General features: G+C 39.5%; 2 protein-coding genes and 2 long non-coding RNA genes across 6 annotated transcripts; all 4 read left to right on the top strand.

Moving 5' to 3' along the window:
* Positions 1 to 24,154: 24,154 nt before the first annotated feature.
* On the top strand, positions 24,155 to 106,845 carry LOC138833965 (uncharacterized). Its single transcript, XR_011373978.1, has 4 exons — positions 24,155 to 24,258; positions 29,531 to 29,644; positions 84,317 to 84,417; positions 106,456 to 106,845. It is a non-coding gene; the product is annotated as an uncharacterized lncRNA (long non-coding RNA).
* Positions 90,157 to 96,376, top strand: LOC138833964 (uncharacterized). Its single transcript, XR_011373977.1, has 3 exons — positions 90,157 to 90,286; positions 90,518 to 90,584; positions 96,142 to 96,376. It is a non-coding gene; the product is annotated as an uncharacterized lncRNA (long non-coding RNA).
* Positions 106,846 to 109,893: 3,048 nt separating the features above from the next.
* On the top strand, positions 109,894 to 233,618 carry Hsd17b12 (hydroxysteroid 17-beta dehydrogenase 12). Its single transcript, XM_070032545.1, has 11 exons — positions 109,894 to 110,112; positions 151,529 to 151,575; positions 155,297 to 155,372; positions 187,244 to 187,351; positions 199,227 to 199,291; positions 200,731 to 200,775; positions 214,769 to 214,803; positions 220,358 to 220,439; positions 222,178 to 222,243; positions 231,591 to 231,740; positions 232,405 to 233,618. Exons 1-11 carry the CDS (start codon positions 109,953 to 109,955, stop codon positions 232,507 to 232,509), a joined length of 939 nt encoding a protein of 312 aa, XP_069888646.1. The 5' UTR covers positions 109,894 to 109,952; the 3' UTR covers positions 232,510 to 233,618.
* Positions 233,619 to 244,850: 11,232 nt separating this feature from the next.
* On the top strand, positions 244,851 to 287,111 carry Alkbh3 (alkB homolog 3, alpha-ketoglutarate dependent dioxygenase). Of its 3 annotated transcripts, none has more exons than XM_070032544.1 (10): positions 244,851 to 245,174; positions 247,939 to 248,081; positions 248,357 to 248,460; positions 250,746 to 250,780; positions 253,518 to 253,562; positions 254,869 to 254,972; positions 256,582 to 256,670; positions 263,267 to 263,476; positions 284,990 to 285,088; positions 286,822 to 287,111. In XM_070032544.1, the coding sequence occupies exons 2-10, from the start codon at positions 248,003 to 248,005 to the stop codon at positions 286,912 to 286,914; spliced, it is 858 nt and encodes a 285-aa protein (XP_069888645.1). In that variant the 5' UTR covers positions 244,851 to 245,174; positions 247,939 to 248,002; the 3' UTR covers positions 286,915 to 287,111. The 3 variants fall into 3 exon arrangements, with proteins under 3 accessions (XP_069888645.1, XP_069888642.1, XP_069888644.1); XM_070032541.1 differs by having other exon boundaries at positions 253,515 to 253,562; XM_070032543.1 differs by lacking the exon at positions 244,851 to 245,174 and adding an exon at positions 245,181 to 245,267 and having other exon boundaries at positions 253,515 to 253,562.
* The last annotated feature ends 1,247 nt before the right edge of the window (positions 287,112 to 288,358 follow it).

The following is a 288,358-nucleotide window of genomic DNA, read 5'->3' as shown; positions in this document are numbered from 1 at the left end:
AACTCCTCGGATTGTGCTATCTGGAGGACTTTTCTGCCTTTTCTGCCAAGCAGCCATTGGAGAACAACCTCCAGCCCTTGCTTGTGAATGTACTGTCTCTGCTAAGTGTGAATGCACGGAGCTTTGGGTTTGTATGAATGGGGGTTGCATGCGCTGGTCAGAGGCCACGTGAGACACGTGGGGGTGGGAATTATGTCTTTAAAAAATGAATTGGAAAAAGGAAATGGGAAAGGTATGAATGGCAGAAACCTCTCTCATGGCGCCCCTCCACCACAGTACCCACCACACACAAGGAGACACACCTGGTTTATTAAAATTAATGTCTGGCTTTGCAAATATCAATAGATCAATGTCTGATCTTGTGTTCCACCCTTTACTGAGGCCAGACTGCTAAAAACAGAGGGCTGCAATACAAAAGATACTGCAGTCAGCTCAAGCAGGGAGTTATTTTTAGATCAGAAAAAAAAGAGGTGAAAGGAAAAAAAAAAAAAAAGAAGAGGCAGTTCTGGGCTTTGCAATCTAATTTGGTCCCTTTTCTTAAGGGGGAAAAAAAAATCCCATCAATGGCATATTCCATACAATCTGATTCCTATTTGGCTCCTAGAAAAAGAAGAGATCTAGGGCTGAAAATTCTGGAGTTTTATGGCTGATTCTAGCTAGTAGCCTTTCTTCACCAGGCTCCAACTGAATTAATTTGATACTATTTTTGAAAGTCAGTGTTTCTAAGGGAGACCTAATGACGCACTGACGTCAATGCAGGTCAATAGCACACACTGCTGGAACTGGGCGTGCTACACCGAGCCAGAGCTGGAGCGTTTCCAAACAGCCCCAACTCTGCAAATATCCTGGCTTTGCTGGAGAAAAAAAGAAAAAAGGAAAGCCACCGTTCTGTTAGCAGTAAGACCCCCACCATTTCCCCCCAAAATATCTTTAAAACGATGCATGTTTTCCTGATTAAAAAAATAATAATAAAAGAAAAAAAGAGAATCCAAATAGATGTAATCAGTCGCACTGCAGTACCAAAAAAAAAAAATCATACCTGTCAAAGGAACCATATGTAATCTCTGGCATGCACACACACACACACACACACACACACACCGTTCACGTTTTGAATGCAATGCATATCATTAGGGTGTGTCTAAAAATAGACCCCCCCTCCACCCAATGTGTATGCATTGAGAATGAGTCCCTGATCCGGGGGGGTTTGGAACGTGGGTGATGAGTTCTTTGCTCTGATCAGTTACCCAGGAGGTGTCTGAATGTGTGGGGGTGCGAGTGTGGGAGGGGGGGATGCCTCCTCCCCCCCTCTGTCTCTCCTCCGCCCCTTTCTTCTCCCTCCCTCACAGCATCCCCCCACCCTTTTTCTTTCTCCCTCTCCCTCTCCCTCTCCCCCTCCCACTCTCCTCTCCTCTCCTCTCCTCCCCCCCATCTCTCTCTCCAAGTCTGGCAGTGAACGAGAACTGTTTTGCTTTGCTCCAGGAAGAGTGCAGACACATAATGTGAAATCCCGAGCTTGCTTTTTCTTTTCTTTGCGTGGTGCATTTAAAATGCTTCCTTATTTAAATTACTCTCATCCCCTCACCTCTCCCACCCCCTCACCAGTCCTTCCAAATTTCCCTAGAAATCTGTGTAAAGCATGCGGAGGGGAAAACATTTGCACAAAAAGTGAAGGAGCTCGCCAAGGTAGGCTATACCATGCACTGTCTTGTGTTTGGCTTTTGCAAAGTTTATGATGTCAGTTGGTGAATGTTTGGAGGACTGTATCTGTGTGACTGGCCGTGATTATGGATCTTTTTCATTGAACAATGATATTTGTGAAAATTACCTAGACTTCTTAGGCAGGTTTTTCCTGGGGTCTTCTGTGTGTGTGTGTATATGTGTGTGGTATTTGCCAATTGGAAGACAATCTTGTGGGATAATGCTGTGTTGTCTACCCCAGTGTTTTTGTGGTGTGAGGGTGACAAAGTGGGGGGGGGGGTGTAACGGGCAAGTGGCTCTTCATTTTGTATTGATTCTCATTCACTGAGTGTCTTCATAATAATAATTATTTTGCACATGAAAATTGAGTCTAGAAAGGTTTCATGAAGTCAGAACAAACTGAAGGGGGTGGCAGAGTTTAGGAAGATAAAGAAAGGGCATGGTGGTGATAGATTGTGCCAATGTCTCTTGCACGGAGAATTTAATCTCTCTTTCCAGTATTCAGAGAAAATGGTAAGTCTTTAGTGGGTGTAAGCAAGATAATTTTTTAAAATGAAAACCTTATTAGTGAGTAAAATGGCATTTAAAAAATAGCCGTTTCTATTGCAAGAGCAAAAACTGCTACAGTTCACAACCACCTGTAGAGGGAAATCTTTATGCATGATTTCTTAGGGCCAGTTGTATGGAGGAAACTTTGCCACAGGAATACCAGAGAGGCTGGTCCCTGCAGGGTGAAGGGTTAAATCACAAGGGTGGGCGTAGAGGTGGGTGGCAGGGTGAAGGAGGGGAAAGTCTGGAGGCTGGCCAGATGGCCAGAGTGGATTGCAGTCTGGGAAGCTGCTCGGATGCCACCCTTGCTTGGGGAGCCAGTGCTGAGATATGATAGGCAGGTCTGAGGAGCAGCTCAATGGGAAAGGGCTTGTCAGTGTGTCCGGGGAGGGGGGCGGGGGGAGTGTGGATGTGTGAAGTCAGGATTGTATTGTACCTAGTGCTGTTTGGAAACAGAGAGTTCAGAGACCAGGTTTTCTCACCCGCTCTGGTTTGACACTGCACAAAAGCAAGGTGGTTATCAACAAGTGGTCTCTCCTGAGAAGATTAGTTTTGACAGGGACTTCAAGGGTTTTTCTAATCTGTGTAAATCCACCAGGCTTCATTGTGTGTTGCAGTGAGTCATTCTTTGTTAGAAAGGAGCCTGGAGGAGAGGAATGGAGTGAGGGAGGAGGGGGCATTTGAACGTCAGCCATTTGACCTTGGGGCCAGAGTTCAAATCCTCCAGAGGGATGTACAAGTTGAAAAGATACCTAGAACCTTTTCATCCTGCCCCTGCATCGCTCATCCTGATCCGTATGTTTATTGGGAAAAATCCAGTGCCTGATGTCAGCCAAACCTCGTCAGTGGGGATTCCATGTGTCTGAGAGCAGATTTTTTTTTAAATAGGGAAGCAGTCAGCACTCTCAGCTGTAGTACTGTATTTTTTTTCCCCTGCAAATGATCTTCTAGGAAATCTGAATCACCTCTACTCTGAGGAGTGGCCGGTTCTTGGAGATGGAACACAGGTCTCTTAAGTTGGGGTGGGAGAGGGGAGGGTATCCCCATGATCTTTAAATAGAGATGTGAGGGTACCATTTAGATGTCTGGTTAAACTGAACCTGTCAATACAGGAAACCTAAAAAGCCATGGATATATGGTCTGGGATGGATGGGCTGGTTTGTTAAGTAGGGAGATGGGTGGGTATATAATTCTGGAGTAAGTCTGTGGATTTTTTTTTTCTTCCCCTGTAGTGGGAGAGGGGCAGTGATTGATTCAGTTCCTAAATTCACAGGAGAAGCAAATCTCTTTCAGCAGAGTTTGGGGATTTGGAGCAAAGACTTGGGAATTAGCATCAGCATGCCATAGCTGCCCCCCCCCCCTTCAGAGCCAGAATAACCAAAAGTCAAGAAGGACAGACATGGAGATGAGATGGAGCCTGGGCTGCTGGTGGTGTGAAGCCTTATCTAGCTAAAGAAAGCTAAGGGGAAGAGGACTCTGACCTTAAGGACAATGTGGAACAAAACCAGGCCAACATGCTGACACCCACTACCCACCGAGAGTTCTGGTTAAGAAGATCCTCTTATCACTGGTTGGCAACTGAAAAATGGGGCAGGGGAAGTTTTTCACAGCCTAGGAGGCATTCCAGTCCCTTGGATTGTTGTTCTCAAAAGGAAATCATTTCCATTCTTTTAAAAAAATTATTGTTACCAGGTGCTGGTGGCTTATGCCTGTAATCCTAGCTACTCAGGAGGCTGAGATCTGGGGATTACAATTCACAGCCATCCCAAGCAGGAAAGTCCATGAGACTTATCTCCAATAACCTACTCAGAATTCTGGAAGTAGCACTGTGGCTCAAGTAGTAGAGTTCTAGCCCTGAGCCAAAAAAGCTCAGGGACAGCATCCAGGCCCTGAATTCAAGCCCCAGGACCGACAGCAAAAATTTTTTATTGTTATTATAAAGATAATGTATGGAGCAGTTACAGTTATGTAAGTCAGGTAAAAATCATTTCCATTCTGTACTTAAGTGAACAAGTGGAAGTGACTCCAAAAGAACAACAACAGTAGTAGTAGTAGTAATAATAATAATAATAAGGAGGAGGAGGAGGAGGAGGAGGAGGAGGAGGAGGAGGAGGAGGAAGAGGAAGAGAAGAAGAAGAAGAATCTGGTCCTGGGAAGCTCATCAGTATCTCTCTACTCTCAGCTATGGTCTCTTGAAAACAGTGTCACCTCTCTTTCACTAGAGTGTTTGATATTCAACAGCCAGAACTCCAAAATCCACCCAGAGACTTCCTCTCTCAGATTCTACCATGCCCTGGCACATGGCGCATGTATGCAAACACATACCTTCAGTGTATGTGCACATATGTGTGCAAAGACCACCAGAAAATGCATGTGGGTTCTCAAGGTTCCCTCCATGCACGGGCGAGCTTCCAAACCACATAAGGGAGCCACACTTCTTCCTCTGCAAGTCAAATTCAAGACAAGATGCCATTTGGGAAAGACCACATCCAGTTTAGGGGTAGATCTGATGTCCCTGAGTGTATGTGGTGAACCTGAATTTGCCCTGGGTTTCCTCATATTCATTCAGGAGTGTCAGTTGCCCCTTCATACAACGTGGGAGAGCCTTACTTCAAGCAGAGTTCTACTTGCTTCTGAGAAGAATGAAGCCCAACTTTGCTCTTCATCATCTTACATGATTCCTGGTGCTTCCAATCTGTCTCTCAGAAACAGAGAGGAGCAGGGCCAGCTATGTAATTTGTGGGGGACCCGCATGGAATGAATATGTAGAGCCCCTTGTGCCATACTGGTGCCAGGCACCAGTATGGTAATCCTAGCTATTTGGGAGGCTAAGATCCAGAGGAAAGCAGTTTGAAAAAGTTCACTAGACCTCCATCTCCAAAATAGCCAACAAAAATTGGGCTAGAGGCATGGTTTACATGATAGAGCACCTACCTAGCATTTGCAGGGTCCTGAGTGCAAACCCCAGTACTACCTAAATAAATAAAATAAAGCTTTATTTTTCTTTCTTCCACACTCTTTCTCTAGAGCTTTCTCATGGGGTTTATTTACTGGTCAGTGTTGTGCTAAATAAAAACTTCAATTTTAATTGATTTTACCAGTCATCTGAGTATCCTGACAGTGTTTTCTATGCTATCACACCTACAGGTGTGCAGAAAATGCAAGAAAGGACCATAAATAAGAAGCAAAGTGCTAGAATTTCTTGATTGTTAGTGACCCATTGCCTTCTCTTTGTATCCAAATTGTCTAGTTCCAATTCAAAGCATGACCCCATGGCCCTGCCCCAATTTCCTCAACTCTGAGTTAACAGAGTTAACAGTTTTACACTATGAGGTCGCAAGGAAAAGTGGGCGTGCATTACATACCACTCATCTCCACACATTCAAAGATAAAAATTACTAAGAATTTCCAGGCAACGAATCTTAAGACTCTTAAACCAAGCATAGAATGTTTCTGATCCCAGGCATGCTTTTGAGGCCAGCCTGGAAGGGAAGAGGTAAGAAGTAACTCCAATCCTAGGACTGAGAACTTTAGTGTTCCTATTTGTTTATCAAGAGAACAGTTCCATCTGTAGCAGTGAACTTCAGCATCCTCCATTGTTTGATCCACTAGAGCATTCCTCTTCTCTTGGCAAGTCATAACCTGCAAAAGCATACCACTACCTATGGATGAAGACACAGCTTTGAAGAAAGAGTTCGTGCATTGGAGCAGAGACCAGGCTTTGGAAAGGAAACATTCACTCAAATCTCTATTTACACTTGCAGGCTTGGTTCTACAAAGTAGATACCCTGCCTGATTTGTACTTAGGTTTCCCATCTAAAATTAATGAAACCATATTTGCTTCATGATGGGGTTGTCTTAGTTATTTTTGAGCTTATTTATCTGATCACTACTCTAAAGTCTGTTCAGGAGGGCTCCTGGCCCAAGATGATAGGTTCTTAGAAATTACTATGGAAGTAAATTCAGTTAATGTTGACGTCAAAGAAGTGGGTCTTGAGACTCAAAGGGTCAAGGAGGAAGACAGTCCTGCCTTCCTGGTGAACACTCCACCCCCACCCACCACCCCACACCTTCCTGCTTCTTACCCTGTAAGGAGCAAAACTTGAGATGTAGGATAGGATAGAGTGGAATAAGATAGCATTAGAAAATGCATCTAAGGCTGGGAATGTAGCTCAGTGGTAGAGTGCTTGCCTAGCATGCATGAAGCCCTGGGTTCAATACATAAGCAGAAAAAGCCGGAAATGGTGCTCTGACTCAAGTGGTAGAGTAGCTAGCCTTAGGCAAAAGAAGCTCAGGGACAGTGCCCAGACCCTGAGTTCAAGACTGGCAAAAAAAAAAAAAAGCATCTAACTCGGAGATGGAGGATGGAAGACACTATTGATGCTTCATCATGACCAAAGCTCTGGGAGTTGTGCTTTTCAGACTATTTTAGCTTTCCTTATTTGCCTGGTCTTTAGGTGACAACCTCACCTAAGGAAATACTTTGTGAAATATTTAATTTGGTCTAAGTGACTGAGAGTTCCTAGAAAAGAAGAGAAAAAGGAACTCCTCTTGTTTATTCTTTTATATAACCTTTCTTAAGATTGGAGGTTGTTGCAATGGCAGTCCAGGTAGTGGCCTGGCAGAGTAATCAATGACTTGTTATTTACTGTTTATGAGTAAGGATAACACCACATTTGACCCCTGGTGGGTGATTAATAAATGATAGCTGACTCAGTATGGCTCATTTTTGCCCTCGTGAAAGAGCCATAGATTTCAGCGTCAAACTGGTATCAGTTTAAGCAACCAAGGGTATTACAGTCTTAGATGAATTAGCTGCTTTGTGACCTCTCCACTTTATCTGAACAATGGGAATATTCACATTATCTTATGTACCCCCCATCAGGTTATTTTGGGACTGGGATGGAGGTGTAGACTCGTCTGAAGGTACTCTGCAGCATTCTGTATATGTGAGGCATGTATTTGTGTACAATGTGTATAGACATATGTTAACATTTTCCTTAAATACTACCTTTTCTTTCCTACCTCATTCACAAGGGGTGTGTGTGAGTCACTGATAGACTGGAAAATGTCCTGAATGTAGTATAATGATGAGTAGTTTGGGCTTTGCAACTAAACAATCTGGGTTCAAATATTGGCCCTCGTAGTTGGTTGGTTATGTGGTTCAGGTAAGTTATTTAACTTCTGTCTATGCTTCAGTTTCTTATCAATCAGTAAAAATGGGTATTTAATGAGTTATTGTGATGATGAATCATTGATATTTGCATATATAAATGAATATGGGTTAGTACATGTCTGGCACATATCAAGTATCTACTTCATTGTTTTTACTTTCTGTTATTACATTGATTATTTCACCTCTGACTATTGGTGAGCCCAGGGAAGCATCAGAAAAGTCACCTGAATACAGCTTCTTATGAGGCATACTGTGGGGTGGCATTTCTACCATAGGTCTTTCCTACCTGGGTGGGTATATTCTTCCCCTTTTGAAGCTAGCGAGTTATTCTTAGATCTTTTCATAAACATGTAGATCTCCTGAGGGAAATCTACATAATCTGGATGTCAAGCAGCTGCATTTGACCTACTGGAGCCTAGAGGTCAAATGTGAGTCTTCTCTCTATGTCCCAGGTCTTCCTTGGGCTTTGTGAGAGTCTCTTAGGGATTACTTGGAGGCACATATGCCTGTTGACTCCTGATCCAGATCTTCAATTCCAATACCCTCACTCCCTAATGGAGAACACAAGAAAGTAACCTTGCCTGTGGTCCCTATGGCCACACTAAAATGGAAAACTCACCAAAAATTCATGGAGACTCATCCAAATAACAGTACTAGGCTCCAGGCTCCCCTGATGACTAAGAAATGGATCCTGCTTGCAACCACCATGCCTACAGTATAGAAGGTGAAAGAGACTTTCAATGGTCCATATTCTCTGTTTAGTAGACCCTGGGTTCTTATGTACTTAGAAAGCCTTTGTCTGACCAGTAAGCATGATAGGCCTCCTTTCCAAAATTTATCTCTGCTCCATTCTAGCAGAAATTCTTTGATCTGGGTTCAGTGTGTTAATTAATATGAATTGTTTATTCCAGTTGGGAAAGAAGAACAAGCTTCATCCATTAAGGTCTGGATTTTTTGTTCCAGAGATCCTTGGTAATAGAATCCCATAGGATCTTTATAGTAGGGACATGGGTTCCAGAACCCAGTCTAGGATTTACTCCAGCATCACATCTTGAGTATTTAGAATCCTGGAGCCAGAGAAGATCTGCTCTGCAGAGAATGGCCTTGACCTAGTCTCAGTGTAGGACAGGGGTTAGGTAGGATCCCTGTGCACTATATTTACATTACTATGCTACATTTACAAAGATTTGGGAAACTGAAAAGGTTCAGGGAAATCATGCAAGGAAGTGATCAAAATAATCACTACTCTTTCCTAAAAAGTTTTTATCTGGGCTGGAAAGATGTCTCAGTGGTAGAGTGCTTACCTTGCATGCATAAGGCCCTGGGTTCTATTCCTCAGCACCATATAAGCAGAAAAAGCCAGAAGTGGTGCTGTGGCTCAAGTGGTAGAGTGCTGAAGAGCTGAAGAGCTGAGGGACAGTGCCCAGGCCCAGAGTTCAGGCCCCATGACCAACCGGAAAAAAAAAAAAAGTTTTTATCTACCTCCACCAAATCAAAAAGGTTTCCACTTCTCTACGTTAATGTTAATTTGCTGGCTTCTTACATAGTTAATTTTTTTCTTTTTGGAAAGGGATGCTAGTATTAGGGTTTGAACTCAGGGCTTGGGTGCTATCTCTTAGCTTTTTTGCTTCAGGCTGGTGCTGTACTATTTGAGCCACATTTCAGCTTTTTGTTGGTTAGTTGGAGAGAAGAGTCACACAGACTTTTCTGTTCCGGCTGGCTTCAAACCACAATCCTCAAATCTCAGCCTCCTGAGCAGTTAGGATTACAGATGTGAACAACTGGTGCCTGGCTAGATTTTTTAAAATCTTAACCACTTATATCTTGCAAATTGCAGCATGATAAAGTCTGATTCCTGATCCCTGCTGAGCACTTAGTGTTTTCTTATCAGAGTCTGGAAACAAATGGGCCACAAATCCCTAATCAGAATGACCCATTCTTACAAGTATTCCAGATAGTCTAAAAATGTTTGTAATTTTCCTCTGTTACAATTCAGCACAAAGGTAATTTGATTGGTAAACCTAACACACTCTTTCAAACCAATCAGAGACAAATATTTTCTAATACTAATGCGACAATTTATTCCATGAATGAAAATATTTGGTGTATGCACTTACTTCACCATCCTATATACTAAAACTAAGACTGGTATGGATGGGCCCTGAATAAGTATGACACGTACACTCATGAAGTGTCTTGTCTCTTTAAAAATAACTATTTAGGGTTAATCCCAAAGATGAGGGGATGAGAGAACAGTCTGGGATCGCCTGAGTCTGAGTCCTTTTCTTCCTAGTGTCAGTGGTTCTCAGGCTCTTCATGTTTTCTCCTCCATGTCACTGAAGTCTGCCATCTTACTAGACAGATTCCTGCTGTTGGCTTCAGGAAGTGGAAGATGAGTAGAAACAGCTAAGCTTGGGGGCTGGAATGTAGCTCAGTGGCAAAGTGCTTGCCTAGCAAGTGCAATGTCTTGGGTTTGATACCCAGTACCAAAAAGAAAAGATAAAACAAAAAGAAAGAAAGAGAAAGAAGGAAAGAAAGAAAGAAAGAAAGAGAGAGAGAAAGAGAGAAAAGAAAAGGAAACAGCTAAGACTATGAGGAGATAGAAGGCAAGCTCTTTGTCATCTGTAGTTGGAGAAGCTTAAGTTCAAGTTGTGCTGTTAGATATACAACCTCTGTTTCTCCTAGCTGGTCCTACCCTCTGTATCAAAGGAGTTAGTGCTGATCCTTATCCAGAAGTGGGTGAGCAAATCCCAGCACAGATACAAATAAAGCTGTATGGATTGATGGTTTGATGTCTTCTTACAAAATCCATCTCCTACCCCAAATACCGTTTTTATTAGGATTCCCAAAAAGTGTCTTTTCCATTATGGTAAAAGACCTAAGGAATTCTATTCTGGAACTACATCCCAGCTGTCATCTTTCCAACTTATTCCCAAATTATGGAAATCCAATGCATTTTTCAAAAATGTAATGAGTCCTGTTGTTCTGTGTGCCTTGGCTAGCATCTCAGGTATGACCTTGAGGGAATACAAGAGAAGATAAAATCCTCATGCTGACTGGTTCCTCCTGAGATAGGTTGTACTTGCCCTATGGAAATGAGGTGAGAAGGAACATATGATGCTGCTATCAGTCCTAATTTGGCCTTTACAAGATGTTTCCACTACTCAGGTTACTCTGACCTTAGGAGACCTCTCCCAATACTGAAGGGAACTCCATTTCACTGTCTTCCTGGATAACCTACTCAGCCAGAGCCCAAAGAGAGGTATCTCTGAATTTCAGAATACTACTTGATGAATTGTTTTTCTTCTTTGACTTTGGACAAGCGATTTACCCCTCTTAGCCTGTTTGCCAACTGGAAAATCCACAGTAGTTAATACTAAGAACTGATTCATGAGTTGTCATAGGATTGAATTGAGATAATGTATAGATATCTCATCGCACAGTACCTGAGGCTAGTAAATACTCAATAGCTACTTTTGATATCATCTTACTGAAAACAACAGAAAAAAAAAAAAAAGAAAGGAGCTCTCATCAGTTATTTTCAACCTTCCTCGATGGCAAGTCTTGCTTTATTCTGACTTCCTTCTGGGCTATATATCATCCTGTAAGTAGGTGAAGCACAGAATCTCTTGGGTAACCTAAAAGAAATGAGGCCACTGCTAATCAAAATCAGGCAGTGAGCAAATGTTAATTGTAAGAAAGGCTGTGAAGATCTCTCATCATCTCTTGGGCTCCTACTAATACATTGATTAACCATGAGCTAGAAAGTAAGTCGGGGAATAAAAAGGTTTGCACTCCAGTAGGTCAAACAACTGGTTGACTTGAGGAGTCTAAGCTGGAAAGAAACAGGGAAAGCTTGGCTCAGAGTCTTAGTAGAGTTCACCATTTTGACTTTTGGCTGCCATTTTAGGTCCTTTGTCTTAGAAGGTTCCTGTATCTGATTTCAGAAGGCTCCGAGCGTAGGAAAAGATTATTTCCTACACCCTACTGCTATGAAGTAAGCTTTTATGTCAGGCTTTTTGAGAGAGGAAGGTTGTCCAGATTCTTTGTTACCAAAAAGTCAATGCAGTTAATCAACCCCAGGCAAGTGAAAGTGCTAGGAAAGTTTATTGGGAGAGGCATACACTCTCAATAGACTGAAAATATGTCATCCCCAGGGTGAGAATGACACTAATCTTTGCCTCAGCACAAGCTTTTATTGAAGTGTCAGGGGTTGAGGCACCAAGTCCCTCCCCAGGATCAGCCCATGGGACAAAGTCGTTGGCTCCTTTATGGGACATCTAGGCTGGTTGAAAATTTTAATGAGAATGTTCTTTAGAGACATCTTTTTTTTTTAATCACTCATGGCTAGTGCTACCTGTCACTATGATGCCTTTATAAGAAGTTTACCATAGAGTGTATTAGTAACTGGGATTCTAGATATTTGTGAGGTGAGGATGAGTAGGAAGAGAGAATATGTTCAAAGTTCTGAGAGCCCGCTGGCTCTAGCTTCAAAGCTTCAACCCCAGATCTCCTGGGATCAGTTCTATAGAAACCATCCATTCGGTTCCAGTGGCATCCAAGAGATGAGGCTTGACATGAAACTCAAGATTGTCTCTAAATTTCAAGGACCCATGGAATGTCTGGAAGTAGGACTGACAACAGGTCCTTTACTGAGGACTCTGGTTTTCCCAAAATAAAAGCTTTCTGATGGAGAGAAAGCGTAAGACCTCTGGATAGACAATTGTTTTTTTTTTTTTTTTAATAAAGAAATGAAAGAAATGGGAACCAGAAACCAATGTTGCTCGGGGGCTCCCTCTACTGGCTTTATGCTAGAAATGCCATAGTACAGCAGGGTAATCATTTGGAGGACCTTGTGCTTGGTTCTTGAGCAAGGAGAAAGTCTGTGTCTTGAGGTACGGGAAGGTGAACCTCCAAAGACTGGTTTCTTCCATCCTTCATAATTTAATCTACTGTTTCCTGGGTGCTAAGCCTTGTACTTGCTTTGTTTCATTTAACACTCACCTCCGTAAGCCTTCATGTCAGTTTTACAAGAGATGGAATAAATCCTGGCATCACCAGAGACTAATAGAGACCTTCTTAGTGGCTCTCAGTAGTCTTAGAGCTCATGAGAAACAGGAACCAAGGATCAACCTGAAGTAGAAAACGGAACTTGTTCTCTGAAATGAATACAAGCAGGTTACACTGGCCTCTGTACTTGTGCTGCAAACTAACAGGGTTCCAGAGCATTTCAATCCTGCTTTTAAAAATACCAGGCTCCCAGTGAATTAATTAAATGGCTGTGCCTGTCCAATCTGTTCTACTTGTGGCACCCTGGCTGAAGAGGAATTTCTATGGCAGAGGTGAAGCCTTTTTAAACTTGTGGAGTATTCACACCTGTTTTCTCATAGGCATGATGTAGGTAGGGCTGCTGGTGGTATGCATATCTTAGAGTTGTGAAATTAAGATGCCAATTGATTTGTGCCAGGTTTTGGTTAGGAACAAATGACAAAATGGAGTCTGAAACTGTCACTCTCCACTGTTCTGACTTCTAGGCTGATGTTGGTTGGAACTGAGGCCTCAGTTGGGGTTTTTAGCTGAAGAAAATAAAGATAGCAAAATCATCTTGCTTTACATACAGAGCCTTCCCTCAGTTGCTCTTTTTCCTGTTTTGAGGTTGATTGATAGTCAAGCACCCCATATTAGCCATTTGGGGAATTAAAAATTATACAAGCTACTTGTCTTTATAGGATTGCTGTCTTAACAGTCCACATTTTAGAGCTATCTAAATATCACTTCAACTCTCCTGAACCTAAACCTGTTCAACTCAGCCAGGAGAACCTTAAGCATTCCTATGCTGCTTCTTCCTGGACATTTGAAATATAGATCAGAAGTAAGATTCCCAGTTCTGCTTCGAGTGGGATGCTGGCCTTCGATAGCAAGGCCAACAAGGCTTTAAATCTATGCAATAAGACAGTGGCTACCAATAGTACCCAACTCCCCTATTCTCAACCCAGGAACTTCCATTAAGCTTTCCCTTTCCCTCTAGGCAGAGTGGCATCCTAACAGGGTCAGAATGATGCCTAGTTCTACAAACATGGAGATAGCTAGAGCAGGTTTTCTGTTGTGCCATCTGAGTGACTGGATAAGTTGTCATTATTCCAGAGTGTCTGGGTTAAAGATATTTGTCCATGCTAGATATGTTGGCTCATGCCTATAATCCTAGCTTTCAGAAGGCTGAGATCTAAGGATTGTGATTCGAAGCTAGCTTGTGCAAGAAAGTCAATGAAACTCATTTCTAATTAACTACCACACACACACACACACACACACACACACACACACACACACACACACACACACACACACACACACAGAAGTGGAGCTGTGGCTTAAATCATAGAGTGTTTAGCCTTGAGCCAAAAAAAAAAATCTCAGGGGCAGCACCCAGGCCCCAAGTTCAAGACAGGACTGGCACAAAACAAACAAAAGTATTTGTCCATAATGTGACTTGTAACTTGTTGGCCCTCGGCTACTGAGAAAAGCAACCATCTCTGGTTTGACCAGTAAATACCACAAACTCCATTTTGCCAGAAATGTGACTTTTTTTTGCCAGTCCTGGGACTTAAACTCAGGGCCTGGGCACTGTTCCTGCTTTTGCTCAAAGCTAGGCCCTTACTCACCACAGTGCCACTACTGGCCTTTTCTGTTTATGTGGTACTGAGGAATTGAACCCAGGGCTTCATGCATGCAAGGCAAGTACTCTACCACTAAGCCACATTCCCAGCCCCAGAAAGGTGACTTTTTGATGAATAGTAGGTCCAGATCTACGAATTAGGAATAAACTTATTTTTCGTCACCTGCCACTGGCCTGACCATCTTTTTTATTTCTGTCCAATAGTAGCCTTTAACGTTTGTCTTTCATGTTCTTCTTGTGCCCAAGAAAGCCGAAATGATGCCATTGAAGGAGAGGGAGGGATGAGCCTGGAACTGAGTGTTCACAGGGAGCTGTGACAGATGGAATGTGGATTGCTGACACCTTGTCCCTTTCCTCTTGCTTGTTATAGGAGCGCCAATGACCAAGAGGAGACCAGATGAGTTTTCAAAGCAGTGTTCTCATACCCAAGACACATGTCATCCTTTGCCTCGTGCTTTCTGCAATGTTGCTGCTCACCTTCATCTTCCTATTAACCCTTGCCATGAAATCCCCCTTCTGACCACCACCTTTCTTCCCTTCACCGCTTACTTACCCAGCTTCCTCTGAGGTGTCCCTCCCACGGAAGTGGCTTTGCTCTCTACCTGCCAACCTCCCCTTTGGGCAATAGACAGATAGCTCCCATTTGTTTCCCTTTCTTCTGTCTCCTTCTCACTCCAGACTCAGCCAACACTCAACCCCTTGGTCCGGGAAACCAGAGACAATTCTTCCAAAATGAAGTCACAAAATGCTCTGCCAGAGCCATCACACTCAAGGAAGGTCCCTAAGGTATATGGGAGTGTGATGTCATTGAAACCAGATGGAAAAGCTTGAAATCCCTTAATCCCAGTCAGGCATAGTGAAGGAGCTTACTCTGAAATGATTAAGAACATGGGGGCAGGGAGGGGAAAGGGAGAATTTCAGCACTGGATGGCCCTTGAATACAGGATGGGATCCCCAAGATTTTTCCCCCCTCCAATTAAATTTGCATTTCATCTACCATATTGTGATTGCTTCACTCTAGACATTTTCATTTGAGACCCAAGGCTTTTCTTCATGGGTCCTGAGCTACAGGCTCCTGGATGATGAGGTAAGTAACATTAGCTTCCACTGGACAGAGTGAATTGTTGTGATTCCCAGAAACCCAGGGCTTAAAAGTTGGATCTACTCTGTTAGGACCTAGGCTTTGTTCTCTATTGGGCCCTTATTGATATGACTGCCACACAGGGATCTCTAGACCTATCCATAAACATTATTAGACCAGCCCCACAATGTTGATCCAGTAAAAGAAAACAGACTCCAAGCACTGACTAAGTCAGCATTTGGTGAGACTGTAGTAGTCTCTGCAAAAAGAAAAAAAAGAAAAAGTCACCTCAAAGAGTATATGGCTGTCTGAAACCCTAATATACCCCTCCCTTCTCTCTCCTCCCTGTGCTCTATGCTTTTCAAGCTCTGGCACCTTGCTATTTAGCCTCTAAAGGACACTGGCCTCCTGAGCTTTGTCCTATACCACTCCTTCAGTCTCTGTTCCTTACCATGTGCTTGCGCTGGCTTCCTTGTCTTTGCTGAGATCCTCACCATGAAACCTGCCCTAGCTATTTCTGGGTGAGCCTCTAGTCCTCAGCCTAAACATGCCTTTCCTAGACAAGGCATTCAAAAACCTATCATCTGGTTCTCCAATGCCCAACAGTTAGAATGACTTAGGGAAGGAAGGAAGGATGGCATTGAAAACAACTTTACCTTTGACATGGATGCACAGGGCAGAAGTTGTCTTAACTTTTCTGAAGTTGACTACTTTCAGAAGAAGATTTTGTTGTTGTTGTTTAGTGATGATGGAACAACAACAACAAAAAAGAGTAAGTGTGGGGTAAGGGGAGCAGAATCCTAGTTATTTTTCTCCAGCATCTAAGTGGTCATTACAACTTTCACCTCCAAATTGCAAAATATGCTGGCTTTTAGAGAAATGTTTCTCAAGATTGAATATACCTCTTGATCAGGGTAAGTGATGAAAACTTCTATTTAACGGGGGAAGGGGATTGTGAAATAGCTTATACTGTGCATGCTATGGCTTATGTCCCCCACTGGGCTTAATCACAGCCTCTAATGCTTTCAAAATTAGGAAAATAATCAGGGATTCTAGTTTCTAAAGGAATGAGAGAGCGCTAAGATGATTGGCCAATTTAAGATTCTCACCTTAAGGCAGTTTTTGTTTTGCAGAGTAGGGGAGTTGAGGGGGGCAGGGGGATGCAGGTGTAGGTTCTGGGGCTTGAACTCATGGCCTGGCTGCTGTCCTCAAGATTCTTTTTCTCAAAGCTAGCACTCTGCCACTTGAGTCACAGCACCATTTCCAGCTTTTTCTGAGTGGTTTTATTGGAGATAAGAGTATCATGGACTTAACTGCCTAGGCTGGCTTTGAACTGCAATCTTCAGATCTCAAGCATGAGCCACCAGCACCTGGCCTTTTTTTTTTTTTTTGGCATGGAAGAGTCTCCTTGACCTCTCTCTGATACCACCCCAGGACTCTTGTTCAGTGGGGGAAGAAACATAGTTGAGTGCAACAGACTGAGTCAAACCCCAAATTGGCTGGTTTCAGACAAAGCCCTCCAGTTTTTTCCTTCCTTGAAAGAAGAAGAAGGAGTTTGTTTTTACAGGTAAATAGATGACCTTACAGGGGGTGCAGAAGTGAGGTGGTATTATTAGCCCAAATTTTCTTTAGCAGGAATAAATGAATATTGCTATTTAAGTCACTGTTGCAAACTCCCTTACAGTCTCCTCTTTAACTCCAAGAGGCTCCAGAGAGCCTTAAACTTGATATTAGAATAGGCAAAACAACAAATGGAACAGTGCCAGCATGAGTGTGGTAGCCACATAGACATGAACTTGATATTTTACAACTTCCAAGTTCTGAGGCTTTTGGATGATCCACTTAAACTTTCATGCCTCCATTTCCTTGGCTTTAAAGTAGGAAAAGTAATCACTAATATTTCCAGTGTTGTTTCTGTGCTTCATGACCTACGGAGTCAGTGCATAATTATTACAATACCTACACAATAATTTTAAGAATTAAATAAGATCATTTATATGCTGCTGTTTCTGACCAGTGCAGTATCTGGTATATAGTCAGTGCTCACAAACATTGGTTTATTTTCTCTTTTCCATTTCCTTAGGCCAAAATAAATAGTTCTCCTTAATGTAGATACTTTTAGGCAAAGAGGAGAAGTCCTTTCTTGAACTCAATGCTCTAGCTTGATTTTGTGGGAGCTGACGTATTTTGTTTTGTTTTGTCTTGTTTTTCTCCTCCACACCCAGAACTTAACTGGACATTTTCCTTGGTGTTGGAGAGGAGACAAGAGACATAGGCAGGACATTTCTAGGCTTTACTGACCCTGAAAGAAAAGAGACTCAGATCTTTTCAAGGACTACATGACAAACAGCTTTCTTCCCACAGGCCCTCTGGAGGAAACATGAAGGGGAAATGAGTTCTTCTGCATGCCCGGGATGCCCAAGGATGGGTTGGCAATGCGGAAGGTGGTTTTCATCTTGGGCAGGTTCCACATTAGTCTATTAATTCCCTGAGTCTTTAGCTTGACTGCTCAGACAGAAATTGAGCACCACAGCCCTTAGCGGAGGATGATGGGAAAGCTCTAGAAGCCAAGGTCACTTGCTGGAAGCTACATGTTCACCAAAAGACATGACTGAAGAGTAGGGAACATGGGGGTTCTGCTACGGAGGACTAACTTTCTACAAATGTTTCTCACCAGTCCCCTTTAGCACTGTAGCATGCCCTTCATTGGGAGAGAGGGACAGAGATTTTTGAGTCCTTTAGGTGACCAGAGTTAGATGATAACTTTGACTTCTGACCTCAAAGTTGTGATGTGCAAAGCCTGAATACATTTCTACTATTCCCAGTTCCAGCTTACTTAATGTTTGCTGCTAGCTGCTAAGAATGTTAAATCAATGTGCTGTGGGCTCAACATCAGACCCAAATGTCGCTAGCTACCATACATAGCATAGAAAGTAGTTAACCTATTCAAAATGGCCTCTCCTCCCCACCCCACCCCTTTAAATTTTTGTGGTTCTTGGGGCTTGAACTCAGGGCCTGGGCATTGTCCCTTAGCTCTTCAGCTCAAGGAGAGTGCTCTACCCCTGGAGCCACAGCACCACTTCCTGGCCTCTTTTGCAGTTTATATAGTCTACACAGAAATTCACGTCATTTCAGTGAATGATCTATCTGCATGAACCTGTGATTGCACCTAGTTGCATATCTAAAAACCAAACCTACTCTGTGCCTTTAAAAACATGGTTGGCCTGACATTTTCATTAATCTAAGAAGACTTCATTGAAACACTGCTGGCATTTCCTGTCTGTCTGGTCACATCCATTGACCCTCATGTGATACGCCATAATCAGCATGAGAAACAGGGCCACCTCCCTCTCATTGAGATTTCTCCTGACTGCATACCTCCCTGTTGCAGCAGCATTTACATGCGTACATGCATGCATGCATGCTCAGAGCTAAAAATAAACAGCTGCCAGAGGCTGTCCTCTGTATTGAGCAGACATCCTCTGTCTCCCTTTAGTGGGCACAGCATAAGCTCCAGAAAGAAATTGAGGCTATCAGACAGTCTTAAGCTTAAACTGACATCTCAAAGGCAAGTTGCATTGGCCAGGAGGGGCTGAGGAGGGCAATACCAAGGGTAAGCTTTGAGATCATCTTGCCCAGGCTTCTCTGTGGCCTCTGAATAATTACTTATTGGCATCCAGAAAAACCATTGTCAGGGAAAGCTGACCATAAAGGCTAAGAAAGGAGATGATTCCCTTCTGTAAATAGCCTCTTGCATCCTGCTTCCACCCTCTCAGGACAGAGGGGCCCTGCCAGGTGAATCTGGGTAGTTATGTGCCTGAGGAAGAATGATTTGTGCACCTATAATTGTTGTCCAGTTCTTCCAATCTGCAAGAATTCTGCCCACCTCCATCACTCTATCAGTCAATAAACCCTTTGTCATGCTGAGGTGTGGCAAATTCTTCCTCTGAACAGCTCAGATTCTAGCACACACCATCCAATGGGACACATGGGTACACACACACACACACACACACACACACACACACACACACATACACACACAGAGGAGAGAGAGGAGAGAGGCAGCCATTCAAATTGGTTTAAAAATAGCACTCATCCATTGAGCTCATTTTTCAGGGATGTTATTTTAGGAAGAAAAAATATATCTATCTCGCCTTTGAGAGGGAGAAAAAGTAAACCGTCACATTGCCTTAAAAGTCCCACTAATGTCGTTAGAGACAGCACTTGCAGCCTTTGTTGGATTTCCTCCTCCTCTTACCATCGAAGGAAAGTAGTTTGTTTGCTAATACCCCTGCCATCTGGGTATTTACAGAGATGGGCTTCTTCTTGGGGTGAGGAGGAGGGAAAGACCGCTGGGAGCAAGCCCTGGCCCTTCCTTCCCCTCTTCTGCGCCCCCACCCTCCCATTGTCAGCAGGGACTCCTTTTAGGCTGATGGATTTGTGAATCAGCTTTGAGGGGCTGATTCCTGACACTGGGGAGCCCCCAGACGGCCGCTGGTCACTTGGAAAAAGCTGTGTTGCGTGTGTGGTGTTTGAATTTCACCCTTATTTGTCCCTTCCCTGGGAGTCTGTCCGTCGGTCGGTCTGTCTGCAACTCACATCATTGCTCCCGGGAAAGCTGTAGCTGGCAGAATCCGTGGGAGACCAAGCAGGATGCGTGGGCGCAGGAAACAGAGGAGAGAGAGAGAGAGAGAAAGAGAGGGGGGAGGGAGAGAAAAGGGAGCGCGCGCGGGAGAAGGGGAGCCATAGAATCTGTTATTTACGTCACTCGAGGAGCCGGGCTACCTAGCAGACGAACACACAAAATTAATCCGAGTTACAGCCATGGCTGTCTTGGCTACAGTGGCCAGATGCGAAGGGGGCGGGGGCCGGGGGGGAGGGTGGACACGGATGCGCAGGAGGCGTCTGGGCACCGCCGCCTGGGCCAAGGGGGCGGCGGCGGGGACTTTTTGGGGAGGGGGGCTGTCCCGCTGGGCACGCCCCTCGGGGCTCCACACTCCGGGTGCGAAGCCGCCTCTGCAGCTGCCCAGCCCAAGCCTGGGGAGGCGCCTGGGCCGGCCTCGGCTGCTCAGTGGCTGCGCTGGAACACAAAAGCGCTGTCTCTGAGCAGAAGCTCTTCTCCGCTGAAGCAGACCCACCAAAGAGGAGAATCTGCGCGTGACGTCAGTAGCTGCTGACTGACGCAGGCTGGCAGAGGAGACTCAAGGCGGCTGCTCCGCGCTGGTCTTCACCACTCTGTTTTCTCCAGCAACCTCTTCCCCCTACCCTACCCCCCCCCCCCGTAGTGAATTGCTAGAACGCGAAGCACACACGGAGACACACACACAGGCAGCTTTCAAAATACACATTTCCAAAGGCGGTGTGTTGCACACCCCACGCCGATTTTGCAAAGCATGGGTGGGAAACCTGGGAAGGGGTACGGATGATCTCTTCTCCCCCCCCCCCACACCCTCATTTTGGGAACCTCCATCGTGGATACAGGAGACTCTAGAGCTTTCCTGGGAAAGCTCCCTTTGGAGCACTCCTCTTCCCCGGGATATAGGAAATCCAGTCAATGGAGACTGGACAGTTCTAAGAACACAGTCAGCCCAGCGCCTTCTGCCTGGGGAAACCGCGATGGGAGCTTGCAACAGGCAGAGGCACGCGCGAACGCACGGGAGGGAGAATACAAGAAATATTTTTGTTTTGTTTTGCTTTAGGGGGAAAAAATAATCCTCTGCAGTAAGGCAAGCGAGTCTAGTGCTGCAGGGGGGAAACTGAGGAGGGGGAGCACATTCGGTGCACATTTAATGTTTTGGACGCAACGTTCCAGCGAGATGCCTTTGTGTGTGTGGAGGGTTTTTTTTTTTCAGTACTTGCTAAAAATAGCATCAGGGTTTGATCGTGTTCCAGAAATAGACCGAGGGCTGTACTGGGATGAAAAGCCAGCGCGGGTGGAAGAAAACCTGGACATCACCGCATTCCTCCTCCCCCCCCCCACCGCAACTATGTCTGGAAATTAATTGTTGGATTTTTCCTTTCCTCTCTCCTCTCTTCATCCACTTTATCTTCCCTCCCCCCTGTTTCTCTTTCTCTCAAGGAGTTCCCGTTTGGGTAAGTAATCTTATGTCATGTGCATGCCGCAGACTGTAAGTATGAGCTGGCGCTTACTTTTGCATGCCCCTGTGCTTTCTTGGCTGCCTTTTTACCTCTTTCTACATACACAAAGGGATGGGGCTGAGAAGCGGGGAAGGGGTGTCGCTGGGTGTGACTTATAGAGAGAGATGTGATGAACTTGGGGCTGCATGCAAAGAAACTGAGAGAGGGAATTCTTGCAGAGTCGGGAATCACCCTGACAAATATCTGAATCAATAGTGGCTGCAACTCACTCTCTGGTTCTGGGTCGGCGCTGTTGAGCTCTGCTCTCTCCACGGCCCCCTCCCCTCCTTATTTTCTCAGTCTTAAAGGGTGTCCAGACACGACTTTAATGGGCCATCTCTTGGCGAGATTAATGGGAAACGATGCGATACGGACCCAAACTGCATGGGATTAGGAAGTATACCGAGTTGGGAGGGGGAAAATAAAACACCCTCATTCCTCTGACAAACCTCCTTGTTCGCGGCTGCTCCGGGGGGCAGAAGCCGGACTAGGGTCCCTAACAGGCCGAGGACTCGGTAGCTGTCCACGGAAGATAGGTGCTGAAAATGTCTTCAGCGAGTTCAGTTCCGAGCGCCAGGGGGCGGGGTTGGCGCCAGCTGCCGGCTAAGCCCCGCCCTGGAAGGCCGAGCAGGGCTGCGGGGAAGAGAGGGTTAAGGATGTTCAAAGGGGATAGTCGTGACTTCGGTGAGCTTTGGGAGAAGGGGGGGGTGAGTGGGAGGCAAAGGGGGGGGGGAATTTTTAAAGGAGAGGGAGCGAAGTGTTAGATTCGAGGATGAGCTAAGGCTGGGTGCTCCAGGAACGGCAGGCCGGTGGCTCACCATCTTTATTTATTTTTTCCTGCAGAGACTGGCCACTCTCTGGGTCTCCATTCCCAGGTTCCCACACCTGCCCATCAGAGGGTTTGAAATATTTCTCCCTGATGATAGTGACTTTCTCACTTCATGCCCATATCCCTCAACCCCCCCCCCCACATCTGCAATTCCTGGGAGGTGTGTGTGATATGGAATTGCATTATTCCCACTTCTTTCTTATCCTAGACATAGGCGCCCTAAATGACTTGGTGGAATGACTGTTTTAGAAGTCAAAACGCAAAAAGTGGCTGGTGCGATACCCAGAGAACCCAAGCTGGAGGGAAATGGTCTGGTGCTTGAAAGCCAAAATGTTGAAAACCAGCACCGAGATAAACTGGGGAGGGGTGTTTTTCAAGTTGATAAATGTTTACTAAGGAAACCAACCAGCAAACTCCCTGGGGCTGCAGGCTTGACCTAGAGTGAGAGTCCTTGGCAGCAGCTCCAGACATTTGGACAGAACCTGTAGGCAGACAGGTGAGGAGGGAGAAAGGTTATCAGAGGTGAGAGGGGCTGATTCTCACGAGCACACAAAGACATGCATACTGATTAACTCCTTGGCAAGGAATAAGACTGCATCCTCAAACTGGCCCACAAGGGTGGGCTGTTATGGTAGGGGGAAGCCAGCATTTTTTGCAAGTCTTCTGGAAGCTAAGCGTTATGTGCGCACAGGCATATTCTATGCATCATGTTTTAAACAACAGGTCAGGATGATGTGGTAGGTATCTGTGGAGGCTAGCCTACAGGGGCGAGAGAAAGGAGACCACAGGTCCTATCAGCTTCATCTACCTGACAACTGACCCTGGCTTTAGTGACCAGTCCTCTGCAGTGCAACTAGGTGGCAGCCTGAATTGGGGGGGGGGTACAGGGGGGAGGAGAGGGTGGGTTGAGTTATTTTTAGTTCAGAAGCAAGTCCTTCTCTGGGAGGCTCCCAGTCTGAGGCTGAGTATTCGTGGGCTCATAATAGTAACAAGAGCGGCTACTGATGATGTGGAGAATAACACAAATAACGCTGCAACCCACACTTTCGTCTTGACAACTCAACTCATGCCAAGGCTGCCGCCGGCTCTCGGCCCACCCCTGGGCCAACTCGTCATTCCACAGGACCTACTAGTTGGTTTGCGTTCACCAGCCTCGCCCCTCACAGCTCCACAAGCTGCAGAGGGTGTGTTTACAAATTCTGCCACTTTTGCAAAGGAAATTTTAGTGGTGGGGGGGCTGTTGAGGCAGGGAGCAGCCTGGCGAGGAGGGGGCGGTAGCAATAAAATACTTGCAACACGTGGGGTCTTGATGTGGTGGGGGGCGAACACCCCATGTCCTTATTTCCTTCCACCGTGGTACCCCCCTCCCCTTCCCCATTGTTTAGCACAATACACAAGTTTACACCCCCCCTCCCAAACTGGATCCTATTAAATAATTCAATGGTAGCAGTGTAATTTTGGTTGGAACCAGCACGGATTCCCAAGTCGTGACTGCAAAAAAGTGAGTAATGTGCGCCGGCTGCGTCACGGCTCTAGTCACAGTTCATTCCGAACTGAGAAGGAATCGTGACTTCGCCTCGAGACGTCCCCTACATGGGAGACGGGGCGGGGAGGAAAGGGAGGGGAACCAAATTAGGTGGTGGTGTGTGTGGGGGGAACAGGGGTGGGGGAAAGACCTATCCAATGAAAACCGCTGTCAGGGGGACATTTGAACTCCCGCTGCTGGCTGTACCGTTCACCCCTCCGCTGCCCCGCGCACCTCTCCCGCACCCCACCCGCCCGGGCCAGCGCTCACCGGCGCGCCCCGCGCCTTCTCCCTACCCGAGGAGTCCTCAACAAGTTGGAGGAAGGCAGTAGCGCAGGGGTTAAGCTCGGGAATTCGCAATTACCAAGATCGTGACCCTCCCACACAGTACAGTAACTTATATACTTACCTGGCAGAGCCCGCTTTTGCCGCTGGGCAAACACCCGTGGGGTGGGAGGGGGGGTGGGGAAGGGCGGGAGGGGTACGGGCCGTCTGGAGAGGGCTGCTTCCAGCGGGCTGCAGTACAGACGGGACCGGCGTGCTCCCGAGACCCCCCACCACCACCACCCCCCAGACCCAGGTAAGGAGCAAAAGGTGTGTGGACTGACTGGCTGGTGGTCTGTAGGCTCTTTGGGAGGCTGGACAGAACTTTTTTCCCCTCCCGACAGTTGCCCCGCGCCGAGGCGGCGGCGGCGGGCTCAGACTGTCAGAAGAGCCCCCTCTGGCGTGGCGGGCGCGCGCCGACGCTTGGAGGGTGTGTGTACTTGCGTCTGTCCCTAGTGGAGCGGAGCGGAGCGGGGGGATGCAAGTGGGAGGGTGGGTGGGTCGCCAAGCTGCAGAAGGGTGACGGAGGGGCGGAGGGGCGGAGGGGCGGTGGGCCAATAGGGACTGGTAGACAGCGCCTCCAAGGTCTAAAGACCTGTTCTCTGGGCATGCCCGCAAAGGGCGTGTGTGTGTGTGTGTGTGTGCGCGCGCGCGCGTGCGCCCTCCTGCACGTCGATGCCAGTATGGCCAAAAAAAAAAAAAAAAAAAAAAGGCAACTTTCCCCCCTAAGTTCTTGCAATGTGTGCAGGATCTCACCCTCGCTTAGGTATCCGCCCCCCTCCCCAATGGGCAGGGGAAGGAGGGGGGTGGGAGTTTGTGTTCACAGGCGTCCATCTGATCACATCCTTCTTTGACTTTAATGAGATGGGACAGGCAGGCAAAAGAGGACGGGAAAGGGGGTCGGTGCACCCATCGACGTTTGGATGCGTAGAATGGGGTTGGGGAATCCTCCCTCTCTTCCTCCTGCAGACCACGGTGGTGGAAGCTGGCAGTCAATGGTAGAGGCTCGCCCCTTGTTGTTCTCCCAACATTCTGCAAAATGGGTAGAAAAAACAGAGGGTCTGCAGGAAAGAGAGGACACTGGAGGCCAAAAATAAAGGCCTTTATCATATCCATGTCGGGCAGGTTTCAAGAAGGGAAGAGCTTCACCCTTCTCATTGAGCATTTAGAACTTTTTTTTTTTCCGGGAAAGAGGGGGGGGGGATACTGAGAGTTAAGAAATTCTCATTTTCTAGAAATAAGCTGACTAAAGTGGAGTTTGGGTTTATTTTATGTTCATCTTTGCCTGCCATTTTCCGTCTGGAGCTGCTGGCTTGCGTCCCAAGGGGAGAGGTCGCTCTCCTGAGCCCTTTTCCCAGTATGTCGCGCCACCCTCTTCATCTGGGCTGGGACTGGGGGTGTGTGGTAGTGGGTGTGTGTGGGGGGTCATAGATAGCTCCCCCCCAACAAAAATATTTTAATGTGTTCCAGTCTAGGTTTTGTTGAATAATTAGAAATGGAAATATTTTTTTCTCCCTCCCCCTTCTGGAAAAAAAAAAGGGAAATGTGAGCTGTCTTCTGATTGGTGGGTGACGATTTTAGTCCACACCAATGAGCTGGCGGCCTTGTCTGTATTTATTTAGTGCTCTGGGGGAGTTTTTCTCTTTACGCAGCGCCTGTAGTCACGGCTGGAGCTTCTGCTGAGGGACTTGGAGGGAGAAGAGGAGATTGGGGGGGCGGTGGTGGTGGAGAGCATCTGAAGTGTACCTGTTCGGAGATCCTGCGACCTTGTAGCCAGGGCTACAGAACCCTGATGAGGGAAATAGGGGCGATAGGACCGGCAGGCAGAGAGTCTCCGAGTACTGGGGCGATAGGAGGAGGAGAAGGAGGAGGTGGTGGAGGCTGGGCTCCCGGGATCCCCGATCCCCGTTCCGAGCTTAGTCCTCCACACACCTCTTTTCGCGGCTGTGCCAGGGCTGGGTTTTAGGGAGATCGCGGGAGAAATAATAAGAGGGCTGGGTCGAGGGGCGCGGGGAGCGGCGGGCGGCGCGCGGGGTGTGGGGCGGCTGAGCGGCGCCGGTGCGCGCCCCGGGGAGACCCAGCCTACTCGGCTTCGGGGTTCGGAGACATCCTGGGCAGAAGACGGCGGCGGCGGCGGACCGCAGAAGCCGGCAGAAGACTCTGCCCTTCGCGAATCTTTTTGCGGTCTGGGCTTGCTGTACATAACTCAATAGCCGGAAGCCCTTACCCCAAAAAGCATTCGCGGAGGGCGCACTCGTCGAGACGAACAGACAGCAGCGATCCTCGAGCTCCCCAAGCCCGCTCCTTCCCCAAGCCGCTCCAGCCGAGGCTCCCCCAGCCTTTCCCCACCGCTCCCCACCCCAAACCCCCTCACTTCCCACCGAAGAACCAGTCTTCCCACCAATCCCCCCCCCCCAACACACACACACACACACCGACGATGTCTTTTCCGCACTCCCGAGCCTTTGGTCCTCAGCCTGCCCTCGTCGTCAGCGGGTTCTCTCTCCCTCCCCCCCATCCCACCCCCACCTCGCGCCCCCAACTTTTTAATCGACTTTGTATCCCGGGGTGGGGTGGGGTGGGGGATAAACGGGAGCGGGTGGGGCTCGGGCATTCTCAGAGAAGTGGGAAGAAGCCACCATACAATAAAAGTTTACAGAAGTTGTGTCGGCCCCCCTCCCCCCCAGCCCCTGCCCACACGCTGCCCTCCCCCCTCCCTCAGATCACCCCCTTCACACATAGAAAACACGAGGAGAGGGGCTTGGACGCGGGGTCCCCGAGTGCCTTCTCCATCTAGACTATGAATCCGTTTAGGACCGGCTACGGATGGTCGGTCGGACTTGACCCTAAAGACTCCGCAATATGGGGGTGGGGAAGCCCTTGAGGGAGGGGCGGTAGGTCCTTAGCATCCCCGGTGCCGCCGGGGCGCGGGACTCGGGAGGAGGTGAGGCGAGCCAGCCGCGGTGAATTCGGTAGCTCCGGGGGGGAAAAAAAAGAGGGAAAACACCCAGGCACCGCCCGCTCCCCGGAGTCTTCCTCCCGCGCCGGCTTCCAACCTAATTCCAGGCGTTCTGCAGGCTCGGTTACCCAGCATCTCCTCTCTTCCCTCCCCCCCCTCAAAACTAAGTAGCACAGAAGAGGGTAAAAACAGGCGAGAAAACTGGGGAGGGGGTGTGGGGAAAACCCTCGGGGAAAGAGCTTTTGAGAGCTGCGGTAGTACCGGACTCAGCAGCTTAGGAGAAGAAGCAGCAGCAGCAGCAGCAGCGGCCTCCTCCTGGCCTCTAAGGTTCCCGGTGTTGGGGAGGAAGGCAAGCTGCAGGATTAGGGGGTGTCCATGGGTTTCCCCCCTCCCTCCTCCATCCATTGCAGTCGTGACCACTTCGCTGACAAGTGGCACAAATCAGGCCTGCACCACGTTTTGTGCCCCGTGTCCTTCACCAGTTAGAAACCCTGCTAGATGATGCCCTTGGCCTTAGGGACCAGGCCAGAAGGACACACAGACACACATTGGTGCACACTGGAATAAAAGTGGATACAGGATGTATCTAGGGATCTGAGAGTCCGAGACTCCAGGGCTACGCAGCTTTCCCTCCCTTTTTTTTTTCGGGGGAGGGCCTGAATTTCCCTCCCGCATCCCAACCATCATTCTTTAAACAAACTAGATATTCCCTTCTCACCCCCACCATTCCCTCTGCAGTTGAACACTCAGACTCTAGCTACCTTCATCTCAGGAAAAGGACCCTGCAGTGTTAAGCATTCGAGACAGGCAGTCAGTCCTAGCTCAGTCTGCAAGAAAGCACCGTAGGTGAGGACTCCAAACTCCAGGGTTAAATCATAGCCCCCCTCCACAGATAAAGAAGATTTTCCTTCCACACATGTATTTTCTGGAAGAGTAAAAGAGTCCCTAAGAGATGCCCAGGAGATGGAGCAGAAGCAAACGTTCTGGGGGGGTTTCCTTCCGCCTCTCACCTGGGGCCGTCTGTGGAGCGATAGCTCTTCCGAGGAGAGGCACAAGAATCACGGTCGATTAAAAATAGCTTCACCCCTGTGTCCCTCTCCTTCCCTTTTGTCTTTTGCTCCTTATGTCCCTCTATCCTCTTCCCAGCCAGAAAGCCCTTCCCTCTCCAAAAGCTTGCGTCTTCACACATTTGGGAGAAAAGATGACCTAAGAGAAGTGAACTTGCATGGATGGGTTTGAGCAACCGGTGAGCAGGATGCTCAGGGTTCCTGTACCCCCAACTCTCTCCATGTCTTCCACCGAGGCTGGATGTGGGGCTGGGGTTCCAGGGCTCGGGAGCACCCAGCGGAAGCCTGCATCGTGCAGCGCCACAGCGAGCCCTCGCCTCGCAGCGCCTCAGCCAGACAACTGTTGCTGCCTTGCCTCGAAGCTGCTGCAGCTGCTGCTGGCCAGGCGGCTGTCGCTTGAAGTTCAGGCTGCTCACTTTCCGCGCCCCCCCCCCCACTCTTTTTGGACGGGTATGGGGGCTTGTGGCAAAGAGGGCTCTCCTCGTGGTAGGAAGGAGGGAAAGGACCCCTTCTCATTTTCTTTCTAGATAAGTGAAATTCGGTGGCGGTTTGATGGTTTCTTGCAGTTTCTTTCCATGGTGACACCAGCCAGAGGCCAGTGGGAGCCGATCTCCCCCCGCCCCGCCCCTGTGCCTCACTTTCCCTTTGCGAAGGAAGGAGCGGAAAGGGAAGGGAGCTCCTCTCTAAGTCTTCAAACGGCACACCCTTGTCAGAAAAGCTAGGGGCCTTATGGCAACTTCCAGACACTGGCACTCCATGCCGACCTCCAGGACCTCTGTAAAGAGAAGTGACAGTCCCATCTTCAACCCCAATCTACTCTTTAGGGGGAATGGGAAAGTATTAGGGACGTCCCTGGGGAACCTGGTCTCTCAGGCAACTAAGTAGCTTAACTTTTGCCAGAATTTAAAAATCAAGGCCAGTGCTTGTCTCTGGAGCTAGGGAAGAGGTGAAGGGTCATATAGCCCCCTCGGGTCACCTGCCCCCAGTGGGGGAGAGGAGGTGACCTGAGTCAGCCTAAGCCATCCTTTTTGCCCTCTTTTGCCAGCTCTCCCCATTCAATGACTGTCCCCTCTCGGCTTCTTCCTCTACTTCCCGAGGCTGGAGCCAGGTTTCCTCCCTTTCTTTGAGCCCAGTGTCCCTTCTCTCCTCTTTGCAGAACCAGCGGTTCCTTCAAAAGTCTCTCTCTTTACCTACTCCAGGTTGGAGGCAAAGACAGGGATTGATTCCCATGTTCTAGGCAGACTTGCTGCAGGGTCAGACCAGGACCTTCCTCTCTGTCCCAGGAACTTCTCACACCTGAGGGCTCCAGGAGCATCTCTGAAAAGCACTTTGCTTGCATTAGCATGCATGCTGGCTACGGCTCAGGGCCCAGATGCACTCCTCTGCCCTTTCTCTTTTCATCAATGCCCCATGCCTTGCAAAAAATAAGTCCCAGCTCTCAACCTTTCCCCTTCTCCTTCCCACACAGCCAAGTAACCGTATCCATCTTTTAACCCTTTCAGGTGATCAAACCATCCTGACACCCGGATGTCTGCCTAGAGGGTGGCCACCAAGGGAAGAGGTGTCCAAGGTCACTGAAGCTGAAGAGCCTGCAGGGATGAGCTCAGGAGTCCCAGGTGAGTATAAAGAGACTATCAGTCTATGGCTGCCTAGGCAGCCTTATGGAGCCCCCAAACACAATCCTTACTTGGTGATGACATCAGTAAACCAGGGATCCAGTATTTGGCCACAGCCTTCAAAAGCTTAGCTCTAGGCAAAGAAAGCCACTCGTCACAGAAGTTATGAGGAAAGACACAGGCCCAAAGGAGGCAGGCCTACTTCCTATCCTGTCCTCTCTGTAGGAAACAGGTGGGCACAAAAGTTCAGAAGCTACTCAGACCCTAAGGTACAAAGGCCTTTCAGTGGGCTCCACTGTTTCCCTTTCCCTTCTCTTTCTGCACCATGTTCAGCCACCTTGGGAGAGGCAAAATTAAGGGATCTTTTGCTGAAGTCAGTTAATCTGAAGATACCAAAACATTGAGTGACGTCTTGACATCTTCTTAACCTGAGTTGGGTATGGATGGATGGGAAAGTTATAGGCTAATGCCTTTCTTTCTTTCATTCTCTTTCTCTTGTTTGAGAGGTTAAGGCATTAAACTCTAAATATATTTATTTTTTTCCTGTTACCCAGCAAAATCCTTTGCTATGGAGCTTTTGTTTAGCTACCTTTCTGAGCTTCAGAGTCATAGTGTTATTCTTATTGGGGAATTCACTTTAGAGTCTGGCAGAGTTTTGAACTCCAGGGCTATTAGATTTACGAGGAAGGAAGAAACCAAGCTACCTGGCTAATCCTCAGCTGTCACGTGAGCCAAGTATAAAGCTGCCAGAAACCTTAGACAAAAACCCCAGGCTTAAAGCAGAACCAGAGTCCATTTCACTGGAAATCGTCAGTTTATTATAGAACAGAATATTTACTTAATTAAATATCTTAATTAAATATCTTAATTAAATGATTTTTTTAAGTTTTATGTTTTAAGGGTACAACTCAAACCAGGTCAACTAAAGGATGAGGATGAAGCCATGAATTGTTGGGCTGCACTTAACTTCTTCTAAACTCCATTTGGATACAAAGTTCTGAAGTTTACAGCATTTATCTTGGGGTAGTAAATTGATTGTTAGTTCCAAGAGGTTACAATCTACTCCTTCCTCCCCTTAATTGATATCCCAGCTGTACTATGAGGACATCTAAGAAAACGATAGTGAGGAGGAATAATTTTCTTGTCCAAAGGGTAATCTCTTCTAAATTATATTTGAAGAATCCATGAATGGGTAAACTTCAAAGTTACATCTGATAGATAGCATGCAAAAACTTGAAAGACTCAGATATTAATATATATCAATCTCTTCATTTTGTAAACCAAGGAACAGGTTCTGAGAGGTTAGGTGACATTTATCAAGGACACACACTGAATCTCCAACACACAATGTGTATTGTCTACTCTGGATTCTTTCCTTATTCACTAAAGCTGTCTTATTATTACTTAAATAATAGAGATCATGCATAAACATGATTCAGATTCTTGCCTCTAGGGAACCTGGGTTCAAAGAAGGGCGCTACGTACAGAAAGTCTTTTCTGCCAGGAGTCAGTATATTAGGGGATTCTCTAGTGGTTTAGGCACAGCTCTCATCTCCTTCTGACAGCACAAGAACCTCGCATAGTATCCCAGTGTTGGTCTCCTTCAAAAATTCAGCTAGCATGAAGCAACTCTGTGAGGCCTAGGCCCTTCTCCCTCTCTCTTCTCTCTGGAGGTCACTTCTAGCTACACCCTTCTTGCCTGCTGGGCTCAATCCTGAACTGTTGAAAGGGTAGTAAAGTCCAGTTTGAATTTTCCTATTATCTCCCTTAAAAGCAAGCAGACCATAGAGCTTTTAGCAGAAAGGGGGATCTCTTGGATCCTTGTCCCTCATGGATTTGGTTGTTGTTGTTATTGTTGTTTTATGTGTTTGTTTGTTTGCCTGGTTAGTTGATGAGGATTATGCCTTCTCTTTTAGAATGCTATAGAAAGACTGCTTGCAGGATAGGTGCCTGGCATGGTCAGTTTTAAACTTCAGATTTATTGCCAACCCCCAGTCTAAGTTCACAACTTCAACTTCACCTATTTCCACCAATGACAGCTGTTCAGATGCTAATTACCCACATCCTCAGAACACAGGACCAGCATTCTTAACTGTGGGAGCTATCCTAAACAAATTGGTCTGGTGGTCTTTTCTGTGGACTTTGGTTCTATTCTCTTCCCTATCTCCCCTTAAGGAGAGGGAACCATTAATGATTTCCAACTGCATTAAAAAAAAAAAAAAAAAAAAAGGCTTTGGGCTGGGAAGGTGGCTCAGTGGTAGAGTGCTTGCCTTGCATGCATGAGGCCCTGGGTTCGATTCCTCAGCACCACATAAGCAAAAAGCTGGAAGTGGCGCTGTGGCTCAAGTGTTAGAGTGCTAGCCTTGAGCTGAAGAGCTGAGGGACAGTGCCCAGGCCCAGAGTTCAGGCCCCATGACCGGACCCAAAAAAAAAAAAAAAGGCTTGTTTCACTACTCAAAAAGACACACAAAGGAAGAAGAAAATGATATGGGGTAAAAGATTCAAATGTTAGACTAATAAAAAAATAAAAGACTCAAATGTGTTTCAAAGAAAGCAGAATAAGAATATCTAGCAGTAGAAAGAATTAAAAGATTAGCTATAGATATATCTACTAGCAGTAGAAAGAATCAATGTATCCAGTTCTGATATTTTAGGCTTATGCCTTTGAAGAGGTAATTTTATCTCTTGTAGGTCTCAATTGCTCTGTCTATAAATTAGATGATTTGGAGAGGTTCCATACATTCATTTATTTTTCTTCAACAATTGTTGAATGTTTATTGGGGTCTCTACAGTGTGTATCAGGTCTTATTCTAGATGTTGGAGAGATAGAAAATTTTATTTTTCCTTTGGTAACCTGATGAAAGTTGTGGACTTTCTTGCCAACAAAAAAAGAAAATTAAAAAATGGTTTTATAAATAATAATTTTAGGGATTTCTATGACTTTTCTAAGTACCTTCCCACCCTCCTCCAGGGATACCAAACTCAAAGTTTTTCATCTTGTTTCTACAGTTTACAATATTAAAGCTCAAGGTTAAGGAGCATGGTGAAATCTTGGGTTTCAGTTGCTCTTTTTTTCCCCTTTTCCTAGCATTACTGTTGCATGTGTGCTCTCTCTCTCTCTCTGTCTCTCTGTCTCTCTCTGTCGCTCTCTGGCTTGCTCACTTGCTCACTCTCTCTTAGAGAGAGATTTTGATGCCCTTGTTTAGAGCACAAGTATTGGGTACTTAATAATGCAAATAATTAGAACAAAAGCTGACCAGTTAGCCAGGCTGAGATGTAAGGCAGATAGAATGGCAGGACAAAAACCAATAGGAAGTTTGATGATCAAATTCAACGTGATCCCACAAACATTTTAGACACCATTTGTCTTTTAGGTTTATGTTCTTGGACCAAGATTTATGATTTGGAAGAAAGGTTTGTGCTTGGACAGGATAGGGAAGATTATAACATCAGGGCTTGTAGTAAATTTGGATGGACTTTCTTGAATGGTTTTGACTACCAAGGGAAATCTCAGTCTTTCCTTTTTGAGAAGGAAAGACCAGTCCATTTCTGACCCTCTTGGGTTGATAAACTGACAGCTTCTGGCACAGCAAAGCCTTTATGACAGGCTGTCCTGTTGAAGTCTTAATGGAGGAGAAAACAAATGTCTGAAATGGACCTGGAAAGGACAATGTACTAACAATCGTGGTTCAAAGTCAGCCTAGGCAAGAATGTCCATGAGACGTTTCTTCATTTAAACACCAAAATAGCTGGAAGTGGAGCTGTGGCACAAGTGGTAGAGTGTCAGCCTTGAGCACAAAAGCTCAGGGACAGAGCCCAGGTCCTGTATTCAAGCCCCATGACTGGTACACACACACACACACACACACACACACACACACACACACACACACACACACACACACACACACACACACACACACACACACACACACACACAGAGTTTTACTCTAATTCTGAGTCTTTCAGACTTTTTTTTTTTGTTTCCTTGCATTCAGTAGTCTCAAAATTCTTCCTTGCAGTAAGGAAGGATTGAGCTTTTCATTTCAGGCCTGACTTTAGCACTGATCAGATAGCAATGCAAACTGGACTTTCAGGGGATCGTTAGATGGTCTTCCCAGGTAGTGCTAAATAGCCAGATTCACCTATGAAAGTATCAGATAAGGACCTGAGACTGCAAAATCTTCACGTTAGATTGCAGGAGGGTGGATCAGAGTGTGAATTTCTGCTTAAGGAAGAAAGCAGCAGGTTGCTGCTGGTATGGCAAAAGTGTAGGAAAACGCATATAAATACTAAGAGGTCCTTTTCACTTTCTCCATTTCCTCAACTGTGTAATGAGGAAAATAATCATTCCCTCTACCAAAACATGCTGGTAAGGATTCAATGAGAGTATACATGCAAAGTATTTCATATCTAGTCAGTATTTAATAAATGTTAACCATTATTATTGTTACTGTTACAATGGACATTTGTTTTTGTTTATCTCTGGCCAACATCATATATAGGAACGTCATACAAGGCTTAGATCATAGAATTAGCAGCCATAGGACCAGAGCTGTTCCCAGACTGACAGATAAAAGATAATCTTTTCTAGAAGCATCTGTCCATTTGCCCCACAGCCTGCCAGTGTTCAGGATTACCCGGCTGGGAGCAAATCAAAAGGGCTGATAGGAAAGTCTTTTTTTTTTTTTTTTTTTACTTTCTGTGTCCCTAGTTTCATTTCACCCTTTAATTCTTTGCTTTCATGTTCATTTAAAAAATCACAATTGTTTTTACCAATCTCTCTTCTTACTTTTTCCTCCATTTTCCCCTCTTTCTTTATATCCTTTTATCTTTCTTTTTCAGAAGAAAAAGTTTATCTAAAATTCTTCTTAATCACTTTTTCCATACAGATTATATGTAGTCCTACATTTCAGAGTTTGGGCAATTTCCATAAAAGAATATAGGGGAAATAAAATGCCGCCACAAATGGTATTTTACCTTTTTTTATCATTTAAATTTTATCTTTCTTATTTTCCTTCTCCCAGCTTCATTTTTCAGTATAGAAATCTTTTCATCTCTTCTTGGAACTCATCTACACCACCACCACCACCCCCGAAAAAAATCCTTACTCTTTTCCTTCTTTTTAAGGGTTTGGCTGAAAATTATAGGTGTGATTGTAGAATACATTGAATGTGGCCTCTACATTTTTGGTTAATACTAGAAAAAAAAGTGTGTGTGTGTGTGGGGGGGGTAGCATTACCATTTGTATCCCAAACCAAACAATGGCTGAGGCCATTCCAAATACAAGGAAAAGATGTTTTGTAATTTATATTTTCTCCTCCTCTTCCTCCTCCTCCTCCTCCTCCTCCTCCTCCTTTTTCTTCTCCTTCTTGTTTTCGTAAACATTGGAGACTTTGCCACATTCCTTTCTTCATTTTTCACGTTTATGCATTTAATCCCAGAGGCTACCCATTGTGTCCTCCTTAGCTACCTCTCTCCCTCTCTCTCTCTCTCTGTCTCTCTGTCTCTGTCTCTGTCTCTGTCTCTGTCTCTCTCTCTCTCTCTCTCTCACACACACACACACACACACACACACACACACACACACACATCATAAACAGAAACACAAGAGCATGTAAGCCTAGAGAGTGGTCTTGCCATCTCTTAGCATCCTTGAGAAAGGAAGGAGGAAGGAGGCACACTCTGAGGGAGCATGGAGCCTCACAGGCTTTGAAGAGCAGTGAGTTTAGTTTTCTGATGGGTGTTACTTTCATCAGCTGCATTCCTTGAGCAAGACATGTCTCTGGCTCTCATCACTGGTAAAATATGGCTATCAAAATACTTGTCTCATCAGGAAGATGAAACATCCATTGGTAATATATGTTATTATTGTCAAGACCCTCCAGGCTCAGGACTAGATGAAACATCTAGATAAGACAGGTGCTATCTGAGTTGGAGGTGGAGGAAGAAGAAGAGGAGGAGGAGGAGGAGGAAGAAGAGGAGGAGGAGGAAGAGGGAGCGAAGGAGGAACAAGCTAGCAGAAAGGTGGATGTAAAGCTACTAGAAGTCCTAATGAAGGTGAGGATCTAGGAGTTCATTTTTAGACGTTGTGAATTGGGAGTGGCCCCACTGTGGAGCTGGACAAATGGTGACAGTACTGCAGGAATTTTCTCAGGGCTTCTCAGCCTCTACATAGTAGATTCTGATCAGCAAAATTGCAGTGATTTATTCTAGATCAAGGCTTTCATACTTCAGCTGGCAAATTGCTGGGTTAACCCTCCAAAGGGAGTCATGATAATCTTGAAGATAAGATTTTTAGATGTGCCCTACAAGTAAAACCCAGAAAAACAACAATTCCATCATTTATTTTGAAAGTAGAATATATTATTTTTTAATTACGAAGTCTTCTTCCCTCTTTGAAGGAGGCTAGCAAGAGCACTGGGGTCAGGGATAAGGAAAAACAGCAGAACCCTTTGTAATACAGGTGTGGGGGATTCTGTCAACTCAGATGAAATTGTCTAGACAATCCTAGCATTCTTAGCTGATTAAGGGTTAGTACGTAAATTAATTAATTTAAAAGGAAGGGATGAATTAGATACAGCCCACCAAATTTTTATTCTGTAGCTTTCTACCATCTCTGAACCTTAGCATCACATTAAAGAAACTAACGTTTAAATAAAAAGACAACAGTTTTCAGCCAGTAAACTTTTTTGTGTCTAGTTTTTAAAAATGTAAACATAAGCAGGTAATGAAGAGTAGAAATTTCCATTTGCAATCAAAATCTAAAAGAAAATTTTTATTAAGTTTCCTGAATTAAACTTTGTTCAGCATTGCTTATAAAACAAACATGTAAGGAAACATTGTAAACTGCTATGCAGATAGATGTCTAATGTAATCTTTTCCTGAATTTTTAGGTATATAAAACCCTCTAAATGAAGATATTCCCTTCTCAAACTTATCCCTTAGGAAGTTTGTTCAGAAAAGCCTGTCTTGGGTAGTTTTACATCAGAAAATATCTGCATTTAAATATTACTTAGTCTGAAAACAGTAGCTATCACTCCAAACAGCAGACAATGAGATTCTGAAAGTACAAATGCTTGTGCATTGCTTTTTCTTTTTTAAGATTAGCTGTTAGCTTTTGAATTTATTTTTTAATGGTGCTTTGGAATACTGGGAGAAAGGAAAATGTCTTTTAAAAGGAGGAGAACCTTTTTAAAATGAACTATATACTTGCTTTTTATGTTATAATTTAAAATTTTGTTTCTCAGTAAGCTGCCTGTCAGTTAACCTGAAATTTAAGATGAAATTTTGTGTTTCAATTTTTGTATGTTTGTTATCTGTATATTCAACTTCTATAATTACTAAAAGTAATTCATCCTAGTTAAAAAAAAATCATCATTGAACCAAAGCTGAACTGTATCAGGAGGTTATTTTATTCATGATCATGGCATCTTAACTTTTCATATGACACATAGGAATCTAATTTTGTACAGAATTACATGGTAGTTTATTAATTTTCTTATTTAGGGGGAGATGTTACTTAAATTTATCCCTTAATTTGGAAATAGGATTTCTTTTCTTGTTAAATTTTTGTTAGGAATAGACCTTTTGGTCAAAATATTTTTCCAGGTAGAATTTTAAACTGAAAGCATTTTTTTATGACCAATTTTAAAAAGAGTTTCTGTTTTAGCACTAGGCTGATTTCATCCTTATTTTTCTTTCCTGAATATGTTTGTAGATTATATAATTTATAAACCTTGATATAACACATTAAAATAGGTTATTTTATTTGTAATATTTATAATTTCAAAGGGATTGCATATAACACTAAATAGTAGCTACTTATTTACTTAGTAAATTTTACTGCTTTGCTTTTTAGCAAGAATTTTTTTCTTTTTTTTCTATTTATGCTGGAGGGCCTTATAATAAATTCAAATGGTAGATTGTGACAGTTGCTTGAGAAGTAATATTATAGAATTAATTACATTTATGAAAAATTTCAGAAAAATTCTAACTCAATAAAACTATCTAAAACATATACAAACCTGCTCAGAATTGCTCAACTTAATTTTCCTTTGATTTTCACAAATCCTTAAGTCTTTTTCCTATTTTGTGCTAATCCACCTGTTGCATTAAGTTTGTTGTCTGCTCGGAAAAAGAGAGGGAGAGATGTGACGTAATTAAAACAATGAAATGTATAGTAGAACTGGGTACATTTTCCCATGACCGTGTGTGTGTGTGTGTGTGTGTGTGTGTGTGTGTGTGTGTGTGTGTGTGTGTGTGTGTGTGTGTGTGTGTGTGTGTGTGTGTGTGTGTATTATAACCTGGATTCTGGAATAATAATAATTTTTCCATCTACATATTTTTTTCTATTTTCCTATTGGCTGTGAAAATATATCCTGATAGGGAAAATTCATTGCATAGAGTTCCTTTTTTTTTTAGTGGAGGTATTATAATAGGAAGGGAAATTGATGCTTACTAATTCTTGTTTTTCTTTGAGGAGAGTTAGGGTGTGGGTTTTTTTTTTAATGTCACATGCTTTGGGATGTTAATATACATTTTCAAGGTAGAGAGGAGGGAGACTGTTTTCTCAGAATATCCACAGGAAATGAAGGATAGCCTGGAAAAATATGTCAGCAGCCAGGAAGTAACTCAGGACGGGGTAAGGAGAATATAGGAAGCATATCCCAACTTCAGAGATAGGATGAAAATACCCTGCAACTGTGAGCTTAACATTGTTAGTTTACTGATGACTATTGTGTTTGCATATGTGCACTTGCACACACACACACACACACACACACACACACACACACACACACACACACAGATTCTAGCTCACTTCAAAGGTGGTACTTTGTATCTGAAGGTAATCTAACATGAAAACACAGTGCTGTGCTGGTACAGGCTGTCCACTATGCTAGAAGATATGAATTTTTCTGTTTCATTTAAAATCAAAATCATGTCAATTTGCTATTAACAAACTAAATACTGATGACCTATTATACATAGGTAGTCTTTTCTTCAAAGTAAGTTACCTCAAATCTGAAGCAAAACTGAGAACCCACGTGGCCTCCTGGCTTGTTAGAAAATTTTATGATTATATCTGACAATACTAAACACAGATATCTTTAAATAACATTTTAATCTCCAGCCTTGAATATGAGGAAATTCTAACTATGAGCTAAGAGAGGAGCTGTCTAGAATGGTTTAACATCAGTATCATGTAAAAACAATGAAATTGTCAAATTTCTAAATCCTGTGAAAAGAGGAAGGAAGCTGCTTGTTATCTCTGAAAACTACTAGAGATCCTTGGAAGGAAGGTAGCTGGTAATATAATTGTAATATGATTTTGTAAGATGATTTCAATTTTAAAAAGTATTACCAAAGAGCAAGAAAAGAAAAAAAGTCAGAATAACTTTAAAAAGAAAATTTTAAGCAGAGAGAAAAAAAAATCTAACTATAAGAAACTGAATTTAAACAACTGTCCAAAGTAGGTTTAAACATATAGTAACTAAGAAATCAAATGAAATTCTGTACCACTGTCTTCTTGCAGGAGCACTTGAACAAAAGGCCAAATTTTATATTTAGGAAATATTTGGATTAATTTACCAGGTTTATTTTAAACTGTACTGTTGTCAAATTTGTCAGCAATGTACAAATTTGTGATCTCTGGACAATATGACTTTTTACAAACTAGGAATGCATTTGAAATGGGAAAGGTCAATCCATCCTTCATCCTGATAATTGGATTAAGGCCTTTCTGAGTCATAAAGATGGATAACTTAAAAATATTAATTACCATATAAATACACAGCCCTTGAAGAAATAGTAATCATTTCTAATGTCCTCAATTAAAAAAGATTACAACTTTAAGGAAGGCTGTCCTCTCAGAAAAAAAAAAAAAAGAAAAAAAAAAACAAGAAGTTGACTGTATTTTAATTAATACATTGAACAATTACAAGGAAATATTATTTTGGGGGAAATTGTCAGCAAACAAATAGAAACATATACATATATATGATTTTATGAGAAGCATTTAATATAGTGAATATACTCCAGTTACTAAATATTCTCTACAAAAATTGAATTTTTAAAATAGTCTGTGGGATTTTTTTTCTTCTTAAAATTTTTTAACCAATTTGATTTTCTCTCTCTTTTTCTTTCTTTTTTAAATTGTACAGATATAACAGCGTTGATCTCAAAGCCTGTACTCTGCCTGTGGTCTGGCTATTAGTTTGAGAGCTAACTAGGCAGTCCTATTTATCTGGGTGGCTCCTGTCTAAGGGAACCCCCATTCTTTCTTTGCTTGCACTACATATGTAGTTTACCTGTGGAGTATACTAGTTACTTTTTTTTTTATTTCCCTTCTAAATATTTTCTTTTACTTAAGAATTCAGCATAATCCAGCCCCTAATCTTCCCAGAGCAACTGACCAGAATCAATTATTGTCTCTATTTCTCCCCTCCTTTCATTTTTTAAATTTAAGATTCTAACTTCCTACAAAGCATATTTCTTTTACTTAAAGCAAACTAATATGTTTTATGGAGTCAGAGCTATTCTACTGCTGCTGTAGTATGTCCCATTTGAAGTATCAGAGCTGTAACAAGGTTTGATGTAAACAAATATGCAAGTGATCCTCACCCTAGTGCTGCAGACACTCCTGTTTATTCTTGTTTTTCCATGACAGCCGAAATGCCTAACAAAGGGCTCTGTCTCCTTAAGATCTGTGAAGGTATGAGGTAGGTCCCACTAACACCAAGTTGAAGGATCTCAGGTTTTTATGGAGGCCCCTAGGGTTGAGTTGATTTTTTGTTTGTTTGTTTTTGTTTTTGTTGAGGGGCTTGAACTCAGGGCCTTGGGTGCTGTCTCTGAGCTTTTGTGCTCAAGGCAAGCACTCCACTACTTGAAGCAACCGAGCCACTTCTGGTTTTCTGGAGGTTAACTTCTGGTTTTCTGGAGGTTAATTGGAGATAAGAGTCTCAAGGACTTTTCTGCCTGGAAGCAGGGGTGGGGGGAGAGGGTTGGTTTCTAACAGTGATCTTCAGATCTCAGCCTGCTGGCTAGCTAGGATTATAGATGTGAGCCGCCAGCACCCAGCTTAGATTTGATTTTCTGATGTGCACAGGCAAACATTCTCTCTGCCTTTTCACCTTGAATTGTCTGAGGGGAAGTTTAGTCCAGTCAGATCAATAGTTTTGGAAATAATTGATGAATTCAGATAGGCTGGTGAGGAGTATACTTTCACTGATAATCTAATTAAAATCAGCTGTTATATGCTTCTTCTCTACTGCTGATTTATCCATTCGTGTATGCAAAAGGATGTCCTTCTGGAGAGTTCCTTAGAGAATTTACCTGTTGATGTTGACGGTGGGATTGAATAGTGCATCTCCCCCCCCCCCCCCACCTCGGTTCTGGGGCTTGAACTTAGGGCCTGGGCACTATCCCTGGGCTTCTTTTGCTTAATATTAGCACCCTACCACTTGAGCCACAACTCCACTTCCACTTCCACTTTCTTTTGGTAATTTATTGGAGATAAGAATCTCTTGGACTTTCTGTCTTGGCTGGGTGCTGGCTTTGAACCTTGGTCCTCAGATCTCAGCCTCCTGAGTAGTTAGGATTACAGGATGAGCTACTGGTATCCAGCAGGCCTGTGGATTTTTAAGTGATGTTCAGTTGTAAGAGTAATGCATTTAAAACTGACCTTCATTAGTTTATTAACAACAACAACAACAATAATAACTCTTAGTGGAGAGTAAACAAGCAATATTTTTCACTACATAGGCATCCATTTGAATACAGGAAAAAAATTCTTTGTAATCTACAATCATTGATTGACAGCTTCATACCCCTCCTCCCATCACACCCACAGAGCAAGCACTCACAGGACACACAAACACACTCTGTCACACATATGCACAAGACAGAGAGAGGAGATACACACAAGACAGAAAGTGAGACAGAGAGCTGATGCTCATATCATCCTGTTTATTCAGTTCTTCATATTAGTGTTTGCAAATCGTCCTGAAGATTGACCAGTTCTCATATTGCAGAGGTTCAGTCAACACAGAACCATAAAATTTTCACAGAAATGATAGGAACCCTTGAGGCGGTCTAGTCCAGCCTCTCTATTTCATATATGGAAAAACTGAGGCAGAGTGAGGGCCACCATCTCAGTCAATTTGTGGCTAGTAGGACTAAAATCATCTGTGACTCTGACTAGACCCGATATTGGATGTTGTGATACTGGGTATAGTAAGGGGGGGGCGGGAAGTGATCTCATTTTCTGGCTAGGGCATTTTTAAGATGGACCTACGAACAGCTATCTCATTATTCTTGTCTATATGCCATCCAACTGAATTGATGGATCAAATCCTTTCTCATTTCTCCCAGCAACTCCTCCAAAGGAGCCATATTAGTGACCTCTTATCTGCAATAGCTTAAAATTCAAACAGAGCCCCCTTTCTCTTCATAGAATCACACAGCAAACATTGATGAATACATGTAATGTGTGAGCTTTCTGTACATGTTAACAACACAGTCTAAGTTTAGATGGTGTCTCTAAAAGCATCTGACATTCACAATACAGTAGATGTTCAATACATGTTTACTTACCTACTACCTATGAGGACAGGTTTAAACAAGATAGATTTAAGGGACAGCCAATTCAAGGCAATACGAATAAACAAATACTGTGTCTGAAAGAAAGGAATGCTTAATTCTGATGGAAGCCCAGGATGTGGGGAGCAGGGGAGCTTTGTGAGAAGAGTGGGGTTTTGATTGAACGATCATTTGATGACATCAGGCCTGCCTGGCAGTTGGAACTCATGAGAAATGTCTGTGATGGTGCATGGTATGTGCTGGAAATATTGTGGAATCTGTTGTGATTGGAATCTTAGGAGCCAGGAACGATGGATGGAAGGAAACACAAGGACTTCAGACTATAAACTTCACACCAGAGTAATTGATCTCTGGTGATATTCGAGTGGTTTGGAAGAGCAACATAATAAAAGCAGGATGGCTCCCTTCAAACCTGGCCACTAAGAAAGAATTTCCACTTTCCTGGGAAGTCAGGAAAGTGTCAGAGACACTCTATGAGAAATTGAAACCAGAGTTATGCATGGTGGTTCATGCCTATAATCCTCGTTACTCAGGAATTGTGAGTCCACAGCAGACACCAAGTTAGGGAAACCCTAACTCAAAAAGAAAATAGAAACAATAAGAGGGTATGACTCAAGTGTTGAATGCTTATCTAGCCCATGGACCTAGGTTCTACCCCTTGTACCACAAAACAAAAACAACCAACCCAACCAAAACAGTGTTCAGCCACCCGACTCTCAGGTGGCCATTGACCATCTTGTCCCAGCTAGAATAGATGTAGACTCTGAAAAGAGTTACTTTTTGGTCTTGTTTCTGTCTCCCCTTACTAGTGAATTAAATTTGATCTGCATTCCTCATGCATCTACCTGCCAGTGAATGCCAGGTGCCAGTAAGCAAGTATCTTTCTTGTGGACCTCACAGTAGACATCAGATCCTTCCTCTTTTCTACACTGTTCTGCAGCACTTCTTTTCATCCTTTGTTTTCTTGTGTCCAGTGAGTGCCTGATTTCCACGTCTATCCTTAGGAATCAGCACTGTCCCTGAGCTTTTCTCTTCATGAAATCCTCTTGGCCTTAACTGACCATCCTTTGGAAATTTTTTTCATCCTTACACTTCAGGGCCATGGTCTGATGTCACTCTATCAAGCATTCCATGGCAGAATGCAGTATGACTAGCCAGGCAAGAAAAATCCCTCTTATGGGTCAGTGAGATTTAGTGAGGTTGTAGGATGGCCAGGCAGGTAGGCCAGGTGCACATGTGACTGTGATTGACCCAGATGAGAGAGAGAGAGAGAGAGAGAGAGAGAGAGAGAGAGAGAGAGAGAGAGAGAGAGAGAGAGAGAGAGAGAGAGAGCACATTAGAGAAGCAGCATACTTCAGCATATAGAAACTAAACTAGACATTTCAAACTCTGGGTTTTGTTAACCAATCTGCCACTAATTCCATATGTGACTTTGGACCATGGAATATTTCTATTACTAAATACAAAACATGCATAATCTCATCCAGTTTTTGTAACATTATTTCTTTCTATCCTTTCAACTCTCTATCTATCTACTAATTCTCACACTTAGGTAAAAAGTGTCTGGTATGATGTTTATATGATAGTAGCAATAGTTACTCCTAGGTGAAAAGACTAGGTGTGATTTAAGAAAAAACAACTTTATTCTTTATTTTTTTTAACCCTGTGGCACTATTTGATTTTGATTTCTAACAGGAAATCAAAATACCTGGAATAACATGAATATTGGCTTAACTTATAATAGCCTTAACATATAATACTTTTTTTTTATAATAGACATTCTAATAGGGAAATGTTATCTCATAGTATTTTTTTCTTTTGGGAGGGTTCTGATAATCCCTTAAAAATTTTTTTATTGTAAAAGTGATATAGAGAGGGGTTACAGTTACATAAGTTAGGTAATGAGCACATTTCTTTTTGAACAGTGTCATTCCCTCCCAAATTCTCTCCCAGTTTTTCCCCTCCTGGCCCTCTTCGCCCCACCTGCCAAGTTGTATAGTTCATTTCTAACATAGTGTCTAGTGAGTATCACTGCCGAATTGGTTCACCCTTTGTCCCACTGTTCTTCTGCTTCTCCTTTCCCTCCCCAAATCAGATAAACTTATACAAAAGATAAACTTACATAAAAGGATACAGAGGGGCTGGGAAGGTGGTTCAGAGGTAGAGTGCTTGCCTCATATGCATGAGGCCCTGGGTTTGATTCCTCAGCACCACATAAACAGAAAAAACCCAAGTGGTGCTGTGGCTCAAGTGGTAGAGTGCTAGCCTTAAGCGGAAGAGCTCAGGGACAGCACCCAGGCCTCGAGTTCAAGCCCCATGACCGACGAAAAAAAAAAAGATACAGAAATAAAAAATGGAGACAAAAGGGAATAAACAAAAAAAAAATTGCAAACAATACAATTTTTTTAAAAAAAAACCTCTTTTGTCCATCTTGGAGTTTGATAAACATCGTTTTATATGGTCATATACACATAGCTATTGAGCCCTGTGATCCTCTCCTAAGAATATCCTCCTTGGGTTTCACTGTGTGAATGTTTAGAATCCTGTTTAATTAATCATGTCCAAATGTAATTATTTGTCTTTTACTATCCATAGGCACATTCTAATTATTACAAATGAGGTAAACCAGGCAGCCTGTGTTTCTTTGGGTCTGGCTTACTTGGCTTAATATAATTTTTTTCCAAGTTTATTTCCATATGAATGGGGCAATGTCCTTTGTTCTGATGGAAGCATAGGATTCCATTGTGTTTACGTACAGCATTTTCTCAATCCATTCGTCCACCGAGGAGCATCTGGGTCGATTCCATATCTTAGCTATGGTAAACAATTCTGCAATGAACATGGTTGTGCTGTTGGCCTTAGTGTGGCCTGGTATGTGATCTTTTGGATAAATGCCTAGGAATGGGATTGCTGGGTCATAGGGAAGTTCCATGTTTAGTCTTTTGAAGAACTTCCATACTGCTTTCCAGAGTGGTTGAACAAGTTTATATTCCCACCAACAGTGTAGTAACATTCCCTTTTGGCCACATCCCAGCCAGCATCTATTATTATTAGTTTTCTTGATAATGGTCATTCTAACTGGGGTGAGGTGGAATCTCGATGTTGTTTTGATTTGCTTTTCTTTTATGGCCAAAGATGTCAAACATCTCTTCGTGTGTCTATTGCCAATTCTTATTTCTTCTTTGGAGAAGTTTCTCTCTAGCCCACTTATTAATGGGGCGGTTGCTTCTATGAAGATTTGTTTTTGAGGGGTTTAATTTTTTGAGCTCTGAGTATATTTTAGATATAAGGCCCTTGTCTGATGCATATCTGGTAAACATCTTCTCCCATTCTGTAGGCTATTTATCTTGCTAGTTATGTCCTTTGCCATGCAGAAACTCTTCAGTTTGATGCAAATCCCATTCATCCAGTCTTTCTTTGATCTGTTGTCATTCTGGATCTTTACTTAGGATGTTTCCATCTGTGCCAAGGAGCCCTAGTGTTTCCCCTATCTCTTCCTACAATGTTTTCAGGATATTTGATCTTATATTGAGGTCTTTGATCCATTCGGAATTGATTCTGGTTCAGAGTGATATATAAGGATAAGTTTTTGCATGTTTTAACATTTAATTCTCTCTCTCTATGCCTGTCTCTGTTTTTCCTCTCATCTTTCTTTACAATATAAAAAAGGAGAATTTATAAGTCCCAGCTCCCCATCCCCAACTATGATTTATTATCGTGTGTGTGTGTGTGTGTGTGTGTGTGTGTTTTGCTTTGGTTTAGACTCAGACCTCATACTTGCTAGGCCAGCATTCTACTACTTAATCCATACCCCCAGCTATAATTCTTAACTTTCACTATAATATTCTTTCTTTTGTTGTTTCTCGCTTTAAAAGAGTACCACTTGAGCCATGCCTCTAGCTCTGTTTTTTTTTTTTTTTTTTGCTGGTTATTTCAGACACAGAATTTCACTGTCTGCTTTGAACAGAAACCCTCTAGATCTCAGCCTTATAAGTAGCTAGAATTACAGTCATATGTCACCACCAATGCCTGGCCAAAGAGTATGTGGTTGTGTGTGTGTGAGTGCACACGGGCACACATGTGTGTGCATGTATACAATGCATGCACACTAGTCCTGGGGCTTGAACTCAGAACCTGGGTGATATTCCTGAGGTTTTTTTTGTTTGTTTGTTTTGTTTTGCTCAAGGATAGAGTTCTACCACTTGAGTCACAGCTCCACTTCCAGCTTTTTGGAGGTTAATTGGAAATAAAGGTCTCACAAATTTTCTTACTCCAGCTGGCTTCTATTTTTTATTGCACTCGTGAGCCACAGGTGCCCAGCTCCTCAGTGTTTTATAAAATAGTTTATTGCCAGGCATGGCATCACATACCTATAATCTTCAGGAAACAGTGGTAAAGAGAATCATGAATTTAAGGCCAGCCTGGGCTACATCACGAGTCCCTTAAAAAAAACAAACAAAAAAGGCTGAGAGATATAGCCCACTGGTAGAGCAAGGTCCACAGTTTGATCCCTATTTTTATTTTTTGACCTCTCCCAAAATAGTCTATGATAAGAATGTATTTCTAGGCACATGTAAATAAAACACTAATTGGATGATACAAGCATGCACCTCCACAGACACAGGTACACAATCTATTGTTACTCTTAAGCCAGTGTTGTAGTATTCATCCTATTTTTAAACAAAATTATTACATTTAATTTTAACCTAAATAGGAGAAGAAAAAGAATGGAAGGAATTACTAAACTTCCATAAACATTTCTTCATCATAAGAGATATCATTTGTTAAATTATCTCTCAATGTTACGAAGAGGTTAGAGAACAGTTTCACAGGTTGTAATCATTCTTTTTGACCCTAAATGATTCCATGTTAGGTAGTTCTGATTTATTCCCTGCTATTCAGGTTGAGAACTTCACACTTCCTTCTCCTCCTACCTCTGTCTCCCTCATTTTGACATTTATTATTGTATCACTTAGTGATTTATTATTGATATTTAGCATGCTATTCTTTTATTGGTACAATATCAAGTTCTGCGTGATTTCTTAAGTTTGACCATAATTTAGTGCTGATATGTAGGATGTATTTTTTAACCATTCTTGAGTTCTTTATTTGGCTTATTGTTTAATTGGCTATATTTCATTGTAAACACTTCTTTGAACATAGCTCCTGGGTACTGTTTCATTGAATTCATTTAGAAATGTTGCCTTTATGTTTGAGCAGCAATACTATTCTTAGGTCATGGTGTATTTCAGAAGAGCAAAGTAGTCATTGCTCCTTTGTTTTTCTGGCATTGAACATTACTGTGGAGAAGATTGTCAGCATGATTCTTTCTTTTTATTGGTGGTTTACATTTTCTGACTGAATATTGGGATTAAAAAATCTCTGATATTGGGCTGGGAAGGTGGCTCAGTGGTAGAGCGCTTGCCTTGCATGCCTGAGGCCCTGTGTTCAATTCCTCAGCACCGCATAAGCAAAAAGAAAAAAGCCGGAAGTGGCACTGTGGCTCAAGTGGTAGAGCGCTAGCCTTGAGCTGAAGAGCTGAGGGATAGCGCCCAGGCCCAGAGTTCAGGCCCCATGACCGGACCCCCCAAAAAAAACAACTCTGATATTATATTTTGAAGTGTAAGATTTACATTGTATTATTTGTGGAACCCAAGATGCCCTTTTCACTAGACAGATTCAATTCAACCTGGCTTAATAGTATTTGATGGTAGGAATTTAGCAAGTTTCTTAACTTCTTTAAACCTCAGATTTTTTAAAAGTCTATAATGTAAATAATAATTGTGTGTATACATACATTGTAGAATTGTTGGCATAATTTGATTTAATATATGTGAAGTATGTAAAACTGTCACCTAATAATCACTTACTTAAAAGATTGCTTTTAGAGAAATTTTCTTGTGTTATATCTTTTAATACTTTTCCCACTTATTTGTTCTTTGCTGCTTTAAAGAAATCTATTGTTAGTATCACCATCATAACTATTATCATTGATCATTTTATCCCTTATATCTATTGATTTCTCTTTGGTTTGCTTTATTTTATATATTTAGACTATTTTAATTGCTTCATTTCTTAAGTCTATGGCTGTTACTTATTCTATCTTTTTTGAGTTTGGTAGAGCTTTATTAAGTAAACAATCAAGCAAGCAGACAAGCAGACAAATAGACAAAGAAGCAGACAATTGTACAAAAGGGCAGAAGTATACTTAGCAGAGATGGGTGCTCTTTTAGGAAGAGACATACACACACAGGGAGACACCCAGACAGACCTCCTTTTGGTATTTTTATTTGTTAACTTCTTATGTTATTACTTTGGGATCCATTTGGTTGCTTGGGTCTGTTATTTCTTTTTCCATCTCATTTGATTGTTTTTATCAACCTTATTAACTCATGCCTACAATTAGGCTATTCTTTAGTTAAAGGCATAGGTGAAGAACTTTTCTTTTGTATCTTCATTGTTGTTGTTGGTTTGTTTTTAGAAATAGTTTCACTATTTTTCACTTCCATATCTCCAGTGCTGGAATATCTGTTTCTTGAATTTTATTTCCTGGGCTGATAATTTATGTGCCTTTCACTCTGTGTGTGTGCGTGCATATTTGCATTAATGTCATTTGATTTTTTATTATCTTGATCGTGCTTTAGCAGTTCTGTTTCTATTATATTTTCTCCTCCATTAGAGTGTTTTTGTTATCTAGACTCCTATCTCCTAGTATCATCTATTTAAAAGTCTGTCTATTGAGTTATTGATTTATTAACTTTGTACAGCCTAAGAGCAAGAGGATAGGGGATGATCATTTAAGGCAGTGTTTGCTACATATGTTGGGTTCTACCCTGCCTTAAGAAGTTTTCATAGTTGACCAGTTTTAGTGTTCACACTGCCTGGTTTTGTGTATGTGTGCATCTGGGGAAGGGTATGTAACATCTTCTTTTGATACATTGATGACCTCTGGCTGGAGACTCATGCCCACTTAGAACATAGTTTGGAGCTTCTACCTCTGTGAGGGTCAGCCGTTGGTACACTTTCCTTCCTCAGTTTCTCTCAAGCAACTGTTTATATCTGTTTCTACTACTCTCAGTGAGGAAGAAAAATGCTATGCAATATTCACAGTTTGCCTGTCACTGGGTTTGAAATTTTTACTGAGAATTCTCAGGATTGGCTTGATTTTTCTCCAGAGCTCTTGAGGCGTCAAGGAGCAGTTGGAAGCTTTGCCATCCTCCCTCCCAGCTCTACCCCAGATCCAATTCCTTTTTGCTCAGCTGTCATTTTTTCAGCCTTATGATTAAGTTATCTCCTTTCTTTGTTAGTTGCTACTAATGAATTCACTTTTTATTTCTTTATATATTAGGGAAGGCATTTTTATAAGGCAGCACATTTTTCTTTTTTCTTCTCTTGATTCAGTGACTCTCTGAGGCTTCACTCCCCTTTTTTAAATTTAGTCTCTCAGGATTTTGAGCATTTATAGAACAGTCTTAGTTAAAGAAAAGTTTTTGAAAAAATTTTTTAAAAAGAAAAGTTTAAAGAACTATTTTATTTATAAAATCAGGACATGCTCTTTGTAACCAGTTAAGTAATTTATTTTATAAAGATATATTATGTTCCTATCCTATGTCCCTCAAGTGTCCCTTTTTCTTTTCTTTTTCTGCTTCCGCACTTCATCTTCTCTTTCTTTTTCCTTCCTTTCTCCCTCCCTCCCTCCTCCCCTCCCTTCTTCCTTCCTTCTTTCCTTTCTTCCTCCCTCTCTCCTTCCCTCTCTTCCTCTCTCCATCTTTCTTTCCTTCCTTCTTTCTTTCTCTCTCTCCTTCCTTCCTTCCTTCCTTCCTTCCTTTCTTTCTTTCTTCCTTCCTTCCTTCCTTCTGTGCTGGAGATGAGAACCGGGGCTTCCTACATGCTAGGCAAGCACTGAGCTACATCCCCAGCCTCCATTTCCATAATGTCTTTTAAAACCACAAGGGCACTTAGAATCAAAGTACAGAATGAATCCATCCTGCGAATATTATGCACATACAAATTCAATGCTTTCGAGCAATAAGTTGATTTAGTGGAATATTCCCACTGTGGTCTCAAGAGACAATAATATGAGGAAGAATGCAAGCTCTATGCAAGCAAGAATTTGAGCTCCCCCATTCCACCTCCTGCTACATCCTCAGTGCACCCACAGCAACTTCTAGCAAGCAGCAGCACTCAGTACAGTGTGTGTGTGTGTGTGTGTGTGTGTGTGTGTGTGTGGCACACGCACGCACACACGCGCAATAAATAAGGACATGAATGAATAATAGGCCACTGGTATTTTTATTTTGAAAACCATTTATTCGGCATTGAGGGCAGTAGTAAGGCCTGGTAAAGATGTTTGGCTCTAAGCTATTAGAGTTAATGTATATTGTTCACTTGTATCATCTTGGTTGTGGTGATTTGGAGTTAATATTCCAATAGAAGGCTGGGGAAAAGTCAGAGGAGCAGGGTTGGGATCAAGGTAAGGTTGGAGTGTAGGCCAAGGTAGCCCCTGGCAAGGGGATGGGATGGCTTCCTTTCCATCCATCTTTAGGTTCCTTGTGATCTAATACTAAGGGAAAGGTCAGAATTTCAGCTGAAATCCTGGACAGGTTATTTTCTTTCAAAGGCAAGATTTTCATTATTAAACCCCCCAAAAGCTGCTTGCAGATTTAGTGGTGCTGGGTGTTAGATTCCATATGACTTTGGGCCCACTCTACTCTACCACTGAAAAACTAATACATCAAGACTTGCAGGGTGATAGTTGCATGAATTTAAATAGACGTAGCTGCAATTATTTCCTTTTAGTATTTTTTTTCCTGAGACTATTTTATTTCAATGACTTCATCTAGAAGGACAAAACTATCTGAATTGAACTTTTACTGTTGATCAGATCCTGTATTTCTTCTGCAGGAATGAACATACCTCAGCCATGAGTAAGCCAATCTTAGTCTCTTTAACTTTGATGTGTGTGTGTGTGTGTGTGTGTGTGTGTGTGTGTGTGTGTGTGTGTGTGTGTGTGTGTGTGTGTGTGTGTGTGTGTGTGTGTGTGTGTGTGTGTGTGTGTATGCTGATCCTGGGACTTGAACTCAGAGTCCAAGCCCTGTCTCTGGGCTTTTTGCTCAAGATTAGCATTCTATCACTTGAACTACAACTCTGCTTCTGGCTTTTTGGGGTGGTTAATTAGAAATAAGAATCTCATAGACTTTCCTGCCTGGGCTGGCTTTGAACCACAGTCCTTAGATATCAGCCTCTTGATTAGCCAAGATTATAGACAGGAGCCATAGATGCCTAGACAACGTTGGTACCTTTTTGAATAAAAAGTGCTATACAAATATGGCTTTATTTTTTAAATTAATCTTACTATTTAAAAAACCTAGGTTGTAGTTGTATTGTTTTATGTATGGTTTCCAAGCACTTTGCCCTGTTCAACGGGGCTATATATTTTTTGCTGTTCACTTTAGAAACTTCTAAAGGAATGACATCAATTTGTGGATTCATTTCTCTACTCATTCTGAGTAGAGAAACTGGTATAGAAGGAGAGGTGTATGCATTGGGTTTCTTGTATGTGATGGGTTACAGGAATGAATTTAGAATAATTGTTTATATTTGGAAATTCCCTGCCTTATTCTTAAAAATAAACACCTTGTTTTTACTCACTGAGTTTTCATTTTTAGATTACATGCAATTGATGTCCAAGAATACTGTATTAAATTTACATAAAGCTTTATTTCAAAATTTCATTCCTAATAAAAAAAATCTCTTCAAAGAACCAGACCAATATTTTTCCATATTTATTCTTAGTTCAGTGGTAAAGTTGTGTAAGACTTTAGTCCAACTTTGCCCCTTAAAGTGTAGATATAATCTGTTAATACAGAAAACCATATTGCTGATGTACTAACCCAAAGTATTTGAGAAAATACTTGAAATAAATGGACTACCATGGAGATGTTGTGTTTAAAATTCATTATTATGTAACATGGGCTTATTTTGAACTGAAGCATTTGTACTATGTGTTTCACTCACTTATTAAACTTGAAATGATTACTTTATACCATGTTGTGCACAAAAAGTATGTATTCTTAAAAAAATAAACCATAATTGTGAAATTAAATAATTTCTTTCTTCTCTTCTTTCAGATTATTAGGAATTTATCTTACATACATAGATAATTATTTTGGCCTAGATGGGTTGGTTGTCTGATGCTCAAAATTTTTCTGAGCAAATAATACTTGATTAAACTAGATAGGTTTTTTTTTTTAAATTAGGAGAACAATGTAAAAATGACATTAATGGGTTTATATGGGAAAAGGCCCATTTTAGTTAGTTACTATTGTTGGAATTTTGTTATTTTGTCAGTATTGACCGATCTGAAAATTGCATGCTTCAGCTTGTTTTTGTCATTTTAATGTACTCTTATTTTTTAAGGGCCCCCAAAGTAATTTGAAAGCAGCTACTGCTGTTAATAAAATAATGGTGTCAAAAATGGAAACACAAAATGGGAAAAATAGTTAAAGCTAAGGTTTCTATCACCATCCATTACTGGCACCAATGCAGGATTTTTTCTAGTGAATTTGGATAATGTTATAATTCCATAAGGCCCCTGAATGTGGAATGTGGATCAGTTCATACTGCAACAAGAATTTCAACTTCCTTTTTCTTTTTGTCTGTCTGTTTTGGTGACAGTCCTGGGCCTTAAACTCAGAATCTGGCCACTGTACCTGAGCTTTTCTGCTCAAGGCTAGCACTCTGCCTCTTGAGCTACAGCTCTACTTCTGGCTTTTCGGTAGTTAACTGGAGAGCAGAGTCTCATGGACTTTCCTACCTTGGCTGGCTTTCAACTGCAATCCTCAAATCTCCGCTCCTGAATATCTAGGGTTACAGGGGTGAGCCACTTTCCGTTTTGACTATAGTTATACCACCATCTTCCTACTTCTTAAAGGTGATGTGAAAACTATTTGAAATCAAGAATTTTTCTAATTACATCTTTTTTGGGGGGATGTGGGTGGGTTATGATGGACTTTACAAAAACACAGTTTTATATTTTTTTCTCTTACAACTTTCAGTTATATTTCAACTAGACAGTTACAAGTTACCACTGTCCTCTGCAACTATAACAAGCTGTTAATTCTGTGAGTGTTAAGGCAGAGTGGAAACTTGGGCTTCCTTGAGTTAGATTACCTACAAGAAAAGTCCAAGACTTGCTATTGAAAGCTTCTATATGGAAGAGCCCAGGGCAGGACCAGTCACACTCGGTCATTTCAGTGGTCAGAATGGACAGGATAGCTTGACACAGGATGGTAGATCCACTTTAGGCATAAGTACCTAGAATCTGTGGGACTAGAAGGGTAAAGAATCCTATAAGCAATGCACTGGAATTCTTTGTCCCTTCTCATCTTACTTCTGTCTTAGGTGGTCCATGAAATGAAAGTTTAAAAAAAAGAGAGATTTATTTTTCTGTGAATGGTGGAAAACATTTTGGATCCAGAAATCAGCTCAGTTACTAATAGACTGTATTATCTCTTGTCAAATATCTTTGCTTTGTCTTCTATAAAACATGGATAGTAATAACTGCCTATCCATATCAAAATCATTGTTCAGAGACCTAATAAAATAGAGTATACTGAAGGATATAAGCTACACAAATGGATGTATTAACATTAGTAATAATCACAGACTTTTTCTACAGAAATTGAGTACCACAATTACATAACAACAGATATGTGTTCTCTCGAGACTGTGTTCTTGAAAATATACCAAAGAAGTCAAATTCTCTTGAGTTGTCTTTGGTATTGTGAATGTAGGTGACCTAATGGCCAAGGAGCCAGAGCATCTCAATGAGGATGACTGGCAATACAGAGCAAAGAACTCTGCTGCTAGAATATTCTAGCAATTCCTACATGAGTAAGAAAAGCCCTTATTCTTCTCTATAACAAAATAGCCAAGATAATAATAATTGTGAGCTACGTAGCTCACAATTTGGGAGGTACTAGTTTAAGGCTGAGTAGACCATGGCTTTCAGTGGAAAGGGTGTCGCTGAATAAATTGCTGCCTTCATGTTCAGGAAGCAAAAGAGGAAGAGAGATCAGTGTCTGACAGTTGCTTTCTAAGTCAGCATCCCAGTGATGGAAGGACTTCCCAGGAAGACCCACCCTCCCAAAGGTCCACAGGATCTTCCAATAACAATCATCTTGGGGACCAAGCTTTTACTATAGGCACCTTTGCAGGACATTCAATATCCAAACTATAACATTCTCCAAGTCATTGACTACTGCACCTGGTGAGATCAAGTCCTAAAATACCTACATTAGTTTAAAATATGTCCAGGCTGGGAAAGTGGCTCAGTGGTGGAGTGCTTGCCTTACATTCATGAGGCCCTGAGTTTGATTCCTCAGCACCACATAAGCAGAAAAAGCCAGAAGTGACACTGTGGCTCAAGTGGTAGACCGCTAACCTTGAGCTGAAGAGCTGAAGCACAGCGCCCAGGCCCAGAGTTCAAGCCCCATGACCACCACCACCAACAACAACTGTATATGTATATATATGTCCATGAAAGTAGCCTTCATAAAAGGAGTAGTAGGGGAAGGTGTTCTTCCTGATGGCTGAATGCACACATTATTACTACAATGCAAGCACCTTTCTGCAGGCTAGTTGCTTTAAAGATATGGGGAAACAACTCCATTGTATCCTCAGAGTTTGACTCTGAGGATACCACTCCCAAAGAGGAACAACTCTGATGTTGACATGGCCATGGCCAACACTGCCATCTTGCAAAAGTGGTGTCAGAGATGGCTGGGTGATTATTGTTGAGGATCATCAGGAGGATCTTTTCTTTCAATAAAGAATCATTTTTGCTTCTGTCTAGGTGGCTTACTAGGGTTTCATAAGATGCTCTTTCAAGAACTAATACTTATTCTTGTTTGTGCCTCTTCTAGGGAATTACATACACCTATAGAATAGTAGGATGATCTGACAAGCCATCACATTGGGGGAGTCTTTATGGATAGTTCTGTGGGATGCTGGCTATAGATATTTAACTTCTCCAGACATTGCTTCCTATATCTGTAAAGTAGCAACCACAGTAATCTCTACTTTTGATGATGGCTAGGGAAGTTAAATAAATAAATAAATAAATATATACATACATATATAACTGAAATATAAAACATATATAATATATATAATGTTTAGGTCAGGTAGGAATATGCTTACTGCATGGTACATAATTGTGTTATTGTGTTGAGACCTTTGCCTCATTGTAGAAATGTCTTTGGTGAGATTTCATATCCTAAATTGTCTTCCTTTCTTTTTGTGAATTTTTGATTAAGAGTTATTAGGGGATTATATATAGAGAGAAGAGATGGATAGGTATTCTGGCGCGCGCGCGCGCGCGCGCGCGCGCGCGTGTGTGTGTGTGTGTGTGTGTGTGTGTAATGATACTGACAAGATGGAAACGTTGGCTTAGAGATAGTAGATAGAAAGACTGCAAACTAGTCATGAGAACTCACTGAGCTAGTGACATGTGACTTGTTGGGGACCCAAGGCCTACATGGCAGGGCCACTGGGAAACAGCCTCTGTCTGTCTGTAGCAGAGGTTCATATTCATGACTGGAACAGCAGGAAGATGAAATAATGGTCCTTTGAAGAGGAACACATGAATTTGTACAAAGCCAAAGTAAGTAGAAATGTGACTCAAGTGGTAGAGCACCAGTTATGAATGCCAGCTGGTAACATGAGACCCTGAATTCAAACTCCAGTACCAGCACAGTAAATAAATAAATAATTAATAAATAAAAACAGGAAACATTCATTTTAGAAAGTAAAAGCCAGATCTGGGAATGTGGCTTAGTGGTAGAGTGCTTGCCTAGCATGCTTGAAACCCTGGGTTTTGATTCCATATAAACAGAAAAAGAGGAAATGGTGCTGTGGCTCAAGGAGTAGAGTGCTAGTCTTGAGCAAAAGAAACCCAAGGACAGTGCCCAGGCCTTGAGTTCAAGCCCCAGGACTGGCAAAAAGAAAAAAAAGTCAAAGCCACACTTTCTTTTTTTTAAAAAAATAATTTTTATTGAGATAAAGGGATTACATAAATTTCACAAATTTCACAGTATTGTAGGACAGTGATACTTAAAGTCATAATAAAATCCCTACTTTCTTGATTTAAAAAAAGCAATGTAGTTTCTTTAAAGAAGAATTAGAAAATATAATTGACGAGAATTTTTAAAAAGTACTCAGAATCGTATCACCTAGAAATAGTACCTTAGTGTGTTCTTCTGTGTTTAACTTTGCTTGTTAAAAGAAAACCAGACTCATATATTTTTTTTCACTTTAAAAATTGAGAAATGTTTTTCATACAATATCTATGAGTACAACTCCCCCGCCCCTACTTTTGTTTTTAGGGATCAAATCCACAGCCTCCTCCATGTGAAGCACATATTTTACTACTGAGCTTCTACCCCAGCCCCATACAAAATAATTTTACATGGCTGAGGAGAACTCCAATATATGCTTATACCATGATACATTTAATCACTCCATATTGCTGGAAACATTTCAACTTAAAACAAAACCAAAAAAAAAAGGACAGGAGTTGGTTATTGAACACAATGCAGCCATGAAAATATTTGGAACAAAATCTACGTGAATACTGGTAATTACTGCTTTTTTAAAAGTTGTTCCAAATAATGAGGCTCTTTGAAAGGCATATGGAAAGAAGCCACTCAGTGAGAGTGAAAGCAAGAGGGAAGGGAGGGAGAATTGGGTAAATGGGTCTGCTTCAATTAACTGGGAAAATCCTGAGATGAAGGAATATCCTACTGCTAAATGAAACCAGGTGTATGACATCTTGCAGATACTCTGTGGCCTCAAAGATCAGGTTTTGTGTATTGTATTATTTTCTTTCTCTGTTCTAATCAGTGTGTAGGATTCACAAGAGCAGTGGATTGGAGCAGGAAACCTGAACTATGGCTCTGTCTCTGTGGCATGCTGTGTGAGATTGGGAAAATATTATGATCTCTGGATTTTATTTTTCCTAGCAATAAACTAGGAATGGCAGGATCACCCCTTAGTACATTATAGGGACCATCTCAAAATTGAGATTGAAGACATGGAAGCATACATACATGTAAACTGTGCTGAATGTGTTTCTATACATATATTTCCTGCAGACTCTGCACCACTGGTAAGAAAGGAAATCCCTAACTTGGGCAGGAAGTGTGGGTTCTAACCTCAGGTGAAATCAACCACTTTCACTCTCTCAAACTAATTTTCCCATTGGTAAAATGAGAGGGGATGGTACCATGTGGCTTCCATGGTCACAATTTTGATATAATCCTCTGTAGCAACTCTGATGAGAGAGACTTAGAACAAGAATTATTGGTCCCATGAAGAATACAACACCCAGAAAGAGTACATCTGTATATCTAATGTCCTAGTTCATGAATTTATTTGCTTTTGTGATGCTGGGACTTGAGCCTATGGCCTTGTGGACACATGCTAGGTAAGTGCTCTACCTCATCCCAAGCCTACTAGTTCACGTTTTCTTCTGTTACTTTCTGTGAGGCTGGTAGCAAGGAGTAAAATGTGGATAACATTCCCTAACGATTACAAGGAAGAAAATCTTGGAATGGGGAGTTTCCCATCCCCTTTTGCAAAAAGGATGCCTTTTTCCTTTCTAGCTAACTTGGTAACTTCTGTATTACGTAACTATATTGAATCAGATATAAGGAGATTTTTAAAAATTTAGTGCCACAGAGACTCAGCTTAAAAATTGTGTTCCCTACTACATCTTGAGATTATTGTAATCAAAATTATCTTATTATTTTATCTGATATACTGTATGATTATATTATTATTGTTGTTATTATTATAACCAAGGATATCTAAATATTCCCAGAAGCTGACAGAATATTTCACACATAATTGGTGATGAGTGATATGATATATGTTTGTATATGTATTACACACACACACACACACACACACACACACACACACGGGGCTTGTTAAAAGTGAATTCCATTTGAGGAAAGGAAACATTACAGATGCTTTCTAGAGGACCATGAGCAGGAGAGGAGATCTCAGGGAAATTGTTTTTCTTGGGAATATTTCAGTGAAGGCCACCAAAAAGTATGTGTGTTTCCCAGGGCTGTATCCACCACTGGAGTGTGTAGGTGGACCATGCAAAGTATATACTCACTCTCAGTCTCTCCTCTTTAAATAACAACTGGGCAATATTTAAGGGCTTTGAGAGGAACATGGTGTTTTTCCTTATGTGGCCATTCTTACAGCACTTCAGAGATTGCCACCTGGCAGACAACAAGCACATTTTCTTGGAAATCCATTACAGAACTTGTGTTCTCAGAGCTTGAAATTTAGTTTTTTCCTAAAACTCAGTGTATCTGACTTGATTCTTTTCTACATGCAGACTGCCTGCATGCATGCAAATAATAGCAAGTGTTTTTGTATATGTAGTCATACATGAGGTCAAACATCCAGCCTATTTTATTCCTGATAACTAAACAAAGGCCAAAGGACCTTTTTAAAACATATAGTCAATAAATAGAATATCAGAAAATGCAACTTAATTTAAAAAGATATTCCATCTCCAATAACAATGAAGTGCCAGAAAATTAAATACTTTAAAAAGATGTAGATGACATTCTTTCTAATTGAAGCATAGAACTCCATTGTATATATATACCATGTCTTTTTTTTTTTTTTTGGTCGGTTGTGGTGCCTGAACGCTGGGCCTGGGCACTGTCCCTCAGCTCTTCAGCTCAAGGCTAGCACTCTACCACTAATGCCACAGAACCTCTTCTGGCTTTTCTGCTTATGTGGTGCTGAGGAATCAAACCCAGGGCCTCATGTATGCCTGGCAAGCACTTTACCACTGAGCCACCTTCCCAGCCCCTACCATGTCTTCTTCTTGATCTATTCATCTGCTGAGGGGAATCTGGGTTGGTTCCATATCTTAGCTATGGTAAATAATGCTGCAATGAACATGGTTGTGCTGGTAGTTTTAGCATTTCTCCACTCATAAGTAAATGGAAAGACCTGGAAAAATTATATTAAGTGAAGTAAGCCAGACCAAAAGAAAAGTAGGTTGCATGGTTTCCCTCATTTGTAAGAACTAGAATATGTCTATGATATTCTTAACGGGAACTTCAATAACCCAGTTGTTAAGTGCATAGGACCATGTATAATGAAGCACTTCAACATAAACTCCAAGAATTGGAAACAAGAGGTTCTCGTTATGTCCTGTATGTAATTATTTCTTTTTTCCCTTCTCTTTTAGTTTTCTGTAGCCTTTGTCTTGTATATGTTTTTTTCCATCTGTGGAAGGGAAAGGGAATCACAGAAACAGCAGGACAAAGGATGAACTAATGCAACATTGATACTCACTTGGCACTACACTGGAAATAAACTTTACAACTTGGGGGGAAGGGGAGCAGAGAGGGGAAAGTGGGAGAAAATGAGGGATGGAGTAACAGTGTTTAAAAACAAATGTATTCATTACCTTACTTAGGTATCTGCAACCCCCCTGCTTATCAATAAAGATGAAAGAAAAAAATATCTAGATGAGTTCTCAAATATTTTGTGTCTCAAATATTTTGTGCTGGTGAATTACTCAAGCTCTAAGGCTAGCCTAATTACCCCTATGGAGGCAAATTTTATCCATCCTTCCAGGTCAAGTTCAAATCATACCCCATTTATGAAGTCCTTCCTTCCCCTAATTCCAGATATGTCTATGAAATATTGCTCAGGACCAATGGTGACATCTCAATGGCATTAATTTTTTAACTTAGTGGATAAAATATGCATTGGAGCCAGGAACCGGAGGCTCACGCCTGTAATCCTAGCTACTCAGGAGGTTCAAAGCCAGCCAGGGTAGGAAAGTCCGTGAGACTCATTTTTTTTTTTTTTGTCGGTCATGGGGCTTGAACTCTGGGCCTGGGTGCTGTCCCTGTGCTCTTCAGCTCAAGGCAAGCGCTCTACCACATGAGCCACAGCGCCACTTCCAGTTTTCTAGTGGTTTATTGGAGATAAGAGTCTCACAGATGTTACTGCCCGGGCTGGCTTTGAACTGTGATCCTCAGATCTCAGCCTTCTGAGCAGCTAGGATTACAGGCGTGAGCCACTGGAGCCCGGCTCCATGAGACTCTTACTTCCAATAAACCACCAGAAAACCAGAAGTGGTGCTGTGGCTCAAATGATAGAATGCTAGCCTTGAGCTGAGTTGCTGAGGGATAGGGCTCAGGCCCAGAGTTCAAGCCCCACAACTGACCACAAAAAAAATGCAATAAAGAGTTTTCTATGTCAAATAGTAACAATAAAGTTTACTGTGTAAATTTATATTGTTTTGTTTTAATCCTTTAGAAATTAAGATTCCCACATGGAAGAATATCACTGCTTGTAGCTAGTGGAGGACAGAAATCTCCCCAGCAACTAAAATAGTTCTGGTCAGGAGAAGTAATAGCTGGTTCAGAGCAGCTAGTTGCCTTTACTGCTAATTGGCTTTTCTAAAGAATCCTTCAAAACAACAGTGAATATTTTCTAGTTCTTCTCATCTTTCAAATACTCATACCACAATCTGACAACTATCAAGAAAATTTTAACCATTTCAAAAGTGAAAACTGAGACTTTAAAATGTTTAGGTACTGTTCTAAGGTCAGTCAGATATACATATTGGATGTTGACCCTGAGTTGATCTAGTTTTACCTGGATCCACAGTTGGTTCTTAGCAAATAGTGATGATTATATTCTCATTATTATTATTATTTTTAAGTGACTTGTAGATCTTCAAGGGAATACAAAACCTGTGTTTATTCTATTTTGTCAGGATCCACCTATCTTCTTTACTTCACTTTCTTTCAGGCTGAAAATAATGTCAGAAAAAGATGATTACTCTGTTGGTACCAAGTGATACAATTGATAAGAAAGAACTTTAGAATCTGTATTCTTAAAATTTTATGCATTCTCATAATACTTATGTTACTTTAAAATAATAGTAGAATCTAAGTTCTTAATAACATGTTGATTTGGTTACAACAATTAGGTTAACAATTATGATATATTATTTTGCAATTATAATTAGTTACTAATTATATCATAGTTTTACAACAATAAAATTAGTGTTATTCTTCTGTTTTCATCATTGGAAACTTTGATGGGTTTGTGCTTGTTCTTTACATCCACAGAGCAGAAACCTGGTTGATGTTTAATAAGTTATTGTGTATAGTACAATTGTATTTACTTATTTAAGAACTAGATGGGAATCTCTAAAAGTTTAAATTTGGTGGGTAACCATGAGGTACACTGGATTAATGACAACTCAAGAAAGATACAAAGTTTGATAGGCTAATACTTGTTAGCTCATTTAACAAATGTGTATTGAGTACCTAATATATGCCAGAAACTGCTCCAAAGGTAAAATGGTGATGAATAACAGAGTATAGTCTAACCAAGTTGACAGATCAAGCAGAAGAGCAATAAAATGGCTCAGATAAGATTTCAGAAGCAGGCAATGTAGCTACTTCAGATAGAGTGGTCAAAAAAGGCTTTTCTTGGCTTGTGGCTTTTGCTCTAGGCTTAGATGAAGAGAAGGAACTAGTCATCTTCAGATCTGGGAGAAGAATATAAACATCAAGATCACAAAAAAAGAGCTGGGATTGGCATCTTTGAGGGATGATAGGCAGTACAGTGCAGTCAGAAAAGGTATTTTTTTTTAGCCACAGTGGGAAATTTCAGTGTAATTTCAAGATAGAAGCCATTGAAAGGCTTTTTTTAAGGAAAAGATTCATATGCTCTGACTTATGCTTAAAATAATCTCTGTGACTGCTGATAGATCGATTGAAGACAGGTAAAAATACAAGTAGAGAGATTAATAACATGAATTAAAAGGATATACTTATCATATGTGGCAGTATAGACCTATAATCCCAGCACTAAGGGAGGCTGAGGTAGGAGGAACACAAGTTCCAGGTCAGCCTGGACTACCAAGTAAGTTCAAGACCAGCCTTGGTGACATAGTGAGACTTAATTTCAAAATAAATGAGTAAGTAAATAAATAAGTATAGCTATAGAAAATTGATGTTTTGTATTGATCTAGCAATTATTCTTTACATTCAGATAGGCTTCCATGAATTCATGTTATGTCATTTTCCCTTTATTGTAAGAATTTTACACTGTGATGTTTTCATATATTTATCCCCAGATACCTTATAAATACATACTTTTACACAATTACTTTATTCAGAAATCCATGTGTTTATGTGATGCTCTTTATTCCTTTATTTGTATAGTTTTTCCATCAACCTCAAGAACTTCCATTAACATTTCTTGGCATGCAGATTTGCTAGCAATAGATGATCTCATCTCTAACAAAAATCCATTCTTTTTCCTTTTTTCAAACAGATTTTCACTAAATTCTTAGTTGACAAAGATTTCCTCTAATTGTTCCATTCCATTGTCTTCTGACTTTCATTGTTTTGGATGGAAAATCATCGATATTTGTTTTTGCTCTTTTGTGTATGTCTATTTTTAAAATAAATTTATTTTAAATAATCTTTCAATGATCGTGCAAAGGGGCTTAATCTAACCTGTCAACTCATGTGTACAATGCATCTTGGTGAGTGTTAACACTTCTATCATTCAAGGATTCTTCTGGTTTGTCTTTGGATTTCAGGCATGTAATGACAAGGTACTTGTGGATTTTGTTTGTGGTGTTTTCTTTATGGACCTTTTTTTTTTTTTTTGCCAGTACTGAGACTTGAACTCAGGGACTCACATTCTCACTTGTTTTTTATTACTCAAGGTTCACACTCTACCACTTGTGCCACAGTACCACTTGCAGCTTTTAAATTTTTTTTTATTGTCAAGGAGTACAAAGGGGTTACAGTTACATAAGTAAGGTAATAAGTACATTTCTTGTCAAACTTGTTACCTCTTCCCTCATTTTTCTCCTACTTTCCCTCCCCATTAACCCCCCCCAAGTTGTACAGATCATTTCCAACATAGTCTTGTAAATATCGCTGTTGCATTGGTTCCCCCCTTGTCCTTTGTCTCACCATTCTGTTGTTCCCCTTCCTTTCCCTTATTCAAATAAATACAATACCAAGGTACCAAAATCAAATACAGTGACAACCATAGGGGGAAGAACATAGAAAAGAAATAAGAAATCACATAGTACATTAAAAACAACAACAAAGAAAAACCTCAGGGCTAGGAAGGTGGCTCAGTGGTAGAGTTCTTGCCTTGCATGTATGAGGCCCTGGGTTCAATTCCTCAGCACCACATAAGCAGAAAAAACCAGAAGTGGTGCTGTGGCTCAAGTGGTAGAGCGCTAGCCTTGAGCTGAAGAGCTGAGGGACAGCACCCAAGCCCAGAGTTCAGGCCCCATGACTGACAAAAAAAAAGAAAAGAAAAGAAAAGAAAAACCTTTTGTGTCCATGTATTGGAGTTCATTTTGCTTAGCATCATCTTCTATGGTCATATGTACATAGCTATTGAGCTATGCTGCTCATCTGCTAAGATTATCTTAGATGTATAGTAATTATTGCAAATAAGGGAAACCATGGGATCTATGTTTCCTTGGGTATGGCTTACTTCACTTAATATGATTTTTACCAAGTCTTTCGATTTCCTTACAAATGGGGTGGTATCATTCTTTCTGATGAAAGCATAGAATTCCATTGAGTGTGTGTGTGTGTGTGTGTGTGTGTGTGTGTGTGTGTGTGTGTGTGTGTGTGATCTTCTTGATCCTAACATCTACTGAGGGACATCTAGGTTGGTTCCATGTCTTACTACTTTCAACTTTTTGATGGGTGATTAGAGATAAGGGTCTCCAGTATTTTGTCTGATTGACCTAGCTTCAAAACCTAATCCTCAGATCTCAACCTCCTGAGAAGTTAGAATTACAGGAGTGAGCCAACTGTACCCATCTTATTGTATTTCTTAGATCTGTGGATTGGTACTTTTGGTCACTGGAAATGGCCATTAAATATTAAAATAGTCTTTCTAACTCAATCTTTCTCTTCTCTTATTCTGAAATTTCAGTGACATCATAACATTTTTATTGTCCCCGTGTTCCCTGGGAGTAGTTATTATTTCAGTGTTTCTGCTTTCTCTTATGTTCTTCAATGTACAATGTGCCATTAGAACCGTTCAATACATTTTAAGTTTTAGACTTCATAATTTTTACTTTTAGAATTACTTTCTGCCCCTCTGTGTGTGTGTGTGTGTGTGTGTGTGTGTGTGTGTGTGTGTGTGTGCATGCGTGCATGCACACTACATGCACACACCAGGACTTGAACTCAGAGCCCGGAGCTTACTCAGCTTGCTTGTTTGTCTGGCTCTCTACCACTTAGGCCACAACTCCACACAGCTTTTTTTTTGTAGGTCATGGGGCTTGAACTCTGGGTCTGGGCACTGTCCCTGAGTTCTTCAGCCCAAGGCAAGTGCTCTACCACTTGAGCCACAATGCCACTTCCAGTGCTTAATTGGAAATAAGAGTCTCACAGATTTTCCTGTCTGGGCTGGCTTTGAACCATGATCCTCAGATCTCAGCCTCCTGGTAGCTAGGATTACAGGCATGAGCCACTTGCACTTGGCTTTCCACGCAGCTTTTTGCTGAAAGTCATTTGAAACTTAAAAGAAAGTAACTCTATTAATATTAGAGAAAATTTATGTATGTGCCAAAAATTGTTCCAATTTTTTACTTTGTTTGCTCGTTTTTGAGAAAGAGTCTCACTATGTAGCCAAAGCTAGCCTCAGACTTCAGATCCCCATCTCTGCCTCCTAAGCTTTGGAATTACAAACATGCACCACCATGCCCAGCTGTTTCACATATTTTAAGTTATTTAATCTTTACAACAATGTGGTTAGGGGCTATTTTTAAATTTTTGTAAATTGTAGAAATGGCACGCAGATAGATGGCACATCGGTCTATCCCATTAATGATTAATGGGTAAAAGCTGGGAATTGATCCCAGGTGATCTGAATCTTAAACTCTTGATCTTTGATGCTTATAGCAACTTTATATTAGTCAATGATCTTGACACTGTCACCTGTACTGCTACTCTCTGCCAGACTATACAAAACCTCATCATAATTTGGGAGGACTATGAAAACTTCATTGGGGTTTGGTGCTGGTAGCATGCTTGACCACAAAGAGGAGGATATTCTGTTGACCCACAGATTTTCACATTGGATTCATCACCAGTTTTCTCTTTCAACTACATGAGTGATCTTCAAGTCTGAGTAAAAGCCAATGAATTAGCTGGAGATTTTCAGTGTCTTGTTTCTTAATCTGAACCCCTTGGAGGAACCAGATGATTGTGATAACCTGTTATTCCTGAGACAAAAGAAGGTGTCTGAAAAAGAAGTCACTTCCTAAACAATTCACATCAAGAGACTTTCGGGTTTGTTCTGCTTCTGCCTTTGAAGTGGTAACATTGGGAAGGGAGATAGGCATCTACACCAGTGACACATTGGGTCTCCATAGGATTTTTGTTTCCACTCCTCTACTGAAAGATGAAATCTCCCTCCATGAATTCTTCCAGTGATCTTTGAGATTTCAGGACTGAAGGAGCTGGCAGATTGCAGGCTATTATTACAGCAAGATCATTTCTCTTTGGCTACCACACAGTTGTTCCCTGAGTCATGAACTACTCAATTCACTGGCTGTCGAACCAAACTGCCTTTGAAACCCAGAGGAGACAGTATGTGTGGGAAACTGAGCTCCTGGGTCCCCCAGCTCACTGCTTAAAGACAGCAGTGAGACTAGGGTGAGAACTAGAGCCAGGCCCCATCACTTCCAGTGCATATGGGCCTTGAGTACTGAGTCCGTAGAAAGCATCCCAGATCATAAAATCTCATATCCTCTCAGATCAGAGGTGCCATGGTCTATATCCACCCCCACCTCCCCTACAAGGTTCCCATTAATGAGTCATCTAAGTATCTTTTTACCTGCATTGAGCCATATATTATAGAGATCATGTTTTATTTGTCATGTCTAAAAAAACTGCATTAGACGTTACATTACATAGGTGGGCCATGTACTTGGAAATACACCATCAAATTTACTAAGGTCTAAATTTAGACCAACCTAAAGGGGCCCACTTTAGAACATAAAAACTAGTGTATTTTTTTCTCTTGTCAACCATAGTCCTGCCATTATTGTATATAATTGTTATTTTTCTTTTTGCTTTGGAAGGAGTCTCCTGCTGAAGAATGTAAAAATGCGTTAGTTCCAGGGAACTAAGATAGATTTTCACTTATTTTACATTCATTATTTTTTCCACATGAAAAAAAATCATTTGTCCTCTTCAGAGATCTTGGGTTAGAATTTTTTCATTTTCCTGGTGCTGGGCAAAGAGGAATGTGAAATGCTGGTACTGGAGTTTGTTTGTTTGTTTTGTTATTTTTGTTGTTTGTTTATTCCATGAAGAATTTCAGGTAATATGTACCTCTTATAAAACCAAGAAATGTTATCGTATATATTGTATATATTGTATACATATATAGTATCTATTGATGAATCTCCTAACTGACACTTCATCTAACAAATAAATTGAGCCACCTTGCTTTGCACATTTTTGGTTAATTTGGGGGATGCTATTAGTTTTCAAGTCATCAGGGTAATAATAATCAACTCTAAAAATATCTGGTATTGATTCTCGAGAGTTCTCAATTTTAGTTCTTTCAAAAATGACATAGGCTTAGCCAAGAGCTGGTGGTTCATATCTGTAATTATAGCTACTCAGGAGGCTGAGAGCGGTATCACAATTTGAATCCAGACCAGGCAGGAAAGTCCATGAGACATTTATCTCCAATTAACTACCAGAAAACTGGAAGTAGAAGTGTGGCTTAAGTGATGGAGTGGCAGCCTTGAGTAAAAAATCCAAGGGGCCAAGTCTAGGCCCAGAGTCCATGCCTCAGGACCCACATTAAATAAAATAAAAGAAAGAAGCAGGGAATCCCTCCCTCCAACAAATGCCTTGCAAAGTTTTATGAGGTCAAATGCTGAACTTGACATTCTAAGACATCACCATCAGATTCTGAAAACTAGAAATCCACCAGAAAGTTTAGGGCTTAAGGGCCTTAGAAACCAAATTCTGAGCTGCAGTAGTGTTGGTTCCAAGGTTATAAATAGAAGCCTACAGTTTTATTACCTTTGATTATGACATATTCCACATGAACGTCAGAAAGACTCAAATGTGCGTTGAACGCAGCCAAGGGGTAAATAAATTAAACTGGAGTGACTCAGAAGGCTCGTAAGGAACAAAGATATACAGAGGTAAGAAGGGATTTGGGTTTTTTTTTTTAGAACAACCCCACTTAGAACTCAAGGAAGAAAACCTGATTAGGAATGTCTAGGAACCATACTGTCCAGATACATTCCACATGTAAGTTTTCTGAACAGATAGAAAAGAATCAATGTATGATGGTTTAAGGATACTACTATCTGTATTTGAAAACTCCTGGACCTGTAAGCCAACAAACTTTGAAAAACAAACAAACAACCAAAAAAACCCAGTAGAATGAGTATATCATGTGTATTAAGAAAGCCCATTTCAAAAGATAGGCTAGTTTGTTGATGTTCCTTGATCCCAAACTAGCATAACTTGCTTTGGAAAACTTACTGCCAGGGTAATGTATGTGCGCATGCACATGCACACATTGGTTGTGGGTGCTTCACTGTCCCTTCGCACTTTTACTCAAAGCTAGTGCTCAGCCACTTGAGTCAGAGCTTCATTTCTGGCTTTATTGTTAATTGGAGATAGACATCCCTCAATTTTTCCTGCCTGTGCTGGCTTCAAACTGCAATCCTCAGATCTCAGCCTCACGAGTAGTTGGATTACAGGCATGAGCCACTAGTGTCAGGCTTATAGAAGGTTTTGAAGTCCACTGGGTAAAGGGGAAAAGTGCTTTTGCTTTTGCTCAGCATGAAGGTAGTTCGAGTCAATGTGGGGTCACACTTCCAAGCTCTTGCATTGCAAGCACAGTGAGGAGTTTTTTTTTTCTTGGCTTAGAAGTCAGTGAACCTGGCTCTGACCCCTGCTGGATGGAGTCATTTCACTATCTCTGTACTTCAATGGCCTTCTCTTTAAGAACATCTATTCAGGACTTACTATGTACCAACCACTCGATTCAGCCTTTCATTCACTTAAACATCACAACTATCTTGTGGAGTCAATGTTACCACCCCATATTACAGATAAAGAAACTGAGGCCAGAAAGAGTCTGGAGATCATCCAAGATTAGTCAAAACATTAGAGAATCAAATTCTCATCAGTCTCACTTCAGAGACTGAGCATCAACATCGCCACTGTCAGAATTAAAAGAAATAATGCCTTTAATGTAAAAGCACCAAAGTCATATGCCATGTAAAGTGTTTTAAGTATTCAAATTATATCATTAAAGGAAAGGAGAAAACTAAGAAATAGTAACAGGTCCTAGTCAGAAAAATATGTTAGAATGACTATGAACCAGAACAATATCTAAGGAAACCAGCCTAGAATTTCCTGAATACATTATTTTTCTTAACAGTTCCCTGTGAAAATATAAGAAACATAGTAACTAAGAATCCTTGAATACTTGCAGTTAAAATAACCAAAGAAAGAAGAAGACAGCAATAAAGATGTTCAATATGAGAGACCATGCATTGTGTTTCACACCTGAGTACCAGAGTTCTGGAGTCTGAAGCAGGAAGATTTTGAGATCAAGACCAGCTTGGGCTACATAATGAAACCTCAACCAACAAAAACAACAACAAATTCATCTATTTCTACTTTTTCTTTATTTCTTGAGACAGGATCTTGCTAAGTAGTCTAGGTTGGTCTCCAACCCATGATCCTCCTGCTTCAGCCTCCCAAATGCTCAATTACAGGTGTGAACCACCATACCTGATGCCAGGTATGCTTTTTTTTTTTTTTAGAAGTGTATAGAACCCAATGTTTGGGCCACAAAGCCCAGATAAGCTTTTCTCTTCTACTGCTTCAATGAATTCCTCATACAAAGATTTCACTCAACACTCTGCCTTTGCTCCATGGACATGGCTTGGCTTCTCTCAACAGAGTTCTCTTAACAGGTGGTGTACAATGTACAAATTATGTCCTCAGTCTACTGGCTTCCTCACAGTGTTTATAGAACCCTTTAGTCATCAGGAAAGCCCACCATTTCGGGACCAATCACATGGCATCTCTTAAGATGTGTGTCCTCACAGAGTCAAACAACTGACTTGCCTTAGTCCAGTACCACAGCACCAATTGACAGATTTGCATACAAATAAGATGCAGACTAACTGTAAAGGGACTGCACTCACCCACAGAGTCTTAGTGAAAATGTGAATGGACTCTGTGGTGACCAGATATTGCATCCTTGTGCAAGTGTGGGTACTAAAACCTTAGAATTCATGCTTATATCCCTTATAAAGAAATCCCATTTCCAAATTCTTAAGTTTAATGGTGACAATAATAATTGGACCTGGGGATTTTATATAATATATATATATATATATAAATTTTCAAAGGATTCATCTGAGAGATCATATATATATATATATAATTATAATTATTTTTAAGTAGTTGAACCAGGTGTTTGTTGTCTTCCTTCCTTCCTTCCTTCTTTTCCTCCTTCCTTCTCTCCTTCTTTCCTTTCCTCCCTCCCTCCTTCCTTTCTTTCCTCCCTCCCTCCTTCCTTCTTTCCTTCCTTCCTTTCTTCCTTTTTTCCTTCCTTCCCTCCTTCTTCCTTTCCCTCCTTCCTTCTCTCTCTTTCTTTCCCTCCTTCCTTCTCTCTCTTTCTTTCCCTCCTTCCTTCCTTCTTTCTTTCCTTCCTTCCTTCTTTCTTTCCTTCCTTCCTTCCTTCCTTCCTTCCTTCTTTCTTTCTTTCTTTCTTTCTTTTTCTTTCTTTCTTTCTTTCTCTTTCTTTCTTTCTTTCTTTCTTTCTTTCTTTCTTTCTTTCTTTCTTTCTTTCTTTCTTTCTTTCTTTCTTTCTTCCTTTCTTTTCTTTCTTTCTTTGCCAGTCTTGAAGCTTGGACTCAGAGTTGGAGCTCCCAATGCTCAAGGCTAGCATTCTACCACTTGAGCCACAGATCCACTTCTGGCTTTTTGGTGGTTAATTGGAAATAGTCTCACTGGCTTTCCTACCTGGGCTGGCTTTGAACCATGATCCTCAGATATCAGCCTCTTCAATAGCTAGGATTACAGGCATGAGCCACTGGCACCCAGCTGAACAATCAGACTTCAATTCAACATGTTAATTTATGAGTACAGTGCCTCTTGACCAATGTCACCCATTCCATTGTTCTCAGAACTAGGGATATTTGATAGACCCTTTCTAATTTTTTTAAAATTTTATTGTAAAGATGCCATACAGAGAGGTTACAGTTACATAAGTAAGGCAGTGAGTACATTACTTGTCGATCAATGTTACCTCTTCCCTTGTTGTTGTCCCACTATCCCTTCCCTCCCCCACCTCCCAAACTCTTCCCCTTCTCCTGGCCAAAGTTGTAAAGTTCATTTCCAATATACTGTCCTGTGGGTGTCCTTGTTGCAATGGGTCATCCTGTGTCCTTGTTTCAGCTTTTGTTGTTCCCCTTTCCCTCCCCAGATTAGACAAATGTATATACAAGATATAGGGTACCAAAATGAAGTACAGTGACAACAGGGGAGAGGCCATAGGGGAAAGAACATACAAAGGAAACAAAAAATAAAATAAAATCACGTGGTACATTTACAACAATAACAATAAAGACAGACCTCTTGTATCCATATCTTGGGGTTCATTTCACCTAGCATCGTCTTATATGGTCATATATACAAAAGCTCAAAAGCCCTCTCTCTCCCAGATTAAGAGTATATTGATAGAAAACATCTTTGGGTTAGCAACTGTCATTGCACTTTAGGTATATTTAATTTGTTCTTTAAAAACATTTTTTTTTCTTTGTCCTGGGGCTCAGAGCCTGGGTGCTGACTCTGAGCTGCTTCTGCTCAAGGCTAGCGCACTACCACTTGAGCTACAGCTCCATTTTCGGCTTTTTGGTGATTAATTGGCTTTCCTTCCCAAACTGTAATTATCAGATCTCAGCCTCCTGAGTAGCTAGGATTTCAAGATTGAGCACCAGTGCCTGGCTGTAATCCTAAAGGTTTTGAAGTGGTTTTGTAAGGCTGCAGGGACTCTATCTATAGAGAGAGCAATGCAGATATGGACAGATTACTTCAAGGAGAGAAAGGATGAAAGTACTAAATATACTGGCCCACATTTTAGGGGAAAAAATTTCCAGTTGAACCCTGCTTGCTTTTTAGAACAAAAAAAATATGTAGACAACAGAGAATTTGTAGCTTTTCAGAGAAATGGCATTGTAGTTCACTAGCCACCTTCCTTCCTCCTAGATTTTACTAAGTCACATGCTTTGAGAAGAAAGGAGAAAATGATTAAGGAATTATCACTTGGAAAAATGAAGAAATTAATTGCTGTGTGTCTATGTAGTTAGTAGAATATATCCATGTGAGCTTTACCAATGGCTTAAGAAAAGCCCAATTAAAAGCAGTCATAAATACTTTAACACTGGGGAGGGGGCTACAGGTCTACAAAATTTATGCTCAAATTTTTTTGTGCTTTGAATTTTTTTCTCTTGGTTAGCTTAACTTGATTCACTTGTGAAGCTGAATTAAAGGTTTTGCAGCAGTCATTTCCTGAGTCTCAAGAATACCAACCACAGTCACAACCAAAGGAAAAATAATGTCACTCACCTGATGCTTATTCAAATGGATATGTGACTTTTTAAGATCACGTGGTTATAGCTTTGCTTTTCCAGATCTTAATCTGGAGGAAGAGAAAGTAACTTATTTTAAATGGCTGTTAATGAAAGATTTTATGCAAGTCTTTCTTAACCAGAATAGCATGTGTTGGAGCAATGAACCATCAATATTATTAGAGATTCTGATTCAATCATAAATCATATTTTATGTCTTTCTAGTTCACCAGTAGCCATTTGGGAGATTAATAAATACCCCAAGATTTGTTTTTTTGGGGGGGGAGTGAATTTTTTTATTTCCTGAAAACTTGATTTTTTTTTTTTTTTACAGTACTGGGGATTGACCTAAAGACTCATACTTCCTAGACAGACTCTCTACAATATCTCTAGCCCCACAGCATGAATTAAAAGCAATAAAACTAACATGCTGGCCACTGATGGCTCATGTCTGAAATCCTAGCTACTCAGGAGACTGAGATTTGAGAATCTGGGTTTAAAGCCAGCAGGAAAATTTGTAAGATTTTCATCTCCAATAAACTAATCCAAAAGCTGGAAATGGAACTGTGGCTCGAGTAGTAGAGGGCTAGCCTTGAGCAAAAAGAAGCTGAGAGCCAGAGCTAAGATTCTGAATTCAAGTCCTAGAACCAGCATGAAGCAAAAGACCTAACATATATGTGTGCACATGTATATATACATATATATGTAAACTTACCTAGATACATAACACATACATCATATATATAACATACATCATATATAACATAGCATATATATACATATATATGTAAACTTACCTAGATACATAACACATGCATCATATATATAACATATAGCATATATAACATAGCATATATATACATATATATGTACACTTACCTAGATACATAACACATACATCATATATATAACATACATCATATATAACATAGCATATATATACATAGTGTTATAAAAATGACTTAAAACTTTTAAAGTTTTAAAAAATTTTAAATTTAAAAATTTAAACAGGGTTTCAGCAAAATATAATTGAACAAATCTTATGATTAACAAATTTAATCATCTATGCATCCAGCTTTTCTAGAAAGAATTGCCTTCATATAATAAATCAGCAAGGTGTTTCAACAGTATGCAGAGCTTTACAACATTCTTACTTTTTCTTTTTGAATAAAGAAGGCAAAGCACTTTTATTTTGCTCATGAGCTCTGGAAGGTGAAGGCAGCCATTCACATTTTTTCCTGTATATAAATGCCTAGTGAAGAAGCCCTATGATGAGCTTTCTAAAGAGAAAATGAAAGTTTTTAAGCATGTATACACATTTCTGGATCATGATTGCTTAAAATTTCACAGACTTTCTGGAAGCCCACAGATCCATCAGAGAGGTTACATGTGGACGATGGTAAGAATTGCGATTCAAAATGCAGTTCCCGAAAAAAAAAAATAAATGCAGTTTCAAAAATCACAGTCCTTCCAGACCTTGTTCAGCCTCGTTACCTGTCTAGACATGCAAATTGAACTGAAGAATTGAAGCAATTATTCAGATAATTCAAAGGGGGAAAAAATCCCCTCACTGGGGGAAGAAATGGGTGAGCCGAGCTACCTGGATTGTTTGTCTTCACTGATCAATTCAGGAGGTAATTGGACTTTCCTGAGAGTTTGAAGAAGGTCACTAGATTTGAATCAGGGAGAAATTTCATGAACATTCCTTTCGTTCTTTCTCTTTCTCTCTCTCTTTTTTTTTCCCCTGTGCAATCTCAATGAGTAAGAAAGTAAGAATCTTTCCTCTTTCAAGATAATGTAGTTACTTTGGAAAGGATAGACAAATGTTATATTAGAAATAATTGCCCTAGCCCTCCTCTCCACAAAAGTTTTCTGAACACTAACCTTCTAAGTACTTGTCTTTTTCAGATGAAACACCAAGATTTAACTGAAGAGGTCAGACTCATTATAATAGCTGTAACCTGGGACACGTGGTATTTGTATATTCTTGTAATTGTACAGTTTAAATAGAGAGATGGTTGCCTGTTTATCCAGTTTACACAAGGGAAGTTATTGATAGATGTCCAAATAGGTACATGTCTACTATGAAATTATCCAATTCAGAAATCCAGAAATAATTATATCAATTCTATAAGTTCAAAATAAATAAACTTCTGAAAATATTTGAAAAAGATCCATTAGGAATACATTTTAGGAATATATTTTTTAAACCTATGAAAGTAAATATGCAGGTGAAACTCAATTAGATTGCAAATTTTAAGGTAAAATCAGATAGATTAATAGTCCATGAAATATATCAGGTATTAAATTAAAATAAAATGTGAAATGCACTCATGCCAAATTACCTACTGCCAAGACTGCTATATATCCTATTAGAAAATTAGAAGCATGCTTTTAAAATCAGGAATAGGTAAATGAGTATAAAAATGAATCTGAAGATTTATTTCATTTGTTCTTCAAAGATAGACTGAGGTATTCAACAGACACATATTAATTTAAATACTGATCTAAAAAATGGATAGGCACACGTAAAATTTAAAGGACAGTTCCTGTACAAACAAAAATATTATCAAAATAATGTCTACAAATATCGGACATAATAATGCTGACAATCTGTTCCTAAAAGCCTAAACTTCATGAAATCAGACTGACAAAAGATAAAAGGAAAACAGAACCAAATATTAAATTTTCTCTCATCTTGACTTGCAATTTGGTAATATCTGAAAACTTTTTCTAAGATGGCATATTCATATATGTTATATAAATTTATATAATGTTTTATAAGCCTGTAGCATTATCCTGGCCTTAATCTCTAAATACTAAAAGAATGATATTGTTAAAATTTGCTTACTGAACTTAAATACATAAAATTAAAAGACAAGATTTTTAACTTCATGTATCTCTGAATTAATGTAAAAAAGAGAGAAACCTAGAATAACCTGAAAAAATAACTTTGATTATTAACAAACAAAATTTGGCCATTAATTTATAGTTCAGAAAAAAGACAAATATTTCAAAAAAAAATTTTTAAAGAATTCTATATAATTTTGTAACATTCAAGACATTTTGTTTCCTTATTTGAAATTTTTATGCTGATGAGTATGGATTGTTATTTATTATGTGAACTTAAAAAAAAAAGAAACAGCCAAATTCTATGGAGTATGTTGTTCCTGCAAATTATGTCACTGAATTTTTTTGCCAGTTGTGAGTATTTGAATGAAGACAAATGTCAACTCAGTCTTGATATATTTATAAAAAATTATTTAAAAATTATAAATTTATAAAATGTTAAAAGACCATAGCAATTTTGATTGAACAGTTAACATAAGATGCTGTTAAAACCAATGCAATTATTTTTTCTCACAACCAATCATTGACAATTCCTTAATTTTAATTATATGAATTATTTCTAGTTCACTAAAAACATTCAAGTATTTTTTTACCTGAAAATAAAACCATTGAAAATTTTGACTCTTCTTACATTTTTTAAATAGTTCCAGCTTTTAACATTTGATCAAATACTATTTGAATTATTAAAAGGAAGATAAATTTAATTAGTTAAAAGTTTTATTTCCATTAAAAGCAAAGAAAGCAGAATTTTCTTTCTTTAATTTAAAAAAATTGAAGTGAATTTTGAAAATTCTGTATTTTATCTATTTGTAAGTCAAAGGACAAGTATATATTCTAGATATAAATACTAAAAGCATTTACTAAAAACTAAGAGTAATCCTAAGTATAGAAACATAAAAATTAATTTGCTTAAGCTTTTTTTATATTTGCAAAGCAGAACAGCAAAATTTTACTTTCAATGCAAACCATTTAAGTGATATGGTATTTAATTGCTCAGATTTTTGTATACTTCAGTTAGAATATAAAACTTCTATTTCAATTTGTTTAGAAATTCTCAAGGTAAGTATGGATTCTAGAATGTGTACCTTTATTTGTTGATTTTGAAAATGCATAAAGATAATGCATCTTTGGTTTTCTAATAGCCAGGAACAGAAACTACATGCTACACTGAACTTTTGCTGCCTTTAATTTGTGTTTTAATTGTTAAAACAATAATGTTAGGTAAAAGAATGTTTTTAGTTTATCTGAAATCTATAATGCCCTCAGTAAAGTTTTCCAACTACCTACAAATTTTCCATTTTTCTAACAAAAGACTTAACTGAAATAGCTGTAGCCAGTTACAATTTGTTACAAAATGTAACTCAAAATGGAGTTCATAATCATATTTTACTAGACGAAGTATTTACACTAATATAGAAATAAATATATATCCTATGGATCTTTTTTTTTTTTTAAAGGACAGGTATTACTAAGAAAATAGAAACTTGCAGAAAGACTCACTGCAAAGGAAAATTTGATGCAGTTTGAAGACTTTCCAAACCATAGCTGAATAGTTATTTTTACTTAATTAATTAATCTTCCAGCTAGGAAAGTTAAGGACCAAAGGCTTGTTTTTGAAGGAACTGAGAGATTATATGATTTAGCTCTGTCTTTCTCACATTCACAATTATCCAGTTGTTAGGCATCACTTTGGAAGTAGATCCTTGTGCATTTAAGAAAAATTTTCATCAAAATGTCGACATTATAAAGATGCAACAATTGATAGTAATTATATATACTTAATATACCAACATTAAGAAAAACATTATGAGTAAGTCCTACTATCTTCTGAATTTTTTATCTCAATATTGAAGTATTAACATTTGATTTAAAAATAAACTATATACAATTAACCATTTAAGAAAAAATCTTAGTTTGTTAAAATAAAAATAACATGATTTAACAAAATTCATAGTGAAACCCTACTAAATAGAATAACAGATTAAAACTAAAATGGCAGAGTACTGTTTTATAAAATATTATTAGTCTGCATTCACATTTTATATTTTAAAAATTGAATGGTAATAGATCTATGAGCACTTCATTTTTAATTAACTTAAAAATTTTTCATGATAGTAAAAACTCTGTTTTCTAGTCTCGTAAAGTAGTATAACATTATCAATTTTAGTTGATCAATTAAATTGCATTTATTTTTAAAGTATATTTTTAGGTATCCTAAATGATATTTTTCTTGAGATTTTGATGGAGGAATTCTTAGATAATGCTAATCTTTAAAATCTAGTTTATGATAAATATTTAACAAGTTTTTATTTTGCCTAATGTTACATTTTTATTAATGTTAAAGTGATATTACTAAAAGAATTCAAATGCACAGGTAAATTTTTTCTACTTTCAATGTAAATATGACATTTTAAAACTCTTAAAATTGGTCCATAAGCTTTGATTTTTATGACTTTTTTCCCTACAAAAATGTCCATAGGAAGAAATATGGTCTATTACCTAAAATGTTTTATAGCCAAATAGAATAATTATCACAAAGTAATATTTTAATTAATAAGGAAATCTGATTCTCTCTAAAGGAGAACATTTTTCTTTTTCTAAGCAGATTTAATTTTTTCTCAGTTTTCAATGTCTTTTTTTTTTTTTAAGTTATACCACATTTTGGTGAGGAACTTTCTATTTTAACCTGCTCCAAATAACAGATTTAATTTAAGCATCTCTGAGACATCATTATTGGTTCTTGATTGGCAACTCTTAGCCATATCTTTTTCCTGACCCAATGTTCAATAAAAAATAAAAAGTAAAAAACAAACCAAAACCAAACCATAATTTTTTAAAAAGATTCTTAATTCTCAACATTTGTCACTCAGATGAGTCCTGCTCACAACTTACAGGTAAAAAATAAATGAGCTACCCTAAAGGATGTTAAACAAATATAAATGTGAAAAATGGACAAGAAGACCACAAATATCTAACTACTTTTTTCAAAAGCCAATAATTTAATACAGTTTGACTGGATTAGAGTTAGTTTGCACAGCTGTGTTAACTTCTTAAATCATTTATAAAACATACTAAAAACCTGCATCAGAGCCATAGCCAAAGAAAGGAGAAATGAATAAGCAAATGGGCATATATTATGATATACTTTAGGTCTGATATATTTATTTTACTTATCACTTTAGCTAAATTTAAACTAGAATATTGCATTAGGCCTTTGATAAAGCTATCATGAACCTCTCTTTAAAATTACAAAAATATCAAAAATCCTTTGATATACCAGAACTATATACAATTTTTATTTGTCAATCACACCTAAATTTTTTAAAAATAAATAATTTTTAGCTGGGCATGGTGGTACAATGCCTCCCAGCACTTGGGAGGCTGAAGCTGGCGACCTGCAACCTTCAGGACTGACTGTGCTATGTAGTGAGACCCTGTCTCAAACAAGCATCCATTTAAAAAAAGGAAAATTTTGAAAAGCTCAGAGGTTCATGTAAGTAATTTTCAAACCAACACTGTTAACTATCTGAATGCTTAATCAAAATTGTTATTGGCTATATAATATGAGTCTTTAAAATGTCCTTTATTTTTAACTAGTAATTCTATACCATTAATACTGCAATTACATTTCACCCAGTTTCTGGATCCACATTTGTAACTGATATAAAAGAGTTACTTGGCCAAACATGATTGCATTCCTACCAAATTATTTTCCCCATTTTTTGGGGGCAGGGGACAGGTAATAGCTGGAAAAATGTCTTTTCTCCCTCCTTAGCTGCCAATGTGGGAAGGTCTAGCTAACCACCAGTTCTGAAGGGGAAACAAATGAACTTACAATGGCCGGATTTCTTGATAGGAATCAAACTTCTTGACAAAATATAACCAATGTCATAATATCACAATCTTCCAGTAATCAGTGACAAAGCAGTCCCCTGGGACCTGTGAGGGCTCAGTGTTCAAGCTGTAGCCACCGTGGCATTCTTATTCTTGACAGCAGTAAGACAAGGTGCATTATCTCCAAAGGACTATTACATTTTCGTTTGTCCTTGGTATGTTATATATGTTAACTTTTCTCTGTTCCTACCATTTGAATGTACTGAGACCTCTAACCACTCAGGATAGTGGTAGTCTTAGTTTAGAATTGTCTCATTCATGGAGCTGATTGAGCCTGCCAGGTGTGACATGCTTTCCTGTGTCTCCGAAGGTTCACCTTCCTTGGCCTCCAGGCTCAACAGGCTGGAGCACTCATTTCATTTAGTGAATTATTAGTACCTGCAGCTGCTTTTCTATTGAGTGATCCCTATCAATTAGAAAAACCCATACAACTGGATTTCCAGACATGACAAAAACTGATGTTCGGTCCAAGAGGAAATTTATAAATAAATAAATTCTCCTTAACTATTAGGGAGGAATGCAGTGTTGGAATTATTTTTTCAAGGTAATTTCTTATATTTAATTCAACCTTGGGTCCAAATAGTGAGTTTTGTTTTGCTTTGTTTATTGGGATACTAAAGAAAAATTGTAATATTAAAGTGCAAATGGAGGTACTGAGTCCCTGTATGGGGTGGATTAGAACTGGTACCAGTGGGTTTCGTAGTAACTCAAGGTAAACTTTTGTGCTAATTTTTTTTTTTTTTGCCAGTCCTGAGACTTGAATTCAGGGTCTGGGCACTGTCCCTGAGCTTCTTTTGCTCAAGGTTAGCACTCTACCACTTGAGCCACAGTGCTACTTCTGGCTTTTTCTGTTTATGTGGTACTGAGGAATCAAACCCAGGGTTTTATGCATGCTAGGCAAGCACTCTACCACTTAAGCCACATTCCCAGCCCTGTGCTAATTTCTTTGTTTAGAAAATAGGGCTCACGTTTCCTCCTTCCCTTAGAGAATTCATCACACTGTTAAATGATGTGTCATTTAGGCAAACGTTTTGGAAAAATACAGTTCTACTCCATAAGGTGCAAGTCGGATGGGAAGGTGAAAGTCTTCATCCTAGTTGATATGACTTAGAGAATACCACTTTTCCTTTCTCTGGGCCTCAGTCTCTCCTTATTTACAAAATGTGAAAAGTGGACCAGAGGATTCTCAGTCCTCTGGGTGCTTTGACAGCCTGTGTTTGGGGATAATGATGATCATTCTGGCAGGTGTCTATCACTGGCCACTCAGAAAGGTCTTCCTGCTATACTAAAAATGAAGATTTGTCCTTTTGTTTTCTCTGTGTTCAGGACAAGAGCCTACATTTTTTATGTGTTTCTCGTGCCTCTGGCTTTTTTGGGGGGTATATTGACTTAGAAGATATGCCTAAGTATGACGATCCCCAATTCCTCCAAGCATCTCTGAGAATCACTTTTAGCCTAGTGCACAGAAGGAAGGAATCTTGCCACAGGTTACAGGGGGAGGCGATTTAATCACCTTAACTTTTGTGTCTCTATGCAGCCCATCATTTTGTAAGACTCGAATTGGACAGTGTTATAATAGGATGAACAGGACGAAGGCTCAAAGTGACTCAGATTTTACTGCCTTAATTAATATATCACTTCTACCTCTGTGAAGTGTTGGCCTTCAGATGGAATCTTTTTTTTTTTGGTCAGTCATGGGGTTTGAATTCAGGGGCCTGAATGCTGTCTCTGAGCTCTTTTGCTCAACTCTGAGCTCTTTTGCTCAATGCTAATGCTCTACCACTTTGAACCACAGAGTCACTTCCAGTTATCTGCTGATTAACTGGAGGTTAAGAGTCTCATGGACTTGGCTGCCCTGGATGGCTTTGAACCACGATCTTCAGATCTCAGCCTCCTGAGTAGTTAAGATTACAGGTGTGAGCCACCGGCACCCAATTTAAAGTGGAATCTTAATCCAACCTGATTTCTGATTTCTTTTCTTTAAAAAATATAATTTTATATTTTAAAAGTTGAAGCCATTGCTCTCTTAGACATGTGTGAGGTATGTAAAGGTTAGATTAAGGGTTGATGGTGTCCAAAAACCCATCCATTATTTGAGCAAATGTAGATTGGTTAGAAAGTAGAGGATCTCAGATGTCTGTTTATTTAATCAAAGAAATTAAAGTTAGTAAATGATCTTCTAAACATTTCCCCTCAAAATTCATAAAACCATCTTCTAATTTATCCCAAACACAGTCGATTCCACTAGGCTTCAGTGGGGCTCCCTTTGACCAAGCCAGTAAAATGAGACTGTCAGGGATAACACCAGGGACAACAGTAAGGTCTTGTATTAGGCACACACACACGCACACACACACACACACACACACACACACACACACACACACACACACACACACAAGATTTTTTTTTTAATTGAGTTGTGAGCCTATGGCTCAAGCCTGTAATCCTAGCTAATAAGAGGCTGAAATATGAGGATCACTGTTAGAAGCAGCCTAATTCCCAAAGACTCTTATTTCCAATTGACCAGCAAAAGCCATAAGTGGCTCAAGTAGTAGAAGGCTGAATTTGAGTGAAAAAAGTCAAATGAGAGTGCAAGGACCTGAGTTCAAGCACACACAAAAAGAAAAAAAAAGAATCTCTTTCCTGTAAAACCTTCAAGGTTTCTGGTGTGTGTATGGGGGAGGGTATTTCTGTGATATCCCATTGAGTAATAGCAAGTAAGCATGAGCATCAGATAGCAGGCATGATCATTTGTGCAGGTATATGTGCACAATCTCTCTGTCCACCTACTTATATGTCAGATTGCCAGAGTTTCTGTACAACTCATCTTCATCCTTTGCTTATTTGCTGTTTTCTTGCTTTAAAGGCTTTATTCAGACTGGTGGGCCAAGGGGAAATGACCAACAATTAATGCATTTATTGTGTTTTGAAAAGTTCTTAGCGACGATAGAAAAAAGTTCAAGACTGTCTTTGAATTCTAGTTATTCACGCTGGATTTGGGCCCTGTTGTGTTATGCCTATCATCTTTTTGTAGATAAATTATTGTGCATACATCTTTATATCTGCACTGCACATGTAGACATGATAGCATCTCTTTTTGCAGGAGGTTTATAAGGTTGATATATCTGACAAAAGAAAATTGGTGATCATTTTTCTTTACCTGGGCTAAGTGCTGAAATAATTGGAGTTCCAAACCCAGGACTAGGGGGAGAGGTTCTTAGAAAGTTGGTTACAATCACAGAAATTTTTGAGGATCTTGAAATCACAGGTGAGAAACTTGTATCATGATACAGGAGACTTAATTTTCCTCTCAAGAGATGGGTTATGGAAAGTCTGATAGTAATCACGTAAGTTAGGAAAATTTAAATTCCTGAGGTGATTTGATTTTCACCATCTTTGAAATTACTGATATGTTTAAAATGTTCTTCTGTCTTTTGAATAGCTCTTATTGAAGTAGCTGTGCTCTACTTAAGTAATACATTACTTTTTTATATATTAGAACAGCATTTCTTTATTATAAAATACAGGTTTGTTTATTGCTGTGAGAACAAATACAGAAAGAAACCATACCTTTAATAGTGAATGGTTTGTTACTATGCAATATTTAGGAGTGTAGAGTCGAGGTCCAGTAATGTTGATGTTAAGTTCTTTGATTCCTTGCTGTTCATGCATGCCCCAATCTACTATATTAAAAATAAATACCTGGGGCTTAATAGCAGAGTATATGGTTTTCATGCCCAAGACCCTGGGCTTCATCACTAGCAATGGGGAAAAAAGGGATTTCCTTTTTGTTCATGTAGAGAAGGTAACATGTCTCTAAACATCTCTTTGCTTCCTCATTTAGAAAATATTAAATGGTTTTATATTTCTTAAAATTGTTTACTCTTTCCTGGCACCATTATGAACACTGTATATTAAATTTATTTAATCCTTACAACCAGATAGGTATTTATACTATGCCTAATCCATCAATTAGAAGATTAGGTAGTCCAATTGTGCTAGATAACCTGAGAATTTTAGAAGTGGGAAGTCCTGTAACAATGGACCACAGTGGTCAAAGGGTGCAATCTGTATACTTAAAGTGTGTAGATTTCGAATTGGACCCTTCAGTCATTAGAAACAGTGGGTAAATGGCACAAGCATCATCTACCTCAATTTCTTCCTTTGAACAATGGTGATGGTGATAGAATCTGTACTATGAAGTGGTTAGGTTTGAATGTGAAGTGCTTAAAATAGTATCCATCAGCTAGCACAATCTCAGGTATATGAATAAGCTAATGAGGAAGGATGAAGATGATTAGTGACTGGATCAATAATCGCTTTTTATCTTAGAAGAACATATCACAGAAGCCTCAATAGATCCTCAATGGGGTCAGAAAAAGGTGCTGGTGGTAGCAATGATCTGATGGGAAGAATGAAGTTATCTTCATCAGTGAAGGAGACTATAAGAAAGAAGGATTGAAGGATAAGAAGGATTGAACAAAGATAGGGAAGAAAGGACTCAGTTGTTGTTTTTTTGAAGTGTGTTAAACTGTATTACATAGTCAGAGAAACACAATCCCCACAAATTGCTATAGGTGCATGAATTTTTCTTAGGTTGCATTTAAAGTTGTGAAATTTAAATAATGTGCAAGAGAAAAAAGTAATACAGAAGTACCATTGTGGGCGGGGACAACAGGAGTTAGATGGCTAACTTTTTTTTTTTTTTTTGGTCCGGTTGTGGAGCCTGAACTCTGGGCCTGAGCACTGTCCCTCAGCTCTTCAGCTCAAGGCTAGTGCTCTACCACTTGAGCCACAGCGCCACTTCCAGCTTTTTTCTTTTTGCTTATGTGGTGCTGAGGAGTCGAACCCAGGGCCTCAGGCATGCAAGGCAAGCGCTCTACCACTGAGCCAACTTCCCAGCCCCTAGATGGCTAACTTTTGTCAAGGAAGAATCCTGAGTAGAAGTGGCCCCTGGCCCTCTTGCTTTAGATTGGAGGGCTCTGATGGGATAGCTTTAGATCTGGGCTTGGTGGTATTAGTCAGATGCAGATTTTCCATGAAGGCTTTTCATAAAGCGTCACTGATTGGACGGGGGAGGGAAGACTGTGTGAGAGATGGCAGAAACGCATATAGAAATGAAGTCTAAATTTGGGTGTTTATGTGGAAACACTCTCATTTCTCTGGATCATCATGGACCTATATAGAATGCAAGAGCTAAAAGGGACCTTGGAGATTGTCTAGTACAACTCCCTCATCTTCATTTCTGAGAGGACAGAACTTAGAGAAATTGTCTGGGAGTGCAGTACAGTGACTTGACTTGCAGTCCAAGGGACTCAAAGGTGTGCTTAAAGAAGATTTTAAGTGAAGACAAAGGACAAGTAGAGATTGTGTCTATTTCAGAGTGATGCCCAGGTAGGAGAGTAGTGTCAAGGAAAGTCAGAATTTCTCCAAATTCACTCAAAGAGAACAAGAAAGAAAACGAAGGGAAGAATGGGGCGTAGGGGTGCGGGGTGAGAGACTAATTTTATGCTGCAATCTTAGATTGGATTTGTAGTTTATGTTTAAAAGTTGACATTAAAGAGAACTCTCATCACTAGGAAGCTGGTTTGTTGAAACGGGAAGGAAGCTTGAAGGAGAATCTGGCGGCCCTGAAGACTCAAACCAATGAAGAAGCCATCTGTAACTGGTATTGAACCTGGTAAGCAGTTTGTGTTAATCTGTTACTGTTTGGGGTAAAGTCTTGGGCTTTTAAAATAATCACTTTTAACTAAGTGTATGCTTAGTATTTTGTTTTAAATAACCGTGTGTGTGTCTCTGTATAGGAACTAATGAGTCAGATTAATGTGGCATGGAATCTCTTGAGCAGGGAAGGGGGCAGGAATCCTCTTTCAGAACACTAAAAAAAAAAAATGCTTTGTCGGGATTCTTTGAACCAGGGTTGGGTTGGTGGGAGTCTTTCTGGAGAGCTTAAAGACTCCCCACTGTGCCCCCTCCTCACTTCAGATACAATAGCATTGAGTTCATGAATAAGAACTAGTGTGCAAGTCTATATACTTAGTTTGGAGAAAAAGCAGCCAACAGCAGAGAGTAGGAAACAAAGACAAGGTTTTTATGGTCTTGTGACCACATGCCTACTTGCATATTATTCTTTAAAAATAAAACAACAACAACAAAAAAAACCATTTACCCACCAGATCTGCAAATATGTCAGAGGCTTTTAGTTTAGCATTTCTCCATTTCATTTCTTTTTTTTTTTTTGAACATTGCATTCTCTTTTATGATTTGCACTGTTGTAAGAGTTGGAAATATTGGAAGCTATTCCCACTGTATTCCTCAGCCTTCCCTGATGTCACAGCCTAACTCCATTGCTGGTAGAAATACAGAAACATTTGGGGAAAATGGCTAGGGCCAAAAGAAATGTCATTTTAGGTTAAGTATTATCTCATCTTAGGTTAAGGGTTGAAAAACCCTCCTCATTCTTGCTTTTTGATTCTATCTCCCCTTACTGCTCTTACTTCAACTTCTGCTAATTGTGTTGGGGGACAGAATCAAACCAGAAATGAAACTGAGGCAGTGTGGTTATATGTCTATCTTCAGACTCTCAGAAACATGAGCATTTGGCCGGACAACATAAAAGGCAAGACTCAAACTTTTAGTCTGGATGCAGATGTATTGAGTCATACTGTTTCTGCCCCAGACATCCGTTGGGGCCATGAATGGTGGGCATCTCCATTTTTAAAATAAACCTCTGCTTTGCACTTGTAAAATTGTTTACAACCTAAAAGTCACATCCTTTGAGCAGGAAAAAAAAAATGACTTAGGTAGTGAAACATCACCAAGAGTGAAATAAAGAAAAGGAATTTTTTAAAATGTCTCCACATATGGATTTTAGAGTCTCCAATGTCACTTTTATTTCTTTCTAATTTTCAATTGTTATTATAAAGGTGATGTACAGAGGGGTTACAGTGACAGAAGTCAGGTAATGAGTGCATTTCTTTTTGGACAATGTCACCCCTTCCCTCACTCTCTCCCAGTTTTTCCCTCCTGTCCCACGTTATATAGTTCATTTTCAACACAGTGTCTAGTGAGAACCACTACTGCATTTGTTCCAAAGTATCAAAATTAGTTCTGAACAAGATTCCTCTGTGATGGGGGGAGGGGTTGCATTCTTTCTTGTTGTTCTAACTCACTTGTACCCTCCAGCTTAATTCCTCCATTCCTATGAGAGCCCAAATGGGAATGAGAAGAACGAGAGATTGCTAGGGTCTGGCCAATAGAAATCCACAAGTTTCTTGGTCAGGAATGAAAATTGGTTGCTTGAATATAGAGAGATAATCATGGCCAGACTGTGATTATGTTTCCAAACTAAAAAAACAAAATATACCCTCAGATATTGGGGAGAATATTAGGCAAAACTTGTTGATCTCTTAAAAAAAATCTAAGTGGGGTATGGTATAATCATGATGAGGAAGGAATTAGAAAACAAGTCTGAAAAAAGGGAATTTGGAAGAGCAAGCAGTGTTAATACTTACCCTCATCTCTTGAGTCTGGAATAACAGGTCCTTATGGGAAATTAAGGAAATGTATAAGGAATGTAAAAGTTTTCTAAGCAGAAAATTTTCTGTTGGCATTAATGAACTCATTTCTAGTAAGTTCATGAATACCATCCTAGATTAGAGGGGAAATTATAAACAGAAAGAAGAAGGAAAAGTAGGATAATAGTTTTAAAAAATTTATCCTAAATCCTACTCTGGTTTGTGTGTAGTATTTCCATCTTAGAGCACATTGTATTTGAAATAGGTCTATGAGGAAATTGATTTGAAGCTAGAAAGGCATCCCCAAAGTTAAATACTTTAGGGTTTAGATTTTTTTCTTTCATGTCACTTGAGATTTAGATTATAGCAGCCAGGTATGAAGCAGGCCTTATTATATATGATAAAATATTGTTAAGACAGATAAGGATAGTTCATGAATTATATATATTGAAAGTGTATTCAAACTGTGGAGCAATGAATAAGACACCAAGAGAACTAAGGATAAAATAAATTATTAGCTTATGATAGTCCTGCGATAAAATTGAAAACAGGGTTAAAAAAACCTAGCTGTATCAATTAATTATATTTAAACTTTGCTGTGTAAAATTAACTCCAACAATTCAAGTAGTCATCAATCTCATTCTGATTCTTCACAGAGTGCAAGTGATTATGGTCATTTGTTCTCTTTTGTTCTCACCCCCACCACACCATTTTTATAGGAAAATATCAAGTTTTACCCTGTAAGGAACCACAGAGATTATTTTTAAGTTGAAACATTTTTTTCTTTAGGTAAGGAAATGTTTTCTATCATTTATCAATTAAAAAGACAGCATTTCAATGAAAAGTACTTAAATTTAGATAACCCTGATATAACATGTTAGAGATAACAGAAAGCAAGATTATTAAATTAAATTAATTAGAAAATTTTCATTAAAAAATCTGTTGGTTTAAGAAAGATAGACAAAGAGAAAGATAAATGTTTTTGTACCTTGTCAGAAACTGAGCCATCTTTTAAACTATTTATAACATAAAAAATTTAAAAAGTTATATTTCTGACACAAAGTTTTGAAAATAACTATGAAAGTCAGAAGCAAGGAAATTTTTAGACCTCTAAACGAATGTAAATTCATGTGATAATTTAAGAAAAGACTTTTATTAAATCTTAAAGATGGTCCTTGCTTTAAAAACAGGCCAGAAAATGAAAATTAATTAAAATCTGGACAATAATAGAAGTGAAACTTGAATTTGGACTACCTTCTCATGTTAGGAAATTATTATTTTGTAGAGTCAGAATGTAAGTATAAACAATGTATTTAGTTAGATCAAAACCTGCACTTTTTGTGTGTTCTTGCTAATTATATTATATTAGTAACACCAAAAAGGAAAAGGTAAACTTTTTCGAGTATATTGTAGAATTAGCAACTTATTTTATCTTGGACATGAATTTTATTAGTGTATTTTACTTGTATAAACAGTATAAATCACATATCTGGAAATCATGTTTTAAAGCAGATAAACTATGAAAGCATTTGAAATGTCTAAACAAACATTATTAAGCTGCCCTAAAGTATTATATAAAATTAAAAAGTTGAAAGTAGTTAAAAAATTATACAGATTCTGTTGCACATCTGCAAATCTGTACATTCTAGCTTTTTCAGTAGCACCACATTTAAAAAGAGAAATAGACTGCAATATTTGTTTTCTATTAACACCTATATATCCTCAGAAGTACACAAGATTTCTCCTAATTTTAAACATATTGATACAGTTACATATAAATATTTTAAAAATCTTAATATAGAGTTCAGTTTTTAAAAAAAGACATGTTAGGAATACATGCGGTAAAACAGAATCTAAAAACTTTGGGAGAAATATATTGTGTTTTGGCATAAAGTTAAAAGAATTTTTTTCAAATAAACTTGTTTTCTTATTTAAGGATGATTTATTAATATTAAGTATATAGATTTAGACACTTTAATTAGCTAAATAGGAGATATGGCAATTCTAAATATAAAGTACTATGCTAATCTGAAAAAATTAGAAATCTATTTCAAATGTAATTTTGTGATCTTTATATAAAGTTATTCAATTTATTTTTAAAATTTCTGTATTTTAAAGCTTAAAAGAAAAGAAAATATGTCTAACCTCCTAATGGAAAATATAATCTCAGAACAAAGAAAAGAATGACAAACACGTAATAAATATATGAGATCAGCTTCATTTCTGATTTTTTTTTGAACTTTTTATGAATCATACATTGTATTATTAGGAGAATAATAGATAAATACAATATGCATCAAATTTTATGTTCTCACAGCTGTTAAAAATTAAAGAAAAATGCAACTTTGCCTAGCTTAATATTAACTAAGTACTAAGTGAAAATTAGAAAAATATAAAAGCTACAGTAGTATTTTATTCTAAAATTCCCTATACATATATGCATATAATATTTTGTACATAGGTATGTAACGCTTGCCTTAATTGTTTTTGGAAATTCATGTTGTAAATGAGTGCAAAAATAAATGATGGGGAAGTATTTTCTCATTGTAGTTTATTACATAAACAAATTTACCAGTTAGCTAACTGTAACATTAAAGAACACATTTAAAATATAATTTTTCAGAATTTTATTGAAGATATCTTTTTAATAAGGCATTGTTTGGGCTTTTGTATGTGTTGTATTGGGATTTCTAAGTGCTGTGATTTTGAAGTTCATGGTATTTTTTTGAATTCCCTTTACATTGGCAAAATGTTTCTGTGGAAAAATCAGACATTGTTTACATTTTATTTTATATTTTGGAATAGGCAAAACAGTAGATATTTTGGAAGAATTATAGTTGTTGTTTTAGTGTATGTAGCAAATACCAAGCATTTTTTTCTCTCAATCAGTTATGCAGCTGTGCAGCTTGTTTTGTGAATGTACATACTGGAAATTTAACTCATATTGATGATGTGGTTTTATCTATCAAAGAATACTAATCTTAGATTATGGGCAAAATATTAAAAACAAATGCATCTTAAAATTCTTCTTTTTAATTAAAATGGGTAAGAATTGAAAGAGTTCATTCATGAATAAAGTGTGGGACTGTAGTTTCCTGAAAGAATGAGCTCTGTTTATTTTTCAAATTTTATCAGAATGTTTCTTAATTTTTTGTTGGCATTTTTTAAGGTCAGAAAGGCATTAAGCAGTAGTATTTGCTATTTCTGATTACTTTTCTGTGGAGAGAGAAAGGGAAAGCAAAATAAACTGTTTGCACATGGGATTTTCTTAGGGGAAAAAAATACTTTTAAGATGAAAAGGTATGTGGTCCATAATCGTTTTTTCTCGTTAAGATGTACCTGTTGTGAAAGGTAAATCTACACGAATTTCTTAAGTGTATATATTTGAAGAAAACTGTTTTTGTAAAATAGGGAGATGTAGGACATTGTGAATACTTACAGGACAGTCTTTCTTCTTGATTTCCAGGATTCAGAAAACAGATCTTTGATTTAATAGTTTTTAGTACAATACTGTCTGGGGTATAATAACTTTTTTAAAAGTCTGGGAAACTTATAAAGGCGAAAGGGGAGGTTAATTGACCCTACATGTACCCCTTAAATGGTGAGCATTAGTGTGAGTTCTCTGGAGACTAACAAAGGGTACTCTCTCAGGGATGGTTTTCTGGGCAGCTGAGGTTGTGTGTGTGATGAGGGAAGGAGGTGAGAGAGCAGAACTGGAGCAGTTTGTCAAAAATTCCCACGTTAGTTTGAGATTGTGAGGGTGAAAGTAGATGCAACAGTTTGGCTTCTGGAAAAGAAGGGGTGTCACAGGCTCAGCAGCCCCAAGGCCACGACGGGGTTAACGGCGGCAGCGCGCGGTGCACTCTGGGAGTTGTAGTCCAGGGCATTGTGGGAGTTGTCGTAAACCGCCTGCTTTTCTGCTGTCATGGCGGCCACCGAAGTTGAGAGCTGAGTGTTTTTGCCTTTCTGGGGGTCCTGGCGGGCTTTCTGTCTCGTCAGAAGGTCACCAGCAGCCCCTTGGGCTGCCCGAGGGTCTGTTAATCATGTTCCCGGGGGGTGGGCGAGCGGCCTGCGGGGTTCACGGTGGGCCTGCGCCGTTTTATGGCCTGGGGGGCCTGTGGGGGCTGAGGGCCCAGGGCAGGAGGGTCTCAGCCGGCCAGACCTGGCCAGGGGGCGCGGGCAGCTCCTGGGCCTTTGGGGGTGTGCTGCCTGCTTCCCTTTCTGTTGTCTTCAGAGTGTTTGTTTGGCTTTCTGTCTCTGTAGTCGCTGGTGTTCCTGACCCTGTTTGGGGTTAAGCTGGGCTGCTTCTCTTGGGTCTAGAGGAACTCAGGTAAGGGCTGGAATATTAACAGGTGCGTCTGTGAGCGTCCTGGGTGTCTTCTGCCTGGCGTAGGGTGTAACAGGTGGCACGAGTTATCAGCGTGTCTGTGGACGTGGAGTTGACTTTCTTTTGAATGTGGTGAACTTTGCCCTAGTTTGCTAATCCCGAGAGACAGCAGCGGGGCAATTCCCACCTGGGAAACGCCCTCTCTGTTCACTTGGATGTGTTCCTGTCTTTGGCAGCTTCCAGAGGTGTATTGTGCACTTGTCTGTGTAAAATGGTGGCCAGGGCAACAAGTACGATAAGGTCTAGAGATCTCTCCCCTTTTTTTTATTTATTTGCGGGTGCTGTCAGATTTGTTGTCTCGGGACAACATCTGATTGCCAAGCACATTAGCACCTGTCTCACCTGTTTTACCTGTGTGTACAAACGTGGATCTTACCGATTCTGCCACTATGTATTCTATAAATACGTCCTTTCCCCGTTTTCTGGTTGTCTACATAACTTAAGGGGTAACTGGTCATAAAAAAAATACCATTTCTCAGATGACATTTGAAAGCATTTTCCTTACAAATAGATCTGGCCTTAGGAAGTGGTTTCTCTCAATTTTGTTGAAGTAGGAGATTTGAAATGAGGTCCAGTAGGGGCTTTGGAACTCAGTCATCGAATTTTAGTTTCAGGGGCAGCCACATGACAGACATAATTTATACAGACTGTGAAAAATATATGTTATGTTCTTGTGGGAATTTTGGAGCATGTTAACAGTGTAATCTCTGATGTGTGTGTGAGATCCTATTTCCATAACTTTACCCTTCTTTGAGTTTGTGTAATACTTGATAACTTGAGTTGTAGAGAAGCAAAGCTGGCTGGACTTGTATGTGGTGTTCTGTTGAAAGTGATTTCAGCTTTCGATTGATAGATTAATGTTGTTGGCTTGTTAGTTAGGTTTCAGGAAGGTATTTCTTTCCCTTTGAGCCTTCCTTGGTGTCTTAAGAGTATTAACCTTCCAGTTGAAATGTGACTGAGAAATTTATTTTTAAATGAGCCTTACCATACGGTTTTATTGTTTGTAATAATGGGGTAAAATGTCATTGATTGTAGGGAATTAGTTTTGTATCTTAGGAAGACTGAATGTCTACAGATTGTAGATTTGTAGAACCATTCAAGACCAACCACAACCATTGTGTTAATTTGCTTTAAAATAAATTATAAAATTTGTTATTGTCATGTGGTCTCTGACTGAAGCAGAACACGTAGTGGTTCATTAGAAAACTTTCTGAAGGTGCTTTGCAAGTGCAAGTTGCTTTGATCAGCTTACAACTTGTCTCCCTATTTGCATAGAACCCATCTAGACATGTATTTAAGCAGATCCATCTCTTGATATTATGAGGTTTTACATTCAAGACTTCTGGCATTTAATACCTGAGGCCTTTATCTGGTTCTCTGCTTTCCATTTCTGACACTCCAGTTCTGCAGCTGCTGTGAAACAGTAGTTATTTCAGAAAAGAAAATGTGGTAAGATCCACTTATATTTTCTGGGTAACCTGTATTTTAATCTGTGTTGTATATACTTACTTGGTACCTATGTCAAAACTTCTTCAGCTTTGTATTGTTTTACTGAAATTCCTCTCAGTGAAATGTAACACTAAAGGAAAATTTGCTTGAACACTTTTGGAAGATGACAAACATTTAAAATTTTTATTTTTGACTGTAACCAAGTGTAGGAACACTAGAAAGAGATTAAGGTAGGGTTACTTAGATCCTTTGTAATCTCTTGGTTTTGTTAGAAAACTCCTCATTGATAGGCATAAGCAGTTTTGTTTTGTTTTTTTTTTTTTTTTTTTTCTGGGCCTGAGGCTTGAACTCTGGACCTAGGCATCATCCCTAAGCTCCTTTTGCTCAAAGCTAGCACTTTACCACTTAAGACACAGTGCCATTCGCCGGGCACTGGTGGCTCACGCCTGTAATCCTAGCTACTCAGGAGGCTGAGATATGAGGATCGCAGTTCAAAGCCAGCCCGGGCAGGAGAGACCGTGAGACTCCTACCTCCAATAAACCACCAGAAAACCGGAAGTGGCACTGTAGCTCAAGTGGTAGAGCGCTCGCTTTGAGCTGAAGAGCTGAGGGACAGCGCCCAGGCCCAGAGTTCAAGCCCCATGGCCGACAAAAAAAAAAAAAAAAAAAAAGACACAGTGCCATTCTAGTTTGATATTTATTTTTCATTTATGTTATTTGAAAAGAGACAGTTGTTTATTGTCATTTGTATACTTGCATATGGTTTTGTTAAGCTTTATACTTTTATTTTAGATTGTAGTACTCATAAACATGGAATATATCTCCAGCCACATCATCCTCACAGAGGACAGTAAGGTTTCTGAGAGAAAGTAGTAAGGTATTTAAAAAGTCCCAGGTCTGTTTCTGATGATGTTTATTTCGTTATTCTGTTTACATATATTTATAGGATTGAATACATTAACTGATGTGCTGGTCCTTATTTTTTGAACGTTGATCTTATATGATTTTTTATGATCAGGACAGAGTAAATCATCATTTACTTGAAAATACTGAAGATAGATTGAAAGATAGGAAGTAGCTCAACCTGGGGTCAGCCTGAGTCATAGTCATATAGGAGTCCCTGGTATCAGTTCACCACTATTGGAAAGAGAGGGTGATCACATGCACTGATCCTATCACTGATATGATTTTAAAGTTTTGAAAAGAGACCATTTTGCTTTATTCTCTGCCATTCTAATTTGGTTTTAATTCAGCTTTCTTCCTCTGGATGTAGAATTTAAATAACATCTTTATTTTTAGTAAGGGAAAATTACCAATTACAGGCATTCTCATCACTATCTGTCTTAACTATTTTTTTTTTCTTCAGTTACGGGGCTTGAACTCTGGGCCTAGGATCTGTCCCTGAGCTTTTTTGCTCATGGCTAACACTGTGCCACTTTGAGTTATAGCACCACTTTGGTTTTCTGGTGGTTAATTGGAGATAAGAGTCTCACAGACTTTCCTGCCATGGCTGGCTTTGAACCATGATTCTCAGATCTCAGCCTCCTGAACAGTTAGGATTGAAGGCGTGAGCCACAATTGCCTGGCCATACTATATCTTTATAATTAAAAAGTTTATAATTTTAGTAGTTTATAATTAAAAGACAATAAATATATTTCTGTTCTGGGTAAAAACAAATGACTTTGTTAAACTTCACTAGTGAAGTCAGAGTTTATCCTATAGAAAAAAAAATCCAGGATATATGGCTGTGGTTTCCTTTTGTGTTATTAACAATCTTCAGACAACCAAGACAGGTGTATGCCTTGTCCTTTTGAAGAGAATCTGAAAAATTCTTGCCTGCCACTCTCATGACATAAGTACATGTGTTAGACTAATATAAGAAGCCAGGCACTGGTGGCTCATGCCTGCGAAATTCCAGAGGCTGAGACCTGGAAGATTGTGGTTTTAAGCCAGTCAAGACAGTTTGCAGCTTTTATCTCCAATTAACTGGCAAAAATAAAGTTGAACTGGAGGCATTGCTTAAGTGGTAGAGAGCCAGCCAGTCATATCCTGGTACAGGCACATACACACAAAAAGAATAATGTAAGAAGTCCTTGAATTTACATAAAACAATAGAAGAAGCTGTTTTACATGGCTCACACATATAATCCCTGCTATTTAGGAGACATAGATAAGAGGATTCATATTCAAGATCAGCCTGTGCAAAAAGTTAGCAAAATTCCATGGCAGCAAAAAAAGTCAGGTGTAGTGGTGCATACCTATAATCCCAGGACGGTAGAAGGCCAGCCTAGTCAAAAGCCCAAGACTGTATTTGAGAAACAACTGAAGGTTGTTTTCTTTTGATTTTTAAAGGCTTAGGAGTTTGGCTCAAATGGCAGAGAACCAGCCTAGTAAGTACTAATCCCAAAGTTAGAACTCTACTACATATGCAAAAAACCCCAGACCATATGTGTTTGCCATTTCTAAAAGACTGTTTGTAAACCACTTTCTGTTAGTTTGTCTATGGTATGCGCGCCGGTACTGAAGTTTGAACTCAGGGCCTCTCACTTACTGTGCTGGCTTGCTTGCTCACTACTGCTGAAGCCATGCCTCCATGGCTTCATGGTGATTACTTTGGAGATGGAATCTTGTGAACTTTTCTACCCAGACTGGCCTTAAATTGTCTTTAGGAATTTAGGTAGTATTTTTTTTTTTTTTTTGGTGGCAAGAACCATGTCTTTTCAATTAAGTTGTTTTTAATGGAGTTGGTCAACTTGTTTCTATTTTTTTATATTACCAAAACCATTTAGTATACAGTTAAAGAGCATAGTGCACTAGAGAGTTAAAATGAAGATATTGATGCTTTTAAATTATTCCGTAGCAGGAGGTATGGCGTAAGTAATAGAGTGCTGGCCTAGCAAGTGTGAAGCCCTGAGTTCAAACCCCAGTACTGAAAAAAAAAAAATCCACAACACTATTTTGTACTGTTTGCTATAATTATTTTATGATAAGATTTGAACTTGAAATATGTTACAATGGAGTTACTTAAGTATTTGTGAATGACTTAATCCTGTGTAAGAACCTATATATTTCATATTAGTTTTTGAGACAAGGCTGTGTGTGTGTGTTTGTGTGTGTGTATTCATTCTAATGAAAAGAAATAAAAAGTAAAGTGGAGATGACTCCTAGTTCACTTGAAGAGAAGTATTCTAAATTAAATGTGGAAAGAATTTTTTTTTTTTTTTGGAGTCCGGTCGTGGAGCCTAAACTCTGGGCCTGGTTGCTGTCCCTCAGCTCTTCAGCTCAAGGCTAGCGCTCTACCACTTGAGCCACAGCACCACTTCCGGCTTTTTTCTTTTTGCTTATGTGGTGCTGAGGAATCGAACCCAGGGCCTCATGCATGCAAGGCAAGTGCTCTACCATTGAGCCACTTCCCAGCCCCGTGGAAAGAATTTTTATACATGCAAAAGATTTGAGACATGTAATACCGTTCCTATAAATTACTAGGAAAGACAGATTTACCACTGAAGAAAGGAAAAAAATTTAGCTGGGGGCTGGTGGCTGTAATCCTAGCTACTTCTTAGGAGGCTGAGATCTGAGGGTCTCAGTTCAAAGCCAGCCCTGGGCAGGACAGTCTGTGAGACTATTACCTCCAATAAACCACCAGAAAACCAGAAGTGGCTCTGTGGCTCAAGTGGTAGAGCACTGGCCTTGAGCTGAAGAGCTGAGGGACAGCACTCAGGCCCAGAGTTCAAGCCCCATAACCCACGAAAGAAAGGAAAAAATTGTAATGACAAATGTTGTAGATTGTTTTCCAAAGATGTCTACAATACAACCTCCCAACTCAGTGTACCATTGACAGTCATCAGTATGCTAGGGGTTTCCTTAGTGGTATAGCATGTGCTTGGCATGTTAAGGCCTGGGCTCTGTTCCCCCTGAAACCCTCCCCCAAAAAACAAATGGATTCTCTCCACTTTCTTCAATTTGGGTAGACTGACTCTTTTGATAAAGGAAAAATGGTAATGTTGCACTAAACTAACCTGACAACTTCTGCATTCCGCCCTTTGGAAGCCAACTACCATCTAAGACCTGTCATTACCCTGAAAGCTTTATGTTGTGAGAAACCCATGTGGAGAAGATCTGGAAGATGAGACATTTCATGGAGAAGTGAAGAAGCAACAAGGACAGATCTCAGAGTGAAAAAGTCGCTTGGGAAATGGACCTGCCAGCCTCAGCAGCCCTGTGTTGCCATTAACTCAGCTGTAAATCAGTACAGCAAATAAAATAATTTGTTCTAAGCTTTTAAGATCTTGGGAGGTTTGTTATACAATGATAACTAGAACAAATACAAGGGAAAAGGCTGGGTCTGAAGCCAGCCCAGTCAGACAAATTTCAGAGAGTCTTGTCTCCAGCAAAAATGCTCAAGTGATACACTACCAGCCATCATTGAAAAGCTAAGCCATAGCTCAAGGCCCTGAGTTCAAGTCCTGATACCAGCACACATATATATGACAAAACCCCAACAATAAAAAAATTGTTTAGCTGAGTACTAGTGGCTCAGACCTGTAATGTTGACTACTCAGGAGGCTGATATCTGAGAATTTCGGTTCAAAGCCAGCCCAGGCAGGAAAGTCCATGAGGCTCATATCTCCAGTTAACCACCAGAAAACCTCAGTAGCTCTTACGTAGTTCAGGGACAGTATTCACAACCCAAGTTCAAGACCCACAACTGACAAAAAATAAATAGTTGTTTATACCCAGTAGACTAACAAATAAATTGTAAATGTAGTTGATGCAAAGCATTGGGGATTTTGTGAAATGTTGGGGCCATTCTGGAGAATAGTCTGGCAGAATTTAGTTAATTGTGTATACACATTAAATTGTTTTGGGGCACATTCAAGAAATCTTAATTCTGTAAAAGAACAAATATGAGGATAATCACTACTTGGTTTTTGGTAGAATCTTAAGAATCCAACCTGAAGCCAGGAGCTGGTGACTCATGCCTGTAATACTAGCTACTCAGGAGGCTGAGATCTGAGGATTTCCAGAGAGGCAGGAAAGTCTATGAGACTCCTATCTCCAGTTAACCACCAGAAAACCAGAAGTGGAGCTATGGCTCAAAGTGTTAGAGCACTAGCCTTGAGTAAAAGAGCTCAGGGACAGTATCCAGGCTCACAACCACCACCACCAACAACAAATCCAACCTGAGATTCTTAACTGGGAAATTACATAAGTAAAATAGGGTGGATGCATGAGTAGTACTATGTATCACAAGCAAAGGAGGTGGGCTTGGTAGCACACTTTTGTAAGGTCCTATAAGACTAGCACTTGGGAAACAATAGAACATTTAGCTCAATAACATTTGTATAAATTTTATATGCAAAATGTTTCATCAAAATTGTTCAACTAGATGTATCAAATACTTCGGAATGGTTACAAAAGACCCTATAGAAGAGGGGGAATTTAGTAGAGAAAGTGGCTTAAAAAGGAAAGAAAAGATAACGTCTAAGATCATATCTGTGTGAACTAAGCCATAAAGGTAACCAAACTTCATGTTTTTGAAGTCCAACAATTATTCTCCAACTAAACTGAAATAGAACCATTTTAAAAATGTATACCAGCCAGGCACTGGTGGCTCACACCTGTAATCCTAGCTACTCAGAAGGCTGAGATCTGAGGATCTAGGTTCGAAGCCATCTAGGCAGGAAAGTTTATGAGACTTATCTCCAATTAACCACCAGAAAACTAGAAGTAGTTCTGTGGCTTAAGTGGTAGAGCACTCATCTTGAGCTAAAGAGTCCAGGGACAGTGCCCAGGCCCAGGGTTCAAACCCCACGACCAAAAAAACAAAAACAAAAACCCACAATTGAAAAAAAAGTGAAAACAGTGTGGTCCAAAAGGCAATCTCATTTTGTTAGATATGTAAATTAGTATGATCTTTGAGAACAGTATTTAGTTGCTTAAAAAGGCTTATACCTTTCCAACAAACTAATATACATTGAAATTAAGAAACCAAAACTCGCCAGGTGCTGGTGGCTCACACCTGTAATCCTAGCTACTCAGGAAGCTGAGATCTGAGGATCACAGTTCAAAGCCAGCCCAGGCAGGAAAGTCTGTGAAACTCTTATCTCAAATGAACCACTCAGAAAACCAGAAGTAGTGCTGTGGCTCAAGTGGTAGAGCGCTCACCTTGAGCCAAAGAGCTCAGGGACGGTGCCCAGGTTGAGTTCACGCCCCACAACCAAAAAAAAAAAAAAAAAAGAAACCAAAACTCTTCTGGCGCTAGTGTCTCATGCCTGTCATCCTAGCTACTGAGGAGACTGAAGTCTGAAGATGGTGGTTCAAAGCCAGGCTGGGCAGAAAAACTTGTGACAAGAAACTCTTATCTGCAGTTAACCAGAAAAAAAGCCTGAAGTAGAGCCTGTGGTTCAAGTGATAGCACACTGGCCTTGGGTGAAAAAGCCAAGCCAAAGCAAGACTTGAGTTCAACTCTAGTACCAACACACACACACACACACACACACACACACACACACACACACACACACACACACACACACACACACACACACACACACACACACACACACACACACACACACACACACACACACACACACACACACACTCAACAAGACTCCATAAACGGTACTGGTAAATGTAAAATTCGTGGGGTTACATATAGGAAATTAAATGTAAGACCCATGACCTGAAACTAAAAACTTGCTGGGAAAAAGGATATTTAATGAAAGATAAAACAATGTTCATGGACTAGAAGCCTCTGTTGAGAATATAACTTTCTTCAAATTAATCTATACAATCAAAGTACTCTCAATCAAAATTATGTTTATTTTTAAAAAATAGAATAGATGGTTCTATAATTTATAAAAAGGCAATAAAATTTATAAAAAGGCAAAGACTCTAGAGAAGCCAAAGAAGAATAGTATTGGAGGCGTAAACTAGCTGGCTTAATGACAACTTTAAAAGTGAACTAATTAAGATTTGTATTTGCAGAATGATATGTAACTCAGTGGGGCACAGGGAAATGAGAATGTACATACATGTCACCGAAGGATTTTCGACTGAAGTGCCAAGGTAAATCAAGAGGGAAAAGATAATCCTTTTAACACATGGTGTTGCATTAAGTTGGCTTCCCATATGCTGAAAAATGAACATTGTCCCTTGGGCCTGGTTTCTTACATTATTCTAATAGTCTTCACAGTACTTATTTCGTAAGTATGGCGGGCAAAAAGAAATTTGCAGATTCCCTTGAAAGGACAAGTCATATACCTGTCTTCATTGTCAAAATTATAATCTTGTCCACAAACTTTTTCTTGTTTCTGTGTAAATTTGCAATTTGTCAGATTTCTATAAATGGCCTTATTTTATGTTAAGTGCAATTTATTAAATGTCTTCAATGAATACGAACATTCTTATTTTTTAAAGCAAATATTACATTCTCATTCAAATGGGAAATGATAAATGAGCACCTTATTCACAAAGCAGCTGTGAAAATACTAAAATTGGGCCTTTAGGTCTTCCTGTGAATCAGACAGAAAAAAGAAAGTTCAGGAACTTCCCAAAATGAGTTCATTTATATCCTCATTAAAAACACATTTGCTAAATTTGGAATAGATAGGTAAGGCAATTCTGGAGAAATGTTGAACCAACAGTAGCTCTATTAGAAATAGAATCTGGTATCCAGGGTTTATTCATGACTGGATAATGGTTCCTTCTCCCTAACTAAAACTAGGGCTTTAAAGTTTTATTTCTAGATGAATGGTTATTGTATCCACATTTTTCCTTCTTTTGTTGGTGGGGTGGGGTCTGAGACCAGCTCATTGGCTAGCATTCTTAACCCCCACGATTTTTCTTTCTTTGTGAAATCTAACACAGATGTGCAGCTTTTCCTTCTGTGCCAGCTGTCACATCAAGACCACTCAGTTTGTGCCCCAAACCTCTTTAAGGATTTTCTAAATTATTTTTCTTTGTATTCAGAAAGTAGAATGTAGTTTCCTACGTAGATTTGTGTTGCATGATTTTTTTTTCATGTCAGGAAAATGATACTTTAACCATTCCAAGTAAACTTCTGTTCATACTCCCAGACTAAAGTTTTCTATATTGCAATATTTTAGATTTGAGCAACATATTTGAATCCCCCCCACCCCACCCCGCACCAAAGTTGTAAAGTTCGTTTTCGACATGACAACTTGTACTTCTCATTGTTGCAACGGGTCCACCTGTATCCTTAAATGACTTGTTTTTCCCCATCTCCTCCACAAATTATACCGACATCAAATATAGTGAAAGCGGGGGTTATACTGTGGGGGAGGGACATACAAAGCAACAAAGAAATAATCTTATAAATGAGTTAGAAACAAATGCATGAAAGAAAAAAATATTTAAATACATATCTAAGGGTTCATTTTCCTAACATCACATTATCTGACCTTTTCTGCTTGACTCATACATTTACTAGATATTGCAAATAAGGGAAACCATGGGACCTAAGTTTCTTTGGGCTTGGCTTACTTCACTTAATATAATTTTTTCCAAGCCTTTCCATTTCCTAACAAATGGGGCAATGTCATTCTTTCTGATGGAGGCATAGAATTCCATTGTGTATATATACCACATTTTCTTGATCCATTCATCTACTGTGGGGCATCTGGGTTGGTTCCATATCTTAGCTATGGTAAATAATGCTGCAATAAACATAGTTGTGCTGGTAGCTTTAGTGTGGTCTTGTTTGTAAACATTTGGGTAAATGCCCAAAAGTGGGATTGCTGGGTCATAGGGGAGCTCTATGTGAAGTCTTTTCAGGAACCTCCATACTGCTTTCCAAAGTGGTTGAACAAGTTTAATCCCCCAACAACAAATTCTCAAAGAAACAACTGTCCAATAAATAAGTGGGCTAAAGACTTGAAGAGAAACTTCTCTGAAGAAGAAAGAAGGAAGGCCAATAGACACATGAAGAAATGCTCAACCTTCCTAGCCATAAAAGAAATGCAAATCAAAACAACATTGGGATACCACCTCACCTCAGTTAGAATGGCTATAATCAAGAGCTCTAACAACAACATTCTGGAGGGGATGTGGACAGAAGGGAACCTTACTTCATTGTTGGTGGGAGTGTAAACTTGTGTTGCATGATTTTTGTTTTGTTTTTGTCGGTCAGTCGTGAGGCTTGAACTCTGGGCTCGGACACGGAGTCCCCTGGGCTCTTCAGCTCAAGGCAAGCGCTCTACCAGTTGAGCCACAGCGCCACTTCCGGTTTTCTAGTGGTTTATTGGAGATAAGAGTCTCATGGACTTTCCTGCCCAGGCTGGCTTTGAAAACTTCCATCCTCAGATCTCAGCCTCCTGAGATCTGATTACAGGCGTGAGCCACCGGCGCCCCGCCTGTTGTGTTGCATGTTTTTGATTATTTTTTCCCCTGGTGATCTAGTTTCTGATCATACATGTTACTAGCCACTCACTTCTAAAAGTTTTTTGTTTCTATAGCTCTAGACTTTCATATCTGACTTAATACAAGGAAAGAAATCATTACTGTGTTTCTCCGCTAATTTCCATGCAATTTCTTTTTCCTTTATTTTTAAATTTTTTTGTGCCAGGCTTGAACTCAAGGCATCGGGGCTTGAATTCATGGCCTGGGCACTGTCTCTGAGCTTCTTTTACTTCAGGTTGAGTGCTCTACCACTTGAGCTACAGCTCCACTTCTGGTTTCTTTTGGTAGTTTAGTGCAGAGAAGAGTCTTAGACTTTTCCTGCCCACGCTGGCTTCAAATCCCCATCCTCAGATATCAGCCTCCTGAGTAGATAGAATTACAGGTATTCTTAATAGCAAAATGTTCTCAGTTTGTTGAATCTTCCCCATAGATATGCCTCGTTTGAAGGAGAGAAAAAGTAGTATGTAATCTCCAGGGATTCTTGCTGCAGAAATTCAAACTAAAGCTAGTCATCTCAAACTAGTCATCTCAACAATGGCAGACATATTCTTCTAAAAAAAGATATTAACAAAACAGTTAAAAGTTGGAGAATATTTGGAAGCATAAAAGAACTGCTATTTTTCCCCTTGGTTCTTTGAAATAGGGTCTTACTAAGCAGCGCAGACAGGCCTCAAACCTGAGATTTTCCTGTCTCAGCTTCCTGCATAATCAGATTAAGGGCATCTGCCACCATGCTCAGCTGTTTATACCAGGTTTGGGCTACTTTTTATGCTTGAAATTATCCATAGTAAAAAGGCAATTGTAGTTTTTGTTTTGTGCTGGTTCTGAGACTTGAACATAGGGCCTCATGCTGTCACTTAGGTTTTTCACTCCCAGCTGGTGTTCTACCATTTGAGTCATGCCTCCAGTCTGGAATTTTTGTTGGTTAATTGGAGATATTCTCAGGACTTTCCTGGCTAGGCAAGCTTTGAGCTGACATCTTCTGGGTCTTAGCTTCCTGAGTAACTAGGATTAAAAGCATGAACCACCAGTGCTTGGCAAGGTAAATGTTGTTTTAGAGAGTTAGTGGTCTATAAATAACCTTGTAATAATCACTTATAAATCAAAAGGCATAATTAGGCAGTGTGCAAAAGAAAATATATGGTGCCTGGTGCACTAGATCATACTTGTAATATCAACTTCTTGGGAGGCTGAGGCCGAAGGATGGCTTGGGCTCAAGTGCTTTTGAGGACTTCATAGGGAAGGGCCTTATGAACTGAGTGTATTAAGTAAGGGGGTTGGGCAGAGGTACACTTCCTTAAGAAATATACATAGACATGTTTTCTTTCATAGATTATTTTCTTTCATTGCGATTACAAAATATTCACAAATATGTAGCCAAAAAAGCACCCATTTGTTACATGCCATTTATTATCTTATAGGTCTAAAGCTTAGAATTGCAACATGGGCCCGGCGATGTTGGCTCATGCCTGTAATCCTAGCTACTCAGGAGGCTGAGATCTGAGGATCACAGTTTGAAGCCAGCCTAGACAGGAAACTCCATGAGACTCTTATCCCCAATAAACTACTCAAAAAATCTAGAAGTGGCACTGTGGGTCAAGTGGTAGGGTGCTAGCCTTGAGCAAAGTACACTCAGGGACAGCATCCAGGCCCTGAGTTCAAACCCCTGCAAGTTCTAGGCTAGAGTTCATTTCTGTGCCCTTTTTAGGAGGCAGCTTGTGGGAGGTGATACTGGGATTTGAAATCAGGGCCTCCTATTTTCTAGGCTGGTGTGTATCACCTGACCCAATCTTTCCAGACTTGTTTGACTTGTTTTTCTGGTGCTTTTGAGATAGGATTTCTTTTCTGCCTGGGCACATCACTGGGATAACTGGCTTGCACCACCACGTCCAGCCTCCCTCTGTGGAGATGGAATCTCACAGACTTTTCTGCCCAGGCAATCCTGAACTGAGATCAGCTCCTTCTTGGTCTCCCACATATCTTGGGATGACAGATGCATGCCATTGTGTCCAGGTATGGGTTGGGAAGAGATCTTACAAACTTTTCTGTCCAGAATGGCCTCAAACCTTTATTCCCCAATCTCAACTTCCCAAATAGCTAGGAATAGCTCAGTGGTAGAATTTTCCTTAGCGTGCTTGAGAGCTTGGCTTCAGTACCCAGCACTACAAAGAAAAAAAAATATCAGCAGACTACTCAAGTATTTGTCTTAAATCCATGTATGAATCCCTTATGCTACTGTAATAAGTTGCTAGAAACTATTTGGCTTTGAAGAGCAGATATTTATTCTCTTGTTATAGTCCTGAATTTTAAGAAAAATATGAAATTAAGAGGCTAACAATGCCATGTTAACCCTGAAGGCTCTAGAGAAGAACCTTTGCTTTTTCAGAGCTTCTGTTGGTTATCAGTAATCCTTAGCATTCTTTGGCTTGAGGCCTCATCACTCAGTTTCAGCATCTATTGTCTCAGGCCAAGTTGCTTTCTCCTTGTGAGCAAACAGTTATTGGTTTTAAGACCCTTCAATCCAACATGACCTTATCATAACTCAAACACATCTATAAAGATGCTACTTGCAAATAAACCTGTTTCACAGGTATTAGGACTTTAGTTCATCTTCTGACAGTATTCATTGCAACTCAGACAAGTCAGTCCAGTCAGAATTAGCTGAAGTAGAGGTTGGACTGAGCTGCAATAATTATGAAGGGCTCAGACAATCAGACGCTGCGAAGGTCTTTCAGACATGTCTGTAATTGAAGTCCAGTCATTTGTATTTCTTCATCCACTAATTATTAGCTACAGGCAATCTCTGAGGAGGAGGCAAAGCAGCATCTCTTGGCTAAACAGTGTCTATAAAGGGGAACAGCTCTGAACCCTCACCAACTAACATCTAATACAAATGGGGGAATGAATGTTGTGGTCTTGGAAAGGAGATCTGGATGTGTTCCTCAAGATGTGATATATTATGCCTTTTAAATAGAGCTTAAAACTAAAAATTCTATTGTATATATATTCACAAATATTTGTGATAAAAGTTATACAGGGAAAGTTCTACAGTTGGGTGGTGAGTTCCCAGTTTTCCATTATATTAGGCTTTATAACTAATAGGTTTTCACATTATCTTTGTATGCATCAATTATATTCACTAAGAAAAATCTAGATTTTTAAGGAAAATACATATGGGCAAAGAAAGAAAATTCTGAATCCATTGTTAAACTCAGTGAATATTCAGATAAAGAACAACTTCTGAAATTCCTTTGCATTTTTTGTTCACATGTGTATATAAGTACCTTCTAGATTTAAAAATAAATTGGCAGTAGTGTGTTGTTACATCATAGTTTATTTTCCCCTTTGAAATACTTTTAAACTGAATTGTTTACTGTGACTAAGATATCTTTCTTTTTTTAACTGAAAGTATTCTGTGTAAGGTTGCTGGAGTGATTATTAGATCTGCTTATGCAATAAAGACAACCAGTTTAATGTGTCAATATTTATATGTAATCATTTGATATTTAAATTCCACCATGGGCTGGACACTCATGGTACAACCCTGTATTCTAACTACTCAGGAGGCCAAGATCTGGAAGATCATAGTTCAGAGGCAGCTTGGGCAGAAAAGTCTAAGAGGCTCCATTTCTAATTAGTCAGCAAAAAGCCAGGCTGAAGGCATGGCTCCAATGCCAGCAGTAAGCAAGCAAGCTGAACAAGCACAAAACCCTTGAGTCCCAGCCACACTACAGGGCACTTAAAAAAATTCACCATGATATTTTTGGTAATATTATATAGAAAATATATTAACTATATGCTTATATATGTTAATATATTATTATATAGAACAATGTTGAATGATTGGCACAGGAGGCTAAAATCTGAGAATTTGGGTTCAAAGCCAGCCCAGGCAGTAAAGTCCCTGAAACTCTTATCTCCAGTTAACCACCAAGAAAACCAGAAGTGGAGCTATGGCTCAAAGTGGTAGATTGCTAGCCTTGATCTGAAGAGCTCAGGGACAGCATCCAGGCCCTGAGATCAAGGCAAAAAAAAAAAAAAAAGGTGTGAATAATATTTGTATGTTCATCGTTTTTACTTTAAAAATGTGTATGGATGCTAACAGATTAAAGAAAGATACCCTAAGAGAGGAACACAAAGGCATAACTTCTCTAAACATTTAAAATACTATCTATTGATATGAACTCCGAAAAGAAGTGGGGAGAGTGATAGATGGGGTGAGATTGACTAGGATATATTGTAAAAGTGAAAATGTGACCATGAAATCCTTATATAAGGTAAGCTAATAATCAAAAGTGTATGTGTGTTTATGTTGTAAATGTCACATAGTTTTATATCTACATAAGGAAAAGAAATGGAAGAATACACTCCAGCGGGAATAGGAAATGAGGTAGTATATCGGGACAGTTTATATACTTGTTTCTAGAATCAGGCCTTGTGCATTCAAGAAGTCCTGACAGAGGGGCTAGGAAGGTGGCTCAGAGGTAGAATGCTTGCCTTGCATGAATGAGGCCCTGGGTTTGATTCCTCAGCACCACATAAGCAGAAAAAGCCAGAAATGGCACTCTGGCTTTAGTGGTAGAGTGCTAGCCTTGAGCTGAAGAGCTGAGGGACAGACCAGGCCCAGAGTTCAGGCCCCATGACTGACCAAAAAAAAAAAAAAAGGCAAAAATTCAGCTGTTTTCCTGGTTTCCTTGTTGGGAACCTGAGGTTGTTCCTGTGTTCGAATGGAATAATGTACAGGAAATCACTTTGAAAATGATAGTGCAATAAGGAAGTATAATAAATACTAATACCCCCTTTCGTAGTGATATTCTTTATTGAAGAAGCCAAATATTAAGCTTTTTAGAACTTCTTAAATCCAAAGAGGTTAGGAAGATTGTTTCTTTTAAATTAATTTGTTTACATAGCAACTTTTTGTTTTGTTTTTAAATCCAGGACTGGACAACTGAATTTAAAGGCCAGCTGAAGCTCAATAGTTTGAACTTCATTTAACTGAAGATGGAATGAAAGAAGAAAGAACTGTTAAAATTATGTAAGTTTTTTATACAGCCAAGTAAAGGATTCAGCTCTTGTTCCAAAGGATCAATGAAGATGGTATTCTTAAATTTTCCATGCTTCTATGAAACTCCCTAATTATGTAATTTTCTTTTATTATATTGGTTTACTCTGAATTTCATTGTCAAACATGACCTGAAATTCAATTTATAGAAATACTGACAATAAACTGTAACTTAAATTGGAACATTTGTATACTAATATGATGCAGTGTTGTTTCACATTTTTCTGCATTGAAGACTATTCTGAATTCTAAATATTTAAATAAACTGCACTAAAATACAATGAGATTGTGTCTGGGTGTATGATTTGTATAACAACTAAGTGTTCTAAAAACACTTCTACTCTCTTGTTAGCCACTTTTTATACTGCTTTCTCTGAGCTAGTTCTGGAGATATGATTTCATACCTACACCTTTTTAGTTCAAATTCTAATTATGCTACTTAATCTCTTATTTGTCCAGCAGAAAGTTACCCAAATGCTTTAAGTTTTAGCTTGCTCCCAAAATGAAGATGCTAGAATTTATCTCATTGAATGCAATATCTATGACATTTGAATGTTTAGTAGTTAATGGAATTGACTAATGTTCAGTGGACTACCTGATTATTTGTTCAGAAATGAAATGTCCAACACCAACAATGTCTGTCTGTCAAGATCACTTCAGAGAGGCCATTAGGAGTTTATCGCTTCTATATTCCAGGTCAGAAATGCTTGTGATTTGGATTAGTTGTCAGCAGCAGAGATGAGAAGTAGTCAGTGAAGATGTATTTTGAAGGTAGAGGGGACAAGACTTGCTGAAGGACTGGAAATGGGAATGGAATAGGTTTTGGATCCTATAGTGGTACCATTAAATTGAGGTAGGAAAGAAGAGGGGAAAAGGTGTGTAGAAGTAGAGTTCTATTTTAAATATATTAAGTTTGAGAGATGATTATCATCTGAGTGGAGATGTTGAGGGTATTGCTAAAGCAAAAGATGAGCCCGAGTAGACATATTTGGAAATCATCAGTCATCAGTTTATAGCTGATACTTAAAACCAAGGTGATAGTAATGTCAGAGAACTGTATGTAGAAATAAAGAGGAGAAGTCTGAGGTGGAGGGCATTGCATCATTTAGAGGCCAGGAAGAAGGGCCAGCCAAGAAGTCTAGATAGCAACAGCTATTAGGAAATCAATCTCCCACTGCTGAATGGTAGAGTAGGACTGAGAATTGACCATTTGCTCACTGTTTTATGCACAGTAGCTCAGTAGACTCACTACATAGGGCCCCCAGTAATCATAGACTAGAGGGTAGGGCCCTTAAGTGTGTGTGTGGGGGACAAAAATATGTATTGCTAGCTTCGAATAGCTCTTTTCCCCTCTGTCTGCCCAATCACAAAAAGAATGGGTCTGAACAAATGGAGAGCACTTTGTGATCATTGATAAAATGGAATATAGAAATCTGGAGCTCAGTTATATAACCTGGGTTACATAATGAAACCCTATCTCAAAGCACCACTACTACAACTAAAATTATTAAGCCTGGAGGCGTGTAGTTTAGTGGTAGTGCTCTTGTCTAGAAGCAAGAGGCTCTGGGTTTCATTCAAAGCATTGCAAAAAATAAATACGTTGTCAAATCTATGCACATGCCTGAACTCTGCTGGACAATTGACAGTATCATGCTTATGGTTATATCAAGTTAATCTTGAAAGTGGAGAAGGAATTGGTGGGGGAGATGAGGGAGAAAGATCAAAGTAAATATTATAAAAATAGGAAGTGAGATTCAAGGTATGCTGAGAGGGAACTCTTAGAATTATTACCCTTTTGTAATTCTTGCTTGGCAAACAGCAACAACAACAAAACCCAAATAAAAAGAAAACAAACTCTCATTTTTCCATATAGTATTGGGGAGTGAACCCAAGGCTTGCTAGGCAAGAATTCTACTTTTTTACTTTTCTAAATTATTTTTTATTTTGTTCTTGAAATGGATTCTTGACTAATGCCGCTCTGGCTGGCCTCACACTCAGAATCTTCCACCTTATGCTTCTCAGAAAGGTGGGATCATAAGCCAGCACCACCCTGAGCTACATAACTCATATATTGAATCAACAGTTCCTATTAGCTAAGAATAAACTTTAGATACCTAATTGGAGTCCATGTCAAGAAAATAGGGGTACTGAAATTTTGAAAAGTAGATAAGAGAATAAAGAGGAAGCACCCTTTACCTTGTTATTAGCATAAATGAATTGTACAAGGAAGATTTATTGTGATATTTACCTACATTCCCATAATTGCTCACATAACTTTTAAAAGATTTTTTTAAAGCATATATTGGCTGCAATGGGGTTACAGTATAATTTCCATCCATCCATATCATGTACCCCTGATCAAACTCGTCCTCTCCATCTCTTTCTCTCCCTCAACCTTGCACATCTGTCCCCCCAGGCCTGCTTACTCAGCTTCTTCAACTTAGCTAGTGCTTTCTTTGAAATTTCTTTGAGTTTTCTGAGAAACTTCCAAGCCTCTACAGGGATTACATGCTTTGGGGACCCCTGGAAACCTCACTTCAAACTCCCACAGAAATGGGGGAGGGAAGGGAAAAAAAAGTAAAAAGTTCTCTGGTCCTTTAAAGTTACCTTTCCTCAAGCTGTGTTTTTGTACTATATTTTGTCATGCATCTTAATGGTTTTTTTTCCCCCCTAGTGTAGCATTATTGACTATTAAGTTATTTGTCTTAAATTCTCAATCATTGAGCGTCCTTAATGGCATGGAAACAGGGAGCCCTAAACCTTTATCGGAAGGTTTTAGTGGACAATGGCAGCATAAGAATACGGGTGTGGAAGTAGTCGGTGCCACAAGGACTCTTCACTACGAACTTCCCATTCACTAGTAGCTTCCGGTATCCCTTACCCTCCTCAAGTCTGAGCAAAACCCGTCCGTGTCTGCCTAGCCAATCAGAGAAGAGTCATCCGCAGTTGCGAGGTCGGCCGTAGCCAATGAGAGATCTGGGCGCTTTGATGGGGTGAGACTTACAGCCTGCTAGTGGAATCCTCGGGGCTGTGGTTACGCGATTAGGGTGGACTGAAGATTGACTGGCAGGCGAACGATCCACTGCTTTTGGACAGACACGCATTTGAGTGGGGGGGGGCTGTAGGCGGGGCAACGAGGCCATTTTGTTATCCAATGGATCGCTCGCTACGCTCAGAAGGAAAGCTAAACGACCAATGGCGCGCAGATATGGTCCCGTGGGCGGGGCTTAGGTGCACTGGGCTCCACGAGCGCTTTCAAATAGCGTGCTTCCTCTCGTCACGGCCAGCGCCTCCTCTACGCTTCATTCATTCATTCATTTTCCCCCCCCCCCTCCCCTTCATTCACGGAGGCAGCGAGGCCTAGTTAGAAGCCATGGAGAGCGCTGTGCCCGCCGCCGGCTTCCTGTACTGGGTGGGCGCGAGCACGGTGGCCTACGTGGTCCTGCGCGTCTCGTACTCGCTCTTCACGGCCTTCCGGGTCTGGGGTGTGGGTCACGAGGCCGGGGTCGGCCCGTGGCTCGGTGCCTGGGCAGGTGAGTCGGACGCGGCGCCCTGGCTCCCCTCTCGCCCTGCAGCCCGGGTCTCGCGGTTCGGCGCGGCCCTGGCTCGCGGGCCCCAGTGCAGGGCCTGCCGCCGGCTGCCGTCCCGGCCCTGCGGCCGCCTCTCACGGCCTCCCGAGAGCTTCCTTAGACTTGCGGTAGCCTTGTGCAATCCTGCCCCGGGCTTCCTCGGACGCGTGGTGGAGTTTTGCTCGAGAGTCTTGTTGGGTGGAAGGAACTCCGGGAATCCGGCGTGCAGACGTGGTGGGGGCGGGGAAGAAACCTGTCCCAACTCCGTGGCGTTGGTGTCCCGTAAGCCATTTGGGGGGGGGGGGTTGTGACCGGAATCCGGTGCCTTGCTACCTATCCCCCGCCCACCGAGGTCTGCACCCGGTGAGTGATTGTAACACCGAAGTTTGAAAGAAAAACAACCACCGCCGCCGCCGCCGCGGGCCTCCGCCTAGTGAGGATAAACGGCGTCCTGTGGCCCATCGGGGAGGGGGGGGGACGGGCGGGGTGTGCGCACGCGCGGGGCGTGCGCGCGCGGGACCCCCGGAGGCAAGGTCCCGGGAGCCCTGCCCTCCGCCAGGGACTTGCACTTGGCTTATGTCGTGTCGTTTGCAGACACTAAACACAGCCGCCTTCTGGAGTCCTGGTGCGTGCGGCGGGAACGCCTCGGAAAGACGGTAACTCAGCCTGCTCCGGGGAATAACTTTCTTCTATCTGTGTCCCCACAGACAGTGAGCTACACACAGGGACTTTGCTCTGTCCGGTGGGCAGGTTTTGAAAATGGAGGACAAAGGTCAGACGGGAAAAGTTGAGAGGATTAATCGCTAGCGGGCTCTCGCGTGTGGCCTCTGTTTCGTGTTTCCTCTTATTTCTCCTCCCTTTGACTTTTTCTTTTTAAAAAGAAGCAGTTGATGGCTGAGGATAGGTGGACTTGGGATTCTGTTCACTTCTCAGGCATTTTATTGAATTTTGAGGTGTTAGTGTCACTTGAAGGAAAGACACTAAAAATGTTCCTGAGTGTACTTCATTCAGAAACAGCGTAGTAGGAAAGACATAAACTTTTGGGACTGCAACACACACTAGAAAACATCCTGTAGAAGTGAATTTTCAAGAACTTTCAATGTGGAGCCACTGTGACCTTAGAAAACTTACCTTTTTCTAGTTGCTTGTTCTTTTTGGATAGTCTTTGTGTGTGGGGAAAACACTAAGTACTCAATTTGATTGTAATGAAGATTAGAATTTCACAATTGACTTGCCCAATTGGAAAAACTTGCTTGTTGCATTTTAAAAGTTAAGCAAGACACACATGCCGTCAGGAGTTACTTATCAAGATGAAATGTTGTAATTTGTAAGCCAAGTCCAGTGTTATTTTTTTCAGCTCTTATAGAAAATTATTATGAACAACAAGATATAAGAACAATGGTTTTAGAACAGGTTAAGGAAATGCGAAATGTATTTGAGAAAAACCAATGATTTCTTAGATTTCAAGGTGTCTGGGTGCGCAGACACTATCTGCAAGGAATTTCAGTCCCTAAGGAAAATGGGAAATAGCTAAGAATTTAATGTGGCTGATAAAGAATGGTATTTATTACATTTTCCTTTCTAGTAGAAAGGAAAAAAAGTGGTGAGGAAGAAAGAGGAAGAGTAAATACTGGAGAAATTTACTAAACATTTGTCCATCACAAAGTTTTTATTACTTGAAAGATCCAATCAAGCTAGAAAGGCAAGGCCAATGGTGCAAGTCCAGTGTTATTAATAACTTCGTTTTGTTTTGCTATTTAAAATTGCCATCCTGAGGTTGATTGTTGAGGTGGCCAGGGGCTTGGAGTCTGTGGTTTGCAGTCTGGGCACGGTCCTGTGTCCCCTGCGTCTTGGCCACTGTGGACCTGCTCTGCTCTGGGTGCATAAATTCCAAGAGAAACAGGAATGAATAATGACAGAAAATGGGATTGGAACTGTTGGAATCAGCAATTTTGCACAGGAAGCTTTGGGAGATACTATTTACTGTAGTCCACCTGAAGTTGGGACAAAATTGAAAAATGCAAGATGAGTTTGGCGCTTAGAAAATGTGAAAGCTACCAGTGAACTCTCCTGTCCTCTGTCAGGAGAAGTAACAGCAGTTAATGAAGCATTTGCAGAAAATCCAGGGCTTGTCAACAAATCTTGTTATGAAGATGGTTGGGTGATAAAGATGACACTGAGTAACCCTTCAGAAGTATATGTACTAATGAGTGGAGAAGCGTATGAGAAATACATCAACTTGATTGAGGAGTAAAACTGGCACCCTGAATAAATTAAGAGTGAAGTAACTTACTGCAGCATAGTTGTCTAAATTAGTGGTGGATGAAAAACTTAACATTTTTGCAACCACTCAACACTTTTCCAGTAGGAAAAGCAATGACTCAACACTGCTATGAGAGAAAATACCCTTCACTTTCCAATGATTACAGACAAAATATGTTTGTTTGTTTGTTTTTGTAAAACATTAATGAATTTTAGGCTAAACCCTAGGATCTAGTATTGTATTCAAAATGCATTACCCAGGGTAAAAACTGTAAAGTTACATATCTTATAAATGATAGATCATGTTGTAACTTGCTTATATCCATATCTGGATTTGGATTCATCTAATGACCTTGCCATTTGAAATAATAGGTAGTAGAGGAAAGTGCTTGTTGGACAGTGGCAGATGAATTCTAGCTCTGTTTTATAATGCACCGCATTTGCTGGTGCTGTTTTTATACGGTGAAGCAGCAGTTTTGCAACAAAGTAAGAAAATAAATAAAATATTAAACCTCTTCATTAAACATGAAATAAAATGGCCCATATAGATTAATAATTCAAATGATAAGACCAAGTCACCTACTTAAGGAGTCCCATGTAAAAGTGACATTATCATTTCATAATTAACACTTATATTGAAAAGGTATCACTCTACACAAAGGAAAAGTGATAAATTGGGGAAGAATTTATGTAAGATGTAGAAGTGAAATGAATAGAGCACCAAAAAAAAAAAAAGAGAGAGGATCATGGTGTTCTTATTGAAGTGTAATTGTATCTGGTCCAATTTACTTTTTTTCAGTACCAGGATTTAAACTCAGGGATCTCATAGAGCACTTACACTAAGACCCTAATCCTTTTGCTTTCAGTTTGTTGTTCAGATAAGGTGCCAAGTTTTTGCCCTGTCTGACTTCAGGCCTAGATGCTTCTATCTCTACCTACTCAGAAGCCAGGATTACATGTATGAGCTACTATAACCTGCCTGAAAATTGTCCTTAAATTTTAAGTGCTTAAACAGAAGTGATCAAATAGTTTTACATGCATTATTTGCACGTGACTTGGATCTTCAAATACTTCCTCAGTCTCTTCAAGTTTTAGGGAATCTTTCAAAAGCAGTTTGTGGGGTGAAGTTATTTGAAAATCGGACAGGCAACCCTTGAATAAAAAGGTTAAACTGGGACTAAAACAGGTAATTTGCTTAACAAGAGTTGTGATTTTTAGAATTAATTTTGGTAAGTTAGTGATGCTAATAAATATTAACATCATTCTTAATCTGAAGAGCCTAATCTTTCTGTCTATAATCCTAAGTATTCAGGAGGCTGAGATCTGAGAGGACCACAGTTCTAAGCCAGCCTGGGTAGACAAGACTGTGAGACTCATCTCCAGCTAACTAACAAAAAGCCAGAATTGGAGGGGTAGAGGACCAGCTAAAGGAAAAAATTGAGCCAGAACACAAAGCCCTCAGTTTAAGCCCTAATATCTACCCCTCCCCCCCACACTCCGAAAAAGGAGCTTGTACAACCTTGAATAAAATGCTACTGGGAGGCATTGCTTACTTTCTGATATTCAATTAATATATTCATCTCCATAACTAATTAAATGGTCTTAAGTACCCAGTAGTTTAATGCATGTTGAGTTGATTTCTTCTCTTTCTGTTCCTGCTCTTCCTCCTTTTTTTTTTTTCCTTCTTCTTCCTGATAGAATCTAGGACATCACATATTGAACATGTACCCTGTGCACTGTCCAGCTCCCTATTCTTGTTTTTTATTTTCTTTTGATGTGACTGGAGTTTGAATTCAGGGCCTTCTGCCTGCTTGGCAGCTGCTTTACTACTTTGTTGGAAAATATAGCAAGGAACAACATTAAGTGTCCAGTGAAGTTCTAATATGAAATTAACATGCTTTTCCAATTGAACTTCATCTCAAGATGCTTCTATCTAGCAAAATACCCTCACAGAGAGGATTGGATCCTCTTGTTTTGTCTTAACCTATGTGTTGCCATATCTCTCAGTGGCTTCACATCCTGCTTGGATGAAAATCTCAAATCCTCCTGTAGCATTGAGCAAAGCTTTGGACCTCTTGCCTTCTTTTGTCTTTGACTGCATCTTCATCTATTTTTCTTTTTACTTTCTTCGATATAGCAACACCTGCCTTTGATGTTTCTTCAACAGACTTGGCATTCTGGCTCACTTGTGGTTTACTCTTCTCACAGAAGGCTCCTGTCTAAATATCCACATGCTGACCTCTTACCTCCTTCAAGATGCCCACATATCACTTTTCAACCCTTTCTCCTCCCCTGCTTTTTCTTCTTGTCACCACCTGGGTGGGACCTGTCACAGTATCCTATCCTATATACGTTGTTCATGGAGGATGTTTCTTGTTTGCATCTGTTAGAATATAAACACTGTGAAGGCAAGGGTGGTTTGAGAATATGTTATTTAGTATTTTTATATTAAAGGATCATATGTTTCTGTGGTTATATTTTCTTTTGACTTTCCCTGAAGTTATTAAGTAAGTACAGACCTAAGACATGTTAATCTCCTGATATCTAAAAGTGCAATGATTTATAGTCTAAAACAAAACATAGACTAACCACAGGAGGAGTTTCTGCCGATGTAGACCCTGAACTAGATGGTGTGCTTTTTTTTTAATTTTTTAAAAATATTTTTTATTGTGAAAATACTGTACAGAGGGGTTACAATTACATGGGCAAGATAATGAGTACATTTCTTATCAAACATTGTAGCCTCCTTTGTTTACCCTTCCCATCCCTTCCCAGCCCCCCCCGTCCCCCCACCCCCCATCCATTGCAAGGATGATGTGCTTTTTAAAACTCAGCTCTGACTGCTATAGCTATGTCACCTTAACTTCCATGTGCAAAATCAGGATAATGATAGGCTTGAAGTGCTAGTTAAATAAGATTAAGTGATTTAAGAAGCATAAAATACTTAGAATAATACCTGAATATTGTATGTTATAGCTCACATTATTAGGTGTGCTACCACCTCTATCAAAATGGATGACTCTAATACCCCTAGTACATCCAACATTTCCAGGGTTTTCTTGAACACCTGATGACTGATTTACTGCCATACTTTCCTTTTGGATGGCTATCAAAGACCTCCATCCCAGCATATGTTACATTTAGCTTTGTTACTTTCTATTCTTTTTTAAAAATTTAATGATTTTTTTTAATTGTAAAAATACTGTGCAGAGAGGTTACAGTTACATGAGCAAGGTAATGAGTACATTTCCTAAGGTAATGAGTACATTTCCTATCAAGCATTGCTGCCTTCTTTGTTTTTCCTCTACCATACCCCCCTCCCCGCCTAAGTAGTTGCAATGGGCACACCTGTATCCCTATTTAAGCATTTTGTTTTTTCCTTTCCCCTCCCCAAATTAGAGAAGTGTATATACAAGATGCAGGGCACCGACATCAAATACAGTGAAAACAGGGGTTATACCGTGGGGGAGGAACATACAAAGCAACAAAAAAATCACATGGTACATTATAAAATATGTTAGAAACAATAGCAAGGAAAAAAAAAACACTTGTGTCCCTATCTTGGGGTTCATTTTGCTTAGTATCATCTTATCTGGTACTCCTAATATTCTGTTTTAGACTTCCTTATTCTTGGTAATTCTTTCATCTCCTTGCTCCTCACCCAGGTTTCCATAAGGGATGGCAAATGCAGATACCTTGGACAGATACACAAAATTAGAGGACTAGACAGGCCTCATTGCACATGGGTACCATGTTTTACTGATTGGGTGTAGTCTACTTGCTTTGGTCACCACACAACAAACCTGGGAGAAATCATTCATTTTTAGTAGAAATCATTCATTTTTAGTTGGTGGATCTTACTTACATCTCAGCTGTGCTTCTGTACCACATTACTGATGATGTTGATGACATTGAATTGTCACAGCAATGTAATGTATTTCTCAAGGTGTCTAGGAAAGAGCACAGTATCTTTCAGAAATATAAACAACTAGTTTTAAGGTTCCTTTAATATTTCTAGTATGTAAAAATATGTCTAGACTGATTTTTCTCTAGAGACTGGCATTAACTGCTAGTAGAAATGTTATCAGATTCACTCTAATGATAGCTGAACTTCTAGTCTGAACAAACAATGCTAATGGAGTAAACAAGCTCCCCTAATCTTGCTCATGGAGTCTACTGTGTCTGTGTGTGTTCAATCCTGTCATTGCCTGGTGATGAAGACTTTAGATAATGCAAAAAGAAAACAACCACAGCAACACATCACCAGGCAGGATAACAACATTCACACATTCTGAATTAGAGGAGGCTGGGTTCACAGGCTGTTATTGTAATGATGACATGTTAATTTGCAAAGTCTTTTTCAAGTATTCTCAAATGATTTCCACAGCAACCCTGGGTAGCAGGTCAGGGTTGTTTTTGTTCTTTCCACACACTATGCAGGACTAGGGGAGATACATACAGTCATGGATGGAAAGGTTACACAGCTAGTAAGTGGCAGAAGATGTTGAATCTAGGTTTTCTAGCTTCAGGCTCCATGTCCTGTCTGATTTATTTATAAAGTTCCTGAATAAAGGTGGCTTTAGGCGATGTGGAATATGTGCACAAGAGCTCATGAGTTGAACATCTCCCAAATGGTGCTTAATTGTGAAAAATCTACGCATGTGACACTCTAAACTCACAAGGGTCACAAGACTCAGTTGTGCTTGTGAAAAGGAGATACTAGACATTATTATAGACCCACCAAATCTCTAAAAGACACAGTCTTAACTAGGTAGCCCTGGCTGTCTCCAGAATTCTGGGATCATAGAGTGTTTTCCTGGCTATTGATGATGACTCTTCAAAAAGAGATAGGCCAGTAATCTAATTACTTTTCTTTTTGTTAAGTCATCCAAATTATACAGAAAGAAAATGAGCGTTGGTTCAGCCAGAAGATATTTAGACTTTATATTTTTAGTTTCATATTTTATGGTGCTGAGATTCAAACCCAAAAGAATGATGGTGGCCTAACCTATGGGAATGGGGGCAGGTACCAAAAGAGGGAGTCAGGGTAGGAAAAAAATAGAAGCCATAGACTCTTACTGTAAATAAATGTATGATCATGAGGGTAAGGGAATCAGCCATGTCTAGAACTGTGAAGTATTTGGGCTTTGGGTGTGACAAAACCCAAAAAGAAAGACCTAGCATTGGGAAAAAAATAAGGTTGATTTCTGATAGGTTCTGGGTGGATGTTATGAAATCTTAGTACTAAATCTTCCCTTAGTACTAAGGGAAGCTAAAACTTGGAAGGTCTGTGTCAAAATCCTTTGACTCAACTACCATTTATAATTGTTCTAAATTATACACAATAATTTATAGTCTATAGAAAAGTTTGGCACTTCAGTGTATGATATTTTAGGAAAGGGAGAACATTATTTTTGATCAGTTTGTGTGTATTCTTTGTATCACTTACTGTTCCACTTTAGCAAGTCAATTTCCTTTTGAACAGGAAATGGAAAGTACTCTGGGTTTATCATTAGATTGGTATTCATATCACACTTAATAGCTGTGGGATCTTTAGTCAGCCTTTAAAAAAAATAGATTTGTGTAAAAGTCTATCCCTGTCTGTCTTTGCTAAAGATGTTAAGCATCTTTGGAAGCATTATAGAAAGTAGAAATCATTATACTCTTACAAAGCTTTGGGCCTTTCTCCCCCATTTCTGTTTTAAGTTAAAAACCTAGAAATAGAATTGCCCCATGATTAGGTTCAAATTGTGTGAGATTCAGATTGCTTCCCAATTTATTTAGGGATATATTGCAACTTTGTCATGATCAACACCTGATTCTCCTTTTTGATGTGATTATATAATATATGTCAATTTTAGAATATGACTAAAACAGACTTTCCTCAAAAAAGCTTTCCTTTCTCTTCCTCTCTCCCTCCCTTTCCTCTCCCTCATTTTCTCCTCTCATCCTCTCCTTCCTATCTTCCTTTTCTCCCTCTTTCCCTACCCTCTTTCTTCGCTCTCCTCTTTCCTCTCTCCCTCCCTTCCTCTATCTCTTCCTTCCTCCTTTCTTCCCTTCCTCCCTTCTTCTCTTTCTCACTTCTTCCCTCCTTCCCTTACTTCCTCCATCCCTCCTTTTTCTTTTCCTTCCTTCCTTCCTTCCTTCCTTCCTCCCTCCCTCCCTCCCTCCCTCCCTCTCTCCTTCCCTTCTTCCCTCCCTCCCTCCCTTCCTTCCTTCTTTCCTTTTCTGTTACTAGGGCTTGAACTCAGGGTCTTTCATTCTTGTTTAGCTTTTTTACTAAAGGCCGGTACTCTACCATTTGAGCCACACCTCCAATTTCAGTTTTTGCTGGTTGATTGGAGATAAACATATCTGTACTGTACTGTGAGGGATGCTTATTCTAGGCTTTCCATCATTGCTGATATCCCACTGTTCCCAGCTTCTGGCCATGGAAATAGAATCTTACAGACTTCGCTGCCCAGACTAGCAAGGATTCTCAAATCTCAGTAGCTAGGATTATGGCACGAGCTATCAGCACCCATGTAAACTACTTTTCCGAATTAAAAGCAAAACTGATTCAAACTATTGTGTTAAAAAAATACCTTGAACTTCAACTTTATTTTAATACTAATGGAAGGTCTGTAATGGATTAAGAAATATGGCTAAATTGTTGCTAGTGTAATGTCACTTCACCTTTGGTATAGTTGGAGGAGTTCCAAAATCATTTTCTTTCTTTCTTTTTTTTTGGGGGGGGGGTCCAGTCGTGGGGCCTGAACTCTGGGCCTGGGTGCTGTCCCACAGCTCTTTAGCTTAAGGCTAATGCTCTACCACTTGAGCCACAGCGCCACTTCTGGCTTTTTTTCTTTTTTTGCTTATGTGGTGCTGAGGAATTGAACCCAGGGCCTCATGTATGCAAGGCAAGCGCTCTACCACTGAGCCACCTTCCCAGCCCCTCCAAAATCATTTTCTAAGCATTATCATAAGAGGTGATTATAAGTTCCTGTCATCCCTCACTCAGTACAGACCACTATTCCTATCTCAGGCTAAAAGAGAACCAGTCCTGGGTCTTGAGCTCAGGGTCTGGGTTCTGTCCCTGAGCTTTTTTGCTCAAGGCTAGCACTCTACCACTTGAGCTGCAGTTCCACTTCCAGCTTTTTAGTGGTTAATTGGAGACAAGAGTCTCACAGACTTTCCTACCCAGGCTGATTTTATACCACTGTCCTCAGATCTCAGCCTCCTGAGTTGCTAGGATTTAAAGTGTAAGTCACCAGTGTCTGGCTTAACCAACCCCCCCCCCCCCTTTCCCCCCTCTCTCTTCCCCCATCCTTCTCTTCCTTCTTTCCTTCCTTCCTTCCTTCTTTTCCTTCTTCATAAATACACTGTTCTTTAAACTTACTCTTACATAGTATAAAATTGATGGCATGTAGTACATTTTAGGTATCTATAGTAATATGAACATCTTTGAAGTAAGGAAATACTCTATCTGATTTTTTTCAGTGTAGCAAAGATTAGGACAATATATAAACATCCAGATCTCAGATATTTAAAATACATTCTTTGGAGACTGTGAATATATATTTCTTTTAAAAAACCATCATTTGTTAATATTCCCATGAATATTTTGGTGATCCTATCTTTGTGTGTGTGTTACCAGAAGAAGTTCTTGAGACAACTGGTTGATGTGGGAAATGATCCTGTGATTTCAGCAGTGAGGAATTTGGCCAGTGCCTGAGCATTATTAGGCACTATGGACAGTTGGAGCTTAATCTCATTTGTTGCAGAACTCCGGAGATAGTTTCAAAGATATCTCATCTAAGGGGCTAGGAAGCTCTGCCATTATATACAAGAAGCCATTGAGGACAGGTAGTGGGCAGGAGACTATAATTCATTAGTGCTTTGGCCTGCTGTGACTGTGGGTATTATTGCCTTCAGTCCCTGTGAAAAGAGATGCTATGGAATGTACTCTCCTGTGATATGGGCAGGACACCAACTTAGCTTGTGCATTTGGTTTCATTTCCTTTAAATAAACAATGAAGTAGGCCAGAGGAAAGGGTGGAAGAGATACTTCTTGGAGATAATGAAATACAGTTAGGGTTGAGGCATTAGTTGATAATGTATGTTCCAATTATTTTTGGGGTGGAGGTTTTTGCCACCTTAGGATGATTAGTGGCTAGGCCAGCTTTAAGTATTTTGACATTTTCTGTAAGTACAGATGAGCACTAACTAAATGAAAGGACTTATAGGTTTATGTAAGTACGAATCAATCTCTTCCTCTTCATAACTGAAATCTGATCTGTTGAATGAAAGATGATTTCTACTTGGTCAATTCAGTAACTACAACTCTTACTGAAAGTGGCGGCAGACAGAGTTAGTTGCTTGTTGACAAAATTTCACATTTGTATAGGTGCCAGAAAACCATATCCTTTAGTGGGGAGGCTAACTCCTTCCTAGCCCCAAGGACCAGGTCTTGGCTCAGTTTGAACTTACTTGGTGATTGCTTTCCCTTTGCTTTTGTTTGATTTAGGGATGTTTGGTTTAGTCATGGTTCTGATGAGGGAGATGTGAGAAGCGACCTTGAGGAGGGTTGTTGAGAGGTTTTCCTTAGCTTAAAATAGACATAGAAGGAATGGTGTTACCTGATCATGTGATGCCAGCAGACATCCTTGGGATGAGGGCACCTGCTGGGGGAAGACGTACTGTACACACTGCAGTTGTGGAGCTGAGGCATGGAAAATACCTGTGATGCTGTCACTGACCTGCCCAGTTCACCTGCTGAGGGGATCTTACACTGCCGCTTACTTTGAGATAACCAATGATGTTTTTCTTAAAACGATTTCTAGCATCTTAAGCTGCAGATTCAACAGAAAAGAAGGGAAATTTTCTTAGGCTACCTGGGAGAGCAAGATTGGAAGTTCAGGGTTCCAAGATAGCCTGGGCAGAGAAGTCTGGAAGACTGTTTCCATGGCTGGAAGCTGGACATAGTGGCATGGGCATATCATCTCTGCAATGATGGAAAGCCTAAAATTGCCATCTCTCATGGTATAGGCGCACACACACACACACACACACACACACACACGCACACACGCACACATGCACAGCAGTGCAGGAAGCAAGACCCTGTCTCAGAAATAACCAGCGAAAAACAGAGGTGTGGTTTGATAGCAGAGCATTTATTTAGCAAGCACAGATTCTCAGTTCAAACCCCACAATACTTTCTTCCTCCAAAATAAAAGAGAAACCCTAAAATAGAAAGAACTGTGAGTATGACTCAACTGGTTTAGTTCTTCCTTGCCTAGCAAACGTAAGCCCCGAGTTCAATCCACACTACTGAAAAATAAAAGCAAAAATAAAATAAATTAAAAGTTGAATGGTGAGGAAATTTGCTGAGTTGCTGAAAGCCTGGAGCAAGGACACTTGGGGACTGAATTTTGCCAGGGAAATTACCTTACTGATGCTGTTTCAAGAGCTAGAAGAGCCTGATATATGTGCACTCATATTGCTTTAAAATGAAGATACAGTTTATATTGAATGGCAGTAATTTTAAGCCCAAATAGAAAAGTATTATAGGGCAATACAAAGAAAGATAAAACACGTAGGTGGAAATGACCCACATTAGACATAGGGTAAACTAAGAGTTCTCTATCTGAGACTGGTCAACTCTGTTGCTGGGGTTTAGAGAAACTGAACTTCTGACAGTGTGAGCTTGCTTTCATTCTGGTAAGATTCAGTAATTGAGACACATTTTAGCCCATGAGTGAAGCCGCAAATTCATGTGTATGTGTGTGTATTGGTTTTGTAGATGAAACACTATAGTTTTAGAAAGATGACTATTCCTATAATAAAGTACAAAACACTGGACTGAGGATGTAGCTCAGTGGTAGAGTACTTGCCTAGCATGTGTGAGATCCTGGTTCAGTCTCTGGCACTACAAAAAAATATATAACAAGTCTTGCAGACTAAAAGAAGAATCTGATTCTATGTTAATGGGTCAAAGGCAAGAATGAGAAGAATAAGAAAGCTATAATTACCAGTTTTAATTTAAAGTTTGCATGCCTCTTTTTCCTCTTTATGTTTTGTTACATTTAATATCACTATTTCTAGCCTCTTTTAAAGTACTAGAGTGTGTGTCACACACATACATCCATCATCATGGTAATATATCATCAATACTATGATTATCTCAGGAAGGTTATATATTTGCACATAAGTACATATTTGGTATATCTGATGACATGTACTAAATGGAAAAATTAAGCAAGTCTGAATGAGTTATTGATTAGAATCTTCTATTGGCACAACTCTAAAATGATTATGTAAAAAAATAAACATTGGAATTACATAGGTCATTGTAAAAGAGTGAGCAGTTCAACACCACATTCTTACATTCTCTTAGAGATACTTTCTGAGACAGGTAGCCGAGTGCACTGTTGTTAGAAAGAATTTGTTTCTTGGTTGGGGGGCTCTAGGCTGAGGTTTGAACTTACCGGCTGGCTTGGTAGGTGTGTACTCTGCCACTTGAGCCATGTCCCCAGATTGAAAAGATTATCTGTTTGCAGGGACTCTCTTAGTTCACTCTGTGCCTGGCATGCGTTATTTTTACCTTTGTAATTTTTTTCTTTGCTGTTTATGTCATCTTTTATCTATACTATATGGAGAGTGATGTTTAGAGCACAATTAGCTTTCATGATCACCTTTCATGATCTGTTCAAGAACAGATACATGTAATTCTTCAATATTATTGAGGTATTTTCCCCTATAGCAGCTTTAACCTCTTTTTTTTTTTTTATAATTTTTTTTGCCTATGCTTTTTCTGGAATGATAGTACAGAACAATTAGATTTTTACCAAATTTTATTTTAAGCTCACTGTGCCCTCCAGTGGAGAAAATACAGAGCAGTGAAACAGCTCAGGTAATAAATAACAGAAAGGATGTAAGACTTTTTAGTGAGATCCAAGTTGCCTAATAGTTTTTAACCCCTCATATTCAAAAATATTGTGCAAATATCTTCCTTTGTGAGTTTGTGAGGATCCAAGGAGGGGTCTTTTACTTTGGCTTAATGTTTTTACACAGTGCCTTGCAGCCTTTGTCCCCTCCATTATTCTGTAGTCCATTTATGAAACAGTAGTCAAATCTAAGAGGAGTTCAGGGTGGAGAAAAAGGGGATTTTTTGCCCCTACAGTGAACTCGAATAATAACTTTACTTATTTATTTACAAAACCAACACTAATGATAGGCAATCAATTGGTAACTTTAGAATATTTTAAAGTTTTGAAGAGACTGGAAGAAAATCCCACGGCAAGTAGATATAAATAAGAAACATTTTACCAGAACTTTTATGTATATTTAAACCAGTCAGATTATCTTTTCTTTTCTTTTTATTGTGAAAATACCATACAGAGGGGTTACAATTACATGGGCAAGATAATGAGTACATTTCTTATCAAGCATTGTTTCCTCCTCATTTGTTTCCCCTTCCCATCCCTTCCCATCTCATCCTCCCCCTGCCCCCACCAAAGTTTTAAAGTTTGTTTTTTGACATAACGACTTGTACATCTCATTGTTGCAGTGGGTCCACCTGTATCCCTATTTAAATGATTTGTTTTTGCCCTTTCCCTCCACAAATTATACCAACAAAAAATAGAGCGAGAGCAGATTATGGAGGATTATTTTCTGTTCCCCTCTTCCCCCTTTTTGAATAGAAAGGGCTGCTGTCATGTTCTGTGACATAGCCTGGAGCGGTCTCTTGTGGACATTGGGGCTCTGTCCATGTGAATGGTGACTGTGGGTGATGGAACTCTGACAAAAGGACGTGTCATGCATGTGCCAGCTCTAGGTTGGGAATGGAGCCAGACGGAACTAGGGGATGGGATTTTGCAATGAGAAACACATTGTGTCTACAGGCCCCACCCCTGTAACTGCCCTTCTGGGCATGGAAATGTGGCTCACTCAGTGTAGGCTGAAATGTTAAGAGAGACTTGATAGTTATATTGCTGTTATTTCAATTACATAAACATTGTTCACTCGTGTTTTTATTTTAATTGATGATCTGGTTTGTTCTGAACTATAATAATTGACCCTAGAGGGTGCTAATGAGCACCAAAGACTTTCTTTAAAAATATATTTAATATGATTTTTATTCAAATGATGTTTACTTGGGATTTTATTCCATATTTGGAAATAGCTCCTATTTTGCTTTTCCAAGAGGCTTCAAGAGCAAAATGCTTAGCTTTGTTTTCAGGTGGGGTGAGTAACTTACTACTGTAATTTAAGTTCTTTGAAAATGTCACCAGATACATGGAATTTCTGTAAGTCAACTTTTGAATCTGCTTTTGGAAAAATTAATATTTCAAAAGAGAAGAACAGTAATGAATATAAAATGCAAATCTTAGCACTATTTAAATTAGTTAAGTCTGCACAACTGTTTATTTTATTTTTAGAAAAAAACTACTAAGAAAGTTTGGCTGCTGGGCACTAGTGACTCACGCCTGTAATCCTAGTACTGAGGAGGCTGAGATCTGAGGATCAAGATTCAAATTCAGCTCAGGCAGACAAACCCAAAAGACTTATCATTTCAATTATCCAGCCAGAAATAGAGCTGTGACTCAGGTGTAGAGCACCTACCTTGAATGAAAAGACTAAGGAAGAGTTCAAGACTCTAAGTTTAAGCTGCAGTACTAGGACATGAAAGAAAGGAAGAAAGGAAGGAAGGAAGAAAGAAAGAGAGAGAGAGAGAGAGGAAGGAAGGAAGGAAGGAGGGAAGAAAGGAAGGAAGGAAAAGAAGGGAGGGAGGGAGAAGGAAGTAGGGAAGGAAGGAGAAAGGAAGGAAGGAAGGAAGGAAAGGTTTGACTGGACACTCAGATGGCTGAGATTTGAGAATCACAGTTTGAAGCCAACCTGGACCAACAAGCCACTAGACTCTTCTTCTTGTTATCTAGCCAAAAGCCATAATTAGAGGTATAGCTCAACTAGAATAGCCCCAGTTGTGGAAAGCTGGTCCAAGGTATGATGCCCTGAGTTCAAGCCCAGAATAAACACACTCACTCAAAAGGAAATTTGATTTGCATTGTATTTTTATAGAATTAATATTTAGAAGCCCAAGTGATAGGCTTCATCTATTTTAGCAAGTAGAGCACTTTAAAACTAGTGTGATATATTGATTTGAAGAAAATATGCAGATTTTCTAAAATGGGAGGGCTTTCAGAAAATTGTTCCTTTAACTCAAACTTCAAAGGGAAGCAATGTTGAAAACACATGAAAGAAAAGATCCGTAAGGACCACTGCCAAGTGGTAGCCTGTGTTACCCTAGCATCAGAACCTAAGCTCAATTCTCATCTCAACACCACAGGAAGAAAGGGTGAAAAAATTGGCGAAACACAATGAATTGCCCTTAATTAAGATAGTCTTTTCAGAGAATAAATTTTAATGTAAACTTTTGCATTCTGCCAACCTGTGAACAAATGATGAGTTTCCAGATACTAGCTTTGAATATTTCTTTTGAAATATAATACAGTCTTCATCACTATAAGCAGAGAGCCATTTTAGATTTTAGAATTCTTGCAGTAATTTGATAAGAAAACAGTTTCCCTTAAGGCACTACTGTCCAATAGAACTTTTTTTTTTTGCCAGTCCTGGAGCTTAAACTCAGGGCCAGGGCACTATCCCTTAACTTCTTTTGCTCAAGGCTAGCACTCTACCACTTGAGCCACAGTGCCAACTCTGTCTTTTTCTATTTATGTGGTACTGAGCAATTGAACCTAGGGCTTCATGCATGCTAGGCAAGCACTCAAACACTAAGCCATATTCCAAGCCCCAACAGAACTTTTTGTGATGATGAAAATATTCTACATTTGTGCTGTACAGTTTGGTAGTCATCAGTTACTGAGCATTTGAATTATGGTAGTATGACTGAGGAGCTGAAGTTTTAATTTGATGTAAATCTGTAGCCATTTGTGTCTAGTGGCTACTATGTTGGACCATGTGTAAGTTTAAAATCTGCTAGGTAGTACATATGTCAGGGATTGAAGTATAACTCTGATAGTATCAATTCATGTTCCTCCAGTCTGCATGTTTATAACCTTACTTATGACACTATTAACATGCAAGTAGAAAGCAGGAATTGTATTCTGGAAACTAAGTTGATTAGTCTGTTTAGGTCTAGAATCTTGGGACTTAAAAAAAAAACACTTAATGAAATTTTATCTGCCCCTTGGACATGTCACCAAACCCTGAAGCTTTTCTTTTGTGCTTTTGAGTTAAAATACAGCCTGTGACAAACAGGTGACTGTAAAACAAAATGACCAATTAAAACAAAAGCAACAGCAAACCAGAACTTACATGTACCTACATGGGACTTCTATTTAAAGTTTATATATTATTCCAGATGTCCTTAAATGCAGCAAGTGGAGAGTATACTTCATACGTGGAAATTATACTTGACTACTGAAAGGAGGTGATTTATGTTCATTGCTGGTAAATAATGAATGATAAAATATTTGAATAATGCTTTATGTTTACCCAGAGTAGTTGCAATTTCATTTTCTCCTGGAATTGCCAGTCCCATTTTATGGATGAAGGAATTACGATTTAATCAAGCTTTTATGATTTAATCTTTTATGCAGTGAACATTAGTTGGCCGCTTAAAATTACTTAGGTTACATTACCTAGATTTCTAGGTTACGAATGGAAGAACAGTTCTCTTTGACATGATAAATCTTTTGGACACAATTAAAATAGTGAAACAAGAAATTAGACCATGTCGGGCTGGGAAGGTGGCTCAGTGGTAGAGCGCTTGCCTTGCATGCATGAGGCCCTGGGATCGATTCCTCAGCACCACATAAGCAAAAAGAAAAAAGCCAGAAGTGGCGTTGTGGCTCAAGTGGTAGAGTGCTAGCCTTGAGCTGAAGGGCTGAGGGACAGTGCCCAGGCCCAGAGTTCAGGCCCCACGACCGGACCCCTCCCCCCCGAAAAAAAAAAAGAAATTAGACCATGTCATATCCAGAAGTGTGCTGCATGTATGTGTAAGATGCTGTGGGAGAGCAAGGACAGGTAACTGATACGGTAATAAGACCCAAGGGAGTCCAGGGTTAGAAGGCACCCAGAGTGCTAATGTTCTAAGTCAGAATAGAATTAATGCATAGAAGATAACCAAAAATTCAAGTGCACCGAATTTACGTCTTCTATCATTTTGACTTTGTTTTTTCTTCCTCAGTCTGAAGAAAGACTGAGCTAAAAATAGCTCCTAGCATAGTGATAAAGCATCCCAGTAACAATTTCAAGGAGAAAGTTAGAATAGGTGTAGTTGTTTGGCAAACACTAACTTAGGTGTACTAATTAGAAGGAATTCTTGTTCACCTAATGAAAATACAAACTATAAACACTTGTGATTCACTACCATTTTCTCTGAACCTTGAAACAGCACCTAGGCTGCATTTGGTGAATGAAGGGACTTGTTTTCCTAAAAGTTGTTAGGGAGGGTTAAGTGTATATTTTTTTAAAGTATTTCTTGAACATGGTCCTGGTGGTGGCTTTTGTGTAGTCTTGTTTGTGGTCATTTGGTTAGATGCCCAGGAGTAGGATTACTGGGTCCCACGGAAACTCTATGTTTAGTCTTTTGAGGAACCTCTATACTGCTTTCCAGAGTGGTTGAACAAGTTTACATTCCCACCAACAGTGTAGAAGTGTTCCCTTTTGGCCACATCTTCACCAGCATCTGTTATAGTTGGTGTTTTTGTTAATGGCCATTCTAACTGAGGTGAGGTGCAATCTCAATGTTTTTTGATTTGCATTTCTTTTATGGCCAGAGATGTCGAATGTTTCTTCATGTGTTGTCTATTGGACATTCTAATTTTCTCTACAGAGAACTCTCTCTTTCTTTTTCTTTTTCTTTTTTTTGTCTTTTTTTTGTCAGTCATGGGGCCTGAACTCTGGGCCTGGGCGCTATCCCTCAACTCTTCAGCTGTAGACTAGTGCTCTACCACTTAAGCCTCAGCCCCACTTCCAGCTTTTTCTGCTTATGTGGTGCTAAGGAATCGAACCCAGGGCCTCATGCATTCAAGGCAAGCACTCTACCACTAAGCTACCTTCCCAGCCCCACAGAGAACTCTCTCTCTCTTTCAGTCTTTAGCCCATTTATTAATTGGGTTGTTGTTTCTTTGAGGATTTTTTTGAAGTTAGTTTTTTGAGCTCCAACTGTATTTTTGATATGAGGCCCTTGTCTGTTGCATAGCTAGTAAAGATCTTCTCCCATTCTGTGTGCTTTCTGTATTTACTATAGCCAAAATATTGATTCAACCCAGATGTCCCTCAGTGGACAAATGGGTCATAAAAATGTGGTATATATACACAATGGAATTCTATGTTTCCATCAGAAACAATGACATTGCCACATTCATTAGGAAATGTAAAGACTTGGAAAAAATTATTCTAAGTGAAGTAAGCCAGACCCAAAGACACATGGTTTCCCTCATTTGTAATAACTAGAATGTGCCTATAAATCTAAAAGTAAACCCAAAGGACAGTAAAAGACAAATTATACCTGAACATGATTAATTAAACAGCTATCTAAGGAGGATATTCTTAGGAGAGGATCACAAGGGCTCAATAGCTATGTGCATGTGGTCATATAAAATGATGCTTATTGAAACGAACTCCAAGAAATGGAAAGGTGTTTTTTTTTTATTGTATTTGCATTTTTTTTCTTTTTTCTCCTTCCTTTTTTTCTTTGGTTTATTCCCTTCTGCCTCTGTTTTTGATTTAGTATATAAGTTTATCTGATTTGGGGAGGGACAGGGGAATCACAGAAACGGAGGGACAAAGAGTGAAACCAACTAGACATTATGTTGGAAATGAACTGTACAACGTGGCAGGGAGGGAAGCCAGAAGGGGAAAAACTGGGAGAGAATGAGAAGAGGGGGTGTCACTTCAAAAGGAAATGTACTCATTACCTGACATCACCTTTACAATAAAATTTAACAATCTTAAAAGTATTTCTTCAAAATTCAATAACTCAACATTTCCATTATTCAGGTTAGCCTTTTCTCTAGAGTCTTAGTCACCTGTTGCGGCATAATAAATGATCCTACAGTGTAGTGGTTAGTTGAGAAATTAACAAAAACCAACCATCATATAAGCAACCATCCTTGCTCAGGATTTTGCAGATTGTGAATTTGGGCAGGACTCATTAAAGACAGCTTTTCTCTCTGTTCCACAGCCCCCTAGCAGATCCAAGATAGATTCACTGATCCTGGATACTAACTGTTTGCTGAGAAATTTCTATTCACCAGGTAGCTTCTTCATGTGATTTCTCCACCTTCACTAGACCAGGCTGAGATTGTTTCTTGAAGTTGAAAACAGAGTTGTAAGATGTCTTAAGGCTTTGATACCAGAAGTTACACACTGTCAGCTCTACCACATTTCTGGTTCAGAATAAGTTACAGAATCAGTTCAGATTGAAGTGGAAGGGAAAAGATTCCATCTTTTTTCATGGGAGATGGGAAATTCTAGCAAAGTGGCAAGAAGACAAGGGATATTATCTTAGCCATCTTTGGAGATGATCTGCTCTGGGCTGCCCTCTGAGCGTGGCAATTCACATCTCTCTTCCACATGTAAAACACATTTATGGCTCCCCTAGATGTCTAATCCTATAGGCATCTGCTTCCGAGTCCAGTATCTTATCACCTAACTGAAGTCCAGATGCACACGAAATTTCTCAGACATAGCTACATGACATAGTTTCTTAGGATCTAGAAAGTTGGGAACTAAGGACAAGTTGCTTATTCCTCTACCCTTTCCAGTGTACAGTGGTGAGACAAGGACCAGACAAACTGATGCCGTACAGTCAAAAAGAAAAGTAATGGGATGGATACAAGTCATTGTTGGTCCATAAAAGCTTGGATAAATGGAGTAAGAGAGCTCTTGATGTGTGCCCAGTGGATTTCAAAATTGTCCCAGGTCTGCTCCTAGAGGGTTGCTCCCTAATGTATTGTTTTCTGAGATTGCTGGCTCTCACAGTTGGGCTCTTGCCTTCTTTCTCTCTGCTGCTTCTCTTGTTCTTAAATAGGTGCATTCATAGACATGTAGCCTTCCCAACCTGCTTTCTAGTCATATGAAGTTAGGTAACCATATAAGATTTTGATTTTGTTTTTGTTTTAATCATCTTGACCTGTTTCTCTCTTAATCTAAGCCAGCAGTACTTTCAGTACTACAATTTTTCTAAAAACTTTGAGAGTGTTCTGTGAATTTTATTGGGAGTTGATTTCATGTCTGAGAAGTCTCCTCTGAACTTCCTTTCTGAGGCAGATTTGTCTTTACTTTGCATATTTTAGATTCTTCTGTGACAAGGTCCTGAGATTTTTTAGAAGCCCCTTTGTATTGGTGAGAATGTTCTACTTGGCAGTACCTTAAATATTTTTGAGGTTTCAACAAAAGACCTGTGGATAAATTCTTACTTTGATATTTACTTGAGAGCAATTTTTTTTCTTTTTCTTTTTTTAGTTGGTTGTGGGACTTGAACTCTGGGCCTACGTGCTGTCTCTGAGCTCTTTGACTCAAGGCTAGTGTTCTACCACTTTGAGCCACAATGCCACTTCTGGTTTTCTGATTGGTTAACTGGTGATGGGAGTCTCACAGACTTTCCTGCCTGGGCTGGCATTGAACCATGATCCTTAGATCTCTTCTGAGTAGCTAGAATTATAGTCATGAGCCACTGGTGTCCACCAAGAAGCTGTTTGTTAATTTGATGATCTTTGCCAATTGGAGAGACAGTTCTTCCTCTCAATTTGACTTAAAAATAAAGCCCTTATTTAATTTTTTCTTTCTCTTATTATATACAGTAAAAGAAGCCAATTGGCACTTGTAGTATTCTATCTGGAAATAACACAAGTTAGATAAATATTTTATCTTATAATAGTCTTGCCAAATACTTCACAACTATTTAACATAAGTTGTTCTTTCTCCTTCAGTTTTCTTGAGGCTCTTCTGGCCTTTGCTAAATTTCCTTTTTTAAATGCTCATTTCATTACAATTCTGTGGGTCAAGAATTTGAGTAGGGTTCACAAGGGTGTCTCACCTCTGTCCCATATAGGATCAGCTAAGATGTTTTTGCTAGAATAGGAAGATTCTAAGATATTACCTTCCTTGTCTGGAGTCTACTGCTGCTCTTAGAAGTTTGGCCATGATCTGAAGATCTAAGATGGTCCACATATGTGAACCATTCAATACTTTTGGCTAGAATCCCTTATGTGGATACAGGAAGAACACAACATCATTTGTTAAAGTAAGTCACAGGGTCAAGGAAAGGAAAATAGACTCCATCTTTGGCAGGAATGGCAAATTCAGAATGCAGAAGAGAGTGTGGAATGGTAGGGGGTTGTTAGGTCATCTTTAGGATAATGTATTATACCAAATAGTACAAACTTTAGAGATTTCAATCTGAGAAATTAATTAGTGATGGTTCTTATGTATCTTTCTCCCAGATATGGTTTATTTGGCTTATACAGAATTTTGTTTTATTGAAAAACACAGTAAAAATTTCAACATTAAGCTAGAAGATTTCTCCCAGAAGGTTGTGTTTCTGTCCTTTTGAAAAATAGCAAGTTGTTATTTGGGCCTGTATTGACATATTAGCTAGAAATTGCCTAGTTTTTTCACTTTCATTTGCTTATCTGGATCCCATGGATTTTTGTTATTTTGTTTTTCTTTGCACTCTGTGCTGTAGGTGATTCATTACATATTAGTGCTTTATGTGTATGTTTGTGCTGGTCCTGGGGCTTGAACTCAAAATTCTACAGTTTTTTTGGTGGTTAATTGGAGTTAAGAGTCTCATGGACTTTCCTGCCTGGGCTGGCTTCAAACTTGCAATCTTTAAGTCTCCAAACTCCTGTGTAGCTAGGATTATAGGTGGGAGCCACCTCACCCAGCGTATATACTAGCTTTTGAGGTGATACAATACTACTAAGTCAGAAGAGCTTACAGTGAAGCAGAGGAAGATGGACAGTAATGAACTAAACAAGTAAATATAATTACAGGTGGACATGTAATAAAGTTAGAATCTGGGACAGAAAGTAACATGTGTGGGTAGTGGAATGGGGAATATTTTATAGGTGGTCACGGAGGTCTCTGAAGACAGAACATTGTCACTTTTAGGGTTGAAATCACCATTTAGCTAAGAACAGAACAACTAAGAACATAACCCTATAAGGCATGGTTTTATTGAAAACGGTGAATGGATTTGATGAATGAGAGTGCTGCTTGTGAAGGGCAGGAAGTTTACTTCTGGATTTTAGCTAAGAGCTGTTAGCTAGCTTTCATTCTAAGTTTGAGGGCAGAATGAGATACTAGATCTCCCTTCACCCCAGCCCCACGTCCAATGTTCTGTGGAGGTAGTATTTTGAGTAGATACGCCATTTAATTTAGCATGGCTTAGAAATTTGCACAGCTTAGAAATAACTTGTAATTTTATTTTTAAATTTCTATTTTAGGATATTATGAGGTAGTCATAATACCACTCTATTATTATAATGGGGTTGGGAGAAAATAATCTTTTGTAAAAGGTGAGCTAATGGTTTATTGCTATCACCATTTTACCTTTTTCAAAAATGAAGATCATTTAAAACTTCCATTCAATGTATATTATGTAGAAGACCAACTGGTTTTAGATCATTTGAAATGTCTTACCTTGCTAAAAATAAATCCATTTTCCCTTTTTTGTGAAGCCTTGAGTCAGAATGTACTGGTGAGTTGAGGGTGTTTGTATTCTAGTGGTGTAGCTGAACCAGACAGGTCTGCAGCACAGTAGTTTATTTTTAGATCTGGGTTGCCATTTTTATCCTGTGAAAATATTCATCAGTATCTTACTGACAGGCTATCAGTTTTATAAATGTGTCACATTGTTCTTTTGTCTTATTTTTTCCTCCAACTCCTTTTCCCTTTGATTTGTTCATATAACTGTTTGGAGGAGATTTTTTTTTTTTCTTATTTCAGTTCATCATTGGGTACTTCAATTCACAGATTTTCAGCATCACACAGTTCATTCATCTATCTGCAGCTGCTTACGCATCTCTGTCTAATGCAAAAGGTTGCTGTAGGTGGCTGAATTGAAGGCTGAGAAAAGAGATGTGTATATTTGGGAGCCCCTTCTCATGGGTACATTGAGTTTTTGAGTGCTTTCTCCAAAAATGTTGCTTTATGTATGTATGTGCATGTTCATTTGTTTACTTGTCTCACCCACAAGGGATTAGCATTACGGTACATGGAAGATAACTACCTAAGAGCTAAGGGGTTCCCATGGATGGCAGAAAGTTGAAAATAAATCTGATTTAATTCCATTTGTGTGGCTGTAACAAAATGCTATAAAATGTGCAGTTTATAAATATGCAGATTTGATTCCATAGTTCTGAAGGCTATGAAGTCGGTACTGGCAGATTTGGTGTCAAGTCAGGGTCTGCTTCCTGGTTCATACAAGGATGCCTTTTTGGTCTGCTTCCTGCCTTATAGAGGATACCTCCTTGATGTGTTTTCATGTCATAGAAGAGAAAATGAGCCCTCTCATCCTTGAATGAGCTACTATTTCACTCATGAGGACATAATGACCTAATCACTTCCCAAAAGCTCCACCTCTGAGTGAATTTTAACTTTAGGGAAACACAGACATTCAGATCATAGCAAAGACCAGTTTTTAGATTCCAGATGCTTGATTGGCAAATGGAACAATGCTGCAATCAAGAGAAAATGAGGGGCACATACTCTTAAATACAGTATTTATAAGTTAATTTAATGTAACATCAGTTTGTGTCTTGTTTTTATAAAAAGCTTAGATGTCAAAATCACAATTCAGATCCACTTGCCTATGTCTGTAACAATTATTTACTGAATAGCTACTTAGTGACTCAGGCATTAATCACTTTGGTGGCTACCACAGCTTGGAGAACAGTATTCCTGACTTGTTGAGCTTGCAGGTACTTTTAAGAAGAGACTTAATATATGGATATTACACACACACACACACACACACACACACACACACACACACACACACACACACACACACACACACACACACACACACACACACACACACACACACACACACACACACACACACACACACACACACACACACACACACACACACACACACACACTTATATTTAGGTTCCATGTACTGGAGGCAAAAATTTAGATTTATAACTTACGCTAATCATGTTCTAGCTGTGTTACTTACCTTGGATGAGTTGTTTGGCTTTTCTGAATTCTGGCTTCTTCATTTATAAAATTGGTGTATACCTTAGAAACTATTGTTGAGATGTAAAAAGATGATCCCTATTTAGCAATATGCTAAAATGGCTGAGTTATACTATCAAGAAACAACCTAGTATAATGTGTAGAACACAGTAAGCACACCATAAATGCTAGTTCATTCATAATGACAGTAATAACAATGATGCTGTGATTCTTCTGAAATGTTTTAAGAGTCAGAAACACCAATGACAGTATAGGTGGGTTGAATAGGTAAGGATTTTGTAATCTAACAGAGAAGTCTGGGGTAGGCCAGGTTGCATATTCATCATTCAAGAATTTTTCTTTATTTTTTCCACTCTTAGTAGCCCAGGTGAACCTAGAACTCACTATGTAGGCTAGACTAGCCAATAACTCACCATTCTCCTGCCTCAGCTTCTGGAGTGCTTGGATTACAGGTGTATACCAGCACACAAAACTCTGAACAGTATTTGTGGATCATCTACTAGCCACCTGGTACTATCATCCATTGATAAACTATAACTGCTTATCCTTACGAAGCCTACATTATAATTAGGCAAAAGGAAGAACGTTCATGAAAATGTTGTTATTGCTATTTTAGGTGAGCCTGATAGAAAGCTTTGTACTGGTAGGTCAATTTAAGTTTAAGTACTACTGAATGAATTCAAGTGTTAAGTAACTTGTATCAGGGTTATATGTCTTTTAAGAACAATAAGAAGCAGTGGAAGAACAGCGTCCACTTCATAGTCCAGGGGATAAAGTAGGTTTGATTTGTGCTAAAGGAATGTAGTGGGGTTACCCTGAACCTTAAACAAGGAAGACAGGAGACATTGAGGGTATGACTTGAACCTGAGATGGCTCATACTGAAACTCCTGATTTCTACAACTCTGAGATTTAACTTCCAATGTGTTTCGGTCCAGAGTTCTGTCCTGTTTTACAGATGGGTTTCCCCAGGTGAAGCTATCAAGCCTACTTAACAGATGCCTGCTTGCTGTTTTGTTTTTATTTCATGGTAAGCTTATGAAAAAGAAATTTCCCAGATTTAGCTCTGTCTTTATCTTTTTTTTTTTTTTTGGTCAATTGTGGGGCTTGAACTCAGCCTGGGTGCTGTCCCTGAGCCTCTTTGTACTCAAGGCTAGCTCTCTACCACTTGAGCCACAGTGCCACTTTTGCTGGTTTTTTGTTTTGTTTTGTTTGTTTGTTTGTTTTGAGTGGTTAATTGGGGATAAGAATCTCCCGGGGACGGGCTGGGAAGGTGGCTCAGCGGTAGAGCGCTTGCCTTGCATGCTGGAGGCCCTGGGTTCAATTCCTCAGCACCACATAAGCAAAAAGAAAAAAGCCGGAAGTGGCACTGTGGCTCAAGTTGTAGAGCGCTAGCCTTGAGCTGAAGAGCTGAGGGACAGCGTCCAGGCCCAGAGTTCAGGCCCCACGACCAGGCCAAAAAAAAAAAAAGAATCTCCCGGGGACTTTTCTGCCCAGGCTGGCTTTGAATGTTGATTCTCAGATCTCAGTCTCCTGAGAAAATAGGATTACAGGTGTGAGCCACTGGTGCCTGGCTAGTACTGGCCTTTAAATGGAACAAATTCTCAAGATGAAGTAAGTTTAGTTAGTATCTGAATAGTTCTTATAGGGCATAGGGCAAATGTTAAGACACATCCTGCCCATTAAAATTTCTCTCTGGGTTTGTGAGCATGTTGTGTTCTAAGTTATAAGCTGCCAGACTACCAGAATACAGGTGTGGTCCATTCTTAAGACTGGTACAGGAAAATGAAATCTATAAAAATAACTGAAGTGTGTGTGGGTTGGGAAGATGATGTTTGCATTCCAAAAAGATGCTGAAGGCCTCCAGGAAGTTTGCTTTGCATACTGATTAGAACAGATTTTAATTTACACAGTATATCAGTATGAGACCACAGTTATTATATGAAAGGTAGAGTTAAATAGGCTTTATATTAAGGATGACATGTTACATTGTCACACTTGTTCTTAGCAAAGGGGACAGTTGTAAAGTCAGATATCATATGGGAGAAAGGAGTGAGGCCTGCTATAGGTCTGAGAGGCCTGAGAAAGCCAAATGTGGCCTTGGTGATCTTTTTAGACTGAGTAGCCTTTGTCAGAGGAGTAAGTAGATTCCACCAGACAGCACTCAGTGTAAAATATTACAGCAACCTTTGTTATTTTAAACAGGAAATTTTCTTACATGTACCATCAGCTAACTCCAAAAATGGCTCTGTTCTATTTAAGTAAAACCTGAGTTTAGAATTTTCCAAGGAAGAGCCAGTCGAGAGGGATTTTATATAAACTTTGCATCTATTGGGATCTTTTGCACAGTAGACAATTCATGAATGTGAAGAATTTTGTTGATAAAAAACCAGAACAAAAAACCACTACCCTTTAGTGTTGAGCCTATAGCTCTGTTTTTCCAAGTACTTGGTGTTATGGTAAAATAGCAACAAAACCACAATAGTTCTTTCCACCCTTTTATCCATTTTGGTCTTCAGACCTTCTTTTCTATGTTTGGCCCAGATTTAGGTTGAGAGACCTGGGCTAGGGACTAAGTGTACAGTGTGGGCAGTGGACACCAATTTCTCTACGAGTACAAGAGTACATTTTTGTTTCTTTTTTTTCTTTTGTGTCATTTCTGGAAGGCTTGAGCTACAGCTTGTCTTCTGGCTTTTTTGATAGTTGGATGTAAGAGTCTTTTGGGCTTTCCTTCCCAGGCTCGCTTTGAACCTCAGATCCTCTGTCTTTTGCGTGTGTATGTGCTGGTCCTGGGGCTTGAACTCAGGGCTGAGTGCCGTCTTTGAGCTTTTTTTAGTCTTCTACCACTTGAGCCATAGCTCTACTTTTGGCATTTGGTGTTTAATTAGAGATAAGTGTCTCATGGACTTTTTCCTGCCCAAGCTGCTTTTGAAGTGTGATCCTCAGATCTCAGCCTCCTGAGTAGCTAGGATTATAGGCATGAGCCACCAGTGCCCATTTGAGAAATACCTTCTTATTGGGACAGAATGAGTAGAAACTTCAGTCTCTGTGTTTGGAGCACTTACCCACTAATTAGTGGAATAACATGGTTAAAGTCTTTAACTGTATTATATTTAAGCAAACCAAATAATCTGTACTAGACCATCTGCATGTATTATGTATTGTGGTATATATAAATTTGGATTATTGAGAAGAAGTTTAAGTGCTGAAATTGTCAGTTAGATCTCAGTGTGACTGACTTCTGTAGAGGCAGTTATTTCAAGGACACTTTCATAGTAGGTACTTTTGTCCTTCTTGCCTACTAGGTAGGATTTATACAGTGCTTATAAGCTAAGGAAATATTTAGTTATTACTTAATAGTTAAATGTGTACTATCATGAGATATATTAAAAGCTAGGGCTCCCTCCCCCCAGTATTAGGGTTTGAACTCAGCACTTCACCCCTCAAGCCATATCTCCAGCTTGTATTTGTCATCTTGAGTTATAACATTCATCCAGCTTGGACTTATTGATGTAACTTTATGCCTATAGTCATTTACCTGATGTGAATTTCTTTCTTAGCAATAGAGTGTTATGGTTAATGTTGTCAGACAGTCACACAAATTGGAACTATTGCCATTTAAATGTAAAGAAGAAAAGTAAAACTAGGATTATCTAATTCTTAGGCTCCTAACTTTACCGGCAACTTCTTTCCTGTTACGTTTTATGAGCTAATTAATCATTACTATTAAGAACCATACAAAAAGGGAACTTGGGTTCCTTTTGTCACGTCCAGTTATTCTGAACTCATGAACAATATTTACTCACTCCTAATAGGAAGATAGGCTTTGGCATCCTAGACACCAAAAAGCCAGACACATGGTTGTAGTCCATAAAACCTAGAAGTTCAGGTTATTAAAAAGTGGCCACAGGGAATGAAGAGTGAAGAAAACTCATTCTCAGGTGTGTGACCCAAGCCATGCTTGCCTAGCATGTGCAAAATATTCTCAATGTGAGAAGTGACGTGGGCACAATGTATAGCTGATTCCTTGGTGTGCTCTATTTGAGACAAAGTTTGGCTGGTATTTAAAGACTAGTTAAAGTGACAAAGTTGCACTAACACTATCAGATTAATGTGGAAGAGTATTCGTGTATGTGTAGTACATTATTGCTAAATATGACCACTATGGATAGTTCTGAGTCTATAAGGCATTTTTCCATTGTATAGTAGATTCATGTTCTAGTGATTAAATTTAGGATGGTATATTATTGGCAAGTCATTTAACCCCTCCTGTTTTACTTCTTCATCTGTAACATTAGTAACTGTAATAAGGTCTTACATTACAACCCTCAGAGTTGTATGGGCTGATACTGATTGTACCTCCTAGAGTGTTGAGGATTTACAAGGGATACGGTTTGCTTCTGTGCTTGACACATTATGTGCTCAATAAATTGAGATGGAGGTAAACGGACTTTTCTTCCCCTGGGTTCCTCAATGTGATGTAATTTTTAAAAAATTATTTAATTTTTGCCAGTCCTGGTCCTTGAGCCTCATTGTGCTTAAGGCTAGCTCTCTACCACTTGAACCACAGCCCCTTCTAGTTTTTTCTGTAGTTTATTGGAGATACGAGTCTCATAGACTTTCCTGCCTGGGCTGGCTTTGGAACCATGATCCTTAGATCCCAGCCTCCTGAGTAGCTGGGATTACAGGTATGAGTTGCCGGTGCCAAGCTATAAATCATATATTGGTTGAGGTTTTACTTTCCAATATAAGGGAAGATTTAGTAAGAATAACAGCAATTCCTTTCTTGATCTGGAAAATTCTCATCACATAAAATTAACCACTAAGCACTTCAAACTGCACAGTTCTGGGATTTATGTTAACAATTTTGTGTATCTACCCTTCCTATCTAGATATGAGGCATTTTTATCACTCCCAAAGGAAGCACTGTCAAAACAATCACTTCAGTTCCTTTCTCCTCTGGCCCCTAGAAACCAGTAGTTACTTTCTTTCTAAACTATAAATGTGTCTATTCCTGATGTTCCAAGAAAATCATACAGCCTGTGACCATTTGTGTCTGATTCTTTAGCTTAGAATGATGCTGATACCTAAGGTTTGCCTACATTGTAGTATGTGTCAGTGCTTTATTCTTTTTTTTTTTTTTTTTAAAAAAACAACTGAATAGCATTCCATTTTAGAAATGTTATACACTTTGTTCATCAGCTGATGACATTTTAGTTGTTTCTGACTTTTTGCTGTTTTCAGCAGTGCTGCTGTGAACATTCTTGCACAAATTTCTGTTTGAATAGCTGTTTTTCATTTTTTGTTTGTTTGTTTGGTTTTTGTAGGATGAAGGGTATTCCTAGCTCTGGAATTATTGAGCCATAAGGTAATTATTTTCTCATTTTGAAGATCTTCCAAAGTGCTTATTTATTTATTTATTTATTTTCTTAGTGGCAATACATTTTACATATTCTTTCACCAACCCTTATTTTCCATCTTTGAAAATTTGGTCAGCCTAGTCTGATTTGAAGTTCTTTAATGATACTGAGCATTTTTCTTGTGTTTATCAGCTACCTGTATATATTTGGATACATGGTCTATTCCAGTCTTTTGACAATTTTTACTGTGGTTTCTCTTTTGGTTGTTGAGTACAGGAATTCTTTATATGTTCTGTATACTATACAATTATTAGAAATATGATTTATAGATACCTTTCCCCTTCTGTGACTTACCTTTTGACAGTCTAGATACTGTCCTTTGATATACAAAAATTATTTTGAATCCAGGTTTTCCATTTCCTTTTGTTGCTTGTATTTTGGGAGTTATATCAAATCGAGCTGATTTTTTTGTTTTGTTTTGTTTGTTTTTACCTTTCCTTACCATACCTTTTCCATTTCCTAGTATTCCTAGTCTAGTTGCTAACATTCATTGAGAATTTACTGTGTCCAGGTCTCCTGATGAATACATAATACACATTATCTTATGCATGTTCTCACAGTCCAGTGTGGTAGGAACTATTAATATCATTCCTTTATTGAATCTTGACAGTGATTCCATGGAATAGTACTACTCTCATCACTAGCCTCTTATAGCCTCTGATAGGGGACAGAGCTGGGCTTTAAGCCTTTCTGACTTTATCAACCTTGTTCTGAACCACTCCTTATAGTGTGTTTGTACTATAATAGCAAGAGCCTACACCTTTCCAATATGGTGTCTATGGCCTGTCTTAACTAAAATTGGTAATTCTTTGTTGTCATTCAGAATTCCTACTCTCAGGACCCACCTACTCTTTACCCCCATCACTTTACATTTTGGGTATTCCCAAAGAAAACTGTCAGGCAGTTTCAATCTACTAAGTCACATGGAGGCGTGAGGATTGATAGGTTTTACATGAGGTTTACATTTGTAGAGAGAATGTGGCCTTAACCAAAATGAATCATTATTTGGAAAGAGTTCAGTTAAATGAAGAACTAAGTAAAGTAAATGAAGAAATCAGTAAAGTGATGAATCAGGCAGCATGTATTTTTGCATTATGGGGTCACCAGAAGGAATCACACAGCTGTGCTTGGAAGTCACCCCAGGAGATCCAATGTTTTAAGAGGATCCTTTTCAGTTTCTCTCTTGTCTCTATTGTGAACTCCACACGTGATTGATACTTAATGCTTATTGTTTATTGGTTTAAGTTTGGTTATCGGCTGGGTGATGGGGCAAGGGATAGTGAGAGGGTGGGAAGAGAAAGGTGAGAGTGAAGGATAAGAGAGTATAACTCAGTGAGGAGCCTGTAAGGACTGAGTAGGAAACAGGGGTGTCTATATTGGGTTGGGACCTTTGTGAGCCTGGTATTTTCTATCCATAAACTATAATGCTTGAAAGAAACACATACAATAGGGTAGTGTGGAAAAGATCCACATATTTGAGCTTTTTCCTAAGCTTATATTTTTCTGGAAATTATTTTTTTATTAAAATATGATTAGGAGAACAAGCTATTGTAGCCTTTAAAAAATTTTTGCATCACTTGCGCCATTTCTCTTTCATAAAAATGCAGGATGCTGCTGCTGTTTTATTAACTTGCACCCTGCATGCTTTTCTTCTTTGTTCTTTGTTAAATATGAGCTGGCATGTGTTAGGCTATGTTAGCATTTGGTCTCAGGGACTTCAGTGGTTTCTAAATTCAGCACTGCTAAGCCTGTAGACTGTTTGCTTGAATCAATTGAGACTGCTATTTTTAGCAACAAAAGGGAATTGAAATAGCAATTTTCTTTCCATGTTACAGATCCCCAAGAGGAATACTGATGCAAGCTTTCTGTCATTTTTTATCCCCCCACCCCAGGCACTCAGAGGAAAGGCAGCTGTCATGGTTTGCAGCAGTATTAATCTTTAATCAGTCGAGTGTTTTCTGCATTCAGGTCTTCAAGGGGGAAAAAAAAGGGTCACAAGAAGAAACCTGCTTGGAATAACTAAGCTCTTATGCATGGGCTCTGCAGTAAAAATTTAGTGGGTAGCGGCAGGGAATAGACAGAGGAGCTAAAAATAGTGTGTTTGCTTCCAGTGTTCCTCTAGTCTATTTTTGATGTTTGGTTTTGATAAGGTTGATTGGGTTCTTACTAAAAATATCTGTTCCTAGCAAGTTGAGGACAAAAAGTAGAATATTTATAACCTACACAAGCTAAGTATTTTTGTTGACTGTATAAAATCTGGAAGTGGAGCCCTGGTCAGTTGCCAGTATTTTATATAATCTGTAACAGGCTAGACACTTCTGGGTGCCAAGTTGGGATAGTCTTTAGTCGTCAGTTTCCATCTTCTCAAAGGCTTGCAGATTTGGGCCCTGGCATTATATTTATCCATGAGGCTAGAGAAATCTTTTCTTTTTCCTCTACTTGAGTTATACCCATGGCCATCCTGTAGTGGATTAGAGAGGTACACTATACTATACAATAGGTGAGCCCCATGCCTTTTTTTCTCTACTGTTGAGAGCTACCTTATCTCCTTACTCCTTAGCAAAATGAATACTGAGGATAGCCAGTGTTCATTAAAGAAGCACATCTTAATTGTGAAGTCAAGAACAGTGAATGGGTGCTGTTTGGACAATTGAGCATCCTTTACTAAACCAGAGTGGTTAATCTCCCCTTTGCTTAATCCTGTTTTGGACTGGCTCACTTCATATTACCTAGCACATTATAGTGAAGTGGTTCTTTCTAGCCATGAAAATCAACTTCTTTCAAAGACATCCACAGAATCCTTTCAACAAGTTTGTATATAGAGGTTTCTCATAAACAAAAACTTCTCTATCAGTTTACTTGAAAAATCTCATTTAGATCATTGATTCTCACTCAATGTTGAGAGCAGTTGAAGAGTGTATTGGAGTTGTATGTTATTTTCTACTGCTGAGGAGATAAGTAGTGGTTAATTATGTTATGTCATAAGAGGATAGTTTTTCATTCATAATCTAATCATTCATTCACTTATCCATTCATCCAGCAAAACCTCATTAGTTATCTCCTTTTTTTTTTTTTTTTTGGCCAGTCATTGTCCTAGCAGTTGGACTGTGGTGACTCAGACAAACCCTGCCATGGGAAACCATGATAAATACTATGAACCGGAAGTCTATACAGAGTACTGTGAGGTCCTTAGTTTAGTTGTCAAGGGGGAGATAATAGGAACTTCAAAGGTGGAAGCAAAATACTGGTGGGATTGTTTCTGATTGTGCTGATAACAAAATACCATATGCTGGGTAATTTCTAAAGACCAGAAGTTTTATTTTCTCACAGTGTTGAGAGGGTTGTTCCTATGAAGGGTGTCCTCCACTTCCAAGACAAGGACTTGTTGCTCTGTCCCCCGAATTCTGTGTCCTCACATGGCAGAAGACAGAGAACAAGATAGCTGAGAGAATGCTACACTCTGTAAGAAGCTTTTTTTTTTTTAAGGGCTTTAATTAGTTCCATGCATGAGGGAAGACCTTCATGATTTAATCATCTCTTACATTTGTCAAGAGAGAATATGTTGCCTTGGAGGAACTGGAGTGTAAATGGAAGGAGGAATGCAATGGGGAGGGTCAGCTCATAGAAAACGTGGTGAAGAATAAGGTAAGCTACTGACAGGTTTCAGGCAGGGAAATGATGTTCAGATTTGCACTTGGGAGTGATCACTGTGACCTTAGTCTTGAGAATGAACTGAAGAGAAGTAAGAATAAATAAATGATTTGTTTATTAAATGATTGTTTATTAAAGACAATGTCATGGTAATTCAGTGGTGTCATCAGGGGCCTTGGTTCCTGAGACTTCTCCCTTCAGGGTGACTTTATGGTTCAAGAGACGCCTGGAACTACAGCCATCGTTTTTGCACTGGGTAGATGAAGGGCAAAAGGGGAATCTCTGCTGAGTCAGCTGCCTTTCAGCAGTCTTTTTCCAAATCGTTCATAGCACTTAGCTACACCTAGGTAGTAGAGGAGTGGTCACTGATTCACAGAGCACCAGAGTGCTCATGGAGTGGCCACCATTGACAAGCAAGCATTTTCCTTAGATACCAAAGTAGCACAGACATACCATGTACTTCAAAAGAGCATGATGGGACTGGTTATCTAGCCAAATGAATGTACATACTGAAAGTAGTTGGGCAGGAGAGGCAGAGATTAGAGATGAGTAAGGAGACTACAAAGTATTTATTTGCTGCCCAAGTGCTCATCAGTCAGGAGACTAGAAACTGCATGTTTCTTAAGAGAGTCCCAAAGAAATGACATGCCGACTTTTGTAGATTTCCTCATTAAAGAGCTGGTTTGCCTATTGATTGTCCTGTAGTGAAAGCTACTTTATAATCACCCTATCCATGAATTTTTACCAACATCTCAATGCCTCCAAGATGAGACAGATCAAAGCAATCTAGAGGAACTTAGGGAAAACAAGAAGAAAATGTAAATATGTAAACCTACTGTTATTAATGCCCTTAGGTTAAGAGACGAGAATGAATCTACAGTACGAACCTTGGATTTTGTGAGCGAGCTCTGGGTGGGCAAACAGGCAACAAGAATAGGGAAGAAAGCATTTTTCAGGATGAAAACCTAAGAGCCTAAACTGAAAAACTCAATAGAAGATTCAGAAAGTTAAATTGGAGAAATATACAGAAAGGTAGAAAAATAAAATAAGTTTTAAGTTCAAATCCTGATTACTAAGGATTCAAGAAAAAGATAGCTATGAGGAAGATGGTATTTAAAACAAACAAACCACCTAGAAAAAATTCCCAGAATTGAAAATCATGAATTTTAAGGCCCATTAGTGCCTAGCCAACAGTGAATAGAAAAACACCCACTCAAAGATATATTATCTCTGCAGTGTTAGGAGTGAGTAATAATCCTAAAAACCCATTGACAAAAAAAAAAAACAACAAGTTACTTGCAAATGGACAGAAATCTATGAATGAAGCACTTTCGAGTGCTTGCGTTAGAAGATAATTGGGAGTTGTCTAAATTTTTTTTATTACAATTACTTCCTTAGAATTCTATACCCAGTCAAACTATAATGTGTGATGTTTGAATATAGACTTTAAAAAAAGATACACAAATAGAAAACTTACTCACTTTGCCACATAAGGAGACAACAATGATGGCTAAATATAATATGATTATCCTGTATGGTACCCTAGAACCGAAAAAAGACATTTAGTAATGACTAAGGAAGTCTGACTAAGATATGGGATTTAGTTAGTCATCTCAGTGATCATTCATGAATTGTGCCAAATATTCCATAGTAATGTAACATGTTAGTGGTAAGAGAAACTCAACTTGGACCATAAGTAGCTGCTGCTGCTGCTGCTCCTGCTCCTCCTCCTCCTTCTCCTGCTACTCCTCCCGCTTTTCCTCCTCCTCCTTCTTCTCCTTCCCCTTCTTCATAAATATAAGGCTATTCTAAAGAAAACATTATTTTTACAAACATTTATAAAAATGTACTTCCATTTATTCTTGGGAAGCTACTGGCAGATCTGGTCTGTCATACTGAAGGAGAATAAAATTTACAAAACAAGGGCTTGCTTCAGTTTGGGAGAGAAGCCAGGGGAATTCACAGGATGATGCCCTGGACCACAGCTGTACAGCAGGTCAGGAAAGTAACCATTCCAGATTGGAGCAAGATTCAAAATGAAGGGCTCCAGGAAGGTGATTGCTAAAGAAAGAAAGAAAAAATAAATAAAAAGAATAGGGTTGATTTGTGGGAGATTATATTGAGGGTTGTTAGAGGATAAGGAAGTATTTTAAAAGAAAACTATGCAAATAGAAGAAAAAGTCAATTTTGTGCCCAAGAAAAACCAAGTTGACTGGGAAATAAAATGTAATTATATTCTACTTTTTGGCTCCAAAGTGAATGATATGCTTGTATTCATCCAGTGTAACTATTGTAAAACAATGAATTTGACTAGCCTTTGTCTCTGAGTGGGAGATTCTAAATCTTATGTCTTTGTTACTCCAGATAGGTCTGTAGTTTATGTTGGTAAGATGACTCATGGGGGTACCTTAGATGGCCTCAGGTGTGGAGTCAGAAAGGCTGATTAGAGGTTGAGACTTTGAGCCTACTGTTAAAAGATCTATGAGTGGACCTGTGGGAAGGAGAAGAAAGCTAGAGATTGACATTTGTCAATGATGGAGTGCTTTGTATTGGAACCCCATACAAAACTTTGGAAACTGAAAATGTGGGGAGCTTTCTGACTTGTGTATACATTCATTTGCTGGAAAGGTAGCATGCCTGCTCTGATTCCGTGCCTGGAACGAATATACGAATAAATGAATAAAACGAATCAGATGTTATCCTGAGTTGTGTAAAGCCATTCTAGTGGCTTATCAAACTTGAGGAGAGTATGTAGAAACCCACAACTTTGTAGCCAGTGTATGTAGGTAGCCTGGGACCTCTGAACTTATGAGAGCTCCTTCCTTCCTTCCTTCCTTCCTTCCTTCCTTCCTTCCTTCCTTCCTTCCTTCCTTCCTTCCTTCCTTCCTTCCTTCCTTCCTTCCTTCCTTCCTTCCTTCCTTCCTTCCTTCCTACCTTCCTACCTTCCTACCTTCCTACCTTCCTTCTTTCTTTTTTGTCATGTTGGGAATCAAACCTAGCATGCTAATCAAGTGCCAGAGATCAAACTCAACACAAACTAAGCAAGTGCTTTACTACAGAGCTACATCCCAGCCCAGTACTGAATTTCCATAGTTAAAGCCAGAATGGACTTGCAATATTACAATATGTAAACACAGACCATTGGGAACACATTGTGATAGAACTTAATGGAAAGGATGAGGAAAGTAAAAGGGAAGTAGAAGTTTTCCTCAACTATAAGAAGTCAATAAACAATAAAAAAAATTGATCCAGTAGTAGATAACAGTATATGGATAGGATTCTGAACATGGGAGAAAACACAAGGAAAAGAGTGATGACAGTAATAGCTTCTCGGAATGATAGAAGGAAATAGAATAGTATGTAGTAGTGCTAATGTTTCAGTGTAAAATGTGTGTGTGTGTGTGTGTGTGTGTGTGTGTGTGTGTGTGTGTGTGTGTGTACACTAGGGCTTGATCTTGAGGAACTGTGCTCTTGCTTTGTTGCGCATAGTTGACATTCTACCTCTTTAGCTATACCTCCACTTCTGGTTATTTATTGGTTAATTGGACTCTCCAAATTTATCGGCCCAGGCTGGCTTTAAACCATGATTCTTAAATCTCAGACACCTGACTAGCTAGGATTATCAATATGAGCCACCAGTATCCTGTCCAGCTAATATAAGCCTTTTTAAACCACTCTGTTCTAACATGTGTTATTTTAGTATAAAGAAAATCAAGTTCCAAAAGAAGGAAGCTTGACCGCAGGTTCTCTATAGTCCCCTCTCCCTCAAAGGTCATATTTATCAAGAAATAAATTTGGACATTGACATATAAAAGTGGGTGGATGGGTGGGTGAGAAAATATTGAAAATGCTGTGTGTGATAACACCTATAAGGAAACAAGTGAGCAGAGAGTGAAGTAACACTGTGAGGCAGATGGAGCAGGGGTCATAGCCAATTATGACTTTGAACCTTGGATGCTCCTTCAGATATCTAGTGAGGCAAGAGGGCCTTGCCTGTGTCCCTCAACATAGAGCACTATGCAGACATGTGCCACCCAGGACAGCAAAGCAGCTCCCTTTGGCTGAGAGATACTTACTCAGGATCTGATAGCACTCTTGGAAAGAGAGAATAAAATGAATACCTCCATACTGGATGGTTCTTTTTTTTTTTTTTTTTTGTCAGTCATGGGGCTTGAACTCTGGGCCTGAGTGCTGTCCCTCAGCTCTTCAGCTCAAGGCGAGTGCTCTACCATTTGAGCTACAGCGCCACTTCCGGTTTTCTAGTGGTTTATTGGAGATAAGAGGTTCACGGACTTTCCTGCCTGGGCTGGCTTTGAACCGTGATCCTTAGATCTCAGCCTCCTGAGTAGCTAGGATTACAGGCGTGAGCCACCGGTGGCGCCCGGCTACTGGATGGTTCTGATTGGTTGTATTAGTCAGCTTTCTGTCCATGTTTTGTTTTTGTTTTTGTTTTTTTAAAATACCTGAGATAATTAGCTTAAAAAGAGAAAAGATTTATTTTGGCTCACTCTTTTGGTAGTCTCTTTGTTTTAGCCCTCTGGAGGGAGGGCAGAACCTCTTAAGAGGGAAATGTGGCATTGCAAATAAAGAGAAAGTGACTGGGGCCAAGGTGCCTGTTAGGGGCATGCCTTCAATGACCTGAAGTCCTCCCAGGGTGTACCATCTCTTATAAAGGTTCTACTGACTTTGAGGGGTGATGGCTAAGGGACTGGGCCTTTGGGAGTTCAGTTAATGATGTGTAATACAAATTCCCAAACCTGGAGTATCTGGCAAAGGAAGGCTTAAATGCCCATTAGGCAGTTTTTAGAGCACTAGATGTGACAGACAGTTGGTCTTTGTAGGCTTTATCTTTCTTTAATGCCTTGTACATGACTTAGATCATTGTGGGGTTGGCTCTTTTAAACACACACCCAAACAGAGATGGGCACTGGTGGCTCACACTTGTAATCCTAGTTACTCAAGAAGCTGAGATCTGAGGATTGTGGTTTAAAGCCAGCTAGGGTAGGAAACTCATCTCCAGTGTACCAGCCAAAGCTGTAAGTGAAGGTGTTGCTCAAGTGATAGAGCACCAGCCTGAGTGAAAAAGCTGAGTAAGAGGGTGAGGCTTTGACTTCAAGCTCTAGACATGTGCATACACACACACACACACACACACACACACACACTCACATGCACACACAAACACACGCACATACACACACACACCTGACTTACCTATGTAATTTTGAAATTATTTCAGCTTAAAATTTTAGATGCAGAACATTGTAACTTCATTGTAGTTTAATTCTTTTTTTTTTTTTTTTTTTTGGGGTCCGGTCGTGGGGCCTGAACTCAGGGCCTGGGCCCTGTCCCTCAGCTCTTCAGCTCAAGGCTAGCACTCTACCACTTGAGCCACAGCACCACTTCCGGCTTTTTTCGTTTTGCTTATGTGGTGCTGAGGAATCGAACCCAGGGTCTCAGGCATGCATGGCAAGCGCTCTACCACTGAGCCACCTTCCCAGCCCCTGTAGTTTAATTCTTGAGCATATTGTTGTTATGAGATTTTAAGCGTCTTGATGTAAGAATTCTATTATAATGAGTTCATGCTGTAATCACATGTCTGATTTTCTTGTTCCACAGTGGTAGGCTTAAATAGGATAGTGTAGGTACAAAAGCCTTTGTAAGTAGGTCGGTGTAGGAGTACATGAAGTACTGTACTGAGAATGAGAAGACCTTTGAGAAACTATAGTGCCTCAGGCACGGAGGTTCTCAGAAAAAGTATTTTATGGAAGACTAAACTAACTGTTGAATATCATTCATGAGTTCAGCAGATATCTAGCAAGCAACTACCTTGTGCATATCATATGCTCTGTCAACAATCTGATGGAAGTATAATAACGACATGTCATTGTCCTGGTGTGGTAGTACAGGCCTGTAATCTAGGTGAGGTGAGACAAGAGAATCTAGAGTTCCAGGTCATCCTGAAACATAATGACACCACATCTCAAAAACCAAAAACCAAATGAGCAGCCAAACAAACACAACAGCAGCAAAAGACACACGGGGGGGTCCGGGGGGGCGGGGAGAGAAATTGAGAGAAATACAGTGATACAATCAACATAGAGAGAGTGGATATCAAGCCTAAGGCTATTGTGAAGTATTTGTACAAGTTGAGGAAGGAGAAAAAGTCTCTTGTTTGAAATCATCTGAACAATGTGGCTGGAAAAGGTTGATTAAAGAACAGGGCAGGAGGGAAAAAGTTGAAAGAAAAGAGAGAATTGGAAGCAGTTGGCATGTGTTTGTCTTTCCCTTGTCAAGCATTAGTGAATCAGTAAGAGGGAGACAGTATAAAATTTGGAACCTTGTAATTCCAAGAACAGTCAGGATGTGAAATTACAGAAAAGCATGATTGCAGTGATTGTGAGATTGGAGGAACTTCCATGTAATGCTCCATTTCATTTGGCTTGGTTCTACAATAAAGGCTTAAACCTGTGAATAGTGTTTCTCACAAGCAGAATAAAAATGATTGAAAAAACCCACTGGAGCTACTTTTAAAAAGAATTCTAGGGAACCAGTTTATTTTGTAAACTGATAAAGTTGAAAACCTTTAAAACATTTATTTTGTGTCCTTATACAGACTCTATGTCATGGTAAACAATTAATGAAGAATAGTTCTTTTCCCAAAGGAAAATTAAATCTTATTCAAATTCCATTTGTCTCTTAATTAAAAAAAAAATTAGCCTATTAGCTGGGCACTGGTGGCTCACACCTGTAAACCTAGCTACTTAGGAGGCTGAGATCTGAGAATTGCAGTTTGAGTTTTGAAGCCAGCCCGTACAAGAAAAGCATGTGAGACTCTTAACTCCAATTAACCACCAGAAAACCAGAAGTGGCACTGTGGCTCAAAGTGGTAGAACACTATCCTTGAACAAAAAGTTGAGGGACAGAGAGCCCAGGCCCTAGGCCCTGAACTCAAGCCCCCACGACTGACCCCCCCCCAAAAAAAAGAGTTAGACTACTGTAACATGTACGTAAGTGAATATATATGTAAGTATATATGTGAACGATTTTAATCAGAGACAAGGTCTATCCTAATCAAGATGTAGAATATTTTTCTATGCCTCAATAGTTTTTCTTCGCTGTCATCTCTAACACCCAACTAATATTCTGACTCTGTTCCCCAAAGATCATTTTTGCTTCGTCTTTTAATGGGAATTATTGCATACTTTTTATGATGCTGGGGAAGAAACGCTTTCATCCTTTTTTTCATTCAGTGAAGTGTTTCAAAGATTCATGTTTTGCATATTTAGTAGTTCTCTTTTTGCGATTAGTTTTCATTGTTACGACTATGACTGAGGTATACAATTATTCTGTAGATTAATATTTAAGCCTGTATTCTTACTCTGGGTAAGTGAAGCTATCAATAGTTTTCTTTCCGTAGACATAATGCACTCATATCTCTTGGGAATTACTTGGTCATGGGAAAGACATGTCATTAGTTCTAGACATGTTGCCAAATCATTTTTCCAAAATGACTGTATTGATTTGCACCTCTACCAGCAATGTATGAGAGTGCTAGTTGCTTTATATTCTTGTCAACACTTAGTATTACGGTCTTTAATTTTAGCTGTTGGAATGGGCCTTCAACCCTAAATCTGGCTTTGCTCATTTATTTGGTACACGAAGTTCTCTACCACTGGGGTACATTCCTAGCCCTAGGTATGGCTCTTTTACATACTACTGTTGCACAGATTTTCTTGGTAATTTTCTTGGTATAATTGGTGGGTTCTACTATGACTATTTCCTTAGTTCCTTAACTAAATGGTTCTTTTTTTTCCCTTCTCAGTTGTCACAGGCAGTACTGATGGAATTGGAAAATCATATGCCGAAGAGGTAGGTGACTTTCAAGACTTTTCTTTTTGTTACCAGAAAACTAGGAACAAATATGGAATAATCACTTACAGTAATTTTGATTTAGGAAGTCAAACCACAGGGACCGTAGGTGTTCTTTCTTTCTGTCTTTTCAGAAATAACCATGTTTGTGAACATAAAAAATGTTAAAGCAACTATCTGCACAAAATAAGTACAGAACTTTCTATGCTGACTATTTAGAATTGCAAGAAATGTAATCTAATCTTACATCATTTAAGTGTGGACAGCCCTCAACTTTAGAAGTCAACAATTTTATTTTCCAACAGATAAAGATATTGTTATAGTCCGTCACATTTCTAGGCTAATCTGTAGCACCATTTTCAAAGAGGGATGTGGTTACTAAAGATACTGACAGATTCAGACAGAGGATTCAAGTCCTGTACTGTAAAGGCTGGGAAAGCATACTAAGTCAGACCACTGTACCAAGCAGGAACTTGGGTTGTAGTGCTCTTGAGGCAAGTATACTGCTCACCAGTCCTCATACAGGCTGGCAGCTATGCTGTTACCTGATTCTGATAAGATACTGGCACAGGCATGGAATTTTTCACTAATTGTTCCTAAAGGGCTTGGTTTTTAGAACAGTTTTTGTCTATTGACCCTTTTATTTTGAAGAATCTCAAATTTTGATCAGCACCCACCCTTCTCCTGGACTGACCTATTAACACTTTCTTACCTTTAACTTACTTTGTGATTATCACTACCATTATTGTGGTTATCTGGCTGGCTAATTTGTATATTATAGTAATATACCCTTGCCAGGTGCCAATGGATCACACCTGTAATCCTAGGTAGACAGGGTGAAATCTAACAATTGGGGTTCAAAGCCAGCCTAAACAGGAAAGTCTGAGAGTCTTATCTCCATTTAACCACCAAAAAAACTGCAAGTGGAGCTGTGGCTCAAGTGATAGAGTACTATCCTTGAGCACAAAAACTCAGGGATGACACCTAGATGCTGAGTTCCAGCACCAGGACCTGCTCAAAAAATTTTTTTTAAATTTAATTTAATTTTATTTATGAACATACTGTACAGAGGAGTTACAATTACATGGGCAGGATAATGCGTACATTTCTTACCAAGCATTGCAGCCTCCTCCTTTGTTTACCCTTCACATCCCTTCCCAGCCTCCCCCCTCCCCCCCAATCCCAATCCCAATCCCAATCCTTCTCCTTCCCCCCCTCCCCCCCCCACCGACATTGTAAAGCTCGTTTTGGACATGACAACTTGTACTTCTCATTGTTGCAACAGGTCCACCTGTATCCTTAAACAACTGGTTTTTCCCCATCTCCTCCACAAGTTATACTGACATCAAATATAGTGAAAGCAGGGGTTATACTGTGGGGGAGGGACATACAAAGCAACAAAGAGATAATCTTATAAATGCGTTAGAAACTCAACATTTTTAAAATTACAGATAGATTTATATCTATCTATAGGGATATAGACATTTATATATTTTTATATTTATATTATATTTTATATATTTATATTATATATTTATTTATATATTTATATATGGTTATTTAAATGTATATATTATATATTTTTATATATAGATTTGTACCTATAGGGATATAAATAGATATAAATATATCTAGGTAGATATATAAGTGTATCTATCTATATATTTATACAAATTTATAGATGCTATAAAGATCTATATAGTATATATAATATATATACTATATAGTATATAAAAAGTATATATAGATCTATATATGTAGATCTATATAAGTATATGTAGATAATTATCTATATCCCTATATCCCTAGATAGATAGATAGATAGATAGATAGATAGATAGATAGATAGATAGATAGATAGATAGATCGATCTCTATAACTCTACCCTATATCCTTATATATAGATCTATCTGTCTAGGGGTATATGTGTGTGTGTGTAGGTAGATCAATAGATAGGTATAGGTATATATCTATATCTAAATAGATATATAGATATAGGTATATATTAATTTACCTTCAACTAATTCAGGATAAATCTAAAAACTAAAACATTCACTCTTATAACCCTACTACAGTATTCACAGAAAGGAATTTTAACTTGGCATAGTACTACTAATGTAATGTTGAGCCCATTTACAAGTTTCCTAGTTGTTCAGTAATGTCCTTTATAACTTCCTTTTTTTCAATTAACAATTTTGGATTGCATTTGTTGTCATGCATATCTCTTAGTTTCCTTAACCTAGAAGGTTTCTTTATATCTTTTATTACAGTGAGCATCTCCTCAACTCCTTCTTCACCCTTTCCCCTTTCTCCTATTGTGGTGCTGAGATCATCCAATCCAGGTCCTTATGCATGCAAGAGAATGTCCTACCATTGAGCTATACCCTCCTCCCCCTATAACGGCAACACTTTTGCAAACCCCAAGCCAGTTGTTTTGCAGACAAACTTGTATTTGATTGTTTCTTCATTTAATGAGGATAAACTTTTTTTTGTATAAATGCTATTTACCCTTCTGAGTCCATCTTATCAAGAGGCTTTTAAAGTCCATTTGTTTCATTATTGATTATGCTAATGTAAACAATTTATTAAGATATGATCTACCATAAGTCTCCATTATAAAAGGTCTTTAGTAAGGAATATGTGTGATGAAACTTTGAGACTGTAAATAACCCAGCCATCTTTTATCCAATGATTTTAAGAGTCATTGCCTAGATTAATTATTATCATAGTTTTAAAAATGGTGAATTTTTCTAATGATATCTTTTATTCTATACTCGTTAGATTTTTTTCTATAAATAAGAGTTTTTATCTGTCCCTTTCTCCCTTGTTAATTTTTTTAAAGAATTAATATGGCCTAATGGATTCTTTGGAGGTTTTATAGTAGATTAATCAAGCAAATTACTAGGCTTTGTTATTTTTATAAAAGATGATTTTCCATAGCTTCATTTGCAATGCCACTCATTACTTAATATGAGCTGACTTTAGGATTTAAAACTGCAATATTAGCTCACTAAATCACTTACAGTTCGTAGCACTCAACGTATTGCTCATTTATAAATTGTCTTGCAAGTTTCACTAAGAAGTTTTGTGCATGTTAGTGTGTTTTTCTCTACTTCTGTATTTACAGTCTTTAGTAGGAAGTACATATATACACTCAATCTTTTTCATTCTTTATAAAACTTATATACATTGTTGGTGATGTAGGTAGAAGATGCTCCTAGGAAATGTTTACTAATTTATTACTTAATTGCTTTAGTTTGCCTTGGTTGTTCACAATTATAATGCCCAAAGAAAAGCTTTAAAATGGATTATATTTTTAGGAATTACTTACAGTTTATCTTCATTTTTTTCTTTCCCAGTCCTCTCATCTTTGTTTTATGCATCCAGTCTATACCGAAAACTCTCAAAGATAAGTTTTAAATTTTACTAATAGTAGACACCTAACATTTAAAAGCCCCAAACAATATAGACCAGTTGAAAATGAAAAGTAAAAGTCACCATCCTTCTTAAACCCTTTGAGTGTATGTTCTTGATTAGAGAAATAAATCTTTGGAGCATTCTTTCTGTGAAAAACTTCATTTTGGATCATCTATTCATTAGACTTGGATTTATTATTTAATTTTAATTATCACCTGATCAGATTTTCTTCACAAAGAATCTATCTAATTTGTATTTAAAATTAAATGCACCAGTGTGACTGATATTATTTTGATTGTTTCAGTTAGCAAAGCGTGGAATGAAGATTGTCTTAATCAGCAGATCACAGGATAAACTGAACCAAGTTTCCAGTGATATAAGTAAGTTCTCAATGTCCCATGGTTGATTACAAATGGAATATGGCTAATCTAACTCCAATGTTTTTAAGCAGATATTTAGCTTTGACATATTTGAGAAAACTTTTCAGAAAACTTTTTCAAACTGTTAATTATATGTTTTAAAGATGGACTATTTTTCAAATACACAAACGTAAACAGACATACATTTCTTTTGATGGTACTGATCAGGGCTTCACTTGTGCTTTAAGCAGTGTAGTTTTACTGAAGGGTGAATTTGAATAATGAGTCTTAGATAATGGAGAGATAGGAGGTAAACTAACATACTTCCAGTGACTGTACTGCTTCATGTTTACTACTTATAGTCATATCTGATAATTCCTAAAGAGATACAAGTATGTATGTATATAAATTTGTTCTTTGCCAGTACTGAGACTTGAACTCATGGGTCTTGCATTCATGTGGCTTGCTTAATTGGCTGATAGTCTACCACTTGAGCCATGCTTCCAACCTAGCTGGCTTCTTACTGGTTAGTTGGAAATGGGAACTGACAGACTTTTCTGCCCTGGCTGGCTTTGGACCATGATCCTCCAGTTTTAAGCCATCTGATTATATGTGTGAATCACCAGTGCCTGGATTTGGAAATTCATTCTTAAGAAAAGCAACCAGTAGTTGCTAGAAGTAAACGTTCATAGACAGAAAACAGATGCTTTTGATGAAATGGAATGTTGAATTTTGAAATTCTGTGATGTGAATGAATATACCCTTTCTTCAATATAGAAAGAAGAAAAACTACTGACATGCTTTAGTAAGTACTCCAGCCCATATGAAATTTGCTCAATGAGTCAGAAGACATGCTTTAGTGATACTTGAAAATTTGGTTAACTTGTGATGTGAAACCTGCTGGAAGAAATATGATTGTGGAGAAAGCCAGGATCTTGTTCAAACATGTTTGTGAGGGAACAGATGGTAAAGGGACTGAATTGACCTTTATTAAAAGGAATTCTTTTTCCTTTTAATGTTGAAAGTTCTGAAAAAACAACTTTTCTGCAAATAATGTGAATTTAATAGGAGACTTATAAGTTAGGACACGTTTTTAAATGAGATATGAATCATCGCTTTAGGAGGATAATGTTTTCATAAACATAAACCAAGGTTTAATATTGACAAAAACAGACCAGTCTACTTTTTTTCCGGTTATGCCTTAAGCACGTATATTGAGTGCCTTTGTACAAGGTACTTTGCTAGTCAGTTGAGATATAATGGTGAGCAAGTTGTATACATTCCCTGCTGTTATAGAATGTATATTCTAGTGGGGTGAAGAAAAATGAGTAGGAAAAAACCCTTAAAAAATTACATCAAAACAAAGAAGCCAATGATTATGAAAACAAAGCGCTTGCAAGAGAACAATAGCGATATTCTTATTTTGTGGCAGTATGGCAAATTCTGAGAGTTATAGGGTAAAAAAGAGGCCAAAATAATAACTTGTTGCGCTATACTATCACTCTTTACAGAAAGTGTCCTGGGCTTTCTTTTGAATGTGGAGGAATTGTGTTTGCTTAAGACATACATGATATATGTATTATAGAATTCTCATTTCCTTAGCCTTTGGATCTTTGCCTTTACCTTATGGGGTGAGGGAGGGGGGAGGAGGAGAGGTTGTATCCTCTAAGTCTTATTATATGCTGACTGTCATGGAGCCCCAGTTTTACTCTACAATGAAGTTTACTATTCAAGACACTCTAGCAATGACTAAGTATAAAATTGGGTATTACAATGTTTTCGTTGGTCTAGTACTCATACAATCCATTTCCACACATTCTTACTACCAAAAAAAGTAACAGAATTTTTGCCAGGTGCTGGTGGCTCACACCTGTAATCCTAGCTATTCAGGAGGCTGAGATCTGAGGATTGAAGTTCAATGCCAGCCCAGGCAGGAAAAGTCCATGAGACTCTTATCTCCAATAAGCCATCAGAAAACCAGAAGTGACTCTGTGGCTCAAGTGGTAGAGTGCTCACCTTGAGCTAAAGAGCTGAGGGACAGTGCCCAGGCCCAGAGATCAAGCCCCATGACTGACAAAAGAAAAAGAAAGTAACAGTATTTATTTGCTATGGCTTTTGTGTATCGGGTATTAGCCTATGGGTCAGACTGCTCTTATTCTCCAGATAATGCTGTGATCTAGCCTTGTCATGGATGGCAATTAGGGGATGTTGGGTCATGAGGAAAGGTGTAACTGTTGCCCCAAATCCACTATTTTGGTAGCTTTATTACAGGACTACAAGCATGGAATACTAATGTCAGGGTCATAAAAAGTAAATCCTGTGTATTTGTACTATGAGGGGAACTTCAGATAGTTTGGAGTTCAAGATTCTCAGCAGTATCAGAGTTTACCCTGACCCCTCACCCCAAATCTGAGGTCTCATTCACTCTCAGTTAGGACTTGCACTTTCCCACAGGAGACGTGGGGAGTCCTGAAATTTATTTTCCATTGTAATTCTGTAACTGGTACATTTAAAACACCATCAGCAAGGTGAGCTCTGTGGCTATAACTCATAAAAGTTTTTTTTTTAATTTTTTTTTTATTGGCGCTACCATAGAAGTCTTATGTTCTGCTCATGGTAACTGTGAATTGAAAAGTTGAATAAATTAATCCTGACATTTTCTTGCTGTAAATCCTCCAGTGTATTGAGAGGGAGCCATAGTGTGCCATGGTCTTTGTAACCTTCATTCATGCCAAACTCAAATGTAGCAGCCACTTGGTCCTGTAAAGGCACCTTTTCAAATATTTCATTATAATCAGCAATCAGGATTACTTTGGTTAGTTGTAATAGTATTTACTACATTATCAATTACCATCCTCCTATTTCCCAGTAGGAAGAAGTTTAGCATTATGATAAGCCCAAGGATTAAGTCAAGCAATAAACCATAGTCCTTTGAAGTTTCTTCTTGGGATTCTACTCTAGTTAGTAAATTCTCTGTCAGATTCCAGCCAATCATTATAAGTCACTCAAGTTAGTTTAACAAGGATCTCTTGTCATCTGGCCCAGCACATTAACACTTTAGTGGGTTAATTTCATCCCTCCTGCACTGCTGTCTGACAGAAAGAAGGAAAGAGGACAGAAGGACATTGAAGAATTGATCTGCCAACCTAAGAAACGTAGGAGTCCTCTTTTGCTCTTCTAGCCTTCTAACTGTCCTGTTACCATGCACACCTAGATATTTTATACCATTATAAACAATTCCTTTTGAATACAAAGGGCAGCCTACCTTATCATAGCCAAAGTTCTACAGAAAAGATTTTTAAAGGATTATTTATAGCTTAGCAGAGAACTACATGCTTTACCAACAACAGATAAATATTTCACCAAGATTAATTGCTTTGATGGAATTACAGTTCTTGTTACCTGTGGAGTTAAGACAAGTTTAAAGTCATCAAGTAGAATAAACTTATTTTATTATCATTGTCAGCCAGGAGTATTTATATATCAAGTATTATTGCCAATTTTTTAGTTTATTGAAGAAAAAAAGCCCTAGCTAATTTATTTATTTATTTATTTTGGTCAGTCATGGGGCTTGAACTCTGGGCCTAAGCACTATTCCTAAGCTCTTCAGCTCAAGGCTAGCACTCTACCACTTGAGCCACAATGTCACTTCCAGTTTTCTGGTGGTTTATTGTAGATAAGAGTCTCACAGCCTTTCTTGCCTGGGCTGGCTTTGAACTGTAATCCTCAGATCTCAGCCTCCTGAGTAGCTAGGATTACAGGCATGAACTACTGGTGCCTGGCTTCTAGCTAATGTTTTTTTTTTTTGTCGGTTGTGGGGCCTGAACTCTGGGCCTGGGCGTGTCCCTCAGGTCTTCAGCTGTAGACTAAGCACTCTACCTCTTGAGCCTCAGCCCCACTTCCGGCTTTTTCTGCTTATATGGTGCTGAGGAATTGAACCCAGGGCCTCATGCATGCAAGGCAAGCGCTCTACCACTGAGCCACCTTCCCAGCCCATCTAGCTAATTTTTTAATGTTGAGCTGGGCTTTTATTTACAATAAAGTACATTACAAAAGAGACTATCTTATAGAACAACCAGTTTGCTCACAGAATTTAGATATTTATAATTAATATAGCAGTCATAAAATCCTGATTGAATGCACTTTAATTAGCTTTGATTTAAAACAAACCATGATATTTCTCCTTTTTTTTCTGTAACTTATTTCAAGGCAAACAGCTTTCGGATGGTCCTATAACTATATGTCTTCTCTTGAAATGCAAAGCTTTTCGAAATGTAAATCTTCTAGGTCTGTAGTCAACAAATGAATAGGATAAGTAAAAAATGTCCATTTCACTTTTTCAGTCCTAATTTGTGATCAAAGCTGTCCGCTAAGATGCAGATTTGACAAAATAAATTTATTCCACAATTTGCTATTGCAGAAATAGTGTTGGTAATATGATATACCCTGTTACATAAAGAGCTTTTTGTTTTATGTTTAATGAAACAAGAACACACATTATGTTATGAATTAATTTGAATATATCACTTATATAATATATCACTTATATAATTCCAGAAATACTTTTTTTTTTTTGGTCAGTTATGGGGCTTAAGCTCAGGACCTGGGTGCTATCTCTGGGCTCTTTTGCTCAAGGCTAGTGCCACAATGTTTTCTGGTGGTTAATTAGAGATAAGAGTCTCACAGAGTTTCCTGCCTTGGCTGGCTTTGAACTGCAATCCTCAGATCTCAGCTTGTTCAATAGCTAAGATTACAAACATGAGCTACAGAAATACCTTTATTACTCTTAGAAATTTTATATTTCAAGACCATACTAAAGCTACCAACACAACTATGTTTATTGCAGCATTATTTACCGTAGCTAAGATATGGAACCAACCCAGATGCCCCTCAGTAGATGAATGGATCAAGAAAATGTGGTATATATACACAATGAAATTTATGCCTCCATCAAAAATAATGACATTGCCCCATTTGTAAGAAAATGGAAAGACTTGGAAAAAATTATATTAAGTGAAGTAAGCCAGGCCCAAAGAAACATAGGTCCCATGGTTTCCCTTATTTGCAATTACTAGTATATGTCTTGAGATGAGCAGAAACGGTCAGATAAGTTGATGTTAGGCAAAATGAACCCCAAGATAAGGATTCAAATGTTTTTTCTTTCTTGCGATTGTTTCTAACATATTTATAAGATGATTTCTTCATTGCTTTGTATGACCCTTCCCCACGGTATAACCCCTGTTTTCACTGTATTTGATGTTGGTATAGTTTGTGGAGGGGAAGGGAAAAACCAAATTTTTTAAATAGGCATACAGGTGGACACATTGCAACAATGAGATGTACATTCAAGACGTTATGTCGAAAAACAAACTTTACAATTTTGGCGGGGGGAGAGGGGATAGGAAGGAATGGGAAGGGGAAACTAAAGGAGGAGGCAACAATGCTTGATAAGAAATGTACTCATTAGGGGCTGAGAAGGTGGCTTGCCTTGCATGCATGAGGCCCTGGGTTCGATTCCTCAGCACCACATAAACAGGAAAAGCTGAAAGTGGCACTGTGGCTCAAGTGGTAGATGTTGGCCTTGAGCTGAAGAGCTGAGGGACAGCTCCCAGGCTGAGTTCAGACCCCATGACTGGCAAAAAAAAAAAAAGAAAGAAAGAAATGTACTCATTACCTTGCCCGTGTAATTGTAACAACTCTATTCGGTATTTTCACAATAAAAAAATACATATATACATATAGATATAAAAAAGAATTTTTATATTTCCAAGTTAGGAAGTAAAATCCAACCTGTTCATGTCTACTGTAATACTTAAAACTGTGGAGCTATCTTTCACCCTCCAGTGTTTGTCAATGTTACAGGCTTCAAGAAAATGATGCTCTTTCTGTCTATAATGAAACTTTACAAGCCATAGGCACATGATAGTTTATGAGAAGGTTTTGAAGCATTGTTTCAACATATTGGAGTGAAATTTCTTTACTAGTGGGATTGTCATTCCTAATTGAATGAGATTTACTATTAAATGAAGTATTTCTGCATGGTCATGGTTACAAATTTATCTCATTGTAGCTTGGTAAAGAGTAATACTCCTCCCCCTCCCCCCTCCCCCCCAGTACTGAGGTTTGAATTTATAGCCACATGCTTTTCACTCATATTGTTGGGGCTGGTGCTCTATCACTTGAGCTATACCTCCAGTTTGAGAGAGATTCTTATTGAACCAATGCAAATATATTACATTGCCATGTAAAGTAAAAGGACTGAATAAAGACATATAATATTTGGCCATTGTTTAGTTTGTAGACCAGGCTAACCAATATATATGTATTATATTTTCTACATTTCTGTATTTTTCTCTTTCTATATTTTCTTTAAGTCTATCTGTTGATTTTCTAGGTTAGTTACCAGTCATAACAAACTACTCCAAATTTAGTGAGGTCAAGCAATAACCATTTTATATGCTTCAAGCATGGGAAGAAGCAAATCCTTTACTATGAAGGTACATTCCCAGCCCCTCTTGACAGAGGTGTCGCATGGAAACTTTGACAAAGAACATGTAGAAAGGGAGATTCTGTTAGACAGTGTAATCTTTGTTTTTGTTAGGAAAATACAGGCTGCTACAATTACAAACTATATAATGATTTCCCAGAGAGTATTCTTGCTGAATTATGAGGGATCAGGAGGACAGAACACTATTCAAAGAGTGTTCATTTCAATTTGTTCAAGTCACTCAGTCACAATGAAAAAGAAAAGATTGATTCCTCAAAGTAATTTCTCTCATCATTTCCATTCAGTTTTGTACAATTCTTGTTCCACTGGTTAGTAGCATGCTTTTAACAAACTATTTCATTTTAGAATAGAATCTTGTGTAAATACTATGTTTCCTAGTACCATGGCTATCTGTTCTTGGTGGCAATGTTGGGTAACCCAACATTAACCCATATAGTTAATTTGCTGTGTCATCAATAAGAGTCAAGAGTACTGATTTATCCTGTGTTGAAGCCATTAGTCTTTAAATGCTTTTTCCTAAGGACACTGTTTTCTGACCAGTGGTGGGTGACTAGGGACTTCAGGTAAGTTTGAAGGAAAAGTATGACCCACCTATGAAAATCCTGGTGGCTAATTAATTGTAATGATGAGCAATGTCAGAGTGGAATCCCCAACTGAGGTTTAATATAGAGCTAATTAATAAGATTTAGTCAGTGATTTTCCTGAGGGCATGCCTCTTTCTGTGGACACTAAAGGCATTGGTAGATCTCTAGGCACATCCACCCACAAAGTGTGTTTTTTTCAAGTGCCACCATTAAACAAACATACTTTATTTTTCAAAAACATTCTTAGGCCAGACACCAGCAGTGGCTTACACCTATTATCCTAGCTACACAGGAGGTAGAAATCTGAAGATCATGAGTCAAAAACAGCCTGGGCATGAAAGCTCATGAGACTTTTATCTCCAATTAACTACCAAAAAAACCAGAAGTAGAGTTGTGGCTCAAGTGGCAGAGCACTAGCCTTGAGCTCAAGAAGCTCAGAGACAGAGTTCAGGCCCCATGACCAGCATATGCATGTGCACATGCGCCCATGTGCACACACACACACACACACACACACACACACACACACACACACACACACACACACATACATACACACAAATCTTGGGAATCATTTTTGTTTCTAGGTATGCCAGTCTTTGTACAGAATCATAAATTCTGTCCATCCTAGTGTTTGATCATATTCTGTTAGACCTTGCCTATATATAACTGACCAGGATGTTGGACTTTTCATACTTTTTAATATTTTGGGCTGATTAACAGAGCAGCTCTTCTAAGAGAGTTTAAATAATTAAAGCTATGGAGAGTATTACTAGATATATCTATATTATCCCTAATAACCTCTTGCTCAATAGAGCCACTATCTGGAAGGTACCAAATATTGGCTGTAAAATAACTTTAACAGCCTATTATTAATTTGAGGTCTAGATTTGTGAAGACAGAATCATAAAAAGTTGCTAAGAGACAAGTCGTTATATCAAAATGTAACTTATATGTGTCCAAGTCAGGAAATGATGAATTGTCTTGATTTAGAGTGAGAGTAATTAGCATAAAGCATAGCTGCAAGAAACAGTAAATGTTGGGAACTCTAACTGCTTCCAAAATGAGAAAATTTTGTTTAAAACATCATTCAACAACATGATAAAAGTCAACACAACAGCCCAAAAAAGTGAACAGTTTCTCAGGAGTGAGTGTTCTGGGGATGTGAGAAACCTTTGCTAACCAAGCTGGATATAGAAGGGACAAAATAATTTTTTTATGTCCTCAAAGATCCATTTTCTCCTCAACATCTGGTACACTGTTCAATTCATAAGCTTTCTTTGTTGGTTTTAATGTTTTACATACCTATTTACTCGTGCATTAAGATGACAAGTTAATGCTTTCAACTTTAAAACACATTAACTTTACGCACATTGAATTTGCCATCTGAAATGTCTTGTTGGTGCTAGAATTTGAATTTGGCCTTGTTAGACTAGCTTTCTATTACTTGAACCGTGCTTTTTGGTAGGTAGTTTTAGGGTCTTCCTTCCTACGTAGTCATTCGCTTGGATCTCAATCCACCTATTTTAGGCCTTCTGTCATTCTTGAGCTCAGAGGTGGAGTCTTATGGATTTTTCTGCCCTGGCAGGCCTGCAACTGAAAATTCCCTTTTACATTTATGTATCATTATCATTGTCATCAATCATCATCATCATCATCATCATCATCATCATCATCATCATCATCATCATCATCGTTTTTAGATATGTATTCCACAAATGAGTGAGAAGAGGAAGCATTGGCTTTTGACTTAAGCTTATCTTGTGTAACATGATGCTCTCTAGTTCTGCCTATTTTCCTGCAAGTGACATAATTTTGTTTCTATTTATGACTTAAGTAATGTTTCATGGAATGTGTGTATGTATGTATATACACACATATGTATGCATATATGTATATAAAATTAGCTTTATCCATTCATCATTTGGACATATTGGCTGAATCCATAATTTGACTATTTTAAACAGAGGTGTAATAAACATAGTTGTTTCATACCATATGCTGATTTGCAATTCTTCAGATATATGTCCAAGAGTCATAGCTTTCTGATGAATCTCCATACTGATTTGTATAGTAGTTGCATTAGTTTGCATTCAAGAGTGTGTGAGGATTTATTCCTCCCACATTGTCTCCAGCATTGTTACTGTTTATTTTCTTAATAGATGCCAATTTGAGTGGAATGAGATAGAATTTTTATGTCATTTGGTTTTGCATTTCCTTTTTTGTTGTTGGTGGTGGTTATGGTCCTGAATTCAGTCCCCTGGAGCTGTCCCTGAGCTTTTTTTGCTCAAGGTTAGCACTCTACCATTTTGAGCCACAGCACTGCTACCAGTTTTCTGGTGGTTATTTGGAGATAAGATTCTTACTTTCCTACCCAGTCTGGCTTCAAACTGTGGTCCTCAGATCTCAGCCTCCTAAATAAATGAGATTACAGGTGTGAGTCACCAAGCCTGCCTTGCATTTTCTTTATGGATAGGGATAATGAAGATTTTATCATGTATTTGTTGTGAGAACTGTCTGTTCAATTCATTTGCCCATGTTTTAACTATGTTAATTCTTTGCTATTTAGCTTTTTGAGATCTTTATATATTTTGGATATTAATCCTCCATTGACTAACTGGGTTGTTTTTGATTCTGGAGTTGTTTCTTTTGCTATGCCGAAACTTTTAATTTGATGTGGTCCCTATTCAGAAAATACTTACTTACTTATATTGTCCAGAGTTTTCCCTATTAGTTCTTGTAGTAGTATCAAGGTTTTAGATATTACATTACGATCTTTGATCCAGTTAAGAGTTCTTTTTTTTTTTTTTAATGGGTTGTGGGGCTTGAACTCTGGGCCTAGGCACTGTTTTTCAGCTCTTCAACTCAAGGAAAGCACTCAACCACTTGAGCTACAGTGCTACTTCCAGTTTTCTGGTAGTTTATTGGAGGAAGGGCCCTGGCTGTCTTTGAACCTTGGTCTCAGCCTCTTGAGTAGCTAGGATTACAGGCATAAGCCCCACTTCTTTCTTAAAAGTTTTTATAGTTTTCATTGTAGAAGTGTTCTACCACCTTAGTTTATACTACTTGTTTTCTGGCAAAAGAAATGGTTTTTCTGATTTCTTTCTCAGCTATCAATTTTTGTATATTGGTTTTATAGTCTACTATCTTGCCAAAAGTATTATTAGATCCAAGGATTTGTTTTGGTGGTTTCTTGAGGGTCTTTTAAGCATAGAATCATGCCATCTGCCATTGGGATAATTTTGACTTCTTCCTTCCCCATTTGTGGCTATTGTATTACTTTCTCCTACCTTATTGCTTTAAGTTGAAATTCTAACCAGGATTCATATGGAGTAAGACTGAACTTTCTCTCACCCTTCTTTTCTTTAGAGGAAATGATCTGAGTCTTTGCCCATATAACAAAAAGGTGGCTGTAGGTTTATCATATATAAACTTTAACTCTGTATAGGTTTTTTTTTTCAACTTCTAGTTCTTCAGTTTTTATAAGAGGATGTTGAAATTTATCAAAGGCTTTTTCTGCTTCAATTAAAATATTGTGTGATTTTAATTTTTATTCTTGATTTTGTTTATATTCTATATTACATTGATTTGTACATATTGAACCATCCTTGCATTCCTGGAAGGAAAAGTTGATTATGGTGTATCAACTCTTTAATGTGTTGTGGAATTCCATTTTGAAGTATTTTATTTAGAAATTTTTTCATCTGTGTTCATTAAAAAGATATGTCTATAATTGTCTTTGATGTTGTATCCTCTTTTATCCTCTTTTAGTTTTAGAATTAATATAATACTGGCTTCATACAATGAGTTTGGCAGTGTGTCTTTCCTTTTTCATAGAAAAGTTTGAGTGTTGGTATTAGCTGGTAGAATTAGTCTGGTAGAATTTAGCAGTGTATCCATCACAGTCATGAGCCTTTCTTTGTTGGCAGACTATTACTGATTCAATCTCATTGTTACAGATCTATTTAAGTGGTTTATATCTTCTTGCCTCAATTTAGGTAGGTTAACTGCATCTAGAAATATATCTGCTTCTAGATTTTCCAGTTTATTACATATAAGTTTTCAAAGCATTCTTTCATGACCTACTGAATATTACTGGTATTAATATTATCTATTTTTCATCTATAATTTTATTAATTTGGGTATATCCCTTTTATTACTAAGGGTTTATTAGTCATTATCTTTTCAAAGTAACAACTTTTTATTTCTTTTTTTCTTTGTATAATTTGTAGTCTCCATTATTATTAAATTCTTACCGTAATTTTTATTTGGGTTTGACTTGTTCTTGTTTCTCTTGAGGTTCATCATTGGGATATTGTTAGAGATTTCTAATTTTTTTTAATGTAGGCATTCATAGCTATAAACTCTCCTAGTATCTATCTTTGTTATATCCTAGATACTATGGTATATAGTATTTTCATTTTCATTAGACTCTAGGAACTTTTGGATTTTCCTTTTTATTTCTTCAAGTGGCCACTGATCCATTCAATAATATGTTGTTTAGTTTTTATTTTCTTAGTTGTTTTGCTGTTCTATTCTAGTTTAATTCCATTGTGGTCTGATAGACTACAAGAAATTATTTCAGTTTTCTTATATTTGCTAAGAATGATTTATGTCCTCAACTATACTTTCTTTTGGAGGAATTTCCATGGGCTGCTGAGAAGAATGTATATTATGTAGCTGCTAGATAGAATACTTTGTGGATGTTTATTAAATCCATTTGATCTTTAGTGTCAAATTGATTCTGAGATTTGTTTGAAGTTGGGTGCATTGACATTGTGTACATAGATGTTCAAATTACTATTTCTTCTTGGTGGATTGTTAATATCAAGAGTTATCTCTTGACTTTGACTGAAAACACTGTATTTTTTGTAGGGGAGCAGGGCTATTTTTTTTTATTAACCTGTAATTTAAACTTACTTGTATGAGGTATGTTTTATTATGACATTTCCATACATGCAAACAGTGTCCTGATCAAACTTACCACTCTGTTACCCTCTTTTATCTCCTCCCTGATTCTAAAGCAATTTTACAGTATCCATTGTTTTATTTTTATATATGCAAATAAACTTATTCTACCACATTGAGTCTTATTTACTCATTCTCCCTCTAGTTGAGACTTTTTTGCTCTGTTTTTGTTTGGTGGTACAGGAATTTAAATATAAGGTCTTGAGTTTGCTTCACTTATTTGTTTACAGATGGTACTTTAACACCTGAGCTATGCCTCCAGTTCTGCCGTTTGCTTTTGTTGTTGTCGTCGTCGTTGTTGTTGTTGGTTTGCTGCATTTTTTGTTTCAGAGGTGCAGCTTTACAGACTTTCTTCCCAGGCAGTTTGGAACTCAGTCTTTTAGATCTTACCTTCCTGAATAGTAAGAATTACCCATGTGAACCATCTTCTTTTTGCGTCTACCCTTGTACTTTTTTTGGGGGGGGGGGTCCAGTCGTGGGTCCTGAACTCTGGGCTTGGGTGCTGTCCCTGTGCTCTTCAGCTCAAGGCACACGCTCTACCAATTGAGCCACAGTGCCACTTCCAGCTTTTTTCTTTTTGCTTATGTGGTACTGAGGAATCGAACCCAGGGCCTCATGCATGCAAGGCAAGCGCTCTATCACTGAGCCACCTTCCCAGCTCCTACCCTGTACTTTTTTTGAGTGCCAGTCCTGAAGCTTGAACTTGGAGCCTAGGCACTGTCCCTGAGCTTTTTTTTTTTTTTTCTCAAGGCTAACACTATAGCCTTTCAACTGTAGTTATACTTCTGGGTTCGCGTGGTTAATTGGAATTAAGAGTCTCATGGACTTTCCTGCCCACACTGCTTTCAAACAGTGATCCTTAGGTTTCAGCCTAAGTTGCTAGGATTTCAGGTATTAGCCAATGGCATCCAGCTTCTACCCTTTCTTTTTAAAGATACTTTTTGTGCTATAAAATCCCAGGTTGGTAGGATATTTTAAATGTTTTATTTATTTTTTGTTTATTTTCCAACCTCTCTTGGTACTTTGCTTCATTGGATTCTTTCTTTCATCTGTTTGTGACAGATCCAGCTCACCTGTCAGCTTACCTTGTTTGTTTTTCTCCTTTTGGGGATTATTGTCCTATGTCATCCATTGTTCAATGTCTGAAAATAATTGTTTCCTATTTTTTAGTTTGAGGCAAGAGAATAAACCTGGTGTACACTATACATCATGTTGGGAAGCCGATATGTCCCCCTTCTAACCTTTAAAATTATTTCACATAAATTATTTTAAAAATTTCCTCACAAAGTTTTTAATCTTTCACATAACAATAAATGTTTGGTTCACATTCGATTCTAAAGAAAAAAGGATCCTTATGCATTTGTTTGTACCCATCCTGGTATGATTTTAAAGGGTGTGGCACTTAGCAATTATTGTGTGGATGACTGCAGAGCTCTTTTGAAACTTCATTGTATTCTTAACATCGCACAGAAATGATTTTGATGTTTCATTTAGACTCTAATTTTGGCATACTTTTATATTCTAAGCTAATATGGGACCCTGTTGTAAAGCAGTCCCACTAAACAATTTCACCAAGTGTAGCTTATTTCAACTTCATTATTATTTGTTACCAATCATTTACTCAGATAGAGAACAACATCTGTAATATGGGTGGATAGTTTGTGAGAATTGTGCATACCTACCAATTAGTTGGCCCAGCCAACTAATTAGTATGTGTTGGTCTGCATCTCCAATTAGGGCAGCTGCTTGAATGTTGCTCTTCTACAGCTGACATTAGCATGTGGGTGTGCTGTGCACCATGGCCAGACACTGGCTGTACTTTTTAATTAAAATGTTTGCCTAAGTTTAGTATGGTTTCTTTAAAACAGTAAGTGGTCTTTCCATTTGGATTATTGATAGTTCAGTGACTTGTGTTTAAAAAATACCAGTTTCCCCCCCCCCCCCACTCCCACCCTTTATTTTGCCTTTGGAAATGTGGGACCAAGCTATTAGGAATTGAGGGACTACCATTTAAGTAGATGAGTGGTTTTTCTCTTCCCATTTCTAAATTGTTGATTGTTATTCTAAATGGATAATTGTAAATTGGGGTACAGCTTTCATTTATACAAGAACTTAAGGGAAGACATTTTCCTTTAAATGTTTCTAGAGGTCAGTAGTTTTGTGTAGGAATTGCTTCCTTTCTCATCATAGAAAGTACTTTGAAACTCTTATTGAGAAGAGTTACTTTAACCAGATTTTTCCATAAAATGAAATTATTATTTTTTTGCCAATTACCAGCTGTCTTGACAATCTAATTTCACCCATTGCATATGTACATACTAGTCTTATAGTAGCTACAATTATTTGGATAAATAAGTGGTAGCTTTTGTAAGGTGCATTCCAAAACTACAATATCAAAATAACAGAAGAATTTTTTTAGAGTAAAGCACAACTGTATGCTTTGCTTGTTTATTCTCACTGGATCTTTTAAAAGATGAGCATTTTTGGCTAGAAGGGAATTTTTTTAGAGGTAATCTTTTTTTTTTTAAAAAAAGATTATATACTTTAGGAATGGCTGCTAATAAAACAAATAACTAAAGAAAACTTTTTAAATAGGCTTTGATTTAAGAGACTTGCTACATTTGTGACATTTACTAAATCAGTAATGAAGTAAATATCCATAGGTGATCTCTGGGATACTGTGAAGACACTGAGATGTGGTGAGGCCATCCTAGATCACCCATAGGCAATAAAGCTGAGCTTCATTCACAGACCATCTGCCTGCAGGTCTCGTTCTCATTCCCATACTAGCAGACGTTTCTTGTGACATTTCTGAACCCCTAACTCATATTATCCTGTATGGTATTGATCTAGACTTTAAAGGCCCCTTCAGTGTGCTGTGCCCTATTTTTCCAATCTTGACTCATTAGAAAACAATGCTTTTGACTCCAGCTGAAACTACAGGTAGTATTGGGCCTCTCTATGCACTGTGCTTTTTTCTATATGCCCTGCCACATGGCTACATAGTCACACAGTTAATCTGCCCATACAAAAGTGTTATCTTTGCATTACTTCTGCTGCATATTGGAGCCCTTATTAAGTAATATATGAGTTACTTGAACATATGCACTATAGTACCATGACAGTTGATGAAACTAGATGACCAAAGACCAGAGGCCTATATCATGGATATTGTTGGACAGAGGGAAGCGTTGTGCCCCAGAATGATACAGCATGAATTTCATTATGCTACTCAGATTTTAACTGAAAGATGTACAAATCGTTAATTTCTGGAATTTTCAATTTAATATAGTCTGACCACAATTAATGATGGGCAACTGAAAACTTGTCAAATAAGATGGGGGCTAATTGGAGACTGTTGTATTGTATTTTGTGTCTTTTTTTTTTTTTTTTGGTGCCAGTCCTGGAGCTTGAACTTAGTGCCCAGATGCTGTCCCTGAGCTTTTTTGCCCAAGGCTAGTCTTCTACTACTGCTAGTAATAGCTCCACTTTTGCAATCTTTGGTATTTAATTGGAGATAAGAGTCTCACAGATTTTCCTGCTGTGGGCAGCTTCAAACAGCATCTTCAGATCTCAGCCTCCTGAGCAGCTAAGAATATAGGCATGAACCACCAGTACCTGGCTAATTTTTATAAAAGTACCCAATGAAGTCCCCATCTTCTCTTTCAGTTCTCACGTTGTTCATTTTACAAGGATCTTCTACTCCATGTTTGTCTATATGCCTAGCTTTTTGGCCTCCTCCTCAGAAGATGTGTGTGCTTCCCTTAAAACCAGCCTTCTGTTGTCTCCATCCCCAGTCCCTTCCCTGGTTCCTTAGGAACTTGTTTCTAAAGCAGGTTCATGTAGGAAAGTCTATGTCCCAAGCAGGTACATGTAGGAAAGTTTTGTTTAATCTACTTTTTGTTTTGAAAATCTGGATATTTTATCACATAAATCTTAATTTATATCTCCTTTTGAAAATTCAAAGAATCTATTAATCATGCGCCCAGCATTCCTATATGTCAACAGTCAACTGAAAGTTGATCCAGTTGTCTTTTAGATGGGACTTTAAAGGACATAGCAGTTCTCCTCACTCACACAGTGTGCTTTGACTTGCACCTACTTAGTTAACCAAACCAGCACCGAAGATATTGGAGTAAGGACCCTCCTTTTATCTGAGGTGCAGCATAGGGTGAGGGAAATTGACTATTTGCAATGCAATGTAGAGTATTTTAAGGGCATGCAGGACATTTTATCTGATTGGTTTGCCTTATTTTCAATGAAATATGTTTCATCTACTATGGTATGTTTATATAATATTCTCTGTTACCTATAAATGTTTGATGTTAAATTCATATTTTTACATATAGCTATAGATTTTTCTACTTCATGAATATTACAAACTATAGTTATCTGTTCTAAGTAATCTATTTACTATATTGCTGGACATTTGAGTTGCTTCCAGCTTCAGGCTATTAATAGTAATGTTACCATACACACACACACACATATAGGTAGGTGTGTGTGTGTGTGTGTGTGTGTGTGTATGTGTGTGTGTGTGTGTGTATCTTATCTATATATATGGGCATATCTATACATTCAATTTGGTTGGACATCTACCTAGGAATGTAGTTGTTTTTTGAATTGTACTGACAGTCTCTTTTAGTTTCTTTGGTAAATAGGAATCAATGCAGTACTTAAAATCATTCTGCAATATAGTAACAAACCAAAGCCAGTGCTCAAACTTTTCTTTCTGTAGGCAAACAAGACAAAACAAAACAAAAAAATACATCTAAAGTGAAAATCTGACTATTGTGTTTCTTTTTTTCTTTTGTGTATGTGTGTGTGCTGCTATTGGGGTTTGAACTCAAGTCCTTGTGCTCTTGCTTGCTTTTTTGATCAAGGCCGCTTTATAAATTTTTTGACCTATAGAATGTAGGTTGGTTTACCTAAAGGTTTCCCTTCATTTGGCATGGTTCTGAGAGGTGAGTCCATAATAATGAGGAGACTTGGAAGTACAGTGTGAAGATTATGGTAATGATGATAGAGACTAAATGTGTAGGAAATTACTGCAATGATTGGAAAACGAGCCATCCCTGTTTTCTCTTGAAAATGTCATGGAGCTAATGTGTTTTCATACGAGAAGGCATATACTTTGTTATCACAAAATTATATACATTATATATTATATATGTGTGATAGGTATTGCCTTCCTTACATCACCTGTTTACACACAGTGCTAAAACATTAATTGAATTTTCTCTTGACTCAATTACAAGATAACATTTTCTAGAAGGGTTTACTGTTACTCAGACCATTATTTTCCAGTGCAGCTTTCCTATGGGACATTGATATAATATGGCTACTTAGGATAGATGAAGGAAAGGAAAGTATTGTACTGCTACCCAGAATGTTAGGAAAGGAGATATATATGAAGCAAAGCCTCCATGTACTAGTTTGTGATCCTGTGTGAATGTGAGAATTGAATCTATAGCCATGCAGGCATGCAGGTTTCTTTTTCCTGAATAGAACAGCATTGTGGGAATGTGGCTGTTCCTCTAATTATGTTTTGCAAAAGAGTTTTCTTCAAGTTGGCAGGTTCTTAAGAATGACTTGGTGGGGGAAGAAAAAACGTTCAAGCCATTTTAAAGAGGTGCAGAAATACTTTGAAGAATATTTGGCACAGATTTGTCTTGCCAAATTTAAAGAATATTTTGAAGTCTATTTTTAAAGTAGACTATCTTTTGAAGCAGTTGGAGTTCATAGCAAAATTGAATAGAAGATACAAAGATTTTTTTTTTATATACATAGCCTCCTCCACTATCAAATCTAGCACCAGAGTGGTACATTTTGTTTCAAATGATGAACCTGTTTTAAGAAATCATTATCACCTAAAGTATATAGTGCTATATAAGTTTTGTCTTGAAAACAGTAAATTTAAATCTTTAAAAAAAATTAAATCATAGGTTTTTGTGTTACGTGTACTGCCTATAAGATGTTTCTCTTAGGTGTCTACATTTGGCTTTCTTAGCTCATCTTTGTTTGACTTTTTAAAAATAGCAAAGTATTTTTTAAAATTACCTTTTCTTTCCTTTTTTGTTTTTAACCTTTTTTGTCTTCAAAAATACATTTTCTTGGGCTGGAATATAGCTTGGTGGCAAAGCGTTTGCCTACCAAGTGCAATATCCTGAGTTCGATCCCCAGTACCAAAAAAAGAAAAGACAAAAATACATTTTTTTTTTGTATATGCATGTTGGACATAGTCTGAAATGGATCCCATTAAATCCTAGGTCATGTTACTCACTCAGAAAATAAGGGAGGGCTGAGGCCTGGAGAACCAAGGCCTGTGCCCTGTGTAGAGGTGGCAATTCCAGCTGGGAGTCGATACATGGCAGGGCATGCCCAGAGCTGCCACACTACACAATTACTGTAAGATAATCATTAGAGAAAGCCAAGAAGATTTTTTTTATAGAACCATGTCTTTTCATATACTTAGCCTTAATCAGGGCCAGTAATATATGGGCCACAATTGTCATGTATATGTTTTAATAAATTCATTATTTCTATAATGATTAAATGTCTGGGGACTACTTTAAGTACTTTATAGAAATCAATTCATTGAATCCTTGAAAAACTTTCTGAGATTGGTCTCTTTAGTAATCCTAGTCAAGAGATTACACAGAGTGTACAGAGGGGTAACTGGCAACTTTAGAGTTCTTAGGTACTTACCCAGAATCACACTTTCTAATATTTGTACCCCATGCAGTCCCCTTCACTTGACTATAGGCAGGACCTGTGACTGTAGTAGATTTCATTCTTGTGTTTAGATTCCATGATATAGTGATAGACTCAAAGTCTATTTATATATCAAAGCTGACTTTGAGTTATTCAGAAAAGAGGATTTACCTAATCAGGTACGTCCTTTACTTCTTAACCCTTATGCACAAGTCAGAACACTTAAATTGCACAGTTCAACTCGGAACTCTTACAATGTTGACTACCCGTGATTCTGCCTTGGGTTATGGTTTATTTTGCTTCATTTTCCAACTGTTTTTAGCTCAAGTACTAACAAATCGAAACAGCCTACTTGACATATCCTTCTTTTGTCTTCTCCCCTTAAAGTCTTAGAGACATGAAAGTTCCACTTAATTCACCAACCTCACCTTTTCCTAACTTGCTCTGTGTTACATTTCCCTCCTCCAGTACAATGAATTCTTCCCTTGATCTGTGTCTGAAAGGTCAATCTAGATGATAAAAAGCTTATCTCTACTGTTTTGTCCACAATTTTGACACTCCTCCCGCCCCCCACACCACTCTTCTTTGCTCTCCTCTTCGCTGTCTTACTGGTGCTGAGGATTGAACTGAGGGCCTCGAGGGCCTTGTACAAGCCTGACATTCACTCTATCACTGAGCCATACCCCTAAGTCAGAAGAATCTGCTGTTTAAATGATTTTCCTGAGTTCTATAACCTGTTACAGACTTAATTTATGATATAACAATATTTTTATATGCTAAATATAGACTTTACAGTATATTGGGTCTTCAAGACAAAAAAATTGAGGAACATATGTTTACTGTTAAATCATTATAGAGGATAATGGTATTATTTCTGTGGGTTTATATTATGGCTATTGGGCTTATCTCTGATTGATTTTTAGTAAAAAAAAAATCCAGTTATAAATTTCTTTGCAAATGGGATCTACTTTTCATATCTGTTTAGCACACATTCTGGAAATAGTATAGTCAATATATGGAATTGCATATGTATTATAGTGAAATGCAGTAAGTAATAGAGCTTATTTTGCTTCTACACTGTGCAAGTGTTTATTTAAACTTTTGGGGCTTTTGTTTGTTTTTGTTCAGTCGTGGGACTTGAACTCTGGGCCTGGGCACTGTCCCTCAGCTCCTCAGCTCGAAGTGAGCATTCTACCACTTGAGCCACAGTGCCACTTCCAATATTCTGGTGGTTAGTTGGAATAAGAGTCTTATGGACTGTCCTGCCTGGGCTGGCTTTGAACCATGATCCTCAGATCTCAGCCTCCTGAGTTGCTAGGATTACAGGTGTGTGCCACCGTGCTCAGCTTTATTTAAACTTTTATCCACTTGGTGAAGGTCACAAATAAAACTATCCCTTCTTAAACCAAGACAATTAGTATTTTGTCAGCTTTCGTTGACTATATATCAAAGATATGTGTATATTTATTATCCAAGATGATTTACATTGTTCCCAAGCTCTGGAAGAACCCATGTCTACTTATTGCATGTTTGGCTTCCATTTTACTTAAATGGTCTCAATTAGTGTCTTTTAACAAGCAACTAATGACCCTTTGCAACACTGCCCCAAATGGCCATGTACTATGTTTGTGACACTGTAAAAAGATGGGTGCTGAAGCTAGACACTAGGAGCTTTCTTGTCCTCCACTGTCACAGTGAGCAAGCTCTGCACCCAGGTTATGATATCTAAACACTATTTCCCAAAGAGAAATCAAGGCTCCTTAGGGAAATAGCCCCTTCTGTTCTGGGACAGAACGATTAGGAATGAACTATGCTATCTCAGGATGTTGGAGAGCTGGGAAGTAGTCAAAGTATAATGCAGATATGTCAGAAAAGACAGATGCCAGCTTGAGGGGACTCCCACTGACCAAATCTGGGCAGATTAAGCATTATAACTAAAATGATAGGAATAAATTACACTCTGTTGAATATGATAGAAAATCATGTTGATATTGATAATAATGCATTGGTAAAGGCAATATTAGTCTCAAAGTACCTTTCCACAAAATGTCCAAATTCTTGTAAACTAAAAAGGGAAAAATAGTATCTTGACAGTGGAGAAGACTGACAAAGACCACTTTCATGAAAGATCAAAGTTCTTCTGTATTGCTAGGAGTGAGGTAAATAAAAATTGTATGCTCCCCAATTAGATGCAGTGAGAAACATATCATCACTTCTGTGATATTCCTGACAATGATGCATAACCTGAACTAATTATGAGGAAATACACACATCTAAATTGAAGGTCATTCTACATAATAGTTGGCCTATAATCTTCAAAGTGCCAAGGACACAAAGGTCAATATGGAAAGACCACTCAATTCCAATTTCTTGATCTTGGTGGCTATATTATTTAGGAGACGTTTTGCTGTTGTTGTAATAAATACATACTAATGTATCATGCTTAAACTTCTTAGTTTCAAGACTTTACGGTAGCTTTTAAAAATTACTGAAGACTTCAAAAAGTTTTTGTTTATATGGAATACACCTATCACTATTTATTGTCAAAAATTCAAACAAAATTTTAAAGCAGTCATTTTAAAATAATAAGAGAAAACCTATTACAGGTTAATGGAAAACATATTTCAAGAAAAATATACTTTAAAACAAAATTTAATAAGAGAATGACATGTTTATATATTTTGTGCAAAACTCTTTAGTACTGGCATAATAAAAGCCAGTTGAATTTGCATATCAACTTCTGCAGTTTGTTATTTTGATTGAAGTATCAGAAGAAAACGTAACTTTAATAGATTCATATGTGGAAAAGGGAAAACTATTTTAACAGTCTCTTCATATAATTGTAGATATTCTTTCCCCTCTCCCCCCACCACTAGTCCTGGGGCTTGAACTCTGGGCCTGGCCACTGTTCCTAAGCTTCTTTTGCTTAAGGCTAACGCTCTACCACTTGAGCCACAGTGCCATTTCTAGGTTTTAGGGGGTTAGTTTATTGGAGATAAGAATCTCACAGACTTTCCTGTACAGGATGGCTTCCAACCATAATACTCATCAGGTCTTAGCCTCCTAAGTTGCTAGTATTACAGGGGTAAGCTACCAGTGCTTAGCCAATTCTTTTGGTACATCAAAACTGTATACATAAAGCTGGGCACGCCTGTAATCCTAGCTACTCAGAAGGCTGAGATCTGAGGATCGCAGTTCAAAGCCAGCCCGGGCAGGAAAGACTGTGAGACTCCTATCTCCAATAAACCACCAGAAAACCGGAAGTGGCGCTGTAGCTCAGGTGGTAGAGCGCTTGCCTTGAGCTGAAGAGCTGAGGGACAGCGCCCAGGCCCAGAGTTCAAGCCCCACGACTGACCAAAAAAACAAAAACAAAAACAAACAAAAAAAACTGTATACATAGAAGTTTCTTAAAGGTTAACTGCCACATGAAATCTGAAGCCTTTATTGGGGAGTGAACTTTCGTGTTCAGTTACATTAGAGATCATTCGTCTTCCTCACACTTACAGTAGATTTTGTATCATCGTGGTTTATAACTTTTTACGAGACAATACTGGCTCATGAGTTTTTATAGATTTTCACAATATTGATGTATTATAGAACAGTCAGTTGCTAATGTCACTCCCTTACCTCAGAAAAATATTTTCTCCCAAACTCACTGATAGTAGATTTAATTTTTTCAGAACTGCATTTTAATTTAAAAGCTAGAATCTTCTCAAATGAAATAGTGTTACACATGATTTTCTTGATGTGACAGAATCACCTCATTCATTTTTGAGACTGTACCTACCAAATCTGAGTACAGTTTTTCTGCCTTTCTCATTCAAGTCAAATGGAGTTGCATGAAAAATGGGCTAATTGAGCTCATGATTTAATTGTTACATATGTTTGCCTTAAAACAACCATCCTGTTAGTTACACAGAATAAATTTACAAACTTCTTTTTTCTTTTTTTCTTTTGTTGGTCGTGGGGCCTGAACTCTGGGCCTGGGCTCTGTCGCTGAGCTCTTCAGCTCAAGGCTAGTACTCTACCACTTGAGCCACATGCCTGAGCTCTAATTCACCTACTGTTAGGCTTCCTAGGAGCCTAGGAGCAGGTATATGCTACTGTGTCCAACTTCTTTTCATGGAGATGGAGTCCTGTATACTTTACCTACCTAGGCTGGCTACAACTTCCATCCTTATTTCTTCTTACCTCAGCCTCTCAAGTAACTAGGATTACAGGTACGAACCAACAACACCTAGCTTCACTGGCTATTTTTAGGAGACAGTTTGCCCAGGTGGATGGCTGAGTTGTGATCCACCTTCTTTTAGGCCTCACCAAGGCAAGGGGTAATATCCCAAACATGTGCTACTACATCCAGCTTCCCTCCATTGAGATGGAATCTCTCTGACTTTTCTGTTTATGCTTGCCTGAAACCTTGATTCTCCTAATGTCAGCCTCCCACACAGCTTGGGATGACAGGCTTGCACCATTGTGCCCAGCTATGGGTTAAGAAGGGGTTTTAAACTTTCTGCTTGAGCTGGCCTTGAACTGTAATACTTTGGTTCTCAGCCTCTTCATGGATCTCAGCAGTCATGGATCACAGTTTGAGGACCACTACATTGAAATACTTTGTAATCTTTTCAATAGCTTTTTTTAAAAAAAATTATGACTTGGTTAAGTTTCTTTTAATATTTTTTTCCAACAGTTCCTTTTTTAAAAAAGAGAACAGGGCTAGGAATGTGGCTTAGTGGTAGAATGCTTGCCTAGCATGCATGAAACCCTGGGTTCAATTCCTCAGAACCACATAAATAGAAAAAGCCAGAAGTGGTACTGTGACTCAAGTGGTAGAGTGCTAGCCTTGAGCAAAAGAAGCTCAGGGCCAGTGCCCAAGCCCTGAGTTCAAGCCCTAGGACTGGCAAACAAAAGAAAGAAACAAAGAGAGAAAACAAGAAGTAATTATAAAGTATCTTTTCTTCTGGATACCAAGCCAGTAAAATACTTGCCTAGTGTGTGTGACACTGAGGGTTCTATGCTAGTACTGCAAATAAAACAAAAAAAACAAAAAGGAAAAAGACAAAGTGACAGGCCAAAATCTTGAAGAGAATACCTCTTAGTGCTGGTGGCTTACACCTGCTTAGGAGGCTGAGACCTGAGGATCGCCATTCAGAGCCAGCCCAGGCAGGAAAGTCCATGAGATTCTTATCTCCATTTAACCACCAGAAAACCAGAAGAGGTGCTGTACTATGGCTCAAGTGGTAGAGTGCTAGTCTTAAGCTGAAGAGCTGAGGGACAGCTCCCAGGCCCAGAGGTCAAGCCCCAAGACTGACTTTAAAAAAAAAAAAAAACAGGTGGAAATTTTTTTATGACAGGTGATGATAAAAGTAAAATACTTTCAAGAAAATATTAGCTTCAGCAGCATTTTTAAGAGTAAAGTACTATGTGATATTTAACTTCTAACTTGAGCTATCTTTATATTTGAAAGAAGAGGGAGGAATATTATGATGGTGTTATCATACTTGATTTTTAATTCATAATCTTCCTGCATAGAAAATTGGTTAGTGCTGGTTCAGTTCTTACTGGTAAGTCATTTCATTTTCAAGCCAACAAAGAGAGGAAAGTACCATGCCTCAAGAAAAGACTCACTCTTCTCAAAAAGAACAAATATTTCATTACAAGGTTTTTAAACAATGTGGAGACATAATCATAGGAGCACTTCTTGATATACACAACTGGGAAGATTGTTCCAGCCCTTCCAGCCAGATTTCTGAAGCAAAATAGACAAAACCATTTGCGTTCAATCTCCCCAAAGTTGGGTGTCTTTTTTTTTTTTTTCAAAGTTATGTATCTATCTAATCTGTAAGATCCTGCAACCATGATTCTGAAATCCTTTTCATACATTAACCCGCCTCCCTTTTTCCACTGGGCAGGAGTGGAGTGGGAGGGAGAATCAGACAGGATAGAGAGAGAAGTTGTGAGAATCTTTTCAGAGCACTTTTTGTTCTTTGTTTCCCTTACAATTAGAAAGTACAAAACGCTATGTTTCATCTTGAAATGCCATAAGACACATTATTTTTAAGTGAAATTGGAGATAGGGAGACTTAGAAAATAAGATGCATGATATGTGTATAGTTCTAAACTGGATTTAATGAATTGCAATTTAAACAGCATTGACTACATTGCTATTTCCCTGAAATGCCATTTCTTCTCTCGCTATATTTTGCAGGACTGGGAATAGGGAGAGTGGCCCTTTACTAAAATATTTAAGTTCCTACAGTACTTAATTTATGAGTGTGGTCCATTTTTAGTTTTTTAAATCCCTCAAAAGCATTTGGATTTTTGTGTGAATGATAGATGAAAGAATCATTTCAAGTAATCTTAGGCTTGAAAATTACTACTAATGGCCAGGTACTGGTGGCTCACACCTGTAATCCTGGCTACTAAGGAGGCTGAGATCTGAGGATCATGCTTCAAAGCCATCTTGGGCAGGAAGGTCCATGAGACTCTTACCTCCAGCTAACCACCAGAAAACGGGAAGTGGTTCTGTGGCTCAAGTGGTAAGAGTGCTAGCCTTGAGCTGAAGAGCTGAGGGACAGTGTCCATGCTCAGAGTTCAAGACCGCCCCCCCCCCCCAATACCACCACACTCACACAAACTACTAAGGTTACTATATTTCTTATGGACATTCCTTACCAGCACATAGCTTTTTTTTTTTTTTTTTTTCCTTCCCTGTAGGGACGAGTTAGAGAAGTATTGAGAAGGTGACTTTAATAAACCATCTTTGTTGGCCTAGATTTGTTTACTCATTCAGCATACATTTAGCAGAGAAACCTCTGCTTTATGTTAGGTATTGAGCTTGGTGCTGTAAATACAAAGATGACAAAAGAATGATCCCTGCTTGTTAGGCAGTATATACTCTTTTCTAAATACTTTATGGTAAGGACTTAATAGGGTTATATAGAAGGTCTCTAGGAACATACCCTAGAGAATAAGTAGCTTTTCTTGGAGGAAATGGGATCGTTGAAAATATGTCCACATAAGCAGTGGTACTACATGGACCTCCACAAGGGAATTATGATATGGAAAAGAGTGAGGAAAGAAAAGGGAAAGGTAAATGTAACTGGAATTTTGTAATGGATGGAAACTGAAACTTAGGGGGAGAAATCAGGTTGTTTATTTGCAATGGAGATAGTGACACAGGAGAATTAAAGTATTCAATGTACTTTTATTGATAGAAAAATTATAAATAATATACAACTTTATGTATGTGAGACTTCTTTTCTGAATTTCTCAAACTTGATATCCATAGCCACTAAGGGAGAAATCTTACATAAATCATTTCCAAAATGGATAAAATTTCTTAGGACAAGGAATGCCAAGTTAAAGGATGTCAGTTCTTGAGCAAAATGAAAAATAGTGATGACTGCGCTAAGAAATATCTTGACTTCTGAATATGTATGTGATGTTTATTGTGTTGAACCTCCATGCAGTAGTTTTAATATTAGGAGGTTTTCAGCAGCATCTTGATAGTACTTGTAGATGTATTTCCTTCTCTTCAATTCCAGACTTGGGCTAATTCAGGGTACTCTGAATCCAGAACAATATAACTTCATTATATAGCTTTGTAGTTATAATTTTTGCTTTCTGATTTTTTTCTTTCTCACAATTGTAGATGTATACAGCAGATCAGTGTATAAACCTATGAATAGATTAGCTCAGATATTTTGGAGCTTCATTTACTTTTTAAGCTAGAACTGGTTATTTGCTTCCGTTTCTAAGAAATTGGCTGCTTTAAACAGCTCGTCAGTCATTTTGACTTTTTTGCTTCTTGGGTTTTGGTCTTCTCCCTTAGGCTGAGAGACATTAAATCAAAACTATCTCAAAATTATTTCATTTTGGAAAAAAACAGTAGGGAAAGGACATTGATTATATTTGGACATAACTGTAAGTAGCAGGATGCAAACAGATTTATTTTCAAATATCAAATAGTATGTTGGTAGGAGATCATCTACATTATTATCAACGTATTTTTCATAGTGATGAATAGTATTCAAATAATTTTCTTTTGTTTCATTTTTGGTGCTAGGAATTGAACTGGGGCCTCATATATGCTAAACATGCATTTTACCACCAGGCTAGTTCCTTAACCCAACGGAATACTTTAGTTCTTTACTCCTTTAAAGATTTTACAGCTGGGCGCTGGTGGCTCACAGCCTGCAATCCTAGCTACTCAGGAGGCTGAGATCTGAGGATCACGGTTCAAAGCCAGCCTGGACAGGAAAGTCTGAGAATCTTATCTCTAATAAACCACTAGAAAACCAGAAGTGGCACTGTGGCTCAAGAGGTAGAGTGCCTTCCTTGAGCTGAAGAGCTGAGGGACAGGGCCCAGGCCCAGAGCTCAAGCCCCACGACCAACCAAAAAAAAAAAGAAGAAGAATTACAGCCACCAGACTTTTACTATGAAACTTAGGAAAACATTCAAGTATGTAAAGAGCCCACGTGCTCACCACATTGCCATTTTTCCATAAATTCTATTGGAATGGTAGAGGTAAACCCAATAAAATCTGAGTTTAAACAGGTGAAGATAAATAGTAAATGTTTGAAAAAGACTAATCAAGGAGACCTGCACTACTAGAAACACTCAAACTTGGATAACTAAAATAGGCAATTACACAAGAACAGAGAAAATAAGATAGTAAATGAATAGTATCACTTCACCTGTTTCTTAGTGCTAATTCTGGAATGAGAACCTGGAGGGTATAGGTGATCCAATGGCTTTCTACTTTACTGTAATCAGTTGTTAGATGTGAACCCCACAGCCAGGGTGTGATCTTAGACAAAATTGATATGGGAAGCTGCCTGCTGATGATCTTGCCACACTTGGTGCTATAAGAGTTCTCTTCTGGAGCAGTTGAGTAGCTCATCTCAGGTCCATCTGTTATTTATCTTTATCCTGTATATGTATAGGATACTGATGTTTGTCTTATTACAGCTCCTTCTCTTGGAAAAGACTTGATAGCAGCTATGTCTTGGGTATTTGTTGTAGGTCAAGGATTAGAGGTACCAGAAGCAACCACTCTAAAGGCTTTGGTTCTTATTCTCCAGCAGAGGCTGTTGCCGAGTTGTGAATTGGTGGTCTTATGAGAAAACTTGGTTGGGGAAGTAATAAGGCATTGAGAGTTACACTATAGCATGTATATCTGGTATGTTTCAGGTACGTAACATACTCTTGTGTATAAGGTTAGAAGACTTTTGTCCATTAACATAGCTTTCTGTTGACAGGCCCAGATTTGGAGTGATAGGCTATGTGAGAAAGGGAAAGATAACTAGCCTGAAGTGATTTCTCCAGTTCTTAGGGAAGCTAGCCATTTCCCACTTAGGTCTCTTAGAGCACCTGCAATAATTCTGATCTATCTACCTGAGTCCAGAGGGAGCATTTCTATGTAGTTCTTATGTATGTGCTGTTATTTTTGCTTTGCACCAAGTAAAAAGATCAAGAACATATGTGTATCATGATCTTCAGAGTGGAAATGTGAGGGGAGACTGGTAGATTGTACTGGGGAGGTTTCTAGTTTTTTGTTTTTTTTTTTCTTTTTTGTCGGTTGTGGGGCTTGAACTCTGGACCTGAGTGCTGTCCCTCAGCATTTCAGCTCAAGGCGAGTGCTCTACCATTAGAGCTACAGTGCCACTTCTGGTTTTTTAGTGGTTTTTATTGGAGATAAGAGTCTCAGGGACTTTCCTGCCTGGGCTGGCTTTGAACCATGATCCTCAGATCTCAGCCTCCTGAGTAGCTAGGATGACAGGCATGAGCCACTGGTGCCTGGCTGAGGTTTCTAGTTATTTTCTCTGAACATTGTCAACATGAGATTTTTAGAAGCCAACCTAAAAGGGAAAGAGTTGTGAGTAGTCAATTTGTGTCATTGCGGAGCAACTGAATTAATCAGAGTTAAGTCTTTCATGATGCTTTGTGCAGTGGGAAGAGATAGATAAACAAGCCTGCATTTATTGAAATACAGAGTATATTTGAAGGTGGTAAGGGCAATGGAATAAAATAAAGCAGAGAAGGGGATGAGGAAGGATGGTTGTACTTTTTAAAGGGTGGTCAAGCAAGGCTTCTGCGAAGGCAAGGTATAACTAACAGAAACAAGGGCCAGAGCTGAACATTGCACATAGCAACAACAGTAGGTACAAATGCCCTGAGTGTATTTGAGCCAGTTCTGGGTTTAAAGGACTTCAAGGGGTCGGCAGTAACTAGGACAGGAGAGCAACTGGGAGGGCCATTGGAGATTGGGTTCAGCTGGATATGAGTTTAGGCTATTGGCAAAAACTTCTGACTTTCTCTGAGGCAGAAATGTTGGAGGCTTATGAGGAGGGAACTGTATGATCTGTCCGGTGTTAAAAGAAAGAAGAGGCAATGGAGGAAGATTAGGAGCAAAAAGAAGCAGCAGTACTTGGACAAGAATGTGATTTGGAGTGATCCAGGTATAAGTTCCACATTTTTAATTATCTTGAAAACCTTACACCAGAAGCCATTTTGCTTATCCCCGCATTTAGACAAAGAAAGCTTCCATGTAATTCATTGCTAAATAATATCATTCCAAAAGTGCTGTTGACTTAATTTTGGCAGCATTTCTATATGAGACTATATAATAATGTAAGGACATTCACCAGATCCTGTGGGATGTAAGAGTGAATTTTATTTGGGAGTATGAGGTGGCTTTAGATACTAGAGAAAGATTTTTCTAAGTGTTCGGGTAGAAAAGTACTTGACTTTTCAAAATATTGTATTCTTGAAATAAAGTTTTATCCTTCAGCCCTATATTTTTTGGGTTCCCTCCAGCCCCCTAGTAGGAATCTGTAATGGTAGCAATGTTCTGGGAGCCATTTCTAGTAAGTCGCACTGGGCCAGCTGTTGTGAAATGGCAGCTCTGTGTCACACACATATAAGTCATTGATGTTGGAACTGGAAATCTGTCTTTAACACCAAATACGGTGCTTTCTTGGTCAATTATGCATGGATTTTATTCATGGATTTTCACCTGTGGTCAATACTTTTCATTGAGTCTAACTAAGAATCAAATCTCACATGAACTGGCTCTTTAGTTTTAGACATAAATCCTTTTAGATCAAGAATGGTTACTTCCTGTGAGAATTAAATCCTTCAGACTCTGATAAGCTGACATTGACTTTAACTGAAGAAAAGTTTATTTCTGGAAGCAGGATTTTTCAAGGAATTCTTTTTAGTTCTCAGCAAGTTCCAGAGAACAGCATGCTTAACCTACTGGATTTCACTCAGGGAAGTGAGGCTGGGGGGGCGGCTGAAGAGGGGAAGGTGAGACTCGCATCTGTAGAGTGCCCTCTGTGTTCCAGTGGGCAGCAGTTGAGTCCATGGCGTAAGTTCAGTAGTCATGCCTTCATTTTCACAAGTGGATATTCAGAGAAAGATATACGACTTGCTCAGTCATTTTGCAAATAAGTGAGGAAATGAAATTGGCTCCTACATCTGGGTGACCTCAAAGCCCACGCTATCTCTTCAAAGAGACTGGCTGGTTGAAAGCAGAAGTAAACATTATGTGTTACCTCAGATGAGTTTTGTTTCTCCGGGGTCTCATTTCTGAAGCTGTTATTTCCATCAGCTCTGTTTGGAACTTAATAGTCCTGTGCAGAGGAGAACAACACTGAGGTCTTTCTTCTGTCACTTTATAGATTTATTATTGTGCATTTTGTGTGGATTTTAAAATGTAGCTGTTGACAATAGCCAAGCTATGGACTTACAATAAGATCACATTCACTTGATTTCCATTTTAATAAGATGGACCTTCTCTTTTAATATAAATATATATTTATATATATAAAGATATTTTACAACATTTCTGCTTGAAAGTATGTAGTATCAATTTTCAATTAAAGTCATCATGGTAGTGATGTTTAGAGTATATAACATTAGAGTATGGATCATATTTTATTATTGTGTACCTGGGAGTGTAAAAGAGTAGTTATTGTTACTGATTTCTAAAAGTAGAACTGAGTTACTTAATTCTTTTTTTTTCCCCAGGCTGTATCTGGTTTATTTATTTTTTAATTGTAAATATACTATACAGAGGGTTACAGTTACATGAGTGAGGTAATGAGTACACTTCCTCTTGAACATTGTTACCCCCTGCATTGTTTTCCCCCTACCATCCTTTCCCTCCCTACCTTCCCCGAGGTTTTTTTTTTTTTTTTTACTGTGATTAAGTGATTACATAATTTCCGGAATTTCACAGTATTGTGGAATAATGATGCTCATTTAAAGTCATAAGTTCATTCTAACTTTCCTGGAGCAAATTGTCTATCACAGTCTGTAACATATTACTGTGTTCACATGTTATATACCATATATGTGATCAGCAGCATGGGGATATTTAGTAGTGGTTCAACCAGATGAGTGGGAGTTCTTTGTTTCTTAAGTCCTGTTAGTTTTGTCTTATCTGAGTTACTTATTTCTAAAAGGAGAACTGAGTAAGGAATACTCAGCCAGCCTCTGTGGTGAATAGAGTATTATGTTGTTATCTCTATGTCTCAAGATTCCTTGAAATTATCCTGGTCTGTATAGGACATACATATTCATGGACATGTGTATACACACAGAGAACATGATTCCAAGTATGGAACTACTTAGGATAAAAAGAAGGCAAAAGGGAAAAATGAAAGAGGGTGAATAACTGTGAAACACATTTCAACTATATATGGAGATGGTATTAAGAATCTCAATGAAAGCTGTAGATTAGTAGTAAGTTGCAGGGGTAAAGAAAGAAACAAGGCTCTGTTGGGGAGGTGTGAAGAATTGGATTGACAAGGACGGTGAATGAGGCTGACTATAAACCTGGAGAAATTGTTTTAAGAAGGGAGGGGCAATAGGGAAAGGGATGGAAGGGGTGAATTTGATTGGAAATCATTGTATGCATGTGTGGAAATGTCAAAATGAAACCATCCATTATACAGCTAATATGTGCTAATAAAATCCTTATCTAAATGTTGCATCAGATTGGGGGGGAGGTGTGGAACTTGAAAGGATAACATCATCAAATACTTTCATTATTGCAGTGTAGTAAGATTCCATATTTTTCTCATTGTGTATGTTGTGTTTTCTTTTCTAGAAGAAAAATTCAAAGTGGAGACAAGGACCATTGCTGTTGATTTCACTTCAGAAGATATTTATGATAAAATTAAAACAGGCCTGACAGGTCTGGAAGTTGGTGTTCTAGGTTTGTATTTTTGCCACATTTATGGACTTTGCTTGCATATAACACTCTGCCCTTATTTTCTCTTTGTGTATAAGATATTCAGTGGTAAAATGGTGGGTGAGAATTTTATCTTATTAATGCGCTTCATCCATAGATAACACTAATCTATGCAAGCTTGAATTATTTTGTTAATTATCTATTAGCACTCATTGTTCAATTTAGTTATTTCCTGTGTCTGCTTTTCCTTGTCTTATTCTCTTTGTAAGCATTAAGATATAGCTGTGCTATAATAATCTTTTAAGGTGGGTGTCTCTAACCTATCACAGCTGAGGAAATGAAGACCTAGAACGTTTTCTCATCCTCCTGGAAAAACCTGAGTAGATATCTTGTAATGTCTTATCCCCATGAAACTTTAATACCACAGATATATTTTCTATCTTTGCTTTAAGAAACAATAAAATCCTTCCCTACACACACACACACACACACACACACACACACACACACACACACACACACACACACACACACACACACACACACACACACACACACACACACACACACACACACACACACACACACACACACACACACACACACACACACACACACACACACACACACACACACACACACAGATTTCTTCCCCCTGGGGGAGATACCCAGTTGAAAATGCATGGTTTAGGTAGATTAGGGATTTGTCTGGTCATGTAAAGATTAAGTGGCACTACTGGGATTTAATCCTCTATTTCTGTTCTCTACATCTGCTATTCTCTTTTGTTATCCACAACTACCCTACTAGCATAAATAGATGCTTTTGCTGAGACAGTGGCAACATTGAACTTAGTTATGGAAAAACTTTACCAGAAGATGCTAAGAGGGTAGCCAGGTGCCAGTGACTTGTGCCCGTAATGCTACCTACTAGGGAAGCTGAGAGCAGGAGGATCATGGTTAGTGGCCAGCATGGACAGAAAAGTTTGTGAGAACTTTATCTCAACCCATAGCTGGGCACAATAGCACATACCTGTCGTCCAAGCTATGTGCAAGGCTGAAGATAGGAGAATTGTGGCTTGCAGGCCAGCCTGGGCAGATAAAGTCCTTAAGTTTCTTCCATGGAAGAGAAGCTTCTAAAAGTAGATGGATGGAGATTCAGATCTGAACTTGGGTGGAAGGTGAGACCCTATTCTAAAAATAACCAGTAAAAATCTGGGCTAGAATCATGGCCCAGAGGTCCTAACCACATTTTTAAGTGCTCAATGAGCTCATGTGACTAGTGGCTACCATATTGCACATCTCATTCTCATTCACCTTGGCTCACTCTCCTCAGTTTGTGTTTCCTTATGCTTTAAAGCAATGGTTCTTGACCAAGGGGCAATTTGCCAATATCCGACAGTTTCAGATGGCATTTCTATAATCTACTAGGTGAGGAGAGGATAGTTCTGCTGGCCTGTACAAGTAAAAGTCACTACGCATCCTGCAAATCAAGTAGGACAGCCTCCCTCAGAAAAGAATTGCTAGCCTAACACTACTCTCCAACCTACTGAGTGATGTTTTAGTAGAGCTGGAGTTAAAAAAAAAACACTGCTTTAAAGTTACTGGCACTAAACAGTAACAGGAAATGCTCATGAAAATATCTACAATTTTGGGTTTGAATATAGTTGGTTACAAACTAATAATAAAAGTAAGTTTAGCTAATGTTTACATAATCCATACATGGGTAGAAGCACTTTTGCAAAAATTGTCTCATTAGCTAGGCTGCACAGTGAGTTTTGTTTCTATTCTACCATAATTGTCTTCTCAGTCGTTGACATTTATTCATGAATATATCACACCTACTTTGTTTTATAATTTTGAACAACACTATTAAGGCAACTGTTTGAGGTGAATTTTATTTTTATTACTTATCATATGTCAGCTCTATCTATATTTGCTTTTCTAGTCTGGCTGTAACTCTCTAAACTTGTGAGGGGAGGGAGTTTGATGTTTATATGTTTCTAGTCCTTCAACTTCTTCTCTCCCTCATTTCCATAAGGTCTCATCTGCCTCAACTTTGTCTAGTAAAGCCAAAATAACTACATTTTGTTCTCCTTACTCTTCTGCTTATTATGCATGTCAATATTTATTGCATTCTTTAAGGTATTTTGTGTATTTGTTTACAAGCCATATGATATGATAGGAAAGAGTCATTCTCTACCAATTATTAACAAAGCTAATAATGTAAAAAGAAAACAATATCACCATACTTGTTTGAATAGCATTAAGCACCAAACTAAATCAGGGTGCAATAAGGAAAATTAATATTTTCAGAATTACTAATGAAAATGCTAAATTCCTTTATCATAAAAGAAACATGTTTTCAGTGAGCTAAGTGTGAAAAAAATAGCCATGGACTGTGTAAATTTATACTGAAAGGTCACCCTAACTTGATTAGATTCTATAAATGCTTAAGGATAAGGAGTTAGATTCTTAATTCTTTTTTCTTTTTCTTTTTTCTTTTTTTTTGCCAGTCTTGATGATTGAATTTAGGGGCTGGGCACTGTCCCTGAGCTTCTTTTATTCAAGGCTAGCATTCTACCACAGCACCACTTCAGGCTTTTTCCATTTCTGTGGTACTGAGCAATCAAACCCAGGGCTTCATTTATGCTAGGCAAGTACTCTACCACTAAGCCACATTCCCAGCCCTGTATTCTTAATTCTATCATGTGATAACATCAGCATCAGCTGGACACTGGTGGCTCACACTCACAATCCTACCTACTCAGAAGGCTGAGATCTGAGGATTTAGGTTTGGAGCCAGTCTGGGCAGCAAAGTCCATGAGACTCTGATCATCAATTGACTACCAAAAAGCCAGAAATGGTGCTGTGGCTGAAAGTCATAGAGTGAGCACAACCACTCAGGGACAGTGTCCAGTTCCTGAATTTAAGCCCTAGGACTGGCATAAAGAGAAACAAACAAACAACAACAAAAACCCAATTCAACATCTCCTGACTTCTTTCAGGCAAATGGTAAGAAATACATATTTCAGCAAGCTTATGAAACATCAACTATTTAGAAAAAATGACACCCTTCTTTGAATAAGCAAACGGTTAAAAAAAAAAAACATGATTGCTGTAAAGGTTATTTGATCCTCAGGAGAGACACTTAACTGTGCTTAGGTTTGTTTGAAGGACTTTCCACAGTACATGGCAGGGAAGCATACTTTACCAAGGCCTAAAGAATGACCTTGGATTTGAAATGTGCTACAGATAATCCTTTTTTTCTTTTCATGTTCCACTACTATGTCTTGAGTCTTCATTAACTTTATAAAAGTGAGTTTCTTTATTCTGGAAGGACAAAGAAAGGTCCTCCTAGAAAAAATATACTTTGTGATTCATTTTAAAAGGCCACCATAGCTTTATTTAAGCTTCTAATGTGTCATAGACAAGAATTTTCCCCATACCAGATGCTCTGTGCCCATAGTATCATGATTTATATAAGTTATAGAATCAAGAGAATCCATTAGCTCTGGATGGCATGTGTTGTTTTCCTGACTTAGTATATTATAGCTGTTTGTCATCTATTGACTTTTTTGGTCCTATACCCATATACTTTGCCCATAATTCTTAGTAACTTCATTTTAATAACTATAATGTATAGAGAGAGATTAAAGCTGCCATATACCTTATTCACTTTTCTTCCTGTGTGTCCTGTACAAATGAATATTTATTCCGCTAATGTGCTTGGTGAGTTAATTTAATTTGTGTCTTTTTCCTTCTCATCAGTTGAATGCAAGCTCTTTGTTATTTCTGCCCATATAACCATTTTCTTGTTGAATCCTATAATTTTTTATTTCCTAAAGGTTGCATTTTCCAGAATGTTCTGGAATAGTGAAATAGAAACTGTTTATTAAACTAAAACAGAGTTAGGACTAGTTATTTCTGTCTTTTCCAGGTTTCTTAACAAAATACCCAGTAGTTTTCTATTCCTAGCTAGTTGGGGAAAGGACTAGCTAGCTTCCAAATGGCAAACTCTTAGGTGGTAGAGTTCTGTTCCAAAGACTTTCTCATGTTTTATTTCTAGAGAATCAAAGGAAAATTAATAGATGTAGGCTGAGGAGAAGCAACTGGGGGCGGGGGCAGGGAGCACTGCAAAATTATGCTGAGGAAAACTTGTCTAGAATTGGTTAGAAGGGAGATTGGTCATAATAGGGAATTATGCAGCTTCACAGTTCCAGTTGATTAAGAAAGTTAGAAATAGATGAATCTTAACTTCTTTAGAGGTTTAGACATATATACAGAGAGAGACTCTTCTTGCTATTCTTAAGAACTTTACAAATTAGAAATTAATAGATTTTTGTTTCTGTATTGAAGTTTTAATTGAGGGCTTTCTATTTGTTAAGCATTTGTTCTACCTCTTTGCTATACCTCCATCAAACAGTGTATCTTTTTTTTTTTTTGAGGAGGTTTTTGTTTTGGGGTTTGTGGGGTTTTTTTGTTTTCTTTTGTTTGTTTGTTTGTTTGTTTGTTTGTTTGTTTTGGTTGCTTCTTTGGTTGATTTTATTTTTGGCCTGGGCTGGCCTGGACTGTAATCTTTCTATTTATGCTTCCTGCCTACCAGGGTGTACTACTCTACTCAGCTATAGATGAGATCTCACAGACTTTTTTTTCCAGTTGTCCTGAACTGTGAACCCTATCTCTGCCTTCCAAGTAGAGAAGAGTATAGATTTCTTAATAAAAGAGCCAGGAGTATTCTACTTTGTAGCTAGTTTGGAAAAGGACAGTCACAAGTGAGTGGGATGATTAAACAGACCAGATGGTTGCGAGTCAGAAAATCAGGTTAACAAATTTGGACTTGTTAAAAGAAAAACTGTGGACAAACTAAATTTAACAGAGTTTATTTGAGCAAAGAGCTGTTCTCATACCAGGCTGCCTTCAGGCAGCATAGAGAGAGGGTCAGAGAGCTTTACTTGTAGTCAGTTGGTCAGGAATACTGATAGCCTATTGAACCTTTCCCCCTGACCCCCACCCAAGGTTGCAGCAGCCTCTGAAAGGAAGACAGTCTTATTCAAAGTACCTTTGAAACCCTGGTGTCTGTGCCAGTGCTTGGTGGTGAGTGATGGCATGAGACTGCAGTGTTATAAATGAGAAGTTTTAGAGGTTTTGAACCCTTTGAAGGCAGTGGGCAGGTGGCATTTATGAACAAAATGGGAGAGTGAGGTGCAGATACAACTTTGTTTGGTTACCACTCCATGTTTGCCTTGAATAGGGCCAGATCAGTTGGCTGCCTGTGATTGGCTGAGGCTCAACTGCTGTATTTGACTGTCACAAAAGTAGACTCTTAAGTTAGGCCTTCAGTTAGTAGTTATAGTTAATGTTGTGTAGAGACTCCTACACTTGGATGGAGAGGCATCCTAAGGCCAAATCTAGTTTAATAGTGTTAATAAGAAGTAAAAGAGAAAGCCATTGTAGAATTTTAAGCATGAATTGATAACATATTACATTTTTTGAGAGATCCTTCTTACTCCCGAGTATGAGGATTGACATATGGAGACCAGAAAGGCTATCTCAGCAAATAAGATGATAATGGTGTAGATCAGCAGGGTAGCAGTTGGTAAAGTGGTTGACTAAGAGAGCTGTTTAACAAACAGGACCAATTTCTAAGATAATGAATGAACAATAACAGTTTTGTTTGAAGTTGTTATTTATTGTCAACATTCACTGAGCATTTTTATATGCCAGCCACCATGCTAATGCATCTCATTTAATCCTCAACAGCTCTATAGATATTAATATTTCTGTGTCATTTTACAGACAAGAAACAGACTTACAGAGGTTAAATGAGTTGTCCAGAATTAGAGAAGGAATGCTTTATGTTTCCAGTTTATGTCCTGAGCAATTAGGTAGTATTTCTCCAAGACAGGAAATTCTGGTTCTGGAGCATGTACTATAGGAGAAAATGGTTATTTTACTTCAGGATATGTTAAAGCTCAGGATTATGAGAAATCCAGTTCAACAGATGATTGACTCACTAAGTTCTAATACCCTTCCCCACTTTTGCTAGACAGGAACCTTTGTGCTAAATGAAGCAAACACACACACACACACACACACACACACATACACACACACACACACACACACACACACACACACACACACACTCACTCTCTTAATGTAGTGACTTATAGTTCCATTACATGTGTTGACTAAGATCGGATTTCTAAAGTGAGCATAAGACTTGTCAGAATTCAAATTTATTTCCTTTTACTCAGAAACCACTAATAGTATTAATTAAGACAGAACCCTTAACTTAAAACTGTGTAATTAGTTCTGTGATTTCAGAAATGTAAATAGAACCGTACGTCATGAATGGGTTAAGTTCCTCCCATTAACTCCCAGCCCCCTGTTCTTTCTTCATTTTCTCTTCCAATTGTAGGTATGGCAAATCTTACCTGTGTTTATAATGGGGATCACAGGCAATTTATAATTAATGGTAGAAGGGAAATATTTTATAGTATTGCCTCTGATTCAAAAATCTTAATTTTTCTGTTTCTGATTAAAGGCACTGCAGATTTGAAGCCTTGTAAACTCTCTTTTATTTGGAAATTGCTACTTGCAAGTGTATGAAAACTGTAAAGTTTGCAAAATGTTTTACATGGTGTTCCAAATATCATCTGTCAGTGTATGAACATGTGCTAGCTACAGCAATATGTTAAATAAGGCAAAAATGGAATTTCCTTTGCATCACTTTCCAGACTCTACACAGGCTGTAAGATGAGATCTAGTTGAATGACATGAAGAGGGTAGAGGAGGAATTGGGATAAAATTAATCCATTTACAGCTATTCTGGTTAACTGCTACCAGAGCTGTCTTCCAGAAAAATCTCTCATCGTTGTCAACAGACATATATAACAAATACAGAGTACTTTAGGTTGGCTACAAAGTAGGAGCTAACAACCCTTTGTCCTTCATTTATTAACATATTAATATATTCTGGCCTTAGACTAAAGATTTTATATTTTGTCATTTGATGCTTAGTTATCACTCTTCATATATGAAGACAAACGAGGGTGCAATAACTTGCTCTTTTAGGAGCTGGTAGTAGTAGATCCAGGACTGAATGCTGGATCCGCTGCACTCTAAGGTCTGTAAATTTCTTACACTTTGTATTTTTCCTTTTCCGGGAACAAACCCAAGTCCTTTCACACTTGCGTGTGTTGGGCCACTGGACAACACTTTACCCAGTTTTACAAAAATTAAAGACAGAGAGGTTCCCTATCCCTTTTGGTTTACTATTACTAAAGTGTACATTTAAAAATAACAGTTTATTTCAAACATTTTTTATTTCAAGCATTTTTTGAAGCAGCTTTTACTCACAAACATAAAGTGATGGGGCCAGATTCATGTAAATAATACAAATGTCTGAAACGTAAACCTAGTATTTTCTGCTTTAGAATAATAAATAATGGAGGAAACTATTTTATGTGATTTATATACGGAGGCTTGACCATTAGGCGAAGTATTTTTAAAACACATTCATTTCTTATGCTTCTGCTCAATCTCATAGATGAAACAGATTGAAAATGATCTGTGTGGGATTAGAGTATGAATGGATTTTCATTTTCTAGTAATTTATTGTTTTCTCCTCCCTTGTGCCCAGCCCAGGTGTAAAAAAAAAAAAATCTAGTTTTCTAATGACATCTATATGGCATCTGGCTTGGATAGGGGATTTTAAATCAGCAGCAAATAAATTTAGAAGGAACAAAATTTTTGCGTGTTCTTTAGTATTTAATGTAGGTGGAAATGATTTTTAAATAACATGATATATGTATCTAACATTCAGGAGTACTCTGAATTGTGAGTTTTTAAAATGGGGCACATAATGTGTGGACATTCATATTCTCAACAGTTCCAGTGGGCTGCAGAGTATAGCTAAGCCCAACTCCCTGTACATTCTCTGTACAAGTATCATCTACACTTGGACCAAGTCTATGAGGATCTTGCCTCTGCCCACACCAACTTCTTTTCTCACTTCCTTGTCTTTGAATTTGGCTTGGTGTGACACCTTTGTTTTGTCTGCCTTCCACTGCTGCTACACTCTTTGCAACCTTACAACTCCGTAGAGAAACTGGTGGGAAAGACTCTTTTCATTCAAAGTACTATAGTGATTATTGGGATAGTGATGGGAATTCTTTACACAGAGCTGTTTTCTGAAGGGCATGATATTATTACCAGTAAAAGAATTTTCCAGGTAACTGAAAAACAATTAAATCCATCTCTGTATCCTCATTTAAAGAATTCAAGAAAGCTCAGTAATAATATAATAATTTACTCCTGACTTAAGATGGTATCTTTTTAAGTGATTTTCAAAAGGGATTTTGCTCTCATAAGACATAGAGAATACTTTCTGGATAATGTCAGAACAACTTGTGATATTGTATGATTTTGTGAGTCCTATAAAGGCTCCTTTAATATATAGAGATGGTACTACCTGCACATGTTCTTAATGAGATTAAATTTTAATGGGAATAATTTCCATTTTTCACTCCTACCTAAAGCCTGTTTTCTTCTTTAGCAATTCCTTGCAAGCTTTTTGTCTGCTGTTTGGTTATTGCTGCCATCTAATGTCTCAAAATAAAACTGCAGTGGGTATCTTTTTCAAGATTCTCATTTTTCTGCAATTTATGAAGATAACTCTGAGAGTATAGGGAAGCTTAGACTTTCCCTCTGAAGGTCTGATCATTGACAACTGAAATAAATTAATAATAATGGAGTAGCAAGAGAAACAGCAAACACATTTATTGACAAGTGTATGTGCATGAGAGCCACACAAAATATAAAATTCAAATAAAGAACCGATGGTTGAAGCTTGAGTACCCTTTTTATTGAGGAGGGAGACATGGATAATCTAGGCCATTTTAGAGGGGTAGGGTAAGAGGTTTTTAGGGGAAGTAACTAAACCCAGAGAGTGACCTAGGAAAGAGTTTCTCTAGGATGTATGTATGATATTTGTTAGTCTCCTCTGTGATACGAGTTTAATCTTCCTTGGTTAATGAAATTTCAGTGAGAAGATTGAAGGCAGTTGTGTTCTTCTTTGGTGAATCTGGTCTTCAAGTAGATAAGGGAACTTCAGATAAAAGCCTTGTCCAGAATCTGCTGATCTCCAAATGCCTTTAAAATTATCAGCATTTCAAGACCCCTATTTTGGAGTATTGTTTTTCTGAGTGCCAGTAAGGGCAACAGTTGTTTATGTTTCTATACTATTAAGTAATAACATTCTGAAGTAATTACTTCTTAGGGAAAGATGGTACACTAGTAAAAGGTGCAACCAATAAAGCAAGAAGGTATTTAGAAGTCCTGATGCCCACTATAGGATAAACGACCACTGTGACTCTTGAGTGTATTTCTCTTCATACAATAGAGTAGATGCCCTGAAAGGCCAATTCTAACCTTAACATTTGTGATTATATTTATAAAAGCTACTATTGCTTACTTTGGACTGAAGCTCTCAGTGTTTGTTCGTTTGCTTTATGGAGTTGTGTTTATACATTTTTATTGTCTATTCAAGACAGCATTGATAGCTTCCTTTGCTCAATTAGCAGAGACCATCAGAAGACTCCAGTTAATGCCACCTGTCTAGAAGAACACTTTCCTGCTTAATTATCCATGAGCTTCCTAGCTCCACTGTGCTACTTGCAAAGTTCTCAGATTTAAAACAAAAGCAAAAAGACACACCATCTGTGAATTTTAAGATTTATAATTATTTATTTTTCTTTAGCGGTTTGGAATATAGAATGAATACTTCCATAGTTAGGAAGAAACTTTTGGAAAGTTTTCTAGATATGAACTAGTTAAGGGAGATGGAATTTGCTGTAGATGATGTTTTAAAAAAATCATAACAAATGTTCCAATCTAGCTAAATCTTTCCTGAAGATTCTGTTAGGTTGAACTGACCTTATATATAATACATAGACTATATTCCTCATAGTTATACTTTAAATAATGATTCATCCTTTATAATTCTGTAATGGTGAAAGCAAACATTAATGGACATAAAACCTTACTGTTAGCTAGTTTTGATTTGATTATTAGCAGAGATTTGATTGTTAGGACCCCTGGTGGAAGAAGAACTTACTGAACAAAATAAAATGAATTTGGACTTCTGTTATTGTGTTTAGATTCTACTCCTATCAAGATGGACGTAAATTCTAATTAAGCACGGTTTGCTTTCCCATCATGTTTTGCTTTCATATTTTCAAACAGATGTTAGTGATCTTTTATAAGCCATCCTGACTGAATTTTGCAAGTTAAATTTAAAGACTCAAGGCCCCCAATGACCAGCCTTAACTATAAAACCATTGTTAAGTTCCTTTGACCTGCTAATCTTGCTAGTCTATTGAAAAAGTTACTGCTACTCCTGTAAGGTTTATCTGGCACAATTCCTCTTAATCTTTAGCAGACTGGTCATTATTTTTATTATCTTTTTGCAATTGAAACCTTTCTTTTTTCTAGTACTTCAGTTTTATTAAACCTTATTATTAGATTTTTATTTATTATTCAGTTATTAATGATATTTTTCTGAATTGAATTATGGATGAAGGCATCTGATGACTATAATGTGGTAGTTAAGAACCAAATTTCCTGTATTCTCAGTTTCCTTTATGACTTTGGGCAGTTATTTAACTGCTATAAGCTTCAGTTTCTAATGTACAAAACAGATAATAATAGAGACTCTTTAAGAGATTTTTTTGTGGTAATCAAATGTAGATAGGTACATTCAGAGATTTAAAAAAATTCATGTTCCTAGCCAGGGCACTGGTAGCTCATGCCTATAATCATGAGTACTAATAAGGCTGGGATTTGAGGCTCTCCCTTCAAAGCTAGCAAGGGAAGAAAGTTCATGAGACTAAAAACCAGAAGTGGAGCTGTGGCTCAAATGGTGGAGTGACAGCTTTGAGCTAAAAAGCTAAAGGATAGTGCCCAGACTACTCTGAGTTCAAACCCCAGTAATAGCACCAAAAAAAAAAAGTTACTTGGGATTTGCTTTTCTAGGGCTAGAGAAAAACCACAGGATATCTGAGTACTAAAAAAACTTAGGCCTAACTATAGATAAATCTATTCATATTGTGTCAATTAGCCTTACATATTGCCCCAACCTTGCATTAGGTAATTATTAAGTAAGGAATCAAGGAAAACTTAAGATATAATCTTAGCCTTTGGATGAGTTATCAAAGGCATTTGGTCTGACCTTGCTCTCTTGATTGCCCACATTTCTCAGATAAAGCCAGATTCTTCAGGAATGGGTCTTCAATGTGATGAAATAACAATTTCATTCTTTTAATTAACTGCCTTTTTCTTTCCATTAGATTATAAGTTCCACAGTGTGGAAGCTGTCTTTTTCCTTTTGCTTTTTCTAGTGCCTGGCAGCAAATGTCTTGCCCCCAAAATGTACAATAAATATGTATTATGTAACCATATAGCCTGTCAATTAGGGATGAACAAAGATGCATATTGTGTGTGACTTATTCTAGGTCACACATTTTTCTGGAATAGCTGTAACTAGAACTCAAGTTTCTAGTTTCCTACACTGTGAAGATCTAAGATGTAAAAAAAGTTTGCCGTATTATAGAAGGTGAATACACATCACCCCAAGGAGCTGTGGGAAGTGAGAGTTAAGTAGAAGTCTTCTTGACAGGGATTAGATGGTAAGTAGAGACAAAGTCTCAGTCAGAAGAGATGTTTGAACTATGCTTTTAAAGATGGACAGAAAAGTGGGGGAAAGGTTATAGCAGACATTTAAAAATACATACATTGAATCATATGTACATTTTAGTCTATATAGCTTAAATTTCATTATTTCAATAAAGTTTTTAAATATGTAAGTTAGTCATCTAATGATCTCATCTCATTTCAGTGAATAATGTGGGAATGTCATATGAGTATCCTGAGTACTTTTTGGACGTTCCTGACTTGGACAATGTGAGTTTTTCTTTGCTTATTTTCTGAACACAAAGAATACATGCAAACATTAATGAAAACAACGTGGTGTAGTGATACATACAGAAAGGCCTTGGAGTTCAGCTGCCTGAGGTTCATGCACTTGCTCTTCTCCTTATTACTTGAATTAGTCTAGAATGGGCCTAGACATATTTGCCTCAGTTTCCTCACTGAAAGAACAAATAACTTCATAGGAGTGCTGGAAAGATTGATTGAGAAATATTTATAGTTTCATATGATGCCAAGATCAATAATAGCTCTAGTGAGTTTTTTTTTGTTTTTTGTTTTTGTTTTTTGTTTTTTCCTGGTCTTGGGGCTTGAACTCGGGGCTTGGGTACTATCCCTGAGCTTCTTTGTACACAAGGCCTCGTGCTCCACCACTTGAGCCACTTCTGGCTTTTTCTAAGTAGTTATTGGAGATAAGAATCTCACGGACTTTCCTGCCTAGGCTGGCTCTGAACCCTAATCCTCAAATCTCAACCTCCTGAGTAGCTAGGATTGTAAGTGTAAACCACAGGTGCTTGGCTCTAGTTTTATTTACTTTTATTTTTTATTTTTTGTTAGTCATGGGGCATGAACTCAGGGTGTGAGCACTTTGCCTGAACTTTTGTGTTTAAGGCTAGTGCTCTACTACTTGGAGCCACAACTCTATTTCATGTTTTCTGGTAGTTAATTTGAAATAAAAATCTGATGGACTTTCCTGCCTGTGCTGGCTTTGAACTGAAATCCTCAGATCTCAGCATCTTGCATAATAGCTAAGATTGCAGGCATGCGCCACCATTATCCAACATCTAGTTTTATTTTTTATTGTATCAGAACAGCTCTATTTAACTATTGGGAGTTTCAACATTAGTTTAAAAGTTATAAATATATTAATCTATAGTAACATGGTTGATTCGAATAAATCAGCTCTGCCAGAATGAAAGCTGCATTCATAATCCTTAGATTAGGAAAGCATATCACCGGAGGATCATATAAAATTTTTAAAACAATTGAAAATCTTAGATTTAACCATTTCTACTGTCTATATTAGCAGAGAGGAAATTGCAAAAGCATTTTATTTATTTTAAATTTAATGTGTCTTTCACTTCCAAATTTTACTTGCATACTAGCTGAATAGATAGATGTTTTTGTTAGAAAAATACTATAGCACTAGAGTAAAGTAAAAATCTGTCGCTCCATTCCAACATTCCAACTTGTTTTTCATGGTCTCTGTAATACCCTAGAGAAACTTTCAGTGCATCGGATCGTGTGTGTGTGTGTGTGTGTGTGTGTGTGTGTGTGTGTGTGTGTGTGTGTGTGTGTGTGTGTGTGTGTGTGTGTGTGTGTGTGTGTGTGTGTGTGTGTGTGTGTGTGTGTGTGTGTGTGTGTGTGTCATTTCCACCATTGTATCTATACAAAACTATCATTTTGTTTTGCAGACTATCAAGAAACTGATAAATACAAATATTCTTTCTGTTTGTAAGGTAAGTAGCTCATTATAAGTCTCTTTTTTGGTCTTATTTACAAACATTGATACATAGTCAGTTGGTCCACTTTGAGTCAACTCTTGTTTAGAGTAAGCATATATTTCAGTCTTCTGTGTGAAGCATTGTGGTTGGTACTGGGACAGTGAAAACTAACTTAGGCTGTAGATTGATTAACTTAATCTAATCCCCCCTGTTCATCACTGATAAATTGTTTTCATTTTGTCTCCCCTGTAATTCATTTAAACTAATAACTTAAATGTTGTGACAAGGCATGGCACTTTTATGGGGAGTAGAAGACTATAATGAGAGTGATTTTTTTTTTCTATTAGCCACATATAATAATCAGCCTAGTGCTCATTACTAAGTGTGTGTTATATCCATGACACATATCATAGAAAGACAATACAAGTATCTGCTATCACATATAAATAGCAAAACTGGTTTTGCTTGTTTTTCTAAACAATAACTACAAAAAGTTACCACTCTTTTATATACACCAGAATTGTGTGTGTGTGTGTGTGTGTGTGTGTGTGTGTGTGTGTGTGTGTGTGTGTGTGTGTGTGTGTGTGTGTGTGTGTGTGTGTGTGTGTGTGTGTGTGTGTGTGTGTGTGTGTGTGTGTGTACCAGAATAGTGAAAAATGATACAATATTACCCAAGGTTATAATTTTTATGGACTGGGGCAGATACTTGAAAATTGAATACTTCACAAAAAGCCAGATACATTTTTAGTAACCCATATATTAGTTCTTTATAAGGAAATAAAAAAGCATTCAAAACTATTAAACTTGGTCAAATAAATATAAATAAGAATTATTTATAATTTTTACTTTATGACATAATCTTGGTAGTTTTCTCTACTATGAATGTTTAAAGAAAATATTTCCTGGTGTCTTTATGTCCTGAGAAAATCTATGATTTTACATGGTTAATATTAACTTCAGAACCTAGTATTACTATACTTTACCCTACATGCTATATGTATTCATTTTCTTAACATGAATATTTGTTACAGAACCTCATGAATTATGTAGAAAAATGTTAAGTAATTTTGTAAAACAAATAATCACTCTCACTGTATCTTCTTTACTATTATTACAGGGACTTTTTACACATAAGATTAGTAAGGTAAATGAGTAGCAAGTGAAACCATGAAAAGCTTTGGAACAAGACTTGCATGCACAAAACTAAGGCTTTTGAATGTGGTTAATAGGAATACATGTGTGTAGTTTTAAAGGCATTTTCCTTAGCATATTTGCATAACTGTAATCATCCTTTAATAATCTGTGTGAAGTTCAATGTAATTAAATAACTACCATTTGCTCTCTGTGTTGGACCTTGGTAAATTACTTAACCTCTGTGGTTCAGGGTTTTTTTAATCGCAGTTTCAAGATGATGATAATTCTCTTTATCTCAAAGAACTGATCATTAAAGTAATGTGTATCAGCCTCTTAGAACCAATATTCAGATCACACAAAGGTCCCCCAAAATATCAGTGTTCTTGTTATTGTTAAACACAAAGCTGTTTGAAGATTTTTTTGTAAATATATCCAATTGTGATATATATATATCCAATATATCCAAGTGTTTACATTTTATTTCACTAAGTACATATTTGTCTCCAATTGATAAATTGTGTAAGGTTTTTATTCCAGATCTACCAGTATTTTCTTTTATAATGTATGTTTGTCTAAACTTACATGTTAGCATAATTTTAAAAATGCTGGACTCCTCTCTCTCCCAGAACATTTATTTTGACTGGCCATCTACAGAATACTAATGGCAAAAGGTCTAGGTCTTGCCCTTAATCTGGGAGAACTAGTTGATTTGCTGTGCTCCAGAGCCAGACTGTGTCCTTCACTCAGCATCTGAGCACACATCAGTATGTGCTGCCAGTGATCACATCACATCCATGCTTCAAGACCAGCCGATGCTGATGGCTGCCCTGAATTAAATAGCACAATCCAACAGCACTTTAATGTAGCTTGCTCTTCAAAAAATTAGGATGAAATGAAAATGCCATACTTTTCCTTGATAAATTATACAATGCTTCTCCCTCCTCTTCATTCCTTTTCTCTTTCACATTACATCTTATTCCCATAAGATGGCTTCATGAAGACAAATGCTAATTTCTTAAATATCTGTGAGCCATATTGATGGCAAGTGTCATCAACAGAAAAACTGGACAGATGTTTAGATTTTTGTATGAATTTCTCATTTAAAATACTTCTTCATTAAGCCAAATAATCATCCCTTAATTTCTTTAATATAAATCCCAATTTTCATCTACTTTTGTGATAATGCACTTTGGCTTTTTTGTTGTTGTTGTTGTTGTTCCAGTCCTGAGGTTTGAACTCACAGACTGGGTACTGTCAGTGAGCTTCTTTTGCTCAAGGCTAGTACTCTACCACTTGAGCCACAGCTCTGCTTCTGCCTTTTTTTTTTCTTATTTTGGTTATTTTTGGTTATATTTTGGTTATATATATTTTTCTTATTTGGTTATATATTGGAGGTTCAGGCTGTTCAGGCTGGCTTCAAAGCATGATCCTCAGATCTCAGACTTCTAAGTAGCTAGGCTTACAAGCATGAGCCACCAGTTCCTGGGTTGTGATATACACTTTTAATGAAAGCAATGCAAAAATCTTGGTTTATGGAATCACTAAATATCTGGAAGAAAGTTTGGATTTTTCCATACTATAGATAGGATTAGTGTGTTATTTCACCACTGTAACACAGTTGACTACCGACCATTCATACATGAAATGGTTTCACTGGAGCACTGGAAACAAGTGATGTACAATGGTGAACTAGTTTAGAACAGGATTGTGAGGTACTCAAGAAGACCATGAGCCATAGAAAGCCTGAACATAGAAATGAGATTTGACCTGATGAATGTTTTAGAGAGTTCTAGTGGCAGAGTACCATGCCATTGTGTATTTTGTGGTAAATGTGTTTATCTTATTTCTACTGAGAAGCAGGTTTTCACCTTAGGGGAGTTTTATATGTGACAACCACAGGTTTAGGACTCTCATGATGTTACCATTTGCTCTATAGGATTCTTAATCTATTGTTCTTTAGTTGAGTGTAGTATATTGCCAGCACCAGAACCACATTTTCAGTAGCAATGGCTTTCGGGAGCCCAGGGTAACTTAAAAGCAGATGAAAACTTGTCTGGCTACAGAATCTTAGAAGGTTTTATAGTTGCTAGACATCAGGGTAACTAGGACGTAAGTATCTCTAGCCTCAAGCCACAATAAATGTATTAAAAAGATTCTATGAGAAAGAGAACAGCCTCTTCTCACTGTCAGGTTGGTCTAAGATTTATCTTCTCACCAAACTGACTAAGGAGAATACCAAAAAGATTGTAGAATATCAGCTTACCCTAATTTGACTCTTGTGCCCCTAATTTGGAGATGTGTGCCGGGTAGGGCCTCAGTCTCTTGTTATAAGCCCTCTGCTATACCATGAACTGAACATTCCTTCAGGTCCACATGATTCCATAGTGAGGGACTAGGTCACGTGATGATAAAAACACTTACGTACCACATTCCAACAGGAATAATAAAAGTAAAATACCTTGAAGTCAAAGGAAAAGAAGGCCGCCACTAAAGTGATGGTGATGTGGTCCCAGGGAAAATTGAAGAAGAAATACCAGAGTATTTTTTAGACCCCCTGATGTTTAATTGTAAACAGTCTCCCAGGCCATTTGGCTCTTTGATTCCATCCATTTGTTTCCTTTTTTAATCTTATCCAATAATTTAGGTTTATTTCTTTCTTCCCTCTTACTGGTTTATTAACTAGGCCTTACCAGGGATGCTAGAAACCTTGCTGCCTGCTCTCCCACTTTTGCTCTCAAATCCCCTAAGGATAAATTCAGTCTTATCTTTGTTCCCTATAGAGCAGTTTAGTAATGTAGAAGTTCTATGTAGGTAACCGATATGGCAGTTAGATCAGTTTCAAATTGAAAAAGAAGTCCTACCAACTGGGGCTTTTTTGCTTTATATATTCTGTGGCCAAAATCTTAGTTAAATCATAATTCCCATTAAGAACATCCTTCACTCCAGAAAAGAGTTTAGAGGTAATTAAACCTCTATTGAACCATACACACTTCTAAAATAGTACCTGTTTTATACCTGAGGGATTTCCAACCTAGAATACTGAAAGAGTTTGCAAATGAAACTGTTGAATGTTATTGATTACTGTTGGGAAAATCCTGGAAAATGGAAGAAGTACCACAATTCCAGATGCACGCAAACAGAGGGCTATTTCAAACAGGTTGCACACTACGTTCCTTATCAATACAAAGATAAAAATAGAACTAGTTTGTTTCTGATTTGGGGTTGCTTTACATCTGTCAAATTTGGGGTTGCCTTCCTCCTCCCTGCTACATTTTTCTTTGATTTCTTCAATCATAATTTTAGGACTCATCACACCTTTCAGTGATGAGCATTGTTTCAAACAGTATTGTTACCTGAACTGCCAGCAGCAGAGAGGGAAAACCATTTCTTCCCTCACTTCTTACCCCTGTGTCTCCCACTGGGTTTGTTCAGTAAGTATAGAGCTAGGGAGCGGCCGTTCCAACAGTTAAACCTCTCAGAAAACTTCTAGCCTATGGTTCTAATAAACAGGGGGGATGTTCAGACTTCCCACATTACCTTTCTTAGAGTAGAGAAAGAAATGGGTGGGAGTATGATTCTAAATAAACTTTATGAGCAACCTCCACTGATAGTGAAATACCACTGAGTCTCGATATTTGCTTTCTTGGGGAATACGGAGAATAGTTTCAAGCAGAGGATATTAATTTAGTACTTCCTAAAATAAGGGATTGAAATCATATCTTCTTAGGGTTGAAGATGGGTGCCAGAAATAAGATGAGCCAAAAATGGGTTCCCTTTCTCTTTCCTGGCCAAGGATGAGAAACCAGTGGTTTTGTAGATAAGATATGGCTTTCTCAATGTATTTTGGTTGGCTTCATTTTCAAAATTAGGAAATTGGGAGTGGGTTAGAGGGATTGGGGAGAATGTTGAAAGGGATTACATTGATCAAGACATTGTATTCATAAACAGCTTTGTTGAATGGCACCTCCTTTGTACAACTACTTAACGATAACTTTTAAAAAGTGAGGAAATCATACACCTAGATTTTTTAGGTTCTTTCAAGAAAAATCTGAAAATCAAGTAACAGATTTCAACTCATACGGCCACAGTGACAGGATTTGAGTGTGCTAGGCTCTTAGGCCTGTCCTCACTTGATCTTTTCAGTCCCTGCTGTATGCCATACTTCACTCTTGCACAGTACCTGCGTGGCCATTCTAGGCATCTGAGTGTGAGTTCATCTTCTAGGTGACTCCTAGTACTTGTTTATTCAAACAGAACAGCTGCTTAATGGAGTTAAGGGGTTAGAATAGCTTTGACTCAATCAATCCTGTCTCAGTTCATTTGGGCTTCTGTAACAAAAATACTTTAGATAGGGTGACTTATAAAGAACCAGAATTTATTTCTTATAATTCTGGAGGCTGAAAAGTCCAAGGGCCTGGTGCCAGCAGATTCAATGTCTGATGAGGGCCCTGTTCCTCTTAGATGGAGCCTTTCAGGTATGTTCTCTCATGATTTTTTTTTTTTTTAAAGGTAAACTTGATCCCTCAAGCCCTCTTACATCATGAAGAGGAGATAATATAATTATTAATCTCCAAAAGACTCTTCTTCTTATACTTTCATATTAATAAGAATTAGGAGTCCACGTGTGAATGCGGGGGGTGGGGAAGGTATGGGTATTCAGGTCATTTTCCATTCCTCTGAAATTAAAAGAGGACCATAGACACACCATACCTTTTCAGATGAGTACAACATGGGCTGAACTGCCTGTGGCCCACACGCTTTCAAAAGGCTATTTTTTTCTTCTCTGCCATAGTGTATTTATTGTATGTCACTTACACAGAAGTGTGTAATGCTGTTCCCTGCCTGAGGTGTAGATGATAACATGTTTGAATGAATAGAGTTAGATAAAAAGTACTGAAGCATTGTGTGCTTTTCCCCACATAGATTTGCCTCTGGCTTGTGACACAGTACCAGTAGGGGGAGCCCTGCATTAGCGTGGATACCCCTGACAGCAGTTTGTTCTCAGTGTTCTAATTATATTTAATTTAGGAATTTTGCTAAGAATGCATCCTGGCACCTTACTCCCAGGATTTAAGTTAACAACATTAGGAAACTAGGACAGTAGAGGATAAGGATGACCTTCACCACCAATTTTTCACTGAGGGCTTTACTAGATGAAGACATTCCAAAGTTAATATCTGGAGTCCCTTAAACTGTTTTGAAATCAGCTTTCATTCTCCTAAAAATGTTTCAAATTATTGCATATGTTTTAGCCCTTTGGGGCTCATAGGAATGAGCTGCTTCAGGCATAACTACAGCATGGCAGGCTTATCAAACTGCATGGCACCCATTCCCTCCATAGTCTTCTTTCAAAATGGAGTTGTTGTAAAGGGGTTCTAGTGTTCTTTACAGATCAATGTGCAGCTACTGGAGAGGACAGATGCCTTGTATATGGGAGGAGATGTAAAAATCTCCTTGAGAACATTAGGAATAATTTTCTCCTCCCAAGGACTGTCACTGTTGAGAAGTCAGCTCATTTCAGAAGAATTTAAGTAGAGGAAGCACGTCATATATATCAGTATACTAAACTTGGAAAAACACATGATGATATGTTCAGTTTTAGAAAAAAGTTTGTTTAGCTTTAGATTCGTTACTATTAACATGCAGCCCTCTGTTCTAGGAAGTTCTTTTGCTACATTATTTAAATATAGATCAAAGTAGAAGTTATTTCAAAAGGAACAATTGTGTTTAACAGCATGGGGTGGAATTTCAGGTTAAGTAATATGGAAAAATGGCAGAGAATTACTCTTAACTTCCATAAGTACTTAAACATTAATAAAAAGAAAAATTAAACAATACTTGGAGATCTCAAAGCACTCCAACAACTTTATCTAATTATGCTTACCACCCCCTGGGTAGTAAATATTCTGTTAGCCAGACAGGTGAGATTCTAAGAATTTCTAATTAAGTTGTGTTCTCACTTCTACAGAGCCTAAATTACACAGTTTGCTGAAGAAAATGTGTGCTGTATCATTGTAGTTTGACTTCCAGTGGAGTTTCCATTTAATTTCTCCAAAACAGGCATTGTAAATGTTGCTGTTAATTCCTTTCACAATTATAATATGATTTTTTAATTGTTAATTATTTCAATTGAAAACTTATTTTAGGTTTTTGAATGTGAGGAATCATTTCCTTCTAAATTATGTAAGTTCATTTTTAACTTGCTGAAATTCAGATCCATTTGATTTATGCTGGTAGAGGTGGACCTTAGTGTTGTTGTAATTTTATGTGTGAATGCCCTGGATTCTTAGGGCTTTCCTAGGTTCTGTGGCAAGGTGTTACCCTTTATTCCCTGTTTACATATAATGGTGAAATAGGTTTTATTAATTTATTAAAGCATCTTACATTACAGTTAACTTCATATTTATGTCTTTGTTTATAAGCATTATGGAATGTTTTCCTTATTCTTTCCAAAAAGAAAATAAAATACTGTGGTAAGTTACATGGTTACAAAAATCATTTGTATTGTATCCATTTTTATATTGCAAGCTACAAAAATAAAAATCTTAAAAGAAAAAAATCATATTTGGGTATTTTTTTAAGAAAAAGAAGGTTGTGGGTTTTCTCATAAAAGTAATGCAGATTGGTTGCCAAGTATATGAGAAAGATACATGAACGCTAAAAAAAAATAAATCATATGTAATCCAAACCACAGATGGCTTTATTTTAATATATTTTCAAGGATTTTCTAGGTCAGCCAGTACATTTTTGTTATGTATGTCAACTAACTGATCTGGTAATACTGGTTTTGATTTTTGTATGAACTACATGAACTTCTTGAATTTTTTCCCAGACAGAATATACATAGCTATTCCAGAATATTCATAGCTGTACCACTAAATATGTCACTCTTGAAATTCACTATATGGTGTCCCCCAAGGGAATTCTAACTGCCATAAACATATTCATTAATTGTTGTATATTTGCATAATTTAAGGCCAGCATGTATGTAAAATGAAACCATATCAAAGTGTGATATATGTCGACTTATCCATTCCGTTGTATGTCTTTTGTGTGTGTGTGGGGGGGGTAAAGATTAATGGCCCAGATTGTCACTAAAATTATTTGTATATAAATAGGAAACACAGTGGGTTCTCCTGGCTTATGCTTGTAATCCTAGGCGATCAGGAGGCTGAAATCTGAGCTATCTCAGTTCAAAGCAAGCCTGATCAGGAAACTCCATGAAGTTTTTATCTCCAATTAACCACAGGCACATCAGAAGTGGTTGAGCTAGCCTTGAGTTAAAAAAAAAAAAGCTAAGGAACAATGCCTAACCTTTGAGTTCAAGCCCTAGTACCAGCACAGAGAGAAGAGGGGAGAAGGGAGGGAGAGAGGGAAAGAGGTTTTCAAAAAGCAAAACAAAAGAAAAAAACTTTGTTTTTCCTGCAAAGATTTAAACTCTTGTAGAATTACTATCATGGCAACTTTTACCTACTTGGGGAAAACTGAATTAAAATTGTTTGTGATGCACTTTTGGAAACCATTTCACTGTGGAAGAAAACAAATATACAAGTCATATTTACTCTACTTGGTTAGTATTCATAACTACTGAACTTACAATTTAGGATAATACTATTTTAGAACTATATAAAGAGAAACAAAAAATTACTGATACAGTAATTATCACCTGCATATGCCCAAAAATTAGCATATTGCATTAACTCCAGAAAGAGCTTGTGAGCTGTGAAATGGAGTTCAGATGTGTAGTGAGATTTTACAGCAATGCTTCATGTATTGGTATAAAGAACTAGATCAAGATACTAGTCTATGCACACAAAACAAAATGAGAATATTAACAACTTAGTTAAAATAGCCAAAGAATAAGTTACTGATGAGAATTTAGTGTGAACATGAAAAATTTCTCTTATGTGTTTGGATGTTGGGAATGATTTGTACACACATACTCAAAGAAGCTTTGAAATTGAATTTATGGCTTACAATCTGCTTAGAAGAAAAGATAATTTCAGCATAGATGAAAGCATTAATCAATTTTATAAAAGTATACAAGTTTCAAATCAACTTTTGTTAGGCTTTTCAATGTTATTACTATTTGACAGATTGCTTTTTTAAAAAAAAAGATGTTCCAGTTTATGGCAAGGAGACTAATTTCTAGTCAGAATTTAAAAGAAAAAAGCTAATGAGCTATAAGAAGAATTTAACTTTTACACAAAAGGACTTGTGTCTTTTGGAGCATTTGATCATTAAGCATTCAATAAGTTTATCTTGGTCTTAAATATAGCTAGATATTAAAAGCCATGTTTCTTGTTAGGAAAACTTGTTCAATTTTTAAAGGATATATTTTGATCATATCCATGAACATAAGATCATCAAGAAGATATTTAATGTTTAGCATGTATTTGATACAATTTTGCAAATATGATCCTATCTTCCAGGGCTTACCTTTGTCTCTGATCATTTTCTAGATAATTTTTGAAGTTTAAGAAAGAAACATTTAATAGATGACATGGTATAAAGAGAAGGTAACTCCCATTGCTCACATTTGTATTTTCCCAAAAGTTAAATTCTTGCTGGTCTTTCCTAATAGCCCTCCAGAATTAATCACTTCCTACAAAGCTCATTCTTTTTTTTTTGTTTTTGTTTTATTTTGTTAGTCATGGGGCCTTAACTCTGGGCCTGGGTGCTGTCCCTCAGCTCTTCAGCTCAAGGATAGTGCTCTACCACTTGACCACAGCACCACTTCCAGCTTTTTTTTTCTGCTTATGTGGTGCTGAGGAATCAAACCTAGGGTCTCATGCATGCAAGGCAAGCACTCTACCACTGAGCCACCTTCCCAGCCCACAAAGCTCATTCTTTATCTTTTGTATAGCAGAGATTAACAGGCACTAGCTACCCTTTCAGATCTCCATTTAGCCTTGCAGTTAACGAGTCTCATTTCCTTAGTATAAGTACACATGTACACACATACATGAACATTTTATTATTACTCTCCTCTTTCCTCATTCTGTTTTTGGATACTTTAGGGCTTTAGGGAGTGAAATAGTAGCTTCTTTTTGCAATATGTTTCTAGGGCATCTTTATAACATATTAGCTATCATGATAATTCCCTTGTGAGGTATGCTAAATAAAAAGTTTCAGATACTGTTAAGGATGCATACAGTGTATCCTTTTCAATAAAATTCTACAGCTGTTGATATGCCTGTTTTATTGGCATTAAAACTGTATTTTGTGCAAAGGCAAGTTGTATGACATATCTTAACGGTGCATGTACTTTTTACTTCTTATGTAAAATTTATCCATCCAGTAAATAGTCTTTTTTAATTTAATGAAGCAACTATAGCATGCATTATGATTTTTCACTGTTTGCCCTTTTACATTTTGTTCCTTCTGTAATTTTTTGTCTAGTGAACAATTCTTTTTTAACTTAACTGAAACATACCTGCAAACTACCTGATTACTAGATATAACCTTCCTCCTAAAAACAGTACCCTCGCCGGGCGCTGGTGGCTCACACCTGTAATCCTAGCTACTCAGTAGGCTGAGATCTAAGGATCACAGTTCAAAGCCAGCCCAGGCAGGAAAGTCCATGAGACTCTTATCTCCAATAAACCACCAGAAAACTAGAAGTGGTGCTGTGGCTCAAGTGATAGAGCACTAACTTTGAGCTTAAGAGCTGAGGAACAGCGCCCAGGCCCAGAGTTCAAGCCCCATGACCAACAAACAAACAAAAACAGTGCCCTCTGTCTTAGAACTATTATTCAGTAATGAGATATTCACTAAATACCTGTCTTGGATACTGGGGATAGGGGTTGTAGGTTTGGTGTGTGTGTGTGTGTGTGTGTGTGTGTGTGTGTGTGTGTGTGTGTGTGTGTGTGTGTGTGTGTGTGTGTGTGTGTGTGTGTGTGTGTGTGTGTGTGTGTGTGTGTGTGTGTGTGTGTGTGTGTGTGTGTGTTCGTTCTTATCACCCATCTTAATGTCTGAAGATAACACTCCTCAACTGAATATGAAAAAAATGGCATTTTATTACATCATGTTGCTTCAGGCTGAAAGTTGATATGCATAGAGCATTTTCAGTGCTCTTTTATCTCCTTGATTTGATAAAGTAACATCAACTATATTTTGTGACTTCAGTTCTTTAATTCTGTCCATGATTGTTGAGGCAATTTTTAAAGACTTTATTTAGAACCAATGTATAAACCATAACATTCATCTTCAATGATTTTTAGCAAATCTAATCTTTAGCAGTCTAATCTTAGAATAATTCCATTACCCCCAAAAGATTCCAAATTAGATGTTTTTACATATTGATAGAACTGTCCAGAACCTTCTGTGTGATGAGTTGAACTGGATGATCTCAAAATGTGTCATTGTTTGGCTCTGTACTGTCTGGGATATAAGGTAGGACCAGGTACTTAGTGTTACTACATCCTAAAAGGATTTCCAGTCTGACAGGAGGAGATGCCAGTTTTGATCAGACATTTTCTGTGACATGCCCTGTGCTAGGTCCATACTACCTCATTTGAGATTCAGACTATAATACCATGAAATGTAGAAAACTTCTTTATTTAATACATTAAGACTCTGTAAATGAGGGACTAGTTAAAGGTCATGTCACATTTACTTTAGCATTCAGTGGTTATATAGACCAATCTTAGGAAATAACTTGAAAGTTACTGTTTCATTTGAGAAGGAGAGAGAAGGTCACTCCCTAGAATAGATAAACTCAAAAGTGAACTTTTTCTTTAACTTAGTTCCGCTGAGGTTCGTTAAAAGTCCAGTACAATAGATACAATATGAATTGGACCAACTGAATCTGGAAAAGAGAAGAAATACAACTGTGTTTTTTAAAAAGTGTAAAATAAGCTAATGGGTGCCAGAGCCTCCCAACTGTAATCCAAGCTACTCAGGAGTCTGAGATCTGAGGATCCAATTTAAAGCCAGCCTGGGGAGGAAAGTCCATGAGACTCTTATCTCCAGTTAACCACCAAAAAGTGGTAGCTCAAGTGGTAGAGGATTAGCCTTCAGCAAAAAAGTGCAGGGACTGTGCCCAGGCCCTAAGACCAAACCCCAGAACCTGCATCAAAAACAACAAAACAAAAACAACTGTAAAACATTGAGACTATTTGGTTGTGCTTTAGTGTGTGTGTTAAATTGTTAACATTAATCTTTTTCAGCATATGATCAGTCATCATTATTAGTTAGAATATTGATTAAGGGGTGATGGTGTGACTCAGTAGTAGAGTGCCTGCTTAGGATGCGAGGCCTCGAGTTCCATCTCCAACACTGCAGAGCAAACGAAAATAACATTGACTTGTCTCCTAAAACAGAGATACAACAATGGCTAACAAAATAGAAATTTGTTTCTCAGATAAAAAAAAAAAAAGCTGTATAGATAATCTGATTATCCTGCTTCTCCACCACTATTAAGCACATGGCATTTACCTTGGGCTCAAAATGGCTCCCCTAGCTCCTTCCAGCATATGTTTAGCCACCAGCAAGAGGAAATGGTAATGGAAAATGACCAAGAAGTTGCATGTATTCAAATGGAATGTGGCGTAGACCATATGCAGCTGCAAGAGAAGTTGTAGAAAATGTGTTCATTAATAGGGAGCAGTAAGGTAGGAAAGAGACCATATGCCCAACTAAAGTTTGAGTTGCAGTGTATGAAGGAAAGAGTAGATGTTGGGGAACAATTGACAACCTCCGCATCACCATTCTATGAAGAATGATAAATTCATTCTCACACACATACACATACATACAACAGATTTGTATGTAAGAAGGGGAGAAAGATAGGAAGCTTTGGTTCTATTTGGCTCTTACAGTTTCTCTTTATTTTCATCTGGGTCAGAAGAATTGAATGAATCCATATACTCTTGAAATGATTGCTCATGCTTTGTAGACATGCTTTTCTGTTGAAGTGAATAATTATCTTTCTAGGCTTTGGTTTTTGTTTGTTGTTGTTTCTTGATGACACAATGTCAGCTGGAGCTCATGTCCTCACTGGGCAGTGTATGACTGCTCTGCATAGATATCCTCTATGTAGATAATGTTCATCTCCATATCAGAGTTGACCTGGAAAAAGTCTGGATGAACTCTTTTTTCTTCAGATTCATTCTAAGGAAAATATTCTCATCAGAAAATTGTGCATTTTAATTAATATATAATACCCAAGATAGAAAGCTTTCAATTCTGTGCTTGGTAGGCATTCAGACATTGTTTTGACAAAGTACCATTTGTTTCTAAGAGACAGATGCAGTCCAGGAGTCAGGAATTCATATTTCAGTGTCAGTACCTTTTTTTTCCCTTTAATCACTATGTGAATTTGGCCAACAAAACTGCAAGTGGCATTTTTTTCATTGGAGACCACAGATAACCTGGACTGTCTTTAAGGGGATGAGTTTCACTCACGACCAATTGGTTCAATCAAAGAAATGAATATGAAAGATACCTTTGCTATCTGCCAATGTGTCATTTTATGTCATTTTGTTTAAGGCTTATTTTGACCAGAAAAGATTATTTAAATAATCCTTGGTGGGAAGGATATTGTCGTAGCTGGTAATGAATGTCCTTTTTCTGACAAAGCATCCACTCCATAAAATTGTTCTTACTTGAAGATCACTGTGCCAAGTCTTTATGTTTCCAGCAAGGCTAATTTTAGACAAGTTCACTGAGCATTCCGAGTTATCTCTAATATTTTTATCTGGTTCCTTTTTATGTACTCTTGACATGGCCAGATTATACAGAGTGTATCAAATAAACTGCTGTCGGTACCAGCCAAGTGTTTTTGTGAGTCCTTCTCTCTTGTGTGGGTGGCCTTTCTTCACTCTGCCTGTGTCCTCGGTGATCACGAATGTTTTTGTTTTCTCTTTTGCAGGTGACACGATTGGTGCTGCCTGGCATGGTAGAAAGGTGAGTCACACGCTCACACACAAACCCTGTGGATTCCTCGTTCTTACTTATACGGAGAATCCTTTCTTTCAAAATTTCATTAAAGTGACTAATGAACCTCGCTCCAGGTCTTAGTGCCAGGCGAGTCACACGATGGAGCATGAGTCACTGGTGGAGGAGGCCTTTTCCTCTTGACTATTTTCCTCTGTAAGGTTGTGGTGGTTCCTTTAGATCTGGATTTAAAAGCCAGCCTGAGTCACCACCACTAACTCAATTGCCTGCTATTCTGAGGGGGTGGACAGAGTTCCTGGGATATTCCCGGGAATGCCTTCTTAAAGGCGTATCCTCTCTGAGCTGAAGTTAGGCATGTAATGAAATAAACAGAAATGGTCAGACTAACCAATGTAGGGAGAAGCATTTCCACAGTCCTCATCTAGTGTTCTAGTTTGACCTAGGTATCACTAGGATATACTGTATGCCTTCATTTTTGTTGAGAAATGTATAGTATAGTTTTTACATTTGAACTAGCATGAAGTGCAAAATTATATGTAAGCTCTGATCCTCCCCTGGAAAAATCAAAATGGTGATTAGGCCTTCAAAGAAAACCTATTGAAAAGAACTAGACTTACATCTTGATCTAGCTTGGTCACTTGCTGAATGTAGTGCTTCACAGTCCTTCCTCTGCAAAATGACTTTGAGTTTGGAAGAGACCAAAGGAATCATAGTTTTGAAAAGAGAGGAACCAAGACCTCAACTTCTTTTAAGAGACCTCTGTGACTAGCTTAGGCAGGAATGCAAGCTTCATGCTTACTGAGCACCTCTGTGCTATACAGGATGGTTTTAAAGGAGGTTTCTTGGACCCGTCCACAGAAGTAGCATACATTGCTTCTGTCCATATTCCATTGTGCAGAAGTCAGCTGATAACTAATTATGAGAGGCCAGAAATGTTAACTGTGCCCAAGAGGAAAGGAAAACTACAGGTGAACAGATTCAGAAAGTGGTCTTACTTGCACATTATAAATGGTTTCATTGTAACCCACTTTTTGCATAGCCTAGAATGGCCTATTTCCTCTGGTTAGCTTCCATAGGATTGGTATTCTGATTGAGTAACAGCAGTGCCTTTCAGAAAGATCCTTTGTTGTTGGCTTTTCTTTCTTTCTTTTTTTTTTTTTTTTTGCCTTTGACTGATTCTATGATGATGTAGAACTGTAGTCTATAGCCAGGTGACTGTCACTAAACAAGTATTTATAAAACTAAGGTATTATTAGCATACAAGTAGAAAGTACATAATTGCATTATAACAGAAACTTGTTCTTTCTCCTTCCCTGGAATTATAAACATTGTGTACAGCTGGAGCCAGGAGATGGTTGCCATAACAACCATGGAAAAGCTAAAAATAGCCTTTTTCATATTGTATTGCTTAAGGTAGAATTATGACATGTTGTGGTGTTTTAGGGCAGGTAATTCTCTTTCATGTGCTAAATGTTTGCAAACTTTCTTCAACAAGGCAATATTTGCATAAATGTAAGTATTTGGATTGCTGGCTCTAATTATATACCTGACCCTATGCTCCAGGATTCCTTTCTGACACAGAACTCTATTTTGCTATGTTTCCCTGAGTCTATTTAAAAAAAGAAAAAACTGCCTATACCAATTTAAGTTTTAAGTTAAAGCTTAAAATAAAAAAACTAACTATATAATGACCCTGCAGGATCATGCTTCTGTCTTCTCTGATATGAAGTAGAAATGTAAAGAATTGCAATGAGCTTTTTTTTTTTCTCGCCTGTCGTCTATCTCTGAGTCCAGTTAGCTGTCTATACTATGAGTAACCCTATGATTTCACTTCTTGGCAGCATTTGTGCCCCATTACCTCTCCTCACCTGCAGTGTGGCGCAGTGCTGACGTTTCCTGAGGAAGGCAGGAATCGGTGTTTATTTCAAATAGACCTATTACTTCTCTTAGGCAATAGTATTTTTATAGAGGTGAGAACAAGGATATGATACCAGTCTGGCAGAATGAAGGGACATTGTAGAATAAAGGCTTGGCAAGGTTTTTTTTAAAATCCAGGTAAAAATTAAAGAGTCCTATGGAGAATTGCACAGGTCTAAAAGAATTCCCCTGCAGAATATAGATACAGGGTACTGAATTTCATAGGCCTGTGCAAGTGGTTTATGGGAGGTAAATATGGAAGTAAATATGTTTGTATGGAAAGGTCCTTCCAATTCCCTGCTTTCCTTTTTTTTTTTTTTTAAACAGGATTTTAGTTCTAGTAGCTGAGACACCATTGTGTAATGATTATCAAGAAAGCAGTGTGATAAATTAAGAATGGTGCACCACAGAGAATGTTTCAGGATGTGTTTGTTTGGATACTTGTCATAGCAAAGTAGGTAATGTGCTAAAATATGAGTAACATGAATTTTCATTACAGAAATTCAGTAAAAATGGTTAGCGCGCCTTCCAATCTTAGGATTGTTCCCAAGTCTCCAGAAAAGGAGAAATTACCAGGGTTTAGTTTTGGTGTTTGGTTCTGTATGCCATTAAGTACAGCCCATTTTGTCCTTCTGCTTGATATAACAGAGTTGTCATGAGTCTGGCTGTGCCATGGAAACTGGTTTGACGTCACTAATTCTGCTGAGATGGAGGATTAGAGCTAGACAAAGTAGTTGATTTTAAAGATGAGTCCTTTGTGCCTCTCAGTCCCAAGTGCTTACTGCTATTCCTACATAAAGAGATATTGTGGACAGTACAAGGCTTAGGCTATACCAATGTGTTATTTGTGGCTCAGACAAAATGCAAGTAGAATATTTTTATCCTGAGGGAGGGTGGGATATTGTATGCCAGTTCTGTGTGGGGGATGTGGGAAAGTTTTGCTAGACACTCTGTGTGGGTGTGGTAGGACAGAGATTTGTGGAGGGCTTTTTTTTTCCCCCTCTACTACCATTTGAGTACAGCTATAAATGCTATCCTTTAATTACTTATGTCTCATGAATTCTCACTTTCTACGGAATTTTGATGGTCTTAAATTCACTTGAATGTGTTTTAAAACACAAATACTCTGTTTCACATAAAATGTTCTAAAATTTTTACTTTTGGCCCACTCAAAGTAGCTATTCCCTCTTGAGATTTTAAATCGAGGTAGGATATTTGAGAAATGAACATCTTATTTGCCTCATGTAAACAAGTAAGAGACCATGACTAAATATTTGTGACATATTGGATTATTGATATTTTACAAACCAGGGAAGAAGCTTTTATTATCTTCAAATGACTTTTCTGTTGAACTCGTGGCTTTGAGGAGGGAGGCTTTTAAAAGTCTTTGTTAAGTATAAGATTTAATTTTTAAAAGTATTTATTAGCATTAAGCTTTAACCTTTGTGGGCTTTCCAGTTGCATTTCATTTGGGTGAAATGAAATGAAAATTTTAAGCTTCATGTCCAAGAGCACACACACTACCCTAGCTAGTTTTACCATAATAGGGTCCAGAATCCAGCTGATAAAAGCAGCAGTGAGTGACAAGCTGCAGTCTTTGAGACAAACATCACTGCACCTACTTTATGCTATCTTTTTCCTTATTTACTCTGTATGACTGGACCTATGGCAACTACTGAATGTTTGATAAAAGGTTAAAATAAAAGCCCACATCTATAAGGGTTTTGGGGAGCCTAGGAGGGGGATTAACTTGTCAGGACCTGGGCTTACTTCTCAGAAAATATATCGTGCTGCATAAGATACAATAACTCTTAGTTTCCACTTGGGGATCTGACCCAGCAACATAGTCCAGTATGTCAGATTTATTGAGATGTGTTTTGTGTATTGTAAGATCTTTTTTAGTGTTTAGGTCTCTGGTTCTTTAGCATTTTCACAGAGCTGTGCAACCATCACCACTGTCTGATTTTAGAAAATTTTCAGCACCTTAAAAAGGAAAAATACTTTAACCAAAATGGTTTTTATCCATTTTTTAATCAAAGATTTTCTTACAGATATAGATAAAATGAAATGACTAGACATTTATTGCTAATCACCAGTTTTTAATCTTCAGTTGTTGGGTTCTAAATTCTAATTCTTTCTTACCTCAAAAAACAAAAAACAAAAAAACAAAGGAGAGGCTTGTTACTAAGAGACTCAGACAAGAGAATACAAGAATGATGTGATCCATTAACCACTTATTTCAACTTTTCTCCAGCTTCTTAATAACATTTTAAAATTTGAAATCTTATTTCTGTTCATGTGGTTCACTGCTTAGAACAGGGTGTGTTACTAATAAGGACTTATGCTTAGAGGAAAAAAAAAACAAAAACTTGTTTCCGGTGACACATTAAGCAAGGAGCCAGACTTCCCTTTGATGGTTGGAGTGGCATGTTGCCTAGAGGCTGGCAGATGGAGTGGGTGACCTTTGGGGATTATTTCTCTTCAGATTTATGTCTAAAATAACTTAGATGCCATTTAATCATGTTTCCTCTGATATTTTGCATAAAAAGAGTCTACATAGTCCCCCTCTTTTAGCACTGAAAAACAGGACTTGGGGAGAGAAACTGGATTTGAAGGAAAGCAACGTGGTGTGGATAGAGATGGGTGGGGTCAGCTTGGCTGGCTGCAGGGGCAGCTCAGTGATGTAGCATATGCTAATCATGCCCATGGCCTTAGGTTCAGTCCCAGTACCACAAAAAAGAAGACAGGGAGGAGAGGAGGAGAGGAAGAAGAAAAGAAACTTCTGGAAAGAATGGAAAAGGATAGAATTGGTATTAGGTTTGAAGGTTCCTAAAATCATAATTTCACACATTACCTACATGTATGTGCAGGCTATATTAACTGGTGCATTTACACCATTATTTTCCTCAAACTCATTTTCATTTATTCCTGATCAGTGTGAATTCTCAATAGTTGCTAAAAGGTACAGGAAATATTTGGTCCCAAGTATGTATAGCCCAGGAAAAGTATAGGGGTGGGACATAGCCTTCACCTCACTGCCATAAAATTAATTAAGTACCTATTTGTTAGTACTGAGCACTACATAGGATGTTTGGGGAAAGGGGGACTTTCATGATCAGAAGCTCCTAATTTTCTCAAGGGGAAGTATTTATACAAGTGGAACTTCAGCAATGTAGCAAGGGGAAGTATTTATACAAGTGGAACTTCAGCAATGTAGCATGTTGACGGTATGCCGAAATGAACATGCGTACAGATTATAAGAGTGCCTGTGAAGTGTTTTGTTCTCCTGTGGTGCCCCTCACATAATAGGTAAGAGCTATCACTTAGCTACCACTCCAGCCTGGTAAGTGAGATGCTGTGACATGAAGAGGACCTTAGATAACTTCGGTAGACTGTAGAGCTGATCTAGCCATGCCCTGGGTGACTAAGACTGGGAAATGAGCTAATGGCAAAGCAGATCTATTCTTAGTTCATTGAATTATGTCTCATTCACTGACCAAGCATATCCCACACTGATGAAAGGCAGAGAGGAATGTGTGTTAGAAAAGCAACTCTGTTATTCTGCTTCTGTATCTCTTGATCTGTAACTCACAAACAATTGTGTGTATGGTTTCACCCTATTTACCGGGAACATTTTCCATTTTAGATCTAAAGGGGTGATTCTGAATATCTCCTCTGCCAGTGGCATGCTCCCAGTTCCACTATTGACCATCTACTCTGCAACCAAGGTAAATAGAAACTCAATAAATTCTATCAACCTAAAAACCGGGGGGAAGTGGCGCTGAGGCTCAAGTGGTAGCAAGCTTGCTTTGAGCTGAAGCTGAGGGACAACACCCAGGCCCAGAGTTCCAAGTCCCACGACCACAAAAAAACAACAAAACAAAAAACTGAGAGGTAATTTTTAGTCTGAACAGTTAACATAGATTTAGCCTTCTTGAAATTCTATTCTTGGCCATTTTCCATGAGACTAGAAAGGAAAGGAAAAATATACCCCATATGGGTTTTGGGAGGTCCACGGCTGGAGATACGTGCGCTGCTTGCTGTCAGCTTAGCAGTGGGGCTCCAGCATATCTCAATGGTGGTTTCATTGTTGTTGTTGTTGTTGTTCCTCCCAGTAGTTTGCAGATTTAAAATGTGGTACTTACACTTTTCAAAGACAGTCAGCCTAAACCAGTTTGTCTAGTTGATTAGAACATAATATTAAGTCTTAAGGTTGGAGAGGTGATACATGAATAAATCCATGTCACACAGCAGTGAAGAAATGTATACAGTCATCATGTAACTGTTCTGAGTAAGCACAAGAAAGAGTTCTGAGAATGTGAATACTTTGCAACATTACCCAGAATTCAAAAGAATTCTTTGGCACTTATAGGGTATGACAAGAATTTTCCAGAATTCTTAGGATGCCAATTTCAAACACTGTTCTCATCCATCTCCTCACTTACTGCTAGGTAATAATTTAGAATGTATTTCTCCTGCCTTTAGGTCACTAGTGTTGTCTTTAGATACATGACTGAGGCATGGAATACGTTTCTAAAGAGAAAACTCGCCATTTAGATGTTTAGATTAGCAAGTTCTATAGGACAAATCAGCAAATTTTAACACATAATAAGCACTTGCGATATGTCAGGGAAGGGAAAAAGCAAAGCACTTGCTTTCTTTTTCACTTGAAGAAACTCAGTGATTGCTGTGGTTCGGGAAAAACCTGGCATCTCCCTCCCCCCCTTCCTGTCCCTTTGATCCACTTGCTTTCTCTATCTGTGGAAGATACAGGAGACTTGCTCAAAATGACTCCATGTGATAGAAATGACTGCTGAACTGCAGCTTTATACCTCTTCTGTATAGATGAGGATTATTGATTATTGGGACCATTGTAAAGTGATTCTTGGCGCTGTATTCAAGGTAGATGTTGAGTCCATATTTAGAAATGCACATCAGAATTTAGGAGTAGATTTAAGGTTCTATTCTTATGAGAAGATGGGCTCTCCCCTTCATCTCAGAACTTTTCGGTTCTTGACATACATAGCAAGGCATCCACAGGATGTTTGCTGGTCTCCTTTTCACAACAGCAAAGTCCCCATGGAAAGAGTTTTGAACGGAAGTCATATTGTGTTTCTGCTTGAGTGGTGAACAGAAGATAGAAATATAGCCTTTGTTGTATAATACGAAAATATTTTTTTTCTTGGAAAGTAATTTTCTCAAAGAAAGATAAGAAGAGCCTTTTCTAGTTAAATCAGAATTTGGTGTGCTTATTATATTGGTAAGATATTACTTCATTTAGTGGCAGAAAAACCACTTAAGATTTCAAGGTGTTTTGTAAATGTTCCTTCTGCATTTGAAATGAAAGGAGTAATTAGAAATGGGAGCACTAAATGGTTAATTTATTATTTGTTTGTTTCCATAGCTACACATCAGGCAGATTGATGTAATGTGTATGTTTTCTTCCCACTCCCACCACCCTTCTAGGCTTTTGTAGATTTCTTCTCTCAGTGCCTCCATGAGGAGTATAAGAGCAAGGGCATCTTTGTGCAGGTGAGTGGAGTTTGTTTCAGTTAAGTATCCCTGTTTTTGTGTGGTTTCCACAGCAACGCTTGCTGTCTTGGCAACGGAAGAAAATCGCATTTCTCAGTAAGTGAAAGTGACGTTAACACACCATTAAAGACACAGTTTCTTTTTCTCTCATGCACTTGAGTCTTGGGTTTTAAAAAATTATCTCCTAGGATTTTTAAGGAGGGTTATCTAAAGTAGAACTAAATGCAGTGTCAATATGCAAAGTGTGATCATTGTAAATCCTCATTGTTTTATTTCGAGAGAATCAGATTACTGTCATCTCTTAAGAATATGGTAGAAAATCCATAAAATTTACCATTAAGTACATCAAGTATATTCACAGTGTTGTGAAACCTTACCTTTCCAGAACTTTGCATATTCCAAAGCTGAATGCATTAGACACTAACTCCCTTCTTCCCTGCTCCTGGCCCCTGGAAACCACCATCCTCCTTTCTGTCTCATTCCCAGTACTTCCCATAAGTAGAATCTTTTGTGACCAGCACATCTTAGGCTCATTTCACTTAGCTTAACATCCTGAAGGTTCATCTGCGCTAACGCCTATGTTAGATTTTCCTTCAAAGGCTGCATAATATCCATTGTAAGTATAATACTTTGTTTAGCCATTCATTCATTGATAGATATTTGGGTTGCTTTCACCTGTTGGCTATTGTGAATAATGCTGATATGACCATATGTATACAAATACTATTTGAGATCATTTTTTTGATACTTCTGCACCTGTATCTGGATGTGGAGTTGCTGGGACTATAATACTGTTTTCCATATCAGGCACACCATTTTACATTGGCACCAGCAGTGTATAAGAGCTCAGATTTCTCCACTTCCTCATAAACATTTAGGGGGAGGGGTGTGTGACTGCACACATGCGTGTGCAGTGAGCTCTCCTATAGGCTTATTTGCTCCCACTCTGTGGGTTACCTGTGAACACTCAAGAGTCTTTTTAATTTTGTTACTTACTTTTCTCTTTTGTTTCTGGTGCTTTTCGTGTCATATCTAAAAGCTTTGCCGGAGCCAATATCTTGACACTTCTCTTGTTTCCTTCTAAAGAAGTTTATAATTTTAGCTCTTACATCTTCAATACACTTTGTGCTTTTTCTAATATAGACCTTTAAGCTTATTATACGGTAGACACGATGCTGTGAAAATACAGCACAAAAATACTAGAGAAGCAAATAAAGGAATTTTTATGAGTGTCAGTCTCAAATCACCAGTTGTTCAACCTAAGGAAATAGTGGCTCCTAGGCACATTGTTTTAAATGTCATGGAGAAGTTGTAGTTCTCCATGTGTTACTTCCCTGTTCCTGCTTATCCCCGCCTCTCCCTCTGCACACACCTCATGTCCATATAGTTCTCATTATTGTGAGCTGTGTTTCATGTTTTATTGTTTTTGGTTTTGTTGGTCGTGGGGCCTGAACTCTGGGCCTGGGCCCTGTCCCTCAGCTCTTCAGCTCAAGGCTAGTGCTCTACCACTTGAACCACAGCACCATTTCTGGCTTCTTCTGCTTATGTGGTGCTGAGGAATCAAACTCAAGGACTCATACATGCAAGGCAAGTGCTCTACCACTGAGCCATCTTCCCAGCCCCAGTGTTTCATGTTTTATACCTGAAAGCATTCCAAGTGATCAATTCTAATAATAACCGTAAATATTTAAATGGCTTCCTCTCGGGCACTGTGCTGAGCAATTTATATGTATCATTTCAGTGCACCTCATAACAATTTCCTAAGATAAGCCTGATTTTCATCCTTTTTCAAGTGGTGGGATTTGAAACTTAGAAAAGTTAAGCTGTGTGCTCATGTTGAACCCAGGACTCAAATCAAAGTCTGTCTGGCCTTGTCCTTAACCTCTAGGCTATTCATTCTAGGCCTGTAGGACGGTGCACAACACTTACCAGCCCCATCCCTAGGGTCCACTAAAACTGCTTTCCTTTCAACCCCCATCTTAGCTTGCTGCCAAGGGGCTCTTAGATGTCATAGCTACTTGGTATTAATCTGAATTTGCAGCTTCCCAAATGTACAGAGCTCCTTGGGAAGACACGGTTTTGTAGACTTCTGGGTTGTGTAAATGAGTCACCATACTCTTCTTTTCCCACTTCCTTGACAGCAGTCTTTGTAATGCTGGTAACTCCATCTGTTATGTAGGATGCACTTAGGTAACAAGGAAACTAATGAAACATTCGTGGGACGTAAGGCATCACGTGCCATGCAGAATCACACCTTTTTATGACAAATCTATTCAGACACTAATTTTAGTAATTTTTAAACATCCTCTAAGACTAAGGAGGAACTCTGAAGGTCCCTTGACTGGCCATCTGTGGGCAGTGACCAGAAGCTTTAAGTATTTCAGTGTTAGGATGAGTTGGCATCAGACCTTGTGAGCACTGGGAAGCAAATTCTAAAATTTTTTATGGACAGGTCTATCTTTCATTTTCATTTTCATAGCCTATTTCCTTCAGATTTTTTTCTTCCTGATTCTCTGCCTATTAATCTGATGTGACTAGAAGCTACTACAACACGTTAGTGTTGGTCTTCTTTGATAACTTACTTTCCCCATAATGAATTTTAAATTATATAATTTCATCAGTCATTGTTTTTCTTCATATGAATTTAGTCCAGGTTTAGTCTTAGCATGAAGATGGTTAAAAAAACAAAGGCTCAAATATTTATGAAGGAAAGTATCATTGTCATATTATGTAACCACTTTATAATAAACACTAAAGTAGAATAGAACCTCATTAATTCTGATCAAAGGCATTGAAATATCTGTTTCCAGTGAAACTTCAGAGTTTGGTGGTGTTTTTATGTCTCCAGATTATCAACTATTATACCTTCTCCTCCTTTCCCACAAGATCCCAGATGATCTTGTTAAAACACAGATCAGCTAAAAGTTTGTTTTGTTCATGGTTCTCCAGTGGCTCGTCATAATGTTTAGGATTGAATTTGGACTCGATAGGCAGTTGTCTTTCTTCTTGGGCCATTGTCCAGCCCTGCATTCAGGCCAAAAGGGATATTGTGAGGTTTTCCAGGAGCTCCGTCCTCTTTAGTACCTACTGACTCCTCCATGCATTCCTTCCTCCACATTTCCTCCCAGTGCCCTTTGCACCTGAGCCCTAGGAGCCCTGACCATCCTTAAGGCCCAGATCCCAGTTTGCCTGCCCAGCGAATCTGTATCTGAGCCCTGGGTATACTTGTTAGGCCTTCCCTTTTGCTTCTCTATGTCTTAGATACATCTGTGGGTTACTCTGTGAGCCTTTACACTATAGCCTAGGTCACTGTGTTCTTGACAACAGTCCTTTATCTTGATTGTCTCTGTGTTGCTAATGGCACACTGTGGTTTTACTTTTTACCTGGTGCCACCGAAGGATTCTAGTTTGAGCATGATCATGCTCTGTAACAGTCATCTGTTCTGAGGGCCTTTTGAGCCTCTGTTGCTTCCATGTGCTTCTGGTCTTGAATTTTGAACCTATAGCTTCTGAGGTGATACTGTACTGGAATGTTTCAGGTTTCTCTTGATCTTTGGAAGGAGAGCACCTGTTTAGGCCTGCCTCCACATGAATGCCTATCACATGACTGTCCGAAGGATGAGAATCTGTTTTTCAAATTCTACATTGTTTTATATTTCCTTGCTAATATCCCATTAGTATTTTTCCTTTGCTTTTGTCCCCCATTTTTCCCTCAGTTCTTTGCAATAGTTTAGAAGAACATTTGAAATTCCCTCTGACAACTCAGATTTGCAATTGTATGAGCACTTACTTGGAAAATCACTTGACTGCAGGAGTTCAGGACTTGCCTGGGCAACAGAGCAAAACACTATCTCTTTAGTGATGAAAGGAAGAAGAGAGGGAGTGAAAGTAAACTCTTGCTTTGAACCCAAGGATAAGAAGCCCCTTGTTTTTCTTTTTATTGGTACTGGGGATTGAACCTAGGACCTTGTTCTTGCTAGGCAAACTCTACCATTTGACTGGTGCCCAGAGCTCTTGTTTCTGTTTGGCTTTTTGTTTCCTTGTGTGTTTATTTTAACAGTACTAGAATTTGAACTCAAGCCTCACACTTGTCCTACCATTTGAGCCATGTCCTGAGCTCTTTTTGCTATATTTTTAAGATAGGGGTGTGTGCATGTATGTTTTGTTCCGGTACTAGGGCTTGAACTTCGCCTCTCAAGCTCTCTGGGCTTTCTTAATTATGGCTGGCGCACCAACACTTGAGCTACACCTGCAGTCTGACATTCTGCTTGTTAATTGGAGATGAAGTCTCAAAGACTTCTGCTCAGGCTAGCTTCAAACCATGATCCTCCATGCCTCAGTCTCTTGAGTTTCTAGGATTATAAATGTGAGTTACTGGCACCTGGCAAGTCTTGTGTTTTGGCCCAGAGCTGGCCTGGGACTGTGATCCACTGATACCTCCCACCTAGATGGGATTACAAGTACATAGCACCACTGTAGGCTTATTGGGGGATGGTGATGAGAGTTGATAGTTTTGCTAATTCAGTGAAAAATATGGTTTTTAATCAGAGTAGATTTGATTGTGCCCAAGAAATTTAGAAAACAATGGCGCAAACTATGATAAAGAAGAAAAGAAAATTCACCATTTTTAAATGAAAGAAAACACTCCTCTTTATTATTCTGTTAAACTTATGATTTATAGTAAATATATAGATCTGCTGGGCTTCAAAGAGCTTGAAAGCTAAATACTGAGAAATGGCTACTGAGATTGCAAACATAAGTCTGCCTCCATTTTTCTTGTTAATTGCCAGTGACAATAAAAGGAGGCAATGGGCTGTGTCTTTAGTGCAAATGGAGTCTAAATAGAACTATAAAGCAATTTAAAGATTCTCCCTGGAAATATTTGTATCTGGTCAACTGCACTAACTTTGAGCAATGGCTTCAGAATAGTAAAATTAGGTCTGTTGGGGATAACTGAACTCTAACCAGGTGAAATCTCCAGTCTTGTCAGTGAGGATGTCTTTCTCTTGGCCCTTTGCAACAGTATTTTCCCACACAATCTGCAAGCTTATGAGATCCCTCCAGACCACTGTCTCTGTGTTTAGAGAGTGGAAGTGCCCAGATAGGTCCCTCAACAGTCACAGAGTCTCTATGGAAAACAGTGTTCTTACACTTCCTACAGGATATTTACATTTGGCCAATTTCTTCTTTCTGAAAATAGGAATATTAGTAAAAAAAACTGTTAGAGCATACTAAGAGTACCTATCTCACAGTCTTTGGCAGTATTTTATTTGGATAATAATTCCATAAGGAAAATGCTGAATCCCCTAATTGCATAGGAATTGAGTGTTTTGCCCGAGATCACATGGCTAGCTAGAAAGTGGCAGGCTGGAATTTGAACCCAAGGTGGTTCAATTTCAGCCACTACTGATTTTCTCCCCTGTTACACTACATCAGGAAGTCTTCCTGAAACATGCTTGACCATTTCTCCTTATCCCCGCTGCTACTCCTTTGATTGAAACCACCATTGTATCATACTCTGACCACTGTTCAAGGTCTCCCTGGCTAGTCTCTTATTCTCCAGAAAGCCTTACAATCTGCTCACAGCAGCTAGGATAGCCTCTTAAGCAGAATCCAGTCATTTGACACCTCTGCTTGACATTCCCACATGGCTTCTCATCTCTTACAGAGTGAAACCCTGATATTCTGGCTGCAAACTTCCCAGTCCATTGTCTTGCAGCCTCTTACTCCTTCTCTGATCTCCGCTAGTTCTGGAAACACCCTGAGCACTCTCTCCTCAGGTCTTTTGCACTGACTGTTCCCCTTAGTCGAAAAGATAACCTTTTGAGTAGCTTCCCTCCCTTCCTTTCAGATCTTTGCTTATAAGTCACTACAGCTGAAAGGCCCCTTCATCAATGAGAGAGGCCTTTGTTGATCAACTAAACTGCCCAAACAGCCTCTGTCATCAGTCCTCTTTACAGCCGCCCCTACTGAAATGTAGGCTTTGTAAGATAGACATCTCTCTGCATAGCTGTGTGCCCAGTACCTAAGCATCATTCTAGTGTATGCTCAGGAAGAATTCATTGTTCACTGCTTTCTGTGAGATTATCGGGTTTTTTTTCTTCTGTTCCTTGAATGTTACCATATAAGTGCCACGTATTTTGTGGTAGTTCATTTGTGGGTTGATTAGTCAGCCAGGATTCATCAGATTTTCTTTGTGCTTAAATGTATCCCATTACTATTATGAGTCATTTTTTTTCATTGCCCTGCAACCAAAAATCTCGACCCCTAGAACAATTTTTTCTTCTAATGTTTTCTAGAATGTTGAAAGTCTACCAATTAGACAATTCAAGAGGCCTTTTGTGGGAAGGCTTCTCTCTTGGTCTGCAGGACCAAACTGCAAACCTAGACTATATCCATGTGGTCCTGAAATGGTAGATGAATAGGCAGATGTAAGAAAGTGATGGACCTCCCAGAAGCCCCAGCCTCTGCCTTAGTGTGCAGCCTGTATTTGTGAAGATAATGCTCGGAAATGAAAGGCAAGTTAGGTACTCCAGAATCCCATGTTGTATAAAAGACTACACGATCTGCTCTTCTGGATACATATTTTCCCAAGATATTGTTGAGTGACTGGCCATTTTTAAGAGTGGGAAGGCATATTTGGAAAGCAGTTGATTCTATGTGAAAGAAGACCTACTCCATGAAGTTCCAGGATTGGTTCTTGACTACCTGTTATTGCAGCTTTGGGACTCAGCTTTCCTGTTCTGAATTAGGGCCATGCTTGAAGTGGGGTTTGTGCAATTTACTCCAGGGAGTAAGGAAGAAAGCTATCAAATTGTCTCCACAGGCTAAGAAAGGCAAAACATCAACAGCTTTTTTGCTGTACAGGGCCTAACTAATGATTTCTGTTTGAGATTCTAAATTTGGAAACTAGGATACTTGCCCACATTATCTGTCAAGGTCACTTTGTTTCTGAGGTGGCAGAATTTCTAACAGCAACCTGTTGAGCTTAAGCTCCTTTTAAAAGTATGGCTATCTTCTTGACCCATCTCCCATGATGTTTTCCTGTGTCAGCAGAGAAATGGATTAGTTACGACTTCTTGGGCTTTTGTTTAACAGATTAAGGATGTACCTTGGTGATTTTTTTAATATAAAAGGTATTTATTTACTTTCACATATTTTGAAATATGCCACAATTATATACATTTCAAGTTCTAAGAGTTGAGTGATGTAAAATTTCTCACAAGTATCTAGCTCTACAGGTTTGCCTTTTTCAGGCAGCTGGTCTTGGCTAAGCTTCAGAATATCTCAGATTTTGACTTAATTCTATTATTATCAACTTCTTAGTGTATTTAATTGTCTGGGCTAGAGCAGTGGCGAGGGCCTAATACCATTCATTAGGGCCCATGGAGGTGTCACTTTGCTCATTCATTCAGGGGATTTTCACTGTGCTCTTGCTGTGTGCCAGGCACTGTTTTAAGTTCCAAGAAGCTAATGTTAAGTACCACCTTGTCCTCATGGTGCTCATGCTCTTGTCATTGGTACTATCCAGCCATTAGGTTTATGTTCCTGTACCATCTGCTGCCTTCCTGACACTGCTTCACACACTGACTAAACTGCACTAAACTGCTTACAGTTACCTGAAGACACCATGTTCTTTCATGTATCCTCTTCTTGGTTCCACAGTTCCCTTACTTGTTTACCTGACAGACTCCTCTTTGTTTAGGGCTTAGCTCAAAAGCTACTGCAGCTCTGAACTCATCTACCTGTACTAAGCTGCACCAGCCACCTTGATTTTAAACCATAAGTGGAAAGAAATTCCCTTCCCAGAATAGTTTCTATTTCTTGTTTGGAAAAATATAACTTGACTAAGAATTACCAAAATGCTCTCTTGTCCCCACCCCCAGAGCCAAGGCCCTCTCTCTAGACTATTGCTTTGGTTTAGCTGAATGATGAGTTGGCTTGTGGCACCATCAAGTGGTTCAGTCAGGTAGTGCAACTCGATTCTAAAAGTGTGAGTGGTCCAGTGGGTGTCACATGTGGATTAAGGGAGAAAAGAAAGATGGGTGAAAGAAAGGAACAGGATTTATAATGCATTTGAAAGGTGTATTGTCACACTGTATTTATCATGAGACTTGATTCTTTAGTGGACTTATCATTTCCATATAAAGGAATGCTTTTTTAAAATCTTCACGTGATGAAAATTTTGCTTGGGCTCCTTCATTATTTGAAATATTAGTACATGCATATATTCTGCTTTGCTTCGTTACTCCACTTTGCTTGGTGAACAGATGTGACTTAGACACTTAACTCTACATTTCATGCTCTCAATCAGTCAGACTGATAACACCTCTGGTCTGTGTTCTCATATCCATGCAGGAAAATGGTTTTAAAACTACTTTTGGTGGCACTGGGGTTTGAACTCAAGGCAGTGTTCTATCACTTGAGCCACAGCTCCAGTCAAGCCTGATGACTTTTGACAAACATTGCTCATTAAGACAGGCATAAATGTGTGATGATGGTTCCAATACATAAGCTTTTCAGAAATTGAAGTTGGCTCAGTTACTGACATGCCTTAGTGAAGTTAGTTTACTTTGTGTGGGTTTGTGGCCTCAGGGATGAGAAAGAGAAAGACAGTGTTTGAATACTAGAGTGAAGTTTCAGCTTATTTCTTATGGTTCCTGGTGCATAAGATTGGAGGTGGTACTATCCTACTAGTAACAGAAGTGTAGCTGGGGATGTAGTTCAGTGGTTGAGTGTATGCCTGGCACGAACAAGGTCCTACGTATGATCCCGCACAACACAAGGGAAAACCATTCCGAGTTTAGAAAAACTTCAGAAGCAGAATGACAAGAAAATGTAACCTAAGACTGAAAAAATGAAATGTTTATTTTAGAAGGACTATAGCAGATTGATGAAAGCATAATTAACTATGAATTACAGAAAATTAACATTACCTCTTTGACCTCTTTGAAAGAATAAAAGATGTTAAAAATTACATACTTTTTTTGGTTCCTTAACCTTGTCCCATTTACTGAGGATAAAAAGCATATCTTACCTTGAGTCTACTGTCTGAATTTCCATTCAGTGCTTTCTTTTAAAAATTCAAAAAGATATGTTTCTACCTAATGCTTTCCCTAGACTCAAATTTTGTTTTAGTATTTTATTGGTAGACTGGCTTGTTATGCTTTGTTTTATGATATCCTATGTCTCATCAATTTAACACAGATAGCTCTGTCTCTTCTCTCTGTAAAGATACGATAACTACCGCTAACAACACTCACTCAGACATCACTGTCAGCTCTGTTTGTGGCCTTCCTAATCAATAATACGTGTTTTTGTTTTGTTTTGCGGGGTTGTCTTTCTAGAGTGTTCTGCCATACTTCATAGCTACTAAACTGGCTAAAATCCGAAAGCCAACCTTCGATAAGCCTTCTCCAGACACATTTGTGAAATCTGCAATTAAAACAGTAGGCTTGCAGTCCAGAACCACTGGGTACCTGATCCACACTCTAATGGTAAGTAGATCTTAAGTCCCAAAGTGCTTCCAGACTTGGAATTTTTTTCTCCTACTGAGTTACAAGATAGACTATATTAGCATACTCTCTCTCTCTCTCTCTCTCTCTCTCTCTCTCTCTCTCTCTCTCTCTCTCTCTCTCTCTCTCTCTCTCTCTCTCTCTCTCTCTCTCTCTCTCCCAACATGTCTATATTTTATTTTAAGTGGTACACTCACTGGTCAGTGTTGACACATGCCTTTATTCCCAGTTACATGGAAGGAGGAGATAGGGGAATGTTGGTTCAAAGCCAGTCCAGGCAGTAAAGTTTGTAAGACCTTATCTTAGAACACAACCTGGGCACAGAGATGCATGCCTGTAATCCCAGTTATATCAGAAGCACAGGTAGCCAACCCCCTAGCAAAAGTACAAGACTTTATCTGAAAAGAATTGGAAAAAAAAAAAAAAAAAAAAAACAGGCTGGAGGCATGGCTTACCTGGTAGGGCACTTGCTTTGCAATCCAAGATCCTGAGTTCAGACCCCTGTTCAGGAAAAAACAAACAAAAACAAAACTGCACACCCTAAACTTTAAACTCTACCTACAAATAACATTAGAGTAAAACATAGGTGCCTAGACTTTATTTCAGTACAAGTTACAAGCTACATATCTCCCGTTTGTTTCCCTAGGGCTCAGTAAACTCAATCCTGCCTCGTTGGATGTATTTTAAAATAACGATGGGTTTCAACAAGGCCGTACGAGCACGCTATCTGAAGAAAACAAAGAAAAATTGAGAGTGGTTTACTCTTGAGTCACCTGGCCAGATGTTTTGGCCTTTATATATTCACTGCAAGGTACCTGCCGGTCCCCAGAATCTGCATTTGTCTCAGTAATTACTAACATGGCTCACTTTGGGGGGAAAAAAGATGCTTTTAGAGTTCCTGATACATACTCTGGCTTGTAATTTCAATGTTTAATATAAATGCTTATGCCAAATGGATATAAAACTAATATTACCAAGAATTTAATAAGAAGGGATGATAGAGACAAAAGTGAAACTCAACAGTTTCACCTACTCAATGCCAGTGATTATTATTCTAGCATTTTCTGTGAAACGCTATTAAAAAAATGTAATGGCTAGCTATTCTTTTTTGTTTTTAATACTTTTGGGGTATGGGGGTTAACTGTTCTTATACGGGGTAGACATGTTGCAATTTCCACATTTTGGGGATGTTTTCTAAATATATGTTCCAGTTTATACGTTTATATGGAAGTACTTTTTTCTTTTTTTCTTTTTTCTTTTTTTTTGTTGGTCGTGGGGCTTGAACTCTGGGCCTGGGCGCTGTCCCTCAGCTCTTCAGCTCAAGGCGAGCTCTCTACCACTTGAGCTACAGCGCCACTTCCAGTTTTCTGGTGGTTTATTGGAGATAGGAGTCTCCCGGTCTTTCCTGCCCAGGCTGGCTTTGAACCGCGATCCTCAGATCTCAGCCTCCTGAGTAGCTAGGATTACAGGCGTGAGCCACCAGCGCCCGGCTGGAAGTACTTTTTTCTTAAAACTAATGACATAGAAATGATTATGAAATAAGTGGCACGTGAAGGTAAAATATAATTTCTTATGTTATTTCTTCTCAGTTGGAAGGTATGTAATACTGAGAGCTCTGTGGGATGATGTAATTATAAAGGTAAATGTACAAAAACGTACACTGAAACCGAAACTTCCTGTGAGGCCACTGAGACCCACCCAGAAGAGTGGCCTTCTTATTTCTGCATAGTGCCAGTATTGCTTACTTGTGGCAACACTCTTCTGTAATAGTAAATACTACCAAGGAAAATGGCATTTTACTTTGAATTGTACTCCGTAGTACTGGATTGTTGGCAATATAATAAAAGATGGTAAAACCATGGTGTTGAATGAAAGCCTCTTATGTTAGTGTTTGAAATTAGGGCCCCGGGCTGGGAAGGTAGCTTGCCTTGCATGCATGAGGACTGGGTTCCATTCCTCAGCACCACATAAGCAGAAAATGACAGAAGTGGCGTTGTGGCTGAAGTGGTAGAGCGCTAGCCTTGAACTGAAGAGCTGAGGGACAGCGCCCAGGCCCAGAGTTCAGGCCCACAACCGACAAAAAAAAAAAAAAAAAAAAAGAAAAAGAAAAGAAAAGAAAAAAAAATTAGGGCCTCATTTACACTGGCTTATTGTGATTTGAGACTGACTTTTGTCTGGCTTCATAATCTTCATAGGGGATATCAAGAAGAAAGAATTTACCACCTTAAAATACAAAGCACAGAAGGTAGCCTTCAGTTTATATTGGGACTGTTTCCTATGTGGACTTGAGACCAAAGAACATAACATAAATATAAAAGCAAAGGGTGATGATGTGGGGGATGATTGAAGTACATTATATGAATATAGGAAAATAGACTAATGAACACATTAAAATTATTTTTTTAAGGAGAAGATAAGAAAGAATAATGGGCCAGGTCCTAGTGGCTTATGTCTATAATCTTAGCCACTCAGAAGGCCCAGATCAGAGGACTGTGGTTCAAAGCCAGCCCAGGCAGGAAAGGCCATGAGACTTAGTCTCCAGTTAAACACCAAAAACTAAATGCTGTGGCTCAAGTGCTAGAGCACTAAACTTAAGCACAAAAGCTCGGAGATAGCACCTAGAAATTGAGTAGAAGTGCTAGAACCAGTTCATGGGTGTGCATGCATGTGCGTGCAATCACACACACACACAAAAGAACAATAGTATGAATATGATCAAGGTAAATTATATGTATATATATCACAATGAAACCCTTTTGTACAATTAATATATACCTTTTTAAAGTAAGCCTTAAGGCTAGACTGTGATTCCTACTTTGCAGTCCATGTAAATTCATAAAATGATGCTTAAATTTTGGGAGTTTGTGATTCTAGCTGTTCATTTTGACAACAACAAAAACATGGCCATCTCCTATCAGAATCATGTCAAAGAAAAAATTATTTTAGAACCAAAAAAGTAGAAAGGACACAATCTCAATCTCATTTAAACTGAATAAATTTAGATTTGGGAGAAACATTATTTGTCCTTTCTGGTGTATAGTTGGTTGGTTGGTAGGTTGTTCTTCTAGAGGATATAAATACTCATCTAGAGGGGCTGGGAAGGTGGCTCAGTGGTAGAGCACTTGCCTTGCATGCCTGAGGCCCTGGGTTCAATTCCTCAGCACCACATAAGAAAAAAGAAAAAAGCCGGAAGTGGCGCTGTGGCTCAAGCGGTAGAGTGCTAGCCTTGAGCTGAAGAGCTGAGGGACAGTGGCCAGGCCCAGAGTTCAGGCCCCACAACCGGACCTAAAAAAAAAAAAAAAACTCATCTAGAATATAAGTACTCATTAGTAGATCAGAGAATACACTACAAGACACAATATTTTTTCTGCTATCCCAATTAGCAAGTAGTAGTTAATTCTAGCTAGGCAATCCCTTTTGCAGCTTCATAATGTGGGTTAGGTCTTCTACTTAACATGTATTTCCTTGTTTGGCACCCAAGGATAAAGATGATGACATGAAAATATGGTTTTCAAGGCACTTGAAAAGAAAATTTTACTGAAAGAGAAAAGATAAAACCAGTCAAATGGGGACACATTTTTTTTCAAGTCAAGTAAATAGTTTAGAATTCTCATGTCATCCTTCTGAGTCAAACTCTTTTCCCCCTCAGTGATTTCCTTATTGCTGATGCTTTTTATCATAATACCTGCTTTCTGGGACACCAACCGTTCCCCTTACTTGGCCTGGGCTAATATTTAGTAGCATTATATTTTTCAAACCCTTTAACTCCTGTCTTATTATGTGTTTATGTTTTAATAACCAAATAAAACCTCCAAACTGCCTAATAAAACTTCAGCAATCTCATTTGGCAAGATCTATCTTTCATAGGCAAGTTCATTTCATTGACCATTTATTATCCTTGTTAAAAAAAATTTCTTCCTATTGCTATTTTATCATCTCTCTTATGCTCCCCTCCCCCTCACTTCTTGATGGGTTCCTATGTTAGTTTTTAATCATCACTGTAACCAACTAACCTAACAGATGCAAGCTAAGGGAGCAAGGATTTCTTTGGGTTCATGGCTCATAAGATTCAGTTCATGGTCGCTTAGCCCCGTGAGCAGGATTGTGTGATAGAGCAAGAAAAAGCAAAGAAGGGGAAATACAGGAAGGGAACAGGGCAAGGAATATCTTCCAAGATCACCTTCCCCATGACTCACTTCCTCCAACAAGGCTGTACCTTCTGCTTTGTGTGTGTGTGTGTGTGTGTGTGTGTGTGTGTGTGTGTGTGTGTGTGTGTGTGTGTGTGTGTATGTGTGTGTGTGTGTGTGTGTTGGATTTGAACTCAGGGCCTCACCTTCTCCCTTTGCTTTATTACATCCAGGTCTGGTGTTCTACCAGTTGAGCCACAGCTCTACTTCCTTTCTTACATGTTATTGTGTACCAATATTATAACATGTTTGTAAAACTCCAGAATAAAGGGTAGAGCCTGACTGTAATCCCACCTTCTTATGTAACTAATGCCTATATTATAATACCTATCTGGTTATTACAATATCATTGATTCTTCATAGCCTAAAGCTATTGCTTATTTGGCAGCTCATTTTTGTCATTATTTAATATTTTTATTTTAATCTGGGGAGCACTCTGAATGATGTATGGATGTTCTTTTTTCAGATACAAACTTTCTTTTGCTGCTTTCCTGAGCCTGGGGCCTCTAACAGCCTGCCCCGGTCTGCCTACGTTTGAAGCATCTGACAAGGCAGGAGTCTCTGGTCCACTTCTCATTCTTCCCAGTGATTTCATAATTAGCCTCCCACTCCTAGTGCTGGGTTCTAGTATTCTCAAGGGCAACCGTTGCTGACATATTCTCTTACTCTTCATTGCCTCAAGCTCTGATTGCAATTTTTTTTTTTCAGTCGTGGGGCTTGAACTCTGGGCCTGGGCATTGTCCCTCAGCTCTTCAGCTCAAGGCTAGCACTCTACCACCTGAGCCACAGAACCACTTCTGGTTTTCCAGTGGTCTTTCCTGCCCCGGGCTGGCTTTGAACCACAATCCTCAGATCTCAGCCTCCTGAGTAGCTAGAACTACAGACATGAGCCACCAACACCTGGCTTGATTGCAATTTTTTTTTTAAATATTTTCCTTCAGTTATTATTGTACCCTTAGAGTTTTTTGTTTTGTTTTTGTTTAGTTGTTTTTTTTTATATTTTGAGAATCCAGCCTTGCATTGAAACGCTTTGGATAGTGCTCAAATTCTTTATCTAGGAGTTTGGGTTCTGGACTAATTTATTTGTTTTGCATTTTACTAGATAGAGAGTGGTGCGATGCAAGTAGATAAAATGAGCAAGTTTCAATGTCTAGCAGAGAACAGGAGAGAGTGTGAGTGTGTGTGATGGCCCCTGGGTTTGAACTCAGGGTCTGGGTGCTGTCCCTTAGCTTTGTCCCTTAGCACTCTCACTTGGCTCACTCAAGACAGGGGCTCTTACCATTTGAGTCATACCACTTCTGGCTTAATGCTGATTAATTGGATATGAGTCTCACAAAGTTTTCTACCCAAGCTAGCTTCAAATCAGGATCCTCACATCTCAGCCTCCTGAGATTACACATAATTACAGGTGTGAGCCATCCACGCCTGGCTTGGAGATTTTACTCTTGCTGCCTCTCTGCCATCATGCTGAGCATTGCCGGTTCAGTTCTTGCCTGGAGTCTGGGAAATACCCTCTCCCCTTCAGGTTGTTTAAGTTGGTAGGGACCCAACATCCTCACAGGGAAGGGTAAAAGAGTTGGCAGATTCCCTCCTCACTCTCTTCCCTCAAGCTGGGAACCACATCTTTGGTGGTGAGAAATGGGCTGGGGATCTCTGCAACATCTTTACTGAGAGCTATTAACATGATGTGCCATTATTTTCCTTGGATTGGATTTTCTCAGGAATACGACAGCAGGCACTCCACATGCTACATATGATCAAAACAAGGAAGTTTGGCAAGACTCTAGTGTGAAAATTAGCAACTGAAAATAGGCCGCAGAATGCAGCTCACTCAGAATCAGGTCCAAGAGCCAGCAGCTTATAAAGCATTTGTCAGTTTCTCCAGCCAGGGGATGAGATGACTGTTGAGTGGAGAGTGGATTCTGTGGGAAGCAAGCAGCTGGGAAAGGTATCCGGCACTCTGTAGGAACTTGCAGCATGAAATGGCATTTTTAAAAATGCACTTTGCAGCTGGGTAGTGGTGGCTCTTGCCTGTAATCCTCGCTACTCGAGAGGCTGAGATCTGAGGATCATGGTTCAATAACAGCCCTGGCAGAAATGTTGGGGAGGCGCTTGTCTCCCAAGTAGCCAGCAAAATGCTGAAAGTGAAGCTGTGACTCAAGTGATAGAGCACCAGCTTTGAGTAAAAAGCTAACGGGGAGTCCAGTCCCCAGTACTGGTATTAGATAGATAGATAGATAGATAGATAGATAGATAGATAGATAGATAGATAGATAGATAGATAGATAGATAGATAGATAGAGGCTATCATATGTAAATATTCATATACATATAACAAACAAGAAGAACAAATCTGAAGCTTGAAGAGTCTTTTCTGCCATTGATTGATACCAGAGTAGCATCTATGGTTGACTTCCATATTTCCCTTGCCTTTAGTCAGAATGTCAGCTGACTGGTTCTTTAGCAGAGTGACCCAAAACCTCAACCCTGAAGGTTTCAGTTATTAGTCATTCTGCATTGTCATATTTGTTGTTGTTTTGACTGTTATTTCCTAAGAACACTTACTGTGGGCATAAAGTACTAGGAGGCACTGGCGGGGGTGCGGGGAATCCCTTTTGGTTCTACATTTAATCCTTGTCCCCATGATGCAGCAGCAATACAAAATCCCCTTAGTAATTAGGACCAATCACTTCAGTCAGTGGAGTGATCCTTTTTTCCCTTGGTTCAGTGGCATAAGAAGCCCTGAGTGCCTGCATGGGAGTCTCATGTTCCAGTTCAGTAGGACAATTGGAGATCTACTAGGATCAAATCTACTCCTGAGGACTCAAACCCAAAACAGCAGTGCTCAAAGGTGCTAGAACAGAAAGCAAGTGGCTTACTAAATATGTTAGAAGGAGGAATCACTATCTTTTGTGCTCCTTTCTTCTTCTAGTCATGTATTCTGGCTAAGGAGCAGAGATAGCCATATCATGGACTGATTTGAAGCATATACTGTGAGTTGCATATGGTGGTACATGCTTGTAATCTCAGTATTCTAGGTGTTAAGGCAAAAGGATCATGAGTTTGAGGCCAGCCTGAGCCACATAGTAAGACCACACACACACACACACACACAATTTTATCCTGAGTCTAGTAATACAGACTCCACCCTTTTCAGAATGTTTTCTTTCAACTGGAGCCATATTTGACTCCTCAGCTGGCCATTCATCAAGTAGCCCAACTGTTTCCAATGTATGGGAAGTTAATTCCATAGTCATGAGTTCACTGATATACTTCACTGATGTGCTCACTGATAACAGAGAGCTATGCTCTGTGGAATGCCATGATGGTAAGACCATTGGGAAGTCCATAGATACTGGGGCTGACCAAATAAACATAGACTGGGATAATTCTATATCCAGAATATATATGTGTGTGTATGTGTATATATATATATATATATATATATATATATATATATATATATATATATATATGCCCGTGAGAATGCATCTATGTTCACTCAATGATTAAACAGGTCAGTGTGAGCAGTCTGCCATCAGTCACTGGGTTCTTGAAAAATGGTACCATGTGGAAGGTTTGGTTTATGTTTTCCGTGGCCTTTCAGATTAGGTTTAGAATCAGGTCTAGCCAACTCAGCGTCAATAAGGGGAAGTCCATGTTGTCCAGCTCATGTATATCCTCCATCCCTCCACCAGATCTACTTTTTCTTCCCCTCCCCCTACCCCCCGATCTACTTTTTCATGGACTTACTGAGTGGGCCCTGAGAAGAGGGTGACATTAATAGAATGTATAGTTTTGTCTAACTGATGATTAAAACCGTTCTTGCCAGGGCACTACCTCAGGTGAACATTTTTTAAGAACAGAAATATCTTCACAAGCCTGTGTCCACCTACTTTAATCATCCCAGACTTCCTTTTCACAGGTCTTCTAATACCTTTCCTTTCAAGTGTATGAAGATCCAGCCAGCTCAGTACCCACGCTATATGAATCATTGTTGGCTATTTCTCCATACAAAGTAGGGAGCCCAATGTGCTGCTTGAGGTTTTTTAACTCACTGAGAAGATCTGCCTATAAGGTCACAGCTGAGTGGTGATATTGAGCTGAAGTCATGCCTTTTGGGGTGGTATCAGCATATCAAACCAACCCATCTGAAAAACAGGCCATCAGAAGGCATCGTTCAATCCACAGGTTGTAAGGAACACTGGAGACTGGAGGCATGGATTGAAGCTGGGGAAACAAGGCAGTAGAAGAAGTTGAAAAAGATTAAAGCACTGCTCATGTGATTTGATCACACTTTCCAGACCTGCCTGAGCCCAGTCTTCCATACCATTTCCATCTGATCAGAGCTTGCTGCTGCTTATAAATAACTTTAAAGCGGAGTGGATGAAGCAACACCAAGTTCATAATGAGAAGTCCAGGATACATGGTCCCTTAATGTCCTATGGTTAGGCATTCAGTGATTCAGCCTGAGCCAGGCTGGATCACAAAATCTAAATGGTAGAACAACTTCTACTGCAACCTAAACTCAATGCAAAGCCATCTTTTGGTCTACTCCATGCTCCTACTGGCAACCTCGAGGTGATCACCTTTTGGAGTTGTTCATTCTGTTGTCCCTCCCTCATCCTCAACCCCCAAATCCACCGAGCAGTTTTTGTGGTAGGTGGTGTGAAGTGCAGAATTGTTTTGCACCTTGAAGGGAATATTTCAGCATGCTTCTTGCAAACCTCACTGAGTTTTTAGCCACTGAACTTTATGGGGTTTCAGTCCACCCTCTGGTTTACACAAGTCTTTGAAAAGTACTTCTTGTTCTATCTTCTCATTGTATCTAATCAGTATAACGCCATCATTAGAGTTGCAGGATGATTTGTGGACTACTGGTATGGCAGATAACAAAAGAACTGATGCTTTTCAGTGACAAGACTCTGAGAGTATACTGTTGTTTAGCCAAGTAAAGGAAGAATGCTTCTTGTAAGTTGATAAGGAGAAAAGGGGATTAGACAGGCCACGGCTGCATATCAGACTGGTTTGATGAAGATTAGCACATCAGATTATATGGGTCAGATAGTCAGTGTGGGGATTCTTTAACTTACTTAAATATGTCTACCAAGTATACATTCTGGAACTGGGGAGGAAATCATAAAGTAGCTCTACAGATGAACTGGAAGACTACTGTGAGTCAAACTTAGTAAAATTTTTATCTCTCACCTGAACATAATAATCCGTCTTTTGCTGATGGGCCACAGTTGGTATTTTAGGCACCCAGGAATTAGCTTCAGTTCTGAGCCAGCATCTAGCAATCTCTATAAGGTCTAGGTATTTACAGCTCCTCAGTATGCAATCATTGTTGTAAATGGCTACATTTACCTTGATGAAGGCTTGCAGGAAAGTTTACGGTATGTATTATGCCAAGGTGCAAAATCCTTCCTCAAGAAGATCTGGTCTCTTTAATCAAGAGATTTGGGTCTGAGAGATGCCTTTAGTCTGGAAAATAGGTGATAGGCTTAAGTCTATTAAGTGTAACAGCTCAGGTCAGAACAAAACTGTCTAGGGTTTTCTTCCTTATTCTCATCTATGTTGCATTACTGGAGTCCCCATGTCTGCTTCTTAGGATCCCGACAGGACAAAACACTTAGATTACAGCTCTGTGGAGCTGATGTGCACACTTTCCCCAATGAAGTACTGCCACTTCTGTCCACCCTCTCAATGAAAACCAAGAAGCTCATTGTGGTGATGGCATTCCCCCAGGTAGCATGTCCATATCTGGCTTACAAAGAGGAGCGAGCACAGAACTCTTCAAAGGTGCAAGTATCCCCTTCTCTAAAGCATTTTCATTGTCTCAGAGAAAGAACTTCTAAGTCTTCCTTCCCATAGCTCTTGTGTTTATGTGTTGTATGTGGGTCAATGTGACATATGATAAATCCAGAGCAAATCTCTATTCCCTTCTCTCATAATTGAGCTTCCTCTTCTACATCATGTGTCACCATCTGCATTCAATGTTGAAGTTCAGTAAACTTACAAAGTAATTCGGTGGGCACCTTCAGTTTCATGAACCAACACAATAAGATTGGGAGTGTGTGATCTAGTATTGATGAAGTGAGGAGAATGGGTCTAAGCAAAAAATGTTCTTGATTTCCCTTGTTTGTATCCACATTATGTGGACACAATTTGTTTTGGCTTGTATTTAACATCTTCATTAGACTTGAGTGTTCACTGCTCTTTTATTTACTTTGTGTTCACATCTCATTTGCTTTCTACTTCATTAAGATTAATTCCATGCACCTTCTGTGGTTTTGGGCCATATAACTGGTTGTGTTAGTTGTATTCAGAGCAGTAGGGTTTTGTGATTGGAGTCCCTCTGCTGCTGGCTAGTACTCCAATAAGGACTCCAAATTTGGCTCCTCTGTTCTTGTGACTGGATCTACCATACAATATCACCTACTGCCCTCCTAGATCAAAACACAGATCTATTTCCATGCTGTTTCCTAGATTTCTACTGGTGCACATTAGCAAAATTTTTGTAATTTGTTTGGTATGCAAGCTTTTATCCTATGTCAGTGTGTATTTACCCAGCAAAAGCACTCACATTGGACCATAGTTATGGATCTAATGGTGTGGTGCAGACTGGTAATGGGTTGGTTGTGGTGGGTCTGGTGGAGAATGATCCTTTTTAAACTGTCAGCTCTAGATGATGATTTTTCAGTATTTTCTAGCAAAGATGACTAAAGTCTCCTCAGACATGAAGCAATAAGCCACTTCCACTGCCAATAAAGGATCTGGGTGAATTGGGTATTCAAGAATGCCAATTATCTGTCTGGGCAGAGAATTTCAAGTTTGGAAGTTTTATTCTTTATTGTATTCTTTATTCTTTCCCAACTGATGCCTTAACTTTCACAAGAAAAACTCGCAAGGCCATAAATTGAACTAACATTGTGATTGAGCCCATAGGGAGGTATCAAAGACTGCTAGCTATTGTGACTGAAGAGTTCTGGCTAAAAAGCACATCCAGGAATAAGGAATAACAGCCTTTCCTCTTCTAATTGTCACCCAAAATCCTCTACTGAGGAAGCTTACTGTTCATTGTACTATTGACAAGGTAGAGAGGATCCAATATTCTAAACCAGGCAATGAAGGGTGGGCTTGGAGCTGAGAATCCATGGGGCTAACAGGCAACACACTTGATCCACATTCATTCTCCCAGTCTTTACTACTATCACCAACACCCAAATCATACATAAACACTACAAATAGAAAGAAAGTAAGTCTCAAATGAGCATGCCAAGACCACAAAGAACATCTAATAGAATATATATACGTGGATTGAGTCTACTCAAGATTTCCTGGCTCTGGATTGGGGGAGGGGGGGTAAAAATTATAAGCTTGGCTTTCTGTCCTTTGAGTTCGAGGATAAATGCCTTTTCCTTCAATGTCACAACACATAAAGAATAATGAGTGCTGTGAAAATTGGACTTGCCAATGGCAGCAATACATGTACATTGATGGGGTACACTGAGCTTCCTACAGGTGCATGATGGGATACCCTGGGCTTGCTGCATCAAAGATTAGATTTATTTTAAAGATTTCCATAGGGACCTTGTTGTTGTTGCATGTTACAGAATAACTTGCACAAAATTGTTAATTCTGTGTCACATTGACCATATTCACCTGTAAGGTATGTGGTTTATCACGGCCACTTTAAAGATGTTTCTCAAGAAGTTGGATTCGGGAGAGAAGATCCTCTTAAAACTTTTTAGATTTACGGAATTTCTGGTTTTTTGTTTTTTGTCGGTCGTGGAGCCTGAACTCTGGGCCTGGGCTCTGTTCCTCAGCTCTTCAGCTCAAGGTGAGTGCTCTCCCACTTGAGCTACAGTACCACTTCCGGTTTTCTGGTGATTTATTGGAAATAAGAGTTTCACGGACTTTCCTGCCCGGGCTGGCTTTGAACCAGGATCCTCAGATCTCAGCCTCCTGAGTAGCTAGGATTACAAGCGTGAGCCACCAGTCCCCGGCAGATTTACGGAATTTCTCTATTATGTCCCAGGCAGAATTGTAAATTCTTTACGTTTATCATCTTATTAAATGTTCCTGACGGAGCTATGACCATTTTAAAAAGAAGTGGAGTGCGGAGAACTGGTTGCTCACGCCTGTAATCTTAACTACTCGGGAGGCTGAGATCTCTGAACTGCAGTTCGAAGCCAGCCCGGGCAGGAAGAGCTGTGAAACTCTGATCTCCAATTAACCACCCAAACCTGGAAGCTATGCTTAGAAACGGAGCCCAGACCCTGAGTAGTTCAAGCCCTGGGACAGGGGAGGGGTGGGGAGGAACAGTAAAAAAGACGACATGGAGAGTTGGCCTCACATTTCCTATTTCGTACGAGGTTCCGTTTGGAATGAAACTGAGCCATCATGTGTTTAACACTGGAGCGGCTAGACGTCTACGGCATGAGGCCATGCCCTGGGGAATGCTCGGGTGGCAGTGGGAACACACAGGAGGCGCATCTTAGGCTCTCCTAGCCTTTCTAGATAAATCACACATCGTTGGGCTGGGCACACCAGGACGCGGCCCCAGCTCCACCGCTTTCCCGCCAGCTCCGCTGCAACGCACTCGCTCTCTCTGAATAGTTCCAAGATGCAAACGCTTGGGCGATCAGCTGAAGTCCTGAGGCCCTAGGCCTGGGAGACACGTCTGCATTCCCACCTCAGCCCTAACCCGCCCTTCACACCGCTCCTCCGCACCCCCAAACCCACCCGGGTCACCAAACTCGTCCACCTCCAGCGAACCGGACCTCTGGGCGCCGGGAGTAGGAGGCGGTCCGGAACTTCCTGGCGCTCACCGGAAGCGGCAGTGACGTCGCGAGGAAGTGCGTGAAGCCACGGCCTGTGGTTGGTAGTTACTGGAGTTGGTGTCTCACTGTTAAGGGTCCCGGGACCTCCGGCGGCGGTGACAGAGGCTGAGGGTGTCCGTAGCCGTGGGGTTTGCGTTAAGGCCGAGCGTCTTTGGGCCTGGGCGCCCCGCTCAGTCAAGGGACGCGGTTCTCGCACCCCCAGCTTTCCTCAGGGGTGCGTAGAGGAGGCGGGGGGGGGGCGACTTCCGGGCCCCATCCCGCGCCTCCAGGAAAGCTAGCCGATGCTCACCCGGTCCCCGCGCATCCCCTGCTGCACCTCGCCCAGGAGGGAGGAATTGATGGAAGAAGCCGGGGCTCGGAAGAGTGACCGCTGCGCAGCGCACGTGAGTTCCAGCCGGCGCCAGCGCCCTGGGCCTGGGCTCGGCTGTGGGGTTCCACGCTTTATCTGCATGGACAACCACGGGGAGAACAAACAGGTTAATAGACTAAGGGTCTGGGTTGGGGCCTGGGCTCCTGCACTTGAATACTTGCTTCCTGACAAAGTATTGCTCCCGAATGAATGGAGCCGGCAGGTAAGCAGGTGGTAGTCGCTCTGGGAACCATAGCTAGTGGTGGTGGTGGTGTTTTTAAGGCCTCAATTCAGGGGGGAAAAATGTCGTATAGAGGTGGGTGTTCCCTCACACACCCTGTGGGGCCGCATAGTTGGCTTTGATTCTGTCAGTCATTCTTTGGGACGGAGGGTAGCCTCTGTAGTACATAAGCCCGTGATTCTTATCACCTAGGGAAACATCTACGTATGGATTCCTGGACCTAACTCAGCTCAGCTCCATTGAATCAGACCAACGGTTGGGGCGGGGTGGGGTTAGAATCTCCAGGTTAAACGAGCTGTAAAATAAGCTTGCTACCTTTGAGAAGTTTTCTTGTTTTTTGTTTTTTTTTTTTTTTTTTTGTCTGTCATGGGGCCTGAACTCTAGGCCTGGGCGCTGTCCCTCAGCTCTTCAGCTGAAGGCTAGCGCTCTACCACTTGAATGTCAGCCCCACTTCTGGCTCTTTTTTTTTCTGCTTATGTGGTGCTGAGGAATCGAACCCAGGGCCTCGTGTATGCAAGGCAAGAGTTCTACCACTGAGCCACCTTCCCAGCCCCCCTTTGAGAAGTTGAAGGATGAATAAGTGTAGATCGATTCAGAACACGTGGCCTGACTGCCTCTGGTTTTGTTTTGTTGTTGTTGTTATAGTTGTGAATGCGTTTGTATTTGCCAAAGGGCTTAAACCAACCTACCTACCTACCTTCCTTCTTTCCTTCCTTCCTTCCTTCCTTCCTTCCTTCCTTCCTTCCTTCCTTCCTTCCTTCCTTCCTTCCTTCTTGTTGGGCTTTGTCCCTGAGACTCTCTTTACTCAAGGCTAGCTTTCTACCACTTGAGCCACCGCCCCACTTTTAGCTTTTTCTGAATAGTCTATTAGTGGTAAGAGTCTCACAGACTTTCTGCCTGGGCTGGCTTCCACCAGCCTCCTGAGTGGCTAGGATTACAGGTGTGAGCCATTGGCACCTGGGTGGCTTCAACTCTTATTCGCAAAAATGTCAAGTCAGTATTACTGGTTATTGCATGCTAGATTTTTTTTTGGGGGGGGGCAGGTCCGATCATGGGGCCTAAACTCTGGACCTGGGCGCTGTCCCTCAGCTCTTCAGCTCAAGGCTAGCACTCTACCACTTGAGCCACAGCGCCAGTTCCAGCTTTTTTTTTCTTATGTGGTGCTGAGGAATCAAACCCAGGACCTCGAGCATGCAAGGCAAGTGCTCTACCACTGAGCCACCTTCCCAGGCCCTGCATGCTGGATTTTTTTCAATTAGCAAAAAAAAAAAAAAAAAAAAAAGGACTAGAACTCAATAAAATGTAGGGTTTTGTTTGTTTTGAGTCGTTGCGGGACTTGAACTCTGGGCCTGGGCCCTGTCCCTCAGATCAAGGCTAGTGCTCTACCACTTGAGCCACAGCGCCACTTCTGGTTTTCTGGTGGTTTATTGGAGATAAGAGTCTCATGGACTTTCCTGCCCCAGCTGGCTTTGAACTGTGATCCTCAGATCTCAGCTTCCTGAATAGCTAGGATTACAGACGTAAGCCACTGGCACCCTTCTAAAATGTAGTTTTTTAATCTACCTACCATGAATTTTTTTCCTGAATGACCTTGGGTAAGTCTCTAAACCCTGAGGTCCACAACATATTGGCATATAATTATGGACATACACTACTGTTCATAAAGATAGACAACAAAATCTATCATAAATCAGTTCTTTGAAGGTGAGCCATGGCCATTTTAAATGTTCTTTTTTTAATGATACTGGTGTTTGAAATTAGAGCCTTACATTTGTTATACAAGTACTCTACTGCTGAACCATACCTCCAGCTATATTTTTATTTTCTCAGTGGGTACATTGTGATGGTTTAATTTACTTTACCTTATAGAATTATTAAATCAGGCTAATAAATTTTAGTGGTAGAAACATTTAACTTAGTCATTTGGAAGTGCACACTGCACTGCTATTTATTGTAGTCACCATTTGCATATGAGGTCATTAAAACATATTTCTCTTGTCTAAATGAAGCTCTTTACCCTTTGATCAGTATTTTCCTTTCCCCATATATCTTCCTCCACTTACCATTAGTACTTTCCATTGTAGTTTAGTTTACTTATTTTACTTTTAGTCAAACTAAAAAGTTTGACTGTGTAGATCCCATGTGTAAGATTGTTCACTATGTCTTTCTGTGCCAGTCAACACACTTACAGGAAAGTTTGCAGCCAATAATAGTAAAATATGGAAATGCACTTCAAAACTGAGTCTTGACTTGTTTCTCAGTGTCTGGGTATGGCACAATGTCATTTCTGTTTCCTTATGCTTTCTTGGAGAGTAATGAAAATGTGGTTTATTTTGAGTTCCAGTTTTAAAATTCAACGCTCACATTCTTGTCAAAGAACTATGAGCTTACAAAAGGTAAATCAGCAGTTCTGAGGGACTTAGACACGTTTGATGTGATGATAGTTTTATATAGAAGCGTAGAATGTTGGTCTTCTGCCTGAAAGGATTATCATTGTGCCTTAACTAGCCAGACTCTCACAACCTGAACTAAATATACATTTGTTTTTAAAAAACAGACTTGTGGTTTGAATCAGGAATGAAATCTTCTGAAAGCCAAGACCAGAAGGCTTTTTGTTCAGAATGGAAGACAAAAGACGGCAAGCCCGAGTGCAAGGAGCCTGGGCTGCTCCTGCGAAGAAGCGAGCGGCTGCTCAGCCAGGTAAGAACCTAACAGGCTGTGAGTGTGTGTCAATGGATCTTGACAACCATGTCCGTATGCAGTGATAGTGATAGTGATAGTGATATTTTGTGTTCCTCCTATTTATTTAGTACCCTTCAACTTTCGAGAGTATGTTGAGGTCTTCTATTGACCTGGTCAGTTCATTTGATATATTATAGAATCATCCGCAAGAGGGTGTTTTTGGCTTCCGCCTCGTAGAAGATGACACAAATAAACTTTTTCCAGCTTTGAGGCTGTTCTCTCTCCTGTTTCAGCCACCACTCCTAGGAGCCATCTCCATCAGACTCCTGCTCAGAAATGGAGGAACAATGAACATTCGCCATCTGACAGACTGTTTATATTCAAAGAACCCCAGCAGGTACTCAAATAGTGACTGAATAAATTTACTAATAAATAATAGAACAAAAAGAACTATAGTAATAATGAAATATGAACTATTTCATCAGGAGCCAGTGACTTGTGCCTGAAATCCTAATTGCTTGGAAAGCTGAGATTGATGGGTTTCAATTTCAGTCAACCCAGGCAGAAAAGTTCATGAGACCCTCTTTTCAATCCATAGTTAGATAAGGTGTTACATGCCTGTCATGCCAAGTTATATACAAGTCTGAGATAGGGAGAATCACAGTTTCAGGCCAGCCTGGACAGAAAAGTCCATAGAGACCCATTTCCACTGAGGGAAGCTGGGCATGGCTGGACCTGACACGGGCCTGTAATCCCAGCAACTATGAAATCTTAAAGGAGGCAGTTACAATCTAGGCTAGTGCCTAAGTGAAAAGCGAGACTAAACTCCTCATCCTAAAAATAACCAGTGAAAAACAGGGCCAGCCCAGCAAACTTGAGACTTTGTTCAAAGCCTTATGATGCCAAAAAAAAAAAGGGAAAGGAAAAGAAAAATATGACCTCCATTATCTGATAGAGGCTTCTTCATATTCTGCCCCCTGTATGTAGCTGCCTATTATTCCTGTTTATTTAGCACAGAGGCAAAATCGTGAGCAGAGACTAGAAGTTCATACCACAGGTGATCTAAGCTCTGACAGTTTAAGATCTGCTGTCTGTCTGCTGTTACTATGCCAAATATTTAACACTCAGTTATTGTAAGTAAATTTCAGTTATTGTAGCAGAAGGTCTGCTTCCTAACATTTTCCCCCCATGGAGCAAAATAGAAGAAATAGAAGATTTACTTTTTTTTTTTAAGTAAGTGAGAGTGCTTGGATCATACCCAGGGCCGTGTGCTTGCTAGGCCAGTGTTCTACCACTGAGTTATACACCCATTCTCATTTCTTTTATTTTGCAATTTTTCATTTTTGGAGGAGGGACAGTACTGGGGTTTGAACTCTATGCGCTCCTAGGCTACTTACTGCTACATCTTCAGCTCTTCTCTAAGCCCTACTTTCATTTTTTTAATGATTTTTTTTCTTTTTTTGAGACAAGGTCTTCTTATGTATCCCAGTCTGTTCTGAAGCCCACTACATAGCCTAAACTAGACTTGAACTGTAGGTCTTCCTGCCTCAGCTTTCAGAATGATGAAATTATAGGTGTGTACTATCACACTTTTAGCTTTTTTTTTTTTTTTTTGCCAGTCCTGGGGCTTGGAACTAAGGGCCTGAGTACTGTCCCTGTGCTTCTTTTGCTCAAGGCTAGCACTCTACCACTTGAGCCACAGTGCCTCTTCTGGCTTTTTCTGTGTATGTGGTACTGAGGAATTGAACCCGGGGCTTCATGCATGTTAAGTAAATACTCTACCACTAAGCCATTCCCAGCCCATGCCTCATTTTAAAAATAAGGATCAATGAGTTTTAAAACTCAGGTACCATGCTAAGGCAATGATTGCATAAATATCAAAAGTTTTATTTTTCTAGTATATATACTGTTTATAAAAAATTTAGGCTGGGGCTGGGAAGGTGGCTTAGCGGTAGAGTGCTTGCCTTGCATGCATGAGGCCCTGGGTTCGATTCCTTAGCACCACATAAGCAGAAAAAGCCGGAAGTGACACTGTGGCTCCAGTGGTAGAGCGCTAACCTTGAGCTGAAGAGCTGAGGGACAGCGCCCAGGCCCAGAGTTCAGGCCCCATGACCAGCAAAAAAAAAATTTAGGCTATGTGTGCAGGCTCACATCTGTAATCCCAGCTACTTAGGAAGTAGATATTGGGAGGATTGTGGTTCAGTGGCAGATTGCACAAAATGTTAGTCAGATGAGACCCCATTTCAGTAAATGCTGAGCATGATGGTATGTGCCTGTGTGTAGAAGGCGGGAATAAGATTATGGTCTGGGCTGACCTGGACAAAAATTCAAGACCCTACTTGAAAAAATAACTAGAGCAAAAAGGTCTGTGGTAGGGTATCTGCCTATCAAGCATGAGACCTAAATTCAAACCCTAGTACCACAAAAAAAAAAAAATAATTAAAAATATAAAAGCTGCTGCTCAATAGGGAAACAGATTAATTTTAATTGTATTCTTTTTTCAGTCTGCTTGCAAGTGTAAAATAGGTCTTTTAAAAAAAGGTCAGAAACAGACTATTGATAGGTTGGAATGAAAAAGGGATAGTAAACCTGACTTGCATTCACCAGAAATGAGAGGAAATGGAAAATCAGTGTAACACTTGGGAACCATTCCAGAACTAAGATCTACCTGTTTCCTTACAGGTAGTACGTAGAACCCCTGAACCACGTGTGATCGAGTAAGTACTTTGCTTCCATCCTGTAATTGCTGCCCACAATGAAATAAAGAGCCAGGAACTTTCCCTTAACCCTGAGTTTTTCCGTCTGGAACAGAAGGGCCCAGTAAGCCTCTTCATTTTAGACTGGAAAATTCCAATCTCAATCTTCAAATTTGAAAAGACTTTCTAAATTTACTGATGGTACAGAAATTGTAACAAGATCTCTATACATTAATTTTGACTCTTGTGTGGCTTTTCTGGCCTCCTCTTGCTGGTATCTGTAGCCGGTAAGCTAAAACACATCTTAGCTAAATTTGGAAGGGATCTTTCCCAAGTTGTTTGAGCTCGGCTCTTTGAGAAGTCACTAAGTACCATTTTGCTGGTGGTGCTTAAGAGGCTCTGGTGCAACCTAGATGACCTTAGAGAACATTATTAAAACCATATGATTGTTACAAAAGCAATTTAACTGGTGCTAAATGTTCTTACATTGATCTGGTCTAAAGTGGTAAGAAAAATGCCTTGCTTCTCTCTTCCCAATTATCAACTTCTACCTCATAAAGTTTGTCAATAAAAACTATCCATTTATTTTAGCAAATTAGTATCAGATGGGTGTTCTTGATCATAAACAATCTCCTATGCTATTCAGCTGTTTGTAGGATGATTTGGATATCTTAGAAGAATTTGAAACTAACATAAATGTCAACATAAGTTCAAAGAGTATCTAGCCTTGTCTTTGCCATTAATTAAGTCTAAAAAGACCTGTGGTAAGTTCCTCCCATATCTCTGGATATCTTTTTTTCCTTGTCTGTAAAAAGATTTGGACTAATACAATCACTGAAGGCCTAGTCTAATTCTAATAATCTTTGTTTTGAAAATACCAGTTTGGCCAGACACTGGGGGCTCACGCCTGTAATAGTAGCTACTCCGGAGACAGATCTGAGGATTGAGGTGTGAAACCAGTCCAGGCAGAAAAGTTAAACTCTTATCTCCATTTAACTCACACAGTGCTAGACGGAAGGAGTGGCTCAAGTAGTAGAGTGCCAGCTGTGAGTGGACAAAAGAGTGCAAAGCCCTGAGTTCAAGTCCTCATACCAACATAAAAAGAATGCCAGTATGTTATTCCATTAATAATAATAAAGAGAATAAATAGAACTATGGAACCCATTAAAGATGGAACGTTCAGGCTGGATAATTGTGTTTGGGAGTCAAGAGGAAAATGACAGAATCCATTTGGCTTAGGGTTTGCTAATTGTGATAGTTAACTATGCTAGGTATTTTTTTAACACCCAGAAATGTACTCCATATATAAAGAGAGCCAGTTTCTTTTCTTTTTCTTTTTTCTTTTTATTTTTTTTTTGTTCATCATGGGGCTTGAACTCTGGGCCTGGGTGCTGTCCCTGAGCTCTTCAGCTCCATGCAAGTGCTCTACCACTTGAGCCACAGCACCACTTCCAGTTTTCTAGTGGTTTATTGGAGATAAGAATCTCATGGACTTTCCTGCCCGGGCTGGCTTTGAACCATGATTCTCAGATCTCAGCATCCTGAGAAGCTAGGATTATAGGCATAAGCCACTGGTGCCTGGCAAGAGCCAGTTTCTAAGAGAGTAAAAATGCATCACATTAAAACATTGAATTCTAGAAAACTGTATAGACAACTGAGAAGTATATCTATATCTATAGATGTAGATATAGATATATACACACCATACTGTACATATGGTAACTGCCTACAGCTGTGATTCTGAGGGACTCACAAATGTACAAAGGTCTTAGCTTGGGGGTTATGAACTACTAGTTCTTATGGCAAAAGGTTTTTTGAAGACGTTCCCTTTGTGGTAGTTGCTATAAAGAGTCCGAAGGATCTGACATAGTTGTCCAACTTGTTAGGGCGTTGGGCCCTACACATCTTCAGCAGTTTTATGTTTTTCACCTTAGGTTAGATCCAGTGAGCTTTGTGTGCATCCACATTACAATAGTAACCCAAGAGGCCTGAAGCCTAGTACGTGCAGATTACAGTCTTGTGTATCATAAAACCGTAGATATGGTGTGAGACTTAGTGCTAGCACACAGAAGGAGATGGGTAACATTACTTGCATGTATATAGGGCCAGGAGAGGCTTAGGGTGCTGGGGAGGTAGGGTTTTAAAGGGTAGATAGGAATTTTCTGCTACATCAAGGTTGGCATGGGTTGGAGTTGCTATCTAGCAGGGTGGCACTCAGTGTATAGAAACACAGATCCAAAGCAGTGATATGTTTAGGAGATTGGGAGCAGTTGATGGATACAGAGGATAGACTCATGAAGACCCTGAGCAAATCCAGGGGAGCCACTGAGGGATTTCACTCATAGGAGGAACATTGCTCTACATTCATCTTTGAGAGCAACGGAAGCTCCAAGCCCTGGGACATGCTTGCCACCTGGAAAACACATCCCCTGTTCCAAGCTTTCCAAAAAGGAGATGCCCCTTTGTCTCTCTTAGATTACCCTTTGTGTGGTAGATTCCTGGGTCCTGTCATCTTGAATTATGGTTGAAATGTAAAGGAGTAGAATTAGAACTTACTTCATACTATTCTCTCCATGTTCTGGGCTTATCAGAGTTCCATCCCTAGGGCCTTTAATGATGTGTCCCAATCTTGCCCCAAGGAGATGTCATTGCACTGTGTTATAGCTACGTGATGTTAGTGGGGCTCCCTCAGCCAGGGAAAGAAGAGGAGGACTGTTTTGCCTCCTACCAACAAGTGTCTTTTCTCTTTTTCTAGCAGGGAGGGTGTGTATGAGATCAGCCTATCACCCACAGGCATATCTAGGTAAGTCAGTGCTCACTAGGAAGTGACTAGTTACCAACTTGTAGATTTAAAATAATCTTCTCCTAGCCAGGCCAGTGGCTCACACTTGTAATCCTAACTACTCAGGAGGCTGAGATCTGAGGATTGTGGTTCAACCTGCCAACCTGGGCATGAGACTTACCTTCAAACAATCATGAGAAAACCAGAAGTGGAGCTGTGGCTCTAAGTCATAGAGCACTAGCCTTAAGCACAAAAGCTCAGGGACAGTGCTAAGGCCCCGAGTTCAAACACCAAGAAAAAAAAAAAAGAATTCCTTAGAATTCCTGCTCTGGTTATAGAGCTTTTTGTAGCCTCCCCTTTAAGACAAGATTAACAGCCACACAAGACCAGTTGCATTATTTTGGCTACATCTCTCTTGTTAACTAGGTGGCTGCTGGCCAGCTTTGGCTCTTTCAAATTAAACACACCTTCAGGGTAAGGGTTTGCTGCCATCATGAGGGGTTTTTGTTTTGTTTGGGTTTTTGGTTTTGTTTTGGTTTTTGGTTTTGTCATGGGGCTTGAACTCTGGGCCTGGGCGCTGTCCCTCAGCTCTTCACTTCAAGGTGAGCACTCTACCACTTGAGCTCCACAGCTCCACTTCCGGTTTTCTAGTGGTTAATTGGAGATAAGAGTCTCACAGATTTTTCCTGCCTGGGCTGGCTTTGAACCACGACCCTCAGATCTCAGCCTCCTGAGTGGCTAGGATTACAGGTGTGAGCCACCAGCACTGGGCCATCACAAGGGTTTTTGAGAGGATGTTCTTTTAGAACATTTCTTAGGAAAGATAGCTTAAATTTTAAGCTGAATCAGCATTATTTTGCCAAAGTCATAAGTAATCCCTGCCATTCCTCTGTAATCCTTCAAAAGAGAGCCACTCATTAAAACAGCACAGGCCAAAGTGTCTTGTTTGCTCCCTACAGGAACCTTAGGAGATGAATGTCATTTGAGAAAACCAAGGTGCAGGGAAGATGGTCATTTTCACCCCTTAAATTCTTACTTGATAATAGTACTCAAATTCTTATGTAGTATTTGAGCCAAAATCTACCAGGGCTCTCATATCTCCATCATCAGCCTCCCCATCACCACCACCACCCCCCCTCCCCGCCCCGCATCCTTCCTGGCCTCATTGTCTGGATGCGAAAGGAGCTGGTGACAGTGCTGTGGGAGGTGGTAAGGTGATGTCTTCTCCCGAGTAGAGGAAGGATCCATGAACTCATTTTACTAGTAGTGAAAATCTGACCTGTGTTATCTGTGTTCTGTAGTTGATAATGGTTCTTCCTGCCTCAAGGGTCCGTTTATATCCTGGTTTTGTTGATGTGGAAGAAGCCAACTGGATATTGGAGCAGCTTCACCGAGCTGTTCCCTGGAAGCAGAGGGTGGGCGTCCGAGAGGGTGAGTAGAGCTCTGTGAGGTTGCAGTGGCTGTGGCCTGGCCTCCCTCTGAGCGTGCTTGGAACACTGCTTCCTCTGCTTACCACAATTAGCCTTCAGCAGAGGTTTAAAACCTGAGAGCCTAAGGAGTAGAACTTGGTCAGTCCCAAGGGACAGGAAGGAAACTTCCAGGCAGGAGAAACAGTGTAAGGTGCCCAGAGCTCAGGGAGAAGCCTGCAGAATAGAAGGACCAGAGGAAGCCTGGTAGGACAGCCCTGTGGCTGCTTATTCGTTGCCTCTTATCTGTTCAAACTGTGCCAGCTTCCTTCTTTCTTCACAGAAGCTTCCAGAAGTTTTTCTTCTGATTCTATTTGGCACTCTTCTACAGTTCTTCTTACTGACTTTTTATCCTCTTTTGCTTTCACCAGAAGTGTCCAGGCTTTAGTTTTAGACTCTGCACTTTTCCTAGATGATAAAGGTACAAGAGTTGATTGCCTGACTTGGAACCTGCTCCTGTTCTGGAGGCACCCATAAGCAACAGGGCTTGTGATACCACAGGTGGTCACTGGGGGGCGTCTGTGCTCTGGCATAGATGTCCTGTATATTCCTGTGAATTTGAAATTTTTGTAAAGAAAAATGCAAAGAATCTTTATCACTCACACGTTAGGAATCAGCTTTTTTGTGTGTGTGCTGGTCCTGGGGTTTTAACTAAGGGTCTGGATGCTGCCTAAACTTCTGTGTTCAGCACTCTATCACTTGAGCTACAGCTCTCCTTCTAGGAATCAGCTTTTTTCAGGGCAGACTTTTTCCAACTTCCAGCTGTTTCTACAGCTGGGATTTTGGTTTCTTACTTTGCTTTCTGTAACATTCATAGTGATAACTAATTGTAACAAAATTTCCTTTTAAATTCAGCTAACGCTACCTATTTTATAATGTTGTTGTGTTAATTAAATGAGATAATAAGTGCTTAACAGAATGCCTGGTTTGCAATAAGCCTTCAAGGACTGCCAGCTACTTTTTGTTCTTTTTGTGCTATAAATTGGCCCCAGGGCCTTGCACGTGCAAATTGCATGCTTTACCAGTGAGCTGCACTCCCAGTCCTGCTTTGATTTTCATTGTATTCTTTCTGTATTGATACCATCTGTGGGGAAATAGCACATCTAAATTTCCACATCACAGACTTCTGACTAAAATTAGCTACATTGCTAGAGTTGGTCTGAGTACTTTTTCTCTCATTTGGAATCAGAAGTTTATACAACATTGGACACATGGATGAGCAGTTTCTTTAGTTTTCACATGGACATTGGTCCCACAAATTCCTGCTGACAATGAATGGTCCAAGTTCCACATCCTGCTTTGAGAAACATGTTCACGTCACATACATCCTCATCTCAGAGCCTTCTTCCAGACTGTTTCTGCCCCATACCTTCCCTTATTCTTCTTTAGAAGCCTTACCCATTCTCCTCACCAAATCCCACATCCTCTGTGAGGCGGCCTGTAGTCAGCACCCAGCCTTCTCTTCCTTGGAGTTTCTCAGAGTTCTTGCCAAGTGCTGGCTCATACTTGACTTGCAGTGGGTCCACCTGAAGTAGCACTAAACTGTCTCAAGAGCCCTGTATTTTCTTTCTTAGATATAACTTATCTTCAGCCAAGACTTACAGCATGGTATGGAGAACTTCCTTACACTTATTCAAGAATCACTATGGAACCAAATCCTCACGTATGTTGGAATATTGTCATTGCTATGGTTTTATAGACTATGTATTATTAGGTTTTGGATACTAACAAGTAACAAGCACTAAGCTGGCAGAGACACTTGATACTTCTCAAACATTGAGGCTTTGTGGCTGTGTGGAATGTGTGTGTGTGTGTGTGTGTGTGTGTGTGTGTGTGTGTGTGTGTGTGTGTGTGTGTGTGTGTGTGTGTGTGTGTGTGTGTGTGTGTGTGTGTGTGTGTGTGTGTGTTGGTGCTGCTAGGGTTTAAACTCAGGATCTGTGCTTTCTAGACAGGCACTCTACCACTTGAGTTGTGCCTCAACCTTTTTTTGCCTTTGACTATTTGTTAAATAGAGTCTCACATTTTGGCCTGAACCAGCATAACTGTAATCTTCCTGCCTGTGCTGCCCATGTAGTAGCTGGGATTGCCAGTATGTACCACCACTCCTGGCTTATTTTTTTTGATAGGGTCCTGCTAACTACTTTTTATTAGGCTTCTATGTTCTTCTCTCTGCTTCTCGCATAGCTGAGATACCAGGCATATGACACCATGCCTCACTGCTTTTTGTACATGAATTCAGAAGCTAAACTTAGTTTACTCTGGTGCTAGAGCAAACTATAAGTACTAGAGGCGAGGATTTTAGGAACATGAACTATTGCTCATCCTGATAGCCCCTCCTCAAGCCTTTTTGGCTGAAACCCTCTGTATACACCCTGGATGCATTTGCTATGCAGTGAGTCAGAATACCTTTTTCCATTTCTCACACTCTTTGTGCTATTTGTGAGGAAGAAAAAAAAAAAGCTGGTGTTTTTGTGTTGTTGTCACTAACTTTGCATTAATTCTGTGGATACAGAGTTCTCAGACATCTAATTTATTACTGCCTTGGCTTATTTCTGGTGCTTCTTTTGTTTTTCAAAATTTCCATGACAGTAGACAAAGATATTTTCAGATATAAATTAAGCTTGTCCAGAGGGTAGAGTTAAGGTCCAAGAAATAGCTCCCTATTTAGTTCCTGGAATTTTGCCTTTGGCAAACAATATTATGTGTTATTGAAAGAGACTTTGAAGAAAATGGAATTTTGCTTACTGGGTTCAGATGCACAGAAATGTGACATGTTGAGAACTTCTAGCAATACAGATAAGCATACACTACCACTCTACAAAGACATTCAAAAATCAGACATGGCTTCTGACACAGGGAGATGAGGCCTAGTGTCTAGGGCTTGCTTCTTGGCACGTTTAAGTTTGTAAGGCTGAGTTTAGAATATAGTCTAGAGAAATGTGAAGACCCTTTTTTGTGAGATTGGTATTGAATTAGGTCTACCCAGTAAACTACTGTCTTTGTTTCTATTGAAATTATTTTATTTGCTTGTCAAGTTGTAGCAGAGAGGTTGAGAGATAGAGAGGCCAGAGGGACAAAGGGTTTTTGTTTTTGTTTTTGTCATTCATTCTGGTTATCTTTCAGAACATATTTCTCAGTTTCTGTGCTGTTGATATTTGGGGCAAGATTAATTGTTTGTCATGAGGATGTCCTGTGCACTGTAGCATATTTACGAGTATTTGTGACCTCTGCTCACTGAATACTACAGGCCAGTGACATTTCTCATGTAATCTTGACAGCCAAAAGTGACTCCAAACATTGCATACAGGTCTGTTGGAGCATGATTGTCCTGGGCTAGAACCACTGCTTTCAAGTACACATAAGTCACAGAACTTGCTTAATAAATAGCTTTTTCCTGTCTCATTTTAGCAGCATTTTTTTTTATCATTCTTCAAAAAGAATTTAATGACAGGTTTTCTTTTTCAATTAATATAAAGAAAATATACACACTATGGAAGATTTAGAAATTACAGATAAGCAGGAAGAGAAATGTTAAATTTTTTGGTCTTGCTTCCACTTTATGTTTTAGTTCCAATTTCTTTTTAGGGCTATTTTTTTCAGTACTGCGGTTAGAATTCAGTGCCTCACTCTTGCTAGACAAGCATTCTACCACCTAAACTATGTCCCCAGTACAGAGGAATTTTTTGTGTGTTACATACTCAATTTATTAGGTCTACATCTTAAAATTTTCCAGAGTTTAATTTTTTTAATTTTATTTTTTATTATCTTTAAATAGTTGTCTAAATGGATTTCAGTGAAACTTCTGAGTACAATTCAACTTACAAATACAATGTATATTAGTGTTACCTCTTCCATGATTTTTCCCTCATCTCAACCACATCCAACCCTCAAGTTAACCTGGTTCCATTTTCACATACATACATTGAGTATTGCGAATATAGTCACCTATTCCTGCCTCCATCCACCCTCTCATCCCTTGAAGCACCAGTTTCTTCAGGCAAAACATGTTCTAGCTTCCCAGTATTAAATTTTTTTAGACTGTCAATTATTTAAGAGGCGATGCTATAGAAATGTACCCCTGCACATACCATACTTTAGTCAGTTTGTATATATGCATATGGCTTTCTATGTGTTTTCATGTATGTTTATATTTTAGATCTAACTTGAGAATCATTTTTCCTATTAAAACGCAAGCAAACTGGCTTAGCCGTTGGTAGGCTGAGGAGGATCAGAAGTTCTAGGCCAGTCTCGGCTACATAGCAAGACCCTATCTCAAAGAAATACAAACAGAAACAAATTAGACAAATAGAAAGTTAGGTATGCTATGTTTTATTGACTGTTTTAGTATCACTAAATATTCCTCTACCGATATGTAATAGCCACAAAGTATTCCTTCATGTCTAAGTCCCATAATTTAAGCATATTAAAGTTATCAAATCAGAATTATTTAATCTGGAATTTGTGTGTCTATTTGCTAATATATTTGGTTCCTTGATTTACTTCTTAAAGTCTATAAAGAATTGCTCTTCTCAGATTTCTTTAAAGCATTAATGTGTGTACATGTAAGTTGTTGATAAGTTTTAAAATTGTTCTATAACAGTATTAGATTCAAATCATAGGTAGACTTTTTTCTATCTCCTTCTCCTTCACTTCCCCCTCCTCATCCTCCTCTTCTTTTTTTAGAGACTGGATTTTGCTATGTAGCCTGGGCTGACCTGGAACTCCTGCTTCAGCCTCCTGAGTGATGGCATTTCAGATGGCATGTGCCACCATGACTGCTTCAACCATAGGTTTTTAAATTTGTTTTAGTCCTTATTCAGACTAAAGGTTATATGAACCCACCATATCACACATCACAATCTTGACTGCTTGGGAGACTTGCAGCCTGACTTCTTTGTCCTGCCACAGACCCAGAGCCACCCCTCCACAAAACACCATGTGAATTTTTTTAAAAAAGCAAAAGAAAGAAAGATCATAGACCAAAGCTAAAAAAAAAATCACCATGTAAAATCTTTTATGACTGTTTTTTATATTTCCTCACATTCTTTCTCAAATGTCTTTTGAGGATAGAATGTCTTCACTGAATAGTGACATGATGCTGAATTTTAATTTAGACACTCAGTTCTGAAGGCTCTGTATATAGAGTATCAGTTAGAGTCTAAATTAATCCTCTGGTTCATTATCATCCCTTTTTTTCCTTTCTCTGCACTTCACTACCAAAAATAACCAAGAAAAAATATATACCCACTTAGAAACATAATGCATTTGATGTTACCACAGCACTCAATCCTCAAGCAAGTCAGAGAAGTGCTAATTAGATTCTCGGTCACACTGTAGAAATTCTCTCTTTTCCTTTACATTCTTGTTTTTCTTGTCAAGTATATAATTCTACCATCTGATCTTATCTCCATGAAGATAAATTTGTTTAATGGGTAGGAAATATGACTCACCTACATAATTATTAGAGTTTTACTTTAGAAAATCTCTTGAACATGGGTTAGCTTAATGACATTTTTGTTTCATTGATCTAAGGTGTTTTTTGTTGTGACTACTCTTTTTTTTTTTAACAACTTTCTGCTTAACCAGTAGTGCTCATAATCACCAAAAGGTGATCAGCTTTAACCTTGCCCTCCCTGTCACAGTAAAGCTGAGAGCCGCTCGCTTGTGTAGTGTTATGGGCAGTAGGCATGGAAACTGTTTGATAATAATAATATGCATTCCTTTCCTGAACTACACTCATCCCATCACTAGTAGACATACAACCCGATATCCAGGGAGATCTCTAAAATAGCAGGTCTTAAAGTATAAACTTGGATACCTGGATGGGTCCATAAACCATTTCTGAGGATCCACAAATCTGCTTTCATAGCAGGACTAAGATGTGCAGTGTTTATACCCTGGGTTGAATTGGTACTAATGGTACAAAGTACCAATGGGTAATATGGTGGTTCCTTAACACAAATCATATCATCATCACCAAACTCAACTAGTCACCGTGTTCTTCACTTCCACTTTAAAGTGTAAAAAAAGAAAATGCTGATTTTATTTAGGGCTGTCCCTTGACAAAGCAGTAAACATCATTAGTTTTTTTATTAAACCCTGGTCTTTGAGCAATTTTTGATGACATGGTAAGTATGCATCAAACCCCTCTGCTACCATCCCAAGTGTAGTGTTTGAGCCAAGCTGTAAACTTTTTTGTGGACTATGTTTATTAAGAACAACTAGCAAACAGACTGGTTCTTCAGACATGAATGTCTTAGCAGGTATTTTTTTTTCATAATTGTATAACATTAGTGTCACTTCAAGGGAACTAGTGGGCTGGATTCATTCATTACTTACTGGTGACCAAAGTTGAGTTTTCATACAAAAGTTTGATTTTGGAAAACTAGTGTACATCACTTTAAGCCTGGTCTTTCCCTATTATTTAGATTTTTCTGATAAGATCACTGATGGTATTCACAGATGTGATTTTTTTGTAGTTGTTATTGTATGAGTTGTGTTAATATTTAGAAGATCTGTGTAACCCTGAACTGATATTTTCCAGATGACCAGTGGTTGATGTTAAGTAAAATCTTTGAAAGGGTTCTAAACTGCATATTGAGATGAAACTAATTTGCTTAATATTTCACCAAAAACATTTTAAAAGATAGAGTGTGGAAGCAGTTATAAGTCAACTCTTGCCAGACACTGGTGGCTCATGTAACCCTAGTTACTCAGGAGGCTGAGATCTGAGGATCACAGTTTGAAGCCAGCCTGGGCAGAAAATCCCTGAAACTAATCAACCAGTAATAAAATAGAAGTGGAGGTGTGGATCAAATGGTAGAGTACCAGCCTTCAGTTTTTAAAAAAAAAGGGAGGGGCTGGGGGTTTAGCCCAGTGGAAGGGCGCCCGCCCGGCGTGCGCAAGGCCCTGGGTTCCGTCCTCCGCCCTGAGAAAAAAAAAAAAAGCTTCAAGTTCAAGCCCCTTTTATGTCAGGTCAGACAATAACAAGATTTGCAAAGCAGTGCTATTGTTCTTATCAGTTTTTTTAATTATAGTTATATTTTCACCCAGACAAGAATGTGTGTTCACATGTATTGGATTTGCTGTTGCATTGTAATTGAATTAGCCAGTAGTTGAACTTTCTACACCCTTGTCTATTCATTTGTGGTACTAGGGTTTGAACTCAGGGCCTTGCACTTGCTAGTCAGGCACCTTACCACTTGAGCTATGCCCCCAACTCTTTTGCTTTTGCTATTTTTCTATTAGGGTCTTGCTTGGGCTGGCCTAGACCATAGTCTTCCCACTTTTGCATCTTATGTAGCTAGGATGATAACTGTGTCTACTATGTCCAGAGATGGAGGCAGAGGGTAGGGAGAGGGGTTACAAACTTTTTTACCTGAGTTGTCATAGAACTGTAATCCTCCTGCTCTCAGCTCCCTGAGCGGCTGGAATTACAAGCATGAGCTAGGATTAGTGGTGTGAGCCTCTTTACCCAAATCTGTTTTAATTTTTAATGTGGCGAATTTCCATAATCAAAAGCCATCAAAATAAAGGATTTTAATAGTATTGGTCCTGAAATGCATATAATACACACTTGAGATTCCTGGCAAGACAGAATTCTTCAAGAACCAGTACAAACTATGCTGACTGTAGCTCCAGTATAATCCAAAGTGAGGGGTCACAGCTCCCGATAGTATGCATGGCTGAAAGTTCCAGATACAAGCTGTGCCTGCGTGCTCTGGACAGAAGACACAAAGTGGGAAATCTGGTGAAGTCTTCTATATGTTGTGGTCCTCACTTTGTCAAGAACCTGTCATGATTCCCATTGTGTATCCCCTTCAGGATCTGGTTTCAGGAATTTAGCCACTCAAAATATGAAATGCCTTTTTGCAAAGAGCATTCCACCATTGAGGATAAAGTAGGAAAAGAATAAGCAGAGGCCACCCAGCAGCAAAGTTCTTTGTCTTCAGACTACAGGGCCACACATCACCCTCTGGGCCCTTCTGGCCTCCTTAGTGATTTCCAGGGGACTGTCCTCACTTGACTGTATGGACCTTTGCTTTGTGAGGGGTACGCATGTAATGTGAAAAGCAAGATGGGTGGCTAGGTCCTGGTCTTGACATTGCCCTTCTGCATTTACTACTTTTATAAAATTACAGGGGTTGGCTTGTTTCAAAGTAGACTTGATGGAGGGAATTAATTAAACTGCCCACCTTGCCTCGTGTTGATTACATTGCATGTGTTTCACGTATCACATCCCCTGGCTTGTTGCTGCAGTGGCCCCCCGTGCTGAGCACCCTAAAGAACCGGATCGAAGAGAACACTGGCCACACCTTCAACTCCCTGCTCTGCAATCTCTACCGAGATGAGAAGGACAGTGTGGACTGGCACAGCGACGATGAGCCTTCACTGGGGACCTGCCCCGTCATTGCATCACTTAGTTTCGGGGCCACACGCACTTTTGAGATGAGGAAGAAACCCCCACCTGTGAGTTCCTGTTCGTTCTCTCTCTCCTTCCTCCTTTCTCTTTCTCTCTCCCTTCCTCCTATAGCTCCCCTACCCCAGCTTCTCAACACTCCCTGTTTCCTATTCTTCTGTGAACAAAATAGATCGTCTAAAAGCTCCTGTTCCTGGATATGGAGGACAGGAGTACTTGTGGAAGGTTTTTTTTTTTTTAATTTTTTTTTGGGGTGGGGTCCAGTTGTGGGGCCTGAACTCTGGGCCTGGGCGCTGTCCCTCAGCTCTTCAGCTCAAGGTGAGCACCCTACCACTTGAGCCACAGCACCACTTCTGGTTTTCTAGTGGTTGATTGGACATAAGAGTTTCATGGACTTTCCTGCCTGGGCTGGCTTTGAACCGAGATCCTCAGATCTCAGCCTCCTGAGTAGCTAGGATTACAGGTGTGAGCCACCAGTGCCTGGCTAGTACTTGTGTATTTTTGATGATACATTTTCAACTGATTTCAAGATCTCATTCATTCATCCATTTATCCAGCAGTTGGGAATTGACCCCAGGGTCTTGTCCATATTAGTCAAATGCCTTTATCACTGGGCTACATCCTCATTACCCTTTTAATTTTGGTGTGTGTGTCTATCTGCTTGATTTTTGAGACTGTTTTTCTCTCCATATAGCTCAGGCTGACTGAAACTCATGATCCTCTTTTCCTCAGCTTCTTGAGTATTGGGATTATAGCATGTACCACTAAGCCCAGATTGGGACCCAACTTCTACCTACAGGAAGGACAGACACAGTCCCCATCCAAATGGGAACATAGCTAGTGGGGGTAGGAAAATACTGCCAGTTACTCAGACACAATTACTGTAAATTCTGTGATGGAGGACTCACAGAAGGGCAGCTCAAACTAGTGGGGGCCAGACTCAGTAAGCTGAATCCTGCAGAAGCCCTCATTTTCAGTGCTCTGTATGGCAGCATGGACACGTTTTTGTGAGTGTTACATGCTTTCTTATCCTCCTAGCCTTCTGAAGGATGTTGAGCCCATAGCCCCTTCAGAGAGAGAAAGGACCAGCCAAGTTACCAGCGAGCATGGCTTCATTACATTTGAGGAATGATAGCATTATTCATTTTAGATTTTCTCTCTTTTTAAATGTGAGCTCAGAGCAAATGCTCTACCATTGAACTACCTCCCTCTCTCCTGCCCTAATTTTTGTTTTAAATTAGAAGTATAAAGCCGGGCACCGGTGGCTCACACCTGTAATCCTAGCTACTCAGGAGACTGAGATCTGAGGATCTCGGTTCAAAGCCAGACCGGGCAGGAAAGTCCATGAGACTCTTATCTCCAATAAACCACTAGAAAACCGGAAGTGGCGCTGTAGCTCAAGCGGTAGAGCGCTCACCTTGAGCTGAAGAGCGCAGCGACAGCACCCAAGCCCAGAGTTCAAGCCCCATGACTGACCAAAATAAAAAAAAAAAGTATAGAATGTTAGGACAAAGGTAGAAAGATAGTAGGAACTCCGTAAGAGTAAACTTCATCAAACTATTCTATTTCCAGAGAGAGGTGGTGGTGGTGGTGGTGGTGGTGGTGGTGGTGGGTGTGTGGGTGTGTGGGTGTGTGGGTGTGTGTGTTCTTAACCAAGATTTCTGACTTGAGCTTGTATCATTAAGCAGCCTCAATCAGAGGGGAGCGCCCACTGGCTATGAGGAATGCGACCTAATACAGACCACATCACAGCTGGCGCTCAAGTCCATTCCTCACCAGATATCCTTCCTGAGAACAGAATTAGTGAGCCTAACTTAAACATCTTCCTGACATGTATCTGGGTTCCTGTCTGTGGTGTTTTGCATATATGCCATCAAGCATCGTTTATTGGTATAATTCTATTGATTAGGTTTTGTTTGCTTTGTTTATACTGAAACGTTGGACATTGTTGGCAGGGGATTGTCAGTTGCCAGCAGCTTATTAAGTTAACATGTTCCCTGAGCAGTGAACAGCCTGTGCAATGTCAGTGACCAGAAGCTTCTCAAGTGCAGAGAAGTGTGACCTCTGGGAGTCAGAGTCTCAGCCTTAGCTATAGTGTTTTCAGTATGGTTAGGCTTTGGTTGCATGAAATCCTGAGTTCGCACATCAGGAATTTATCCTGCCCTTAGTAAGCCTCATGTTTTATTAATAATAGTGAGAGACATTATGTGTCTCATTATTCACGTTCAGAGCCTCTTCTCAAGTCAGACATGGAGTGTCCACTTCTTGCCAGAAGCAGCCCCGGAAGCTAGGGCTGTAGTAGTAAGTGGGTGAGATCCCTTTTCCCTCCAGGAACCCCCTGTACCTGTTGGTGTTGGTGCTGCTCATCCTCCCAGCTCTCCCTCTGCACTTGGGAGGACATGAGACATACAAGCTGTGATGTATGTAACCTTCTCCATAATCTTGCTCTTCAGTTCTTCACAGTTACTTTCTTTGTTGCTAAGCATTTAAGTCTTCAGTTACTATTTCTTTACACCCTTACATTTCTGCCACCACTTTTTGAAAAATATCTAGGGCCTATTTATAGAGGAGTGTGTGTGTATGTGTATGTGTACGTGTGTACATATGTATGTGTGTACGTACATGTACACCAATACCAGGGCTTGAAACTAGGGTCTTGTGCACTCTGGCTTTCTCACAGCTGTTGCTCTATCACTTGAACACACCCCTAGTCTGGCATTTTGCTGTTTAAAGGAGATGGAGTCTTGCAAACTTTAATGCCTGGGCTGGCTTTGACCACATGGGCCATCAGCACCCAGTTCAACAAGTGTTAACTTTTGAAAAGACTGCTTCAGGTTTCATGAACAGATTCCAGAAAACCTGGGGATCCATAGTTATGACTAAGCTAGCAGTGAGGACGTCTTGACAGCCACAGAAATACTTTTTTTTTTTTTTTTTTTTGCTGGTCATGGGTCTTGAACTCTGGGCTTGGGTGCTGTCCCTGTACTCTTCAGCTCAAGGCAAGCATTCTACCCTTTGAGGCACAGCACCACTTCCAGTTTTCTAGTAGTTTATTGGAGATAAGAGTCTCATGGACTTTCCTGCCTGGGCTGGCTTTGAACTGTGATCCTCAGATCTCAGCCTCCTGAGTAGCTAGGATTATAGGCATGATCCACCAGTGCCTGGCTCATAGAAATACTTCTTAGGGTATGTGCATCTTAGTGTTTTTTCTGAAGGACTAAAGGGAAAAAGTTATTGTAAATCTGTCTACTTTTCTTTCTAAACTCAGGTGGTAGCTCTGAGAGCATGCCTTATGATTCATATAATCCAAGGTGAAAGTATACATTAGATTTATCTTCTTTGTGGAGTTTGTAGGAGTCTGGCATTCTGTAATTCTTAGGGACCCAGCTTAGAAAGCCACTACAGAATGTAATTTTCATGTCTGTCAACAAGACATCTGAGATATATTGACAGTGTGGGAGGACATCTTTTGAACTCCTATTAGCTTTGACCTATCAGTGAGTGTAATACTATTTAACTTGAGTCACAGTTCCTCATATGAAGCAGACAAAGGGGTGGTGAGATGTCCTGCACTTCTATAAGATATGCAGTTTTAATACAAAGCTTTTGCTTTAGACTCCCTTTAGACAAACTCCCTCTCTCTCTCACCCCTGCAGCCGCTATGTGTTTCACAGTCTGGCACCTTGATCAGCTGCTGATATTCTGTAAGCTGCTCCAGTTCTCTGCATCATTTTGCTCCCTGCTTCCTCTGTGCTGAGATGGTAGAGAACTCTGTGCTCCCCAAGCACCTTTCTAATGCATGCATTGGCACAGTCAGCTTCAGCATCGTACATATTTTATCCTGGGATTAAGCATTGCCCTCTCTCGAGCTGCCTGGCCTTCTCCCACTGTTCTTCCAGGCCAGGTCTATCAGCTTTTTTTTTTTTTTTGGTTGGTCATGGGACTTGATCTCTGGGCTTAGGCGCTGTCCCTGTGCTCTTCAGCTCAAGGCAAGCACTACTACTTGAGCCACAGCACCACTTCCAGTTTTCTAATGGTTTATTGGAGATAAGAGTCTCATGGACTTTCCTGCCCAGACTGGCTTTTAACGTGATCCTCAGATTTCAGCTTCCTGAGTAGCTAGGATTACAGGTGTCAGCCATTGGTGCCTGGCTGGTCTGACAGCTCTTGCTCACTGTTTTTTTTTTGTTCGTTTGCTTTTGTTTTTGTTACTTTGTTTTGTTTTGTTTTTGGCTGATCCTGGAGCTTGAACTCAGGACCTGGGTGCTGTCCCTGAGCTTCATTTGTTCAAGGCTCTCTACCACTTGAGCCACGGCTCCACTTCTTGTTTGTTTTTTGTTGTTGTTGTTGGGGGGGGGGTTGGTAATTTATTGGAGATAACAATATCATAGACTTTCCTGCCTCTGTTGGCTTTGAACCAGGATCCTCATATCTCAGCCTCCTGAGTAGGTAAGATTACAAACATGAGCTACCAACACCAGCTTGCTTGCTTACTTTGATTTTTTTTTTTTTTTTAATACTAGTAGTGGGGCTTGAACTCCAGGCCTGGACTCTGCTACCACTTGAGCCACAGCTACACTTCTGGCTTTAGTTTGCAAATCAGAAGGTCAGAGTCACACAGACCTTCCTGCCTGAGCTGGGATTACAAGAGTAAGCCATTCAGCTTGCCTTATTTTGGTTTTAGAGTAAATATCATTTCTTTTCATGATAATAGGGTACTTGGGGACATAGGAGATTTATTTGGTTTTGTTCTTTTGTTTACCCTAGCCCTTCAGTATGTTTCCTATCTGATACCAAGGGAAGAACACCATGGTTGTATTCTGGCTGATACCAGACTCAACTGTCCCAGGACCTAGGCAGAGCTGACCAAGCACACTTCAGTAGATCTTTTGTATTTGGTCAGGGTGGGTTCATGGAAGCTTTTCTATACTTCCTGTCCCAAACCCAGTTGTACTTTACAAATAGCATAGTGTCTTGTGTTTGTAAAGACTAGCCTGGTTCTTTTCTAGCTTTAATTCTATGCAGAGGAGCAAACTAGAAGAGGAACTACAAAAGCAATTTGGCAGGTTGCTATTTCTCTGTCGGTTACCATGGAAACAGTGATGGCTGGGAGGGAGGGGTATTAGATAATAGCAGGAAATTTGTGATGCACTGGAGGTTTTGATGCCAAAAGCCTTGTTTTTTTTTTTTTTTTCTAGCAAATGACCCTGGATTAGTTCTCTCCTTTATCAGCTGAGTCTTCTCTTCACCCTTTAGTGATTTGAGCTGAGGCAAATTGGACCTTTCTCTAACCACTGCTCTCCCATAATGTGTTCGGAAGGGTGTGCCTCCCCCTCTGCCCCCAGAGGGAATGGGTTTGTAAAAGCAAGTCCAGTGGTGAAGACAGAGAGCATGTAGTGATGGAGGTCCCAGAGCCTCCTGGCTAAGTGTTTTATATCACTGCTGGGATGAGAGAATAGCATCTTAAAAAGTCAGCCTGATTATAAATATTGATACTCCTTTCCGGGACTTTAGAAAAAGAGGAGGTTTTAAAATCTAGAGTAATCTGGTGATAAATAGCTTTACTTAGGATGTTGGATACGTTAGGAGTATGTACACTTTATGAAATAGTGGCTAAACCCCACCTTAGGTAGCACCCCCAAGCTGCCATTGCAGTGGCCTCTCTTTCCTGTTCAGCCACCTGCCGATTGTGGCATCTGTGCTGAGAGGTTACAAAATATATTTAAAGACGTTCTTGATAACCATGGTCTTTTTAAAACATCTCCTAATGAAATTTGGAAAATCAGGTTATTTCCTCTTCCTGAGGTTGGTAAATAGCACTTATCTGCCTCCTGTGTACTTAACTATGTTTCCGCAGATGGAAATAATCAGAAGTAGCTACTTATGGGAGCAGTGGAAAAGTTTTCCCATGGAAGTGTTGCACTAATCAGTGAATTTCTAAGCTGTTAGAAATGGTAGATGCCACAATGACTTACCAGAAATTGAAAAAGGAAATGAATAACAATGAACTCCAAGGCTCCTTTGGATAATGTACTGGAGTCTCAGAGAGGATAAGGCAACCTGTGGGATCAGAAATAGTGACTGAGTATTCAAGCTATCTCAAAATCATCTGATGGTGGATAAATGCCACTCTGTGTGTGTGTGTGTGTGTGTGTGTGTGTGTGTGTGTGTGTGTGTGTGTGTGTGTGTGTGTGTGTGTGTGTGTGTGTGTGTGTGTGTGTGTGTGTGTGTGTGTGTGGTGTGTGTGGTGTGTGTGTGTTTGTGTGTGTGTGTGTAAGACGATAGGTAATCCTAGTAAGAATGAATTGTTTGACTTGTTTGCTTTTTTAAACTAGCATATATAGATATATATCTATATTATGTATATGTTACAAAATGATTTTACTCTATTTCCTTACATACATATAATGTATTTTGATTGAATTCCTCACTCACCCATTACTCTTTCTTGTCCACCCCTTTTTTTGTTAACTAATTTTTTAAGGTCAACAGAGTAAATTTATTGAAAATGAAAGGAAAGCCATAGAAAAACGTAATGGACCCCTCCATCAAAAGAGGAGTCTTAAGATGAGTTTAGTGGAATCCCTGGGAGGGAAGTTTTATAATATATGGCTTCTCCCATCTGTCCTCCCCTGGGTTAATCTAATTTTTAACAGGTTTCGTTATTCTGTTTTCAGACATGTATATGAAGTACTTTGATCATAATCACCAGCCCCTGTCACCCTCTCTCCCACAGCACCTCCCCTCCCCAGCAGTCCTGCTTCACACCACACTTGAGAGTCTTTGGGAGCTGGAATTACCATTTGCCCTCTCAGGGCCTTGTCTCAGGCTACAGTTCATGCTTTGACATCTTCTGGGAATGGTTAATTTTAGCAAAGACCCTCTCAGTCTTGAATTGCTAGTGATATCTCTGGATTCAGGAGAATGGTCTTTTCCAATGTGTTTCTGTGTGTTTTATGATTAAATATGAAATCTGCTTGAAACCTGATTTTAAAACCTTGTCACAATAGCAGTTTTTCTCTCTCATGCTAGCCTAAAATTCATTCCTAAGCCTTCTAGTGATTTTATTACCTTTCTTAATTTGTGATTTCATAGAAAGTAGCTGCCTCGCTATGACAGAGACAAGTTATCTGTGAAGGGAGAGGAGGCCCCGCCCTGGAGCCCCTGGAGCATCGGCATGGGCATGAATTACTAGCAGGTGGTGAGACAGAGAAAGTAGGCAGAGCCAGTTTGTACAGACACTCCTGAGCTGCAGGAAGCAGAGAGTTTTACTTTAAGTACATCCAGAAGCAACTGAGGTTTGTTAACTGGTATGGCCTGATTGACAACTTCGAAAGATGAATATGGCCACTACAATGGAGCCTACACCAGAACAGAGCAAGAAAAGAGGCCCAGGAGACAGAAGAAGAGCTCAGTTGGCCTTGTCTATACAAACTAACACCAAGGGAAGGGAAGAGAGAGGATGACAAGTATAATAGCCTGCATTCAAACGAGTACAACGTTTTGTTTTGTTGTTGTTTGTGCTGGTACTGGGCTCAAAGCCTTGCAATCTTGCTTGACTTTCTTACAGCTGGTACTCTACCACTTGAGCCATGCCTGCACTATGGGATTTTGCTGTTTATTTTGGAGATGAAGTCTCACAGAGTTTTCTGCCTAGTCTGGCTTTGAACCTCCATCCTCCAGATCTGAGCCTCCTTAGTAGATTACAGGAATGAGCCACCAGCACCTGGCGGGAGCATGGATATTTAAGGTAGTAGGGGAAGGGTGAGTCTGTCACCTGTCTGAAACCCACTTGACTGAGGGACATGACTACCTTCCATATGAGAGGACTTCAGGGAATGTGCACCCAAGATTCCTTGGGGTAAAGAGAAAGAGGGGAGCCGGGCGCTGGTGGCTCACACCTGTAATCCTAGCTACTCAGGAGGCTGAGATCTGAGGATCGCGGTTCAAAGCTAGCCCGGGCAGGAGAGACCGTGAGACTCCTATCTCCAATAAACCACTAGAAAACCAGAAGTGGTGCTGTAGCTCAAGTGGTAGAGCGCTCGCCTTGAGCTGAAGAGCTGAGGGACAGCGCCCAGGCCCAGAGTTCAAGCCCCACGGCCGACCAAAAAAAAAAAGAAAAAAGAAAGAGGGGACCTTTAGAGCTCAAAGGGGTTGATGATATAGGTGAGTTTGTGCTTTTCTGAGAGACAGGATGTAGGAGAGAGAGAGTGGGGTGTTGTGTGTTTGTATGGGTCATATCCAGCAATGTCTGGGAAGGATCTCCTGGTTGTTGATGAGTGACCGGTGGAATTTGCATCCCTGCTAGTGGCTGAGGTCAGCTGTTGGGAATCGTGGGACCTGTCCTATACCCTTAGAGGATGCAGGCATTTGTTTCTAGTGCTGTGGTCTTGGGTGGAAACTCTGAAAACGGCACTTCCTTCAAGCTGCGTTTCTTGGAAATGTTCTATTACCAGAAATGGATCCTCATCACATGACATCTTCTTTCAGATCACATGCAGGATGGCTAGAATGGTTACACTGTCAACACAAATAGCCAGGTTAGTTCTTATTTAAATTCTTAACTTCCCACCTCCATCCTGTCCCTCAACAACAAATCTGATCAGCAGACCCCATCAACAGATATTTCCTTCTAAATTTCATTACCTTTACCTGGGCTTGAAGAGGAAAGCCAGGAGTCTGCCTGCTAGCTTGGACTTCAAGGCTTCATCATTGATATCCACAGAGAGCTCTGCTGCAGTAGGCAACTGCCCAGGCCTTCAAACACTCTATAAGTTGGCAAGCTCCTGCAGCAAGATCATAGGATGGGCCCAGGTCACCTTTCATATGATCAGTTGCACCTTCCAGTTCTTTTTGCTTTTCTCATTCACTTCACCAGAACCTTCCAACCCTGTGAATGCCAAAAATCAGGAGTTTGGTCAAAACAAAACAAAAAAAAACCAAGGTGTGTATGAGGCAGGTTTCAAACCGTTTTGAACCAATTACCTCAGTGGTTTCAAAGCCGCTTACCCAGCTAATCTCTTTCTTTAGTGGATCCTATTTCAGAACCAGTGCTTCTGTTTCTAAAGTAATGTATTTCAGATCAATGCTGAGAGATGTCATCATTTAAATGTGGCTGAGTCAGCAGAATAAGTGCACAGGAGACTTTATGGGGTCCTACCTTTATTCTCCCCAGAATTCCCGTAACTAATAGATTGTGTTAATGTCTATTTTACAGTATGTTCTCATTGTACACAAAAGTCCAGCTGTTCTTGCATCATGCTGTAGGAACAACCACAACATCCAAACACAGCTGCAGGCATCCATTGGCCCAGCCATATCCCCAAGGGCAAGGCAACTCCACTGTGCAGGGAAAGCAGCTGAGAAGAACTGATAACTGAAAAAAGGGACAAGCATAGTATATCCATAAGTTGGGAGATAGGGTAAGTAGAGGAACATTTGGCCCTTAGCAGCTACATAGCTGCGTTTAATTTTCAAATATCATTTTAGCCTATTAAGAAGCTTTAGCTATTCTTGTCAATCACCTCTACTGTTTATCTGGTCCCTGGGCCAGAGAACTAGGGACATCTCTGATATAGCTATCCTCAAGTTGAAAAAAACCTTCTGCTTGACCCCATAAGTGTTCTAACAACTTAGTTTTGTTCTTGTGTTTGAAGCAACAGATTTGGAGCTAGAGAGTAGCTCAGTGGTAGGGCCCATGTGAAGGCTTGGGTTCAATCTCAGGACTGTCTAATACAATAGCAACAACAAAAGATTCTGGAAGATTCTGGTGTCTGCATCATTTTCCCTTTCCTCACAGCTTAACTCCCTCTTGAAATATCTGTTCTGTTAAAATGATACTAACGGGGCTGGGAAGTTGGCTCAGTGGTAGAGCGCTTGCCTTGCATGCCTGAGGCCCTGGGTTCAATTCCTCAGCACCACATAAGCAAAAAGAAAAAAGCCGGAAGTGGAGCTGTGGCTCAAGTGGTAGAGCACTAGCCTTGAGCCTAAGAGCTGAGGGACAGTGCTCAGGCCCAGAGTTCAGGCCCCACAACCGGACCAAAAAAAAAAAAAATGATACTAACGTCATTGACCTAATCTCAAACATGCTGGCATTTCCTCGTCATTACTCTTCTTTCTTGTAATACTGGTCACTAGTGTCCATCTCTTCTGGGCATGAAACTTAATCATAATTTAGCTGTTCTTTCTCCTGTTGGTTTCTAAAATACTGTCCCATCATGGCTCTTCCTATACTTTTCTCCTTGTACTTTTTCCATCTCCTTTTAGTTTGTTTTCATGTTAAAATATGGATTAAGTACAGATGTCAAAGATTATCTTTGAGGCTGGGAATGTGGCTTAGTGGTAGAGTACTTGCCTAGCGTGCATGAAGCCCTGGGTTTGATTCCTCAGTACCACATAAACAGAAAAGGCCGAAAATGGCTCTGTGGCTCAAGTGGTAGAGTGCTAGCCTTGAGCAAAAGAAGCTCAGGGACAGTGCCCCTGGCCCTGAGTTCAAGTCCCAAGACTGGCAAAAAGAAAAAAGGAAGGAGGAAAAGAAGGAAGGGAAGAAGGAAGGAAGGAAGGAAGGAAGGAAGGAAGGAAGGAAGGAAGGAAAAAAAGAAAAGAAAAAAGATTATCTTTTCTGGGCTGCTGGTGGCTCACTCATGTAATCCTAGCTACTCAGGAGGCTGAGATCTGAGGATCGCTATTCAAAGCCAGCTCAGGCAGAAAGTCTGTGAGACTCGTATCTCCAATAAAGCATTCAGAAAACCAGAAGTGGTGCAATGACTCAAGTGGTAGAGCAATAGCCTTGAGCTGAAGAGCTGATGGACAGCGTTCAGGCCCAGAGTTCAAGCCCCATGACTAACAAAAAAAAGATTATCTTTGAAGGCAGGGTGTATTAGCTCACAGTTGTAATCTCTGCTACTTGGCAGGCAGAATTCTGGAGTTTGTGATTCAAGGCCAGATGGGGAAAAATTACTAGAACCCCATCTAAACCAATAAGCGTAAAAAGTAGGATCAAGGTCTAGGCCAGCCACAGTATAAATTTGAAACTCTATTTGCAAAATAATAAAAGTGAAAGGGGCTGGGGGTATGTCTCAAACAGTAGAGCGCTTGCTCGGCGAGCATGAAGTCCTGAGCTCACCTACATCCCTTCTCACATTAAAAAAAAAAAAATTATCCTTGGTTCTGTTATTTTTCTCTGCACAGTTTTCTGGAGATTATAAACTAGCAGTAAACCCACATGGGCCAGACCACTTTCTGCCTTGTCGTTTTGTGCCCAGTGTTCCACACCAGGTGTGTGTGCTTTCATTGAATAAGCAACCAAATGTGATCTCATCAATTCTTACAGCTCGGCCATTATTTCTTCAGTGGGGTGACTTCTAAATCTCTTGTCCACAGTGTTGCTTCCGCCTGTTTTCAGCTGATGCATTCTATGTGTTTATAGGACATTTCCACTTAATAATAACACATGTAACTTCCAAAATTAGAGTCTCAGGAAAAACTCCACATCTCCATCTGCTGTAAGCCCATTTTGGTGCCGATATCACCATTCTCTTGGTCAGATTAACATAGATTATTTCAACTCTTCCTTGTTCCCTCAATGCCAAAATTATCTTTCGCCCTTTCTCCTCCTCTTTTTCCTTCCCTCTCCTCCCCTTCCTCCTTTCTCTTCTTGCCTTCCTTCCTTTCCTTTCTTCCTCTTTTTTTTTTGATACAGAGTCTTACTATTTTGCCCAGGCTAGCCCAAACTCACAAGCCTTCTGCCTCAGCCTTCTGAGTAGCTGAGATTGTAGGTATATACCACCGTGTGTGGCTCTTTAATTCATTCTTTTTCTTTAAAGTATAATTTTATTTTTACTTTTTTCCCAAAGGACAGTTTTTCTTCCGCCCTTAAGGATCCTCTACTTGGGCTTGGTTGGTGCCAACCCTGGGGCAGCAGCAGCTGTATAAACTAGGCTGGTAGTGGTGTTTTCCTTCCAAGTTTCACGAAATTGATTCCTGACCACCTTGCTGTGAATGACACAACTCAAACAGAAACACAGCTTCACGTAGAGCTGGGGAAACATCGAAAATATTTTCTTTGGAAAGGTCCAGGCCTGCAGCCTTTACCATGTATTCTAGTCAGCTTCTTAACAGTCTAGTCCTTGGGCACGTACCCAGTACAGCTTATGCAGCAAATAGGCTACATGTGGCCAAGGCCCTTTTGGGTGCAGCTGTTGTTTTTTGTTTTTTGTCATCTTGGAAGTGAGGACCTGAGACTTGTTTCTTTTTTGGGAAATTCAGTGTCATCCAGGATAACCTTGAAGCCCCCTTTGCAAGGGCTAGGTTACAGGTATGTACCACTACACCTTGCTAATTCTTTCTTGAAAGGTCTGAAGATCCCATCTTTTTTACAGTATGACAAAACATGAAAATTGCCTTTTACTCTTCTTTATTTTTTTTTAATCTTTAAGTTAGTTGCAAAGGGGTTATAATTCAACATGTTTATGAGTACAGTACATCTTGATCAATGCCACTCCTTCTGCCTTTTACTCTTGATGTTTTTATTCCAGTCTCCGGAATTACCTCGTGTCTAGCTAGGCACCAGGTAGTATTTTTAGTAGCAGTTCTTTTCTGCCTTTACCTTCCCCCCTACGTTCCTGCCAGACATTGGGGTAGCACCTACTGAGTGTTGAGTAGTTGCTCAGCTGTGGGAAGATGCCAGTAAGTGTGACAAGCAGAGTCCCTGCTCTCATGGAGGTCACAAGAGATGATGATGCTCAGAAACGCAGAGAGCAATCATCACAACTTGTGGTTGGGTCTGAACTTGGCTGTTCTCTATGTGGTGGGTATAAGTGGGGTTGTGACATGGTCCAACTTAACATTTGTGCAAGCTCACACTAGATGTCATGTGAAGATTATCTCGGCGACAGGCAAGCAGAGGAGACAAGCAGATGTTGGTGGCCAAAGTGGTTGTGGGAAGCTGCTGGCTTGTTCTCAGATGCTGTAGGGAGGGAGGAAGTGAGTGGATTTGAGGAATATCTTTGAGGAATGAACCAGTAGAACTTGCCAGAATTTCAGATGCGGGGCAAGATTTGAGAATGGACTCCCACGTTTCTGGCTTCACCAATTAGTAGATGGAGGTGCTACTGACTCAGAGGAGAAAATGAATTTCTGCATTTTGTTCATGCGTGTGTATGTGCGTGTGCGTGCGTGCGTGCGTGCGTGCGTGCATGCGTGCGTGCGTGCGTGCGTGCGTGCGTGTGTGTGTGTGTGTGTGTGTGTGTGTGTGTGTGTGTGTCCTGGGGCTTGAACTCAGGCCTGGGTATTATTCCTGAGCTTTTGTGTTCAAGACTAGCACTCTACCACTGAGCCATAGATCCAATTTTGGCTTTTTGATTATTAATTGGAATTAATAGAGTCTCAGGGACTTTTCTGTCTAGGCTGGTTTTGAACTAAGATCCTCAGATCTCATCTTCCTGAATAGGTAGGATTCTAAGCATGAGCCACCAGTGCCCAGTGTGCTCTAGTTATAGAGTCCAATCTATAATCTTCCTTTGTATACTTTCTGCTGTAGCTGTGATGACAAGTGTGTCCCACTGTACCTAGCTATTGAGTTAAGATTAGTTGTTAGGAACTTTTTGCCTGGGCTGGCCTTGATCCTAGCAGTCCTTCTGATCTCTGCCTTCTGAGAGCAGCTAGGTTAACAGATGTAAGCCATCTTTGCTTAGTAGAATTTGTCCTTCCTTTCTTCTTTCTTTCCCTTCCTTTCCTTCCTTCCTTCCTTCCTTTCTTTCTTTTCTTTGCTTTTCTTTGCTTTCTGTGCCAGTCTTGGGGCTTGAACTCAAGGCACTGAACTCAGGCACTTGAGCTTCTTTTTCTCACAGATAGTGCTCTACCACTTGAGCCAACCACTTCACTTCCAGCTTTTTTGGTAGTTTAGTGGAGATAGAGCCTCACAGACTTTCCTGGCTCAGGGATTTACTGCCTGGGCTGATTTTGAACCAAGATCCTCAGATCTCAGCCTCCTGATTATCCAGGATTACCAACATGAGCCAACAGATTTTGACCTTTTTTAAGAGTATCATCTTCTACATGTTACCTGGACGATACTTGAGAGTTTCACATGTAAAGTAGGCCATTGATTATAGATTACCTGGATTAGAGATGGCATTTGGGATTGTCAGAATGACAGTAGTAAAACACTAACAATACATAACAAGGTATAGTGTGGACTCTGTGCCTGTCTTTTTTTCTAAGTACTTTGCACTGAATCCTTCAAAAATCTTTTCTAGTTGAGCTGTGATTGTCCCATTGACAGACAAGGTGCTGAGACATTCACTGCTCATCCACTGAAAGATGGCTTCGATGACTACTTCTTGAAGATGATAAACACAGCCATGGAACCACACATGCTTGTTCATGACAAGAGAACAAAGAAAAGGAGCATGAAGTGAGCTGGAGCTCTCTGCTCTTGTCATTGTGTTTTTCCAACTCAGGAAAGTTTCCCTGTTCTCCTCCTGGACCACAGAATGAAATGCACGTGTCTCAGCCAGGTTGTCAAATCTTCCTGGAATCTGTACACAATCTGCCTGGTTTCTTTCTGTTCTTTGCATGGCTACTTCATTCTACTGAGTGATCTGTCTGCCCTCTCTTAGACAGGGTATGGGAATTCTTGTTCACTCAAGTCCCTTCCTGGCCTCCAGCGTCTCTGTAGACCCTGAGCTTCTCCTGATGTCTCCATTGCAGAAACTAATAATAGTTACTGTGTGGCAGGTGCCTCCTGTGAGTTGGGGGATAAGAACCAGGGAGCAGCTTGTGTTTCTCCTTTCTGTTCACATGTGTCTTGTTTCCATAAGCAACTTCTTGATAAAAAGAGGAGATATTTCTTAGATAAAACACATCTGAGACCCAGAAGATCTAGAAAACCAAATGTCTCACTGTTAATTGAGATCAAACATTTGGAAGTACGTTTTGCTTTCAATGGTTTTTCTGTGGGGAGTGAGATGAACACAGTACTGTCAGGGAAAACAGTACTGTGTCATGTGGCAAAGGGCATCCAGGAAGTATAGCGATGGCAGCTGGCATGGAGAGTGTACAGGCCAGCTAGAGTGAATGACAGGAGAACAAAAGAAGCTAACCATGTCAGCACAGCTGGGGAAGCCTTCAGCTGAATCTGGCCTCCAGACTTGTAGCTACTGCCCAGTGTTTTTAAAGGAACTGAATTACATAGGGGGAAATACACACACACACACACACACACACACTCACACACGAGCCACTTACCAGCCAGTTTCTCTGGGACACACACACACACACACACTCACACACGAGCTGACTTGCCAGCCAGCTTCCCTGGGAAACCAAGAAGATCAAGAAAGAATAAGAAGGGGCTGCTTGTTCACAGACCCCACTATACTGTGCACCCAGACACACCCTTTGGTTTTGCCCCCTGCTTGTGTTTGTGCCCCAGTTGCCACACAATGAGAACAGGCAATGTGACAGGATTGCAGGGCAGTGGGGCTTACTGTGGAGAGCATAGGCTACATTCACTTCCTGGCCCTGCATTCACTTTTTTTGTAGTAAGAATCATCAGGAATGTATGTGTATAGGCCACCACTTGAGTTGTTCTTATCCAGAAAGTGTGGCAGGAGGATTAAGTGCCTCTAAGTACCTGACATTGTTATAAACAGAAGCATAGGGCCTGGCACCAGTAGCTTACACCTATAAGCCTAGCTAGTCAGGAAATCTGAGGATCGTGGTTTGAAGTCAGTCCTGACAGCAAAATCCGTGAGACTCCTATCTCAACTAATCACCAAAAAGAAAAACAGAAGTGAAGTTGTAAAGCTATGGCTCAAGTGGTAGATCACTAGCTTTGAGCAAAAGAAGCTCAGAGTCTGCCCAGGCCCTGAATTCAAGCCCATTGGTGTAGGCATGCACACATGTGCATGTACACACACACACACACAAAAGCATAGGTATTGGGGATATATATAGCTAAGTAGAAGGATGCCTGCCTGGCATGCATGGAGCCCTAGGTTTGATCTTCAGCACAAAAAAAGAAAAGCAAGGAAAACAAACATACTAAAAAGATAAAAATATAAAATCCAAGAAGTCTAGGTTAGCTAGAGAAAGAGTTAAACCTAAAAAAAGTAAACTTTTTTTTTTTAACTAAAAGGAAATGCACTTGCATGTTTAACTTTCCACAGGATGAGAAAAGACTTTCTAAGCATAAAAAGACAGGAAAGTGAGCCAAAGAAAGGTTAGGAGACTTGACTCTCAAAAAATCCCAATCTATTCTGTGTTAAATAACATAAACACAGTTAAAGTTAGGCATTTCAGAAGAAAAGTATTTTAAAAACCTGTAACAAATGGCAAATGAGTTTCTATGTATGGTGATAGATAAACAGACAAATGTTAAGACCCCAGAGAACAATGGGCAAAGGCTGAGAACGCAGGTCACAACAAAAATTCAAGCAGCAAATAGACATGAAAAACCGTTGGACTGAGCCAGTAAGCACAGAATTGTCACTTGAATGAATTGTCATCTCTCCCCTAATTTCTTCCCTATCATTGTCAGCTGATAGTGTTTGGTCAGAAGATAGGTATTGTCATATTTTCCAGATAGAATCACAAATTGCTATAGACTTCTCAAGAAAGCCATTTGGTAGTAGAAATCGAATGCCTTGAAGTTCATACCTTGGGGCCCAGAAATCTATCCTAGACATATAGACATAAGATTTTTTTTTTTTTTTTTTTGGGTCAGTCATTGGGTTTGAACTCAGCGCCTGGGTGCTATCCTTGAGCTTTTTTCTTCTCAAAGCAAGCACTCTACCACTTTGAACCACAACTCCCCTTTCTACCCTAGACATACATTTGATTCCTGGGCCGTGTATCTTGTATATACATTTTTCTAATTTGGGGAGGGGAAGGGAAATAACAAAATGCTGAAACTAGGACACAGGTTGACCCATTGTAACAATGAGGCGTACAAGACACTGTTTTAAAAACTAACTTTACAACTTGGGGAGAGAAGGGATAGTAGGGGAAAAACAAAGGAGGGGCTAACAATGCTCGATAGGAATTGTACTCATTACCTTACTCATGTAATTGTAACCCTGTGTAGAGTATCTTTACAATAAAAAAAAAAAAAAGATTTTTTTTCTGTCAGTCATTGGGCTTGAACTCAGGGCCTGTGTGCTATCCCTGAGCTTTTTCATGCAAAGCTAGCAAATCTATACTAGACATAAGATAGAAGAATTTGAAGAATCTATCCTAGACATAGATAGATTTTTTTTTTTTTGGTCAGTCGTGGGGCTTGAACTCTGGGCTTGGGTGCTGTCCCTCAGCTCTTCAGCTCAAGGCGAGCGCTCTACCGCTTGAGCCACAGTGCCACTTCCAGTTTTCTAGTGGTTTATTGGAGATAAGAGTCTCACGGACTTTCCTTGCCCAGGCTGGCTTTGAACCATGATCCTCAGATCTCAGCCTCCTGAGTAGCTAGGATTACAGGCGTGAGCCACCGGCGCCCGGCATAGATATATATTTTTTTAAGATTTTTTTTTTTTCTTTTGTCAGTCATTGGGCTTGTGTGCTATACCTGAGCTTTTTTTGCTCAAAGCTAACACTTTACCACTTTGAACCACAACAACCCTTTCTACCCTAGACATATATTTAGAAATGCTTTGCCTCAAATTTACTTGCTGTAGCCTTTCCTTTATCAAAACAACACTGGGATATTAAAATCTCAGTTGCCAACAGTGTGTTCCCTGCTGTTATGTATATCCTTACCACTAGCACAAAATCCAACATATACAGGGACCCATAAGTATTTATGAGTTTAAAGAAGAAAGAAAATGCTCATATAAGAAATATAATTCTAGGGACTGGGAAGGTGGCTCAGTGGTAGAGTGCTTGCCTTGCATGCCTTAGGCCCTGGGTTCGATTCCTCAGCACCACATAAGCAAAAAGAAAAAAGCCAGAAGTGGCACTGTGGCTCCAGTGGTAGAGCGCTAGCCTTGAGCTGAAGAGCTGAGGGACAGTGCCCAGGCCCAGAGTTCAGACCCCACGACTGGACCCAAAAAAATAAAATAAAATCCTATTTTAAAACGACTGCGTATTTAAAGACAGAAAACAATTGTATATAGAATGTTGTCTGTGTTGTGTGAGTTCTGAAAGACAGGATTAAAGGTGATTTTCTGTATTTTCTTGATACTCTCAGTCGTGGAGCACATATTTGTTGGTGTGACAGGCAATTAAGCATGTTTCTCAAGGGCAGGACAACTAAGAAAGTAATGAGGAGAAACATTACAGGCTGTTCTTTACATTAGTGAGCTTGTTACTCATATTCTCAAAAGAAATTATAACAATGATGACTTGGAAGTAATGATAGTTACAATTTCTAAGACACTGTTTTAGGACAGGAAAGGGATGATCACAAGAAAGATCTAAATTTCATACAGCTTGACTTGCCTGCCACAGTTCCACTTCCAGCTTTTTGGTGGTGAACTGGAGATAAGAGTCTCAAGGACTTTTACTACCTGGGCTGACTTTGAACCTCATTCCTCAGATATCAGCCTCCTGAGTAGCTAGGCTTATAAGAGTGAGTTACTAGCAACCAGCTCCTCTCCCCTTCTAAAAACAGCTTTAACAGGCTTCATTGTTTTGTTTTCAAACATGCATATAAACTATGTGGACTATATTCATCCTCAATCACCCTCTTTGCTAGTCCTCTAGTGCACTGTCTTTGTAACAAGAAGGGAAATTTCTAGGTGGACTGTTGGAAGGTTAGTAATGTAACAGTGAGCACATCAGATTTTTTTCCCCCCCTAACTAGCATTTTTCTAAAGGAAACTGAAGAAGATACCTCTTGTGAGGTGGGGATAACAGTTGTGCTACATCCCAGTATTTTGTTGGAAAATATAATTAAGTGTTTAAATGAACAGTTATTAGAGAGTTGTTGGAGTGTTGCCTGACATTACTATGAATGCTGTGTGTTTTATTAGTATGAAAATACGTAAGTTTTGCTTTTGCCTTTTCTCTTGAAAGGTTTCAAGAGTGTAGAAAAGCAAGAGCATCTCTATTGGCTGAATGTGACCCTCCTAACTCCCTTCACCCATAAAGTATGGGAAAATGTCAGTAATGGGTCTTAAGTGGGTATGTTTTGTGTTATTTCGTTTTAAATGAAGTCCTGAGTAAATTGAAAGAATTACAGAGATGTGTTTAGAGACTTAACCACAGTTAATGCGCTTGTCTCTCATTCACAATCCAGCCATGCTTCCATGGCTGCTAATCCACACATACCCCAGCCTTTGCACGAAACATGAGCTCCCTGGCCTTTTACCTGCTTCCCACATGGACAAAGTCTCGTGCATCTTAGTTAGGTTAAACAGACTACAGTCTGCTGCTACTCCAGCCTCAGGACATATTTATGAGCCTCCTTCCCATCCATCTCCCTCTGCACACGTGTCACTGCCCACTGTCTCCTTTGTGGGCTGCTGAGAGCCACTCCCTCCCGAGTGAAGGCTAGCCTTATCTGATTTTTGGTGAGGCTGCTATGTTAGCTGTAATATGTTTAAAAGGAGCCCAAGGCTTTCTCTTCACTTGAGAAATTCAGCTCTTAAGAACATCAAATGGAGTATGACTATTCAACTTCTTTTTCCACCAGTGCATTTGGAATTCTCTTTCACTTCTCAGGTGCATTTTCCTGCATCACATTTCCAGGTGGAATTACAGGATCACCTCTTCTCTTCCATTGCTCCCAGCACCCCTGTCTCCCTCCCCAAAGTGTTTGGACTGTTCTAGATCTTTGTCTCACAACCATCCTCATGTAATGGTCAGTGTCTGTCCTGTGTCTTTGCCTCTCTAGTCATGGTGTCTGAGCTTCATTTACACTTTGCAGTCTGTGTTATACTCCCTGATTATATAGCAAGCAGAGGAAATTCTGCTTCCAGCTCAGTTTAACCTTAAGCTGGTAGCTGCCATTCCAGCTTACATTAAGAACGCTATTGAGCCCCCAAATCTCAAGGGCAATGTACTCTCTCCTCATATCTCTTTTGCAGCAAGACCTTCATCTCTACTAACTGGCTTTTTTTTTTTTTCATAATGCCTACTTAGCCCCTTTGATATGGAACTGCACCCCCGACCCCAAGTTAAGATCCTCTTTCCAGTGCTCTCTGGTTGGCTGAACAGGGAGAAGCCAATGTCTTAGTGTTTTCTTGTTCTTGGGAAAGAACAAGTAGTGACACAATTAAAAATTGGTCTCCAAAGCCAAAAATTATTTCAAAACATCACTTATGTCTTCTGTCCGCACAAATGATAGCCTGTCCTTGACAAAGTCAAGGCCAGAGATTGGGCCCTGGAACTTAGTCTGTTTATACAAGTCCGTTATTGTTTTGATTTCCATTTTCCTGAGGAAATCATTGTAAACAGTAAAGTTCTCAGAAGCACTCCTGCGGTCATAAACATAAACACAGCATTGCACTGCAGTAAATCCCTAGGTCACCTAAATGTAACCTCTGCACTAGACGTGAAACAGATCAGTAAGTGGCCCATCCATTGGTGAAGGTGATGCAGTCAGGAATCTCAGGTCAGTCCTGGTCTTAGCTCTTGCTCCATCCTTCCCTGCTGTGAGCTGGGAAGCTGCTCACCCGTCCCCTCCCCACTGTCCAATGTGGAGGCAGAGCCACACCACCTGTTGTGCTTTGCAGGCTGTCCTGTGGAGAGAGACTGGCAGTGCTGAGCGCTCCAGGAGAAATGTAAATCAAGGCATTTCTGCGCTCTTGTTCAGGAGTTATAATCCATCCTCAAAGGCTCAAACAACCAGGCCTCCTTTAGCAATACTGCTGTGATCAAACTACAGCTCACATTTTTTCAGAAACTGTTGCCATTGTCTGTTCTGGAAAAAGGAATACATTTCCAAAGCACCGAAGTAGCCATGGGAAGAGCTGTGACTAATGTTACCATTGGCACCAAGTAGTGACTTGGCACAAATCATGAAAAGGTAAAGCAGAACACAGCCCACCAAGCCTTGGATAAGAGGCCGTCTCCCTCTCTTGCGTGGCTTTGAAAGAAACAAGACTGAATAACACAGAGCTATGGAATTCTTGTTCTCCCTAGGCCAGTATGGGCTTTTCTGTATTTCAGATGATGATGGTGGTGATCCTAGCTCTTACACAGGTCTTCCAGTGAGCCCATCCCCATATTATTTATACATACCATCTGAGGCTCCCTGGTAGGCAGATGCCGCCATCATCACCATTTTATAAATGAGTAAATCAAGATATAGAGAGGTGAAAGAGGGTCAAGAGGTGAACAGCTGCCAAATGGTGGAACCCACGGGTTCTATCTATGAGCCTGTGTGGACTGGCGGCAAGTTGTTAGGGCCTATTGCCTGTGGATCACAAGGAAACAATGTAGCCAGAAAACCTAGGTTTGGTGGCTCATACAGTGTAATCACAGCAACTCACCTAAAAATCTTAGCACATAGGAGGCTGAGGCAGGAGCATCATAGGTTAAAGGCTAACCTGGACTACCTGTCTAGACCTTGTCTCAAAAAGAACCTAAGACTAATAAAATTCAGTGCAGTGGCTGCTGTCTTCTAGGAAGAGAATGGAGACTACACATATGTGGAAAGAGTGAAGATACCCTTGGATCACGGGACCCTGTTAATCATGGAAGGAGCCACACAAGCTGACTGGCAGGTAGTGATGGATGGGTAGATGCCGGTAATACAGATTCTCTCTGGAGGCAGCTTCTTGGCTGATGGAGAAGTTTTGTTTTTGTTTTTTTGTTTTTTTTGTCGGTTATGGGGGTTGAACTCTGTGCTTGGGTGCTGTCCCTCAGCTCTTTAGCTCAAGGCAAGCTCGCTACCGCTTCAGCCACAACACCACTTCCGGTTTATTGGGGATAAGAGTCTCACAGACTTTCCTGCCCAGGCTGGCTTTGAACAGTGATCAGGTGTGAGCCACCGGCATCTGGCCTGATGGAGAAGTATTATTTCTAAGTAAACATGATAAAAAGCAAGTTGTGAGGTGTACCCGTGGCTCATGCCTATAATCCTAGTTACTCAGGAGGCTGAGATCTGAGAATCACTGCTTGAAGCCAACCCTGAGCAGGAAAGTCTGTGTCTTATTTCCAAAAGCCAGAAGTAGAACTGTGGCTAAAAGTGATAGAGCACTAGCCTTGAGCAAAAGAGCTCAGGGACAGTGCCCAGGCCCTATGTTCGAGCCCTATGACCAATAAGAAAAAGCAGGTTGCTCTAACAATAAGCCAAGAGGCAGTAAATTGGCATCTCCAAGGAGTCTGGGAATCACTGGAAGTAAGAATAGACAACTTATCACTTAATCACAATTAAAAAAAAAAAAGAACCTTGGGGAAGGTAAGGAGGGAAGGGTTGGTAGGGGGAAAACAATGGAGGGGGTAACTGCTCAATAGGAAGTATACTCCTTACCTTGCTCATGTAACTGTAACCCTCTGTATAGTATCTTTACAATAAAAAATTAAAAAAAATCACATCTGCTGTTCACAAGCATCTTTATAGTGGAAAAAAAAAAGAATAGACAACTTGAGCAGCAATATCTAGTTTATATTTTTTTTGGTGTCGGTACTGAGGCTTGAACTCAAAGCCTGGGCACTGTCCTGAAGGTTGTTCACTTAAGGCTAGCCACTCTTCCACTTGAGCCATACCTCTTCCACTTGAGCCATACTTCCACTTCCAGATTTATTTTTTTATTTATTTATTTTTTTGCTGGTTAATTGGAGCTGAGTCTCAATCTCTGACACTTTTCCTGCCCAGGCTGGCTTTGAACCATATCCTCAGATCTCAGTCTCCTGAATAGCTAGGATTGTAAGCATGAGCCACTAGTGCCTGACTGATGATAGTGTTCTATATCCAAGCTGGCGCCATCAGTAACCACTAGCTCCCTGTGAACATTAACTACTTAACTGTGACTAAGTGCTGAAGAACCATTTTAGTTCATTTAAATTCCAGTCAGTTCAGGTGGCTAGTGGTTGACACTTCGCTCCTCTCAACTCCTCAGTGAGACCAGGCCATTTTTAGGCCAGATCTTTTTTAAGGTATGCATATTACGGTGTAAACTCTTAGCACGAGAGTCAAGTCCCATGCCTCTCTTTGGCCTCGTCCATTTGTGTTTTTCTTATGAGATTTGGAAAAGCGGCATAGGAGGCTGAGAGGAGCCGCAGTTAGAGAGACAAGCGCGCCTGGCTGCCAGGGTGCTGGCACGGGCGCAGGGTGCTCAGCTGGAGATGTGCTTCAGAGGAGGAGAATGTTTCCAGAAGACATCAGAGAGCTGAAACGCTGCTCATTTCAACAGGGGTAAAATGGAAATGTGTCCAGATCCTCATAAATAAGTCGTAAATTGCTTCTGACTAAAAAATGTGTGTGTTTATGTCAGTTATTTATATTTCCATTTAGCATCGTGTGCCCAAGGAATACCACTCCAGAGAACCGAGAGTAAACCTGACCTTTCGGACCATTTATCCAGACCCAAGAGGGGCACCCCAGTGATGGGAGGTCACTCAGCCCCTCTGATGGAGACTCTCCAAGAAGATGGTGGCCCTTGCTTCCCAGCTTCGAGTCTTAAGGAGAACCAGCAGTTCACGTTGGTAATATGTCAGCTGTGGGAAGTTATTCTACAGCACATCTCAAAATCAAGCATTACCTTCAGGCACATTAAAAACAGCTCTAGCTGTGCTTATAGACAATTTGCTCTACCAATTTATTTATCTTTTTCCCTTCCCTCCCTCCCCCACCCACCCCCCTACCGCCTTGCACTTGAAGAAACCCGAATGGCCTTGTGCCTCTGGGAAAGGTCCGCACGTGTTTGTGTCTTGTGACGTTAGCGAAGTGGAGATATAAATATGCGTCAGTGACTCTGGAGCCTTCTGTAGGCAGACAGCTGCTGAAACCCAAACAGAGGTGGCTTCATGGGGCTTTGTGGAAGTTTGTCTTGACTCCTTAATATCTTGGCTCGTGGGCTTTTGTAATGGAAAGCTGCATGCTCGGGGGCGGGAGGGGAACACTGTTTAACTGAGTCTCCCTGCCCATCTGTCTTCCTGAGACACACTCAGGCTACAGGCCTTCACACAGAGGGAAAGCTGCATGCTCTGCTCTACACTCAGGCAGATACCTGGGACCCTTTGTAATGCAAGAGAAACCCTGCACTCTGAAGGGAGGAATAACCGAAGGTGTCTTGAGAAGTAGCAAGCTGAAATTTTGGCTGAAGAGCAGCAAAAGTCCCCGTTAGTGACAGCCGGTCCACATAGATTAGTTTCCCCTAGAGAATGACGTGAGTCATTTAACCCCGGCCAGATAGAAGCTGGAGTGATTGTGCAGGGAATAGACTTGATGACCTCATACTCTGCTTACCTGAGACTTCAGACACCCTGTGACTAAGGCTCCTTCTGACTGACTCACTGCTTGCTTATGCAAGAGCTCCTGAAGTTCAAGGGTTAGTCTGTGATGTCACCCAGGTTCCCAAAACAAAACACAGTGGCTGCACCTTGTGGCATCATGAAAGCACAAGTCTCCTTGACCTTTGACTCAAGAGCAGGATGCCAGATGAACTCCCAACCAAAGAAAGGAAAACCTGAAAGACAATATAAATGGATGCAAGAAGGACACAAGAGTTAGAGTTTCTCTCTTGGCCTGAGGGGGGAAATTGACAGTAGTACCTTCTTGGGTTTTAGCCTGTTTCCATCCATGCCATCAGAATGACCATCCTCATCATCTCTGGCTCCTTGCATTGAGGTCTCTATCTTTTTAAAGCATATATAGGGCTGGGAAGGTGGCTCAGTGGTAGAGGGCTTGCCTTGCATGCTTGAGGCCCTGGGTTCGATTCCTCAGCACCACATAAGCAGAAAAAAAAAGCCAGAAGTGGCGCTGTGGCTCAAGTGGTAGAGTGCTAGCCTTGAGCTGAGCTGAAGAGCTGAGGAACAGCGCCCAGGCCCAG

The sequence above is a fragment of the Dipodomys merriami genome, unplaced genomic scaffold (genome assembly GCF_024711535.1).
Source record: "Dipodomys merriami isolate MVZ:Mamm:240054 unplaced genomic scaffold, mDipMer1.0.p SCAF_21, whole genome shotgun sequence".
In the NCBI taxonomy this organism is placed as follows: Eukaryota; Metazoa; Chordata; class Mammalia; order Rodentia; family Heteromyidae; genus Dipodomys; species Dipodomys merriami.
Note: the sequence above shows the minus strand (reverse complement) of the source record. Positions and strands in the feature narration are given on the sequence as shown.

What these genes read in the sequence shown, in the direction of transcription:
- Alkbh3 (XM_070032541.1), top strand. Translation starts at nt 248,003, where the DNA reads ATGGAAGACAAAAGACGGCAAGCCCGAGTGCAAGGAGCCTGGGCTGCT. An exon ending in GAGGGTGGGCGTCCGAGAGG is followed by an intron (nt 254,973 to 256,581) that starts GTGAGTAGAGCT and finishes TTTCTTTCTTAG; the next exon opens with ATATAACTTATCTTCAGCCA. An exon ending in CCACACAAGCTGACTGGCAG is followed by an intron (nt 285,089 to 286,821) that starts GTAGTGATGGAT and finishes ATTTCCATTTAG; the next exon opens with CATCGTGTGCCCAAGGAATA.
- Hsd17b12 (XM_070032545.1), top strand. Translation starts at nt 109,953, where the DNA reads ATGGAGAGCGCTGTGCCCGCCGCCGGCTTCCTGTACTGGGTGGGCGCG. An exon ending in ATATTCTTTCTGTTTGTAAG is followed by an intron (nt 200,776 to 214,768) that starts GTAAGTAGCTCA and finishes TCTCTTTTGCAG; the next exon opens with GTGACACGATTGGTGCTGCC. An exon ending in CTGCCTGGCATGGTAGAAAG is followed by an intron (nt 214,804 to 220,357) that starts GTGAGTCACACG and finishes TTTCCATTTTAG; the next exon opens with ATCTAAAGGGGTGATTCTGA.